We start from the raw sequence: 221,886 nt of genomic DNA on the forward strand, positions 1-221,886 counted from the left end.
AACTTCCATGAGGATAAAGATTCACTGTATGAATTACTGTCCTCTTCAAATTTAGTCTGCCCTGCTATGCACCAGAAACTGAGGCAGGAAACCAGGGTTGGCTTAGCACTCTGTGTGAGTGATTGGTCTTCAACTGGTGGGCTGGGATCACTACTGCAAGGTTAAAAGGACGTGTGTCCCTCCAGATGTTGCGGGACAGGGATAGCCTAACTACTGCTGTCTGTGCTCTGGTAACCTCAAGGTTAAATTACTGCAACGCGTTATACGTAGGGCTGGCTCTGAAGTTGGTTCAGAAACTTCAGCTGGTGCAGAATTCAGTGGCCAGGCTGCTCACCGGAGCAAGGCGGTTTGAGCATATTATGCCGATCCTGGTCCGACTGCACTGGCTACCAATTAGTTTCTGAGCCCAATTCAAAGTGCTGGTTTTGACCTATAAAGCCTTAATCGGCTCAGGACTGCCTCTTTCCATATGAACATACCCAGACCTTGAGATCATCATCCAAGGCCCTTCTTCATGTGCCTCCTCCTCACAATGGCGGAGCTTCATGCTCTGGCACCAGGGGGTGGAGAGCAGGCAGGGGCAGGTCTGGTGTGCATCCTGGGGGCGTGGCATGCTGCCTGTGGGGGCGTGGTGCCCAGCACAGGCAGGGGGGCAGCCGCGATGGCTGGCGGGATCATGCTGCCGGGGCGGTGCACTCCCCCCGCACTCCTCTTCCTCCACCAGTGCCTCCTCGAGAGGTCCTAAGGGTGGCAACACGAGAACGGGCCTTCTCTGCTGTGGCTCACTGTCTGTGGAATGCCCTCCCCAGGGAAGTTTGCCTGGCACCTTAATTATACACCTTTAGGCACCCGGCAAAAACGTTCCTTTTTAACCATGCCTTTGGTTGATCCGATTGACATCCTATGCCCTTTTAAAATGTGGTTTGGGGGGTATTGGGTTGCTATTTTTATTTTTATTAGGTATTTTGTGGTTTTATATCTTGATTTTATTCTGTGAACTGCCTTGAGACCCCCGGGTTTAGGGCAGGATATAAACTCAAATAGCTACTATGACGACGACAACAACGACTACTGCTACTACTACTCCCCAAATCCCAGGCCATTAACCATGCTGGCCAAGATTACAGATTCCCCATCCCTGCTGAACTAAGGTGTTTCAGGAGCAGCATCAGTACCACATACAGATATGTGGATTAAAAAGAAAGAGATCTTAGTCCTCAAGTGCATGTTTGGGCTAAAGGTGGGTCCCAGAACAGAAAAAACTGGAGACTAATAGTGTCAAAGTTTTGACTTGTTTTGGCCTGTTCTTGCACCTGCTCCTCAAAGGTGGGGAACCCCTTTCACCCTTCCAGGGGTCACCTGCCATCCCACCAACTCCAGCCAACTCACCCAACTTGTAGTTCGTGGCATGCTCCCTCAAATAAGTGCTATCGCTTAGCAGAAGGTGTTTAATCAGTGTGCAGCTTCCCTGTGTGGTGAAACACTGAACTGCACTGGACAACTTTCTCTATAAAGCTCCCTCGGCCCTGGAATGACTCCACCCACCCTAGTTGGCAGTGGAACAGACTCCCACATGAGACGGTGGACTCTCCTTCATTGGAGGTTTTAAAGCAGAGGTTGGGTGGTGGCCATCTGTTGTGGATGCTTTGGTTGACATTCCTGAAATACAGGGGGTTGGACCTGGTGACCTTCAGGATCCCATCCAACTATGATTCTTGGTAAACCCTGTTGAGTTGATCAGATTTACTCCCACAGGATTAGCCATGTGGAAACCCCTGGGCAGAAAGGAGTAGAAAGGGTTCCCCAATTCAGCTGAGTCTTCCTTGAGCAACGGTCTTCTTGAGCTGTGGTATATTCCTGTATCCTTCATTACTGACTTGTCCTCCGATTCAGATTTGCTCTTTAAGCCTGGCTATTGGCTTGTCCCACAGCTTCTGGTTCTGGGTTCACCTCAGATTTCTGTGTCCAGCTGACATTGCCAGGGCCATAGCACTGTGGCGGTACACCTGCCTTGCATGCAGAAGGCCCCAGATTCAATCCTCAGCATCTCCATGTAGGGCTAAGAGAGTCCCCTGCCTTAAACCCTGGAGAGGCCCTGCTAGTGAGTGTGTAGACAATACGGAGCTAGATGGTCCAATGATCTAAGGCAGTTTTCTATGTTCCTGGTGAAGTGACCTTCTATCGTAGAAATTGGGTTCTAAATTGGGGAGGGGCAGGGGGTAGAGAGAATGAGCACATTCATATCATACATTGAAAGCACTATGAAACCACTTTAAACAGTCATGGCTTCACCCTCCCCCAAAAAATAATTCTGTTAAAGGTGCTGAGAGAGAGCCAGTGTGGTGTAGTGGTTAAGAGCGGTAGTCTCGTAATCTGGGGAACCGGGTTCGCGTCTCCGCTCCTCCACATGCAGCTGCTGGGTGACCTTGGGCCAGTCACACTTCTCTGAAGTCTCTCAGCCCCACTCACCTCACAGAGTGTTTGTTGTGGGGGAGAAAGGGAAAAGAGAATGTTAGCCGCTTTGAGACTCCTGAAGGGGAGTGAAAGGCGGGATATCAAATCCAAACTCTTCTTCTTCTTCTTCTTCTGAGAGTTGTTAGAAGATCCCAGATTCCCCTTCCAGGACTACAATTCTCAGGGTGGTTTAGCAATCTTTCCTCCCAGGGAACTCTGGGAAATGTAACTCTGGGAGTGGAATAGGGTCTCCTAACAACTCCCAGCACCCTTAACAAATGGCAGGTCCCAGAATTCTTTGGGAAAAGCCATGACTGTTTAAAGTGATATCCTAGCGCTTTAAATATGTGGTGAGAATAAAGGAGGAAGAGAGAGGCCTCTTCCTCAGGGCAGTCTGTCAGAGAACCAGCCCATCATTCTCATGGGTGCTTTGCTAGTTTATGAATTAGCGCAAAACAAAAACAAGCACCAGCCATAGCACTCATCCAGTAAAGAAATCCAGCACCTTTACGTGAAATTTATTTTTAACAAGGGTTGTTTGTATGTGAGAAATTATGCCTAAGGCACGGCAAGTCATGGCTGGAACTGAACCATGACTCCAAGGGCTCTGCATTGTGGTGGGTCTCTGCCTCTAAGCACATAGCAGCACAGTTCAATAAAGCTTTTAGTCCAAGTGCTTACAAAGAGCTAGGAAACAGCTGCATCTCTTTGCTTCAGTGTGACATGGATAGGCGAAACCCATTACTTATGCAAATATAAGTAAATTATATTCTGCCCTCTGGTCAAGGCATCTTCAGTTGATCAAATAAATGCATCCATCATACAAAACAGGAACAAAAAGGAAAATCTACTCTAACAAGTCCTTGTAGTACCATGAAAACCCAGCAGGTTGCGCTTGTGTGTCATTTTCAAAAACCCAGCATAGAGAAACACACACACACAAACAAACAAACACGCGCACGCACGCGCGCACACACACACACAGAGGGAGAGAGGGAGAGAGAGAGAGAGAGAGAGAGAGAGAGAGAGAGAGAGAGAGACTGCTTTTTCTAGTGATACAAGCAGTTTTCAGGTACCATATTCATTCTTGCTGTCATAGATATTAGAAGTAACTGGCTGTACTTTTGAATAAATAAGGTATACTATTCATTGTATCAAATTGTAGATTTCAACAGAAGTCTCATAAAGTTCAACGAAAAAAGCAGAAGTCCCAGTGGATCAGTTCATTCTCTAGTCAGTTCATGCATAAGGTCCATACATGTAAAAGTATCTATTCCACCTGTCTGTTCAAAGAGTCAAATAATCCACATGAAGGGTTGTTACAGTTCCACAGAATCCTTTCACAGAGTCTAAGACAAGGATTTCCGGAATATTAGCCTTGTTTCGCCATCCTAGGCTTCATCAGTAGAACAGGCTCATATGTAATATTACAGGATAGTGGATCTTATAGCATAGTAGTGGTTGCAGTAAGCAGTGACTGTTACAAAGCAGGATTATACGGACAAGCACAATATTGGTTTGATACAATTTGATACAATGAATAGTATACCTTATTTATTCAAAAGTACAGCTGGTTACGTCTTGTGTGTTTATTGAGTACAGTGGTACCTCTGGTTGCGAACGGGATCCGTTCCGGAGCCCCGTTCACAACCTGAGCAGAATGCAACTCGCATCTGCGCGTGCGAGGGTCACGATTCGTCGCTTCTGCACATGTGTGTGATGTCATTTTGAGCGCCTGCGCATGCGCGAGCGACGAAACCTCGAAGTAACCCTTTCTGGTACTTCCAGGTCGCCGCAGGACACAACCTGAAAACGCTCAACCTGAAGCAAATGCAACACGAGGTATGACTGTATGTTTCACGTAACTATAGGTTTGTTGTTGTTGTTTTGTCATAGATATTAGAACACTTTGTTTTGCATCTTCAAAAGCATTTAGAATAAGTCATGTCACAGACAATAAATTAAACCCATTTCTTTACCATGTTCAGTCAATTCTTAAGTTTGCAATCACAATAGGAGTCATTTTTTACTAAAGGTGCAATCTCTAGGCTGCAGTCCTAATACACACTTAGCAAGACAGGATTGCTCTGGGAGGAGTGCGTTTCAGGAAGTACTTAATTCAGCTCAGGTAGACTGACATCTCCTTCACTGGAGGTTTTTAAACAGAGGTTGGTGGACCATCTGCCAGAAATTCTTTAGTTGTGGTTCCTGCACTGCACAGGATTGGACGAGAAAACCCTTGGGGTACCTTCCAACAGCACTACTGGCATTAAACAGAGTGGTGAAGTGCTTAGAGGAGGGGTTGTAAGATGTGGTCCTCTCCAGATCTGGTTGAACTACAACCCCATCACACCTGACCACTGACCTGGGTTTGCCCAGACCTGCTGCAATCATAGGACCCAGTGCCTAGGGGCTGATGGCCCTTCGCCCCCCCCCCAAATATTTGAGGGCCCCCAAAAGTTGACTGGCATTGCCATTCAAATGGTGTGCATCTGCACATCTTGTGATCAATTATGTGTAGCAGGGCTTAAATGCCTCCCCCAATACTTCATTCAAGTTGGCACCGCTGGTTGCAATGTATACCAGACTGACACTCATACTTGGAATTGTCTTGTTTTTACCAGAAGAAAAAGAAAAGAAAAGAAACAGTTGTTCATTCTCTGCTTATATGAAATCTCAAGGGCAAAAGCAGTTTCAGCCTGCCTTCTCCCACTTGCACTAGAGTGGGGGACTTTGGGACAATGTCAGGAAGGAGTTATTATTAAAAAGCAGAACTTGCCACAATCCAAAAAAACAGCTCAGTCAAGATGAACAAATTTAATTGGAGATGTATATTCCGTTACGAGTGCTTCACACAAGCCAGGAAATACTATTCTAACTTAACGTCGCAAGAAAGCCGAAGAATTTCCTTCCTTCCTGCTAGAAAATTCACCTCACATAAATTAAAGAATGCTTTCCATAATTACAATGGGTTTATTTGTTTATTTGTAAACTAAGAGATTCCTCAGGTCAACTGCTTTTCTGGGACTCAGCTGGAACTGAGCCAAAAAAACAGACCATTTTTTTTTTGTGGGGGAGGGTAATGCCAAAATGTGCTTCCCCTTTTCATTTTTGGCAGTCCTTGTAAAAAGATTCATTTATCCTGAATTCTATGTTGCCCTTAGCTGCCTTCAAAGGCATCATCATGTTGCAAGATTCGATTGGCTGTGTTGACCTGTATCATTTTATTCACTGATGCGATATCACCTGTAGCATCATGGCATGATCCGTTTCACTACAAGGTCACTGACTACAACCACATTTGACAACCCCTCCTCCATGGTGGGCAGGAGATGGATGGACAAAAATTCCTATCATGCAGAAAAGGTTTGCAGGTGAACGTATGATGCAGGCTGGTTCCCAACATTCCACCACACTCTGGCATATTATTGAAACTCCACCCAGGGGAGAGATGCTATGCAAAGTGGAAGAAGCATTGTCTTGAATGGCTGGAGTCAGCACCAGGGACAAAACTGAATCTTTAGCAATACTGTACAGTGAATATGGGTAGTAAGCAACAACATGCATTTGTAGGGTAAGTCAGCCAGATGCATGCTGCTGCAAATTAACAAAAAAAAAAATTATATCCTGTTGAAGCTCCCTGCAAAGTATATATTTTCATATTGAGAAGAATTTTCTTTTTCTTTTTCTTTTGTAAGAATCTTTAGCACTCTGTTCCATAAAACAGAAAAAACAACAACCCAGAAACCTAATAGAGTTTGCACAACGCTGCAGAATTTATTTTGGCATGAAAAACAATTCAAATGCAACTTTCCCCAGATGATGTAAGGAAACAACTTTTTTTCTGGCCATTCATAAATACAGTGATGCTATGATTGCAAAAGGTGTTCACTCAACAGATGACAAGGCTTTTTAACAGAAGACAGGCACCATCCTGTCATCAGCAGAGGTTACAATCTTAATGGAAGTTTAGACAAGCTACAACAAAAAGGTGGTTTGTTTGTTTTTTTGAACCCTGGCAGCATTTCTACAACTTTTTTTTTTTTACTTCTCTTAGCAAACTTTAAAATAACCATGAACTTCTTATTTACACTATGTACATACTCTTTAAAACCCTTAATGTCCAGATGTTGTGCTTGCTAAAACATTTGTGTTATGAAGGTCAGCCATTTTTTAAAAATGGCATTCCAACTCCCAGATAATTGCTCTCCTCAGAAGTTCACAAAGACTGTGGCATCACCACTGTGATGTCACCACTTGGGTAGTGGCATTCTATCTTGAAGGAAGATAAGGTAAATCACTCACTTAAAGGAAGATAGAATGGTGAAGAGCCAGGGCTCAGGGTAGAGCTCTGTTTCGCGTGCAGGAGGTCTGAGGTTTAATCCCAGGCGTGCCCTGGAAGGGCTGGGGAAAATCCCTTCCTGCTGGCCAGTGTAGACAACACTGAGCTAGATGGACTGCCTTGGCTTAAGGCAGCTTCCTATGTTCCTAATACTGAGATAAGAAATAATGCTCTGGCTAACGGGTTGAGTTCTCCACTAGAAAAACAAAACTGGAAACGGTAGCAGCTTATACTATTTGTAAATGAAGACAGTGTGGGGAAAGTACCACACAGTCCACTTCTCTCAGATAGTGCTTTCTATGAAAGATGGTTGCAGCATCAGCTCTGCTTCTGTGCTATTTTCTTCAGGCGTATTCAGAACATCCTGCTGCTGATAGATATCTTGGACCAACATGGTGTTTGAATCCTTCCACTCCCTGTACTTCCTTGCTGTTAGTTCAGGATCCTCCAACAACTGGTTAATCGTGGCCAAGTCATGTTCCTTGCACTAGAAGAAAGAAAGAAAGAAAGAAAGAAAGAAAGAAAGAAAGAGAAGTTTGTGAAACTGGAAATGTGAGTTGACCACTAGAGGTCTCTCATATCTGGATTGTTGTCCAATCCTAATGTTCTCCTCTCCAAGCTATTGGCTCTGGAGACCAAAGAAGATAACATTGGCCTTCAAAAAATTTTAAAAGAATACCCAGATTGTAAACACAATCATGATTTCAGGGATTTTCTGAGGCTGCTAAAAATTACACACAATGAGTTAAATGCCTCAACAACAGCTGAAGCACAACAACTCCATAAACGCTCACCTTTAACGTACTATTCAGTGCTCGGATTTTGTGGAGTTTCTCATTAACAGTCGGGTTTTTGCACCTCTTGATGAAGGATTTTCTCAGCTCCTTTTTTGTAGAAGGTCGCCTGTCCCCAATGGGAGACAAACTCGCTTGCTCTAAGGACTTGTAAAGTTTCTCCATTTCATCTACGGAACATTTTGCATCTGTAGGGAAGACAGAAGACAGGCTGTGTCTAGCAACAAGTCCTAGGGCTACTGAGTGCTCCATATTTGTCTACTAGCTCTCAAGTGACCATACAAAGGATTTTATTTATTTATTTTTTTGGAGAGGATTTGTTTTAATCTCTTCCAAGTTTTCCTAAAGTTATTTTCCCCACATTTTAAACAGCTCTATGGTATATCTGCAAATATTTGTATTTGAATACTTCCTAACGTGTGCATTTAGTCATTTCGCAACGCTGCGCAAAGATAACACCCTGTCAATTGTACTCGGACAAGAGCTAAATATAGACAATACTAAAGAAAAGAGCTGGTTGTGTCGCAAGACCATGACAGGAAAGAGCAATACTGGGGCCAATTTGCTGCAGCAGCATTTCCTGTGCATATCACTGCCTCATTAAACATGCCCTAATTATGGCCAAAAAAAATAATCTTTCCTACTCATTGTAAAAAGCAGTTGCATATAATTAACAGAAAGTCGCATCAGAATTTATAAATGTACACCTGCATAAAGTGTTTCTGTGACAACTTTATGAAAACTCACATACACTGACCACAGAGCAAGGATTAGCTGTGAATGGGTGTGTTTTGTTTAGTCTATAGTCAGTAAAATAATAAAAAATAAAAATTCATTGATGGGTGATATTGTTGTTATATTTATTTATACCCCACCTTTTTCTCTGACAGGGACTCAAGGCGGCTTACAGATAAAATAAGAATAGCTAAAACCATAGAAAAAATAGTTTTAAATAATTAAACATTAACAGTGTCTGTGTGTGTGTGTGTGTGTGTGTGTGTGTGTGTGTAACATACAATCACAACAAAAGCAGTCTATAGATCCCTACTCATAACAACTCTGATGATGTCAAACTAGGGTGTCCATTGTGGTGCTGGATATCAGAACAAAACCTATGTTCATCAGGCACTTGAGCCTTTATCACCGTTGAGCATTTGCTTGAGAACATCAGTTAAAGTTTAGAGGAAGGAAGTGGTCACCCCTGGAACCAGCACAATGCCACTTAGCAGTTATCAAAGTACACCAAAGATCTTGCTCTCTTGTGTAACCAGCCACCCTGCCTCCCCTCAAGGCAAGGAACTCTGCCCCACCGCCCCCAGGAATGAAGCAACAAGCTCTGTCTCATATGATAGAAACATTTAATGGTCCTCATAGACCAGGGTTCTCATGAAGATTTCATGCCACTTCAGGCCCTCCCCCAGTGCATCCCTTCCCCAAATTTATGGAAGCTGTAGGGGCATTCAAGGAGAGCTTGCAGGAAACACAGGGTTGTTGTGGCAAATGGGAATTGTAGGGTGTACAGTGATACCTCGGTTTAAGAACAGTCCGGTTTAAGAACGATTTGGTTTACAAACTCCGCAAAACTGGAAATATTGTCTTGGTTTGGGAACTTTACTCAGTCTAAGAACGGAATCCGAACGATGGAAGGGCACCGGTGGCGGGAGGGCTCATTAGGGAAAGTGTGCCTCGGTTTAAGAACGGTTTCGGTTTAAGAACGGACTTCCAGAACGGATTAAGTTCATAAACCGAGGTACCACTGTATATGCATCAGACGTTTAAACTCATTCCCCACTCAACAAATTCTAGGAACTATGGCTTACTCCTCAAAGAGCTTGAGTTTCCAGGACTCAGACTACAGTTACTAGGACTCTTTGTAGAAGGGGGTGCTGTAAAAGTATGGCATTTGCACAGCCTACATCTAAACCATTGGGAGAGCACCAGTTGGAGGGGCTATTATACTATTATAAATAATGCCTCATTATGTTGCAGCGATGTTTCATTTTCTAAAGCATCCTTTTTTTGTTCTCTATTATAACCAGTCTTGCTGCATCAACAACTGCCAAAGGAAATAGAAATGGCAGTGGTTGGACACTGCTTCCCCCCCCCAAAAAAGGCCTGTAAATTGGAAGAGAAGCCTATGGACAGAGGGGCACGTACTCAAAATGCTTGTTTATAGCCTCACAGTCTCACACACAAACAAGAAGCTACAGAGATTTCTGTTTATTTTTCCTCCTCTACTTTTTAAAAAAATTACAGCCAGGAAGTAGTCTTGGCAGGCTGCAAGTCAGGATGGACAGAAACATAATGTTTAACCCTTTTGTTTTTTGTTTGTGGGGCAGGGTGGGGGGTGGGATCAGTTTCCCTGTGTTGCTGCTTCCATAGAGGAAAAGATAATGGGACCCCACAATTTTCACACACACACCTCCTTGGGTAAAAGAAGGAGTTTGTGAAGTGAGATTTAAGTTGAACAATGGTCGTTCAATTTGATCTATTTATACAGGCAAAATTCATTCGTTTCAAGCCCGAGACTGGTTTCAACAAATCACGTTGCTTCCTTCACCCATACTTTCATTAAATGAAAGAAGAGGGGGCATCAATCACTACAACTTAAGAGTAGATATGGCACCAAATGTTGGGGACTGAACCTGGGACTGTCTGCAGGTAAAGCAAAGAGGCTACAAGTGAGCTCTGCCTCTTTATGGGTCAAGGCAGGAAGGGCAATACTGTAGGGCCAACAGATCATCTACTGCTTGACTCACCTTTAGGCAGAGTTTTCGATGCTGCTATTCTAGGCACAGGTAGGCTAGCCTTAGCACTGCGTAATGTAGATGTAGCCTCATTCAAAGAGACCCGAAAGCTGCAGTCGGGTTTGACAGTTCCACTTTCCAGTGTTTTGTTACAGCCTGTTACCAAGTGATCAGTATCCTGAGAGTCGCCAGAGGCAGCTGGAGATTGATTGTCCATTTCTTCCCCAGGGGAAGAGTTGTTCACAATGTCGAGCCATGACTGTCTGTCTGGATACAATACTTTGGACAACGAGGAAGACGAGGATCCTTCAGACTTCATCAGGCTTTCCGGCGAGGACAAAGAACATGATACTTCACTTGATGCGTGTGATGTCAAGGAAGGCTCTTCCTGGTCCTGTTTCTGAGAATAAACAAGAAGGTGGGGTGGAATAAAGTCAAGTCAAAAGCTGGTCATGGGTGGCAATATAAGGGGACAAGTATCAGCGAATTTGAAATCATACTCTTCACCTGGGACACTTCCTGTGAACTTGGGCCTACCATATAGTATACAAGTGAGTGGTATGGCTCCTTTGCTTAATTTTGCCTCAGTTTCACTCAGCCAAATATTGTTTCCTCCAAACAGTACTGGTTTTAAACAGAAGGTATCAGGTAGACATGGAGATAACCTCATAAATGTGTGAAAGACTGTCTCTTTCCCTACAGACTTTCTCAGAGGTTTAGATCAGCAGAGGGGACCTTGTTGGTAGTTCTACTGCTCTCAGAAGGTCAGGGGTAGTGGCCTGAGAGAGGGCATTCTTATGGCAGCTCCTAAGCCACAGAATCCCCTCCCCACAGAGGTGCAACGAGCCCCTTCGTTCTATAGTTTTTGCCATATGCTGAAAACTCACCCCTTTATCCTGGCTTTTGACTCCTGATAGACAGATAGATGATAGATGATAGATAGATAGATAGATAGATAGATAGATAGATAGATATAGATAGATAGATAGATAGATAGATAGATAGATGGTAGATAGATACACACACACTAGCCCAGTCCTTTGCCTTTACCTCAGAGAACAATCAAGGAAGATCAAGAAGAAATGCCACCTGAATAATCCCTGTCACCATAGGGGCATTTCTTTGATATTAATTTTATTGTGAGAATTTTTTGTAAGCTGCTTTGAGAAACACTTGGAGTTATAAAGCAGGATATAACCAACACACACACACACACACACACACACAATTATTTTGATCCTATGGCTAATTAAACAATTTACAGCCTTTTAACCTGGTGCGGGGGGGAGGTGTTGTTTTTGCCTGTTACAACGTTACATATTTTTGTGTTTTCGTATTGTAAACCACCTTGTGATCCTTGGATGGAGGGTGATTTAGGAATTAATTATTTAACTAATGAATGAATGAATGAATTAAGTGTTTTAACTGATTTTAATATTGTATTTTTATGTTGTTTTAGGCCACGCCTGGGACCATACAGTGAAGGTTGAGTAAGAAATCAAAGAAGGAGTACATCTCATATAAATTCTGCCAGAAAGAAAGAAAGAAAGAAGTTGGGATGAACTTGAGGCAATGAGAAAGGCCTCCGCTGCTGCCAAGTTAATAAATATTATCCAGGCAGATTCCAGGAACTATCTCCCCATGACAGCTACAGTTGAAGTCTCCCTGCTCTGGCTTCGCCATATTGGCCCAGCAGTCTGCTTTCCAGGCTTGAATATTCTGGACTTCATAAATCTTTAGAATAATTTAGGTGGTCCAGTGTTTTGATACAAGTAGGACTAAGAGGTAAATGTGCCTCACTACCAGGGGAATTCATTTATTCCAGGCTGAATACAAAGTAGAAGGATGCATGAAACACACCAAGGAGAGACGTGCTCCTTCCTAGGCAATGCTATTAATACCTGGGATGCTTAAGAATGTATATCTATAGTTTTAACTTGGGGGGGAAATGCCACATGAAATGTTGCTGTAATGAAGTGGAACAGATCTTGATACACTATATGCCAATAAGACTTAACAGACTCAGTAGAATCAGCAATGAAATGTTGATCATCTGCTTTGGCCATAAATCTCCCTCCTATTTATATACGTAGAAATAAAGTGTTTTGTTGAAGCAGATCACAAAATGGAATGCAAGGCAGGAGGAGTCTGTAGCCAAGCATACCAACTCAATTTAAGAGCATTAAATACCATAGGGCAGGGGTCAGCAGGGGGCTGGTCCACTGTCCCTCAGAGCTTGTGGGGGGACAGACAATATTTTTTTGGGGGGAGGGAAATGAACGAATTCCTATGCTCCACAAATAACCCAGAGATTCATTTTAAATAAAAGGACACATTCTACTCATGTAAAGACACACTGATTCCTGGACCATCCGCAGGCCAGATTGAGAAGGCAATTGGGCCGCATCCGGCCCCCAGGCCTCAGGTTGCCTACCCCTGCCATAGGATGTTAATAGTCTCATGGAGCTTCAGATAACTGTTGAAGATGGTGCATGTTACTTGCGTAGCTGCAAGAATAAACCACCCTTTTCCCATTCATAAGCATTTGTTTTTTAAACCCTCTGAACTTTTGAGTGAGCAATTTTCTGTATCACAAACTGATTTTATTCAACAGTAAAATAAAAAGTGGAAATTATTATCCCCATGATTTTCTTACTTAAAATGATCTACACTTAACTTTTCAACTGCTTCATGACTCCCATCTATCAATAAACACCCAAGGAAGAATACTATAAAATGCAGGTGTTAGTGTTAGTAAATGGAAAAAGTATTCACTGAAAGATTAATGAGCCCTGAGGGGTCTATTTCAGACTAATGAGATATGCTGCACCTTAACAGCCCACCTGGAAATCTTTGTAGTCTATTGTCTCAAAATGACTGTTCCATTCAAGTAGATATGGGGGAGTTTGCAAATAAACATTTTCTTGCCTGTTTAAAGAAACTTGTAAAACCCCCACCCCCACCTCAAAATACTAATTTGCATTTGTTTCCATCTGGTTGGTGGCTAAACACAGAGAAGCACATCTGCTCTTGGAATTAATTTCCCAGTAAATGATCACATAATCACTGAGTAATACAGACTATCCCTGCTTTAGATATTTACATTCTGCCTGTACAGGGATTCCCACATTTGAAAAGCACACGCAGTGAAAGCAAAACACAAAATTATGAATCTGCATGATGTGTTCTAAAAATGGAGGCAACAGCAAAGTTTTGGTCCTACTCATTCCAGGGCCGGCTCAAGACATCCTGGCATCTGAAGCAAACCTCAAAATGGCGCACTCTGCAAGTACCATGATGCCTTGATTACTGGGAAGTTATGAGTTGGGTTTTACTGTTTTGTTTTCAATAGTGTGAACTGCTTTGGTGTTTTCTCTGTAGAGGAAAATGATATAGAAACATTTTAAATAAATAAATGTCGTGAGGACAATGTACTCCCTCCAGCAACAGAGGCAAAATGTCATTGGATACCAGTTGCAGGAAATCACAAGCAGGGACGGTGCTGTTATTCTCATGTCCTACTTGTCGATTTCCCGTAGACGCCTGGCAGTCCACTGCGAAAACAGGTTGTTGGACTGGATAGGGCTTTGGTTTGCTAAAGCAGGGCTCATCTTATGCTCTTATGATTAGCAACTAGAGGTCTCAGGCCCAAACTGCACCCCCCAGGTGTATCAGCTGAGCTGTAGCCCAGGGCACCAACACAGAGAAAGAATGGTGACTGCATCAAGGGAACTTGCTGCCCTCTGGCCTACAACTCACTACCTCTTTCTTTCAGTAGCTTTCTCAAAAAGGAGTATGATAAAAAGTCTCAATGATATTTATGGGGGGGGCAATCAAAAAGGAGGAAAACGTTTGTCAGGTCTTACATCCTAGTCCTTCCTACAAGTTCTCTCTCATATGATGGGGGGGGGGGCGGATGGGAAGGAATGATCTTGCAGACATGTTGGAAGCAGGCAGACTGACTGCTGTTAGTGGCCTTGAAGTCAGAATGAAATTAACAAGCGCTTCACTTTGTCAAAAGATGTGGAAGAGGTTAATGCCTGTTACATAGCACTGCGGGAGAGGGAAATAATTTCTGCCCTTGGAATGGGACAGTGGTTGAGGTTCAATAATATGAGGCTGCTTTATTCAATGCTGTTATGCAAAAAAATCAAAAAAAATCAATACATTTTAATATGGCTTTATATTGCTGTTTATAAGCCATGTGATACTGGGACGCGGGTGGCGCTGTGGGTAAAACCTCAGTGCCTAGGACTTGCCGATCGCATGGTCAGCGGTTCGAATCCCCGCGGCGGGGTGAGCTCCCGTCTTTCGGTCCCAGCTCCTGCCCACCTAGCAGTTTGAAAGCACCCCTAAGTGGAAGTAGATAAATAGGTACCGCTTCATAGCGGGAAGGTAAACGGCATTTCTGTGTGCTGCGCTGGTGCTGGCTCGCCAGAGCAGCTTCGTCACGCTGGCCACGTGACCCAGAAGTGTCTCCGGACAGCGCTGGCCCCCGGCCTCTTAAGTGAGATGGGCGCACAACCCTAGAGTCGGACACGACTGGCCCGTACGGGCAGGGGTACCTTTACCTTTACCTTAAGCCATGTGATGAGATATGAAACTGAGAACAAACAGCAGCCTGCTTTGGCTTATGCTGGCATACCTGAGCTGCAAGCAACTCACTAGATTATGGGGTCACTTCTGTGAACAGGAGACTTTTTCTATGTAGAAAGGTAACTCTGGATACAACCCTGTATCTTTAATTTGATATTACTGTAAATTTATCCACTGCCAGCTTATTCTTGAATTTAATGATGATGGAGGTGCCAGTGATTTCCTTATCTTCCTTAAACACAAGGGGGTTGAATTAGGAGAGGGTGTTGGCAGCAGAATGACCCAATATCCGAACACTATAAAACCAAATTTAGCACCAGCAAAGTCTGGCATAACTGACAATTGCACAAGCCAAGCACCTGCCTTCCTGAGCTCTACCTGGATGCGAAGTTATTTAAGGACAGAAATCCATGATTTAGAGGAAACTGCTATCAACTGGGCTCAGTGAATAGGGGGGTGGAATAGGTTATAGAAGAAGATTGGTTCAAAATTGTTGCAGTATTGTGAGAATAAATAATGTGCTAGTGTTGAAAGTGCTAGACCCATCCTGTGATGCATTTGATTCAACAAAAGCAAAGTGGGTTTTTGTACACCTGCCTCAAATTTATTTATTTTTAAAAACAAACTTCTGGCAGAATTGTAGCAATCCTAAACCATGTGCTACATGCTGTGAGAGGCTTGTTCTTTTCTCTAAACCACAAGGAAATAAGGCTGCCTGGGAAGGCTTTAGTAACTATTTGGCTGTGATAACTGTTATTTGCTTTCAACATATAACAGTGTATTTAGCCAAGAGACGTCCGCACTGTGGCGTGATGGTGAGAATGTTGGACTAAAACTCGTCCATACTTCCGCTTGCCCCATGCCTTGAAATAATAGGTCTGAGAGGTTTTCTGGCTTTATTGTGCTTTCTATACACAGTTTGCCCCGCTGCTTTCCCTGGGAAAACCTACTCTCTTCCCTCCCTGCAGGGAAGAAGGGGTGAGTGAAGATCTACATCAGGAGGGAAGAAAGACTGACATTGGGATCCGCAGTCCCTGCAGATCTTGCCGCCTGAGGCGGTCACCTCACCTGGCCTCATGAGTGAGCCGTCTCTGCAAGAGAGCCACATGTAGGATACTAGTGGGTGACAGTCAGTGGAATGCCCCAAAACAGGGCATTCTGAGGGCAGGGAGGGGCTGAGCTGGGTCTGGATTCATTGGTTCCCAAGCTGACCCCAATGCCATCAGGTGACGGCATCAGGCCCAGTGTGGGCCTGACTTCCATTTTGGCCACCATGCACAGTGGATGCAGTACTAGTGACCCTTCTGGTGGCCAGGGTTAGAATGGAAGTCTAAGCTCCCTGAGTGACCCTCAGCTATTTAACAGGGCTGTTGTGAGGGGGGAAATGGGGGTGTGGGCAGAACCCGTCTAGCACCTTGAGCTCTTTGGAGGAAACATGGGACAACAATTTAATTAATAAATGGCGAAGGAGTGTTTTGCATTTATTGTCTCGTACGACTGATCTCACAACAGGCCCCCTGCAAGAATACCGAGTGGAAAAGAAGTGTACAGTGCTTTACTGCAGATTACTTATCAGAGTGGCATCTTGCGAACTGGATAGGGTGACACTTGTACAAGCCATTTAGCAAACAGAAGCTAGCTAATTACTATAATACATACCAAATGAGGCGGTGGCAACTGATCGGAATACGGAGGGGGTGGCGTCTCCACGTTTATTTCTAGATCTTCATGCTCGCTCTCGCTGTAGCACTCTGAAGCAAGAACACAACAGTTGAAGTGCATTAGACGTGCCAATTATAGCACTGGAAACAAAAGTAAACTTATTTCAGGTAACCTGAACTGAAAGCAAAACATACCGGCTCTGATTCAGTCAGGGTCATCTGTATGCAAAACAAAGGGTATTTTCTGACATTTCTAATTAGCAGAATCTCTCTTTCTCTTTTCATCTTTCCACAGCGTTGCATGAAAAGAAGAAAGAGGAGGTGGAGGAGGAGGAAGACAAAGGCTTTAAAAAAAGCTCCAGGTTTACAAAGTTTCTCGCAGTCAGAGATAAGGGACAAGCAGAGGGTGAGCTACTGTTTAGAAAGGCAGCAAAAAGCTGCAGTACCCCAAAATACCCTCTGATGAAACAGGCCTCTCAGAACAAGGTTGCTCTGCAGGAAATAAACTATAACTTTATATCTAATTCTATGAAAAATGAATTGATGCTCACACATTCTGAATGGACAGTCATGGCAAAAAAGTGGTATCATAGTGCTTTAAATGTATGGTAGGAATGTCGCTATATATAAATACATAAACTTCTGCTTCAGATCAGACTTAAGAGGGAAGTGAAACTCTTAGTTGCTACTGGTGGGAGGTTGGGACATTCCTTGTCTTGTTTCATGCACTGAAATAGGATGTCTGGCCCTTCCAGGGAGACCCAGCTTCAGTGCTGTGGAGCTCTAGGAAATTTTGCCTCTGCCAAGGAGAGCTGGGAGTGCTCCATCTGAAAATCTGGAGAGCCTCTGTCAGTCACTGTAGACAATACTAAGCTTAATGACCCAATGGCAAGACTCAGAATAAGGCCTCTGTTCCTAAGATGTTCCCCTCTCTTTTCTGCATCTATGTGCCTAGACAGAATAAGGGCTTTAGACTAGAACAGCCTTGGCCTTTTGTCCTCCTTCCCAGTACAAAATGCATCTTTTGGATATTGTTGCAAAGCTCATAACTGCTAATCTAATCTAATCATTTTTTTAAAAAAAAGTTGGCATCTAGCTCTAGCTGAACATTCATCTCTGAGTATTTTGAATATATTGAATGCCATATGTGTTATCCCTGGAAAACTCCTCAAGTAGAAAGGTGTAGAACAATCCCATTCAAAATGGTCCATTTGAGCATACCTTCTTCACTCTTTTTATTGGCTTGTTTGTCAAGGACAGCTGTACCTAATTTCTTCAGCCATCTGAAAAAATAAAAGCAAGCACAGACATTTGTATAGAATAGAAATAGCCAAGCTGAGAGAAAACAGGTTTGGTAGTTACCAAGTCACTTCTCATCTTCAATTGAGGGTGAAATCCAATGTGTGCCTTTGCAATCATGAAAGGGTTCTGGGAGATGAGAGGAAGCAATTTTTGCCTACTCCTCCTTCCCCCAAAGTCCCTGAAAATAGGCTCCAGAGAATTTGGTAGCTTTCCAGAACAGGGAAGGAGGCAAGGATTGCCTTGCTTCCTCTTCCATTAGCAACTCAAAACTTTTCAGTCAGTATAAGGGACACCAACTAGATTCCACCTTGAGGATTTTGATAACAGTACAATAAACCATGGGTGGCTAACTGTAGTTCTCCAAATGATATTGGACTACAGTTGTCATCACCCCTGGCCATTGGCCATGCTGTCTGGGGCTGATGTGAATTAAGAGCTCAATAACACCTGGAAGGCACTACACTGCTACCTCTGCAATAAACTAAACCCAAGCAAACCCATGAATCAAGTACAGCACTTATTACAATTATTGAGTGAGAATGATTGAAGATATCTCCACCTGTTACCTGCTGAGTATCACAACACAAGCCATCAAGCATCAGCCATTATGGTATATCACATTCAACCTGCTCTCTGCCATTCATGTGCATGCTGCATGCTGGCCCACCTTGCTTTCAGCTGACTGCACACTGTAAGGTGAACAGTCACAGAAATCCTTCCATCAGCTGCATACTTTATGGTTGGGCAATCTTTTATGAACACTCAAGAGACAGAGGCTACCATCTCCAGTAACAACCAAGGAAACAACAAAGAGATGGTTCTTTTTTGTCATAAGAAAAAAAGGAAGCAAGACTTTTGATTTTACTTACATGTTCATTTCCTCCGCATTTTCTGCTGCAAAATAAAATGTCTTGATCTGTGGATGAATGATCTTCATAGCGCTTCCAAAACAAAAACAAAAACAAAAACATATATTCATATATATGGGAAACATTAGATTTAAAAAGTGAGTATGTGGGTCAGTTTACCAAAGACTTTATGATCCCAAGATGTTTTAAAAAACCCACTTAGCCTGAAGTAGGAGTAGGTTCCATTGATCAGGCATACTTAGAACTGTGCAGAACCTCAAACTACAGTGCGAGTGTTCACATAGAAACAATAGAATGGGTACATTCATCTCTCTTTGACAGCCCTCACAAGGAGATGAATGCTTATATATTTACCACAGATATGCATATTCTTTCTCAAGTGCTTTAAAAAGGACTGTGTCATGGGGGAGGGGGGTTTGGAACTTTACAGAAATGTGTTTCTTTTTCAAACAAGACAGGGCATAATTAAAATAGTGTGAGCTGTGATTAGATTTATTTGCTTGCTTGCTTGCTTGATTGGATTTCTTATCCACCCTTCACCCTAAGGTTCCAGGGTGGAGTACGACAATAGAATACATAGTTATTATTTTAATTTTAAACAGGTAAAAAAAGGGTAAAATTATAAAAACTGGTGAAACCATTTGGATGAGAACAGACCAATACAGATTCATATATACTTTAATGGTCAAAGGCCAGGGTAAAGAGGTGCATCTTCAGCATATGGCAAAAATTTTACAATGGAGATGCTAGACAAGGCTCTGTGAGGAGGGAGTTCCACAGTTTAGGGGCTAGATTCAGGTAGGTAGACGTGTTGGTCTGATGCAGTCAAAATAAATAATAAAAAATTCTCCTGTAGCACCTTAGAGACCAACTAAGTATGTTCTGGGTATAAGCTTTCATGTGCATGCACACTGCTTCAGATTTCCGTGCATGCACACGAAAACTTATACCCAGAACATACTTAGTTGGTCTCTAAGGCGCTACTGGACAATTTATTTTACTTATTCAGTCTAGGGGCTGCCATTGGGAAAGCCTTGTCCTGAGCCAACACTCCTTTCACTTTTGAGGAGGATGCAACTACTGAGACAGTCCTCTCTGCTGACCTTAATGCATTATTAGAGGGTTGGTGGGGATGGAGACAATCTTTCAGATGTGTAGAATGAATGGTCTCAGCTCTGCAGTAGAGGTTGTAATAAGCCTTAAAGTACAAGAGTATCTACATAACTACTTCAAAACAATGAGTTTATATTTAACTAAGGAAAGCCGGCTGCCCTTCACATAAGATTTCAGACCAATGAGACAGTAGGGAAGTCATTTTTAAGGCTGCGATATCTCAGTACCAAGAGCTACCCTCCCTTGGAAGGAAAACCAAGCAAGATCATAATTACATTTTCACAGGCAGGATTAACCTAAGCAGCGGAAACCCTTGCTCAACAGGTATTTCCTCCTCCTCCCTCCCATGTACACCCTAAAATTGTTTTGGGGGGTCAGGAGACAACCTCCCAGCCCGAGCAATGCACAGGGGGAGGAGGTAGGGTTCGTTCCATCTAGCAAGTGGCAATGCTTGCAGATGAAACAACTGGAAGAACGTGACATTGAATTCCAGCCCAAGGATTTCCAGTAACATATTAAGCTCCCATAATTTCCACCCGCCTTCATCTCAGTGGAGTCTATTGGTTTGAAATATTGGCAATGCTGTAAGGACAACAATGACTGGAGGCCTGTTGAGTTTATGTCCTGATGGACAGTTCTATTTACATAAATATCCATGATAAGCAGAACTAGCTGAGCCCTAGGTATGATCCAGCAGGGATCTTGTATTCACATTTCAGCTTGTAAAATTTCACTTTCTCAAGGCTCCAAGTCAATGAAAGACTTACTACTTTTTCTTGCATTCTGTCGCTTGATTCACTGTGAATTCTGGAAGGCTGAGGAACCCTTCTGCTTTCTCTGCCTGTGACAAAATAAGCCGGCAATATTAAAGTATGCTACATAATTTATTGAAATTAGACAATGGAAATTACGGTAACTGGATTTCAGAAAGCTTTTCAGACTACAGAAATAATTTCTAATAACTTGAGATCTAAATTGTAAAGCACAGTAGATAAGAGGAGCAATTTCTACCTTTCTTGGGCGTATATGTGGAGAAGCAGGTAGGCAGTAGTGCATAGTGGAACAAAAATTCAGGGCTTTTGCCGCAGTCCCATGCTCAGATGTTTACCAACCAAGTCATCCATTTGCATTGGACTGCAGTTAATTTTATCTCATTAGCAACCACACTCTGGATTCTGAACAGCTGCAAAAAACCTCAATGGACTCATCTCGGGTAGGGTGGTTTCTTCATACTCTCTCCTCCATCCAAACAAGCAAAAGGCATTATGAGATTTCAAGAGAACATTCCAGCCAGGTGTGCTCAGAAGTATAAATTTCAAAATGGGAAACTTCATTTAATTAGGTCTCTCCAGGCTGCATCCAATGTGATATTGCATTAGTGGAAAGTGCTTTTGATCATGCAACTCCAGGCATACAACATTTCACTGATTTTCCCCCTTCCCCGTGAAAAGATGCTCCTGAGGTCTGGTGGGTCTTCCAGAACATGATGGGATGTGTCATGGAGGACTGCAGTGGGTGGGGAAATGGGGTGCTCTGACTTGTGCAGGCAGAAACACCTCCTACGAAGGCAAATCGTTTATTTCAGGAGTGGGGAACCTTTTACAGCCTAATGGGCACATTTCATCATGTGCACCTTCCAGGGGCAGGTACTAGCTGAAAGCAAAGGGAAGGTGGGGCAACAGGTTAGTGGTTTTAGGCAAACAAACCAGGTAAGCAAGAAGCAGGATCTCAGTTCAAGGATACATACCAGTCAGGCAAAGGCACTGTGCACAGATAAGGGACAGTGAGGCTTCTGAAGGAGCATATGCTGAAGAGAGTCCCAAAAGCTAAGGAGACAACTCTGTAGTGCTGCATCTGGCCCCCAGGTCTGTAGTTTCCCACCCTTGCATTAGCACCCCTCCTTCATGTTTTATTTAAACAGATTTGGGTTAAAAAATAAACAAACCAGTCCTCCCTTGTTTTCTCCCTGCCTGTCCCACACCCATCGTTTTTCATCAACATGCCAATGGAGAAGTAGCCCCCATGTGTTTGGGTAATTGTTTGAGGGGTCCAAATATAGGCAGAATTCATTTCAAACGCTAACATCCTTATATCCTCTCAAAGCTCACTGATGGACTACGAGACACACTGCACCAGCCTGTTGTTGCTATGTTACAGTTCCTTGCATCAGGGCAGCTCAAGTTTTTTTGGCTGAAACAGAATTCGCACTTCATAAATATACAACCCATTGCAAAGAAGTACGAGTATTCCAGGCAAGCAAGATGACCACCGTTTATTTGAGCAGAGTTTCTGCCCACGCACAGATGCGTGAATGCCTTGCCTCCGAAAACTAAAATGTCTGCTTAGAATCTGAGCTGCGCCATCTGTAGGTGAAGGGGAAAGGGGTTTTCCCCAGGACCCTCACAAAACGGTAACCTCGACTTCCCAAAAAGCACAGAAAACAGCAGATGTTGAGTGACGCTAAGGAACCTCTGTCTGCAGAGGAAGCTTTTGAACTTTTAAACCAAGGATGAAAACAGTCGTTTCAAGAGGGCTGAAGACAAGTGGCCTGCTGGAGTGAGAGTTTACTGAAAAGCAAGGCTTAAAAAGTGATAACCTTCCACTGCCCACCCCCAGCTTCTGATACTTGGCTGCACACCATAACTCAGCAGTGTGGAACCAGGTGCCTTCCAGATGTTGTTAGACTCCAGTTCCATGAGTCCCAGCCAGCATGGCCAATAGGCAGGGATGATGGGAGTTGCAGTTAAAAAACATCTGGAAAGCCACATGTTCTGTATCCATGCTATTTATGAACACAGAGGTCGTTACATTTGGCTAATATGAAAGGACTATCAATGTCCATGTTATATCTTCTCATTTCCTTAGTCCACTAGTGAAAGAGGTTTTGGAGGTTTGCCAGCCATTAACCACCCTGAAAAACTTGTTTGATCAGAAAGTGATAGTGGCTCAAAAGAAATAAGCACACACACACACACACACACACACACACACACACACACACCATTCACAACAATGGCTCCCATCCCCTTTCAGCTCCCTGCAGGACCAAACTCCAGCCTGCAGGGCTCCACACAAAAGAAACTTTTTTTGTCAGCAAAATGACAGTCCCAACATCTATTCTGGAAGGGAAGCCCATATCAGAGCTCCAAAGTGGGGTATGGGAAATCTCTTCCTTGGTGCAAGGATGCTCTGGGCTGAGTCAAATTCTGGGGTCCTCGGGCAGTGTGCAGCAAAACATTTGCCTAGTCACACTTCGTAAATGTATGCCTCTTGTACACAAGGGATATTCATGGGCTCAGAATGTTGTTTATGTTCCAAGTCTTTGCTTTGTACCAGCTTTAGAGGGCTTGAGGTCAGCCAGCTGAAGGAAGAAATTCACTCTTTTCCACAGTGTAATTATAAGGTGGGAGACAAGGGGATTCTCTGTACGTGGCTTATTCCTTAAGTGTCACATGTCTCGGTTTACACGGTTTTCTTTTTCTCAGATACACACTTTTTTACTTATCATTTTATAAGCAGCATATCTTGTGGACAGGTGATATGTGGGGAGGTGTTCATCCCCCGGTGTTAATGCAGCAGTAGGCCCTCGGTAATGGTACCCACTCATTGGAATGCCTTCCCTTGGGAAATTCAGGAGGCAGAGACAGCAGCCTCTTAAAAACTTATATGCTTTCCTGGACAAAATAGAGATTGAAAAATTAACAGTCAATTCTGTATTTTGTACACTGCACAGTTTTGTTCTGTTTTTAGCTTTTTAAAGGAAATGCTATTGTGTGTATGGTTTTTACATAAATCACTTAGAGATTTTTATTATGTTAAACTTCTATGATATTTTATGATATTATACATTTTTATAAGTAAGTAAATAGCATGGCTCCATTTGTTGATCTGAGAAAATCTGGAGCCCACAGATGTGGCTGCCAGGATCCTCTTCACTGCAAAACCCCTGCTTTTCACTTGGAAGAAAGTTCCACTGTGTACAAAGGGACTTACTCCTAGAAAGGTTTGAAGCCTTAGACCCCAACCTACTTCTTGCTGAACCTCTGTGGGAGATCAAGGGCAATCTGATCTCCAGCTCCAAACATTTGAAGATGGGAGAGGAGACTGGAGCTTTAGGAGTGTGCATCTGAGGCATTCATGGTGCCTTGCACATCTGTTGTCAATACAGTAAGTCCCAATTGTTTCCTCCAGAACTGGAGGGAACAACAGGCTCGTCTGGAGGGTGGGCAGCCATTGTATGAGTATCTCAGTTGCCCACTGCCAAAAACATCAGTCCAAACTTTCCTTTCTAATTTGGAACTGGAGGGGATGCTGAGCCTGTTGGGTACTCTTAGATGCAGAAGCTGCCAAGAGCAATGTTGGGGTGATGAGCTCATTCAAACTGTGCACTCTGTCCTTAAGGGAGGGTGTGACGTGACCCCCAACCATTACAAGCAACTCACATTCTCCAATGCCAACTGGACCTTCCATTGATTTCCCCAGTCTTATCTAGATTGAACTTGAGTTTGTGATTTAATTTGTTTAGTTAATTTATTTAACCCACTTCTGTCCTGCCTATCAGTAGGACTTCCAGGACAGTTTATAACAAAAACTTAAACAACTGGAAACAGCAATTAAAAACAACTAAGACCACAGTAAAATGAAAGACCATCAGCCACCAGGAGGTTAAATCACATTTTGTTGTATCCTACCAAGAAACAGGCAATTCCTTTTGGGTAGGGCAGCATTGCCCTAGGTCCATCTTTTGGTACCTTATTATGAGACAGGAGTAGAGCCATTCCCAACTCCTAATTGAAGTCCAAAAAGATACTTTAAAAAAAAATCAGAAGCTGCTGGTTGGTCCAGAGGAATCAAAATGATCACAGTCCCCCTCTGTCCCATCAAAGTCCACTAAACCTATTACAGTCCCCCAATGAGATTAAAATCCGCAGACTGAAACTGATCTCCATACCCTGTTTCATCCAAGAGCAACTGGAGCTGTTCCACTATACTACAAGTTCAGCCACACTTCCCACCCAAAATGGAGGCCAGTCTAATAAAACCTTCTTATAGCTTCTTTTGAGGGACAGGAATAATGCCCTCTTTCAATAAAATAGCACATTGTGGACTAATCTGACCCGTCTCCTTTGGCTACATGTTATTAAGTACAAATAGTAAGGATCAAACACACATATGTAGTAGGTAGAGAGCTCCCACGACTCCACATACTAACAACAACTGAAGCTTATCCAAGCAACCTTGAAGAACGGAAGCCAAGGACACTCCTGATATGGATTTAATAACCAATGAAGTGTTCAAGTCAGAGCGATTTTATCTACAAAGTGCTTTGCAAACAGGTCACAATGGTTGTGACCTGGTGGTCCGTCGTGCTGATCTAGGGCCCTTTGGGCTGCAATACTACACCCATGAAGCTAGAAGTAAACTCAGTAGGACTTAGTGAGTGAGTATGCATAGGATGGTGCCCTATGCCAATCAGTAATGTTCTGCTAGACGGTACAGCACAGATGCAATAGGAACAGAGCAGCAAGGCTGAAATTATAACCATGTCCACTCCAAAGCAAATCCACAAGAAATCAACAGGGCTTACTCACAGGTAAGTGGAGTTCTTCCACACTGCCAATCAACATGTGGAACCTTGTTGTTCATTTGAACTCATTCTACATTACCCATGTGTGCTCCAACTGGGTTGCCCTTGTTGCTTTATCACCCACAACTCTCTCTCCCACTCACCACACTGCACCCCCCAGAACACTAGAGAGAAGCTTGGACTCTAACCTTTGACAGAGGCCATCTTGGAGCAACTGCCTAAAATCTACACCTGTTCCAGAAGTCCAGAATAGCTAGCAACATTAGCTAGAAATTGCAAGGGCAGTTACACAATGGCTCCTACAAAGCTGCACTAGAATCCTTCTTGCTCAAAGCTTCCTCCTGTTGAATCAGAAACATGGAGGAAGTTTGGAGTATGGGGAAATTAACTGGCATCTAGGTAAAAAGCAAAGGAAAGTGCCCACTTATCTTACTATGGGCCCCAAACTTCTCTCAAGCAACCTGTTTATCCACAAACACTCTGTCCAGCTAACATGTTTCAAAACAGGAGGGCTTTGTTCCAAACAATGAAGTGAAAATTAAAATAACTTATTCCCTTCCTGTGATTGTCTAATCACACTAAACTTACAGATTCTTGAATTACACATGATAAAATGGCTTAGGAACGCTGAATCTTCCCTTAATTTACCTGGAGAAACTAAGAGGTTAGCATGCTTACCACTTGATTGCTGTACCAGTATAATGACGAACACTTCAGGACACACCAGAACTTTTTCCATTTGTTGCCAATAAAGCCCCCTTTCTCTTTCTTCTTGTATAGCCATCCCTGGCAATCAGCAAGCCCCAAGTCCTTGCATGATATCCTTCGACGGCTCATTGTACAAATTCCTGTGCGAAAAAACAAAGTGCCACCTTTAAACATGCATGGAGGGGATGCCAGCATTTTCTTTTGAAATACAACCCAGAATTATTTCTGAATGGACAATTAGCAAAGATAAATTAGTCAAAATGAAGCTTTAGGAATCCATAATGATAGAGAACATTGTGCCAGTGAAACAGAATGCAGATTTAAATCCATTACTGGATGTTTTCCATGTGTGCGTGTGTGATCATAAATATATACAACGGTTAAAATACCCTTCCAAACTGATATGTTAGAAAATTATATTTCCATGACAGTCAGTACAGACTAGCAATGAATTAAGCAGAACAGTTCTCTCTCTCACACACACACACAGAGCTTTGACATACCGAAACAGCTTAGTCCAAATGAAGAGTGTGTCATTATCTTCCCCACTGAATCAATGTAAAAACTAAGCAGAATAACAGCGTGCTCAACACCAAACAAACAATACAACAAAAACCGTCCTCCTCGCGTGAGCAAAATTTTAACACTAAACAAAAGCAGGAACAAAAGGAAGACCTCGTTACCTTGATTTTTCTTCCTTGTCTTCTGACGCAAAGGAACCTGCAAGAAATGCAGGAAGGAAAGAAAAGAGGAAATTTCAGATGGTGTTGCAATATTTTTCAAAAAGGGAGGGGGACTCTGGAGGAGGAGGAGGAGGAAGAAGAGGAGGAGGAGGAGGAGGTGGTAGCAGACAGTCCCAGCGCAGAATGGAATCTTTCAAACAAACACACACAGAGAGCTAATGGGGAAGCAAGTAGTTGAAGCATAAAATACTGTAATTAAAATTGATTAATTGTGAAGCTCCATGAGAGCAAGTACAGCACTTTTGTGCCTCTGCAACTAAAGCTTCCTGTTTCACACCCGCAGACAGCTATGCTGTGTAGGGGTAGCTCAAACCAGAAACAAAAATCTTCTGCTGAAGCTTCAGTGCCCTGTATCAGCTGCTAGACAAGCTCTCCAGCACTCAAAGGGCACACTATACATCGGTACAACAATCACTATCCTCACCGCATACTGCAGTCACCACAATAGAACAAGTTTGCAAAGAGCCAGAGGATCAAAGGAGGGTACGCTAGTTCAGTTCACAACTTAGCCAATTTAATCCTGCTGAATTCAAGGAGATTTAAGGCTCGAGTCACATATACACACATACCAGCCAGTGACTTAGTGCCTGATGACTCACAGCTGAACATTAAGAATTGCCTCTCATGGAAACAGCAGCTATGAAAGGAGAACTTGACCAGCGACGGCTGTTTCACACAGGAAATCTGGCATCTGATGTGTGACACATGTTTACCTGTATTCCTGCCTTCATATTTCAGAAGGCCATGTCTGCAAAGCTTTGGGTCCCCTATACAGCCCTCGTGAAAAGAAGGGGCAAAATAAAACATCCAAGGCAAAAATGAGGAAGGTATTGGTCAGGCAAAATAGGGGCTGAAGCCTGTTAATTTCTTCTGCCCCTCAGAACCAGTAGTTCTCTGCTGCTCTTCAGGTTCCACTGACGTGATGCCTCACCTCACAATAAACATGTTCACCCTAATGTCCGGTTCACATAAGTAACTTTGGCACATGTTGTCTTGTGACTAGCTCAGGACCTATCCAAACTGCACCCAGCCACATCCTGAGGATTGTTCAGGGGTAGGATACAGAGGTTCCAGTAAGGTCTGGCCTAGCTACTTATTTTAAAAGGTCGGACCAGCTGACCTGGTTATCATCATCTCAGGGTCTTGGTACTCAACCTCTTACTTATGTTAGGTTAACAGAAAACAATAGAAATGGAACTTTCTGCACATAATGCAGTTACCCTGTCACTGAACTACTGCCCTTCCCAAGTGAATCAACCAATGAACTGACAACCAAGTTAAAAATCCAACAAGAGGAAACATAACAAAAAACAAGAAAATTTAGACCCATAGAAAAGCCCTATAAGTTATCTGAACTTGTACCAAACAGCCAGAATGAAAGAGATTGAATGAACTTTCCCAGAAGGGAATTCAAGAATTTTGGTGCCACTATGGAAAAGGCCCTGCCCAAAGCAGACCCCTCCTCACACACCTGTATTTCAGATATCGATAGGAGCAGAATCAAGGTCTCTAATCAAGATGGAAAAATATGGGTAGTTAGAACCAGCTCTATAATCAACTTAAATCAGAATCCTTCAGGCTTGACCGAGTTGTGGACCTAGCCGTACAATCTTATTCATCACTATTGAGTTCATTGAATAAGTGAGTTTAGGACTGCAGGTTTGTGTGACGGGGGTAAATGTGATGTCACAAAATCTATGCTGAAATGACAATGCTACATCATTATCATGCTGGTGGTGAGTAAACATCCTACAGTTTCATCATAGGTTTAACTCATCCACAGGGCTTAATTTTGCAACATCATGGCAGGAAATGGTTCTTTTTTCCAATTTCAAAACAAACTAGTGGCCGCCCTGTACAAATATACTAGTGGTTAGCACTGGGATAAGCTAGCATAGCACATTTTTTTCTATTTCCAATGTTCTGGCTGTGCGTGCAGTCCAAATGGCTTCACCCATGCACAAGGCTTGGAAGGAATCCCAGGGTTTGCAGAAGTATCAAAATCTTAGAAAAATACTGAGGGTTAAAACCTCCCACAAACAGCTTAGTGTTGTGTGACAAAAAGGAAAACGGGCAGGGATCCTGAATAGTGTAACTCCACATTGCAACATTGTGCTGCATGTTCCATTTGTTTCATTAAATAAACTTTGGGAAAAGAGGGGAGACACACACACACACACACACACACACACACACAATTCCATAATAGAATTCAGAAAGTACAAACCAGGAATTAAGCTCCAAACATGGATTGTCCCTACTGGAACATTTGATTTAAACATTGTTTAAGTTGCAGCATGACATTTGTTCATAACCATAACGGAACAAATATCCAATCTCCTTAAAAGTATGACCAACATTGTGTGTGCCTGTAAATTTCAGATCTCCAATCCTCACCTATGTGAAGAAGTCTCAATAAGTTCTTCACCAACAAAATTTGACCCAAGAAAATGTTGCAGAGAAATCAGCAAGCTACTTCTTGTTACAAGATTACAAATAAAGAACTGATCTATATAGTAGATAGAAGTGAGATATCACATGTTTTGATTTTTACACAGGTTCCTTGTACACAGAAAAGTAGCATCTTGAGGAGAAAGGTTCCAGCCCAGGATTCTTCCTGAGGTGCTGGATTTCTGAGATGCAGGCAGGGCTTTTACAAGAGGAAACACAAGGCATCACATATGAAACATTCCTTCTTCTGGATATATGTTTTATGTACCTGACACAACACCTTGTTGTGGGGGCAGATTTCATATTGTTAGGATGTTCATGTGTCTTACTTTACAGAGGACAGCCTTCTATCTGAAGAACTGTCCTTGGAGAATCCTCTATTTGAAGGTCCAAGTAGAGTTTGAGATAGAGAACCTTACAATATGAGGGCAAGAGCCTTAACATTGCCCATTAATGTTAAGGCTGCTCATGAGAACAAGTCATTTGGTCAGTCTTTCATGTGATGATGAGATGCATTATATTTCTATTTCAATTCGTTATAAATCTGCACCTATACATAAAACTTTGGGTGTGCAACTTTTATGCAAATCTGTGTTGCCCTTTCCCCTCTTTCTGACGAGACGTATTTTTTTGAATGTGTTCCAGGTGAATCAACGGGCCATAAGGCCTTATACCCCTTAACGTATTCTGCAAGTAATTGTTTTCCCAAAATGGATAGCATCACTTGTTCTCCATTAACAGTGACATTATATACTTACAGGGGCTTTTCCATCAGCGGCCATACACAAAACCGAAATTGATGGGGAAGCTGGAAAAGAAAATGATACATAATAATTACATTTTAAATAACATTAACTGTAGAAAAAAAATATTTTTCACCAAACAATCCTACAACACTGACTATGTAGTGGAGATAAATCACTACTTGATGTAGAGGAAAGGAGAGGGATACACACAGCACAGTAAATTGCATGCAAATGGCAGACATTTCTCCAGCACACTCGGAAGCACCACCAAGGCCCCAGATTGGTGGACTGTGTTGGCAATGATACCAACAGGCTGCCCACAAGCAGAGGGAACCAATGAACTTGCAACAATAAAGATACACCTCAGCATACATCCCTGCATCACAACGCCCTTACAACAGTGTCCGCAATCTGTTAGCCCCAGTGGCACAGCCCCAGTGGCACAGCCAGTAGATTCCACTACTATAGGTATCTCTGTAGCCAGGGGTTTGAAGTCCCCTACACTCCTCAAAACCACTATTTTGGTGATAAGAATGGAGAGCCCATTTGGGGGTGAGGTTTTCTGAAAAGCTCTACGTCAAGCTAATCTGCACTGGTTTTTTCTAATTCCTGTCTCATTCGTGAGGCTCAGTGAGAAGCGAGATCCCTGTGCACTTCTGCTAAAAATACAAATAATTCTCACATATTACATGCATCATTGTAGACATTAAATCGTACTATTATACACATAGTATTATATATCTATTCTGTGCATAAACAAGTTTCCTAAAGTAACCAGCATATAAACAGAGCCATACAAGAATACATATAACTACAGTATATAAAAATATGGAGACAAGTAGACAGCTTGGAACAGTAATTTAAAGAGAAAAACAAGAAGCTAAAAACTGGGAATGGCAGGTGAGAACACAACAACTGCTGTTTCACTCCAGGGTTCTTTCACCAGTTCATGCCATAAAAAAACGCTCTCCTTAGCTTTACAGCTTTAAAATGCTCACAAACTGTTCTGAGTTGACACGCAGTTAGACAGCTTATGTCCAAAAATGTTCAGAAGCGGAGGATTAAAATTAAGCTCTCCGATCCATATTTAGGTAATTATAGAAACGATTTGATTTTTTTTCAGAATTTCTGATCCTCCACAAGATATTCTCCAAACATATCTTGGGAACTCTGAAAATAAATTCTTCCCATAAGATGATTTGGAAAAACTCCTGGCCCACTTTATGGTAGTGACTAATCAGGCTGAAGACTTGAGAAACATGCATGAGATGCAAAATGTAACAATTTTCTAGAGTAGCTATCTATCTTGCCTACATGTGTGTGTGTATGTTTTATAGCTGATCAGCATTGAAGTTCCAATTAATGGATTCGCTTGTCTGAAATTATGGAAAATCCTGTTCTTCCTATGGGATGTTTTGCTGACATCCCGGCAAGTTTATGTACGTTTATTTACAAAAAGACACATCCAGAGCCTGGATCTTGCCTGCTCACTTTTACGTTTGTTGGTCAGTCTGAGTTTCGCTCCTCCCACAGCAGGAAGGACACCAGACTCCCACCTTTCCCCTCTTGCCCTTCCATTGCCTTCTGATTTTATCCAGACGCCTGAATCAGGGACTGAGAGGTTGACCTTTCCCCTCCTCCTTGCTCCCACTCAACCCAGACTCGGACCTCTGCTTATCTGCTGATTGCCTAGCAATGCTCTGGCTGCCTTCCAACTCTTCCTCTCCTTGGGAGCTAATAGAGTCTTCTCCAGAAATGGGGGCTGAACTGCCCTTTCTTGATTCTGACAGCCAGTTCTCATCTGCAGAATCGGACCCTCGTTCATTTAGTTCAGTCTCTGAGTCTAACTCATCCCCTGCGCTCTGGGGGGGCCACGTTCCTGACACCTCCTCTCCCCATCTGCTTAGGAGGATCAAGAGCAGGGCTTTTTTCAGCCAGAACTCACTGGAACTCAGTTCCAGCATCTCTCAGGTGGGTGCCATTGCCATTATAAGAGAACAAGGGAGGTGTTTATGGTGAGTTCCGGCACCTCTTTTTCTGGAAAAATGGCACTGATCAAGAGAATCCCTCAACCAGTGAGTGAGGGGAGGGGCAAATGGTCCACCTGGCAAGCAGAAATGCTTGCACTGATGAAACCATCTCCTTAGTGCCAATTACACCCCCGTTCCTTAATTCTAATTAGTACATGTCCATGCCTCTGAGTCAATGTTTGAGCATCTGACTCTGGTTGATGTACCTCTTGGGGTTTAAGTAAAAGACAAGCCTAAAGTCTACCCACACCTCCTCTAAAACACTGTACATTTTCCAAGTATTGTTAAGTAATTAAGACATATTCATTCTGTTCTGGATGAGTAATGAAAAAGCATTAGGCTTCACTAGCCATTCAGTTCAGAGTCCCTCTTTTTTGTTCTTCCCAAAAATCAGAAATAGTTCAAGCTGTTATAAAAGAAACAACAGTTTCTCTGCTTTGCTAACATACATTCATGCAATTTGCCCTATCTTGTCTCGAGAAACAGCAATGGGGTGATCTGATGGGTCAGATGATCCTCATGGTCCCTTCCAACTCTAAAATTCTGTGATTCCTCTAGGAGTTTGTTCTGCAAAGCAGTTTCCCTAAATTAGAAGTTGCTGTCTGGAACACATTTACCAGATACATGTCCCACTTAACTTCCCAGTAAAAGTAAGCGTGTGTGTGTGTGAGAGAGAGAGAGAGAGAGAGAGAGAGAGAGAGAGAGAATAAATATCATCCATTGATGCACTATAGTTTTGGGTTGTTCCTATTATTCATTAAACATTTGTTTTTGTTCTTATTTGTCATTGGGATTTGTGTTCTGACATGGAGGCTGCTTCTCTAAGTTTCCTTTTTTTCTTAAAGGTGAAATGATCTCGCAAAGACACAGTGATATCCAACTATGCCATACTCAGAGCAGACCCATTTAATCTATTGACTGAAGTTAGGGAAGTTTGTTGCTTTCAGTGGGTGGACTGTTGGATATCACCCAACATGTTTAGTATTGATCTCCTGCTGATCTTTAATAAATGATGTGAGGACTTAAGAGCAGCCTTGTTTCAATATTTATATCTCCCAGTAGGGAGATCAATTGGGTATTCAATTAACTTTTTATTATGGGACAGGTTCCCATCCCACTCTGAAAAAGTGCCTGTTTTGCCTTCAGAGCAGCAATTTTAGGGACAAAAAAGTGTGGGGATGATAAACTACATTCTTCAAGGGAGCAAACTCTTATCTGACAGTATGTCTGGTTTTAATAATTTTTTAACTGTGTAATATATTTTATTTTGTGTAGTTTATCTTTTGTAATGTCTTTGGCACGAAGAAGAAGAAGAAGAAGAAGAAGAAGAAGAAGAAGAAGAAGAAGAAGAGGGTTTTAAAATTTTTAGAAACTGTTGTAATAATTGAATTTATCCCTTCCATTGATCAGTTAGACCTTGCCACCTCTCAGGATGGTGTTGTCTCTCTTAAGAAAGTGGCCCCTCTAGCTATAACTAAGGCATTCTCCACCATGAATATGGCTATATTAGCATAGAACTTATTTCTGGCCAGTTTGAACACTTTGAGCAAGGCTGGATTTCAGAAGCTTGAAGTTAACATGTAGGGAACGATAAACAGTGAGTTAGAAGCAGACTTAGTCGTTATTACAGGAGACCCTCTGAAACCAGGATTACAGGAGACCCTCTGGGACTTCAAGTTAGTCATGACTAAGAAGTTCAATTGGTTTCAATGGGTCTTCTCTGTGACTTAAGACTGGCTCCAACCCATGTACTTTGAATACACCCATCACATTTTCATGCATGCCAACTAGAAGTCTGGAAATACTTGCATTGAAGGGTGGAGTTAAAATATGTTGAGTACATTTTTAAAATAATTTGTTCTTGAGGGATTTCTTTCTATACACAAACACCTCAACAATAAAAAAGGACTGTGGCACAGAAGTGCCTATAAGTCTGTTAGAATTTGTGAACTGAGATGTGCTATTCTTAATATGCATTTTGCTTTTAATAAGCTAAAGAACAACAAACACTCTAAAACAATAGACCAAAATGCTCACATTGTTGCCTTCAGCTATTGGAAACTAAAAATAAGGCAGATGTTTCTAAAAGTAGCTGCAAGGGAGGAAATGAAAATGAGGAGGGATCCTATAAAAGAAAAGAAAAACCAATGCTGTTCAGAAATTATATTCCAAATGTAAACAAGCAGATAGGAAACACCTTTTTTCATCATGCAAATTATAAAGGAACATCAAACATTAAGCAGAAAACAATGAAACAGTATAACAAAAACAAAAATAGCATAACTAAATGTGCTACAACATATGATGAAAAAAATGAGAGTCTGGGGAACTATGGTGAACAAACCAAAAAAAAACCCTTACTATTGGTAAAATAGTTGGTTATCAAATTTTAAAGGATGCAGCTGGATATACCATCGGCTGTGGGGAGGACTTCAGGGCCTGCTCCCTTCCAAGGCCTTTTCCAACTGGCTCAGGGGGCGTGGCACAGGCCCTTATTTGGAACAAACCTTTGGGGAAGTTGGGAAGTGTTCTGCGATTGCTTCTCTATTCCAAGTGGTTAATGTGTTTTAAAATGTCCTCAAGCAGTCGGTGGCAATTTAAATTTGTATTTCTTTTTGAAATATACTCAGAGTCGCAAAGTGATTTCATGCTCTTTTTTCAGCTCATAGTGGTGAGGAGGAATGAATGAAAGTCCCCTCAAAGTATCTGCTTTATATACATTATTTACACAATGGGCTGCACATGATTGGCTAATTCTGGAATTCTACTGTAAGCCAATCAGGTTGTGGATTCACTTATATCTGGAGCATGATTGGGTGGTTCCTGCCAACCAATCATACTGCTACATTGTTCTAGGACCAATCAGACTGCTGCATTCTGAATCCTATTGTTCTAGGACCAATCAGACTACTGCAATTTGGATCCTATTGTTCAAGGACCAATCAGACTGCTGCAGTTTGGATCCTATTCAACTCAGCACATAACACTTTTTTTCCTTTTTTTTCCTTTGTTGGGGGTGGGTGGGTGGGAGGGATATTTGGTTGGGGATTAATTTTAGTATAATTGTTCTGTTTTTGTTTTTTGTTGTTTTATTGGTTCTGTATAGTTTGTGTTTTGTTTTTAAGGGGCGGGATCAGGGCTGCCTGGGAGTGGGGCCCCAGCCAACATGATGGCTGGGACAAGTTCCACAGGGGGGGAAGCAATGGGACATCCGATCTCGGTGATCATGGGCAGGAGGAGGAGTTACGCTAAGACCAGACCATGTCATTACCAAGGAGGCAGGTTTAGTCGTTGTTTGAGGACTATCCCTGCCTCCGGGTCTGGCCTTGACCGGATGGATACTGGAATCAACAGGGGAAACCCACATGACCTGAAGGTGTTGCTGTGTAATGCCAGGTCAATTGTGAATGAAACCACTGCCATCCACGACCTGATTGTGGATGGAGGATTTGACCTGGCATGTGTGACAGAGATCTGGTTGGAGGAAGCAGATGGGCCTGTCCTTGCCGCTGCTTGCCCACCAGGTTTCTCTTACGCACAGCAACCCAGGTCATGTGGGCGGGGAGGGGGGGTTGCAGTGATTTTTAGGAAGTCATTAGCTTGCATCAGGCGTCCTACTGGGAAGACCCAGTTTTCTGAGTGCATGTTCTGGAAGTTGGGCAATAGGGGCAGTACAGGATTCCTTTTGGTGTACTGACCTCCCCGCTGCACCAAGGATTCCCTGTCCAAGCTGCTTCAGGTCATGGTGGATGTTCTCCTGGAGACACCTAGTTTGGTTGTCCTAGGGGATTTTAACATCCACGCCGACACGACCTTAAAAGGGGTCGCTCGGGACGTCAAGGAAAGCATGGTCTCCATGGGGCTGTCCCTGAATAAGTTGGGCCCAACTCATAGTCATGGACATGCCTTAGACCTGGTATTCACCTCTAGTGACGTGGGTGATCTGACACTAAGTAAAAGTGAAACAAAAGAAGTGCCATGGTCAGATCACTTCCTGGTGCAACTGGACTTCTCTGCGACCCTTCCCCTCTGCAGGAAGGTGGGACCGATTCGGATGGTCCGCCCCCACCACTTAATAGATCCAAATGGTTTCCAGAGAGTGGTAGGGGATGCTTTATCCCATGTTGATGGCCTTTCAGCTGATTCCCTGGTGGCCCGCTGGAATGCAGAGTTAACCAGGGCTATCGACTGTCTGGCTCCGAAGCGCCCTCTCCGATTGCATGGAGCCCGGACAGCCCCGTGGTTTTCTTCGGAGCTGACGGCGATGAAACAATCGCTGAGACGGCTAGAGCGTCTGTGGCAGAAAACTCACTCCGAATCTGACCGGACACAGGTTAGAGCTCAACGTCGAGCCTACCAAGTGGCGATAGCGACGGCGAAGAAGACTTTCTTCACTGCCTCTATTGCATCTGCAGAAAATAGTAGCAGGAGACTCTTTCAGGTGGTCCGCAATTTAACGGAACCACCTTTACCACCGGGGCCTTGTAAAGACCCCAAGATCTCCTGCAACGATTTTGCAAAGTTTTTTGCAGATAAAATCACTCATATTCGGAAGGAGCTAGACACCACCGTGGGAGCAGGGCTGGGGCGGGAGAGTGCTAGAGCTCTGTCTGGTCAAGTTGCATGGAATCAATTTCAATCCGTTACCCCCGAGGATGTGGATAGGCTGCTTGGACGCGTGAAACCAACCACCTGTCTCTTTGATCCTTGCCCATCCTGGCTAATAAAAGCAAGCCGGGAAGGGCTGGACGATGGGCTTCGTGGGGTGGTGAATGCTTCCCTCTGTGAGGGAACATTCCCAGATCCGCTGAAAGAGGCGGTCATTAAACCGCTTCTTAAAAAACCATCTTTAGACCCGGCCAGTATGACCAACTATCGCCCAGTCTCAAATCTTCCATTCTTGGGCAAGGTGATTGAGCGCGTGGTTGCTGAACAACTCCAGGCACGCCTGGAGGATGCGGACCATTTGGATCCCTTCCAATCGGGTTTCAGGCCTCATCATGGGACTGAAACTGCCTTGGTCGCACTGGTTGATGATCTCCGGTGAGCTAGGGACAAAGGTGAGAGTTGTTTCCTAGTTCTGCTGGATCTCTCAGCGGCCTTTGATACAATCGACCATAACACCCTTCTGGACCGTCTAGAGGGGTTGGGAGCTGGGGGCACTGTTATACAGTGGTTTTGCTCCTTACTCCTGGGCCGTGTTCAGAAAGTGGTGGTGGGGGATGAGTGTTCAGACCCTTGGGCCCTCACTTGTGGGGTGCCTCAGGGTTTCGTCCTCTCCCCCATGCTTTTTAACATCTATATGAAGACGCTGGGAGAGATCATCAGGGGGTTTGGACTGGGTGCCCATCAATATTCAGATGATACCCAGCTCTACCTCTCTTTCAAATCAGAACCAGTGAAGGCGGTGAAGGTCCTGTGTGAGTGCCTGGAGGCGGTTGGAGGATGGATGGCGGCTAATGGATTGAAGTTGAATCCTGACAAGACAGAAGTACTGTTTTGGGGGGACAGGGGGCGGGCTGGTGTGGAGGACTCCCTGGTCCTGAATAGGGTAACTGTGCCCCTGAAGGACCAGGTGCGCAGCCTGGGAGTCATTTTGGACTCACAGCTGTCCATGGAGGCGCAGGTCAATTCTGTATCCAGGGCAGCTGTCTACCAACTCCACCTGGTACGCAGGCTGAGACCCTACCTGCCCGTGGACTGTCTCGCCAGAGTGGTGCATGCTCTAGTTATCTCCCGCTTGGACTACTGCAATGTGCTCTACGTGGGGCTACCTTTGAAGGTGACTCGGAAACTACAACTAATCCAGAATGCGGCAGCTAGACTGGTGACTGGGGGCGGCCGCCGAGACCACATAACACCGGTCTTGAAAGACCTACATTGGCTCCCAGTACGTTTCCGAGCACAATTCAAAGTGCTGGTGTTGACCTTTAAAGCCCTAAACGGCCTCGGCCCAGTATACCTGAAGGAGAGTCTCCACCCCCATCGTTCTGCCCGGACGCTGAGGTCCAGCACAGAGGGCCTTCTGGCGGTTCCCTCATTGCGAGAAGCAAAGCTACAGGGAACCAGGCAGAGGGCCTTCTCAGTAGTGGCGCCCGCCCTGTGGAACGCCCTCCCATCAGATGTCAAAACGATAAACAACTACCTGACATTCAGAAGACATCTTAAGGCAGCCCTGTTCAGGGAAGTTTTTAATGTATGATATTTTAGTGTTTTTTGGTTTCTATGGAAGCCGCCCAGAGTGGCTGGGGAAACCCAGCCAGATGGGCGGGGTACAAATAAAAAAGTATTATTATTATTATTATTATTATTATTATTATTATTATTATATACAGGTTCTTGAGAGAGGTAAGTCAATGCTATGCTAAGAAGACTGGGCATTGAAGTATAGCTACACACATTATGTAAAGAATGTATGGTGTGTTGGGGGGGAGCAGAACCTCAGATTTGTATTGATTGGGGGGGCATCTGCCCCAGACTACACCTATGTTCATAGAGGACACATTGTGCTCCTTCTGGGGTAGTTTGTCCACCTTTGGTCCCCACCCCTGCACTTGGCTCTCACCTGTTGTTCCTAGAACAGTGAGAGCAGCCACACCCCAGGAAATGACTTTGAATGGCAGGCTAAACCAGGTGAGGGTAGCCAATGGGGCTCAAACTCTTCGTCAGTTAGGGGCTTCCCCTGCATGCAAAGATAGGCTCTGGCATATTAAGCAGACGAGACCAAGAATGGGTCCAATGGTCAAGAAGAGAGTTTCTGTAAGTGCTGTAGAGGGAAGTGAGCAGCAGAACACATTGTCACAGTCTAGCTATATATAGAGCTGCATTTCTGGAAATGTACAGCTTGAAATAAATAAATGACAGTATGAATTGCAATTAAATTGTCACAGCCTTCTCTGAATTGCATGGACAACTGCAGAGACCCTTATGGTGGGAATGACTTGTCAGCAAGGTTTGAAGATTAATGAATGGGGGGGTGTACATAGTCAGAAAAGCAGCTCTCCCACCCCCCAATACATATTTTTAGGATTTAATTGAAAATGCCAGGCTGTGAAATCCAAGTGCAACCTTTAAACACACACACAGAAATAGAGACATTCCTAGGGACCCTGAAAAACCTAAGTATGCCTAGTCTTTGCCTCTAAATTATTTTCAACATGTGTGCTAATCCTACAATTCACCCAGATCAAGTAATTTTTTATCTACATTTCTTTGTTTCCTTGCAGTCCTAAGTGCTACATTTCTGTAATTATCAATATTTCGCACACAAAGAGGCGCATTTATCAAGATACAGTTCTCATGTTGCTTTCTAATATGGGAAAAATCACTGAGAAATTAGTTTGGTGCGTAATTCTGTTGTGGTGGATGTTTCAGTTGAGCACGCCCTCATGTGGCTAGAGCCAGCATTTTCCCACTTGATAATGAACTATTGCTTTCAGAGGGGTGAGAGAGCCCTGGGGCATGTCAGAAGAAGATTCTCTCATTGATTGCAGTGCAATACATTACACAATGTATTAAATACACGAAACAGTATGCTATGGCACGAACCATCCCAGCTCCCACCATACGAGGGCACATCAAATTGGAAGAAATACCACAGAGACCTGGTGCAAAGTTAACTTTCAGTTTAGCTTAACCAAAAAAATAAATAAATCTAACATAACAAATTGGGCCTATATTTTCTGGAACTCGTTGGGATTGTAGGCAAAATGCAACATTTCTGCCTTTCACACAGATCTTCTTCAGTATTAAAGTAACACCAGTAATACATTTGGGAGGTTTCTTCAACAATGGCTATGCCCCAGATGGCAGCTTGTGAGAGACTGCACTGTGACAATGTCCACATTCTACACATGCAGTTGTGAAAACTGCTATATCTTGGTCTTTTGCACCTTTTTCTAGCACGTCAAGCTGCAAAAGCCAGCATTGTCAGTAGAGGTGCAATCAGTGCTTCTTTTCTTAAAAAAATGTTTAGGGGTACTCTCATTTTGACTCAAGTTTAAATCGGGGGGGGGGGGGAATAAAGTAAATGGACAAAAGTACAAAGATTCACAAAATGTTTAGGGGTATGTGTACCCCTGCATACCCCCAGAAAAAAAGCACTGGCTTCAATAGATGTTCCTTAGTCATTCCATATATATATTCCTATATTCTTGGCAAGTTCATCACTGTGAAAGTGTTGCAGTACGGCCTTTAATAAAGAATCTAAAGTCAGATTTTGAACTGACTCCTACGACTACTTTTTCAATGGAAAGAAAACATAGTTTCACAGAATAAATTCAACATACACTTTACTCTCAAAGGAAGTGCTGGTTAACCTGATTGTGGTTTCAATACCTACTGAAGACATTACTGAGACCGGTCTTTCCACAGGGACCATCCTAAGCTGTGTCTATTCCTAATTTTATGAAGCAGCAGAACTGTATTGGATATTGTTTTTAGAAGTTGGTACCCTTGTTTTATATGCTGTGATTTGGTATAATATTGTCTTGTGTGTCATTAAAAAAAAATTGAATAGGAAATCATGAATAAATTATTCAAATAAATAACAGAATTTGCTATTGGGAGTGAAACTGACAAAGGGATTCATCAAACTTAGCCTGAAGACCAGTTGGCACTGTGCATTTCCTAATATTTGCACACAAAAACCCACTAGTGTTATGGTGGCAATGTGACATTAGCATGGGAGAGGGGACAAATGTAATTTAACAGTGACACCCAGGTACTATCCAATAGGTTCTAGAAATGTTATACATCCACATTCTAGATGGCACTCCAAAACACAAGGTAAGCTTGGGTAAAAATGGCATGCTGTGATCTGAGTGTTAGGGAAATACAATGTTCTTGGGACAGAAAGGCCTCCTTGAATAGATGGCTCTCACAAACAAAATGAGAGGTTCTAGTTGCACCACAAAGTGATTATCTGGCAAGATCCCCCTGGAATAAGAAGAGAGAGAGCTCTGCACAGAAACTACCCCCAAGTCACCAAGGAACAAAACAGAAGCAATAACATTGTACAGGAAGTAGCCAAAGAAGTCCTACTACTTTAAGAAACATCCACAAGAAGCTTCCTGTTCATTGCACAAGCGCAGTATCACAATGAAAGGCTGTTACGTGCTGCCCTGTGCAGAAGGCAATATGGCATTTGCTTATACCATCACAAGTGAATCCATTTCACCACCCTGCATGATCATCTATTGCAAGCATACAAATATTTAGCCTACATTATTTGCTCATGGCAAACATCTGCTCTGAAAATCATCCTGGAATTTGTTTAGCATGCATTTAACTGGAGCCATGGGGGCCCAGGCACCCACAAATCTTCAATGAAGGGGCGGGGGGGCCAAGTTCGAATTGGTGGTGCACGTATGTCGCACAGTGTGCTTGTGTCACATGCGCATGCTGCGAGGCATCTGCACAACACATAGCACAGGCATGCCACTGTGATGTTGCGCAGTCCCGGGCCCCCTCTGTCATGGGGGCAAGACAGTGTGCCTGCCAGCCTGGGGATATCTCACTACTTTGAAGCAGTTGTTTCCAGGGGAGGGGATAAAAGGGCACAAGAGTGTTATAGAACAGACATCAAACTTAACATGACGATTGTCCTGGGTTGGTGATCCTGGTCTGCAGTTTTGTGCTCCCTTTTTCTCCAGACTCCTCTGTGCCTTATAGCCAGTAGAAAATATTAGCAGCATGCAGGTGAATTACTGAATGAGGAGCCTTCTGTGCACTAACGCCCATTTACTCTGGGTGATTGGTCTATGCACAGTGCCCAGTTTATGAATGCCCTTTTTAAAACCTCTGTAGAGGTGACAAGCAGGTGTTCCTGCTGCTGCTGGATTGTTCTTTTTATCGGGCCGACTGCTGATTAATAGTTCAGGATGGTAAGTTAATGTTTCCTCAGTGGGAGTTAATGGTTGGGATTTGGTCACCTGGACTCTCCTAAGCATTATGAATAGTCAAGATAAGTGCCCTGGAGCCAGGAGAAAGTGACAGGTCTCCAGATAATGGCAGACTGGCATCAGGAAAAGCAGTAGGTGGCTGTTTGTTTTTTAAGTAAGAGACTACAGAATTGAAAGTTCCACCCAGAGTTAGATGGAAGGAACCGACAATGCAGCCTGGTGTTTTCCGAAGATCTGCTATAAGAATACTTGTTTGCTTTTTAGGTGGTCTCATCTAGTTTACCAATAGCACTAAACCATGTTTTGCTTTGGCAAAGCTTAGTTTGTCAGAATGTCAGAAGCCAGACCAGCAGACTAACTATGGGGGCGGGGGAGTTTCTACAGTGGTGGAGGAACCCTCTCCAGCACCCGGGGCGGCGCAACCTATTCGGATTGCGCATGTGCGGCATCCTGCACATGTGCACTCCGTACGGAATGCCACACATGCGCAGTCCGTAGGGGCTGCCGCTCGCATGGCGTCCATACGGGCCACCAAATGCGAGCGGCATCCCCTATGGACTGCGCATGTGCGGCAACTGTATGGGATGCTGCACATGAGCAGTCTGTACGGGATGCCACTTGCACGGCAACTGTACAGGCTGCTACGCAAGCAGCATCCCGTAAGGACGGCGTGCGAGAGCGGCAGCCCATATGGACGCCATGCGAGTGGCACCCATACGGACTGCACGTGCCCTCAGCCGCTCTACAAATGGGGGGAGGCAGGGCCATCTTGTCACCCCTCCCACAGTGGCACCCGGGGCGGCCCGCCCCCTCTGCCCCCCCTTCCTACGCCCCTGGGTTTCTGGCAAAAAACACTAAGTGAAACCATGATCTGTTGTTGGCTTATGAACTGTGGCTTGTTTTAACTATGGTTTGGCATTATGTCTAAACTCATTAGCCTTGCTTAACTATGGTTCTTTTGGAGACTTTGCCCCAGATACCTGCCAAGGCACAAGGAAAGAGGAGATGAAAACCTAAACAAGCTTTGGTGGGGGTTGTTTGTTTGTCTGTAAGACAAGCCACGGCTTGTTGAATCAATTGTGGTTAAATAAACCATGGCTTAGTGTTATGGGCAAACACAGCCTTTGTCTGTATATTTGCAAATAAAACAAATATTACAAATAGATTCCCTGTCTGTCATCCAAAGAAAATAAAATTCAGTGCCCCCGGGATTTCTCATTCCTCAACTGCAACAGTGGCAAAGTTAAGTGGTCAGCCGTTTGGAAACGTAATAAACCCACTTCTGCAAACATAGGATCTAGTTATCATTCAGCACTACTTCTAAAAGGAGACGCTCAGATACACTTGTGCATTGAATGAACACACACAAAATTTTTTGCAACATGTGTTAACTTGCTCACCAGTGCTAGGGTTCCTGTTTTATCAACACAGCTGGGTTTTATCCCACAAACAGTCATTGTTACATGCGTAATTATCATAATCTGTTCTTTTCTGCATTTCCTTTCCTTCTGACTGTGTTGTTCACAATCCCCTGCCCCAAACCATGTATATATAGCCTGCAAGTCAGGATAACACTGGATGAATCTGATGAAGTGGACTGCAGCCTACAAAAGCTTGTGCCAAATTTGCTACCCTTTAAGGTGCCATAAGGCCTTTCATTGCTTTTATTTTATTTTAGTGCTGCAAGAGGCTAATACAGCTATTTCTCTGGTGGGGAAATGGATTAAGCTCTGCAAGGAGAGGCTGTGTACACATTGACAACTTAAAACACAGCTGGGTCATTCTTTTTCTCAAAAGCTAACTTGGGGAGAAATGCAGTATCAAAATGCAGCATTTGCTAAGAAGTGACATATTAGATACAGGATATATAGGGATTATGCCTAACGTGTACACTGTTTCCCAATTTATAGATAACTGAACACAACAGGAACATTTTAATCAAACACCGGCACTTTCTACCTTAATTTCAATATGTGTGCTGTGATCCAGAATTATTCTTATTAGTTATTACATTTATACCCCACCTTTCCTCCAAGGAGCTCAAGGTCGGGCACAGAGTTCTCCCCGTCCCCATTTCATCTTCACAACATCCCTGTGAGGAAGGTTAGGCAGAGAAGAAGAAGAAGAAGAATTTGGATTTGATATCCCGCCTTTCACTCCCCTTCAGGAGTCTCAAAGCGGCTAACATTCTCCTTTCCCTTCCTCCCCCACAACAAACACTCTGTGAGGTGAGTGGGGCTGAGAGACTTCAAAGAAGTGTGACTGGCCCAAGGTCACCCAGCAGCTGCATGTGGAGGAGCAGAGACTCGAACCTGGTTCCCCAGATTACAAGACTACTGCTCTTAACCACTACACCACACTGGCTCTCACCAGAGAGTGAGTGACTGGCCCAAGGTCACCCAATGAGCTTCACGGCTAAGTGCGGGTTTTAACCCTGCTGTCCCAGATCCTAGTCAAACATTCTAACCACTCCACACTTGCCTAGGAATAAGTCACACTGAAAATAATGGGACTTAATTCTGATCATATATGATTGCACTGTAAATCTCACCTCTCTTTTTTTGTAAAACCTCGTTGATTTAAACTGCTTAATTTTGTCTGGGCTTTGCACTCCTTCAATCAGTCGCATGCATTGTCTAACCAAAGGAAAAGAGGAAGCAGTACTGATCTTTGAAAAATAAAAGCAACATTATTGTGAATGCATCGTAACTCTTAGCCTACTATATCACACAGGAGGTAAATACCAGAATAGCATTTCGCTGAAAATTTAGAGGAGCAAGTTGCACATACCCAGGAGTCAGGAATTCAAGAGACCCCCCTCCAGCGCTGCCACTTTCTCTACCTTCTCAGAGGAGACAGGAAACTCTTCTTACTCAAATTGGTTGCAATGAAAGATTACCCAAGAGGAAACTGGTGGAAAAGTCATGAGCAGGCAAACCAAAGAGAATAAGCTGGGTGGCATAACAATTTCCAGTCAAGACCAAACTGTTTTTGGAGTTGAAGAGAGGGGGCATAATAATTTTGCTCAGTCAAGATTAAGCAGAAGCAGTCAGGTTCACTAATTCTTAACCTACGTAGCCAAGAAACATATTGAGCGTGTGAGTTGCGTTGTCATGTTCACTGTACAGGCTAACATAGCTGTGGACACACAGGAAAAGCAGCTGTATTTAATGATGCAACCCAGAGCTATCTCTTTTAACTCCTCCTTTATCCTCTATGTCAGTGTACTTCAACCTGACCATTGGGGGAACCATCTGGGGATGATGGGAGTTGTAGTCCAGCAACATCTGGGGGGTTCAAGGTTGAAGAACACTGCTATTCTGCACCACTAAAATTAGGGCTGCTTTTTCAAGTTCACGTGAATTTGGATTGGGACCTCTGCCCCACTCACCATCAATTGGCAATAACTTCTGTCTGTGCACATTTTAAGCTGAAACAAGTCTTGTCCAACATCTTACATTGCATCTCTTGCACTCTTCTCCTTCTCCACACCATCCAGCTATTGCATGTACTTACAAGCTTCCTGTCACCTGTCAATATCATCCACACATGACATCCAACTATCATGACAGGTGTCACAACCAGAAAGCAAACTAAGCTAGTGTGTGGTTCGCACAGCACTTTGCAGGACACCCTGCCACCCTGTAAGCAAACTTTTTTAAAAAAAAGTTAAAGAAGCAGGAAATTGAGGGAATGGCACAAAAGACACAGAGCCCCTGAGCCACACTCCTGATTTAAACAGAGCCAGTCTCTCTCACACAAAAGTCAGTGGAGAGCTGACTGGTTGCTTTTCTTAAGTCTCTGACTCCTCTGCAATACCTTTAGAAGAGAAACCACTAAAACAGCCAAGGTCAGCCTCCTCGATTTCCCACTGCTTTTCAATGATAATTATTTCCATAGAGACAAGTTTTATGTTTCTTCTTTAAAACAACAACAACAACAACTAGCAACACTTAACTCCTCTGCTTTATTCCATTCTTTCGGCACCCGCCAAAAACATTCTTGTTCAGACAAGCCTACCCAGATGCTTAGAAAGCTGAGGTAATTTTAATCTGTTTTAGTATTTTGAGTTCTGTATGTTTGTGATTTCCCCCCTTGGTTTTCTTGTTTTTGTAATGTTATCTTTTTGCAAGTCGCTTTGTGAGGGGGGGGTTATATGGTCAGACACCGTATAAATTTTACGAAAATAAATAAATAAAAGCGTTTGAGTGCAGCAACCTAAGTGGTTACCATGAGGAAAGGTCGCATCATTTGGTACTTTTTGGTTTATGTAAAAAAGGGGGGGGGGAGTAAGAGGCAACGTGATAGAAGTTCATAAAATTATGCATGAAGTGAAGAGAGAGAAGTTTTTGTCCTTCTCTCATAACACTGGTGCCAAAATGTCTTAGGCCAGCCCTGAGGGCAGCACACACAGGTAGCCCTCAGTCAGTCAGGTTTGTGATCCCAATTATCCTGAAAGTGCAATAAGAAAAGGATGTTGAGATTGAGATTTCATTCCTCCATTGCTGGATGTGTGATTGTTTTCATCACATGTCTGTGTTGACATTCCATTCTATTGGAGTCATGAGAACGGAAGTTCAGTTACACTGTTCCGTTATGTTGTACTATTGCTTTTAGTCTGTTCTCTCTCAGACAAGAAGAAAGAAAGAGGAGCCATGTTTCCTTTGTTCTGTAACACTTGTATATAATAAAGTAGCTTAGATTCCACACCTCAAATACCTAGCTTCTGTTTGGACTCTGCTACAGTATTGTATGCATACAGTGGTACCTTGGGTTACATACACTTCAGGTTACAGATGCTTCCGGTTACAGACTCCGCTAACCCAGAAATAGTACCTCAGGTTAAGAACTTTGCTTCAGGATGAGAACAGAAATCGTGCTCCGGTGGCGTGGTGGCAGCAGGAGGCCCCATTAGCTAAAGTGGTGCTTCAGGTTAAGAAAAGTTTCAGGTTAAGAACGGACCTCTGGAACGAATTAAGTACTTATCCCGAGGTACCACTATATATCTTCAGATATGTGTCGCAGAAGCGCATCGGGGAAAAGAAGAGTGTTGAATCATCCCGAGGGTCGCTTGTGGGGGAGAACGCAGCTGCCTGGTGTTCTCTAGTTGGTGCAAGATGCCCAGCGCGGTTTAGTGTACCAACAGTTGGGAGGGGACACCAGAGTACAAACAGGGCATTTGTTCCGCTGTTTCCTACGGTCAAATGGCACAACTCTATCTTACCCATGAGAAGGGAGAAAGAACTTCACTTCTACGAACCAATACTTCATCACTGGCAATTGCTTATAGCCCTAAGCAGCTACAATATAAGTCTACCCAATTCAACTCTAGTGTGATACCCACGCAAAGTGAACTTGGTGGATGACTCACCAAGGCCCATTGCTCTCAGTAGATCCTCTGTGTGTAATGATTCAGACAGAGCTAGCAGCTCACCCACTCCCCCTGGCCTGGGTCCCCTGTCAAACCCCTCAACACCAGTCACCCCCACCTACAGCTGTGCTGCAAATAGAAGCCATCCACCCACCAGCCTAAAAAGTTGTTTCCTCTATGCAAGGCAGGATTAGCACTCCTCCTCAACCCTCAGGCAGTTTATCTTCAGATTCATTTTCCCCCAGCATGAGATAAAGTCTGAAACAGATGTGACATAGGCTCCTGAATTTTTTTACTTAATTTAAAGCATCCACAGATATGGGAGGGTTTTGTTCTAAATTCATTGGAGGAAGAGCACTGGTGTGTTGTTTAACCCAATCTCCTCTGCCATTTTCCTGAACTAAATTACATCCCAAGCTGCTATTAGCCCTCTTTGGGGGGAAACAGGAGTACCTGTATCATAGAGGCGGGCAGCCGTCAATGTTATGGGAAATGTTCTAGTGAGTTTGGCAGGGAAACGGGTGGCACTGTGGTCTAAACCACTGAGCCTCTTGGGCTTGCCAATCGGAAGGTCGGCAGTTCAATTCCCACAATGGGGTGAGCTCCCTTTACTCTGTCCCAGGTCCTGCCAACCTAGCAACTTGAAAGCACGTCAGTGCAAGTAGATAAATAGGTACCACTGCGGCGGGAAGGTAAATTGTGTTTCCGTGTGCTCTGGTTTCCGTCACAGTGTTCTGTTACACCAGAAGTGGTTTAGTCATGCTGGCCACGTGACCCGGAAAGCTGTCTGTGGACAGACAGCTTGAAAGCGAGATGAGCACCACAAACCCACAGTTGCCTTTGACTGGATGTAACCGCCCAGGGGTCCTTTACCTTTTTTACCTTACTAGAACCACCGAAGGGATGCAGGTGGCGCTGTGGTCTAAACCACTGAGCCTCTTGGGCTTGCCGATCAGAAGGTCAGTGGTTCGAATCCCTGTGATGGAGTGAGCTCCCATTGCTCCGTCCCAGCTCCTGCCAACCTAGCACTTTGAAAGCACGTCAAAAAGTGCAAGTTGATAAATAGGTACCGCTCCGGCGGGAAGGTAAATGGCGTTTCCGTGCGCTGCTCTGGTTTCGGTGTTCCATTGTGCCAGAAGCGGCTTAGTCATGCTGGCCACATGACCTGGAAAAACTGTCTGTGGACAAACGCCAGCTCCCTCAGCCTGTAAAGCAAGATGAGTGCTGCAGCCCCAGAGTCGTCTGCTACTGGACTTAACTGTCAGGGGTCCTTTAGAACCACCGAACAAAGTCAAGCGGAAAAACTCAAGACCAGGGGTAGGCAACCTAAGGCCAAATCGCCTTCTCAATCCGGCCCACAGGTGGTCTGGGAATCAGTGTGTTTTTACATGAGTAGAATGTGTGCTTTTATTTAAAATGCATCTCTGGGTCCAGCCCACCACAAGGTCTGAGAGACGGTGGACCGGCCCACAGCTGAAAAAGGTTGCTGTCCCCTTCTCAAGACAGACATTTAGAATTAAGGGCCAGGAATCCTATCAACCCATGAATTTGTTTTCAGTATAAGTAAAGAGTTTTCTGCCATTTCAAAAAAAGTTTCCTACTTTTCTCCCAAGACTCCTCCTTTAGAGTAGCCAATTTAAAAAGAACTTACAGGTCAACCAAACAGATTTTTATCTACCTTCTTCCCACCCGCCACTGCATAATGCAGCCATAAACCTTTTTCCTCAGATCAGCTATTTTATTGTCAGTTTTTCTTATCCAACTAATTCTAGCTGTGATGTGTTCGCTTTCCAAAAAAACTTTGCCAGCAAGGAACATGGCAACATGCTTCAAAGAATCTTCTTCATAACTCTTAACCACACCTTAATCAGTGTTAGCACACCTTCTCTGAAATTCTTTGAGCACTCTAAAGCAATGGGTCCCAAACTCCCCCCACCTCCCACCCCTTGAAAATTGCTGAGGCTCTTGGCAGACCACTTACATTATTTTTCTACCTGTTGTAACAATTGCTCTAGGCTGTGCAAGGAGTTATATGGTTTTTAATCATATTTTTAGACACACAACAAGCCACCTAAATTAAGCGCATGGACTACAGTTTGGGAACCCATGCTCAAAAGCAAAGAATGCAAGGTTTGCCTAATTAGAAATATTCATTCCAATTCAAGGACTTGCAATATTGCAGCTATCTCTGTAGCTATATATAAAATTATATAAGTCAGAAATAAAAGGCCAACTCTGTCCTTTATTTTGTAATTTTTAGTCTGGAAGATCTTGCACAACACTAATGCTCATTGAATGATTAAGCAAGCAATTTTAAAAAGTCATTAATTAGATTTTATTACAGACAGACAGACAGATTAGTTTTCAATAACTGCCCTGGTACATCTGTTCAGGAGCTACTCTTAGTGCTATTTTCTCTTGCTAGTTTCCACATGGTGGCAGTATCTATTTCTTTACTTTTGCTATTTCATTAGATTTCATGGTTGGTTAGGATAATTAACAATAGATGTACCACTGGAGTTCAAAAAGCAGCCACATATCTACAGTGTAATGCCAAACATTTGAATCACTCGTTTCCTGAAATGTTTGTTTAACATCATAGCATTAGTATATGTAGTTGAAATTTTTTTACACAGAGAAAACAGTGAACACAGTCCTACTGATTTGAAGGGGAAATATTTAGACCTCAATTCTGTATGTACCATTGAGCTCAATGGGGCTTACTGCTGAGTAAGTCTATCTGCTCAGAATTAAACCTCATTAGGTTCAATGGAACTTATTCCCAGGCAAGGGTGCAAAGGATTGCAATTTAGGGCATTTGTGTTTCTACCCCTATATCTCAAGGGAAGGGTTTGCAGAAGGCCTATAATTTTGTTGTCAAAGACTTCTCTATGATAAGAGTTTTATAGTGATTATTAATGGTTGGAAGGAAAATGTAGGTGGTTTATAGACCTTAAAAGCCCCCCAGCAAGCCACAAATTCATCATTCCTTTTGACTGAATGTGGAGGTGGACTTAAATGAAAGTATTTTCCATTTTCATAAAGAAATACAAGTCATAGTACTTGTATTATAAAGACCCAACATCAAAGCTCTGATTACACACAATACATGTATGCTATAGTACAAACTTTATTCATTTTCAATCCATGAGGTGTTTAACCATTAACTACCATCTAGGCTGCAAAGTCCTTAACCGCAAAGGCACATGTCTTTTTTTATATATACCTAATAATATTATGGCTGGAGGAGAGCATGGATTGCAATTAGGGTGTGGTTTGTTTTTGTTTTTAATTATATGGGAGCCCCAGGATCCGTTCACCTGTGCCTGCAAAGAGTGAGGTTGTGGGAGCCTGTTATTCTCAGGCAAAGCTAAAGGCATGAAGTTATTTTTCTTTTTCTTTTAAGCATTATCACACCACCACCAGCAGTAACACACCACCTTCCCCTCTTTGCTGTGCTCCTTGCTTTGGAGGAGCAGCCTGATACACAGAAAGCAAGCAAGTAAAGTCATATGTTCAGGGTAACTCCTGCTCTGTAATCCCAGGTGTATGCATACCACTGCAAGTGTCCTGAAAAAACTGAAAATTTTTTATCATAAGAGAACAGTGACCATTAGGGCTGCCGTGATCTTGTGCAATTTCGTGGCATGATTCCCCCCAAAAAAAGTGTTTTTGGGGGCCCGTGATCTCGTGTGGTACCTCAAAACTCTCATTTTCGGATGCCATTCCCCCAAAAAGCGCTTTGAGGGGTTTGAGGTGCAAAAATGCATGAGATCACAGCAACCATTCTCCTGCAATGACAAAAAAGATGGAATCCTGAATTTTGGCTTTAAAGTGTTGGGAGGGTACATTTATAGAGATATGGCAATACATGTGTGAAGGAAATGTGTTTTGAAGGTGCTCAAAGAATCTCTGAAGGCTCTTGTCCTTACTTTGTTCCTGGAAAGTCACTTCTGACCCATAACAGCTCAGTTGGTAGAACGTGAGATGCTTAATCTCAGGGTCGTGGGTTCGAACCCCAGGTGAGACATAAATTCCTGCATTGCAGGAGCTTAATAATGATAATAATAATAATTTATTATTTATACCCCGCCCATCTGGCTGGGTTTCCCCAGCCACTCTGGACAGCTTCCAACAAAATATTAAAAATACAATAAAACATCAGACATGAAAAACTTCCCTAAACAGGGCTGCCTTCAGATGTCTTCTAAAAGTCAGACAGTTTTCTATTTCCTTGACATCTGATGGGAGGGCGCTCCACAGGGCGGGTGCCACAACCAAGATGGTGCTCTGCCTGGTTCCCTGTAACTTCACTTCTCACAGTTACTAGCTTGGACTAGATGATCCTCATGCTCCCTTCCAACTTTGCAGTTCTATGATTCCGTGATTCTGTGATTCTAGGGGTGGCCTGGCAAGCCCAGACTCAAAACAATTTCCTGCTTAGACCAAGGTAACTGCTATCTACATCAGGTACGGGGAACATGACCCTCCAGATGTCACTTAACTACAGCTCCCATCATCCCTGCCCATTGGCCACGTCTGCTAGAGCTGGTAAAAGTTGTAGTTTAGCAACATCTGAAGGCCCAATGGTTCCCACTCCCAAACTACAAGAATAAACTCAGAGTTGTTTTGCTTTACAGTGAGTCTATTTAGCTGAGGTAATCATGTTATCAGTGTAATGTCCATGAGGCAAACATCAAAGCACTGCAAGATTTTTCAAGATCCCACTAGTTTTAACTGGCTCTTAAATGCTACACAGTTTAATTTAAGTTTCACATTTAATAGCCCTGCCCTACACAGTGCAAAGAAAATAGGTTACTAAATCTCTGGAGAATAATCACACATATACTGCTAATAACACTTAGCAAGTTACATGTTAATAGTAAAACATATGCTGTGTTTAAAAATAATTTTAAAAATCAGCATCTATACCACAAACCCAAAGTACTGCGGAAGGAATTATTCCATAAGAATGCTAGGGGTTGCTAACATAAAACCAGAAGTTAGAACCTTTTATTAGCTGTGAGGGCATAACAACTAACAGATATGGCACAATTCTAAGCATGTTTAATCAGAAGTCAGTGCCACTCTGTTCAATAGGATTTACTTTCAGATACGTGTGCATAAAGAAGGCTGATCCATAAAGATGGCTGATCGCCGAAGAATTGATGCTTTTGAATTATGGTGCTGGAGGAGACTCTTGAGAGTCCCATGGACTGCAAGAAGATCAAACCTATCCATTCTTAAGGAAATCAGCCCTGGGTGCTCACTGGAAGGACACATCCTGAAGCTGAGGCTCCAATACTTTGGCCACCTCATGAGAAGAAAAGACTCCCTGGAAAAGACCCTGATGTTGGGAAAGATGGAGGGCACAAGGAGAAGGGGACGACAGAGAACGAGATGGTTGGACAGTGTTCTCGAAGCTACCAGCATGAGTTTGACCAAACTGTGGGAGGCAGTGGAAGACAGGAGTGCCTGGCGTGCTCTGGTCCATGGGGTCACGAAGAGTTGGACACAACTAAACAACTAAACAACAACAACAAACGTGTGCATAGGATTTCAGCCTAAGAGCATTAATTCCTTAAAATCGTCATGGTTCCACACAGGTAACTATTCCAGGTTCATTATTGCCATCTCTGATGACAGAACAATAAAGTTATTTTTATGCTTATTTATAGAACCAGCAAGGAAAGCATACCACTGATTCTGTTTCTTTGGCCCTCGTGGCATTTGTTTGCCACTCAGTTCTATGCAATATGCATGCAGATGACATTCAGTTTTAAGTGTTGTTTAAGTGTTGCTCGGTCCCAGCGCCTGCCAACCTAGCAGTTCGAAAGCACCCCTGGGTGCAAGTAGATAAATAGGGACCGCTTACTAGCGGGAAGGTAAACGGCGTTTCCGTGTGCTGCGCTGGCTCGCCAGATGCAGCTTGTCACGCTGGCCACGTGACCCAAAAGTATCTGCGGACAGCGCTGGCCCCCGGCCTCTTAAGTGAGATGGGCGCACAACCCTAGAGTCGGACACGACTGGCCCGTACAGGCAGGGTTACCTTTACCTTTAAGTCACAGGCTGTTGAACTTCTGGATCAATGTCTGGAGGGGTAATGGATAAGATGTGAGCTGAATTCAGGCAAGGTCAGTCAAACTACTGATCCAGCAATACAATCTAGCTCGGATGTTGGATGAGGTAGTACCTTTAAAATGCAGATTTTTAGTCCTGGGGTGCTTCTGGACCCAATACTACCCGGGTGATTGTGAAAGACAGGTGTGCCTTTGCCCATCTTAGGCTGGTGCCTCCAGTTTGTCATTCCTAGACACTATAGATCAGGTCACTGTAACACATGCCTAACATACATCATGTCTGGACTACTGCAGTGTGATCTATGTGGGACTGCCTTTCAAAAGTATCCAGAAACTTCACTTGGTAAGATAGTTAACTAGAGCTGCTAACTGGGAATATTCAACTCCTGTATTGAAAATTACCTGGCTGCAGCATCTAAACCAGCTGAGGTTTCAGAACTTTGAATTGAGTTGAGAAACAAATCTGGAGGAATGTGATTTGTTTAGGAGCCCAAATCAAAGTTCTGGTGCTAACCTTTCAAGCCTTTTAGTCTGGGGCCAGGATATCTGAAGGGCCTTCTTCTGTACGAACATGCCTGCTTGCCTCTCATTTGTCCCATTGACCCTGATGGTATGCTTTCTTAGGATCGGGGGCATTTTTGGAAAGCGCGTTCTCCCTCATGGAGAACACGTGTTGCGGTGGGGGGTGACGAGACACCTCATTGTTGCTAGGCAAAAGGTTTGGCCATCTTTTAAGCAGGAGCGGGCTGTTACTGGGGAAAGTCATATGTTGCCATTTAGTGATTGACAGCCCTATTTGTTAAATACATTGCACACAGCAACAAACTTCCTCTTTTTGCTGCGTGCTTCGGATCACCCGCCCTCCCTTCCCTAATGTTAGGCTGTTTGCTTGACCTTGCTATGCCTGTCATGGGGTCGTCTGCTTTGGAGCAGGGGCTCGGTAGGAATTTTGTCCATTTGGCTGATTAGTGTGTGCCACCTGGTTTTTTGCCTACTGCATAGCAAATCGTCACAACTTGTAAGGTTGCGGTTAGGCATTGGTTTGGGAATTGGTTGGTGGAGGGGTATGGATTTGGCTGTGCCTGCCCCTCCAAAATGCTGCTGCTGCTGCAAGGGTTTTCCGTTAAAGGAACCCAGGGGCTCACCATACTTTTGTCTGAAACCCCCTGGCAAGGGGCTAGGGCCACGCAAGAGCCCCTGGGAGCATTCTGGGGAGAGGTGAGGCCTGATTCCCAGTCCTGTCTCTCTTCCCAGGTGACTTACCCTTTCTGACTTCGCGGGGGGTGCGAATGTCAGAGCTGTCCCCGTGCGGGGTCAGTTAGTGCTACCAATGCCTAAGCAACCACTCACATTGCTGTAATTTTAATAAAGCTGTGGCCAAAATTATGCCAAAAACCTTAAACAAAAATTAAGTGTCATTGTGTTTTTATTTGGGGTGTCTTGGGGACCTCGACGCGCAACTCACAAGGGCACATATTTTGAAGCCTATATTTCCACGCTTTACTTTGCAGCATACTTTGTGATTTTAAATTTCTGCCAGGTTTCTCTTGCCAAAGAGTACTTGCTCCAAATCTGTATCTTGGCCTCCAGGGAATTCTCTTTTTATACCTATATGTTTTCCTTACCACCAGCAGTTATTGCAAGGAATGTGGGAGAAAGTCTATTCAGTTGGCATTTAAAGGTGAATTTATCTAACCGATAGTTTCTGAACCAATGCCCAAACCAAAACACAGCCATTCATTGAAATTCAAACTTATCCAAATTCTGCATGCAGTTCTCCAGCTTGCAAACATGAGAAATTGAGAGGAGCTGAAATTGGCAGATTCTCCCATTCCTACCTATCATCTCACTCTGCCAGAGGTTTGAATTCCTTTGTATGAGAGAACAGTGGAAACTTATAGTTTCTTTGTAATCTTTGCCTTACTTACAAATATACATGCAGAGAGTGGCTGGGGAAACCCAGTCAGATGGGCGGGCTATAAATAATAAAATTATTATTATTATTCTGTTGCAGGCAGAGGTTCCATACAGAGAAAGTTGAGCAGTCTGCCAAAAGCTGCCCTCCAACCCGTTTCCATTTAACGCCAACTAGAAGCTCTCAGTTTTCTCTCCTCTTGGTCTGCAAGGCAGACCAAGGCATTCAACCACCAAAAGCTGCCTCCTTGCTTGCTTGCGACTCAAAGCAAGGCATAGAAATGATCTGCATGAGAGGAAGTCTGAGAACTAAACATACAGATGGAATGTGAAATGTATTTTAGCAAATCACATCTCTTCCTCACTTAAATCTACAGTTCTAAGCTGTGAAAGTGTCACATTTTGGTCCAAAAATGAGTTGCAAAACTTTGCCAAAAAACCAGCACGTTGAATCTGAGGCTTCCTTTGAGACAGAGGCTCCAGGCCAAATGGCCCTCCTGATAGGCCCTGGTCATTAAGGAACATTGGTATGCTTTTCTCAAAATACCAGACTCCCAATCACAATCCTTTTCGTTAAAGCCATAGAGACTGACTCATTTGCAGTGAGCCAGAAAGGGCAAGCTCATAACAAATACCTTCAATTTTACCTAAAGCAAAGCTTTAGAACTGGAGAAACAACCAACAATTTCCTGGTGTATGGTCTATACACACTGGGCTGTTCCACTTCTAGATGTTTGTAGGGAATGCTATTTTTAGATGCTCCACCACACAGACACCCAACAAGTGAAAAGAACCTAGCACATCAGAGAGGAAGTTTTAAACTCAAACAGCTCCCTGCTGGTTTCAATGTGAGACAGTTTTCTTATGCAAAGAAACCTTTACAAATATGACACACACATCCAACCTGCAATGAAAAGTAGCATGGGGCATTCTGTTATCTACTGCATGTCCATCTAATTGTTTCAGAGGTATAGATAAAGGTACCCCTGACTGTTAGGTCCAGTTGCGGACGACTCTGGGGTTGCGGCGCTCATGTCGTTTTGCTGGTTGAGGGAACTGGCGTTTGTCCACAGACAGCTTCTGGGTCATGTGGCCAGCATGACTAAGCCGCTACTGGTGAACCAGAGCAGTGCACGGAAACGCCGTTTACCTTCCCGCTGGAGCAGTACCTATTTATCTACTTGCACTTTGACGTGCTTTCGAACTGCTAGGTGGGCAGGAACAGGGACCAAACAACGGGAGCTCACCCCGTCGTGGGGATTCAAACCGCCAACCTTCTAACAGCAAGCCCAAGAGGTTCAGTGGTTTAGACCACAGCACCACCCGCGTCCTAATTGTCGCAGAACTTGGTGCTAAAAAACAAATGGCATTAATCACCATAGTAAAGATTAATGCTTTGACCCAACTTTGATTCACACAGCACTTTCTCCATACATCCAAACAAACTGAAACATCGTCAAGACAACAGTGCTGTGGACAAATATAAAATGTACAAACTGGGTGATAACAGATATCACCAGAAGCAATTACTATTGTTGTAACTGCCGGTCGATAAGCCACCACAAGTCCCTTCCAACTCTAAAATTCTTTGATTCTATGAATAATTGAGTCAAAATAAGCATGTAGATTATTGCTGCTGCAGACAGCCATATTAAGACAATAAATAGATTATGTTTGTCCATATTCTCAAGGATGGCTAGGACTGATCACGTGGAAAATGAGTATTTTTTTGCAAACTAGTCCTAAGCTTATACAGAATTTAGACTAAAGCTGGGAAGATTGTTTATTCCCAGGCTGTTCTTCCATGTTTTAATAAGCTTAAATCCTCTGATCTGAGCCAAGGAAATTGTTTTTACATCATTTTTCTCTCTGATCTGCCCTCCCTACTTGTGTTCTTTTTCTTTCAGACTTTCCAGTTGGTTTTATTTATGTAGAAATACAAGCATGGTAAATTTCAGAGCTATAATTTGTGGCTTCCTGTCTCCAGGATCATTCTGAAGCAGTTCTCATGCGGCCAATTCTTCCAGCTAAATATTTACACATACATACACTGCACATAACTTTTACTTATGGGCAAGCTCTCGACATAGTTTCACATAATTTTTCAGGCTCTACATGTGGTTCTTATCATGACAACATATTGAAAATATGTGCCTACAAAACACATTTTAAATATATTTATACAAGCCATTATGTGCTTATCTTTAAGGCATTTACTATATATAGAAAAAAGGGAAGATTGGATTTCCTGTTCTCATTGCCTGCCCTTAAATATATTAATCATATCCAGGCCCTTGTTTTGGAGTCAAGGCTACAAAGTGTCTTTAAAAATCCCTGCTATGCTTGAAATCCCTAGCCCAATATTGCAACAGGAGCATATGGTGCAAGGCTGCACCTACCCAAGATAACACAATGGGGCCTCAAACAGTCCTTCATATACATTAGGACCACCACAGGACATAGTTTCCTCTTAGGGTGTTATCTACATTTTGAAAAAATCAATGCCGTAGTCAATGTAAGATGTTTCTCCCAAGCAGCTGTGCCTTTAACATCTGCAGAGCAAATGACAAAACCACTACTACATTCTGTGTTAGCTTTACATCACCCATGTGACATCAATAAATGGCAGGTCTGGACTGAAGCTACATTCTCTTGAATAATCTTTCTGAAGCGACTGAAACTATATTCAAGAGGCATTCTAAGCTTTGGGGTGCATACCCCACAGTTTCCCATAAATGCAATTGGTGCTGCATAGAATAAATAGGACAAGGCTTTCTACTGACTTCAAAAAAACTTATTTACCATTAATTTGGTAGAATTGCCTAATGGTGACTTTTTGAAATGCAGGAGTGCATTGCCACACCCCCAAGATAATCTACAGTCATGTGCCCAAGGAGAACCTAAAACTTCAGGCAGCTATGTTGATCTTATATCATACTGAGACTAGAGAAAGCTGAATGGAGTTTGTAGATTCTCCCCACAACCCTGACACTCTGGCTGTGAAAAAAAGACTGCTAAAGAGGTCGAACTGGGTGGATAAGCGTATGAGTTCACTGAAAATGTGTCCACTGGCCCCCAAAGTTTATGATCACTGCCTTACGTCCATCACAATTGGACTATTGCAATTATTGTGTTCAATACAGGCTACTTCAGAAGAAATTTTGTCATTCCAGAATGCAGCTTCAAGGACATTAGTAGGTGCATGTCCATGAGACCACAATATGCCTAGCCTGCAATTAATGCACCAACTACCATTTTGCCCCTGGGCACAGTTCAAAATGTTGCTGATTACTTTTAAAGGTCTAAATGGTTGGAGCCGGATACCAGAGGAATCACCTCCTCCCATGCTATCCTGTTTACTCTGTTCACTCTAGGTTCACTCTATTGGAGTGTTGATGCTGTGAATCTTCCATCTTATGTTCTGCATGTATACGGTGGCATAGTGTGGGTTGCCAGAGCCCGGGGCCACACAGAGGGAGGGATGGGAGGGAGGGAAAAGGACAGAGCATGCATGCATGTTCAACTGCTTAACAGCATTGGAGTCACCCAGGAGACTGTAGCTGCAGAGATAAGAAAAGAAGAGACACTCCGTTGTCTGGAGAGGTCACTTCCTGGTTCGCATGGAGAAGCCGTTTTCAATGGAGCCCAGCAATGGAAGTGTGCAGCTGTATTGAGGCAGCATAAGGTTTTGAAAGTTTGCACCCCCAACAACATTCGGCCAGGGGAAACTGCCCCTGTGCCCCCCTATGCCACTGCATGTATATACAGTGGTACCTTGGGTTACAAACACCTTGTGTTACAAACACTTCGGGTTACAGACTCCGCTAACCCGGAAGTAGTAACTCAGGTTAAGAACTTTACCTCAGGATGAGAACAGAAATCGTGTGCTGGCAGCAGCAGGAGGCCCCATTAGCTAAAGTGGTACCTCAGGTTAAGAACAGTTTCAGGTTAAAAACGGACCTCCGGAACGAATTAAGTTTGTAACCAGAGGTACCACTGTATAGGTAAATAAAACCTTATAATCACAGAAGTGCCATCAGTTCCTAGTGATCTTAATTCCAAGAAAACCCAACCAGCCTCTCACCACCTCTCTGATGGTGTAATAGAGGGGGAAGCATTCTTCAGGGCATAAAGAATGATGTTGTCTGCCAAAGCATTGGGGAATTGGCTGACCTCCCTTGCTCTGGCAAGTGAATGAGGAGATAATGAAACATTTCAAGTTTGTTTGTGACAGATTAGCATAGAGGAAATCAGAGAATGTGGAGAGTTATCAAACAGAGGCTCATTATGGCTTTGGTTTTCTCTTATTTGGTTCCTGCTTCATGCTAATAGATTAAATGTTAACACATTTCTGCAAGTTTGTATGCATTCGTAATTAAAAGAAAGTGAACGCATTTCAGTTGGCTGAAAATCTTTTGTTCAAGTGCTGAGTTATGCTGTCTAAAGTAAGCACAGCTGAGTTCAGTGGAGCTTACTCCCAGGAAACTGCACAGAACTGCAGTTCTTCTTATCCTAATAACCTGCGTGCATGAATGTGTGTGAATTTCTATAAATATATTGTTATGCACACCCAAATAAGACCCACAGGATCAAAGGGGAGTTGCTTCTAAGTAGGTGTGCAAAGGGCTACAGCTGTGGAGAGCAATCCTGTGCACATTTACTCAGAAGTAAATTACACCGGAGTTCAATTGGATTTACTCCTGTGTAAATAGGTGTAGGAAATTGCAGATTTGCTCACACAATCCTGTGAATTACATCTTTAGTTTGCATTCTGAAACTCTCTTTTAAGCCTTCTCTTCTGGATGAATGGGAGAAAACCTAATGCTAAAAGCCATGTGTTAGAAAACAAATAACCCGGAAAAATAAGTCCTATTTTATTCAAGCTACTTGTTTTAAGCATTTTTCCCCGCATGAACTTTACCAAAACACACATACAAATACTGCTTTGTGCTTCCCTGAATGCAGTCCACAGTGACTGGCCCAAATAAATATCAACACTATGTCTATTTGAGGAAACAGAGAAAGAGCCTGTTGAATATACAGACAGTAGCTGATTCTGGTCATAGTAGAGATCTGCAGTCCTCATTGCGCCAAAGGCCTATTAATCTCACTCCACTATCTTATCAAGGCAGAGCAGATCTCTGGTTACTGGTCTGCTCCACAACTGTGCACAGACTGCAATTTTGCATACATGGAAGTCAATGGAATTTTAAGAGACCTAACAATAGGCAAGATTGCACCCTTTACAGTGGTACCTCGGGTTAAGAACTTAATTCGTTCTGGAGGTCCGTTCTTAACCTGAAACTGTTCTTAACCTGAGGAACCACTTTAGCTAATGGGGCCTCCCGCTGCTGCTGCTGCTGCTGCTGCTGCTGCTGCACGATTTCTGTTCTCATCCTGAAGCAAAGTTCTTAACCCGAAGTACTATTTCTGGGTTAGCGGAGTCTGTAACATGCAGCATCTGTAACCTGAAGCCCAAGGTACCACTGTATTTTTAATAAGAAAGCATGAAAATGTTACATTTGTCCAAGGTTCATTAATTTTGCAGCTAGGTAACACTGTAACTGAATAGTTTACGCAGGGGAAAGTACCATTACTTCAACCACAACAAAGCCCGGATCTTACCTATGCTTTGTGTGCCTTTCTCTGCGGCTGACTTTTTAAGCTTCAGAAAATAATTGAGGCAAAATGTTCGCTTCTCTTTAAGGTGCAGTCCTGAGACATCTTGACATTTTTTGGTAGCTGGGGAAATCTCTATAATCCCACGGCACTTAGTAAAACTCTTTTACACACTCTTCAAATTTGGGAAAGTTCCTCTCTTGCTTCTCTAATTTCCAGTTTTGTTATTGTTGTAAAGCCTCCATTGTTACGCACGTGTGCTATGTATATGCTACAGGGCTACCTGGAAGGAAGTGGTTTCAACATTTAGAGAGTTTGCACTCTCACACTGGTCAGTTTGTAGAGCATATTCTAGGACAATAGACAATATGCAGCAATGAATGCTACCTGTATTATAAATGCAATATGCATTATATGTATTATAAATAGACAATATGCAGCAATGAATGCTACCTGTATTATAAGTGCAAAAAGAACAGCAGTTCTTCCTAAAACTATTTAATTATTATTATTTATAAAATTTATTTATAAAGTGTATATACTGGCCTATACCCACAGGTCTCAGGGTGGTGCACTGGTTAAAATCACAACATAAAAACATAAAATACACAATCAAAACAAAAACAACCCAATAACCCCCCTTGATAGGGAAAACCAAGGGCAGAAAAACCTAGACTGACATGGGTGTGGGGTGGGAAGAGAAGAGAAGTGCAATTTGTCTGTGGTTATCAGTCCACCTAGAAAAACACAGCAAAACAGGGAAGCATTCAAGAACAGTGTGCACAAAAGAGAAATATATTTCACAGAGGCCAGAAAAAGGACAGGTTCTTTATTTCTGCAATATGTCCAATGCATTTTGGTCACAAATGCCTTTGTCAAGGGTTTATCTAAAAAGATAATAATGTGATATTTATTATACAGTTATTAACCCACACATAAACATTCTTTAAAAATTTAGGCTATATTAACATCCTAAGTGTAATAAAATTACTGTACAAATAAGTATTGAATGGAATACTTGGAAACAGCCATAACACATTAAAACATATGACCGTACTTGTTTCTTAATAAACCAGTCTCAAAGCTTGTTGTTGATTTAGGGCAAAATCTCACGGAAGGGCACCTCCAGTGTACATTTAAATACTTCCTGTAGGAAAGGGAGAAGGCATCTTCTCTAAACTCCCAATGAGCTATTACCTTCAGCAAATCTATATGAACAAATACATTTCTATATAGTAGACTTTGATGCTGTATGATGTAATTGACCTTTCACCCTTTGGTATATCATTTAGAGCAATGGTTCAGATGGTACTGCCCCCTACATGGAATTACCTAGGGGTGTTGCTAAGAGGAAGGGGGTGGTGGGGGCACTAAGAGGCAAGGGAGGTGCCAGAGGTGGATTTACCGGAGCTTGATTGGTTTGGTCATACTGGACGTGGAGCCATTCTACAACTACATTCTGCTGTAGAATGGAAGGTGAGAGGCGGAGGGGCACCAAATTTTGGCGCCACAAAGAGCACCACTAAATTTTGAGACCCCAAGGTCCTCTACTGGGGGCGCTGGAGGGGGCTCCTCTGAGCGTGTTGCTTACTTATTATTCAATGAAATAAATTTGCAGTTACAAGGAAATGAGATCAATTTTATTAAGGCCAAAACTGTCTTTCCTACATTTATTTCAAAGTTAACTCTATTCAAGCATAATATCAGCAGCAGCTATACCAATTTCTGAGCCTGTCTGAGGTAGAAAAGAAAGGCGGGATACAAGACAGTGTTCTGCAAGACTTTTTTGTGACCATTTGGATAAGCTGCATAAAAATATGTCCAATCTATTTGAGGACCTTCTTTTGATGGAAATTCCATATTGGGTAATAGATCCATTTTCAGATACCGAGGAAGTTGGGGTAGTGGAGGAAGAACTAATCAAGCTACATAATGACATTGAGCTGAAGTCAAAGTTTAAGAAATTTGGTCACAACATGACATTTCTGCTCGCTGTCCTTGTTGCATTTCCAACATCCTATTAAGTGGTTTTAGTGTGGTCAGCCAACTTCTTTCCAAGCAAAGAAATTGACTTCAGGTTACTAAACGTGGTGATTTAAGACTCCTGGTACGTGACTTTAAACCAGATACTAGGAAACTGGTATCACTTCATCAAGTCCATCCATTGCATTAAGAATTTATTGAACAGTGAAGTTGCTACTAAATGTGGTATCTTAGACTCTTGCTAAATGACTCTTCTTCTTTGGTGATCACTCATAGCCAAGTAAGATTGTCTTCCATGAACACGGTCTTAACGGTGAGGCCGTAAGTGACTGTGGAGGCCAATTCTGGATCTTCTGCTGCTGTAGATCCTCCTGCCTGAGGCAGCCATCTCACCTTGCCACATGGGTGGGCTAGTTCAGACATAGTATTGAGTAGAACACATGGCCTGCAACTGCTTTGTTAATAATACTGACTGAATTGTTTTGCATCCCTGTTCCTTCTATATCTGTATGCATAATTTTTCCCCCTTTACAAATATGTCCTAACTGCATATGTTCCGGCTGTCCTTATTCTCTGCCCAACCCCAAATATTTTCTGGTCTTTCTCTTCAGTAAATAAAATTGTCCATATTATCCCTTTCAGGAAGGAAGGAGGGCTGCCTTTTAATACTGCTGTTCATAATGTTCTTATTCCCTATAGTATATACAAATTAAGGCTGTGCACCTGATCACACTACTAGAAAAATAGGCACTATATCATTGTAGTCCCTTCCCAGTTTGTTTTTCAAAGGTTTATCCCTAAAGAAAACTTTGTGGGGAGGAGGAGGAAGAAGAAATCATAAGCAACAAAAGGGGGGTAAAGAAGCAGGTTGTTTTTTAGAAACATCCTTAAATTTTTGGGTGGTGATGGTTGAGGTGTGATCCCAACGCTTGTGAACATAAGACCCCAGCTTTCCCCCACTCCACAATAATTATACAGGTAGCAAATGTTTCTGGATATGTTTGAGTTGCAGTTGTTCTGCAATGCATACAATCAGTTACATACAATATGCATGGCAGTGGCAGATTGTTAGTAGCAACAGGCTGCAGACCAGCCTGTTGCCTCATACACCGGTGGATCAGTAGAATAGAAAAAACAGCCCCTTCAGGTATAGGTGACTGTGCCCACCCTTTGATTGAGATTTTATTGGTTTTTAGGTTGAAAACCTCTCAGGGAAGATTTACAATAGGATGATAGACTATGAACTTAGCAGTCAGCAATTTGCAATAGACAGGGAAAGCTGTGGCTTTCTTTTTACATCTAATTATATCATAGGTTAGAATTCACTGTGATGGCTTTAACTGAGCTATGGGTTTTTATCAGAGCTGCCTCCAGGTGTGAGAGGGCCCAAGTCTAAGTGGGGGAACCCACCAAGTGAGCCCTGCCCCTGTTGGGCTTACTAAGCATGGCAGCAGTGCAGATAGGGGCGCTGCTAGAAGCCCTTGGTGATCATAGTTAACAATCGGGTGCCATTTTAATCCCTTCCCTCAATGTCCCACCATAGCATTGCCCTGGAGCAACTTTCTACTTGGGAAAATGGAGCAGGACTGAAATGATTGCTCACTGCATGTGGCTTGTCCAGTAGGCATTTGACTATGGATGTTGATGCCAACCCAGATTGTAATCTTGTTCAAATCTGAGGGAAAATGTTGCCTTAAAATGAAAGGAGTCACCCTTCATGAGAAGGCTATCGGGCAATGCAGTTTCTCTTCTCCTCTTGCTTTGCTTCCTCTGCCAAATTTCTACGGCTCATGTGCAGGGACTGCACTGCAGATGGCAGGGCTGCCAACATTTTCTGAACAAAAAGTCCAATTCACTGACGCGTGGCCTATTTGAGAATTATGCCAAACACCTGTGGTTTTGAAATCATGGAGTATCAGAATCCATGCTACCTCATAAGATGCAAATCTTCATGCCTTCATGGTTTGTTGCTACATATCCTCTTCCAAGGAAGGTCTCATGGTTGGTTTTCCAGCACTAAAGTGTTCCCGGCTGCTCCTGTCCATTTTTAGTGGGATTGTTGTAAGCCAGAGATTTTCAACCTTTTTGAGTCCACGGCTCCCTTGGCCAACTACATTCTTTCCGCGGCACCCCTGTGGAGCTCAGAAGCCCAGTGATGTCACCCCTTGGCTGCAGAGCTGGCAGCATCTCACCCTTTTCCAACACAATCCCTTGTGGAGTGATCCCTCAGCCTTCTCTCCTCTCCCCTCTCCTTGGGAGTCCTCTGGGCAGCCGCTGCTGCCACCCCTGATCTTTGAGTTGTGCCCAGGGGCGAACAAAGGGGGGGAGACGGCAGGCCGCCCCAGGCACCACCCTGGGGGGTGACAAGATGGCCCGCTGCCTCCCAGCTGTAGAGCAGCAGAGGGTGCGCACACGGTCAGTGTGGGTGCTGCTCACGTCACGTCCGCACGGCGCCCGAATGGGCTGCTGCTTGCATGGTGACTGTATGGGCTGCCACTTGCACGGTGACCGTACAGGCTGCCGCGTGTGCGCAGTCCGTACGGACGTCACACATATGTTACTGGGCGGTTTGGCCCGCCCCTCGGTGTCCCACCCCGGGTGACAGAGAGGGTTCCTCTGCCACTGGTTGCGCCCCCCCTGCCCCAAAGAGAGGTGCCTCCTTACACTGCCCCACAGGGACCTGGGGCCAGTCTGTCCATTCCCAATAGCAATGGCTGGCAGGCTGGCTGGCTGGGTTCCCTCCTGCTTACTTGCGTGCTTGCTTGCTTACTCGGAGGCTGCCTCATCTCCTGGCAACCAGCACCCCCAGAGGCACCATTCGTCTGCAGAGTTGATAGCAGGGCTGCTGCAATAAACAGCTGAACAAGCTTTTGGGAAGCAGACTGAGAAGGCATCAGAGGAGGGAGGGAGGGAAGGAAAGAGGGACAGAGGCTAGTGTTGTCCGCAGTACCCCTGACCATCATTCAAGACACACTGCTTGAAAACCCCCATATTCAGCTATGGGGAATTATCCACACATTTAAAAGTGGAAGTTCCATGAAAGCCAGCAGTGTGTATTCTCGGGCTCCCAACCTTTAATCTACTTTCCTGCAAGTGGCTTAACATTTCCAGCCAAAAACGTTTTCTTATCAGTCCCCCAAACTCCAGCAGTTCAACACAGTGCTGATGAGCAGAGGAATAGCCTTTGCTAACTCATTATAATCTCTTGCCAAGTTAAACAAATACTGGCATGTGTAACACACAGGGCAACCTTGACGGGACCTCTCACGTGGATGACCCATGGACTTGTTACTCGTTTCCAGGCGGCGCTGGGAAGCATCAGCACATCTCCAGCACAGACTGTAATAATCACATCATGCGCACTTCCCATGAATGTGGCTTCTCCCCAAAATATTCTTCTAACCGCTTTAGAAAATTTGTTATTTTCATAGGACTGAATGTATAAGGGCATTCTATAATGCGGCTGTTGCTGGAATACTTTCCTTAGGGAAATTAGTGGTTTTCATTTTTTGTCACTGATAATAACCGTGGGTAACCATACAAAGCTGTAAATACGTACTTAACTCTGATTTCTGTCATACTATATATACAACATAAAACCTGTGGAAACAGAGATGTCGAATGTCTAGTTCTACCACTATAATGTGTGAGCCACGTATAGGAAACAAGCCCTGCTCTGTGTTTGCCTCATGCCATTACTATTTTCCTTAAATGTGTATTATTATTATTTCGTTTCTGTTCTGTCCTTCCTCCCATGAGAGCCCAGAATCATGAATAGCAAAACAATACAGGGTTGTAGCCAGTGCTTCCCCCCACAGGGTACTCTACTCGACACTAGGGCTCTCCCAGTTTGTTTCGGGCCCCACACATCAAGCAGGCCACACGCTGGATTTGATCTTTGGCGCCGGTATAGATGTGATCATGTCTCCTTTGATGAAGGTGCCATGGTCTGATCACTACGCTCTGAAAGCCAGGATTGACTTTCCACCCCCACCCTGCTTAGGTGGCGAGCCGATTTGGGCTCGCCCGCAGAGGCTGATGGACCCTGATAGATTCCGTCAAGCCTTGCGGGACCTTGCTCCCCCTGGCGACTCATTGACTGAGCTTGTTGAGGGCTGGAATACCCAGCTCCTGGCAGCCATCGATGAGATCGCACCTAAGCGCCCTCTGCGACCCCACAGAAACCGGGCTCCCTGGTTTACCGAGGAGCTTCGGAAAATGAAGCGGGATCTCAGACGGCTAGAGCGAGTATGGCGGGGTGCCCGTGACGGAGCCTCAAGAACATCTTATAGGGTTTTTATGAAAACCTATGAGATGGCAGTGAAGGCTGCTAAGAAGTCTTACTTCTCGGCCTCCATTGCATCCGCTAGCTCTCGCCTGGTGCAATTATTTAGTATAATTAGGTCTTTAACGTCCCTTGAAGGACAGCCAAATTTAAATAACAATCTGACACACAGCTGTGAGACATTTGCGAGCTTTTTTGTGGAGAAGGTCCTGTTGCTCTGCCATGACCTCCCTGCCAATTTGGATACAATAAATGAACTGGAGGCCCCTCGACTGTCCTCGGGTCCAGTATTGGACCACTTTGACCGGATAACTCCAGCCGATGTGGACAGACTCCTCCGAGCTGGAAAGCCCACCACCTGTCCTCTTGACCCGTGCCCGTCATGGCTGATTAGAGCGTGTCCAGACAAGGTGCGGGCCCCCCTGGGGGATATCATCAATTTGTCCCTTGGCACCGGGATATTCCCAGGGGAACTGAAGGAGGCAGTGGTGCGTCCGCTCTTAAAGAAAACATCATTAGATCCCTTAGATCTATCCAATTACCGCCCGGTTTCGAATCTTCCGTTCCTGGGTAAGGTGATTGAGAGAGCGGTTGCTGAACAGCTTGGTAGGTTTCTGGATGAAACATCGGCTCTGGATCCATTCCAGTCCGGCTTCCGCGCTGGTCATGGGACCGAGACGGCTCTGGTCGCCCTAACAGATGATCTCCGCAGGCAGCTAGATCGAGGCGGGTCGGGGCTGCTGATTCTTCTAGATCTGTCAGCAGCCTTCGACATGGTCGATCACGAACTCCTGGACCACCGCCTTGCCGACGTGGAGATCCAGGGCACAGTCCTTCAATGGCTGCGCTCGTTTCTCTCTGGTCAGGGACAGAGGGTGGCACTTGGGGGGGAATTGTCATCGCGCCACTCCTTGGTGTGTGGAGTGCCTCAGGGTGCGATACTCTCCCCGATGCTTTTCAACATTTTTATGTGCCCCCTCGCCCAGCTTGTCCGGAGTTTTGGGCTGGGTTGCCATCAGTATGCTGATGACACCCAACTCTATCTGTTGATGGATGGCCATCCTGACTCGGCCCCAGACACACTGACCAGATGTCTGGAAGCTGTGGCTGGATGGTTACGTGGGAGCCGGTTGAAGTTAAATCCTTCGAAGACAAAGGTCCTCTGGCTGGGACAGGACGATATGGGATTGAGGGGGCAACTCCCATCTCTTGCGGGGGTGCAATTAGTGCCAGCACCGTCCGTTAAGAGTTTGGGTGTAATCTTCGATACCTCCCTCTCTATGGAGGCGCAGATTACAGCTATAACAAAGGCGGCATTTTTTCATCTCCGCCAAGCTAAGCAGTTGGCCCCTTATCTCTCTCGCCCTGACCTAGCCACTGTGATCCACACAACGGTCACCTCCAGACTGGATTATTGTAACTCGCTCTACGTGGGGCTGCCCTTGAGACTGACCTGGAAACTCCAGCGGGTGCAGAATGCCGCGGCGAGACTCCTTATGGGGTCTTCGCTGCAAGACCACATTCATCCGGTACTATACCAGCTGCACTGGCTCCCGGTGGAGTACAGGATCAGGTTTAAGGTGCTGGTTTTAACCTTTAAAGCCCTATACGGCCTAGGACCCTCGTACCTACGGGACCACCTCTCCTGGTATGCCCCACAGAGAAGCCTACGGTCTGCAAATAAAAACACCCTGAAGGTCCCAGGCCTCAGAGAGGTTAGGCTGGCCTCAACTAGAGCCAGGGCCTTCTCGGCTGCAGCTCCAATCTGGTGGAACGCTATGTCACAAGAGACTAGGGCCCTGCGGGACCTGACATCTTTCCACAGGGCCTGCAAGACAGAGTTGTTCCACCAGGCCTTCGGTCAGGGCGCAGCCTGACTCCCTCCTCTGGTAACCTGCACAGAATTTTGCTTAATGGTTGCCATCAACTTGATTTTAATTAATTTTTATAATGAAATATTTTTAGAATGTTGGATTATTTGATTGTTTAATTATTTGATTGTTGTTAGCCGCCCTGAGCCCGGCTTCAGCTGGGGAGGGTGGGATATAAATAAAATTTATTATTATTATTATTATTACTCAGGGGTACGAAGTACTGGCACCTCAGTTTTTGTTGTTAAAAAATGTGGCACTTACTGTAACAACTTCACGGTGAGTGCTGGCACCTATTTTTCTAGAAAAAAGCATTTGTTGAGGCTGAAAAGCAGTGCAATCCTTACCATGTCTACTCAGGTAAGCCCTGCTGAATTTTGTGGGGAATGACTCCTAGGCAAACGGGAGTGCAGCAAAAGTCATAATCATAGAACAGCCACTGAAATCAGAAGAGCCACTGAAATCAGTGAACTAAAATTACGATTCAATAAAAGCGTCAACACATTTCTAAAATGCAAAATAATACCAGCTGCTGAATTTTAATTCAAAGACCAAGTTGAACAGATAAGTCTTCAATTGGTGTACAAGCATAAACAGCTAAGTGTGTGTAGCTGCTGGCTATGCAGAAAGGAAACAATCGCTATGACTTTCATTTCCCCAGCTGTTTCAGGAGTGTATAATAGTTCCAGAGGACTAGTTTCCCATGCAGCTACTGTAGGGTTGCTAGGAGCACATTTTCAAGCAAGCAATGTGCTTTAAATATTGAGTTGAATCCACCCTAGAAGAGGAGTGGCTGGGACTGGGACAGGGACAAAGGAAGAGAGCAGAAATTGAGAAAGTCAGGTGTGAGGATCCTTTTGCGCTCCAGATATTGCTGAACTACAAGTCCCATCAACCCCAACAAGCAGGGTCAATGGCTAGGGATGACAGTTGTAGTTCAGCAACAACTGGAGTACCAAAGGTTATCTCCCCCTCCCCTAAGTTAAGTAGGAAGGAAGATGTCTAGAGGGGCCTTTTCTGCTTTAAGTACCTAGTGGGATCAAGATAATGTCTCCAAAAGTAAAAGGTTCAGTGGACAGGTGTTAGAAGTAGATGGGGGGGGGGGGTAAATGGACTCCCTTGGTTAGATATTCATATCTGGGAAAGTCATCCGTGCCCCAGGGTAAGTCACAGATGTCTATTAAATGAGACTTGCAAACTACTTCCAAGGCTTTTGTGCTGGCAAACCAATATTCAGCGTTGTGCGAATTAAGTTTTCCATCCATTTTTCTTCTTGTTATGAAACTTAGCCTTAAAATTAAAAAGGTAAAGGTAAAGGGACCCCTGACGGTTAGGTCCAGTCATGACCCACTCTGGGGTTGCGGCACTCATCTTGCTTTATTGGCCGAGGGAGCCGGCGTACAGCTTCCGGGTCATGTGGCCAGCAAGACTAAGCCGCTTCTGGCGAACCAGAGCAGCTCACGGAAACGCCGTTTACCTTCCCGCTGGAGTGGTACCTATTTATCTATTTGCACTTTGACGTGCTAGGTTGGCAGGATCAGGGACCGAGCAATGGGAGCTCACCCCGTTGCGGGGACGCGAACTGCCGACCTTCTGATTGGCAAGTCCTAGGCTCTGTGGTTTAACCCACAGCGCCACCCGCGTCCCAGTCTTAAAATTAGATGTGCATGAATATGATTTCATTATACATGTGAATTTATGCCTCTGTCCCAAAAGTAAAGACTGTGACTTGTGAAGCCCTAATCACAAACAGAGTAGATTGTTAAAAACTGCTCAAAGAGTGATAAAAATATTACTGTGCAAAAATATTGCCATTCCTGTTTGATGCCCCTGTTACTGATGAGTCTGTTTCACTGAAGAAGTAACCAGAAGAGGCTGAGTCATTGCAAAAAGGCAAGTTTCTCCACTAAATTCACTGAAGTGACATTGTACGAATGCAGTTCTCATCTCCTTCTGTGTGGGCACTCTGTCAAAGCTGACTAACGTTTCTTTTCCTCCAACTCTCCTACCTCAAGACAAAGTCAAGTGTTGAATTCTCCCTGCAGTCGGCAGCTTTCTATTTTTAAAACCGATGTCGCAGCAATGTAGGTGGTTGTAGAGTTGCATTTGATTAAATATTAAGACGTGGCTTCAGCTGCCTGTGTCACAGCCATCACACCACTGAAATAAAAAACTAGATGGTAGACGCAAACAGGATGGGTATCTCTAGAGAACTGGCTGGTGATTTCTACAGAAGTCTTCACCAGACACTGTTCTTAAGATGAATCAGGAAGCGAAACACCTTAGCACTGAGCTTCAGGGTGATGGCTACAATGGGGAAGGAGCAAATATGCACCTTACACTTGACCACATGGATCTTCTGTCATTGGTGCTCTTCTGACCAAGTCTGTTCTTATGTTTTGCCTATGATGCTTGCTAATTTGCCATCAGAAACTGCATAACATGGAAAGACTTGGCACTAATGTAAGTCTGGATGCTATGGAAATGCAGTGCCAGTCATGATCTGACAGAAGACTGACCTGTGGCACCTCTTACTGGTCTGTAGTACTTCTAGTGTGAAGCAGTTACAGGATTTCTCCTCAACAGGCTTCCTTTCCTGTAACTACAGTGGATGCTATAGATCAAGAGGCAGAACAAAAGGTAACCCCAAGGTCATCTCACATGGCAGCGGCTTCTAAGTGATATACCATAAGTGAACCTTTTTCATATCAGTCTTTTGAGGAACCCATACAGAGTTGAGATAGCACCCCTAAGGATTCTGGGGTGTGCGCTGGGATGCCATACCATGCTTCGCCATCATCCCACATGATCTGATACTGCACACTGGAATCCTCCAGAGCTTGTGATCCACAGGGCAAGATTTGTGGGCAAACTGTTTTCCAGGGAAACTTGCTCAACATTAGCTGTTCTGATGAACCTCAGTAAACTTCAAAAGAATCCCATGGTTTCCTGGAACGCACTTTGAAATCCAGCGTTTCCCAGTCATGTTTAAACTTATCTCCGTATATCAACAGCTCAGTTCAGTAGCGCTGCACAATGCATCAGATATCACATCCAGAAACCTCTGAATTGCAGTTAATGGAAAAGTACATACAATCCTGCTCACAGGAGCTAAAAGCAGCTTTTCCTATGATGGTTTGTCAATTTAGATCTAATACCATTTATATCACTTAGCCATGCAAAATGGAGTTCCTTTCCTCATAGAAAAAAAATTCAGAACGAGTAGGTTGCTTCCTTAAACTCAGGAAGTCGGGTGTGGGGGAGAACTTAGATTGAGTTATATGTGTGGCCTCGTGCTATGCCCCAAGACAAGGGGAGCCTTGAAAAAGGGCTGTCCCCTCTTCCAGAAGCCCACATCTGACTCAGGGTCAGGCACTGGCTGATGCAATATGACTTTCTTTCAGGCCTGCATCCACCACATCCTAGGTTACCCCCAGAAAATGTACAGTCTTTCTGCAGATCTCCTCTCTTGGCGTGGCTTCTGTATGTTGGCTTTAACAGTCTTAATTCCAGGACTCCAGTGCATCTTGGAAGATGACTAAACCTAGAATACTGCTATTCCCTCCTTGGCCTCACTCAGTAGGGCTTTAGGGAGAGCCCAAAGATGACCTCTGGCAGGGGAGTAAAAGCCAAGCCTCTTAGAGGCCTGACTATTCTCTGGACTTCTACTGGCCCTCCTCCTCCTCCTCTCCCAGGTATTTTATACCCTTCAAGTTTCTCCACCCTTCGTTCTGGCTGCAGGTCTGCTGCTGTGCTCCTTCTCTCCAACAGGCAGATGAATGAGAGGGCCCTGCTCTGCTCCTTCTAGCATAGGTGGAGCCTCCAGGCAGGGTCTAGGTACGGTCTTCTCAGGAGCCATTGCCTGGTTGGTGCTCAGTGTTGAGAACTGGGACCTATTTTGTAGTAGAGGTTAAAAAGAGTAAACCCAGAGGAACAACCGAAGGTAAACTTTAGATTGTGCGCCCTCTAGGGGAGAGGAGATATATTGTGAGTCTTTAGAGAATAACAAAAACAGAGAAGGCAAAATGTCGGGTAAAAATGGAAAGAAAGTAGGGGGAACACCCTCTGAAAGGAAAGTATCCAGACAGGAGGAGATCAAAGATCTGGATATCCTCTGGTTAAAAATCAAAGACGAATTTAGACAAAGGGAGATACATATGGAAAAAAAATTAGAAGAGATAAATGATTCTATAGATAAAAAAATAGAAGGAGTAGTAGGTGAATTATCAATTAGAATCAAAGATCTTTCGGTACGATCAAAAACCCTGGAAGAATCAAATAAAAGGATGCAAAAGGAGATAAGAGACCATAGAAAGGAAACAGAAAAGATTAAAGACGAAATAGGAGAAATGAATAGAAATCAAGATCAGATATTGGACAACTTAGCGATGATTGAAATGAAACAGAAACAATTAAACTTAAAGTTCAGGGGGGTAGGTGAAGAAGTAAATGAAAACATCAGAGAAAAAATGATAATAGAAATTGCTAGATGGTTAAATATGAAAGGGGAGGAGGTGGCATACTCGATTGAGAATGCCTTCAGAATAAAAACTAAAACTAAGCAGTTAAGACTAAAGAATGCACCAGGAGATTGTATAGTTATCTTCAACTCGATAGAAATGAAGAACCTGATCCTAAAAATGAGCTACCAAAAGAGGTTAATTATTGATGGTAAATCAATTATCATATATAAGGAAATACCGATCAGACTCCTACGCAAGAGAGAAGGTTACAGACAGTTGACTAGTGCATTAAAAAAGAATAATATACAATACCGGTGGGAATTCCCTGAGGGGATTTCCTTCTACTACAAGGATAAAAGGTTCAAGATGGCAGAAATTCAGGAGATGAATAAGTTCTTGCGTAGGTATGAAAAAGAGCTAGGAAAAGTAGAAGAAAGATATGAGGTAGCAGGAGGAAAAAGAAAGAAAAATGAGTTGGAGAAAGGGAAAGAGGATAGCGCCAGGGAAGGAGAGTCAGACGACGAAGAAGAGGAGGAGTTAAGTAAGGAAGAGGAAGAGGAAGAACAGGAAGGGTACGAAGAAAGCAAAAACAACTAAAGGCAACTTATTAGCTGGGACTTAACGGGAAAATGGTTAATACAATGAACCTGAAAATATTATCGTGGAATGTGAACGGTTTGAATGAAAAATCCAAAAGGAATAAAATAGTGAATGTGTTGAAAAAGAAAAATTTAGATGTAATCTGTCTTCAAGAGACACATGTAATTAAAAAACACAGACATATTTTGACACAGAACAAACTAGGGGTGGAATTCACGAATTGTATAAATGAAAAGAAAAAAGGTGTGGTGACATATATAAAAGAAAAATGGGAACCTAAACTGATCTGCAAAGATGAAGAAGGTAGGATCTTAGGGGTTCAAATCAATTTCCAGGGAGAAAAAATAAATGTGATAAATGTCTATGCTCCGAATTCGAAGAAATTGGAGTTCTTTGGAAAATTAGAGCAAATACTATTGGAGTTAGAATACAACAAGATGATAATCTTAGGAGATCTCAATGGGGTAAAGAAACCAGAATTAGATAGATTATCTAACGGGAAAAAAAGGAATCAAGGGAAGCTACCAAAAACATTCGATAAACTAGAGGATAATTTAGACCTAATAGACATCTGGAGACATAAACATGCCCTAGAGAAACAATTTACTTTTTTCTCGGAGGTGCATAAGAGTTGGGGAAGAATCGACCAAGTGTGGATATCAAGAGAGCTCTCAGTGAGAACCATAAAATGTGAAATTCAACCCAGAACATTTTCCGACCATAACTCAATAATCTCGGTTATAAAAGGTAAATCTCAAGGTGAATTTAGATGGAGATTAAATGAATATTTATTGGAGAACGAAGAAGTGGTGGAAAAAGCTAAACTCACCTTAAAAAACTACATGGAGTTAAATCTGAATACAGAAGTAGGGTTAAACACGGTGTGGGACGCCAGTAAGGCGGTGTTAAGAGGGTTCTTCATCCAGCAAAATAGCTATAGGAGGAAGGTCAGAGATAAGAAGAAAGAAGAAATCTTGAAACAGATAGAGGATTGTGAGAGAAAACTAATAAGGAACCCAAAAGATGAACAAAACATACAAATGATAAAAGTACTACAAGCGCAGTACTCAATGTTGACAAATGAGGAAATAGAATGGAAAATCAAATTAATGAAACAGAAATACTTTGAGTCTGCTAACAAAACGGGTAAATTATTAGCCTGGCAACTTAGGAAAAGACAAAAACAAAGCGTTATAAACAAAATAAGGGTAAATGAGCTGATGATAGAAGACCCAAAAGAAATAAAAGAAAATTTTCTTAAATTCTACGAGAAATTATATAAAAAAGAGCATGAAGACGTAACCCAAATAGAGAAATATTTAGAAAATTATAGTGGGAGGAAAATAACAGAGGAGGAAAGAATCCAATTAAATAATCCCATAAGAACAGAGGAAATTCAAGGGGCAATAAGGAAAATGAAACTGGGGAAAGCCCCGGGGCCGGATGGCCTATCAGCAAAATATTACAAAGTATTTGAAAGCCAATTAACACCAGTGCTAAGTGAGGTAATGAATAACATTCTAAAAGGGGGAAAGGCGCCAGTAACATGGAAGGAAGCTCACATCACAATGATCCTTAAACCAGGTACAGATAGATTAGATATTAAGAACTATAGACCAATTTCCCTTTTGAATAACGATTACAAAATCTTTGCGGAAGTGATGGCAAACAGATTGAAGAAATGTTTAGTAAATATAATACACAAAGATCAGGCTGGCTTCCTTCCAAACAGATTTTTGAAAGATAACATAAGACATACGGTCGACCTTATTGAATATTTAGAGGACAAAAATGAAATCCCCGCGGCACTAATCTTTATAGACGCCGAAAAGGCGTTTGATAACGTCTCTTGGGAATTTCTATTGAAGAGCATGGGAAAAGTCGGATTGGAAGGTGAGTTTATGGAGGGCATAAAATCAATATATTCTATTCAATCTGCTAAATTAATTATAAATAATAATTTAACAAATTCCTTTAAGATCGAAAAGGGCACCAGACAGGGATGCCCCCTGTCACCACTTTTATTTATCATGGCCCTGGAGGTGATCCTAAACAAAATAAGAGTAACACCAGAAATCCGGGGGATTAAAATAGGAACTAAAGAATTTAAGTTAAAAGCATACGCGGACGATTTAATGCTCTCATTAGAAAACCCACAAAGAAGTATGGGCGCCGCGTTGGGAAAGATAGAGGAATTTGGTAAGTTGTCCGGATTTAAATTAAATAAAGTAAAAACTAAAATGCTGACTAAGAATATTAAAAAAGAAGGTTATGAAGAATTGGAAAGGACGTATGGAATAAATGTGGTAAAAAAAGTGAGGTACTTGGGAATTTGGCTAACTACAAAAAATATAAATTTGATCCAGGATAATTATTCGGCCATATGGAAAGAAATAAAGAAAGATCTAGAAACATGGAATAGAGTGAAGCTTTCGTGGAGAGGAAGGATGGCAGCAATAAAAATGAACTTGCTTCCGAGGATGTTATTCTTATTTCAAAATTTACCGGTAATTAGGGGTACTAAATTATTTAAGGAGTGGCAGAGAACCCTCTCGAAATTTATATGGCAAAACAAAAGACCAAGGATTAACTATAAAATCTTAACGGATAGAAAGGAGAGAGGAGGGTTCTCGGTACCCAATCTGAAACTCTACTATGAAGCTGCCAGTCTTTGCTGGATAAAGGATTGGATCACTCTAGAAAATACTGACTTGTTGGATCTGGAGGGGTCCAACAATAGGTTTGGCTGGCACTCCTATTTGTGGCAAGGTAAAGAAAAGATTCATAAGGGATTCTCGAATCATATCATCAGGGGCCCTCTTTTAGAAGTGTGGGAGAGAAACAAAAAACTTTTAGAATGGAAAACACCTTGGTGGCTATCCCCAATGGATATGCTGATAATAAAAAAGGCCAATATGGAGGGTAAAAGATTAACATATGAGGAGTTATTAACAAAGACGGAAAATGGATGGAGGATGAGAACATATGAAGATTTGAAGAACGAGCTTTCGGGTTGGATTCAATACCATCAAATAAATGCGATATGGACAGTGGACAAAAAGATAGGTATGAACGAAAAAAAATCAAAGTTCCAGATAGAGATAATTGAAGGCAAAAATAAAATATTATCAAAAATGTATAATATACTTTTAGAATGGGATACGAAAGATGAGGAAATAAAAGGGGTTATGACAAGGTGGGCTATGGACTTGGGATATAATATAGAATACGACAGATGGTATGAACTATGGTCTAGTGGAATGAAATTCACAGCATGTGTATCACTGAGGGAGAACTTGGAAAAGATGATGTATAGGTGGTACATCACCCCAGCAAAGCTGGGGAAAATGTACAAAACCAGTAATAAGAACTGCTGGAAGTGTAGAACCAAAGAAGGCAATTTCCTCCACATGTGGTGGACATGCGAGGAAATGAAGAAATATTGGGAGCTTATTTATAACGAAATGAAAAAAATATTTAAATATACATTTCCCAAACGCCCAGAAGCATTTCTACTAGGAATTGTGGGGGACGAGATTAAAAAAGAGGACAAAGTGTTATTTCAGTACGCTACGACGGCGGCCAGATTGTTAATAGCCCAAAATTGGAAGAGTCAAAATACCCCAACAATAGAAGAGTGGCAAATAAAATTATTTGAATTTGTAAGTCTAGCAAAATTAACACAAAGAATTAGAAATCAAAAGAAGGCAAAGTTTGTGAATGACTGGAACAAATTCTTGGTGTATATAGAAGGGAAATATAGAAATTTTAAGACTATAGCGGATTTGACATAAATCTCACGATGTGTATATAGATGTGTATATAAATTTAAAAATCAACTGCAGAGAGTTAAATAGCTGATATTAAGAAGCCTGAAACCAGGGGGGAGGGAAGTTAGTAGGGGGTCGAATAGAAAAAAGAAGAGAAAGTCATTTGAAGTTCTAAAGAAACAAAGGAGAGGAACAAGTACGGAAGTGGAGAATTGGAGTAGGTCGCACGTGATTCAGATGTCTAACATTTTTAAGTGTTATTTAAGCGTCATTATCATTATCATTAGTATTAACATTATTATTTTCTCCTTTTTCGGGTATTTTTCTTATGTATTTATACTTATACTTACGTTCCAATTTTGTTCTTCTTTGATTTTTTCTCTTTCCCTTTTTCTTTTTCTTTTAACATTGATGTTAATGTATATGTATATGTGTGTATGTATGTAGGTGTATGAAATTAATAAAGAGATTTAAAAAAAAAAAAAAAAAAAAAAGAGAACTGGGACCTATTTAAAGCACAAAGACTACCACTGCTGGTTTTTCAGAGGTTTTGTTTCATTTAAACACCTTCATTTCACAAGTTGGCTTTCAGGGAAGGAAAAACACACACGTATTGGAAGAAAGTATTTGGTTTCCCTCTTGTTGAGCAAAGCTTTCCATTTCTGCCATCTGTTTCCTGATTTGGAAGAACTTTGGCTTCTTTTTTCCTACCTGAACCTGAACAGAATACTGCTTCAAAATCATGGTTATGAAAGAGGAAACAGAATGCTAATTCGTTTCCTAGATTCTGAAGAATCTAGGATAAATTGCTTGCATAAATTGCTGTTGGTGGCTAGGGTTGACACGAAAACCCATCCTTCCAAAACAAACTTCTTTTCTAGATCCATTGACATTTCATGCATCTTCTACTTTACAAGGTGCAAGGATTAACATAAAGTTCCTGGTACCTTTTAGGCAAGAGAGAGCCCACTATTGCCAGTATCCCCATTTACTTTTCCAGCTAATCAGAACAGCCTTTGTGCAAGTATCTATAAGGCACATTCTGCAACTTGAAGGCTGCAATTATATGCACACTTAACTTCCATAAGAATCCCAGTGAACTCGGTGAAATATACTTTCAATGTGTATAGATACAATTGAGCTGAGCCCAACGTAATATCATATGTCTTCTTGCCAGGTTAGCTTCACACCTTTGAGCAGAATGAACTCAGTGAAAGCAGGTTAGAGAAAAATGCTCTTTTACTTATTTCTTTTCAGGTGAGTCTTGATCCACAAGAGACTTCCAGTAAAATATGCAATACTGTATGTGATATGCCAAAAAGATGAGGTTTTTTAAAGAGGGCTGAAAGAACTTTCTCTCTTTAAGCAGAGGGAAAATGGAGCCTAAGGCAAATTCAAGACACTCATTTGAGATCATTTACTCCTCAAAAGGTTTGGCATAAAAACAAATCTCCCAAGGAACATAAATGAGAAATGATTGTGCAATGAAGCTAATTATCTCTTAATATCTTTATTTTGGAAAGAGATTTTCCACTAGAACTAACTCACCCAGTTTCCAATTTAAGCTTGGGGGGTTGTGGGGGGCAGGGAATATTTTGCTTTGGGAACTGTAAGAATTGCTGCCAACTTGAGCTTTGTGGGGCATTTCAGTGCAAGTTTCCAGATTCAGTTTCTGTTAAACCAAATCCTCTTTTCTGTAGCTTTTCACGTGGTACATCGAATGCCAGGTTTCCTTGTATTTATGTGTTAACCACTGAGGATGTAGGGCTGTGTTACAGATGTTCTACTATACCCATGCTATGAACATTCTGTTCTAAGAGCCAAAGAATTTAAAAAGTTATATAAATTCTGTATTATTATTTTTTTACAGTAAAGGGTAACCAACATTTGGGGGCAAATTTTGAATTTTGAGTGCCATACGCACCATGTTGCTTCTTTCCAGTTCCTCGGGATCACACTTCCCACCACATCCCCAACACAGAGAAAATGGGCTGAAAATGGGCCACAAGTGGGCAGGGGGCACGGAGGCATTTGGCAGCACCCTGGGAATTCAATAGTTATTTGTATTCTCTCATCAAATCAATGGAATGGGCAATAACACTGAAACTGCCCCTCTGGCCACTGGAAATAGAATTGAAAAGCAGCACTTATTCTGGTTTCTGAGATTTCAGCAGCCATGGACAACACTTTAAAACATATTTTTGAAGGCATAAAAGGTAGAAGCTCGCTTTGCTTTTTTTTAAAAAAAAAAAGAAACTGGGGGTTGTCAGTAAGTTAAATTCTGCCCCTGATCCCTCATTTGCCCTACCAAAGTTCTTGATTTTAGGAGCTATATACTAGTGAACTAGAACAAGAAGACCTTTTAATTTATTCCTATCTCCCTAAAAAGGTGATGAGACTGAAGGGAATAGTTTTGAAATCCTGCTTTCAGAGTCTGAGGCATTAGGAGTCACAAGATATTAAACTTGAAATTTTGCACCATGCTTAGCCAACCTGGTTCCCTCCATACGTTGTTGGTAGGATGATGGGAATTGTAGAGTAACATCTGGAGGTCACCTTGGCTACCTCCTGCTCTACACAGAAAATGTGCTACCAATAAGGTATCACCACTTTTAATAATACTTCAAAATGCAAACAGCCCTCGCCTAAATCCTTTTTTGCTGCCTTCAGTGATTTCCAGGAGAGGGATTTGTGGAAACTCACACTTTTAGCTATACTTCACTACAGTTTCCATGCAGATTGAGTTTGGTATGAATAGCTGGGTGTGTGGAATAGCATAGGGGAATGTGGATATATGTGAAAACAAAACTGTTTCTAAGCTTAAAACTGTTAAAATATTTTTGTTCTGCTTGTCATTTGACTGATAGTTTCATGCTGGTTTTCATGTTTTAATTGCTGCTGTTTTACCTACTAGTAGTCATTTCAAATGCCTTGTTTGATGTATTTTACTGCCTTTTGCTAGCCACCTTAGAAGAATTTTACCCTAAAAGGACAGAATGCAAATATGTTATTTATTTTTTAAAAGTATTTTTGTTAATACAGAATTAGTTAACTTTCTGTGCAAGCAGGCTTCATGGCAGGAAACTTTTATTTTATATACGGATATAAAAGGGAATTACTCTGAAGTCAATGGGAAATCGGGATGAAGTAAGGGCAGCTACTCCCGCTTCACATATGAGCATGCGATTTGTTAAACAGTGGATGAGAGAGTGTTAATTTCTGCAGGTATGGGGTAGAATCATAGAACTATAGAGCTGGAAGGGAACACGAGGATCATCTAGTCCAACCCCCTGCAATGCAGAAATCTTCTGCCCAATGTGGAACTCAAACCCACAACCCCGAGATTAAGGGTCTCAACCCACTTGGTAGTAAAGCTGTGTGCTCCCTTCTGTGCAGTGCAAGAGCCACTTCCAATATAGTTGGTGGATATGTGCAAGTTAAAGCCACCATGTGTACAGTGTTTATCTGTCAATTGACTGGATCCCTACCAGCCACTCAACATCCCACTGGGAAAACAGTGCTGGTCATATGAGAAACTATTATTTTATCATCGTTTTTCATGCACAAAATGTCCCAAAGCAACTTAAAAAAGATTGATGAAATGGAAACAAACCTGAAAGGCACTAAAACCTCACATAAATACATTCATCCACATGATTAATGTGGTTGCTGTATTCATGCACACTTCCATGGAGAGCTGACATCCTGCAGAAGCAGTTCCCACAATATGTGGGAGATAGAGAACAACAAACACACAAATATATGCACACACATCTACAGGGCAATAGGGCCATGACTGTTAAGGCTAGCATATATGTGCGCACGCACACACACACACACAGAGAGAGAGAGAGAGAGAGAGAGAGAGAAGACTTAGCTGTGCTAGAACATACACCCAATTTGTAAACATGAGAAAATGCACTACAGTTTAGTGCTGTAATAAACTTCTTTATCTGGTCACTTTTCAGGTAGATACATTCCCTCAAACGTTAACTTGGTACCATACAACTTCTGCCCTTTGCTGGTTAGGAGAAATTATTCAACTGTGGGATTTGCCTCTGTGGAATGAGGCAAAATTTCCTTTTATTCTGTGTTTTCCTAAGTAGACGAAGCAACAGTGAAATTTGTCAAGAGGAGATACTAAGGTGTATTCATTCCAATTACAGATATCAAAGCATCCTGCATTAGTGTTTTTGGTCAGGGCTATGCTGCCAGGGGGGTTATCTGCACGTCTCCTGCCTTCCTTAGCTGTTTTTCAAGGTCTTGTTAAAGGCCCTTGGAAACAGATCACAGAGAAGCAAAAGTACACCAGAAATCAAAATAAACCAATTAGAAGTTTGGCTCATCAATGACCCCAAAGGAGTGGCTTCTGTTTTGAGCATGTACTTTCTCTATTGCCCAATCAAGGGAAAGAAGTTGTGAAGGGCAGTGTCAACTAGTCCTGCCTAATGCTTTTGAGAGCTCTTCTTCTAAAAACAATGCAAAACCAGGATCAGAGCCTGTCATGGTACTTTAGATGGATTGCATATTAGGAGTGGCAAATACTACACATATCTGCAGTGAAAATATATCACGTATTATTCTAACCTTGCAATCTAAGGGAGACTGAGCCTGAAAAATACGAGTTTACCTAATGTACTAGAGTTTACCTAATGTACTTCTTGGTTCACAACTCAGTGTCACAGCCACCTTCTCTCATGTGAAACAGTTTCAAAACAATTCATGTGATGCTTCCATCTTGGTTAACAAAAGAATTAAACACAGACATGAACATATTCATTCTTTCCTGAGAACAGAGGTTACTTCCTGAACTGGACGAGAAATTTCAGGCTCGAGAGAGAAACCATTTTCTTAGTTACATCTTCCTTTTTCATTATCTGAGGGAGATATTTAGCTTATATTTGAACTTCATACAATACACCTCACTTTCTACATCATACTTGCCTGGAACTTAAAAGAAAAAGTGAACTGCAATTTCAATTACATTTGGGTTTGTTTGTTTGTTTGTTTGTTTGTTTGACTGCTTCTTTTTAATTGAAACCACAAAGTTTTGAATACTATGAGAAAACATCATCAAGATGCAGAACAGCTGCACTAGCTTTGGTGAAGTTTGCTAGGCTGGTACCAATAGCCAGTTCAGCTTGAAAGGTAACTCAAGTTATGTCATTGTTTTAGCTTGTTTGCGAAAAACAGGATCAAATTTAGTTATAACCATATGCATTCTTTTAATGGTAAAAATTTGTGCAAATCCATTCAACCTAGTATAGTTGTGACAGTTTCCTAGACAGTTAATTTAACATCTGTCTCCCCATGCTTGTTATAAACTGCTCAAGAAAGCTTGCCGAGATCACATTTATCATGTTAGACAGCAGTGTAAAATGTGATGAATTCCTTTCATCAGTGTAGATGGTGCTGTTTTCAGACCATTCAAACAACTAATTTAATGGGGTGTGACCTTTTTTTTGCCTTGGCTAATTAGTACCCAGTGATGTCTTAGAGAAATGTAAAAGCTGCATAAAAGGTTAAGTGTTGTTTTTTTTAAGAAAAAGAAAAGAAAGAAAGCGTAATTTAAATACTTTTAAATTATTTTAAACAAGATGTTCTTTGTGGATCTCTAACAAAAAAACCCTCTTTCCTACACTTGCTTTGAAAACAACAAATTATTTGCATCCAAACACTTCTGGCAAGTCCTCCCTTCCACAGACCACCCCAACTCTCAACCAATGCTACTAATTTAATGATGGCAAACAGTTTCTTCCCCAACGCTTTGAAAGAGCAAACTGCCTTACAAAAATGTAACTCATCACAAGTCAGCCTTTAAAGCCCAAATAATATAAAAACCAGTTCAACCTTGAACCACAGTTGATGCTCCAGAAGCTTGCAGGGATTGCTTTCAGAAGAATACTTTGGTTAACAGCTATTCAGTCTTAATCATAAAAAAGCAATAAGATATATTCATTTTTACCAGTGTCACTTGAGATGCATTTCCTTGGCATGTTGTAGCAATCCATGTCCTAATTGGATGAGTATTGCAGCAATTCAGGGAAGAACAGTTTAACTGTACTAAGATTTTAATAACTTCAACCAAAATAGCTTCACGTTTGTAACTAATCAGAACAAAGGAAGAAACTGCATTTTATTCCTGACAACAGTTGAGTCGTCTCCAGTCACTTGCAGTGCAACCACGTTGCTTAAAAGGGACGAGGGAGGGGGGAGGGGAAAACCTCCCCTTTTCTTCCTTCTTGGTCAGGATTGCAGCGTAGGAATCCATTTTTTGCTGAGTGCTACATAGTCTGCAGATCCAGTAGGTTGCACAGCATCAGAGTCTTGTAGCAAATGAAGTGCCACCAGGCCTCATTACAATGCAGAGATTGCTTCTGCGTGGGTCATGCGGATTTCAGGTCAGCAGTGACCTCTGAATCACTCGAGCCTGATCGGTTTTTCTCCAGAGGACTGAATTCCCCCTCCACCCTTGGGCAGGTAGAAAAATGCTACGTCTTGCGATCTCTCTCTTCGTCTCTCCTCCTGCTCCCCCTTAAACAGACCCCCTCTCTCCAACTCCAGTGAATCTCGAGACAGAAACATTGGGGAAAGGGCAAGCTTCCCCAGGGGGAGAAAATAAAATAAAATGCAAAACTGCTCAGTAACTCTGTGGGTACTGCAAAACCATGTGAAGGTGGAGGGGAAGAAAAGGCACTTAATATCAAATACCCTAGAAAGTCATAACGCAGCCAGTTAACTCAGTGAGTCAATAACTTGAGTCTCGTAATCCAGCTGACCAGCAGGGAGCGCTCTGTGGAGGAGGATTTCGTGGAGGAGGTCACCGGGAGCTTCTTGGCTCCATCCTCCTGGAAAGGGATCGTCGCACTGTTGTGAAGATCCACATTAACAAAACACCTGCTCCCCCTGATGTAGTCTGCACCCCTCACTAGCTGCCTCTCCGCCACAGGCCTGGAAAACGGATGCTGAAGTGGGGAACTTTCTTCAATGATGGGCGGGATTCTCTCATTGCTGAAGTACCGGCAGAGGGCATTTTCACCTGCAACGAACAAAGAAAACACACATTTATCAAACCTTGCAGAGCCAGCATAAGGAGATGCAGAAGAGAGCGTTTCAACACCTCCAGCCAGTCTGAAGTTTTGGTGAACTGCCCCACACAGATTCCCCTCACCATCACCCCTCTTTAAGATTATTCAAACTTGTGTTCTGCTCTTCACCTCCATTTTACTTACTGCTGTACAAAGTTGAAGGTTTGCGTTTTGCTTTAGGGCTAAATTGTAAAGGTACGTGCAAGTACTTGCATTAAAATCCTGACGGAAATAAGAGCTTTGGGAAGGGGCAATTTGGAGCAGAGAAGTGGGCAGAGTTGGGTGTTTAATCCTTCACCCACAACTTCTCCCCTGGAACTCCCCCAGCAGCTGTTTAGGCAAGAATTGTAGGAGGGAAAGTTACACGCCTTTTAGCCTTTTTAGAGAAACGGTAAGAGGGAATGTGACAGAGGTATAGAAAATTATACATGGCATGGAGAAGGTGAATAGAGAGCAGTCCTGTCCTGTCCCGTCTCCCCCTCTCATATGACTAGAACTCAGGGAGGTCACATCAATATGAATGTTGGAAGATTTAGAAGAGACAAAAGAAAGTGCTCCTTCACACAGCAAGTAGTATCAAAGGCTACCAACTCAGATGGCTTTCAAAGAGGATTAGAGAAATTCAGGGAGGGTAAGGCTATCAATGGTTGCTAGCCATAATAGATATGTTCCGCCTTTAAATACCAGTTGCTGGGGATCACAAGGGGAGAGTGTGTAGCTGCACTTAGGTCCTGCTTGCTGACTTCCCACAAGCATCTGGTTGGCTACTGTGAGATGCTGGACTAGATGGGCCCTTGGCTCAATCCAGTATAGCTCATAGGTAGGTGGGTGTTTCCTCATACAACTTTCCAAAGTCCCATTCTCCTCGCTTCTTCACTCAAAATCGCCACTATCCCTAAAATCTGGAGCCATTTTGCTTTCAGCACACCATATTGTATGTAACATGGATTGTCTCTCACCTGCTTCAAAGCCCTAGAACACTGCTAAAATTATTTTTTTGTGTAAACTGACTCCAGTGCTAGTCCTTTGGGGTACAGCATTAAGGGGCATGAGGAATAACCTCTCTCTCCATGAAATAAATCCCTGTATGTTGCACTCCTCAACAATGCAGTGGTTTTCTCTCTACGCTAGTATAGCTTAGTTTATGGTGACTGGCACTTATAGAAAGGGAAGCAGATTTGGCTCTCAGTACTGTGTAAATGAAGGAGGACCTTTGTGCAGTAGAGAACAGAATCACTGTTTCACACTGGCTATAACACTCACCTTTGTTTCAAATGTTGCAATACAAGGCAAACAAAAGCAGTAATGACTTTTGAAAGTCCCTCACCTGTCTGCAAAGGTGTGCATTGAGCAACATATATGAGTGGCTAATCACTACATCCACGATCCGGAAGTCGTTCAGAGGCTCTGTGTGTCACCCATTCTTACAACGTGTGTGTACATTTTTGTCAAGTCAGGTATTAGCTCGTGTCTTTTAAGGATAGGTAAGGAGGATTGCGGCGCAGCAGCATATAGGCTGAATTGCACTGCAAGGCAAGCATATGCTGCAGGCAATCATCTCTTTCTATTCATTTCATGGGCAAAAGCAAACCAGGTCTCAGTAGCTCGCATTGTCTTAGAGAGAGACCACCTGGCCAATTTTACAATGTGGAGGAATGGAACAGAAGAAAACAGGAAAGAAAACCAGTACTCTGGTGCTGTGCTTTAAAGTCAGATAATAATATCCTTGGCCCAGGACAATTTGTCAGTGCCAGTCTAAGGTTTAGAGGAGTTTTCCATAATATACTTCAGAGCAACCAACCAACTTCAGAGCCTAACAAAGAGGTATCACCCTACTGTCAAGGGGCATTAAAAGCCTCTGAAGACTTATACTAGATGATCCTAATATAAAATTGACCCAATTGAGATTTGTTAAAAACAACATCTAACCTGTGGACCCAGGTGGGCCACCTCTTTACAGGAATAAAAAGGACCAAAGTTTTGCATTTCAACAGCTAGGATCCCCACTTCCGATTTTACTCATGGTAAATGCACAAGAGGATGTTCAGAATTTAGCAAGATTTAACTGCACAGTGGACCCTTCGCTACAGGCCAGGGTAGCGAATGTACAGACAAGTGCGTTTAAGAAAGCGGCAGTCCTAGAGCACAATTTCCTTACCTTTTCTCCCCATTGCTCGGGGCCTAGAGAAAGGTTCTACACCTCCTAGCCAGTTTCCATCTGCAGGCATAGACAACGGGCGAGGCTTTCCTAAAGGCAACACAGAAGGGGTTTCAAGAAAACAGTGCTAAGTTAACTTCATATTAGCTGATCTCAGTGACAAACACAATGCGAAGAGTTTACACAATCTATTCAAAATAGGAAGAAGCTAACTGAGATGCAATACCAGCAAGCAACAGGATGTCTAATAAGCTTGGACTTGTAGCAGCTGCTCTGCCCTGTAGGAATGTGGGACCAGTTAAGATGGCCTGCCTCCAGAAACTAGTGGAAGCTGAGAGGTTCCTAAATGCTCTGGGGGAGTTTCCAACAGACAGAGCCAGCAATTCTGCTAGGGCTCTCAGCTCTGTGTGGAATGGTGATATGAGAAGGGCCATCAACACAATCGCTTCCGGGGTTCTTCTTTAGAATGCAACTTGGTTTACTAAGGAACTGCAGGTAATGAAACAAATCCAGAGATGGCTAGATCGCAAGTGGTGTAAAATTTGTTCTGAAGCTGACTTGGACACTTGCTAGAGCACATAAACACACGTATCGAGTAGCAATGGAGGCAGCGAAGAAGCTTTTCCATGTGGTCCAGAGGCTTGTCGACCCAAACATGGGGGTTGGATCTTTGGAGCCAACTATGAATGATTTGCCCAACACTTTGAGGATGAAGTCACTCAACTCCATAGTAATTTGGATGCCACAGTTGTGGTAGAGTGATGTGTTTTGTGGGATCCTTTTTCAATTTATGTGGCCTGGTGATGGGACAGGATTTGTGTGGCTATCTTGATCTCCGCCCATCCTGGCTGGTGCCTGTCATCCTAAAAGAAGTAGCAGTGCGCCCACTCCTTAACAAGCAGGGATACAGGTCTTTCCCTGCTATATGCGCCCAGTGGCTGGTACTTAGCGACAGATTTGGGGACCTAATTTTCAAGCCTTTGCTTTACATTGGAGGCTTTGTCACATACACACTCCAACACCCTATACCAGGCATAAGCAAACTCGGCCCTCCAGATGTTTTGGGACTACAACTCCCATCATCCCTAGCTAACAGGACCAGTGGTCAGGGATGATGGGAGTTGTAGTCCCAAAACATCTGGAGGGCCAAGTTTGCCTATGCCCACCCTATACACTCTGATGCACACAGCTTTTCTCCTCAGCTAATCCATGTAACAATTTACTCACCATAGGATGGCGTTTTTTCCCTCATCTTTGCAGGAAAAATATTTGCTTCCATGGAATAGCCAGGCAATGGATCGGAATCAGTAAGTGTAAACCTTCTCCTCCTGCATTCCTGATCCAGGAAGGAATTGGGAGATTCCGCACCTTTGGAACCAGGTAGGGGTTGTTTAGGTTTGCTGCCTCCTGCATAAACAAAACTCCCCTTCTCATCCCTGCAAAGATATAGGAACTTGATTAGCAATGAAAATATAAGGTATTGTGATTCTGCACTCGTGGACGGTCCTTACTACCGTTTGGAAGTAGTGCGACTTTATAGCTATTCAAGATTTGGGGGGGGGGGAATGCAGAAAAAGTAAAAGGAATGAAGACATCATCAAGGGTGCATGAGTTGGGTCCTACAATTCTGCGCAAGCACAGAAAAAGCATAAACTGTGGTACTAGGCCAATGATTCAGCTAAGAATGTTGGTTCTTCTCTGAAAACAAGCTCCTAGACAGGATGCTTGAAGGTATGTGGGCAATGCATGGTGCCATCATAGACGCCAGAGAGGTGGTTGAACAAGGTTTCTGTGATCTGGAGTGAGTCTAAGCACTCTGCAATTCAGATTGCTCCTTCCAAAGGATTAACAGCACCTGAATACATCATGCAAAATAGTCAGAATTTCCAGATAATGGATTACTCCCACTCTGTGTGGGGCTGACCTTAAGGCTGGTCCAGAAGCTGCAGCAGAATGCTGTGGCTAGCATGCAGTGAGGAGCGACCTGCTGCTAGTGTGCAATGCTCTTGTTAAGGGATCTGTCCTGACAGTCAGCCCTGGTGCATAAAGCCCTAAGCAACCTAGAACCTGTTTGCCTGACAGTCTTCTGCCATCCTGCTTGAATCCTTATGTCATCCAGCAGGGCCCTAAGACACCCTAGAAATTTGTTTCATGTGTACCCGGGCCAGAGTTTTTAGGGCAACAGCATTCACACTTCAACATACACTCCCCATGGTAATTAGGTTGGCACCAACCATGTGTTCTTTTAGGTCCTTTTCTTAAGACTTTTTATTCAACCGGGCATTTTCATAGTAGCATTGCTGAATATTGTTCCTGTTCATTTTAGATATGGATTCAATGTATTTTTATGGGTGTGAATTTTGCATTTTGTTTCTCTCTCTCTCTCTCTCTCTCTCTCTCTCTCTCTCTCTCTCTCTCTCTCTCCTCTTTTTCTTACAACCCACCATGATATTTTAGAATGGTGAGCAGTTTATAAATATTCTACATCAATAAACAATAAATCCAAAATAAAGGCACTTTGGGGTTAAGCATTAGGTAGGTATTGGCATACCGAGGAGCATATGGAATAGACGGTGGTGGAGGTATGTAAAGGTCCAGAATGGCTGGTTTCTCTTTCTTCAGGGAAGTATCCATGCTGCTTTCAGGTGACTGGGTAGTAGTTGCAGGTGGGCTGGTCTGCAGTGAGAAAAACAACAGGTAGTTGCTTAAGTAAATTAGACGTACACTATGCAACTGGCCCTTTCCCTCTACAATGTGACAACATTCTTCATTTCATCTCTCACCTGAACCACTGGAAACAGACACATTGCTTCTTGTTTTATGTTTACTGATTGTGCTTCATTTTCCTTAGCTGCCTAGAGTTGTTGAAAATAAGGCTACATGTAACAATTTACGGTAAACATGGCTGTGTAACTCCAGGCACCCTTGGAAGAAACCAATAACCTGTATCCAAACCAAAAATCTGCAGTTTGTTGTTTTGTTTATTGCATTTCCAAATTAATAATAGTGAACTGCCTTGCTGAAGAAATGACTTGCTGAAGAAAATGAGCCCCTTGAGGCTTTTGTGAGATATTAAATGTATGTTGATAACTTCTCTTAATTTTTCTTCCACGTTTTCTTAATAACCTTCCACATACGTTCAAAGGCAATGCACAAAATCTAATAAAAACAGTTACAGAACAGCACAAAACACAACAGGAGATGAGTTGAAAAACAGCGCAAAGTGGACACCTATGGCAGAGACCTGTTCATCAACTCGGAAAGTTAAGAAACAGCTACACAAGCACCTGTTTAGCACGTTCTTGCAGAGCAACAGCTTAAATAGTACACAGACAAAAGTGGTGGGAAATGTACCTGCATCTATAAGCAATTCAATTATTAGCTTCCTGAAAGTGTGAAACTACTCCCTTAACATTACTTGCTCAGCCTCAAAATCATCATCTTCTTAAAGCTATTAATCCTCATTTCTTTTCCACACCCTTTCTCTCTCACACAGAGATGCCACAACATCCCAATTCTGCTGATGTTGGCAACTGGCAAATGCAAACAGCACCATGAAAACAAAAGGGGGGAAATCACACAACTCAGCTACAAAAGAACACTGGATAAAACTGCTCTTTTAGAAAACATAATCTCCCATCATTAGTTTTCCAGCCCATCGAGAATTTACTGTTTACTTCTAGAATTCATCAGTCCAAAAGATTATAAGCAACTCAGCCCCAAATGGCCTCGCTATAAGTTATCTGTCCTGATAAACAGGATCTTTCAGGGATTAAAGAAAAACAATCATTCTCCCCCTCTCTTCAAACCCCAGCTGCCTTGTTCTTTTGGTATATTAGAAAGCTAAGGTAATTTAATGGAAAATGAGATTTCACAGATTCTTTGTAATCAACTACCCTTTCTATCCTGGCTGCAAAACTACTTAAATTAGACAATGCAAAATACGTTGAAATTTGAGCTTCAGTGCTTTCACAAGGGCTATTTATATATGCGCATTACAACAGAACTGTAGTGCAAGAATTGGCTTAGTATCATTTTCCAAGCTCAAATAGATAGGTGGTATGACCTAATAAAGATCAAAGTTGGTTGGGCCCAAGAAAATTAAACCCATTTCACATCCCACTAAAATCTCTAAGATCGAACATTCTAACCGGCTGTTCCTTACGCCTGAGCATCTTCAAGAATAAGCACAAAAAATTATTTAAATCATGCACAAAATGAGGGAAGAAATCACTGGGAAGCGTTTCAGAGGCAAGACAAAACTAAAACCTTGTTACCTGAACAAGTGGTGGTTTCCACCTTAGGTTTTTGAGTGGCGCAGGAGTAAAATTAAAAGAGCCTGTATGGCGTTTCTTGACTAATAGAGTAACGCCAGAAGGATTCTCACGGAGCTTCCTCACAAGGTTCTTCAGCTGCCATCCCACCTTCAAAACAAAGCAAACAAACACTTAGAATGTCTACTGCCCTACATCAGAGGCATGTAGATCAAATTACCTTCCATAACATCATTATGGAAATCACTTTTCACCGCAGAATTATGAGGTCTTGGTTTGGCCAGAAGCTGTATAAGACTTCTCTGTTAGGATAGGCTTTTGGAGGCCATGGTAAAGGTGCTATAAAAATGCAGAGTTTCAGTGAACACTGTCTTCCAGCCTGTAGCCTCTGAGATGAGAGAGCTATGTATAAATTACAATACCACTTGCTCTAAGTAAACCCTACACCCCCAGCCAAACCCAAATGACATATTTTAAGAAATGACTTTGCAGGCAAAACATGGCAGAATAAGCTTATTACAAGATATAGGGGTGGGGGAAGGGAATTGCCTGACATGTCTACCAATACTGAGACACCTAGTCTTGAGACATCTCAGTCTTGCTGAAAATTTGTCTGCTTGTCTGCAATTGTTTTTAAACATTTAAATATTTTAAATATTTTAAACAGACAGGCGGATTATGAAATGGCTGGGCAAAGGACAGGGAGAGAAAAAGACTTGGGTTGTCATTGGGGAGTGGATGCTTCCCCCTGCTTTGGTGCACCCTCCAGCCCTGCCAGTACTCTCGAGGGGTTTTTTGTTTGTTTGCTTTTTGCCTATCTGGTATAAAGATGGGGTGTGGGTTGGCTAGGCACTAACACTATCAGCCCTGGAGCTACATTAGATATTGTTAACTGACCCATTGGTGAGCTTTTTTGCTCACTTACATCTTTTCACATATTGTAAATTAATCGTTAATTGTTTGCTTGTTAGTGAAACTAGGATGGATTTTTATAAAGTATTACAATTTAAACAGTTTATTTTCTGTGAGTTGTTTTGAGCATAAATACATCTGTGGAATATGTGGCACATATAAACAAGCTGCCAAAAACTATGATAGGGAGTTGGCTCATTTAAGCAGGGACGGGGAAGTTAGACAGCACATGGTCCCCAAATCAGTAGCAGTGACTGCTGAGCAGTGGAAACCTTCAACTGGCAGCAAAGGCGCAGTCTGCCATTTTCCCTACCTCACCCATTCTAGCCCCGCTCAAAGGCGCAACTTTGTGCATGTGCCTAGAAAGGGCACTCACAGGAAATGGCTGCCATCAGCTCACCCAACCCAGGATATCCCTGACTAAACAAAGAAACAGTTCTAGATGCTGGTATTGCTTGACTGTTCAGCCCAGAATTTTCCAGAAGAGTTGGGATAGCAGATTCTTCTGACTCTACCTGCTTCCATGAAGGAAATTGCAAGCTTTGTGTGGAAGAAGGTATACAACAAGAAGGATGGAGAGTCTTTCTTACTACTGTTTCTTGACCTGAGTTCTACCCACTATAAGTGGGTCCTGCCTCCAGAAATCTATAGTTATGTTCCAGGCCCACATTTAGTAAACTTTTCATTTAGTGAGCCCTATAAAACATCTAATCATTCTTAAATAGCCTCAGTACTCGATGTTTTCAAACGGAATTGCATTTCTCAGGATTTTTATTTTTAAAACAAGCTTAAGGGAATAAACTGATGGGAAGCTCATTCTTTCCTTAATCAAAATGTTTTATGACCAACCTTTTATAAAAAGTTCTAGCTGAATTTATAACATGAACTTGCTATTCTAGGGAAAACTGGCTTAATGGGAAAAGCACCATTCCAGCATTAACCCCCCCCCCCAAGTATTTAATTGAAAAGGTCAGTCACTGGTAAATGAAGATTAAAATCTGTCTTGTGAGCTTGCTCAGACTCTGAAAATTGCTTGGCTAAAAATAAAGGGAAACAAGAAATGCCCTTTACTCACCACAGTCTGGCGATTCACCTGGATCACTTCATCGCCTGCATGAATTTTCTGAGACCTATCAGCTGGAGACTGCAGAGGACAAAAAGAGGAGCGCTGAAAACTACTAAACAGCTCCTTAGTTGTTGTTTTTTTAAAAATTAAAAACCGAAGGATGACCTTTACAGAAAAGCCAAGCAGATAGACATGCCTGTGAGATTTCTATGCAAGTTACAGCTGCCATCTCCATCACTAGACATCACAACTATCAATTAAATAACCAGCAAAAGGCTGGTCAATATGGCAGGTGAAGTGTGAGAGCAGGAAGGGCTTGTCTGAGAACATGGAACCCAGGTGGTGGTAGGTTCACACCACTAAGTGTGTGGCACTGAGAACAGGATCACCCAGCATTTTCAGATGGAGGGCAGGTTTTGCTATCAGCTCAACAATGCATCGTAATGCTGCTCTTTGCCATTCGCTCCTATAGGGACAACTAGCCATTTCCTTATATTGGAGATCATCACTGGGAGCAGCCAGTGGTGACCACACCAATAACTGAGAATAGCGCCTGCTTCTATCTACATAGTCCCACCTTTATATTTGCATAGCCACACCTTAGGTTCTATTTCAAGGGCTCCTCTATATAGTGCAAGTGAACGTTTGGGACTGGCATATCCTTTCTGTACAAAACAAAAGCAGCAGCAAGTGCCCGAAACTGTTGAAAACCACCCCGTGATCTTAACCAATAAACCCTTAATCAGATTTTAGATGTTGAGCAAACAAAACAAAAGTTTGCCTAAGGTCTCACAGGGCCACAAACTCTGCTGTGATTTTCTGCTGCCAAAAGCAAAAGCTCCTTTTGGCTAACCTGGCTTGTCCTGATGCGAGAGGTCAAGCAGAGCTTCAGCAGGAACAGTTTTTGTACCATCACAAGGATGAGCAATGCAAAGCTTAATCCTTGACACACAGGTGTGAAAGGCGCAGGAGTCGCAGGAAAGGAACACAAGGAGCTTCTTCGGCTATACTATCCTTGACTGTCTGTCCAACTAGAGCTGAACTGTCCATTCCAGTGGTGACTGGGGACCATTGGGACTGGCAGGGCAGAGTTCTATAAGCCTGCTGAGTTCTGCAAGCAGCAACACCGAGACCAAGGAGGAGGAAGCTTGCAGGCAGTGCCGCCCCACAGACTGGTTGTAAGAAGGCAGGTTGGTGAGGTAGCATCTCATTCACCATAACAGACCAACCTCCACTGGTCCACTCTTACTGCCAGGAGCGGTCCAGGATTGCAAGGAAAGGTCTTCCCCATCCTTTTAACTAGAGATACCAGGGATTGAACCTGGGACTTTCTGTGTTTCCACTGAACAACAGCCCCTCCATGAAGTCTCTTTGCATCAGGAACTGGCAAATCTACTCTGACTGCTAGAAAGAGGGTGGTGGGGAGATAAAGACAAAACCAAAAAACACACCCAAACACGGAATAAACCTCTAAGAGTGCTACAAGCTCCCAACCCACCAAACAAGACATAGAACACTTAGTAGAAAGCCTTTTCTTTCACACAAACCACACAGAAAGCTTCAGACACTCTGAGATCTGTAATTTTTATGTACTGCTTAAGAACTTCCATTATTAAGCAGAATGTTTAATAAAATAAAATATGCTGTTTTGGGTTGTTGTTGTTTTTAAAGGAGTTACTGGCTGATGCAATCACATCACTTGTGTATCTAAGGAATATGAGTCACATGTTCACAGTCAGCAGTTGATGGTGCTACAATCAAGTGACAACTTGCATGGATTTTACCAGGGTCAGAGAACCTCAGGCGTCCCAGATGTTGCTGGACTCCAAATCCCATCAACCCACATCCAAGGGTCAGGGATGATGGGAAGATGTAGTCCAGCAATCACAAATTCCCTATCTCTGGATTAAATTGTTCTCACAGATCCAACAGAGTCTTAGTATTACCCTGCATCACTTCCTCTAACTGCAAACTCCGGTGGCAAGTGCCAAAAGCAATTTGGCCAAAAAGGGGCTACTGTGAAACAAGGAATAGATATGAGCATGTTCAGGAGAACCCTGAGGTTTGCAGGGGATACTCAGAAGAGTAGCCCAAGGGTGACCGAGCAGCCATGGAATACTGAGCTTTACTTGAAAAAGAAAATGAACTCTCCTCAAGGGAGACATGGCTGACTGGCTCCCTAAGCCAGGCATGTCCAAAGTCTGTTTTGGGGGCCTAATCCGGCCCGCCAGTCGGTTTAATCTGGTCCCTGTGGCAGTTTATTTCCTGGGGTGGAATCCTAAAAAACCCTTAACAACTTCAACCCTAAAAAAAGGTCAAGAACTTGGGTCGGCCCCTACGGCCCTTCACTTCATCAAATCTGGCCCTCTTTGAAAAAAGTTTGGACACCACTGCCCTAAGCAGAAGCATTCCCAACTGCAACATGTCGTCGTGGGTCCCATTTGTCATCTCAGATTTTAAGGGAGGCAGCTTACATATTTCTGTTGTGAGTCCTTGGATCATAAATTCAAGCAATGGTAATGAGCCCCAGTCTGTGTTGCAAAAGAGTCACAAACCAAAATTCTTTTGACAGAATGAGAGAGAGAAGAACTGTTGCAAAAAAGGGGGTGTTTTCATTACTTGTTGAGGCACAGCTAGGTAGCTACATGACACAGTCATGCTGAAAACCTATAAATCTGAGGAAGAGATTTAAGGCACAGCATGGACCAGGCAGGGAAAGCTTCCCCTACGTGAGCTTTCCCACCTGAAACTGCTTAATCCTAGCACTTTTCTCTCAGCGGGGGTCACCTCCGAAACACAGGGCCACCCCAGGGGGAAGGGAGACAGAGAAGTGGATGAAGTCATTTCAGAATGGGAAGTATGGAGGAAGGGAACAGCTTCCATATCACGCTTTAGAGCTACGTGTGCACACAACTTTCTATATAACAGTAACCCAGTTATATCACATGGTCTACCACTGCCGTATACTTAGGCCCTGACAAAGCAAAAACACTAAGCGAGCCTTTCCCAACCTCACTCTCTCCAGTTGTTTGCTGGACTCCAACTCCCATCAGCCCCCGTCACCATCACCTATGCTTGGGGATGATGGGAGTTGCAGTCCAACATCTGGAGAGAACAAGGTTGGGGAAGGCTGAACTAAACCAACTGGGAGTTTTAGCAGAACACCCCCCCCCAAAAAAAAACCCCTTTAAAAACCTTTAAGAACAATAGATTCTAAGACATACAATTTTAGTTTTTTCTGCTGCTATACCCCTGAACACCACGTTCCTTTTGTTTTAAAACCTGTCTCTATCACACATGAAGCATTTTAGTTTGCATATTCTTTATTCATCTAATAAAAAGCTTGCAAATTTAACTAGATTTCTCTTAATCGTAGGGAACATGCTGCAGGGTCAATTACGTGTACTGAAAGATAGAGGTGTTATAAAAAAAACTTTTATCACAAATATCCTAACTAAGCCTGTTGTCTGCCTTGTTAACTATCAGCAAGCAGCAGTTTGGCACCTAAATATTTACTCTGTTCTGTCCAGGAGACAGCACTCTCCTGCAGCTGTTGCTTTAAATGTCTCCAATGCCATTATGACCACTTCACATCCAGTGATACTCCTGACATCCCACTCATAGAGAAAGGAAAAGGTACTAAGCTGATGCGTGACTCATACAACTGAAACAAATGTCTCATTTCCTCTGTTCCCTTATCAAGGGAAATGGAGGACAGGACAATCCCCTTGGGCTACCTGGGATGAGAACTAAAAGCCTCATTAGGAAAGACTCCCTCACCTTTCACCATCTGATCTGACGCATTCTGGGGGCAAAAACTACAGCAGCAGCATCTTCATAAAAGAAAGCTATTGGGAAAGTGAGGCAAGATGCCTGGGAAGACAGGGAACCTCCAGTGGGCACCTCCCTTTTCCCTTGGAACGGAAACACCTATTTGGCAAAGAATCCGACAGATGATCTCTCCGAGTACGCAATCATAGACGTCCAAAAATGTGCACTGCGCATACCAAGGAATATCTGTCAGGATTACGAAAATCTGTTTGCAAAAGCTCTCAACGAAACAAACAATACAGCGCTCTAGGCTTGCATTATGAGTGTTTGCAAGATGACTGGAAAGCTCTGTTTGGGTCAGATCATTCCCACCAAAAGCAGGAAATCACAAGCCGTTAAAAACAACTGGGAAATCCTGTCACCTGACTGGAATCGGACACGTCTCGCTCCTCTTGAACAACTCAAGAGCTTTAATATCTACCATCTCAGACTCTCCTTTATCTACACTATTGGATGGACAGTGAATGAGAAGCAGCAGCAACTGCAATGTCTAGTCTCCACGTCTGAAAGGAATCATTCTACTAATTGTAAATCACTTGCTCCTCTATGGAGATATGCAGTCCCCAAGAAAGGAAGCTAGGATTTTTCAAGCAAGCTCTAAGAGAGATAAAGGAGATCCAAAGGTTTATGACCGCTAACCTGCTGTGTTTTCTTTAGGGAAGGAGGGAATCAGTAACAGTCTGCATGCTTATAAAATTCTGAGATATATGTGCCACGCAATCCAGGAACTTTTATTCAAACTGTAACTCAAAGTCATCAGATATTCTGACAGATTTAAACACTTGCACATGTATAAGTTTTTAAAGCTTTACAATCAGCATCAAAATCTGTATTTTCATTCCCAACTCTGCCAAGCGCTGTCTTTCAGCTCAGCAGAAATGTTATCATTCAACCAGCCTTTCCCTTTTGACCATTCAGAGGTTTTGCAATTAAAAAGATCTGTTTCTGTTATCTTGAAAAATGTGTTTGTCCCAGGAAGCAAATGGAATCTTACATTCTATTACTAGTCTAAACATCCTGCTGCTGCTTTTATAAAGGACAGAGCACATTATGGAAGTACATATTTGCTCAGCCAGCATTTACTAGACCAAACACTATAAGCGCTTTACTCAACAATAGTTCTGGTAATTCCAGTTATTTCAAACCCCAGCGGCATTTTGAAACGCTCTTCTCTATTTGCATACTGCAAACTGAACTAAGGGGTTGATATTAGACAGGCAGACACCATCAGACAAGCACACACTTAATTACCCCAGTCAATGATAAGTTAATGATAATGTTGCAAAACCCAAATAAATAAAAATATGACTTCGGAATCTGCTTTTAATCAAGTTGGCTTCTTGGATCTCATCTTCATCTAAGATAGCTTTAATTAATTCTGTTTGGAAGAAAACATTAAAAAATACTCACGTTTTCTGTTGTTCCAGTAACAACATGCAATCCGTCGTAAGTAGATTTTATATACATTCCCTAAGATGGATAGTTAAAAAGATAAATTTAGCACAACAGTACAGTGGTGCCCCGCAAGACGAATGCCTCGCAAGACGGAAAACCCGCTAGACGAAAGGGTTTTCCGTTTTGGAGGTGCTTCGCAAAACGAATTTCCTATGGGCTTGCTTCGCAAGACGAAAATGTCTTGCGAGTTCCTGCGGGGGTTTTTTCTCCCCCCCCCTTTTTCCCAAGCCGCTAAGCCGCTTATCAGCTGATCCGCTAAGCCGCTAAGCCGCTTAACAGCTGATCCGCTAAGCCGCTTAACAGCTGATCCGCTAAGCCGCTTATCAGCTGATCCGCTAAGCCCGCTAAGCCGCTAATAGCGCTAAGCCGCTAATGGGCTTGCTTCGCAAGATGAAAAAACCGCAAGACGAAGAGACTCGCGGAACGGATTCTTTTCGTCTTGCGAGGCACCACTGTAATTATAGCGCATCCACAATTATATTGAGGCTCTATAGAGACAACAATTTATGAAGAGCAACTTTTCCCATAATCCCACTCTGGCACCAGTCCCAATGAAACACTGTTTAACTGTGTAAACCCAGTCACCAACCATTTTGGACTCACGGACACACTGAAGAATTTGTCAGTGGCATCCAACACATACCGCAAGCAAGCGGACACCACAAACTATTTACTGATATCAATAGAATGCTGCTTTCAGGTCTAATTTCAGCAGTGCGACAGGCCAGGAGGCGGGGTGCAGTGGACACCAAGAAAGTCCTCTGGGGGCACCATAGCGGCCACCCCTGGTATAAAAGGAGTGAGAGAGTGTCTCACTGCAGATAAGGGAAAAGTTCATCAATTCAAATCCTCTTTTCTAATGGGAACTGCTTATCTTGAGTCTCATGCAACTCAACAGAATAGCAAAACTGACAAGAAGGATCTGATCTAGACAATTTTACTCCTAGGGTGACCTGGATAAAGAAAAAGTCTTGCAAGGCTGAACCAAGGATTCCTTTTGGGTTTCCCCTTCAGTCCTTTAAAGAATTGCATGTGAAGGTATAGAATCATAGAATTGTAGAGTTGGCAGGGACATGATGACTGATAAGAATGCATCCTTTTGTGTAGTTAAAATAAAATATTTCCCCATCATCACACGTGCACACACAGCTCCAAGTCATTGTGGAGGTGTACTATCCAATAGGTGTCCATGAGAGCAAAACCAAAATATATTTTTAATCTGTGATATTTTAGTGTATTTTTGGTTTCTATGGAAGCCGCCCAGAATGGCTGGGGAAACCCAGCCAGATGGGCAGGGTACAAATAATAAATAATAATAATAATAATAATAATAATAATAATAATAATAATAATTATACACATTTGTTGCCAGGAGCTATTTGCAGCTTTTTCCCATGAGCTACACAAACAAAAATTGGCAAAAACAGTTTGACTCAGAGACCCTGATTGGCTGGGGGACAAACTGACAGACAAGATGAAAACACAATATGGTAATTACCCAAGGTATATAACAATGCCTCCTGAAAACCTGTTGTCTGGATACAACATAAGCAACCCTTCTTGATAAACACACAATACATGCAGAATTCAGCTATTTTTTGGTGCAAAACACTTTCTGAGGAGGGTATACACCACTCAAACAGCTCTGCTTACCTCGAACTTATTGCCACTGAAAGGGAAAGGTCTTTATTGTCTAGTTTTTACATTATTAAACTAAATAACTTGTTCCTTCTGTCAACATCTTGACATTTGTATTCTTAGTAATGTTACAGCTCGACAGCAGCAGTAATGGCTTCCGTACAAAGGTATCAATGCTAGTATGGAGCTCTCTGTTGTAAGATCTTCTCCACCCCTCTAGGTACACAGGGATACTGAACGGTAGGATCCCCTATTCTTTGTAGAAAAGATTGGAAGTTCCTGTGCAAGTGGAGCTCTGGAACTCACACCAGTTTCATCACATTAGCCTTCAAGGACTAGGCCACTATAAAGGCACTTGAAAAAATGCTAAGTGGGCAGCAATTCAGGATTTGAGGAAGGAAAACATTCTTACCAGGCCTTCCCCAGGTTTGATGTTAGTTAAATGAACCTCCTCGAGACACGCACCCTGGCTCATCAACGGATCAGTTGTAGATCGGATTGTCTTATCGCAAATTCCATTTAGAACCTTGGACTAAAACAAAGGAAGAGCACCAGGATTACTTTTGGAATTGTTTTTTGCCTTACAACAAAACGCAGCCCCTCTGTCCTTCCCACAAGTAAAGGGGTCACTGCATCCAGATTTATAGGCTGCAGCAGCTGCCAGCACTACCTTTCATCAACTACATCTGGTAAGAAAGCTGCTGGTCCTTTGTGACATATTCAAATCCTGCAGCCATAATTCAGGCCTTTGTAACTTGAAGCAAGGCCACTAATGAGCTCCACAAAGGGCTGCTCTTGTTTACAGTTGGGAAGCTTTGGATACTGAAGAGCACAATGGCCTACTCCCTAAAGGAAGAGGGTCAGAGCATCATATGCACCGACGCCTTGTTCAGAGTCCAATTGTATATGACCTTTAAAGCCCTAAATAGCTCAGATTCTTGGAGACTCCCTCCACTCTTAAATCCTAAGACTTTCATCATCACTGATCAAGAACATTGTCTCAGTTTTATCACTTATGCACCAAATCAGAAAAAAGGGAATGCAAATGTGCGTTTTCTTTGTGGTTCCCCTCAACAATAACATCCTTTCCCCCTGGAATCTCACAAAAATCCACATTAATTAAGAATTTCTCCCCTCCTCCCCCCCCCCCAATAAGCATTTAAAGACTTTTCTATTTGGGTACGGTTAATTAGATCCATGCAGGTGGAATTTTTAATATTTTATTTTTAATTCATTTTTTTATTTTTCACTGTTAGGTAAGCTGCCTTTAATTCAAAATAATGATGTATGTTTGGGGTTTTTTGTTGGGCGGGGGAAATTAAAATTTATTGTAAAACAGCAATAAAAAGTTAAAGATTCACCAAACAGCTAATACATACAGGATGGTGTCTTGACATTCTGAGGACAATGTAGGCAAAGTGAGAAGGAGCTGTTGTAAAGTTTAGCAGTGCAGCAAACACTTTGCATACACAAAACCCCTAAGCAAGAGCTAGGGCATCTCATTTTTAAATGGATGGCAGCCAGCAAGGTTGTGAAAAAGAAGAGCCCCATGACCTTAGAAAAGGCACTGACAGACAAAAAAAATGGGTGGGATGCATGGCGATAGCAATCTGACTCAGTATACGTAATATTCAACAAAATGAATAACACACATGCCATTTTTTACAGTTAAATAAATAAATAAAAGCAAAAACAAAAAGTGTAGTAACCACTGCAATGCATACATGGAAGGGAATATGGAAAAATTGGGGGGGGGGGTGGACGGTAAAATACTCTTAATTGTTCTATGTTCGATTGAAATGTGTGTGTGTTTATTTTTAGCTATTGTGAATTCCTAAGCATCTATCAGCAGGCGGAAGGCCTTATCAAAGAACACAGCCTGATTCATGCCAAAAGCAGGAAGAGATGATTAACCACTGCAAAAATATAACAAGCATGTCAATGCATCCCTCTTCCAGTCACAAGACTGCTGCAAAAATATTTGGGAAAACTCCCTTTCAGACCAAGTGCAATTAGAAACCATAAGCAGTGCAGGTCTTCTGTAAGAACAAGGTACATTTGCTGCCACACTGACAGCTTTACTGCTCCTGGGCTTTTGAATGTTTGGGTGTCGAGACTTTTTCATGTGTCAGAATGCTAATGTATGCCTATGCAATAATGTTTGAAGAATCGGCCGGCAACTCCTTAGGCAAGCAAAACAAAATAAGCCCACAGTTTGTTACTTTAGTAATTCAGCAGTAAATTATAAAAAGTGGTGTGTTTCATTTATATACCTAGAAGCATAGCAGCAGCAATTGGCTTCATTCCACTTGCTCCAAGTGCCACACTACAAATGACTTCAGATCTCTTGCACTTCCTGATTCCCACTCTTCTCTATCACCCAATAAGGAACTTGCGCTTCTTCCCACGAGACACGGGGCAGAAGTTCCATCTCGGATGATAGAGAACACAGTGCAAACAGCACAAGGTACGTGAGCTCCGTTAACACACAAAGCTTCTTTTCAAATCAGCATTGTCTCTTAAGAGCAGTTTTGAACAGGAAGGCATTCAAAGAAAGAGTTTAAACAGAAACTTTTGCACTTACTACACTGAGAACTTTATCTTCCATTTCAGACACAGGACAGTCCTTTTTTTAAAAAAGAGAGAAAGCAAATATTCTATTAGCGGAAGACCCTTATGCAGCAGTAAACTGACACTTTTGACACTGCTGACTTGTACAGTAAGTCAAAGATGTGTGGAATACAGTTGACATTTAGATGCCTTTGGCAACGGTCCAGAGAGGCTTGCTCTCCATGCAGAAACAGTTACTCACTTGCAGCAACGATTCCCTCCATGCAAGCAGATTCTGCATGCAACTTCTACAAGAAAAACCCAGTGGAACCCAAGAAATCCATTTTACATTCGCAAGAAAATTCACAGGTGATTCTGGCAATATATCTGCACCTTCCATGATCTGATTCTGCTAGCAAGAAATATAAGCAGTATCACATCTGGCACACATGGTCCTCTCTATCACATAGCCTTTACTCACAAAAGGTAAAATGATTTGTTAAAGAAACAAGAGGGTTAAACAGAGGTCATCTAGCTCAGTATTGTCAACACTGGCTGGCAGCAGCTCTCCACAGTTTCAGAGAGGAGGTGGATGTTTTGCCCAGCCCGGGTGGCGCTGTGGGTTAAACCACAGAGCCTAGGACTTGCCGATCAGAAGGTCGGTGGTTCGAATCCCCGCGACAGGGTGAGCTCCCGTTGCTCAGTCCCTGCTCCTGCCAACCTAGCAGTTTGAAAGCACATCAAAGTGCAAATAGATAAATAGGTACCGCTCCAGCTGGAAGGTAAACGGCGTTTCCGTGCGCTGCTCTGGTTCGCCAGAAGTGGCTTAGTCATGCTGGCTACATGACCCGGAAGCTGTACGCCGGCTCCCTCGGCCAATAAAGCGAGATGAGCGCCGCAACCCCAGAGTCGGCCACGACTGGACCTAATGGTCAGAGGTCCCTTTACCTTTACCTGGAGACAGCAGGGACTGAACCTGGGACCTCTGGCATAAGAAGTGTGTGCTCCGCCACTGAGCTACAAGTCTTCCCTTTCAACATGCACTTTACAACATGCATTGTGCCTTTCATGAACAGAAGGCATTTCTGCTCACACAAGGGGGGCAGGGAGCTCTGATTTATGCTGGTTCCCCCCCCCCCCTTTAACAGTAGACTCTGACACTGGATCCCACTCTGCTCTGAAAGGTCTTCGAGTTTGGGAGGGGGCAATGTTTGGAAGCTGTGGCCAGGAAAGCTCTATTGCACCGGAGAAACTCCATTTGCACTTCTTGATTCAGAATGTGTGCACACATTTAAAGCCTTTGGTCATGTGTGTGTGTATGCTTTTAACACAAAAATAAAAGAACCCTCTCCAAATACACCACTGAAAGAATTCAAGCCAAAGTATTATTTACTCAGCAAAAACTACAAGGAGACTTTGAACTAAAAGAAGCTCATTTAGAAGATTATAGTGTTTTCTCTACTTTTGAAAAAATGCATAAGCAGAAATTTCAAGATGGACAGCCTAGCTTAAATCTAGGGGAGACTTTAAATATCTAGCATTCAATCCAAGATGGGAAAGGGCATGGCATTTGAACATCCATGTTGCTAAATTTTGGGCAACAATGCTACTACTTTTCAGGGAAGACTGCCTCTCAAAGTAGTTTACATTCATATAAATATATAACAGTAAAATATTTAAAACTTAACATTATCTTATTGTGTTTTAAAATTATAAAACTGGAGGAAGACAAAATAGGCCATTTAAAATGCATCTCAACATCCGCCATGTCCTAAATCAACCCCCAAAGGCCACAGTAAAGAAATGAGCATTTAAAGTATATTTAAAATAGAACCAGAGATGTGCCTCATCCACTATAAAGTTTTATAACTGAAGGGGCTACTGCAGAAAACACACATAGCTACACATAATGATAACTGGTTAATCACAAGACAGCCTTTATACCACACTGGTCGATAAAAAGAAGATTCAAATAAAGGAAGCATTACAAATTATCTAGGGAAGATTAATGCTTGTAAAGGTAAAGGTACCCCTGCCCGTACGGGCCAGTCGTGTCCGACTCTGGGGTTGCGCGCCCATCTCGCTTAAGAGGCCGGGGGCCAGCGCTGTCCGAGGACACTTCCGGGTCACGTGGCCAGCGTGACAAACTGCATCTGGCGAGCCAGCGCAGCATACGGAAACAACATTTACCTTCCCGCTAGTAAGCGGTCCCTATTTATCTACTTGCACCCGGGGGTGCTTTCGAACTGCTAGGTTGGCAGGCGCTGGGACCGAGCAACAGGAGCGCACCCCGCCGCGGGGATTCGAACCGCCGACCTGACGATCGGCAAGTCCTAGGCGCTGAGGTTTTACCCACAGCGCCACCCGCGCCCCTGCTTGTACATGGCCCAAATTTTCATAAAATGTGGCTCACATACCCATGCAATAAAATGCTGCAGAGTAACTGGGTGACTTATAGGTGTGGAGTTTTACAACAAGCTAAATTAATAGCCTTACCAAGTAAATAATTCCTAAAAACAACACTGGGAGGGTTTTGGTTTTCCCCCCAGTGTCGACTGTGGGAGGCCAGAGCAACAAAACTTGGCAACGGTCTCCATACACCTGCTTCCTCTAATGATTTCTAAAAATCCCCAGGACTCCAATTTGTTTCTGTTACCAAGCTACATGTAAAATTGTATTGCGGTTACTTCCACACACCCAACGTTTTGCCCTCCTTTTTGTAAAATGTGGATGGAACAAGGTCAAATGGAGATTGGTTGGTGGGTTATATACACAGTGCATCAACTGACCTTCTGAACAGTGGTAGTAAGATCCAAGCAGAGCTGAATGATTTTGTTCTTAGTCACAGAAAAGTCAGCTATCCCTGTAAACGGCGTCCTGTGGTAAGAAAAGAATGTGTCTTTAAGAAAAAAGAGAGGCCACACAACAGTGGTCATTACCACAAGCTTAGTATATTTAATAACAGGTCTGCTATAAACTCCCGTGCTTCTTGTTTTAAAAGAAAACCCTTTTAGTTAGGTCTTAACTCTTTTTATGGCTGCTTACAATGACCACACTTATGCCCTAATCCAGAAATCGAAAACTCTGCTTGCAATGAGTTCTCATCTCACCCGGTTCCTCTGATCACGGGAAAGTCGAGGTTTGTCCCACTTTTACCTTGTGCTTTGCCAAAAGTGGTGGTGTAAGGGCAGAAAGGGGAAAGCAAACCAGGATAGGCCACAACATATAGTAGCCCTGAAACCAAGTAACTGGTCCACAGTATTCAAAAGAAAGATTTGCGATGAAGTTATTACATATTTACATACTACATAATACTAAGACAGTCTCTAAGCAGTTCACCAAACAACAAATACAATACAGTGGTACCTCGGGTTACATACACTTCAGGTTACAGGCTCCGCTAACCCAGAAATAGTACCTCGGGTTAAGAAATTTGCTTCAGGATGAGAACAGAAATCCTGCTCCGGCGGCGCAGCGGCAACAGGAGGCCCCATTAGCTGGTGCTTCAGGTTAAGAACAGTTTCAGGTTAAGAACGGACCTCCAGAACGAATTAAGTACTTAACCCAAGGTACCACTGTAGGCACATACTGTATTAGAAACAATGAAATTGGGAAGGGCGGCCGGGGGGGGGGCGCAGACTACAATATAATGTGGATGAAGAAAGAATGCAGAGAGCTGCCAGTCAACAGCTCCAAGCCCTGGTTAAAAACAAAATCCATTCCAGCTTCTCAACAAGATCCTGTCATTTCCACAATCTCTCTCATGATGTCTCTTCCTGTCACACTATCAGGGTTCTTTGGAGGGCTGGCAGGATGTGAGAGACTTTTGTGTTTATCTCGGGCCTCAAACTGGGGAAATATCCGCAACTGTCTCCATAGATCAGCCTTCACCAACCTGCTGCAATCCAGCTGTTTTTGGACTACAATTCGTATCTGCCCCTGGCAGTACAGTCGTGCTCGATGAGGCTGATGGGAGTTGCAGTCCAAAACAGACTGCAGGCACAAACTTGATGAAAGCTACCTTAACTTATCAACAGTATTAGCCAGAAGATGAAAGGAATGCTTTCTGCCTCCCAGCCCTTCACTTCTCTGGGGCGACTCCAAATTCCCTTTTATCACATAGTGGAGAAACAGAAAATTCAGGCTGCAATCCAAAACCACTTACCTGCGAGGAAACCCCACTAAATTCAATGGGATTCTTTTCTGAACAGCTATGTCTAGGATTTCACTGTAAGTCATGGAATGATTATATTTCATTGTTGTTTTAAGGGAATTTGGGTCAAGAATGGCCCAATGCAAAGTGGCAAACTTCCATGTAATCTTTCCTTGCAGTAGCATATGGGAATACAGTACCACTTTGAGCTGCAATATTATTTACTGTACTTTAAAAAAAAAATTAACAGGATTTATATACCATTTAATCGTCGAAAACTCTACACAGTTTATATGAAGATACATTAAAATTGCTGATAAAATCAGATGTTAAAAACGAGTTAGCCTAAAAATAAAATAAAAATCAGCAGCTTTAAAAATATGCATTATAAAATAAAACTAGATATTAAAATAAGTGTTGTATTTACATATCTGTATAGACTTGCTGAAACAAAGCATTTTTAACAGGCACCAAAATAGTACAGCGAAGGCACATGCCTAATATCAATAGACGGGAGTTCCAAAGTGGAGGTGCTGTCATGCTGAAGGACACTTGGAAAAGTGCTACTTCCACACTTAAGATACTGCAAGATAAATGTTAATTGTAAACAAAGAATCCCAGGAAGGCAAGCAAGGAGAAATGTCCCAGCTTCCCTTTAAAGTCTGCCTTGCGGGGGGGGGGGGGGGGAGGGAGGGAATGTTTTTGGGGGGTTGGAGGAGGGAATACAGATTCTTAAAAGATATGGATTACCTTCTTATTGTTTGTGTTTAAAAGCATACAAGATATCCTACCTGTCCAGCCACGTCAGCAAAGCCTTAGCAGCACCAATAAGCTCCACCACTGAGGTAAGGAATTCATTAGGAGGCTTGCGTGAGGTATTTCCATCATAATTTGAACTTTTCCTCCGGCTGCCAATGTAGTTTTGCAGATTGTTGGAAGAAGCTCGTAGCTTAAGAAGCAAGTTCTTCATGTTGTCCGTTTCGAGGCCATAATTCTGTGGAAGAGATTTTAATTTTATTTCTTTATTTAAGCAGCAATCATGTCTTTTCAAAGTATTTTTGAAAGCATGAGGCAAGCCGCCCTACAAAGGTGTTGGTAGTTGTCACGTGTCACATGTGTTCTTCCAGCATCCATCTCTTGGGCACATATGTATATATTCTTCAAAACATTAACAAGCAAACAAACAGCAACCTTAAACACAGTTTGCCGAATTTGGTCCTAGTTTGCAATCCTGAATTTGCAAACCCTAGTTACCCAGGTTCAGTTGAAATTGTAAAGTATGGTTTGTTGAGAGTAAGTGGTAAATTCACAAAAGTGTAGGGCAGGGGTCGGCAAAGTTTTTGTGGCTTAGGCCAGTTCACCATCCCACAGACACCACAGTGGGCCGGAGTGCGTGCACAAACGCATGTGCAAACGGTATTTCCGGTGCTCCTTCTGGTGTGGAGGAGGCTTGTGCAGCATCCTATTGGCTGCAGGAGCTTCCTACAGCCAATGGGAAGCCAACCAGCATCGCAGAAGGCGGTACCCGCTCTGTTCTGTGCCAGTTTAGCGTGACGCATGAGAGCCAACCGAGTGGGCGGCGGGGGTCCACTGGGGCCTTAGGTTGCCGACCCCTGGTGTAGGGGGCAAAGGGAGGAAGCAGTATACAAGCTAGGGGCTTCTGTGTGTAATGCCACCCCCCCACACACACACACACCCCTATTTCAAAAAACTGCTTTAACCATAATTTGAGGCTGGTTTCTGTTTTCCTATGATGCAGTTCAAGAGCTATGAAAACTTCAAAGCTGGATGCAGCCAAGACCACAGGCAGACATGTACACAGGCAAATGATAAACTTACAATTCTAGTCCCTAAAATTCTATCATCTGTACACAGCCAGCAATTGAGGATAAGTTTTTTTTCTACATAAGGCAGCTCTCAGGCACTAAGAGGTTTAATAAATAAAGCAAGCATTTAAACACAGTAGTAATGTAAACCAACCACCTTTCAAAATTACATATAAACAAGCATGACAAGTTGTTCCAATGTGAATCCTCCATCAGTTTTTTTCCATTCCCTTTTATAGGACACCAAGAGATTTGTTTTTGTTATTATGCTGCTTTACCTCCCACACGCTTTAAATCCGGTTACTGGCCAAGTTCTTCCAGCTATATATACAAGCCAACACAGGCACTCTTTTCTATTAACCCTCAAATGCTGCTAATGGGCAAGGAATCCCCTCTAAACATCACCCCCTCTAAGAAAGGGTAAAAACGCTCAACAGTGAGCCACTGTTTGGGTCAAGCAAGTTGCAACAATCATATGGCACGAAACAAAGAGTTTTCTGAGTTGCTGATTCTCAGGGTCTATATTTCAAATAATTAGGCGTCATTATAAAATGAGGGTGTAACTGCATGATTAACTCCTGCAAGCAATTATGCAATGAGGAACAACCCATTATTCCAATTTATGTCTGCATTTGATCGTCATGCTAAACTGTAGCCCAGCGTGATGTGACTGAGCCACAGCAAGCCTTGGGCGTTTGTTTTTACCCTTCTCCACATGTGACTGGGAGGAGGAATTTCGGTTTCCGCTTACTTAACCACAGCTTGCCATGTCATCCAAACATGGAACTGTGGTTATGCTTAACTATGGTTAGTTTCAGCAAGCTCACTTTGAAGCTGGTGAGAAGATTACATGTTTTAAACCAGGTTAGCGGAGAGGGAGGATAAAAATCAAATATTTTTTAAAAAGAAATATTTAAAAATCAGATGTTTTTACTTAAATTGGATTTTTTTATTTAAATTGGATTTTTAAAATACAGTGGTGCCTCGAGTTACAAACGCCTCAGGTTAGAAACGCTTCAGATTTCAAATTCTGCTAACCTGGAAGAGTTACCTCGAGTTTAGAACTTTACCCCAGGATGAGAACAGAAATCGTGTGCCCGTGGCGCAGCGGCAGCAAGAGGCCCCATTAGCGAAAGCACGCCTCTAGTTAAGAACAGTTTCAGGTTAAGAATGGACCTCCAGAACGAATTAAGTTCATAACTAGAGGTACCACTGTAAAATGCTTTTGGAGGAAAAATGTTTCTAAAGACAGTTTTCTATTTAAGTTACATTATAATCCAAAGGCTATTCATCAGGAAATAAAGATTTGTTTTAAGTTTTTCATGTGTACTAAAACTCAGTCTAAGGTTTGTTTTTTTTAAAAAAATCATTTAACCACATCAGTTAACAAACATGGATACATATGCTAAAATGTTATTGTTTTGTTAAATAAACTGTTTAAAATGATTATTTTTCTCCTTCCAATAAAGTACAGCAGAAAAGTTGTCCAAATATAAACAATAATTTTATAATTACCTGTCTTTGGATTTCTAATAGTATAACCAAATCAGTAATTTTTGATATAACTGTAAAAACTACACTGAAAATTTATTATTCCAAAAATGAAACCTTCATCTAGTTGTAAATATTAAGATTATAGCAGTAAGAATGAGTCTTCCTGTAAAAAAATGATTTAAATCAAGTCTTACTGACTAGTGATTTAAATTGTGATTTAAATTGATTTGATTTACATCAAATCCACCCTGGTAGCACGCTGGGGGTGGGGAACAGGACTGGAGCTGGTCAGCAGCACGGATTTTTATCTCCTGCAACCTCAACGTGCCATTTTTGGCAAGCGGGCAGGGCTACTCTCCTGTCAATCGCCTGATGTTACAATCAAACCATGTGACAATCAGCTGACTGTTGGGTCTTGCGGAGTGCTCTGCAAAGGGCTTTGCAGGCAGCTGCAACCCTGCTTTCACCTGAACCTTCCTTACCTGCCCCACATGTGTATGGCAGGTGGGTGTGGCTTGACCAAAATGTCCTCACAAGCAAAACATGAAGGCCCACACCTGTTTTAAGCTAACTATAGTTAGCATTAATGACAATTTATTAGAACCTGATGATCCAACAAGCCATGTAATAAAAAAATTTTTTAAAAAATTAGCAAAAGATTCTAAACTCCTACTCTCTGCCACACTAGAGGAGGGGAAGCAGAAGCCTATGAAAGCCAGATGTCATATGAAAATATGTTCCAAGAAGGTGGGGTGGGGAGAGATCATGACAGACATCAGGGCAGGCCAATGAAAGCTGCCCACAAGTGGCTTCTACCGAAAATCAGGGGCAAGCGAAACAGGTTTGCCCTGAGCTCAGTTATGAGAAGCAGATGGCACACATGTCTAAAAAGAAATGAGAGATCTTATATAGCATATTCCCTGCTGAAAATGGGTGGAATCCAATGTGTTTCTCAGCTGATGGAAGGTGTCCATCGGTGGAACAGTGAGTGAGGCAGTATTCAGCAATTCCTCCTTCTCCCTACAGCCCCCATCTCAACATGTGCTCCAGAGGCTTAGATATCACCCCTTAACAGATTTTGCAGGGCATGAGGGGCTGCCTGCAGGGGAATTATTAATATAATTAATTAAATTTGTTAGTCATTTTCTTGCCAGAGCAACTCCAAACAACTTACAGAACAGGGGTCAGCAACCTTTTTTACCTATGAGCCGGTCCACCGTCCCTCAGACCATGTGGTGGGTCAGACTTTATTTTTTTTGGGGGGGGGGGGAATGAACGAATTCCTATGCCCCACAAATAACCCAGAGATGCATTTTAAATAAAAGCACAAATTCTACTCACGCTGATTCCCGGACTGTCCGCAGGCCGGACTGAGAAGGCAATTGGGCCAGATGCGGCCCCCGGGCCTTAGGTTGCCTACCCGTTATAAAACAAAGCAAAACCACCAAACAAACAACAAAACCAAGGGGGGAGGTTTCTCGGTAGTGGAACACCCTCCCTTCAGATGTCAAGGAGATAAAGAACTACATAACTTTTAGAAGACATCTGAAGGCAGCCATGTACTGCTATGTTTTTTAATGTTTGATAGTTTACTATGTTTTATATATGCTGTAAGCTGCCCAGAGTGGCTGGGGAAACCCAGCCAGATGGGCGGGAGATAAATAAAATAAAATAATAAAATAAAACAATAATAATTGTTATTATTATCATTACATCATCATTATTATTATTATTATTATTATTATTATTATTATTATTATTAATACTTCAAGGGGAAGAGAAGGAATTGCCAAAAATTGTCCCTTTCACCATTCAGCTGACAAATGCCTTCCATCAGCAGAGCAACACCCATGCATTCCGTCCAGTATGCATGTTTGCAGAGTGCGTGAGGGAGGGAGGGAGGACTTGTGCATGTCCCAGCAGATAGGATAAGATAGAAGTTGTCATGAGCATGACCACTCAAGAATTGTGCATCTAAAAAGTTTGTTGGATTTCAGTTCAGTTGTGAGCAATGGTGACCATAGAGCACACATGCAAGCTATTTGGCCACTTCCTTACTAATAATTAAAGAAATCCAAGTAACTCAGAAGGAACATGCTAGGCAGAAATGTTTGTAATACCACCACAGTCAGAGAGTTACTCCCTTTCATGTTAACGGTTTAGAGAGTGGCACTCAATCTTAGAAAACTATAAATAGGCTATAATAATTTGTTTTCACAGCTCTACCTAGCAGAGAACAGTGTCCTCAGTTCACAAATAAGGAAACCTGAGATGGTGCAAAATGGAAAGTTAAATAGGAAGTGAGCCGTGGATAAACCACCCATGTTGGTTAAGCATAGAATATCAGCATTATAAAGTACCCACCACTTTCTCCACCTACCCTATACAAGTTTAGCAATCAAATTTCCAAGGAACTATGGCAAATAAGGTTAAAAACAAATGTTTTCAAAGTATTTTTTTTTAATGCGAAATGTGTGGCCCGTATTACTTTCTGTAGAAAAATATTTACATAGGCAATTATACAAAACATATCAGAAGCCCCTTTTCAGCTCAACACACCCTTTCATCATACACAGAGAAACAGCACACATCCCTGGGAACACACTAAGGTCAAACATTCCTGCCTTGTTAATCATTAATCTGAGTAGCTGCGGATCAAGTTGCCTTTGACAAGGTTTCCTAAAGGCTTATTATAGTTTACACAGACAGAATGCCGAGCACAGTAACCCATGCATCCCACAACATGAGTCGAAACAAGAGTCAGAAAAGCTAATATTGCCCCCCCTATATTTCAGATGTGGCACAGGAATGGTAAATTTATAATAAAATAAAAACTACTTCACACAATCCAATTATTTACTACCTGCAGAGCAGTTTAGAACAGAAGCAGCATCTAGGCATTTTTACTGCATTCATCTTTACAGAAGTTTGTTGCTCACTAATATATTACTATTAGTCCCTGGAACTATAGAGTGAAACTGCTTTGGCCTAGGGCTACCCAGCAAGTTCATGGGTAAATAGGGATTAACCAAGTTCAACTCTAATCCTCCTCTTCTCCTTGCCAGCAGCAATTAAATTTCCTGGAATGACACTTTAAAATTGGATTCGGGGTGGAGGGCCAACCCTGACATCCAGCTCTCCCCTCACACACACAAACTGGCCTCCCTGCCAGCCCTGATGCTACTCATCCCTGGGCAATGGGCGAATCTGTCAACGTCAGTTCCCTATTTCGCTTCGTCCAGTATTTCGCTTTTCCAATCTTAAATTTACTTCACCAAATTTCTGCAGCAATTTGCTATTCTTCTTAACCCTCAAGAAAGCTTTTCACCCTTTTTGTACGACTTTCTTCTGGTAAACACATTTCAGTATGCAGTTTTGACTAATACACACATATTTTTGCAAGCACGTTCCAGTATAATGATTTCTTACATGTTGCTTTTGCTGATATGTGCACTGTTATTATGCACAATTTCCCCTTAAAATAAGGTTAGTGAAAACAAGCCAACTTCACACTATAGCTTGCGGGTCACAGCTTGTCAAGCACAATGGTTGGAAGACATAACATGCCTTACCACTTTCTAGCAATTCCAAAATTACAACATATTCTCCCCTTCACCCTGATTCCAACATAGGGCAGGATGTCATTTTCGCTGAGCCAAAAGAACTTTCTTAAGCAAGGTCAAAACTTGCATTTATGAAGGAAATTAGGAGGAAATTGAAGAAGATAGAATAAAGCTTTGAGTCCTGGCAGACATCCAGTTCTGTTCGTTTTATTCCGTAAAAAAAAAAAAAAAAAAGTAGGAAGAATGCCCTCAGGTGGCCTTATCCATTATTCTAAGCAAGAGGTTGCCCAGTGATCTCACGATTTTACCAGATGCGTTCTGCTTACACGGCACTAGAACCCTAACTTTAGCACAGAGGACTGCACTGATGGTTGCCTAGTTAAAATACAGTGGTACCTCGGGTTACAAACACTTCAGGTTACAGACTCCACTACCCTGGAAGTAGTGCCTCGAGTTAAGAACTTTACCTCAGGATGAGAACAGAAATTGTGTGGCGGCGGTGCGGCAGGGCCCATTAGCTAAAGTGGTACCTCAGGTTAAGAACAGTTTCAGGTTAAGAACGGACCTCCGGAACAAATTAAGTTCGTAACCAGAGGTACCACTGTATCCTTCCTTAGCACTCTTTTTAAAAGCTTATGATACTTGCAACTGTATAATTGAGGAGGCGGTATTTAGGTCAGTTGCTTCAAACATAACACAGCTGATTTGTTACAAGTCACCTAATCTCTCCATCCCCTCCCCCTAGTTTACCAAGGGCAAATTATTTCTGTTTTGCCCCCTTCCCACCCCCCTTTCTGAAACATGAGCTCATTTTATACAAGGAGTCATAAAGCTCTGCCCATTTTAAGAAAAAATACACTCAAATACAAGAAGTGTTACATAATGAACGGAATGTAGCCGAGTAAGGGCAAAAAGAGTGACAGAGAATTATTTCCCACCATTCTTACGGATGAAACTCTATATACTTCTGGCACCGGTTCACAGCATTTGAACAAACACATAGCCCAAGTGTATCCCTGTCATAAACTGTATCCAACACAATATCGCTAACGCTAGAGGAATTAAAGAGGGAGCAGAGAAGGATAAGTAGAGAACCATGGATTCCCCCTATAGTATACCGTATGTGCTGTACCTATAGTCTCCAAAGGCAGGGAGCAGCCATAGGCCCATGGGAGCCCTCCTGCTCTTCTCTATATCTATCCCATTGTCAGACAGTGTCTGGCCACCCACAGCCTAGGTCATCTTAAAACAGAGAGTTGAACATTGCCATATTGGCCCCATCATTTTTCTGCTGAGCATCAGCAATCACAGCCATTGCTCTAGAGCCGTACCTTGGTTCTCCAACAGAATGCATTCCAGGAATCCGTTTGACTCCCAAGCCGTTCAAAAACCAAGGCGCAGCTTCTGATTGGCTGCAGGAGCATCATGCAGCCAATCGGAAGCCGCGCCGGACGTTCGGCTTCCGAAAATCGTTCGAAAACCAGAACGCTCACTTCCAGTTTTCAATCATTCAGGAGCTGAAACATATGAGTTCCAAGGCATTCAGCAACCAAGGTATGACTGTACTTGCATTTTTAAAAAATAAAAGAAATACAGCAGATACATCATGACAACAATGATGGGTTTATAAGTGTACAGGCAAGCTTGGAGTGCAGAGATGGGCCTAAAAGGACGCAGGAAATACCCCTATAAGCCATACATTGTCCCTTGTTATTTCTCATAACCAATATTTCCGGTAGGTCTCATTTGCTTTTGTTTATTAAAATATTTCTGAAAAGCATTCTGTGTCAATAACCGCTTACATGAGCTAAGGACAGGGGCTGTGTGCATAGGTGGGCAGCGTATGTGAGTGAGAATATGGGGTGGCTGCACTCAGCTATGGCATGCAGCTCTTGAAGGTTGGGCCAAGGGTGCTTGTGGTTCTTACCATGAAAGGTAAGTCATCCCTGCTTTAAGGCTCTAGAAAGTTTAGGGCTATAAACCAGTAGTTATCGCCAGCAATTTCCCTGAGTCTAGAAGCATATAGGGAAGTAGCACAGCTGAGCTTAAATTGGGATTACATGCTCTCTGCAATTCATCACTACCCCACCTATACAGGGCTGAGTGACAGCATTCTGCACAAGCTGCAGCTTCCAACAGTATTCATAGGCTCCTCCTCATAAAGTGCACATAAGAAGCTTGGCTGCAGACAAAAACAGAAGTCTGCCTAAGCATGAGCACCAGTGCTAAATATTGTCTGAGAAGCTATGCTACAGCAGCTCACCAGTCTAAGGAACAGCAGCCCCAGCCACTGGAGAATAAGGCAGGAACATAGGATCCAGGAGCACCTCTGAGATGCCAAACCTCGTCTACAGAGAAGGGTGTGGCTGACTTCATTTAAGACAGGCAAACCTGTTTGGCTCATTTTCTCAACTTCTTGGTCTTGGCTCAATTTTCACAACTTTTTGGGTTTTTTGGTTTGGTCTCAATTAAACATCAACAAGTTAAGATTTATTCAGTCTCAAATCATATTCAGGCATTCACTCCAGGAACCCACTGCAAAGGCTCCCCTAGTCTGAAATATTCACATCAACAGTACCAGTTCAGACTGGTGTCACCACTTAAACAACTGCCCTATGCATAACTGCAAACTGTATTTTACTTTTATTTTTTTGTATCAGCTTCACTTGACTACTGTTAAAAGAGACGTGAGGCCAGGATACTGGTCTGCCGTTTTACTCAACTTTACCTGGTTCACTCTTGATACAATCTGCTGTAGAGCTCAGCAGCTGCAGTTATCTCCCCTTTTGACAAATAATTCCATTAGCCAGCGTGAGAAAAACTCAAGAGATTTCAACACCGTATGTTTACTGACCAGTGCGCAGAGGAGATCCACAGCCTCTAAAACGAGCTCCTGGTGTCCAATCCGGGTGATACCCAACTCTTCAAGATCCTGGTGAGAAATCTGTAATAGCTGAGCACCATTTATCTTCTCGCGTTCAAATTTTTGGACATACTGCTGCAGGCAATCATCCAACCCTAAATAAGAAAGAAAAGTGTTGTAATTATATTGCTTTTATTTTTAAAAACCTACCAAATATCCAACACGTCTATTCTCTAGCTTAGTTATGTTAATTGAAATGTTAATTGAAATACTGAAAAAATACAGCCCCAGATCGCATGCCCTCTTCATCCATCATGATAAATGCTCTTTTGCCCTGGCCACAAGCCCAGTAGGGCTTAGGAAATAGCATTTCCTCTATTCCCCAACCCCAACAGCACTGCTCTGACTAGTAGCAATCCCTTGCACATTTACATGAGAGTAATCACATTCACCATAATGGGATTTGCTTCTGAGTAAATCTGCAAAGGGTAGCGCTGCAGGTGCTATCCAGTGCATCGCATTACGCCAAAAGGTAAAAAAAGGCGGTTTAGTCATGCATTACGCCTAACTCTAACTCTCCACAAATAATCCTGCAATCCTCTCTTCATCCTCCAACTTAATCACTCTTGCAATCCACCTCCAACCTCTCAGCTCACTTCTCACTAGGCCATTCTCCAGCATCACAACAGGACTTTGCAGACAAAAGGTACTGTGACCCTCCCGCTTGTCCTGTGCTGCAGTGCTATGATGCCATGGAGAATCTGAATAACCAAATGCTGAAGGAGACTGCAAAAAATGAACACCTGATTTTACAAAGCTCACAAGCAATACATGTTTAACCACTTCATCACTGCCAAAACAGTGTACACTTTCAAAATGTTACCTTGTTAGTGTCGAAACATAGATCAGAAGATATCATCTACTTTTTTAAAAGAAAGCCTATCTTGTTGTATACTCCCTATTGCAGATTTGTGAACAGAAATACTTTGTAGAGACTTGCACCCCTTCCATTTCCTCAATATCTCCAAGCAGGGTTGGGAAAGGCCAGTATCCGAAACTCTGGAAAGCTGCAGCCAGTATATAGTGCCCTAGATGAACCAGCAGTCTGATCTGGCACCTCTTCTGGGCAAGTACACTTTTTGGCAATGAATCTCTAAAATGGTCTCAGTTTCCCTGCTCAACAATCTGGGCTGTCCCCCTGGGAGTAGATCACAGTCTCTAGAGAGTTGGACATGCCTGCCTTATTACCCCAGCGTTGACTAGTCTGCCTGAGATCCTGAGAGTCGAAGTCAGTCAGATGGTTTTACCAACCGCTGCTACCTGATCATTTTGGACCTTTGGCATGTAAAGCATGTGTTCTACTGCTGAGCTGCAATTACCCACCCACCCCATTCATGCCCATTTCCAGTCTCCAACATGAATGAGGCAATTCTGAATAACAAATTCAGAGCCCTATTTAGAAGAAATCACAAACTTGGGTCCAAGCCACAGCTATTGGCTCCAAGTAGAACTTAAGTATCTACTCATGCGGTTGTAAGAGATATCACTGTATCAGGAACACACCAAAATGCTAAGGGAAACAGTGCAAGGCGCTATTAATCCGCTAGTCAAATGTGAAAAAGCTTCTTTGTTTGGGTAAATTCCTCTGCGGGACAGCAATCAGATAATCAGAACTGGGGCACGTAACAAAGAAACTCACAACAGATCAGTTTAGCAGAAACAACTTAAATTCTTAGGCAAGTTGTGCAATATGCTGAAGGCATTACTACCAGGCAGATGGCAGACTTTCAGTACTAGGGGTATCTTTTCCTTTACAACTTCACCAAGCAAATGCTTCACACTGAGGGTGGGGGTGGAAAATGGGTGGGAGTGTGGAGACGTCATATCTCATGCCAAGTTTCATCCACTTGCAACCCCAATTTAAACACTACATGTTGTAAAAAGTCAGTTGCGGCTCCCCCGTTTCTGTCAAAGACACCACAGAATGCTAACGTTCCTGATGAACAAGTAACATAACCATTTCTTGGCAGTGTTAGGGAAAATTACAAGCCTCCATCCAAAAAAGCCGACTTTCCTAGCCACCCACAAGATTACATCCTTGTGCTGTAGATTAATTAAACTCAGAATACTACTGCTTCCAGGCTTATACTTAAGTCACTAAACTGGATTAGAACCATCACTTTTCATATAAAAGCTACATCAAAAGAGTGGAGAGAGAAAAACGTCAGTTTTAAACCATTCATAATTACTGCTTTACATACACAGTCAAATTAAGTTAGGGGAACTCAATTATTCCCCAATCCAGTTATGCGCTCTGAGGCACATTCCCTCCAGTTAAATGAATGGGCAAGAAATCGACTTGCGCACCTGAAAATGCATCAAGTGATCTTGGCTTCCAAGGCTTTGGGTTAGCTACTCCTGCTTGCAGTTTTCCCCCTCACTCCCACCGTATTGTGTGAACTCTAACATACAGTGGTACCTCGGGTTAAGTACTTAATTCGTTCCGGAGGTCCTTTCTTAACCTGAAACTGTTCTTAACCTGAGGTACCACTTTAGCTAATGGGGCCTCCTGCTGCTGCCGCGCCGCTGGAGCGCAATTTCTGTTCTCATCCTGAAGCAAAGATCTTAACCTCAGGTACTATTTCTGGGTTAGCGGAGTCTGTAACCTGAAGCGTATGTAACCTGAGGTAATACAGTATCTCCAAACTGCTGAAAGGCATCCTGGTGCAACATACACATCCATCTCTGATATCCAACTTGGACTGACACGATGAAGCAATCTGGTTTGAAATGAGCCCAAGAAACTTTGAAGGCTTGTGTCCCATTCTCAGATGAGGCATGACTATATGTGAACAGTCTTCTCCAATCTGGTACCCTCCACATGTTTTTGACTGCAACTCCCTTCAACCCCCACCCAGCATGGGCACCAGGTTGGGGAAGACTGCCTGAGAAGAACAAAGTGGGAAAAAAATGAGATAATGATATCACTTTAGATTAGGGTTTCCGTATGTTATCTTTGGTTGGAGCCACTGCATTGTTTCCATTCTTCTGGACAGAGCATGTCTTGTAAATTCTGACCTTTAAGTTATACTTTTAAAATGTATGAGTACATGTAAATAAAATCTGGAAAGAACAATGGAAAGCTGCATTGCCATTTGAGTTTCAACTACAGATTTGAACAACAGCAAGGGCTACAATGCAAAGGCCTGCCAAAGGGTTTGCCTGTCACAACAGAACCTTCGTAGAAAAGGAGCTTTCTAGATAGTATAACAAATTGGCTTGGAAACACCCCTGAGTTGTGAGCGGCTTAAATGCTGATTTTGGGTGGTGGTGGTGCAGGAACCACCCACATAAATCCCAAGTAACTCTAACTACACAAGACTAAGTTGCACAACTGTGTGCACTGTGGCTGTCCACCAGAAGTTATCCAAGGCAATTGTGTCAGATGAGAGCCAGTCCTGCAATTTTTCGTCCTGTGAAAAGGCTGAGCGCCAGCAATAAAATTACACTATCCTGAATACAATCCTGATAAGTCTGCAATGCTGCTTGTCAAATCTTCAAAGCAAAATTGCTTATGCAAGATTCAGGCTAATCCATACTGAGCTATCCTAAGGTTATTTACAATGATATGGATCCCAAAATAATACTTCTTTCCTGTTCTCTTTTTTTTGCAGAAATCGTTAAACCATTGTTATCAGCTGTCTTTCCTAACGTTTTTACACAAGTGGAAGATGGATTGTAGGACAGTGAGGGAGAAAAGTGAAACACATTGTAAGCAAAGTCTTATTGTTTGTTTTAAAAATAAAAATGAAAGCTAACACAAAATGCTAAAACAATAAAGCACAGCTACACAATTAGAAATCGATGGAACAAAAAACAACCAAATTAAAAACGGAAAATGGAACTGGAATTTTAAAAAGAAACAGTTTTGCAATAAATTCACAAAAACCTAGCAAATCAAAAGCCAATCAAAAGCTGACTTCTCAAAAAGTTTAATATTGGCATCTGAAGCATTCCGTGTTAAAGTCTGTGGGGTTTCACTGGGGTGAACATTCTAGAAAGATCTCACCACCACTGAGGCGGCCCCTCACCTTGATGGATGAAGCAGTACCTCAGCTATTTAACAAGTAGGCCTCACAAGAGCAGGCAAGAGAAAGTCCTACATGCTACCTCTTTCTTCCTTGGTATCACAGAACTCATTTCAGCTCCACTTTGTCATCAGTTCAGTGATAACGTTATGAAGAAGAGCAACAGAAAGAAAAATACAACTGTAAAATGCCACACAATGGAGCTGAAGAATGTTGAACTGTGTCATCAACTGCACCCAAATGCAACAATTTAAAGTATATGCCCACCAGGATTGCCTACTGAGTTCAGTGACATTCTATTGGTACAGATGTGGTAGATCCAATTTTCAACATACAGTCAACCACAGCAAAGAGAGTTCCTACTTATAATCAGCTGGATAGCTCAGCTGGTTAGAGTGTGGTGCTGATGATGCCATGGTTGCAAGTTTCATCCCCATATGGGGCAGCTGCATATTCCTGCATTGCAGGCAGTTGGACTTGATGATCCCCAGGGTCCCTTCCAACTGTACAATGCTATGATTCTATGCACAGGATCTGTGAAAGTACAGTGGCGGCAGCTGCTTCTTTTCCCTGTAGCACCCAGCAGCAATAAATACTGTAGTCAGCATGCTCTCTGCAAGGCTAGTGGATCTCAAGCACATATCCCTGTGCGCTTTGCCCTTCCAGAAAGGACTGTGCCCATCCAACCATTCTTGTCGCAGAAGAGATAATAGAGAAATGGAGGTTACTGTGTTGCTGGTCCCATTTCAAGCTTAATACAAGCCCCGCAGCCATCAGAGTAGGACCAAGAATTAGTTGGGAAGGAGCATCCGGGCACCAGGAACAGGCTCCCGACATGCTAACTATAAACACCTCCTAGCTTCAGTTCATATGATGAGCTTTCAGGAGTTCAAAATCAGCAGCACGTGTTTCAGGCCCATTTCGCCAGCCCACCGCATTTGTCTGAAATGTAATCTTTCCACACATTAGCCAGCGCTATTAACCAGACTTGAACAAACAAACTGGAAACAAAAGTGTGCTCACGGATTTGCTCCAGACACCTGGCATTTCAAGTTTCAACAAAAACCAGATACAAAGGCTGGCTTCGTTCAGCAACTGGATGCAGCATCAAATGGAACTAAAGAAACACCTGCCCTATGGAGGCATGTCTAGGCAGACCTCGTGCCACCACAAAACCACCTTGGTGGGTTTTATTGAGAGGGAATATCTATTTAAGGCTGACATGCAACCTTGATCCGCCCCTGCAACTGATGTCTGTAATTGTTAGAACCCAAACTGGAAGCCTGCATTTTTCACACTTCCTTTAAAGATGCTATATACATGATGGGGGACATGAGCAGAGTACCTGCCTGAAAGCCCATAACGTATAAACCAGCATATGCAACATCCTCTTCTGCTGGAAGAAGAGTTTGGATTTGATATCCTGCTTTATCACTACCCGAAGGAGTCTCAAAGCGGCCAACATTCTCCTTTCCCTTCCTCCCCTACAACAAACACTCTGTGAGGTGAGTGGGGCTGAGAGACTTCAGAGAAGTGTGACTGGCCCAAGGTCACCCAGCAGCTGCATGTGGAGGAGCAGAGACACGAACCCAGTTCACCAGATTACGAGTCCACCGCTCTTAACCACTACACCACACTGGCTCCTGTTGGAACCCAGGTATAGTGAAGTGGACTCTAGTCCATGAAAACTTATGCCATAATAAATGTGCTAGTCTTAAGGTGCCCTTATATAATACTCTTTATTGTTTGGTATTTGTTGCTACCATAACTAATGTCTATCCAGTCAAACCTTCCTTGGAGGTTGTTAAGCAGAGGTTGGATGGCCATCTGCCATGTATGATCTAGTTGAGATTGCTGCATTGCAAGGGGTTGGACTAGATGACCCTCAGGATCCCTCCCAACTCTACAGTTCTATGATTCTATGTAAGCTCTATTGAGTTCCATGGGATTTACTCCCACAGGTAAGCATGCATTGAGTGCAGCCCAATATGGCTGAAAGCACTGGAAATATATGACACTTAGCAAATTCCTTCAGAATCTGCTGTAGAATACTACATTTCGGGGGGAATTCAAGCAAAATAAACAAGCAGTTACAAAGCATGTTTTAGAATACAGTTGTAACAACAGTTCAAACTAAAAAATGTACATGTAAAAGCCAAAAGGATGGCGTCATCGCTTTTTTAAAACACAGGATTTATTTCTTGGCAGCCCACTAATAATTTAACTTTCACTCCTACCACCCAAGAAAACCATGTTAACACATTTCCAGGAAGAGTTCTATTTATACACTTGAGCAAGTGCAAATAATACTTGTTTTCTGCGGTCAACAAATGCCCTAAGTTTAAAGTTGGTCGAGCCCAAGTTTATTTTACATTTTTAGAAGCAGCGCTGTTTATATTTCTCATGCATGAGGGCCTGTGCCCCAGGAAAACTTGCCTGCCTCACATTGTACAGTCACACCTCAAATTCTGAGAGCTTCATGTGCAGCCTGCAACTAAGACCCTTTGTTCCTCTGATGTTTATGGATCTGTGTCGTTCTGGGACTTGTTTGTGAGTCACAAGGGCTGCTTGGGTTGAACTCTCTAATAATTAAGACTTTTGAGGTTTATTCCCACAGTGAAAACAGGAAGCCATGTTGCAATGGTGGCTTTTGGAAAATATGAGGCAACACCAAGGATGGGCAGGGATCCCTCCTACTGCCATGCGGCATTGTTTGGAGAATTGCAACAAGGAGCATTGCTCACATCAGCATCATTTTGTCCTTCCCTATTTATATGCACTCCCAGATTAGAAATGCACACATATGCATAGCCCCATGGTGACTGCTAAGCCACCCATAAGCATGTCGGAGCACAGTGTGTAGCAAGAGCACATTTGCATGCTGCCGACAAGCTTTGAGATAGCCAGCCACAGTCATGAAAGAGGTGCAACCTGGCATGCAATCGAGCTGCCATCAACTAGTCTGCGAACATCCTGCCTGGGAAAAAAGATATTATCACGTGTAATTACACAGAACAGCTTAGCTTTTTGGTGAGAAAATTACAACTAAACAAAGCCAACTTAAACCCTAATTAGGGATACATCCCAAGACAAAACCCACAATACACTGGTGAAGAAAGGCTACTTCGCTGCCACCCGCTGTATCCTCAAGTAGCCATTCTGGGGAGCTTTTCCAGATAGTGAATGGTTTGGTATGATCATCCTCCGACAAGGGAGGGCGTCTTGAGTACTTGGAAGCCTGCTGTGACAAACTTGCAAGGCACTTCGAGGGCAACCCGGACTCTGCTGATGATGCTGGGCAGGTGGCGATAACTTAGGCACTTTCATGTCTGGCTATTTGGGGTCAGTTGTCTGATGATGTGGACAAAATGCTTGATGGGTCCAGCCTTCCACCTACAACCCGAACCCATCCTGGCTTGTAAAAGCTAACCAGAGGAAACGGACAGGGTGAGTCCAGGGAGTAGTGAATGCATCGTCGAGGGAGGGGATAGCACTGCCCAAGGGGCTTAAGAAGGCCTCCTTTTGGGGCACAGTTCCAAGGTGTGCTTGGAGGAAAGGTCAGCACTGGCTACCTGTTCACTGCCGAGCCCGATGCTGTCCAGAAAGCCTAGTGCTCTGTAAGCAATTAACATCATTAGCAGGGTTATCTGAAGATTCGCAAAATGAAATTGCTACCTATCCAGGTTGAGTAATACAATATTTTAGGTAATGATATAACAAGGATAGGAAGCAAAGCGAAATGTAAAGATGCAAAGTTTAATTTTGTAAACCATCAGACGGGAGGGAGGGCAGCCGTTAGGCTCAGTTGAGCCAGAGAGATAAAATAAGAGAATATTATGTTATGCAATGTGATTATATGTAAAACCCAATAAAAATAATTTAAAAAACAAACAAACAGAAACCCTAGTGCTGTGCTCTCCTGTATTCTACAACCACCCTTCCCAATCACTTTCCATCAATTAGCTCAGAAAAGTAGTGAATGGGAAAGAAAACAGGATAAATTCTAGTGTGCGTGGGTGTGGGCAGGGTTTTGGTTGCACTTGCAAAGGGTTCCCTTCTTCTAGTTCACAAACCATCTTTCCAGCGGGTTGCCTCCTCTGCACTTCTGAAATATCTTTGATGTCCTTAGCTAGCCTTTCCAGTAAGGACAGGAAGGTGGAGAGGCTGCTTACTGCGCTCCAGGTAACTGTTTGCTAATGTTGTTTCAAAAGTGTCGTCTTTTTACTTTTAAGGAAACCAGGGTGGGAAGATTCTTTCGAAGTTTTTTAAAAAGGTTAAAGGAAGGACCTCCGCAGCTTCCTGTGTTTAAATTAAAAGCTCAGGGGAAGACATGACATTATCTTGGGGGAGGGTCATTGTTCAGTAGCAGAGCATCTGCTTCGTAAGCAAAAGATCCCAAGTTCAATCCCTGGCATCTCCAGGTAGGGTTGAGAGAGACCATCACCTAAATCACGGGAGAGTCACTGCCAGTCAGTGTAGACAATACAGAGCTAGATGGAGTAATTTTCTGACTTGGTAGTAAGCAACTTCCTGTGCTTGTTCCTATGTTCTCCCATGGGGGATTTTCAAAGCAGGAAACATAGGAAGCAGGGGAGACTGCGGAGTGCTGGATAAGTTTAGAGAAACACACACACACCACAACGATCAGGGAAGCGCAAGCCCACATCCTAACGTTTAAGGACATTCTCAGCAGCCCAAGAACAAGACAGAAAAATGGAAACTCCTTTCACAGGTGAAAAAAAGTTCTGAGAAATTGGAAGGCAGGTTCCACTACAGCACGAATAAAACCCTAAATGGCTTGGGCTGAAGGTGTATCTCTCCCTGAGCTGTCCTGCCCATGAGGAGTGATGGACCAGGAAGGCACCTACGGCCATCTCCTTACCTAGATGACTGAAAATGAATTCCTTAGTGGTGGCACCCCAACTGTGGAAAACTCTGCTCTAGAGGTTATGATGATCACAGAATCATAGAGTTGGAAGGGACCCCAAGGGTCATCAAGTCCAACCCCCTGCAATGCAGGAATCTCAGCTAAAGCATTTGACGTCTTACCTGCCCTGAACCATAAGGTGCCAAGGTGGATCACAACAATGTAAAAATACAATATAAATTGTTTTACATTCATTTCAGTCTCAAATCTTCCATTCTTGGGCAAGGTGATTGAGTGAGTGGTTGCTGAACAATTCCAGGCATGTCTGGAAGAAGCGGACCATTTGGATCCCTTACAGTCGGGATTCAGGCCTCATCATGGGACTGAAACTGCCTTGGTCGCACTGGTTGATGATCTCCGGCGAGCTAGGGACAAAGGTGAGAGCTGTTTCCTAGTTCTGCTGGATCTCTCAGTGGCATTTGATACCATCGACCGTAACATCCTCCTGGACCGTCTAGAGGGGCTGGGAGCTGGGGGCACTATTATACAGTGGTTCTGCTTCTTCCTCCTGGGCCGTGTTCAGAAAGAGGTGGTGGAGGATGAGTGTTCAGACCCCTGGGCTCTCACTTGTGGGGTGCCTCAGGGTTCTGTCCTCTCCCCCACACTTTTCAATATCTACATGCGACCGCTGGGAGAGATCATCAGGGGGGTTGGGCTGGGTGTTCATCAGTATGCGGATGATACCCAGCTCTACCTCTCTTTCAAATCAGAACCAGTGAAGGCAGTGAAGGTCCTGTGTGAGTGTCTGGAGGCGGTTGGGGGATGGATGGTGGCTAACAGATTGAGGATGAATCCTGACAAGACAGAAGTACTGTTTTGGGGGTACAGGACACGGGCAGGTGTGGACTCCCTGGCCCCGAATGGGGTAACTGTGCCCCTGAAGGACCAGGTGCGCAGCCTAGGAGTCATTTTGGACTCGCAGCTGTCCATGGTGGCACAGGTCAATTCTGTGTCCAGGGCAGCTGTTTACCAGATCCATCTGGTACGCAGGCTGAGACCCTACCTGTCCGCAGACTGTCTCGTCAGAGTGGTGCATGCTCTGGTTATCTCTCGCTTGGACTACTGCAATGAGCTCTATGTGGTGCTACCTTTGAAGGTGACCCAGAAACTACAACTAATCCAGAATGTGGCAGGTAGACTGGTGACTGGGAGCGGCCGCCGAGACCACATAACACCAGTCTTGAAAGACCTACATTCGTTCCCAGTACATTTCCGAGCACAATTCAAAGTGTTGGTGATGACCTTTAAAGCCCTAAACAGCCTCGGTCCAATATACCTGAAGGAGCGTCTCCACCTCCATCGTTCTGCCCGGACACTGAGGTCCAGTGCCGAGGGCCTTCTGGCGGTACCCTCGCTGCAAGAAGCCAAGTTACAGGGGACCAGGCAGAGGGCCTTCTCAGTAGTGGCACCCACCCTGTGGAATGCCCTCCCACCAGATGTCTAAGAGAAAAACAACTACCAGACTTTTAGAAGACATATGAAGGCAGCCCTGTTTAGGGAAGCTTTTAATGTTTAATAGACTATTGTATTTTAATATTTTGTTGGAAGCCGCCTAGAATGGCTGGGGAAACCCAGCCAGATGGGTGGGGAATAAATTATTATTATTATTATTATTATTATTATTATTATTATTATTCAGTAATCTGAAGAATAGGGTGGGTCCTAAAACCATCTCGGATGTCTGCTGCCAGCACCATCGACCTTTCAGCACCAGGCATTCTGAAGTTCAGTTACTTTTAAGATAAGTTGTTGCAGTAGATGGAGGAATACCGTATGTAGACTAATTTTTAATTCAATTCTGATATACCTGGATGAGTTGGATTGATTTTTTTGTAATCTGTTGTCTGTGACCTGCCTTTCTAGCTGTTTTACAGTAAAGAACAAGAGATAAATCCCCCCAAAGAGTGAACACCGCACTTCTCCAAAATGGCAGAAGACAAAGACTCCACCCACCAAAAGCATAACCACGACCAAACACCCTAAACTCAGGCCTATTTCATGGCTGGGGGGCGTTTCTTCCTTTTCCACCCATCATTTCTTGCCTAGGAGGGTTTGGATCCAGGTCAGGCTTCACTGAGACACACGGAAGAGCCCAACAGTCCAGACCAACCTGGTGCCCAGTGGATGTTTACAACTCTCATCAGCCCTGACCATTAGCCATGCTGAGAGGGCTTGGTGGGTGTGCTGAAGGGCACCAGGCTGAGGAAGACTGATCCAGACCAGGGGTTCCCAAACTTTCTTAGACCACTGCCCCCTTGGTTCCATAAACTCAGCCCCAGTACAATTAATTTATTGAAACATTGATTGAAAATCCAATGGAAAATATTTCATTTAATTAACTCAACAAAACTGATGAACTTGATTCAGTGACACCAGCATTTTGAAGCCTAATAGTCACTGGCACACTCAGCGCCCCTGTGCTGCTCGCTTACCTCTTAGCACCCCCCACAGGTAATCCTACTGCTCCCCAGGGGGCAATACCACCCACTGATCTAGACATTACTTAAACAGACATCTGGCTTTTTAAAAAGGAGCCAAAACACCATCTAATCCGCCCAACCTACCATAAATATGTAGCACTGCTTAAACTGCACTTTCATTCCTTACAACCAGCCAGCCCGCCGGTTTGCTCTTGCATTTGAGACTATGCCCTCTTAGTTTCTCACTGTAGCTTTACTGCAGTGGCACAAGCTCAATTATCGTGCTCAATTATCAATAAATCATGAGGTTCTCAGGAAAGTTCAGGACCTGGGAAGTGAATACTTCTGTGAATGAGCGCTGGATAAAAGGCCCTGGCATGTTAGGCATGTGACTTGTCTACGGGGAGTTAAAATTCTTCTCCAATTATACTGAGGATTTGTGCAAATACAATTCCTAAATGGCTAAAACCTTCAGAGAAATAAAGCCAGCCCACTACAATGCTCCCACTGTGGCTGCTTAGATGCCAAGTTGATAAGCAGCTTAGCAATACAAGATCTGCATCACTTTGGAAACAAATGATTTAAAAAAGAAACAAAAAATGGGAAAGAGGGAGAAAAGAGCACTACTGTATAAGGATCTTCTGCAAACTTGGGAGGGGGAAGAGAGACAAGACGCTATACCCATCATGCATTTCACCTTTACATAGCAAGAGGTGGGGAGGAACTGGGCTGTCATGTTGCAGTCTTCGCACTTATCCTGCCACAGGTACAGCTGGCAGATTAGTTTTCAAGGTAAATTTACAAAGCAAACAGTCAGAAAGTAAAAGCAATACAGCATGCTGAAGAACTGAAGCAGGGCTGACTTCCCACCACATTTCTGTGTGATACATCATCCTTGAATACTTCCAGCTGCTGTTTCCCCCCCGACCCCCACCCCAACGCTTATCACTCCAGCTGCACAAGGGCAATCCGTTTTTATTTAAGTCGTTAGCTGTGCTGAGGTTAAGGGAGCATCTCTTTCTACTCTGATTTTATTATTTAAAACATAGGCTGCTGATCTCAGAAGGGTCAAGGTGGTTAACCTGCTTGCTCTCCTTCGCAAAGGATTGTGCAGAGCCTGTCTTCCAGGGAAGTCAATCATTCTTCGACTTCCCCTGCAAAGCTTTTTAAAAAAAATTAAGATGCTTCAAAGTTTGTCAAGTGCTCCCTAAGGCCTATTTAACAGCTCTTTCCATTCAGAGATCTGAATTCGGTTTCCAAACAGCCACGCCTGAGAATCTAGAGATTGCCAGCTTCTCTAGAAAAAGAGTGACTGGCATTTATAAAATAGAATGAACTAAACGAATTTGTTCTAACAGGAGTCCCCAACCCATCCCTCCCAGCTTTTTTGCTGGTTTTGATTAAGCCCACAGAAATACAGCACCTCCCCACTGACCCACAGGAGACAGAGCATCTGTCTTATTATCCTAAGCCTACCGCCCTCCAGCTACTCCTTCCTTCCGTATGGTACAGCAGAAATCCATGGATTGCAGGGCCTGGAGAAGTGATATGGCTCTGTAATCTGCAGTTAACTCAAAAGGTATTCACGGGGGTGGAGGATATATGAAAAGGCCTTTATTTGTCAACATGCTCCCTCAATTCCTCCAATCCTACTTTTGCAGTGATGCCTTTGATGAACAGTCCCAGTCCTGCCCTACCTGGCCTCTACTAAGCTCCAACTCTCCCCAAGCCAACTCCCTGGCTGATCTAAGGGAGGCTGTTAGTCCCCAAGGAAGAATTTGCATCACTGCTGTGTTCTGCATGGAACCTAGCACACTGCAGGCACCCAGGTCACCCAACACCATATGCTTAAATCATTATCATTTGTATGGAGAATTTTCATGCTGTTAGGTCGGCAGCCTTATCAAGCTACAGTTCCCAGGAGTCTGTGGGGCAGGGAGCCATGCCTGTTAAAGTGGAACAAGGGTGCTTTCATCGTGCAGCATTGATGTGACCTCATGCTCAGTAACAGCAGTACGCAACAATGTGCTAAACAGCATGTCTTCAGATGTACACCTGTCTAGTTTCACACTTCATAGCATTTCAGCTTCCTTTTACTGTTCAAAAAGCTACTACCATTCGTTGTTGTGATGGGGTCCTTGAGCGTGTCAGCAAAAAGAGTTGATGGCTCCAGATGGGATGTAAAAATACAAAATGTAATTTCTCACAAGGATTGCACAGTGATCAACAGGCTGTTACTGACAGCTTTCCTAAAATTCTAATATTTTTCTTCCTTGTGGAGTAAAGGAAAAGTGAACTTTAGGTTTATCAGCTAAAGCCGGTCACACGTTATGCAGCAGGCTTAGAACGTCTAGCCGTGTGATTTGAAGGAAGCATTTCACATGTTTCATTTTAAATATCTCTGATAAGGATAACCTAATATCAAAAATCGGGCTTTTCCCTAAGACCGTTGCTGGCTCTTGCCAGTTGACTGCCACTGTGTGACAAACGTTTTGATTCCATTCCACATTCCTCAGGCATGTCTCAACTAGTTCCTCTGAACTCTCCTTTTCTGGCAAAGACCTTAACACAGGATTTCAATGGCTTTCCATTTGCAGATAAAATACACACAAATACATGGCAGCTGACTTTAGACAAGGGCATTGTGTTGAAATACCAATGGATTCCATGCCCTTTCAAATATTCACAGCCAACTGATTTAAATGTTTATTAAGATCTATTAAACTGTTAGTGTTACTGAGTCCGGCGGAGGTGGCTAATAGTTTGAGTTATACTAGAATTACGGCATCAGAGTCCGCCTACTTGTTTTACACAGAATACATAAAGTTTCAAGGTTGGTTTCAGTGGCAAAAAATAATAATCTGGTTTTCCTGTGATCAATGCACTGGCAGCCAGGGTCGACTGTTTCCATGGTTAATCAGAAGTTCTCCTTGGACAGTGGGAGTGTGAAGAGGGGAGATTCCAATTAAGCACAAAACCCATCTAGCCATCACTAGCAACAGGACAATATTTGGCAGATTGCCTCTGACGCAGATGACCCTTAGAAGTGTACCTATGCCAATGAGATTCAGTTGTCCGTATCTGTCCTCCTGTGCTGCCACAAACTTCACAGGAACAACCCTACTCAGGAAAGAAGCACAGTGCAACAACAGTCACCTGCCATCTATTTCCAGTCTGTGCTGATGGCTACAAATGATCCCCCTTTGTGCATCTTGCTTAGTAGCAATTTATTATTATTTTTATTATTATTATTACTTTGAATATATATCAATAGAAATCCAGCGCAAATACAGATAAAGGCTTTGTCAGAACTAGCATTAAAACAAACACAAGCAGAGCCTGCTGGATCAAGCCAATGGCCTGTTCTCACAGTGGCCAGTCAGATGCCTGTGGGAAACCCGCAAGCAGGACCCAAGAACAAGAGCCCTCTCCCCTTCTGTGGTTTCTAGCAGCAGGCATTTCAGAAGCGTTACTGCCTCTGACCATGGAGGCACAGCATAGCCACCGATAGCCTTGTCCTCCATGAATTTGTCTTTCGAAGCCATCCAAGTTGGTGATCATCACCGCATTTTGCAGGAGCAAGTTCCATAGCTTAACCATGCACTCCATGAAGAACTGCTTTTCCTTTTATCTGTCCTTAATCTTCCAACGCCACAGCTTCAAAACACACCATATTAACAGTGGGCATTTTGATCCTATGGATACGAGACACAGGAAAGTGGTGTGTGCTAGCACAAGGACAGAGACATCCCAAGCCACATCCACACCACAGAGTGGTGATTGCTGCCACTGCTTAGCATTCTCTCTCAGCCACGTAAGGAGTGGTTCTCCTGTAGCTAAGAAGCTCAAATTGCTCTGCGCAATGTCCACATCTGTTCTCCACGAAAGGTGGCTGCTCTCCACGACAGATAGTTGATCCACACTGCAGTACCTGCACAACAGGCTGGCCACACACCAGTACCCAACCTACATCAACTTCTGATCATACACTGCAGTTAAAAGGACTTTTGCCTGAAAGAAAAATTACCTGCCTACACAGCAGTGCACAAAGTTATGACATAAAAGTTACAGTCTATAATTAATTACAGATAGGTAGCCGTGTTGGTCTGCCATAGTCAAAAAAAAATTTAAAAAAAATTGTGTGTATCTGAAGAAGTGTGCATGCACACGAAAGCTCATACCAAGAACTAACTTAGTTGGTCTTTAAGGTGCTACTGGAAGTCTATAATTACTTAACCACGCTGTAGGTTACTCAACTGAAGTACCCTATGAGAGGAAAAAGGGGGTAGAAACTGAGTACCATAGGGGGTGGCCAATATGGACCTATGGATACTGGTGGTCCACAATTCCCATAAGCCCCAGCCAGCATGGCCAAAGGCCAGGGATGATGGGAGCTGTAGTCCAGCAACATGTGCAGTCTAGAATAGCCACTTCAGGAGTATATTATCTATAAGGAACACAGTGGTACCTCAGGTTACAAACTTAATTCGTTCCAGAGGTCCATTCTTAACCTGAAAACGTTCTTAACCTGAGGTACCACTTTAGCTAATGGGGCCTCCCGCTGCCACCACCACATGATTTCTGTTCTCATCCTGAGGTAAAGTTCTTAACCCGAGGTACTACTTCTGGGTTAGCGGAGTCTGTAACCCAAAGTATTTGTAACCCAAGGTGTTTGTAACCTGAGGTACCACTGTATACTACAGAATAGGTTCAAGAGAAAACCTGGGTCCTTTGCACAGCTGACCCATTGCTTATGAATCTATAAAGTGCCCTTCTGTTTTTGAGGATCAAGTGAGTTTATTCTGGAATAAACTGTTTTGTGGAGTGCAGCCAGTAAGCATTGCTTAATCTCAGCAGTTCAAAGAGAAAGGTTGACTGTTCAATAGTTCAAAGGCAGGAACACCAGTAGAAAACAAAAGCAGTCAGCAGCAAATCTAGCAAAAGAAAAAGAGCCCAGAAGAACTGGGAAGAGAATAACTACTCCCAACTATAGCAAGGCTCTGACACAGTGACATTTATTTGGCAGCAGCTGCAAAAGCAGTAATTACATATTGAGCTGAGCTGTCTGCACACTACATACATATGGTCCTTTTACATGTAAATGATCTATCCTGAGAAGTGCCTCAACAGCATTAGTACCTAAAGCCAATCCATTAGCTTCCTAGAAGCTGATTTTTTTAAAAGTTGACTGAATGGCTATGGCCTTCTCTCTCACATATCCAACTATCCTGTGGAAACTGGGGCTTGCAGATTAAACCCACAGCAAGATGCATGAGCTCCAGAAGTCATCAGAAGGTTCCAGTCCTCAGATGGAGGAGAGTGAAGAGAACGATCTGAAGTCTACTGGTGCAGCTATACAAGGCTGGCCCTCTAAGCTAAATCACATTGTGCATGCGCAGAAATGCCAAATCACGACCCACGCGTTGCGAACGCTTGGGGCTGCAAACGTGCCTCCCACACGGATCATGTTCGCAACCCGAGTGTCCACTGTACATATTATACGTTATACACAGACCTTTTTGGCAGGCTGGGAGGAGGACAACTGTGATGGGAAATATAGCACTGCATTCAGATGTGGCCTTAATTACTTTTGTTTTCCTGGTTATAATTCCAGTGTTTCTATCCCAATTTCTAAATTCCTCTAACCCTGTTGTACCTTGTGGTGTAGTGGAACTGGGGTACTTTTTTATCAATATACCACCAGGTCATGCTAAATTCTGAATGTTGGGAAAGATCTGTATGCCAGGATACCCCATCAAATTTTGTCAATGCAAACCTTGCAATTTTCAGAGTTAATCCCTCAGTCTCTCTTGGGTATTTCATAGAACCATTATTAAGGTAGAAGCAACCTGGGGAACCCCTAGGAGGCGACCATCCAGCTTGTTCTGTTTATTTCAAGTGGGGGGGTCTTTGCTCTCAAATACTAAAATATTCACAGTTTCACATGGGTGTATGCTCTCTCAGAACAGACCATCCTAAGGAATTATGCGAAAACCACTCTGCTTATTTGTGTTCATTTGTATTATTGAACCATTTCACTCCCGCCCTCACCTCTCTTGCTCTCTCTTGCTCATGCAATTTAGCTCATTTGGATTGAACTAAAACTCAGGGTGAAAAAGGAATCAGCACCAAGCAGAACAGGCTATGTACATTTCCACATTGGAATGTTGTGGGGATTAAATAAGAATGCTTATGCATCTCAGCACAGCGATGTGAAAAGCAAAATCCGAACTAACACTAAAATACCAACAGTTCTTCCTCTTCTACAACTGAAAAGAATTCATCTACTTCATCCTAATAGTGGGGAAGCATCTATATAAAATGAAGCTAAGAAAAACCGGGAGGTGCGACTTCAGTTCAATGCTGTTCTATTTCAATTATTTAAAAATATTAAATCTGACAACATGGGTGGTTGCCTCTATTGGGAACTGCGATGGATAGCTTGAAAGAGAGTCCCTTCAAAAGCATTTCCTGGCCTATTATGCAAAAGCCCTTTCAATATATTTTTAACCTCCACAAAACAAAGGAAATTCTTCTGCAGCAGAATTAAACAGGCCTCACTTTCAGTATTAAAGAAGGGAAACAAAGCACTGGGGAAGTAGGAATGTAAAGGCACCCACGCAGTTGGACTTACATTGTTTAGTACCTAGCAACACTACTTAAGTACTCTTAAAGTAAGCATTAAGAAGAGCAGAAGCTTTAACAAAACAACAACAACAACAACAAGTCTCGTGCCTCATGTGGCACTTAGTTCTCTTTCTGTGACCCATATATGTTTTGCAGTTTGACAAAGCAAACAGCCACAGCGCAATTATTGGACGGGAGGGAATTAATACCAATTAGCCATATGCACTACATGACAGGCCTTTCACAGTTAAGAAAACATTTAATTAAAAAAACCAGCATATTTTTAAAGGAAACAAGGTTTGTTTTTGTTTTTTTAAAGTAAATTTTCAACACTGTAACAGTAAACTTCTGTCTAAGTGGAATGGTTTGCATTGTCAATGACAAACACTACTGAACTGAAATCCAGCGCCCCTCCCTCCAGGTCATTCAAAGCATCCCTCCAAAATGACATTTGAGAATCGGGTGGCTGAACCTCGCTTGCTCACCCATTTATGTTCGCAAAAGGGGAAGGACCGGGTCTCTAAAAATTAATCTTCTTTCCCTCGGACCCCTCGCCCTCTGAACCAGACAGAGCCACCTGCCAAATCCGCGTTAACCAGCCTTCCAGAATGCACAGCCTTCTGGCAATTTCCCATGTCGTGCCACCTCCAAATGTGCAGCTGCCAACAAGTGCAGAACTAGCTCTCCATAATCCAGCCAACCAGGGCCCTTTACAGAGCCAGCAGGCTGCAGTGGTTTAAGCGTCAGACAAGAACTGGGCAGACTCTAGCTTTAAATCCCCCACTCAACCATGAGATGCACTGGGTCACACTAGACCAGGGGTTGGCAAGCTTACTGGTCGATGGGCCGGTCCACGCTCCGTCCGTCAGGGTTGGAGGAGCACCTGTGCGCACACGCTATTTCCGACACTCCTCCGACCCGGATGTGCACCAGAAATAGCATGTGCACACTTCTCCATCCCGCATGCGTGCACACATGCTATTTCCAGTGCACATCCGCGCCGCACCGTGCCAGTAATAGCGGGCGGTGGCAGGGGTCGCCAGGGGCCAGTTAGACGAGCCTTGCAGGCTGCTACTGGCCCATGGGCCTTGGGTTGCCAACCCCTGCTTTAGACCAGTCATTCTTTCTTCTTCTAAGCTACTTCACAGGGTTGTTGTGAGGAGAAAAAGAATCAGGGGTGGGGTGCAGAGAAGGTCCAGATATACCATCCAGAGCAAAAGAGAGGACTGCTCATGAAATAAAGGAACAGAACAGAGAAGAAAGATGATGACAGATTACCCTGCACCCAAGACGGGTCTTGAGTTACCTCCCTGACAGTTCAAAATGCATTGCAAGGTAAACCTCACTGAAATTTTAGCCTTTACTAGTGCTATTCTCACATCACACACATTGCGGGGGTGGGGGATGTGACTGAACGGCTCCCATGGTCCTTTCCAACTCTACAATTCTATGATAAAAGACTTTCTCATGATAAAAAGTCAGGAAACAAAACAGAGATCCACCTTACGTGCACTGACAGATGATAAAGCTCAACTAAAAACACTAGACTTAGAATCACAGAATTATGGAACAGAGTTGGAGGGGATCCCGGCCGAGGGTCATCTAGTCCAAGCCCCTGCAATGCAGGAATCTCCTTCAAAGCTTCACACCTTGAGAAGTGTGCACTCCAAGGGCCCCCAATTGACATCATGGGGTAGAAGGATGTACTCTGGCACTTCCCCACGCTGTGGAGAGAACATCGGAAGCCCCATGTCACACTGGAGAGGACACCCATTCAATGTTCCAATGCCAGAATTGCATATCTTAGGAACCTGGACCAAGATCACGGCTCAGCATCATTAGGTACTGCATGGGGCCCACACCAGAGCACTGCTGACCTCCAGAATCCCCTGGCTCTACTCATTCCAGTTGCTGCCTGCTCACCTGCCCTCTTAAGCAAACCAGAAGCAGCAAGTGGAGGGAGCAGGATTATGGGCAACATCAGAATGGGGAAGAGCTATAACAGGTGAATCTACCTGTGCTCCAGCCTTCTCTTTGTGTGCTGATCGTGGAAATCACAGCCCAACAACATCTGGAAAGTTGTTGGGCTCTCCCCTGGTACAGGAGCTCTAAAGCCAATAAAAATTGTGTAGCCAAGATAGGACTTCCTCTTACAGGCACAGCTAGCTGGACCTCATGGATGCTTGAAGGCCACACTGAGAAAAGCCTTGCACCCATATCAGTCCCTAAGCCCTTATTCCAACCTCTCTTCAGAAAACAATGAGTTCAAGATCAAAGGAAGCCCCTTTCTTTTTGCTCCTACAGGGGCCCATTTCAGTCTGGATGGGCATATCGTACAGAGCAAGAAGGCAATAATGACTCTATCAGCAATAGTTTAGCACAAATAAGACATAATCTTTTAAAATGCTTCAGCTATGCAAGCAGTGGATTCAGCTAAAGGATTTTAAAGAACATGCCTTTTTAAATGAACACATTTTTAAATTAACATTTGGGGACGGAGGTTTATGGTACAGTAGATAAGGCCATATAATTGCACCAAAGTTTTTTCAAGCGGTTCTCAGTCTTAAGTGTGCATTTAGTTCAGGCACAAAATTTCCTTCAGTCAGCAAAAAGATCTCCTTAATTTCCATGGTCTTAAGATGACTGCCAGCTAATTGTGCCTTGCTTTTTAAATGTGAAAAAAAGCACACAGTTTAACATCTTCACCCAGAAATACAGCTAAGCCCACATGGTGCAGATCAGGCAGCTGGGTTCACAGAAAAGTTTGGCAAGCTTTTGAAAAACATGGACACCAAAGCAACACATGCTCCAGATTAGCAATTGTGAATGCAAAACGAAAGGATGGTCCTTATTACAGAGTAATTATATTACAGAGTGCTCATTATCAGCATGCACCTTGACAGTAGATACTCAGCATGCAAAAATGCAACTTGCAGTCTGCACACAGTAACTCTTAACTTTAGTATCACCCATAGGGTATTTTTCTGGAGCAGACCCTCAGTAAAACAAGCCAATATAAACTAATGCAAAAATTAAAATTTCCAAGAGGAGGTATGCTTGTTTAGAAAGTAAACAGTGCCTTTTTCATGTTCGTGATTCAACTAGAGGCTATGTTTGTTGGAATACTTTTTAAAAGAACATGTTTCAAAGGGTAGCATATTTTGGCACATCTTGGGGGAAAAGGGGAAAAGCAGATGAACTTTGGAAAGATATGCCTTTTAGTTTTTCCACAAAACAGTAAGATAAATATAGCCACTCCCTACCATCTCCCCTAGTTCAACATTCTTAAAACATTTTGATTGTCATACAGTGTTAATTAAACAGCATGTGCATACCATTGCATACGCTGCTCCGAAGGCTGGCGGTGGGGCGGAGAGACCTTCTCCCCGCGCCAGCCTTCGGATGGCTGTCCTGAAGACTTGCGGTGGGAGGAGGGTTTTCCTTCCCACCGCCAACATTCAGAATGCTGTTCTGAATGTTGGCGGTGGGGAGGAAAAACCCTCCTCCCACCGCAAGCCCCGGGAACAGAGGAGAAGCGCTGCGCGCCTTCCCCTCTGTTCCCGTACCTGTCCTGAAGGCTTGCGGTGGGGAGAAAAGCCCTTCTCCGCACCGCCAGCCTGGCAAGCGGTCTCCATAGGAACGCATTAATTGATTTTCAATGCATTCCTATGGGAAACCGTGCTTCGCAAGACGAAAAACTCGCAAGAAGAAAAAACTTGCGGAACGAATTAATTTCGTCTTGCGAGGCACCACTGTATATCCTCAAAAGTGTGAAATGAGCCTGAGAACATTCAGAAAATGCCTCCCTGTCATGCTTTCATTCCTATCAGATTGTGCATAAATGCACAAGTGGTTTAATGGGGGGTGGGGGATATGCCAATTTATCCCACCCTCCTCTGTCTTAGCGCAATACCAGTAGCACAATACAGGTGGATATGGATCCTCCTTAACTTATTAAACAGTGCCTGCATTGTCTTTCAGAACCATTGATCATAGGCATTATAGGATTCCTGGGTACAGCTGTGGGCCTCAAAGGCTTTCCTTTTGCTTTCATTCATCGGGACCTGGAATGAGACCAAACGGAACAGGCTGCCTTAGAAGGTGGTGGATGTCAAAGGCTTTTTAAGCAGTGGCTAAAGGTAAAGGTAAAGGACCCCTGACAGTTAAGTCCAGTTGCGAACGACTCTGGGGTTGCAGCGCTCATCTCGCTTTACTGGCCAAGGGAGCCGGCGTTTGTCCACAGACAGTTTTTCCAGGTCATATGGCCAGCATGACTAAGACACTTCTGGCGAAACCAGAGCAGCGCACAGGAATGCCATTTACCTTCCTGCCAGAGCGATAACTATTTATCTACTTGCACTTTTTTGGCGTGCTTTCAAACTGCTAGGTGGGCAGGAGCTGGGACAGGAGCTCACTCCTTTGCAGGGATTCAAACCATCGACCTTCCGATCGGCAAGCCCTAGGCTCAGTGGTTTAGACCACAGCGCCACCCATGTCCCAAGCAGAGGCTAGCTGGCTATTTATCAAGGATGCTGCAGTAGGAGTGCATCTCCTACATTGGCAACAGACTGGACTAGATGGCCTTTGAGGTTGCTTTCAACTCTATGTTTAAATGAAATGCCACCCTCTGATGTCTGACTTGGGTTTTCACTATCCATAGATGCAATCTTCTGAATAAAGGAAGTGTTGCTACAAATAAGTTTCATAACTACTAGCTCCTATTTGAGCTTCACTGCAGGAATTTCTATCTTCTTCAGAAGAGCATCCCATAAAAAGAATAGCATACCACAACGATCAATAGAAGTTATATCATCCCATCCCCCCACAAGCCAAAGTAGGGACTTTTCAGCTCTCAAATACTATTTCAAGTTATTGTTTGACTAGGAGCAATAATGCCTAGAATGACAGATTTTGTCAAGCTCTTTTTTAAAAAATTATATTCTTCCTCCTTGCCCTCCCTCTCCAGGGGAGCAGAAATAACATGATTAAAATGTAGAAATTTGGTTGGAAATAACAGCCTAGTAGAGCACTGCCAAAAAAGGCATTTTTTCTTGGCTATGGATTAAAAATGAAACTTAACACCAAAGTGATTATTGAGCTACTTACATGCTTTTAAATGACATCTGTGCTGTCCAAAAGCAATGAAACAGATTAGCACATGCCCATGAAGAGTTTCCTTCTTTACAGCCCACTGCCTTATTACAAACTCATCAGGCAGGAGGTAGCATTAGGGAACCTTATGATGTTCAGCTGACAGGTCAAATTTCACACTGAGAGCACAGGGAAAAAATGAATTCTCTAAGAAGCAAATCCCTCCTGTTCAAAGTACCACACATCCAACAGAAAGTTAAAACCACTAACTGTGGCAAGGCCAGACCTTGATTAATTAGGAGAAGCTCAGCTAGAACAAATGGTGAAGCACAAAATCTGATAGAACAGGCTTGTACATTTGTGAGATTTGAACTGGGAACTGTCATGGTTCCATTTTCAGGCACTACACAACACACTAGCTCTCAAAGGCAGTCTTCCATGGGTCCTTTCTACTAATGAACTCTCCAGGACGGAATCTCTCTTAACTAGTTTGGGCTGCCCTGCTTAAATACTGTAAGTCACCACTTCAGCCAGGACCAAACACAGCAGCTCTTGTATAATAGCTCACACAATCTTAATGGATCAGTAACATTTGCATAATTCATGCCTACAGTTAACTTGCATATTCAGCCTTCTGAGTTGCAAAACAATGGCTTCTGACTTTGCAAAAATTTAGAAAGCATGTACAACTATGTTTCAGTCTTCACAGCAACAGTACTCTCTATGACAGAGGTGGCCAACATGGTGTCCTCCAGATGTGGCTGGACTACAACTCCCATCATGCCTGACCACTTACCATGCTAGCTTGGGCTGGTGTTAATTGTAGTCCATAACATCTGGAGGGCAACACATTGGTTACCCCTTCCCAATGAGCTGAATGGATAATTTCCAACCTGGACACCATTTTCATTGGGTCCATGAAATTAATCTGAATGCCGCCACTTTTAAATGTCAAGCTGGATACAATCCAATCAGTATCAGGATACTGAACATGCAAAGGTAGCTGCTTCCCTGAACAAAGGATTATCTCAGCCAAGGAGAAAATACCAATTCAAATGCGAGACTGAAGTAATCAGATCTTCATCGACTGCCATACTTAGCAAATCTTAGAAATATACTCTCTAAGATATCTTTTTTAAAAAAGTTTTCAGCAGCAAATTAGCCATTCACAGAGGAAGAACCAAACCAAATCAATCTGTTATTCATAGCTTGAAAGTCAATGTAAATTGAAATAGATTATTAGGAGCTCCCACTCATCCTTCTTTACTAGATGATGCAAAAGCAGGAAACATGTATTCTAGCAAAAAGGATAGAACGAAGGAATAAAGTTCAGTTTCACACACAAGGTAAAAAGGTCTCTGGATCAAAAACATCTTTCTGTGAATGAGGCTTTAGCTGCACTGATATCCAGGCACTTGAGTCAAGACAGGAAAATAAAACCATGAGAAACTAGTGGAAATAACAGAGAATGGCCCCTTCTCAGTAAGCAATCTCTAAACAGATTAACACACACACATATCCCTACATTTCCTCTTACACAAGTCTTCATATTCTAACAACTCTTCTTCAAGTTAAGAGCAGTGTGATAATAATTAACATAGCATTTGGGTAGTGAAATAAACTTATTGATCAAATAATACCCTGCACACCCTTCTAGACCAGATTAATCAGCCAGCGATTCTGGGAACCCATAACTGCAGTCTCCTATTACATATAAATATATATATTGGGCAGGGGGGTGGGGGACACGGGGAAATCCACCATTTAAAACTGCCAAAATGGGAAATCCAGTGAGTTGGGAGAACCTAATTTGTATATTTAAGAGCAGGTATAAAAGGGAAGGTGAAACCACTTTGAATGACCAGTGCCATACCATCACACCAACTAATTTATAGGAAGTAACTCAGCACTCTGAAACAAAACACCAGAAGCCAAGCTGGCAGAGAAAAACTTCTGCCGTGTGCACATTTGTTGTGTATCCAGTGTATTCCCACCATTGGTTTGGGAAGCAATGTGCACGTAGTAGCCACAAGCCTAATCTATCCTGTATCAATCTTATGGTTTCTTATCTAACACTGCATTTTGACGAGTTTTTCCTCAAGCCAGCTTTGATCCAAACTGAGAAAAAGAATGACCTAGTTGCATTTTAAGGGGGTAAAGTGTGCAGCCTATCATGAAAGCAGGAGAGACCTTAAAAAAGCCCTCCTGCCAACTTGTAGCACCCTATAACCTAAGCAGACAGTCTCAGACTTCACATTACTGAAAAGGTTTCGTCTGCTAGGAATGTTTGGGCATTCAGAGGGTGCCAACTATATAATGGACTCTTAGGTTGCACTCCCTAGTCCCTCGCGAGAAAATAAGTGGAGCTGGATTGCTGTAGCACAGCCCTATCCGTGTTTGTTCACCGGTACATCCAAGGAAGTGTGTGTGCAGAGAGTCTTCCTATATTAAGCGATAGCAATCCATACACTGCCTTGTATAAATAAAGCCAGCCACTAACGAGCCCATCTGTTCAGAAGGCAACCTGTGGAGTGCCGGGCATTTGGAGGCTCGATTTATTTACACCAATTATTGTGCGTAGAAAACCTTAGCGTCTTTAACTCGGCTTCTGTTCAAGCAGAGATTCACACGACATTCCCAAATCGGTCACAAGGGCGTCTTCCTCTTTAAAGACCAGAATTTATCACTGTTCCTCTTTCCTGAAGTAACCTGGCTCTTCAAGCAGCCTCGCCGGGAATACTTAAAGAAGCTTGCTCTGTGTTTGTGTGAACGCAACACACCCCGTGTAAGTCCGGCCGGGGGTTGGGAGCGCCGAATGCGGAGCCCTCTCCCAGCCCAGGCTGCAAAAACACGCCCAGGGCCGCGGCAGAGGCTCGTTTGTTGACGCGCGAGTGGCTGCGTTGGGCTCCTGAAAGCCGTGTGTGTTTGTGTGTGTGTTGCTAACAGCCGGAGAACTAGAGCCCGCCAAGCACTTTTCGGATTAAGAGCGGCAGCTAATTGCAGGTATGATCCCTCCTGAGGAAGCAGCTTGAAATAAAGGGGGCAGGAGAGGAGTTTGAAGGCGGGAGAACGAGGTGAAGGGGGGCAGGGATTCAGGACCCCCCAAGTTAAGAGGAAAAGTTTGAGAGGAGGAGGAGGAAGAGAAGCGAAGAAGAGCAAACACTGCGCAGGGGGGTGAAAGAGAGCAGCGTGCCTCTCCCGCAGATCCAGGCTGGAGGAGCAGCCGGAGCCCCGTTCCTTACCCTTCGTCCACTCCACTACTTGCTTAGGGCTCCACTTGGTCACAGGCTCCATCCTCCTCCTCGATCCAGCGCTCTGACCCCCCCCCCTTGGCGAGGAGAATCCTGACTTCTCTCTCTCCGCCCCCTCCCCCCTGCCCAGCCGGAGATCCCCAAATCCAGCAAGGCAAAGCGAGCGCCGCTCCCGCCTGCTCCGCTCTCGCTGCTTGCCCCTGAGCGCGCGGGCTTCCCCCTTTCCAGGCTCCCATCGGGAGCAGGCAGCCCCGGCTCCGCCCCCTTTGGCCCGGGCCAGCCTCTCTCGCGCGCGCGCCGCCGGCTCCACCTCCACGTGCTCGGAGCAGCGCCCAAGTGGGGAAGCGGCCCGGGCGGCGCTCGGCTGGCGCGCTGGTGGCGAGGCGCTTCTGGGCCGCCGCCGCTGCTGTGCCCCCTGCAGGAGACGGAGAAGAGCTCTGCAAACTCCGCTTTGGGTTCTCCAGGTCCTGCTTTCTTTCTCCTCCCCTGTTTCTTCGCCCTCCCCCGCCCCGCCGCCCTCTTTTCAATCCTGTGGGAGCTGGAGCGAAACTCCAGCAAGAAGCAGCCCAACCCAGACCGGCCCGCCGCCCTCGCCCACGCAGGCTTAATGCTGCTCTCAGGCGGGGCTGTTTTGCGATAGAGCTGGGAGAAGTGGCCAAGTGCGCACATCACAGCTGCCGACTTCAAAAGGAAGAAACGTAGGTTTGGATGGTGGGGGCTCCTGGGTGGAGCCCCCCGGATGTTGCTGGACTGCGACTCCCAGCATCTCTGACCACTGATCATGCGGGCTGGGACTGATGGTAGTTGGAGGCTGATCACAAGGTAGATGGCCGCAAGTCTTCCCCCCAACCCCACCCCCAGGGGGAGAAGCTCATAATAAAGGTGTTTTTCCCCCCACAGAGGGATGGCATAGATGACCGAGAAATAAAAATAAATGGTGTGTGGGTAGTGTCAAACAGGCATTCTCCCAGTCTCTCGCACGCTCTCTCACACACTCTCTCTCTTAACAGTGCCGGATTTACGTATACAGTGGTACCTTGGGATGCAAATGGGATCCGTTCCGGAGCCCCATTCGCATCCTGAACGCAATGTAAGCTGCTATGGCGCATGTGTGCGGGTCACATTTTGCCACTTCCGCGCATGCACGTGACGTCATTTTGAGCGTCTGTGCATGCGCGAGCGGCGAAACCTGGAAGTAACGCGCTCCGTTACTTCCGGGCTGCTGCGGAGCGCAACTCGAATGCGCTCAACCCGAAGCACATTCAACCCGAGGTATAACTATAAAGCTAAGCAAGCTATAGCTTAGGGCCCCACTATCTTGGGGGCCCCCAAAATTTAAAGGGGAAAAAACCCTGGATGTACATTTCCAAAATATAAGATAAAAAACAAAATAAAACCAACATACAGCAACAGTGTTTTGTGTTGTGTATGGACCTATTAGGTCCATAAATTACTATACAGTATAGCACATATTCAACACAAAAAAACCAGTGACAATTTGTTGTTGACAAAGGACAGCTGGACATATAAAGGGCCCCATTACCTTCAAATAGCTTAGGGCCTCATCAAACCTAAATCCGGCCCTTTGCACACGCTATTATGATCAGACCACAATTAAAATGGGCTGTTGCTGGAGAAAAGATTACTGTATTGGTCTCTTGCTTGACAGTGTTGGAGGGGAGAGGCATGGGAACCTGCAAAGCAGAAACTTGTTTTGCAGACCTTGCTTTTAGGGGTCAGCAAACACAGCTTAGGACTTTAAAACACTAGGGCCTAGTTCTCACTGAAGGAGGGAAGGTGGGCTGTACCACGTCAAACTATAGGCGGAACTGGCCTGATGAGGAGTGACACCACGCCTACCTATAAAAGAGTGACATGATATCAAGAATGCTATGCTAGAACCTGCCTCAGGCCCATACAGTTTTCTATGCAGGAAATTGTATGGAGGACCATGCAGTCGGGCAAAACTCCCTGTAGTCTGAAGTCCTGCAGCACAGGCACAAATGTACTACCCCTGTGATAACTTTTTGTTTTATTTTAAAATTATATATTGCTTTTATATGTTAGATACAAATTTAAGGCAATTAAATATCTGATGCCAAAACAAAATGCCAAGACAAAAATTAAACTGAGAGAAGCAGCAAAGCCACAAGATAACATAGCTGCAGAAGGTAGCAAAAAATAAAGTTACCAAAAGCAGCAATCAGTAGCAAAGTTGCTTGATTTCAGGCATTTTTAGCTCGTTTCGTTTAAGTCCTATAATTAGTCAAGGAGCACAATTCCAGCAGCTTGGGAAAAAACCCCAGATATTAAACGCTGTTAACAAGGTCTATAAGCAAGTTTAAAATGTTTTTTTTTAAAAAAAAACTAGGGATGACAATTTTGCATATCCAAAGAGCATTTTCACAGCATCATGCAATACAGGAGACATGTTCTCTCCTCAGAAAATTTATTGTTTTTTTACTAATTGTTGCTTCTGTGCTTTTAAGATAAGTTTGATTCAGACATTTGTTTAGGCCTAAATAACAGTAGTTAAGTATTTACTGTACAGTAGTTGATCAATATATTGTATACTATATATACAGTGTAATGTATCTCCTGTTGACCTCTTTTGTTTTATTTTCTCATTCCGGTGAAAGAATAGCAATACTCTGAACATAATCAGCTATCCTCAAGCTATCCCCTCTGATGCAGGGAGGAATCAAATCAGTTCTGCTAATAGGAAGAGAGGCATTTGCTGATTCCACCTGCAGCAGCAGCACCCGTCAGTTTTGGGGGGTGTTGGGAGCTGCAGAAAGGAGTGGGAATTGGTAAAAAAAAAAATCACTTTCCACCATAAGTGGATGCCTTTTGAAGCCCTTGTGCAAGAGCACCAATTGAATAAAACTAGTATTTTTTCTTTCATTTCATTGGCTAATAGCTTGCGTATAAAAGACTTATGTTGTATATTTTATTGTCTTCTCTGGGGAATTTCCCTTGTTCTCTTAAGAGCAGCAAATTCCAATGAGATAACGCACGTCACCCACTGTATTCACGTTCTGGTCATTTCTTTTTGTTCATAACATCCACCGAGATCTGATGTAATCAAGAGACCAGGTAGCATGCTTCATTGTATTAAATTTCTTTGTTCAGGCAGGTGCAACTTTGTTTGCCTGGCTGCCCCCCTCCCCCCGCACACCTTCCTGGTTTGTGTATGGCATTATCATCTATTTATAAGTTGTGACATCTGTTTTCTTTGATCTGTTTGCTAGTTTGAAATGTTGATTTTGATAAAACTGCCGGCAACACCCATTTGTGCGTCAGGAGGCTTATTTCAGTATAGATCCACGCATGCTGCATCTAGCCACCCACTTCCCATAAATTTCCTTTGCTAACAAGGGATAATTCTCAGGTCATCCTGTGTCTGTTGCTACGAGCATGGTGGGGTCTTTTGTGGAAGGGGTAATCACTGAACAATAACAAATTTATTTTTTTATTAAATTTATATACCACCCTTAATCTGAAGATTTCAAAGCAGTGCACAAGATAAAAGCACAAAAGTTTAAAGGTCAAGTGTTTTGTCCCAGAAACAATACGATATTCTTCAAATCAATGAAATTCTCTTTTGCTAATTTGAGAAGACCGCTTTAAAACTTCATAGGAAATCAGCAGCCAATGTGAAGTGCCCTTCATACAGAGTATTGAAGCATTAATAAATGCATCGTAATGCGAGTAGCTTGCAAGATCATCTCTTTCCATAAGGTTAAAAGAACATAACTCTAGAGTGAAAGCTACAGTGGATACTGCCTTGAAGAAAATGTGGAAGCTACAGAGAATTCAGTGGCCCATCTCTTGGCAGGACTAGGTTACAACAGACATACAAGCCCTTTATTGAAGCATCTGTACTGTGTTCATGTCATTATTCTAATGTTAAAAGCTCTAAATAACCTAGGACCTATATAAGAACGTAAAGAGAGCTTGCTGAATCAGGGCAATGGCCCATCTAGTCCAGCATCTTGTTCTCACAGTGGCCAACCTCATGCCCATGAGAAGTCCACAACATTCACCTTGCCTGCATTTTCCAGCAACTGGTATTCAAAGCCATTCTGCCTCCAATATATAATCTTAGGGAGTACTTTATACAGAGGAATTTTGTCTCATCTCTACCTGTTTCTCAGGCATTGAGTAGCATTTTAAATTTTGAGACGCTCCTGGTGTTTCACTATTTCAGTCTCTTCTGAAAGTAAATGTACAGTGCAACCCTAGGTATATTTACTCAGAAACAAGTACCACCTTGAGTCAAAGGGATTTATTCCCGTGCAATAGGACTTTAGCCTCAGAGACTGTTAAAGGCCCCTGCCCCAATTTGGATTATATCAACACACATTTGTTAGACACATTTCTCTTAAAAGGACTTACAGGTGAGATATATGAGTGAAAAATCCTCTATGGCCCGGTTTATTCAACAAAATCATATCCATCTATTGCTTACTCTAGTTTTTTTAAAAAAAAACCTGGCATAAGTTTCAAATATCTCGGGGCTCTCTTCTTGTTGACATATTTTACTGCCTACATGTAAACTCACAAGACCAGGCCGTTGGCAAACATGACAGAACATTTCCCCACTCCAGCTTGGATCTACAATATTCTGGGATTTGTTTCTTAAGGTCTTCCTGTCCTCATTCACAAAACACTTCTGAAAAAGGAAGTGTATGCACCACAGTGCTGTATTTTGCAAACTGGGCTTTAAGTTAGCTACAGGTGAAAAAAGTCTTCAAATCATAGGGGCAGTTAAATGGTACAGTACTTGTGGATGTGCATTAGGTGACTCCTTAAGTTTTCGTCCAGTTTGAAATGCTTGAATTATTTGTAAAAAAAAAAAAAAAAGGGATGCTAGCAATAGCAAAGCAAATGGTTACATTAATAAACTTAGAGGCTGCTTCTGAAAATATGTCTGTTGTTAGCAATTCACAATCAATCAATTTCGGTTTCCAGATTAAAACCTCTGAGCTGAGCAAGGGGCCAAGGCTTATTTATTTGCTGTTACATTTATTTCCTGCCCTTCCTTTGAGGAGCTCAAGATACCAAACCATAGCAAAGCCAGCCAATTGTGCTTTATTCTGTAAAGGAATCACAGTTGGAAAGTGAATAAAATAATGTAGACACGAGAGAAGTGTTTAAACAAACATACCCCAGTATCGTCCTCCATCCAGCTTCCAGTGCTTTTTCTGCTGCTCTGGGGCCCCCCTCCTGAGTTCTAGCCGGTGGTGTCAATATTTCATCCTATGATCGTTCAGCAACAGTGATTAAATATCCTTAGCAATTGTGCTGCCTGCTGAAGGCCAAAGCTGCCGCTGCATTTTCTGCTCTAACATAAGTCAACCGTGTGATGCAGCAGCAAAAAAGCTAATGCTATTCTAGGCTGCGTCAACAGAAGTATATAGTGTACCAATCAATAGAAGGAATAGTACCACTGTATTCTGGAATACCATGTCCAGTTCTGGGTGCCACAATTTAAGAAGCATTTTGACAAGCTGGAACATGCACAGAGGAGGGTGACCAAGGTGATCAACGGTCTGGAAATCAAGCCTTATGAAGAACAGTTGAAGTAGCTGGGAATGTTTTGCTTGGAAAACAGCTGACAGAGGAAATATGACAACAATTTTCAAATATCTAAAGGGCTGTCACATGGAGGAGGGAGCAAGTTTGTTTTCTCCTGCTCTGGAGGGTAGGACCCGAACCAATGGATTCAAGTTACAAGAAAGGAGTTTCTGACTAAACACTAAGGAATAACTTTTTGATGCTAAGAGCAGTTAGATAGTGCAACAGACTCCTCAGGGACTCTCCTTCCTTGGAAGTTTTTAAGCAGAGGTTGGATGGCCACCTGTCACGGATGCTTTAGTGGAGATTCCTGCACTGCAGGAGGCTGGATTAGACGACCCTGAGGTCCCTTCCAACTTTACAATTCTATGATTCTCTGTGTAATTGGTTCATTCAATGATTCCTGTTGCAGAGTCATCTGTTCTCAGAGATTCTTTTCTGTCTGGCTGTGTCATCGCTTTGAGTTTGACCCCTTCCATTCGGAAAGCATGTCCAGTACAGCAGTGACTCATGCGAAGGCAGAAGTTGTTGTTTTTTCTGAGGGTGAGTAATTCTTAGTCTTTTACACTCTGAGAAAGAAAGTGGAAGGGAACACAGGTAGTTGCCTTATCCTGAGCCACACCATTAGTCCATTGAACTGCATTATCTACATCACAGGCAGGGAACCTCAGGCCCAGGAGATGAAAGCAGTCCTCCAAGTACAGTGGTACCTCGGGTTACAGATGCTTCAGGTTACAGATGCTTCAGGTTACAGACTCCGCTAACCCAGAAATAATACCTCGGGTTAAGAACTTTGCTTCAGGATGAGAACAGAAATCGTGCTCTGGCAGCACAGCGGCAGTGGGAGGCCCCATTAGCTAAAGTGGTGCTTCAGGTTAAGAACAGTTTCAGGTTAAGAACAGACCTCCGGAATGAATTAAGTTCTTAACCCCAGGTACCACTGTACCTCCATTTGTCCCTTGGGACTCTTCCCAACCACACAACTCACTGGGCCTGCCCCACACCCTCCTCCAGGGTTCTTACCTGGTGGGAATGTGTCCTTGAACTGCAACCAGAATTCCGGTTTGCCTGGATCGTGTGTGTGTGTGTGTGTGTGTGTGTAGAAACCTCTAATTTTTGCATAGCTGAAATATGGCCTACTCTACAAAAGCTGAAATCAAATCTGTTGCTCCACCAACTTTTTGCCTCTGGCCCTGCCCACTCCTAGCATGCATCTCCCAGAAAGCTGTGCATGAGGCAATGTGTCCCTCAGACTGAGAAAAGTTCCCCGCCCTGGTCTCACATTGATGGGCAGCAGCTCCCCACAGTTCCATTCAGGGCTTTTTCACAATCCTACCTAGAGATACCAGGATTTTAACCTGGGATATTTTGTGTGCAAATCGTGAGGTCTACTACTGAGCTTTCCTTATTCTTCCAGGGAAGCAAATAAGGGTGTTTAATTTTAGGCCTATGTTATGCTATTGCATTCTTCTCTTGTGTCTGTTCTCTCACCAGGTATATTTCAGGCAAATACCACTATTTAACTCTTTCTCTTTCTCACAGGCTAGTGGCGCAGGGCACCAAATTCTGGAGGGCGCCAAGGAAGAGGCGGAGGCTGGACGTGGCGCCTCCTGGCATCAGCTCGCCACCCTCGCCCACCTCCGCCATGCCGCACTGAAGCAGCACTGCGTCCGGAGCCTCTACCTGCCGTGGCCACCACAGCACAAAGCATCCAGCTGAGCCGGGAGCCGCCACGTCGAGCCTCTGCCTCTTCCCCGCTGGAGGAGCTGCCCTCCAGCCGCTGCCCGCCTCCTCCAGCCTCGCAAAGCTGGGCACATCATCGGCAGTGCCGTCCTCCCTAAAAAAGGTCGCCAACTCTGGGAAACTGGGGGGGGGGTGCCAGAGGGATCTTTGCACCAGGGCACCAAATATGCTTAAGATGGCCCTGCGCACTCTCTCTCTCTCTCTCTCTCTCTCTCTCTCTCTCTCTCCTCCCCCCCTTTTTGTATGTTCTAATAGCTTACAATTACAAGGTTAACATGGCATTTAGATGAGGCTACACATGCTGGCAGATTTGCATAAAATAATTCTTATATATGTAATAATCCTATGCAAAAATAAGCGACACCTATATTATGTATTTTCTATTTTTAATATTGTGATTTTATGTTGTGAACCGCCCTGAGATCTACAGGTATAGCGTGGTATAACATTTTAAAATAATAATTATTATTAATAATAATAGACATGACTCAGCTGGTTTTTGTGTGATTGGCAAGCTTTTTGGAGGACCTTGGCAGTTCATTAGAAAATTCCCTCCCTGCCAGCCACATCAAAAGCCTCTAAGCAGTAAGCAGACAGAACACATTTGCAAAAGAGAAACTTTGTGTTCCTGCTAGAATTGTGCAGGCCTTGTACAGCCAGGTTCTACCAGACAAACTCAATTAGCTATTCAATTAGCTTAGAAGGACATTAGACGCAAATAGAATTTAACCCTCATTAGATCATGTTCTGCACTAATAATTATTGTGTGTTAATTTGGCTGCAAACTGATTGGCGAGACATTTTCTGCCTGATAAGCTGGATCAAAATACAATTAAATAAATGTGTGATTAAATAAATCACAACCGCTTGTAATAACTAGGTCACAGGTTTAGGACCACTGTGTGCTATAGTTCCAACAGCCGCCAATAGTAGATGATGTCACTGGATAGCAGATAGTTGTCTATCTGGCCTGGTACAAATGCACACGGAGTAGAAACAGTATCAAGTAGCTAAAGGAACAGGAGGAGGAGGAGGAGTTTGGATTTGATATCCCGTTTTATCACTACCCGAAGGAGTCTCAAAGCGGCTAACATTCTCCTTTCATTTCCTCCCACACAACAAACACTCTGTGAGGTGAGTGAGGCTGAGAGACTTCAGAGAAGTGTGACTGGCCCAAGGTCACCCAGCAGCTGCATGTGGAGGAGCGGGGAATCAAACCCAGTTCACCAGATTACGAGTCCACCTCTCTAACCACTACACCAGTGATGTCTGTCACCTCTAAGCTATCCTGCTTTTTGTTATGTGCATGATTGGCAAATGCCTTTGCAGTCAGCCTTTGACTTAGTCTCAAATTGAAGTTAAAGACCCTTATAAAGCTTCAAAAAAAATTCTTTGGGGACGCCAAAGGACATTACTGCAAGTAACTGTATACAGTATTTCATAAATTTACAAGCGGAAACATTCATACGGCAGACTAACGAGTCTTAAGGACTGGTACCACATTAGCTGCATAATTTGAACATGTTTGGGAACGGTTAAATATTTTATATTCATAATTCACTTTTTGCCTTTCACAACTTCACAAAATGCAGTGTGTAATATGTACACGATCCTTTATTTTTAAGCTAGTCATTCACAAACACATTTGACTACTAGTAGATGGTACTGGAAGCTGAGAATTCACGCCAACCCCTACTGAAACAATTAACAATGGATTTACAAACTGTAAGATGCAGACTGAGTTCAAATAAAGAATTATTTCACAAATTGGGACTGAAAAGTTGCAGCCACAATGAACAGTCATTGTTCATTATAGTCAGTCTAATCAATTTGGCCACTGACCAGCCTCTCATTGTCGGCAAATATCTCCAGGCACTTCTGGATGAGATGGATTGGCTTGATTCATTTCATGCAGGCTTCAGTACTGAAACTGCTTTGGTCAACCTACACTGGGAGGTGCAGGAACATAACCCTGTTGATTTTCCTGGCTCTTTCAGTGGGCCTTCAGGACCATCAACTAGGATACCTTTCTAGAATGAAAGTATGATAATATTTCTAGGTGGGGTTGGCGGCACCACATATTTACTCCTTTAAAATGTGATGATGACCACCAACTCACACAAGGCTTTAAAAGAGGATTAGACAAATCCATGAAGGATACGAGCCATGATGTTTATATGTTCAACCTCCACCATCTTTTGTACCGCTGTACTCAGGTCCTGTTTGCAGGCTTCCCATAGGCATCTGGTTGGCCACTGTGAGGAGAAGATGCTGGAGTGGATGAACCTTTGTTCTGATACAGCGCGGCTCTTCTGATGTCTTCTGATGTTCCGTGCCAGGGTGGTTTCTGCAGATGTTTTCCCCTGGAAGAAGACTGCTGCAGCCTGAACACAAACTTTGATCTCCTGCCCTCCTGTTGTCACTGCGTTTTTAACCCCAAGGGACACAATCCTTGAAAGGAAATACTAAATATTAAAACAAGTGGGCCTGTCAATGGTCTGGAAGAGAGAATAAAAGTGTATTGTCTGGTCTGCAGTATCATAATACATGCTAGTGACGGATTACATCACAAAAAGCCAAAGACTTCAAACGGTATTGTCTCCTTATGGCCTCCAGCATAAACAAAACACAGTTGATGTTGTTGCTCTAATTCCTGCTATTGGCTCTCCCATTATGAAGCCATATTTGTGTTTCTAGCACAGTGGAGTCTGTTAAATGAAGGGGAGGTCAGCAAAGCAGTTTCTGCATGAGCAAATTGCACAGCTCGTGGCACGCACTTGGTTCTTGCAGAAGTTTCCGATTTTTGCCAAGACTGGTGGACTCCTTTACATTGCTCAAGCTTTTAAATTATACTATCAAATATGAAACAGTTGTTCAGAATTGGAAAGGAAATATAATCATCCTCCATTGAAGGCATTGGGGAAGGCAAGTTTACATGTATATAGTTTCTGGTTTTGAAAGGAGAAAGTTGCCAGACTTCTGCTAAGAAAATTACTTGTCCTACAGGGAATCGCTACATCTATTTTTGGAAGATCAGGCAGATTTTGAAAAGGATTACATCAGATAATTGCTTTACCCTTTTAATATGTTTTACCAGTTCTCATTTAAAAATGTCCTTTTTGTGGCTTTAGTTAACCTGAAGACAACCGATGTCCTCCTTTGCAAAAATCCAGACAGGCATGTAAAAGTGCCAGTTCATGCAACCGGCGGAAATAGTCATTCAATCCTGCTGTGTATTCCCCCATCCAGATTTACCATACTCAGTGTCTGGTTTGCCAAGAGTAAAATAAAATAAAATAAAATAAATTCTTATTCAAAAGTCAGGAAAAAAGATCAAGAAAGGCAGAAGAGTTGTGCGCCTGATAGATAATGAAAATTATTTTCATTTACAATAAACATCACAGCAGCAATTCATAAGTATAAGAATATGAAAGTAGAGTACAACAATTAATTAATTGAGGAGCCTATTATCAAACCTCACGTTGATACTGCTTTGCGCTCCTGCCTTTTTCAAAATAGTGGGATGTTTTTCAGTGAAAGCCACAACCTCAAGCTTCTTTGTGAGCAAACAGTAGTTCTGTGGGGACCCATTGCAGCCTCTCTCCCCTTTCCTCAATCAGAACAAGTGTCTAGGGTTTCGACCAAGAAATTGCAGTTGGAGCATTTGCTGCTGTACTAGAAGGATGTTACCCCTTTAATAGCGAACCCAAGGATAGATGCGAAATGAGTGAACCACAGTGGGATCACAAATTCATATGGGCTAGTTACCCTTCAGCTGGCTTCCATCATGGTATGTTTCCACTTGCACAATGACATTTCTTAGTCAAGAGTTACATAGGTTTTGTCAGACAGTTGCTTAGTCATAGCTGATTTACGTTTCACTCTACACAGCCTACAGATATCCAGGAGAGCCAGTCTGCTTTGGTGGTAAAAAAAAAAAAGTTTTTAAAAAGGTTTCCAAAATGTGAGTGGAGAGGAAATGTGTTCATCAATGTGGAATCTGTATTGATGGAAATGACAGCTATTCCATTTCTGGAGACTGACTAGTGAAACGTTCTGTGCAAGTCAGTCTTTAATTGATCCTTTAAGAAACAGCTATATAGCATAGCACAGGGGTCAGCAACCTTTTTCAGCTGTGGGCCAGTCTACCGTCCCTCAGACCATGTTGTGGGCCAGACTATATTTTAGAGAGAAAAAATGAACAAATTCCTATGCCCCACAAATAACCCAGAGACACATTTTAAATAAAAGGACACATTCTACTCATGTAAAAACACGCTGATTCCCGGACTGTCCATGGGCTGGATTGAGAAGGCGATTGAGCCGCATCCAGCCCACAGGCCTTAGGTTGCGTACCCCTGGCCATAGCATATGGGCAAGAAACTTGTGATCAACAGAACATCTCCTACACTTCATGGAATAGCATATAGCATTGTGTGTGTGTAAACCATATATACATACACTGACTAGGATTTGTCTCCAACATTAGTTAAAGCAGATCTACTTAAATTAATGAGCATAATAACCCTAACCCTAACCCTATTAATTTCAACGAGTCTACTCTGAGTAAAACTTAGTTGGCTACAATCCTATATAGATTTACTGACATCTCACAACTAGCTAAGACACGTGGAGTACTTTGAAAGCTTGAAAGCGCTGTAAAAATGTTGCCTTATTAGTGTTGACTTTAGTTAGATTCAGCCTTTGCTCTGGCTAATTCTTTTCCTGGCCACAATGTTGGTATCCTTTGTACTTAAAGAGAAATGCCTTGTGAATTGAAAGAATGATCATATCCTTCATGATTGCTATATCTCTAAATGTTGTTATCCTCTTAAAAGTAGGGGAAGCTCAAGGACCTATTGTGAATGCTATGTTCAGTTTCTAAGGAAGAGAAAACCCCAAAGGAGGAAAATATATCCAAAGGCTTCACAACTGCCTCTTTCTTTCAAGGCCAGTGGACTGGAAAATCCTTTTATAAAGTCTTTTCAGGAAATTCTAAATTTCTTGTGCTCAATGTGTGTTTTGTGTTCATTTGTTTTACCTTCGTAGTATGTGCTTGGTGAAGAACGCTATATATCTTGAGGGTAGCATTATTTGTTTGTTGCAGAGGGAAATTAAAGATGGATTACATCCCTGTTGAGGCATAAGATGGTCTGACATGTCATCATCAAATATTTCCATTTCTGTAACAATCATTGCTTGCTAAGAATGATCAGATCACTGAATGATGCCTTGCTTTGGAATTGCCATCGGGCTTTCCTCTTAAATACAACCTTGGCTGTGTACACACAAAACATTTAAAGCACACACTCACAGTCCCCCAAGAGGATGCAGGTAACTATAGTTTAAGGGTGCTGGGGATTGTATCTCTATGCAGGATAAACTACAGTTCCCAGGATACAAAGGTTGTTGTTGTTGTTTAGTTGTTTAGCCGTGTCCGACTCTTCGTGACCCCATGAACCAGAGCACGCCAGGCACTTCTGTCTTCCACTGCCTCCTGCAGTTTGGTCAAACTCATGCTGGTAGCTTCGAGAACACTGTCCAACCATCTCGTCCTCTGTCGTCCCCTTCTCCTTGTGCCCTCCATCTTTCCCAACATCAGGGTCTTTTCCAGGGAGTCTTCTTTTCTCATGAGGTGGCCTCAGCTTCACGATCTGTCCTTCCAGTGAGCACTCCGGGCTGATTTCCTTAAGAATGGATAGGTTTGATCTTCTTGCAGTCCATGGGACTCTCAAGAGTCTCCTCCAGCACCATAATTCAAAAGCATCAATTCTTCAGTGATCAGCCTTCTTTATGGTCCAGCTCTCACTTCCATACATCACTACTGGGAAAACCATAGCTTTAACTATACAGACCTTGATCCAAAGGTGAGTGAGTGCTTTAAATGTACAGTGTGCACCAAGCCTTGCTTAAAAAAAAAAAATTTCACTAACTTTCCTATGAGGATCGAGTTATGTCATATCTTTGATGCTTGGGTCACCCAATATTCAGCTTCTGACACTCCTGTAGTCATAGCGTTAAATGTGTGAATACATTTAGCAGGTTTAGATTTGTTTCATTTAAGTAAGCACCACAGGGGGATCAGGACCATGTGATGGGGTAAGGGTGAGCTAATGCTTTCCATTTCACAAAATTGCTATGGGCTTTCACAATGAAAGGATTAGCCAATCCTAATCACATCTCCACGCCCACCTGCCCCCATGGCTGTTATTTAAATGACAAAAAAACAAAAACAAAGCCTAGACAAACACATTGGTTGATTGATTCATGCATTTAGAGTACAGTGGTACCTCGGTTACAGACGCTTCAGGTTACAGACGCTTCGGGTCACAAACTCCACTAACCAGGAAGTGGTTGCTCCAGGTTAAGAACTTTGCCCCAGGATAAGAACGGAAATTGCACGCCAGCGGTGCAGCAGTAGCAGGCGGCCCCATTAGCGAAAGCTCGCCACAGGTTAAGAACCATTTCAGGTTAAGAACGGACATCTGGAACGAGTTAAGTTCTTAACCCGAGGTACCACTGTACAACCCTACACAGTACTCACTTACCTGGGAGAGAGCCCCATTGAACTTACTGGGACTTACTCTTGAGTGGCCAAGCCCTGTTAATATCAAATATCGTTTCGATGTTAATACTAATGTAATTCAAAGTGCCGTATGACAAGGGTTAGCTCAACTGATCAAAAAGTATGTGGCCTGTGGCAGTAAACCAAAGTAAGAAGGTTAGCCAGGAGCTTCAAATATACAACCGCTTACATGTGTGTTTCTTGCCAGCTGGGTTTCAGTGGGTGTGATGCTCTGCATTAAACAAATAAGAGCTTCACCAGCAGTTTAGCTGAAGGCAGTTTTACCAGATGGTGTTTAATTATGCTGTTTTCAGTTGCAGACTCCTCCCGCATTTGTCTGCTGCCTTAATGGGAACCAGGGCAAATTATTTAACCGTTGAGTAAAAGGGAATGTCTGCTTTAAAGAGTTACTATTTTATGACTTTAAAACCAATACAACTTCTTAATTTTAAAACTTTAAAACAGTGCAAAAAAGGAAGAAGCATTTCAATATACATATCAGATATACATTGCTAAATTGTAAAAAAGCAAGTGCTGCAATTCTATATCAAGGGAACTGGGGTGCCTGTTAGGGATCAGGGTGAAGCACTCCTATCTAGGAGCCGTCTATTCAGTTTGTCTACCAGTCATGAATGCAATTAACTTCATGGCTTCAAGCCACAAACACTTGCCATATAGCAAGAGTGGGCAGAATGCAGAACTGGATCTATGGCTAAATCTCATGGGTAATTTGAAGCACATCAATAAGCATTTCTTGTCTTGCAGTTATTTAACAGCAGCAGCAACAAAAAAGGTTGCTGCTGCCTTCCTATTCACTCACCACCCTAAATTGTACTGTTGAAATAAATAATGTTTGAGATGATGATGAGTGGATTGTTGTGTGGAAAGACTGTTCCTGGGTTGAGAATTATTCACTTTTAAGTCTCTGGCACCATACTCCAGTAGGTGGATCTCAGAATTCTACCAAAAAAGAGGAAGATCCTACAAACCTAAAGTCTACCCACACTTGCCTTATAGCATAGCTTCTGAGATTTAGTGTTATTGGTTTTTTAACATTGACAACCAAGTGTGTTGCTGACCTTGTGTGCTCAAGGCTAGGCTCACTGTGCTACAAGGGTGTAAATCTGTGCTATACTTGACCTAGACCTTTACAGTCCCCCCAGTGCCTTTGGTTTTCTTGCCAGAAACATATGCATGTCAGGTTTGAATATTCATAGGCCAGGACATGAGTGCAGCAATACTCTCTTCACTTGTGGTTCTCGTATTTAGGAGCATCCTGCCTTCCGCACTGCCCAGTTATTACTGCCCACTTATGTGTGTGGGCAAGGCGGGGAGGAGGAGAAATGGTCTATTTCCCTTCAGTAAAGTGTCACACACAAAAAACTGGAGGAAGAAGGAACTAGACAAAGTCCAGGAGTGAATTAGAAAGTTTGTTTCCATCCACATTTGGTAAGCAATTTGCCATCTACTTCAGTGAGAGCAGATTTTGAAAACCCAAGGGCTTCTAGAAAACCCAAGGGACTGTGGGTAAACATCCTAACATCTTCAAGTTTATCTGAACTAATCCAAACGTGCACTATATGGGGGACACCCACCGGTGGTTGTCATCAGCTGCCCATGGTGTGCCTTCTTTTGTTACACAACCAGCTCTAAGTCTGAATGACTGGGAAACATCCCAAGTCCTTGATATTCTCAGGCTGCATACACATTAACCTCATTGTAGCAGGGGCGTTCTGAGGCGGGGTGCGGCGGGTCGCCCCAGGTGCCATTCTAAAGGGGGGGGTGACAAAATGCTGGTCACATGATCCAGAAAGCTGTCTATAGACAAACACTGGCTCCCTCGGCCTGAAAGCAGGGATGAGCGCTGCAACCTCATAGTTGCCTTTGACTGGACATCACCGTCCAGGGGTCCTTTACGTTTTTACCTTCTATTAGAATCCAGGCTACTGCTGATATGTTATAAAGGAGACGTAGAGGCAATTGAAAGCACCGGCAGGCAGGAGGCAAGGGCTGAACTCTTCCAACCTCTGCTTTCCTTCTGAAACTGCTTCCTCTCTCCTTCTCCCAGTTGGCCTGAAAGACCAAAACTAATCCCTGACATTAGAAAAACAGCTGGTAAGAGGAAGACAGTTTTCAAGGGAAAGCACAGGCATTGGGAGTGTTCAGCTTCTCCTCCCAGCTGCTGCTTCTGCCTTTTCAATAACCCAAGCTCTTATATGAATTTCAGCACAACCTTGAAGCAGATGCCTTGTGAGTGCTCAGTAATTCAGCGCAACCTGGTTTCTAAGGCATGGGGTGTTGCCACCATCACTCTGAATGCCTGAAGTCTTGACTGTTTGGGGAGGGGGTGGGGATGGAAAACTGGCTGGGAGGGGGCACTCCACACTGCAGCATTTGCAGGCACACTTACGGGAGAATTCTGTCCTGTCATCATGGTTCTCCTTGCAAGACTTGAGCCTCCTGTCCTGATATGAGGGCCTCTAACTGCACAGGTGTTTTGGGTCGATGTAGTTTTTTCCCCACCTGCCCAATTTCTTTTCTGCTGTGTAAAACTTGTGCTTGGGTTTAATTATATTCTACCACGTCCCTGGATGCAAGCAGAATAAGTCTGAATGCTATTCGGTGTTCTATGTCAATTAACATTGATCATGGCATGTGATTGATTCAGATGCCTTCCTCGTCTCTTTAAATAGTCAAGTATAATGGATCAAACAGGGACTAAACAATGCTTCTGAAAACCTCTGGCAATTTTTCAGCATAATAGAATCAGGCAGACAATTGTCTGTTAATGGAGAACATCAGAAAAATAGGAACTGCCATAAAGTTGGTTTCATTTGAAGCTGCTAAGTGAGGATTTTTAAGAACCTTACCAAAAATGCAAGCTTTTTAACATGAGTTTGATACAGCTTTGCTACAGTTCTGATGTAAGGATCAGGCTGCATTCACTACATACATATTTTGAAATAAAGAATGCTGATGTATCAGAATTATAGGTGACCTCCAGGGGTTAAAACATTTGTTCATTTTTTTTTTCTAAATAACAGGGTTAGCAAGCCAACTCAGTGATGGAAGCTTATTTTCCATTAATACCAATACCCCTTTAGGAACACCATCAATTTCTATATCCTCCGGTGTTGACCACTGGATTCTCTTATGTTCATCTCTGGGTAACAGCTATTCCACCACATGGCTAAGTTGGCTTGCTTCATAACAGCCACTTACATTTAGAATGCCCCAACCGCCAAACAATGGGTGGAGATATAATAAAGATTTTTTAATACATGGTCGGTCCAATTGAATTATAAACTTAAGTTTTTCTGCTGTTTGTTCAGATGAGCTATTGCTGTCCAAACTGGGAACACCTGGAACAAAAATCAAGGTACAATCATTATTTTAGATGCAGCCAGCCTGTCCATAATAGAGAATGGTTTTACTCTGAGTAGGCTAGAATTGGATGCAACCCAATATATATAAACAGGTCAGTTAAAAATACTTCATTTGAATGGTTAAGTTTCTTGTTTGACACATGATATGATGTCACCTAAAAGTATGAGTGTGGTATTCATTCATTAAGCATATCACATGCAACTCCAACATAATTTCACTAAATCATGTGACATACATAAGCACAAACACATCAAAGAGAGGGAGGCTTGAGAGAGGGTTAAAATCTACTGGCTTGTCACATGAAATTAGGTGGGGGAACAACTCTGTGCATAGCAGTTTTTGGAAAAGAAAGATAGCTAAGCTGACATGGTGGTTTAGTGGATTAAAGCATCAGACCATTCCACCACAGTGCCATAGGTCAGGTCAGTCCCATTTTTACTGTCAAGTTAAATCATATCGATGAGAGTTTTGTTTTTGGGGTAGGAGAAAAACACTCACTCTCTGCCAAAAAAATAAAATAAAATAAAATCCCCACAAAAATCCACGACTGACTTCCTGATCAGGTTTGGAAGCAGGAATGCCAGGCTATAGAGTGAGACTGAATGTATTACGTAAAATCTTACAGGGTTCATTTTTCACAGGTTTAATATGATACAAAAATTCAGAAGCATTGCTGGCTAGTCATTTATCCAATGTTTATCAGAATATCATGGTCTGGGAGTCTCAGTTGGGTTTTAAAAGCAGCTGGAAACAGTGGCGTAGCGTGGGTTGTCAGCACCCGGGGCAAGGCAAGTAATTTGCGCCACCTAACCCGTGGATTTGCGCCCCCTAACCCATGGATTTGCCCTAACCCCAGATGTTGCGCCCGGTGCGGCCGGCCCCCCCCTGCACCCCCCACGCTACGCCACTGGCTGGAAATAATATAAGCATGGATTTGCAACATTAGGTGTGTGTGCCTACTTCATCAAAGGATACAGACGGCAGTTTGTATTTCAGAACATCATTTATCCTGGCACACCAGTATCTCAGTTGAAATGAGAGAATTCCCAATGGAAACTTGGTGCAGAGTGGGAACCAGTAAAGATCAATGAGGGGTTCTGATGGCACTTTTAATCTACCCAGCCGCTAACTAGGATATTCCTTTTGAGGATTATACCCCTTATAGATAATTACAATAATACTGTGCCTCAAAATCCATGTGCTATAGATATGTGTCCATAAGAGAGAAAATGAACCCTCCTAGGTAATTTAATATTTACCCCTAGAAAAATGTCACTGTTCTACTTAAATGGATTCAGACTGGGAGTATAGAACATATTCCATTAATACAGGAATCTGATTTATACCAGGTTAGTCTATTGGCTCTTCCAGCACAGTATGATCTACTCTGATTAGCAGTTGTTCTCCAGAGAGTTAAGAACATTTTCTGCATCATCTGTTAACTCATCCTTTCACCTGGAGACAAAGCCTCTCAGAGAGGTCCAGGCTGCTTCCAGCTTTTAAGGTCCCTACCCACAATAAAAAAATAAAATGATGGGTCAACATACAAAAATAAAATAAAGCATGAAATTCAACAACCAAAAGCTGCTTCCTTGCTTGAGTCACACTCAATGCAAGAAAGAAAAATGACCTGTATGATAGCACTGTCTGAGAACAAATGTACATAAGAATAGCCTGCTAGATCAGACCAATGGCCCATCTAGTCCAACATCCTGTTCCCACAGTGGCCAATCAGATCTATGTGGGAAACTCACAAGCAGGATTTGAGCGCAAGAGCCTTCTCCGTCTCCTGTGGTTTCCAGCAACTGGCATTCAGAAGCATTACTGCCTCCAGCTGTGATGGCAGAGCATCACCCTCAAGGCTAGTAGCCCTTGAGAGCCCCCTCCTCCATTTGTCTAATCCAGAGCTTTCCAAACTTTCCATGTTGGCAGCACACTTTTTAGATATGCATTATTTCGTGACACAGTAATTCAGTTTTAGTAGCAAACCTGAGGTTATACTAACCCCTTTGCAGCCCCAGCAGGAGCGTTCGTGCGACACAACTACACACTGCAGCCGACACACTAACGCATGGGTCGGCAAACTAAGGCCCCGGGGCTGGATCCGGCCCAATAGCCTTCTAAATCTGGCCTGTGGAAGGTCCAGGAATCGGTGTGGATCTGATTGTTCGGGCTGCACCAGCACGCACGTGCTTTCCTTCTCCCTCTCCCTCATGCGGCGGCAGTGGCGGCAGCGCCTCCTCCCTCCTTCCTCCTGGCTTCTCCCCGGCCTGCGGAGGAAGGGGGCTGGGCTTTGATTGGTGCCAGAAGCATTGCTTCCCTCTCATTGATGCCAGCTGCTTTCTTTCCTCCTCCCTCCCTCCTCCTGGCTTCTCCCCGCCCTGCCTAGAGCCGAGTGGAAGGGGCCTGGGCTTTGATTGGTGCCAGCAAATACAATATGTGCAGTGTGTATAAGAATTAGTTTTTGTTTTTTTGTTTTTCAAAATATAGTACGGCCCCCCACAAGGTCTGAGGGACAGTGGACCGGCCCCCTGCTGAAAAAGTTTGAGGACCCCTGCACTAACGTGTCACAACACACACTTTGGAAGGTTCTGGTCTAATCCTTTTTTAAAGCCACCCAGGTTGGTGGCCATCACTGCCTTAATTTAGTGTCTTCTCCAATATCCAACTTCCCTTTTAAGAACAGAAGGTAGTTCATGAAACAATAGGATTAGCCAGAAAGTTCCAATGATAAAAACGTCTCGGACAAGGTACCCTTGGAAGAGAGACCTAGGGCTGACCCAAAACATTTTGTGACCCAAGTAACAGCAGCACACGATCAGAGCGATGCATCCTGGGATCCCTCACAATGTGACAGAGGATGCTGGTGTGCACTTCTCAGATTACATAGCAGACTGCCCAGTCAAAGAATTAACAGGCATAATTCTCTACCATATGTGGTGGTTATGTGACAAAGTAAGACTTCTGGGAGATGATTTATAATGAGTTAAAGAAAATGTTTAAGAATACATTTATTAAAAAACCCAGAAGCCTTTTTATTAGGTATTATAGGTAAAGAGATACCGAGAGAAGACAAGTGACTACTTTTGTATGCAACAACAGCAGCAAGAGTATTACTAGCCCAGAAATGGAAGCAAGATGAAGGCCATCGAAAGAAGAGTGGCAAGCGAAACTGACGGACTATGCGGAGATGGCGAAATTGATGGGAAAGCTCCGAACCAGGAAGATCAAGCATTTGAAAAGGACTGTAACAAATTTGTACTTTATTCAAAAGCTCACTGTAAAAATTTAAAGACACTGGCAGGAATGTGAAGATACTGGTACAGTGGTACCTCGGGTTAAGTACTTAATTCGTTCCGGAGGTCCGTACTTACGTAACCTGAAGCTGTTCTTAACCTGAAGCACCACTTTAGCTAATGGGGCCTCCTGCTGCCGGAGCCAGATTTCTGTTCTCATCCTGAAGCAAAGTTCTTAACCTGAAGCACTATTTCTGGGTTAGCGGAGTCTGTAACCTGAAGCGTATGTAACCTGAAGCGTATGTAACCCGAGGTACCACTGTACTGTACTGTGAAATTCTACTGTATTCTACTTATGATTTACATAATGATTTGGAAAATGTAAAAGATGCAGTTAATTATGGAATAAAGAAAGAAACCAAGAAGGGGTGGAGGGAAGTTCAAAGGTTCAAAAGAACCTAATAAGTAGAGATGAAAAATGGATACTGTGAGGATGTTAAAAATGTGGAAAATCAATTAAAAAAATCTTATTTCAAAAACCCAGGCATAATTCTCTGTAACATGAGGAACACAGGAGGTTGCCTTCTGGTTGCTCCATCTAGCTCAGCAATGTCCACAATGACAGGCAGTAGACATTCGCAGCCTGACCTGGCTGTGGAACCTGGAAGCTTCTACATGCAAGGCAGGTGCTCTGCAGTTCAGAGATCCAGTGCTGCTCCATTAGTGACCTTTCATATGTTGCTGCTTGCTTGAATGGGTCAGGGCTGTCATAGTCAAAACAACATGAACATGTGATAGAGACAGAATGGAGAGGTGGCAGGTGTGGCAGCAGGAGGGATTAACATTTTTTGTATGCTGGGGGTTTGTATTTATGTGGGACCCCCCCCCCCCCCAGAAATCCTTTGCATTCTTTGCAACAGCTGGATTTCTCCACAGTGACTCAACATAGTTGAGCTATTGTGCTGAGAAGAAAGAATTTCTTTTCAGGACCCTCTGGTGTGGATGCATCCCTAATGAGGATTTTCGCTGGGGTTTGCTGGACAGCTGTTGCAGTGATAATGGATTGTCTCCTCTTCTTTATGGGAAAGGATGCACTGATGTCTCCGTGGTCTGAGCTGGAATTGGGGTGGAAGGAAGAACCTGGCAAAAGTCCACCCACCACGAGTGGATCAAAATAGGTCCATTGATGTACAAGTGGATCAAAGAAGTTAACAAAGAGATCAAAGAAGTTAAAGAAAACATGCCATGATTTATAAATGGCAATAATATACAAAACAGGGCTGGGGTGGGGCTGGGGAGGAGAACAAGCAAACAAATCACTACCTGCCTGAATTTGAGAGAAAGAAATTACACAAAATGATGCACGTTACCTGGCCTATTGAGGTTATGAACAGAAAGTAAATATTAGGGAGTGATTAGGCTGGAGAGGAATGAACCATCTGTAGTCTTAAGTAGGCAGCTGGAAATGCCACTGAAATAGGAGGAAACAGAAGACCATAAGATCTATGCAGAGAATATTCAATGTCTGTTCATTATGTTGTTGTTTATAATACAGTGGTACCTCAGGTTAAGTACTTAATTCGTTCTGGAGGTCCGTTCTTAACCTGAAACTGTTCTTAAGCTGAAGCACCACTTTAGCTAATGGGGCCTCCCGCTGCCGCCGCGCCGCTGGAGCGCAATTTCTGTTCTCATCCTGAAGCAAAGTTCTTAACCTGAAGCACTATTTCTGGGTTAGCGGAGTCTGTAACGTGAAGCGTATGTAACCTGAAGCGTATGTAACCTGAGGTACCACTGTAATTAAATTTCTTCCTCGCTCTTCACCATAAGGTCCCAGGGCAGGTTCAACAATGTTAAAATACAATATTAAGATAGTTTCTCACAGGTGTCTTTCCCAGCCCTACCTGAAGCCACTGGGGATTGGTGATGCTTTACCACTGAGTTATGGCCTCCCACAAGGATAACACAAAGAGGCAGAAGGAACCATACAAATAATGTAAAGGGATCACCAAACCCAATGATATCATCACAGAACATTCTGAACAATGGGGCTGTTGTCAATTTTCATCTCATTATAAAATTAGATAATTGTTTAACTGGCACATGCCAGTTGATGACATAGAGAGATCCAAGAGCATAATCATATTGTCATCTGTTACCAAAGCGAGTCTTTAAACACTCAGGTTCACATGAAAACATTTGTGTAAATAGAAGCTGGATGCATCCTAAGGACAAACACTGTGCAAAATCTTGCTACGTGTGCAAGCTTTGTAAACAATGTTTTAGAAAGGTCTTATCCCAGTAATTCAGTAATTTTTGTATCTTTTTCTTTTTATATGACCTTTTTTCATTTTGTAAATTTATGTTTTTGTAAAACTTCAATAAATATCTTCAAAATAAAGGAAATAATGTATGCCAGATTTGCAGTACTGATACTCAATATTTTAAACAATTTCGTGCTATGCCTGTTAAGGTTGAGCTATATATGTTTGTGCACTGCGCTAGAATAAAGTAAAACAAGCCAAGGGTGTCACTAACCACTGGAAATTGACCTATTCAATCCCACATCCGTCAACCTAAGCCCCACATTCACACAAGTTCTCTTCTGGTAGGCTACCCACTAAAATACCTTCTTTTTAACTTGGGTTGAATATATGTATTGCTTGGGATTGGCTGGATGTTAGGAGAGTATAATTAGACGACTTAGGCTCCCTCACTGAGAATCTTGAAAACTGGTATTACAACCATCTTAGGACTCCAGTATCACAACTTGGGCAAGGCCCTTTGAAATTTAAAGTTTAGGTCTCCCACTCAGGCACGAGACAGGTTCCACCCACTCCTTTCATAGACCTGTTGGCAGCTAACTGATCAACAGATCTCCAGTCTAGCACATCAAGTAAAGGAGGAGAGCAAATGACAGGCCCATGGAGGAAGACTAATAGAATTGTATTATTATTTATTAAATTTGTATACCACCCTCCATCTGTAGATCTCAGGGTGGTTCATATTACAATTTGAATAGAGTTGGAAGAGTGTTGGTAGTCAAAGCTATCTGTGACTCCCAACACTATTCCAAGACTACAATGTGAACCATCCTGAGATCTACAGATGAAGGGCAGTATACCAATCTCACCTGCTTTAGTGGGGAATTTTATGGACTAGAATATCCATTTGGTGTTGCTCAGCACTTGTTTTATCATTTTTAGGGGAGATATTACTGGTTAATATTTTAGTGGCACTTGTTGCTTGACTACAACTGCCATCATCCCTGGCCATTGGCCATGGTGACTGAGGCTGCTGAGAGGCTATAGAAAATACAAAGCAAACCGAGATGGACCCATGACCTGACTCAATATGCGGTTAAGCGCATGCACACACATAGTGCCATATGCAGAGATCAGGCTATTCAGTCCTTATTCAAGTCACAAGCACCGCCCAGGCATTATAAATTAATTTTGTTGTCAAAAACATAGTACCTGGCAGGAAAAAGGAGATTACAAGATCACAGAATTCCACAAAACAACAACAATGTGGCTCACATCATTGCTAGTTATTGCATTACTCATGCCCTATTTCATGTGATTCTGGGTGTGTAAGGAGAACATACCTGGGCAGCATTCCACGTGCCCAACATTTCATTTAAACTGTGTAGGTGGTCACATCTACATGTGGAAGCAGACCAGGAAGGTTATTTATTTAAGTATTTAAAAGACTGGTGCCTCACCTTTTCATTTACCAGGATCCACAGGGCAGCTAAGCAATGAAACAAGACACACCAATAAAAATTAGCATAAATAATAACTCTCACAGCAGAATTGGCAATAAAATAACAGGATTAAATGGGGGAAGTTAATGATCTGTTATCCCCAAGTCCCCTCTCAAATGACAATCTTAATTTTCTACCTTAAAACCACACAGTGAAAGATGCAGGCAAACCTCTTTCTGGATTAGAAGTAAATGAGCTCTCTTTGGACTAACACAGAAATTACCCAAGTTTCTCTGATGGTTTCTTCACGAGGTTAAAAAGCACAGCTGGACAGCTATGGTGCTGTTCCTACCACCACCACCCAGTTCCCTGAACCTCAGCAAGCCCCACTGGAGTACATGATTCCATAGCAGACGGTAGCATACCATCTGGCAAGAGAACACGTCCAAAGTTCCAGACAGACCAGGTTCCAGCTTTTGCAGCCAATCCAAGGGTCAGGGCACCTGGAGGTCAACCCCACCCCAGCAGTCCTGAAGAGCATGCTGGAACATCCAAACCACATTCCAACCAGCTTGGAAGTTGAGCAGACACAGGACCCAGCTCTGCTTCCCTTTTATACTTTGCATGCTGACTGCCGCATCTGGGCTTGATGAGGCATGTGACCCTCACCTGTTCCTAGCCTACTTCAGCTGAGGAATCACACACCTCGTCCCAGAGCTAGCAAGCAAGCTAGTGAGCTGGACTGGGGCCCCTGAGTGCCTCAGTCTCCTAGAGCGTCCCTTCCACTTCTCCCTCTGCCTCAGAGCCTGCCGTGTTCATGGGTACAGGGGCAACTCTGGTTCTGGTGATGGGTCCTGCTGCTCTGGTTTTTGTGCAATGACCTCCATCCCCTTGCCATCCTCTGTCACCCTGTGACTACATTCTACACCAACCTCTCCTTCCCTATCCCCAGCTTGCCTCGGTGTGTCCCAGACCCTGCTACACCCCTTTCCAGGTTCCTCTTCCTCCTCCCCGTCATCCTGTCAGTTCATGACACCTACCAGTTCATGGCAATGATACTGATTTGAATGGTGCATTTATCCAGATGTCTCTCCAAGCTGGGTCATCTATTTACAATGAAGTACTCAGTGGCTTTGGCCACCTCATGAGAAGAGAAGACTCCCTGGAAAAGACCCTGATGTTGGGAAAGATTAAGGGCACAAGAAGAAGGGGACGACAGAGGACGAGATGGTTGGACAGTGTTCTCGAAGCTACGAACATGAGTTTGACCAAGCTGCGGGAGGCAGTGGAAGACAGGAGTGCCTGGCGTGCTCTGGTCCATGGGGTCACGAAGAGTCGGACACGACTAAATGACTAAACAACAACAACTCAGTGGCTTACAACAACCTTACAACTAGCCCAGTATCAACTACACCGGGCAGCTTTCATCAACTTGGTTCTCTCTGGATGTTACTGGACTCCCATCATCCCTGACCCTTGGTCATATTGGTTGAGGTTGACTGGAGACCAAAACATGTGGAAGGCACCAGATTGAGGAAGGCTTGTCTCTATTGATTGGTAGCAATTCTCCAGAGTATTGGGAGGGTATCTAAGTGGGGAAGCCAGAATTGAATCTATGATTTTCTGAACATATTCTACCACTGACCCATGGGCCTTCCCCTGATTGAGCAATAGTTTCCTAGTGGCCCTATCAGGAGAAGAACTCTAGACAGCTACCATTCTATTTTTATTTTGTTGCCACTGTTGTAACAAGCCAGTTTGACCTGAAGCTGTATTTGGTGCAGTTAATGAAAAACAAATCCTTATCCATCAACCAAACTCTAAATTCAGTCAAGTACGGTTTTTTGTTTTTTTAATTGTTACCAGGAATGTATGTCAAAGGGGAATCATTCCAAAAAAAGAAAAAGAATAAGCAATTTAAAAAGCATTGGATGCAAGAATAATTTAATAAATAAAAGTCAAGTTTGAAATCGTTCCTGTTATAACTAAATATAGATGTTTAGTAATCTTGAGGCCTTGGCGGCAATAAGAGAAGATACATTTGAACTCCTTTAAAAAATGTGGATGATGGTCAGCTAAGTTTTACTCAGAGTAGCCCATCAAAATTAATGGACCCAGGTTAGTCCATTGATTTCAATGATTCTACTCTGAGTAAAACTTAATTGAATACCACCCTGTGCATATGAGATGAGATTCTGAAATAGCACAAGCCAGGAAGTTTGTTGATCTTCCAGAACCCTGTATTAGTTTGATTCTCGTATTATTATGATGAATATGCCCCTTTGTGCCAGTTTTCTTTTATTCAACTAGATTTGACAATAACAAAACAAAGAGATTGCAGAAACCTTGGCTGCTATCCAGTGCACACTTACCTGGCTTCCTTTGTACTTAGAATGTGTATATATTACCTAGGCATGTGTGCTCACATGTTAATTCATTTGTAGAAATAACACCTTTAGCCTCCCTGGCAAGGTGAAAAGATTTCATGCAAGTTAAACATGTATTCTTTTCGCCTTTTTCAAGCAATGCCACGAGAGGCCATTTTGCATGCTTTTCTAAGCACTTAATAGTCCTAGTATGAACATTTCTACCTCTTACTATTCCCCAAAGGCGAAATAAATAGGAAGCAGTGGAATGCTGACATCATAATTCTGTGCAGTGGATAAGCGTTGTTTTTCTTGCAAGTAAAGGAAAAGTTTGGTTGAAGGCATTGAAATAATAATAATAATAATAATAATAATAATCTGATTTCAGATTTGCTGACCATATGAATAACCAGTAAAACAGCCAGTACACCCCAGCAAAGAAAGGTGTTGATACCACACACCTGCAGCCAACACCCACCCCTGCCACCAACTGTGTGTATTGTCTTGGGCAAGACACCTCTAGCATCTGAAAATAGCAAGAATAGTGGCCTACCAGAATCCAGTCCTTGTGATGAGGACCAACACAGTAACAGCACCATCCCAACCACATTTATTCAGAAATTACATTGTGTGCTACTGAACCCATTGCTTGCTTTTATTGCCTTCTAAGCGTTTTTAGGATCGGGCTGTAACAAACCACTTTACACACTGAAAGTCATATTGAAATGGAATTGACTAGCAGACACTGAATGCAAGTTGTGATTGTTCATAGTCTGTGCAAATGAAGTTCAACCTAACAGGGGGGAATTAGGTTTCCTTTCTGTCTGAGCTCAGGACAACTGTCATCCTCGTGATCAGCACTATCAGAGCAATGATGATGCAATTATTTAAAAATACCCACTGAGTCCCTATGCTTATTCAGGATTCTTTCCAAGTTTTTTGTTTTTTGTTTTATTTGTATGTTTGGGTGGTCTCTTTAAAAAAAATCTTATTGTGGATGTGTGGAAGACCCTTAAGCAATGGGAACATTTGCTCCAACAGCTGTCACATCCACCCTCAGCCAGAAAACTGTTTGCTTTTGATGACTAGGGCTCTCGCTACCATCCACAAAATGCACAGCCATTGTTTTCAAAAGGCCTCTATTTACCTTGTTCGCATGGACTTGGCAAGGGTGTGTGCTGTACATTAGAAAACATCTGCCTTCTGTTTTACTGCCGAAAGCTCTTTACTATGAGGCATAATGATTCTGGGTGGGAGGAGATAGCTTGCTTCAAAGCAATTTTCCATGGGAGGGGGCCAGCTGTGGTTGGTTGCTTAGAATAAAAGAGCATAGAGTATGCACGAGAATTAGGAGCATTGTAAAACGTATACCCTGAGAGACCAGGAAATAAGAACTTAAATTACAGTATCCATTTCCCCAGTTATAGCCTATTGACACATTGCTTAAAAGCTGAGGGGTGCCAGCTCCTGATCTAAAGAGGATCCCTTTTAACAGCTACACAGTAAATATTAATCATAGAATCACAAAATTGTAGAGTTGGAAGGGACTCTGAGGATCATTGAGTGGTAGCCCCCTGCAAGGAATCTCAGCTAAAGCATCCATGACAGATATCCATCCAACCTCTGCTTATAAGCCTCCAAGAAAGGAAAATCCCCCACCTCCCTAGGGAGTCTGTTCCACTGTTCCGTAGCTCTTAACACCAGAAAGTTCCTTCTGATGTTTAGTTGGAACCTCTTTTCTTGTAACTGGAATCTACTGGTTTGGGTCCTAGCCTCTGGAGCAGGAGAAAACAAGCCCATGTGAGAGCCCTTTAGATATTTTAAGATAGCTATCATATCTCCTCTGTCTCCACTTTAGCAGGCTAAACATACCAAATTCCCTCAACTGTTCCTCATAAGGCTTGGTTTCCAGACCCTTGATCATCTTGGTTGCCCTCCTCCGCACATGTTCCAGCGGGACTATTACTTCCCTTGATCTATACTTCTGTTGATGCAGCCTAGAATAGCATTAGCTTTCTTTGCTGCTGCATCACACTGTTGACTCATGTTAAGCTTGTGGTCTACCAGCCCCCTAGATGTACTACTGTCAAGCTAGGTTTCTCTCTCCCCCCCCCCCCAATCTTATATTTGTGCAGCTGGTTCTTCCTGCCTAAGTGTAAAACCTTGCATTAGTCCCTATTTGTCCCTATTGGCATTCTTTTTGTTAGTTTTGGCCCTTTTCTCTAATCTGCCTCTTGATCCTCTCCATCTCTCCAACCCACTCCAAAGCAGGACTCACATTTCCTGTGGAAATGATTGCACACTGTGCTTTGCATAGTGTCAGTCCAGCTACTGGGATGTATGAAACACGATGCTTGACATACAGCGGTGTGCCCAGCACAGTAACATCATGCTTTGCTGTGGGCTAGTATATGTATGGGGAAGAACTTGTACGTGGATCCCCCACTTGTTCACACATATGACTCTGCATGTGCAAGAATGTTATGTTTTGCAAAGTGAAATACAGTGTTTGTTTTAAAGCTGACCACTTGCTTCTGTAGAGAGCCTGAACCCTCTTTCATATGTTTAATAGCCATAGGGTATACAAATTTAAACAACTGTTGTACAGAAGGAAAAGGAAGAAAGAGAATAGATATATCCAGTAAGATGGGTTTCTCAGTGATATAATTGCATCAGGATGTGAATTAATATCAGTTTTGCTGAGACAGCAGAGGAAATTTGATTACTGTAAGAATAGCCTAACAAGATGTACCATGACTAAATAGTCCATAACTAAATATACAATAGTAAATTGTCTTGCCAAGAAGTTAGAGTAATGTTTTCCACCCACTTTTATTTCTTTTTATGCATTACTTAAGCAAAAACCTTTGACAAAATGATTAATTTAAACTTTCTAATTAGTTCACCTTTATTCATGATTTTCTGCCCTGGCTCAGGGGTGCACATATATACATAACATAAAAATAATTACATCTAACCATGGCTAGATTCACACACCCCCACCTCCGGTATCACATCCACAATGAATACGAAGTGCCTCTGCTAACAGGCTGCCACTGTAATGCAAGCCAAAAGCAAATTGCTTCATGATTATTGTTCAACATCTAGTGATTCATTGAAAGCTCTCATCAAAGCCATTTAAAATTTCCCATTCAGTTTGAGGGGACTGTGCTGGAGCTTGCATGAGTGTAATTATTCATGGGGGGCAAACTATGGTGTAGCTCATTAGTCTTCAGCTGGTGGATTGTGCTTCTCACATTAGGGTTCACTGCTGTTGCTGGACTATGACTTCCCATCACCCCTAGCTAACAGGACCAGTGTTCAAGTGTGATGGGAGTTGTAGTCCAACAACAGCAGGGGACCCAACTTTGAGAAACATCACACTAGTGGGTTGTGGCATGATCCAAGGGGGGCTGCAACAGGAACACTACTACCATGCAAACATATGGTAAAAGATTAAGAAATTGGTCCCCAAATGCATGTTTGGGTTGAAAGTGGGTCTGGGTCTGAAAAGGTTGGAGATATGTGGTGTAGTTAAAGCTATACCTCAAGGCCAGAGCCTCATAACTAGAGTTGCCAAACCTGAAGTCTCCAGATTTGCCTTCCACCTGCAAGGTGGCAGGAGAACAGCTTGAGTCTCCAGGTAGGAGAGAGCACCGACCGTGTTTTTTGCTCTATAAGACTCACTTTTTCTCTCCTAAAAAGTAAGGGGAAATGTGTGTGCGTCTTTTGGAGCGAATGCAGGCTGCGCAGCTATCCCAGAAGCCAGAACAGGAAGAGGGATTGCTGCTTTCGCTGCGCAGCGATCCCTCTTGCTGTTCTGGCTTCTGAGATTCAGAATATTTTTTTTCTTGTTTTCCTCCTCCAAAAACTAGGTGCATCTTATGGTCTGCTGCATCTTATCGAGTGAAAAATACGTACCTTACCCAGTTATCCTGAGAAGATGAAAAGGAATTACCCCTCACTTCAGCTGGACCTGGGAACACCCCCCTTTTAGCTAAAGATTCTGTCTTAATTTCCAACCATTGGCATATTTGCTTGCTTCCTAAACTTTGTGTTTCTTATTTGAATGACATGCTCTGAGTGACTGTGGTCAATGCTTAATGCGTCATGTTTCATGACATCAGTGGAGCCCATCCTCAGTGACATTGCTAGGTCCCACACCCATGGCATCTCCCATGGTTTGAGCCCTGAAATATCAGGGTCCAGGATGCTCCTGACCAATCTAATAACAGCTTCAGTCTCCACCAATCTAATAACAACTTGATCCAGGAAATGAATCAAGCTGGGGATCAACAAGCAGTACTTTAATTTCAGACATATGGGGCATTAATTGTATCTGCTGTTAATTACCTGTACAACATCTGTGTAGGTGGAAGAAATGGCAAAATTAGAGCAAACATTTGCCTCAATCCTGTTGCTTCCTCTTCTACTCCCACTTAATAATATTAACCAGTGAACTTCTCCCATCACACAGGAATAACTGGGTTAGCAGGGCCTGGGCAGCAAGCAGAAGTAACAATTTAAAATTACTACCTTTTTTTTTTTTTACTTCTACAGATAGTTTCAGTTAAACTGATTGCCAAGCTGTTTTCTTTTCTTCATTTCAAGGCCAACTGTTTTGCGTTTAACATTGTTGGAATCTGATTTTAAAAATGTTGCATAATCCTATCTCCCATGCATCCTTTCTTGTGGTGGAGGATCAGTATGCTCAATGAAAAAATGGGGTAACCAGTCCTGTGCAACAAACCCAGAACAGCCTGTGAATCTACTCCCAGCATCTTAAATGATCATCATCACATCATCTCAGAGCATTACTGGAATGGAGGTGATATGCTTACAGCAGAGGCTTGAACTACTGATTATATTGATTCACTAATTCAGAAGCATTTCTAAGCTGCTTACTATTTAAAAATCCAGAAAGTTAGAATGATGTTGGACTGGAAAGTAAATGGTTACTATTAGTAATGGTTAAGACAAGGAAAATAAGGAAGAATAGTCTAAATTTAAATTAAAATAAGGGAAGATTTGCTGAACAATCGATAAGAATTTGGAATACAGAAAGGGGAGGCATGAGGAAGTCGGGGAAGATAGGATATGAAATTAGGATATGAAATGATACATGTTTTTTGTTTTGTTTTTGTTCTTGTATGTTTATGTTTGTTGTATTGTGTTTATATGGAAAAATAAAAATATTTAAAAAAAAAAAAATACTATTTAAAAATCCATAAGCAGCATGCAAAATTCTACCTGGAACATCTTTCTCTATCTTGCAGGAGGTGAGAGTTTCTTCTTTAGAAACCATTGAAGCTTTCTTGTAGGCACTGCGTGCCAGCCCTGTGTTAGGTAAAGGTAAAGGTACCCCTGCCCGTACGGGCCAGTCTTGTCAGACTCTAGGGTTGTGCGCTCATCTCACTCTATAGGCCGGGAGCCGGCGCCATCTGCAGACACTTCCGGGTCACGTGGCCAGCGTGACATCGCTGCTCTGGCGAGCCAGCGCAGCACACGGAACGCTGTTTACCTTCCTGCTATGAAGCGGTACCTATTTATCTACTTGCACTTTAAGGGTGCTTTCGAACTGCTAGGTGGGCAGGAGCTGGGACCAAAGGACGGGAGCTCACCCCGCCGCGGGGATTCGAACCGCCGACCATACGATCGGCAAGTCCTAGGCACTGTGGTTTTACCCACAGCGCCACCCGCGTCCCTAGCCCTGTGTTACCCAGTAATAAAAATGTGTTGACAATAATAATTCTAATCAGAGCTCTTTTTTTCATCTGAAACTCACTGGAACTCAGTTCCGGCAACGGTCAGGTGGGTGCCATTGCCATTATAAGAGGATAAGGGAGGAGTTCATTGTGAGTTCTGGCACCTCTTTTTCTAGAAAAACAGCATTGATTCTAATCATGCAATAATTAAAATGGAACCAGAGGAAATGGAACAGTCAGATGGCAAACACTCTATCTCCTAATATAGATTTATTTATTGCCTCTGCATTGGATGGCTTCTTAGAGCAGTGCTTGAGATTTAACTTGGGAGCTCCAGCTGGACCCAGTAAAGCTTATCAATTATGGAAAAATACTGACTATGGGTAGCACATCATAGCAGCACCATGCGTAGTCTTCTGGTTTCTATCCAAGTGTGATTCAAACATTGACTTTTATCTAAGCATGGAATAGTTTATAAGCATGTTATTTTGTGACCCGCCCCCCCTTTAAAAATAAAGATCAACTGAGGCAACCTTGCCATCAGTCTGAGTCTGTGTCTTTGAGTGTAGCTTGATTATGACCTGATCCGATATCTCAAAATAGCTTCTGCAAGACCTCTGATGCGTCTACTCTGCCAGCTAGCTATGCACAAGCCAAGCAAGTTTACAAACGCACGCAGATAATTGCCAAGCGTGAGTGGCAACATAATCGTTGGCAGGCTCTGATTACTGCTTCAAAACCACACAGATCCAGGGAATTCTGGTCTTTGATTAACAGAAGGGGGAGGAATTCCCCAAGGACAGTCATCTCTGCACCGACATGGGAACGGTTCCTGAAGAAATGCTTCTCACAGGCAGATGCTCCCTCCGACCATCTGATGCACCTGTTTACCCACCTACCTATTTGGCCTCCCACCGATCCTGATGAAATAGCCAAGTTAATAGCTCAGCTGAAACCGGGCAAAGCCCCTGGGCCCGACCTGATCCCTGCTGAAGCCATCAAACTACACCCACAATGGTGGGCCGGCATCTTGGCCAAAACCTTCGATGCAATCAACGCTTCCGGTCTCATCCCCAAAACATGGAAGGAGGCCATTATTGTACCAATTCATAAAAAAGGTTCTCCAACGGAGCCGGAAAACTACCGTAACATCAGCCTCCTTTCGATTATAGGGAAAATTTATGCCAGCTTTTTGATGACTAAATTATTGCGATGGGTAGATGAGACTAACCAGATTGGCCATGAACAAGCAGGGTTCAGAACTAAACGCTCTACAACCGATCATGCGATAGTTCTTTATCATCTGGCACGGAAGTACTCCTCCCCCCCCCCCCGGGGCTACCTCTGTGCTGCCTTCTTAGATCTAAAGGCAGCCTTTGACAGCGTTCCTAGAAATATTCTTTGGGAGAAACTTGCGAAACAGGGCATTGATAGAAGACTCTTATGGCTCATAAGCCAGCTCCACGAAGGTACCCTTGCCAGAGTGAGATTCACTCCAGCGGGCGACCTTACAAACTCGATACCAATAAACAAGGGAGTGCGCCAAGGATGTATATTGGCTCCCTGCCTATTCAACCTATTCATCAGCGACATGCGAGCACCCCTAGTCAACTCATCTCCAAGTACACACGCGCCTAGACTAGCGGATTACCGCTGCCCACTCCTTTTATATGCGGACGACGCGGTAATTCTATCCTATACACGTGTTGGACTAACCAGAGCTCTGAAGATCTTTGCCACGTATTGTCAACTCAATCAATTAACCATCAACCATGCCAAGTCCAAGATCTTGATCTTGTCCAGAAGCCGGAGATTATACAAATGGAAGCTTGGTGGGGCAAAAATAGAGCAAGTCCTAAAATTTCAATACCTAGGAGTTATTTTTCAATACAATTTGGGGTGGAAAGCTCACATTCAACACCTACTTAATAAGGCCAAAACCTTGTCATATGCGCTCCTCCGATTCTTCTTTTCGGACGGAGCTTTGCATGTTCCCTCGGCCCTAAAGGTGTTCAAGGCAAAAGTGGTTGCCGTGCTTGCTTATGCTGCCCCGCTCTGGGCCGTGATGACAGATCTTGCTCCCCTTGAGACTCTGCAAAGCCAATTCCTACATCGGCTCCTAATGCTCCCCCTGTGCGTAAGCAACGCAGCCATGCGACTAGAATTGAAGGTCGCATCCCTAGAAACTTGCCTGTGGAAGCAAGTCTTCAATTACTGGTTATCATTGTGGCATAGATTACCAAACCATTACCTTGCCCAATGCTTATGGCGAGATGAATTCTCTAGCCTTTGGACTAGCAGAATTCATGCCAAACTCCTGAGTTATGGAATCTCTCCCTCAGATTCCCTAAAACTAGACCAAATCACTGCTCAGAGACTGATCCGCCAAAGACTGGATGACATCGATTTACAGCGAAATTATACGCTGGGGGGAGGTGTTTGTTCGCCCCAGAACATTGGTATCACTGTAACTTACTGTGTTCCATCATACCTCTCCTCCCTTTCGACTGTTGCACATAGACTGGCCTTCACCAAAGCGAGGTTTAACGTTTTTCCCTCCAATGTCCTGAGACATAGGTTCTCAAAGGGTCAAGCCCCCGCCATGTGCGAATGTGATAAGGTGACGCCGGAGTCGCTCCAGCACATTATGTTCACTTGCCCCTTGTTTAATGTGCTACGGGCAAATTTGTTGGGATCAATCATACAGAAACTAGAGGGTACCCCACCAAAATTCCACCTTGCCCAAATCTTGCAGGACAAGGATACCCACACGACCCTGAAGGTGGCTAGGTTCCTAGTTGCTGTCCTTTCCCAAAAGCGACGCCAAGGAGCTCTACAAGCTAATTAAGGCGTAGTATGCCTTTCCATTTTATAGTATTTTATTGTTATAGTAGTGTTTTAGCGATTGCTTTTTTTCTCCTTACGGCACAAGCTGTTATTTATGTGTTGTTTTTACCTGTATGGGCCTATGGCCGTAATAAATGATATTCTATTCTATTCTTCTGCAAGCATTTTCAGTGGGGGATCTCTTGTGATGTTATCTCATAAGCTTGCTCAACTGTTTATTACCTTCATCAGCCATTTTTGTGTTCAAGACCTACCAATCTCATGCTGCCAGGGCAAAAGCCGAGGCGAAGAAGTTTTCTTCTTGCTTCTTTCTTTTTTTTTTAAAGAAGAAAACCCTTCCTCGTTGGATCCAAATGGGCAGGAAAATACATATGCCAGCTGGCATGGTCCCCCCCTTCCATTCCAGGAGCATGTCTGGGGAACAAAGCAGATTTGAATCTGGTTGATCCAAAGTCTCTCCCAGCTTGCCCTAAAACACCTTTGGAAGACCCCATTTTATCCACACCCCACCCTTGGAATACTAAAGATGGGTCAGCAATGACACAGTGGAGACTCTGACTGTGGACCATCACCACCACTGACTTCTTTCTCCAAGTCTTGAGAAGTGGGCCCACAGCACTCTCACCCTCTACGTTCCTTTGAAAGGGAGCATAACAGGGTTTGGGGGGGCAAGCATTAACAATATGTATTTTAAATGGCTGAGGGGCCCTAACTCTTAAAAGAATTATGCTGCTATTAAGTTTATATTAGTTTGATTTTATGGCATGTGCTTGTAAAGGTAAAGGCACCCCTGCCTGTACGGGCCAGTCGTGTCCGACTCTAGGGTTGTGCGCCCATCTCACTTAAGAGGCCGGGGGCCAGCGTGACGAAGCTGCTCTGGCGAGCCAGCACCAGCACAGCACACGGAAACGCCGTTTACCTTCCCACTATAAAGCGGTACCTATTTATCTACTTGCACTTAAGGGTGCTCTCGAACTGCTAGGTGGGCAGGAGCTGGGACCGAACGACGGGAGCTCACCCCGCCACGGGGATTCGAACCGCCGACCATGCAATTGGCAAGTCCTAGGCGCTGAGGTTTTACCCACAGCGCCACCCGCGTCCCGCGACGTGTGCTTACTAGACATGTGCTTACTGGCATGTGCTTACTAGACTGCTAAATCAACTCCAGTGAGGACAGCCTAGAATGCAAGGAATTCTCATGCAGACACTTGCGCAAATAAATTTAAACTAGAGATTCAATGTTTGTGTTCCAAGCAAGAAAAAAAATATCCAAAATATGTGTGCTGGAGATGGACAATATGCAAAACTTCAAAATTTTGAGTGTTAGCATTTGTGATAGAAACTGTATTGTCTTTTAGATTGCTTCCTTATGTGCTGTGGCCAAGAGAGATGAAGAAGAATAGTTGTGGAGGGTCATTTAATACTCAAATGTGACACCTAGGACTGTGCATTGAAAAGTAGATGAAAAATGGGGGGCCACTTGTGAATTGCAACAGCATTGTAACAACATTTTAATTTTAAAATCTGACACACAGAGAGAAAGCAAAATAATTCACTAGCCTCTGAGCTGGTATGTAGTACAAATCTGAAACAGCTCTATAAATCTGAAAAAAACTTCATGCTATGGAATGCAGAGCACAAATACAAATCTGGTAGCTGGGATAGAAATCCTGAAAATGTGTAGGCAGTATCTGCACAAGTATTTAGAAGAGGAAGGGCTACGAACGCAAATCTAACTTCTGCAATACATGCATGGCCTTGCTAGCAACATGACGTCCATCTACAGGTTCCTACTCTGTAGCCTCCCTGAGTGCTTTTGCCTGGCTGAAAGTGTCCTTGAACTTTGATAATAATGCTTCTTGCTTGTCTGGATAGGGGACATGTATGTAGAAACCTGTGGCATTCATGTGGTGGAATGTGCCCTATTGTATAAAAGTAAGAGTTGCAACTGCTGCTCCAACCACTTTGCCTCTAGCCTTGCCTAGCACTGGCATGTGGCCATCAGCCAGTGTGGCCCTCTGGCTGAAAAAGCTTCCCTGTCCCTGATCTGACAAATGGCAAAGTCTACCTTTTTACTGTGTCTTTTAACCTGCTGTGGATTCTTTCTAATACCAATTTCCCCGATTGTTTCTTTGACCACGTGTTTGGCCCAATTTGGCCAGATGCCACTATGCTAATTACCCTATCACAAAGCCGATCCTCCCTTGCCACATTAATGAAGCAAATGAAAATCTTGCACACTCTCAGAATGTTGCAAGAACATCATCCAGGCCCACCATTGTACTGTGCATCTTCAAAAATGAAATGGTTTCAGTAGCTGAGATAAGATCAAATTCATTGCATGAATCAGTAGTTTAGCTGTGGGAATTTAGATCAGGTGGGGAATGGGATTTGGAAAGAGAGAGGATGAAGAAAGAAAGAAACAGTCTGGACAATGCATGATGACACCAATTTACTGTGACACAAACTTCCCACAGATTGGAACGGAACTTCTCAGACATTGTATTGCCAAATGTAGCAAAGAAAATCCAGCTGATACTTATGTCAGCAGAAGAAAGGCTGTAGCTCAGTGCTGGAGCATCTGCCTTGCATGAAAAAGGTCTCATGTTCAATCCCTGGAATCTCCAAGGTCTTGCTTGGAGAGACACAGGCTGCAATCCTGGGAAGCTGGCACCAGTAATTGCAGACAGAGAAGCCCACACTGAGCTAGTTAGGCTTGGCCAAACTTGGCCCTCCAGATGTTTTGGGACTACAATTCCCATCATCCCTGACCACTGGTCCTGTTAGCTAGGGATGATGAGAGTTGTAGGCCAACAACATCTGGAGAGCCAAGTTTGGCCATGCCTGAAGATGAACCAATGGCCTGACTCAATAAAAGGCAGCTTACATTTTTCTATGAAAAAGAGAGCCAACATGATGTCTTCCAGGTTGCACTACAACTCCCTAGCCAGCATGGCCCAACGGTCAAGGATGATGGGAGTTGTACCACAACAGTAGTTTAATACTTCAATTAGTACCAACCTAAATGTCACAAAGCTGTGGGCAAATGTTCATGTTTTTCAGGCTGATATTCAGCAAAACAGAGGGGCAGGCAGGTGAGAACAGTGTGTGATGCAGTTCTCCCAAAATCTGCAGTTTGCAATAGTATTAAAATGGAATCCAAGAGAAGTTATGCAGATATTTTTGCATTAGTCTCCCTGGATGCAGGGCAGGTTGCATATTGTGTGTGTGTGCGGGCGCGGGCGCACACACACACACACACTCATTTACAGATCCCATCTTTCTCCTGCTTGTGAAAAAATAAAATCTAATTTTTACTCATTTTCTGGTTGTAAACAGGAAAGACATCTTATCTTTTCAAAATATAATCTTTCATTTAACTGGGGCATGTGCATTACATAATATACTTAAGCAGGTTATAAATGGGACATCTTTGGTATCTTCTATTAGTGTTCTTCTAATTCCTCTCTTCTATTATATGCTAATAGGATTAAGACATGTGGCCTTCAGGGACAGAAACCCATCCCTTTCATCTACCCTTGCACATGAAAGGTATCAATCAGAATAAATATGTTTGGTTTTATATAAAAGAGAAATTCTATTATTACATTATCCATGCCCTTTCACTGGAACAAAAAAAAGGGCACACACAGGAGCTTCTTCTCAACTTGTTGAAATGATAAAACTTAATTGATATGTAGTTCCCACTGCCTACATGGTACATGGCAAATGCTGCCTGATTTGGAAGAAGGTCTCAACTCAAGGAGGGGAAGGGGAGTGGACTAGGAGAAAGTTTGGCGGAGGACTTAAGCCAAGTCTGGGGTGACCCCAGTTCAAATATTTGCTCAGCCATAAAGTTAACTGGGAATAAGCCAACCATATTTAGTCAGCCTAGCTTACCGCACACGATTGTGATGAGGATAAAAGGGGTTCACATGTAGAGAAAAGGCAGAGTATGATTGTTTATTACCTTTCTATTATGTTTATAGCTTTATGGTGCAATTCTTTGAGAATAAGCCCCCACTCCTGTGTAATCCAGAAGGAATTCCTTCTGTGTAACCATACATAGGACTGGAATTCTTAACTAAACATCTTACTTATCTGAATTCACAAAACATCCCCAAGATCTGCTAACATAATTCTTTTTAACACGACAGCTTTAATTCAGGCTTGTAATCTCCCAGCTGTTTGGGATGCACCTTTTTCTTCTTTCCTGATCATTCCATAAAAGAAGTAGGATTGCATTTGGGGAAAAAATAATCCAAAGTAATTACAGTGTTGAATTGTGAGAAGCAACTGTAGCATGCTGTATTCCCCACCACCAACCCCAAAGCTTTGCCCACATAGTGAAGTTTAAAAGGACAACCTTCAAAGGAAAGTTATTTAGTGGTACCTCGGGTTACATATGCTTTAGGTTACATACGCTTCAGGTTACACACTCCACTAACCCAGAAATAGTGCTTCAGTTTAAGAACTTTGCTTCAGGCTAAGAACAGAAATCGGGCTCCAGCGGCGCGGCAGCAGCAGGAGGCCCCATTAGCTAAAGTGGTGCTTCAGCTTAAGAACAGTTTCAGGTTAAGAACAGACTTCCGGAACGAATTAAGTACTTAACCCGAGGTACCACTGTATAAGATATAATCAACAGTTCCCCTTCCCATTTTATATTTTATCAGTGTGTGGACACATACTTTCAGGACTGGCCCAAGATATTTTGGCACCTGAGGCACACCACCAAATGGTGTCCCCTACTGCTAGGGAAGAAGTGGTGAAAGAAGATCTACATTAGGAGCAAGAGAGGAATAAAGATCTACATTGGGATCTGCTGCCCATGGACCTGATGGTCGGCTCACCGGGCCTCATGGGTGGGCCAGCCCTGCATTCGTTTTTGGTAGTATAAAAATCCAGGTTCACAGATGTATTGGCTAATTACCTGTGGCAATTTTTTCAGAAGAGATTCCGACATCTGTGAGTAACTGACCACACCTGATGCTCCACCCCTTGTGCTCCTTCTTTTCACACAAGGGCTGCCCAGTACGCACCTACTTACCACAGGGCTCTGCCCAATTAGTCAAGTGCTTCATAGCATTTTGGAAATACTTGAAAGGGGAAGCTCCTCCTTTAATTTATTCAGCCCCAGTTCAGCCCCTCCCTTACTTTATTCCTCTGTCAGAACCTGCCAACCCAATCCCGACAGCAATGCGGGGCTTATGACATTATCCTCTCTCTCCCCACCCTTGCTTAATGTATACAATTGTATACACATTTGGATCCCAGGGCCTAAATTGAAAATGTTGTCTAATTTGGAGAAAGAGCCATAACTTTGTGGTAGAGCACAGGCATTGCATGCAAAACGTCCCAGGTTCTTATCTGCAAATCTAGAGAGCTATTGTCAACTTAGTGTGGATCAGAAATGGGAGCCTCCAGGTAGAAGTGGCCTCCAACTCCCCCCAGCCCCAGTCAGCATGGCCAATGGCCAGTTCTCCAACCAATATTTACATATATATATAGAGAGAGAGAGAGAGAGAGAGATGCGGATAAAACACAGTGATGGAAATATCATACAAAAATATATTGTTAGGAGAAATTGCTTGCAGTAATGTGTGCATTAGTCAAAATTGCACACCAAAAGTTTTTGTTAGGAGAAACTCACACAAAAATGCTGAACAATTTCCATGATGATTTAAAAAAAATCGCAAATTGCTGCAAAAATTTGGAGAAATAAATTTAAGACAGGAAAAAATGAGAAACGGAAAGAATTGAAGTTGGCAGGTCCTGCCACCCCCACTGACTACTGATGTAGACTGAGTACTGAGCTAGACTGAAGGGTAGAAGGCACCACTCTGAAGTCATTCTGCCTTCATTGTTTGCGTCTGCCAATGACATTAGCCCTGCATAGGGCCGGCCTGCTCATGAAGTGAGCCGAGAGCATCTCAGGTGGCAGATTCAGCCTCTGGGGGACACACTGCTTGCTGCTGTCACCCACCACAGACTTCTGCTGCCACCACCTGTCACCTGCTCCTCTCTGGCCTCCTTTTACTCCCTGTGGAGAAGGTGATAGTGGCAGCAAGGGGGCTACAGAGGAGCAGGGAGCAGGAGGGGGGGTTCTATGGAAGAAGGCATGGCAGCTGGGCAGCGGAGAAAGAGGAAGCACTTTCTCTTTTGCCTCAAGCAGCAAAATGTTCTGGCCCTACAGTCACTTTGCTAAGGAACACAACACCTTATTAAACACTGTTGAAACAAGGTTTGCTTTAAGAGAAACAGTACAAGCACTACACCTATTCAAAACAGGATCCATTTACATACCTGCCACTTTGGGAATGTTTCCATTCATCACTCCTATTATTCATGTACATGTCGCCACATTAGATCAAGTACATTTTCCTTGCCCATCCCACCACTTTCTATTATGCATGAATCTGAAGTCAGCATATCTCATCACAAGATCACTGCAAGGCTTGGGGACATCCTGGGTACTTCATCTGCCCAGCCTACTTCCGAAATGCTTCCTGATACCATCTTAGCTGTAGCAATCAGCGCACAGATTTCCTAGATAAGGCTTGTAGTGTCACATCCAATTCTGCTCTATAGCTTGCTGTGCCCTCGCCAGTTATGTCCTTACTTCATATACAGATGAAAACTTGTGGGAACTGAAAGCTGAAGCTGAGTGTGGGATTCCAAACTGGGTCAGGGCCAAATTACATGGGGTTTGATGAATCAGGGGAGGAGGGGTTTGCCTATGTTCCCTTCTGGGGTCCGAATCTGGTTAAGGACATCCTGCACCTGCTCTTTGCTTGGGCAAAAGCTCCCATTAGAGCAAAGATCCATATTTACCTAAGAATGCAACCCAGTCATCTGTGGAATGTTGTTGTTGTTTAGTCGTTTAGTTGTGTCCGACTCTTTGTGACCCCATGGACCAGAGCACGCCAGGCACGCCTGTCTTCCACTGCCTCCCGCAGTTTGGTCAGACTCATGCTGGTAGCTTCGCGAACACTATCCAACCATCTCGTCCTCTGTTGTCCCCTTCTCCTTGTGCCCCCCATCTTTCCCAACATCAGGGTCTTTTCCAGGGAGTCTTCTCTTCTCATGAGGTGGCCAAAGTACTGGAGTCTCAGCTTCAGGATCTGTCCTTCCAGTGAACACTGAGGGCTGATTTCCTTCAGAATGGATAGGTTTGATCTTCTTGCAGTCCATGGGACTCTCAAGAGTCTCCTCCAGCACCATAATTCAAAAGCATCAGTTCTTCGGCGATCAGCCTTCTTTATGGTCCAGCTCTCACTTCCATACATCACTACTGGGAAAACCATGGCTTTAACTATACGGACCTTTGTTGGCAAGGTGATGTCTCTGCTTTTTAAGATGCTGTCTAGGTTTGTCATTGCTTTTCTCCCAAGAAGCAGGCGTCTTTTAATTTCGTGGCTGCTGTCACCATCTGCAGTGATCATGGAGCCCAAAAAAGCAAAATCTTTCACTGCCTCCATTTCTTCCCTTTCTATTTGCCAGGAGGTGATGGGACCAGTGGCCATGATCTTCGTTTTTTTGATGTTGAGCTTTAAACCATATTTTGCACTCTCCTCTTTCACTCTCATTAAAAAGTTCTTTAATTCCTCCTCACTTTCTGCCATCAATGTTGTGTCATCCATCTGTGGAATATATATATTTATTTCTAATGAAATTGTTTTGTTTTTAAAAATTATACGGTTGGTTTTATTTTTTCAGAACATATGTGTGTTTTATTCTGCTTTTTTAATTGTGCATACCACTTCAATGGCTTTATGTTGTGAAGCGGTCTATAAAATTATCATCATCATCATCATCATTAACATCATTATCATCGTCATCATCATCATTATATTGTTCTTACTGACATAACAACACAACATATTGCAACTCCCTCTAACCTCTGTTTGGTACATTCTTATTGTTCAATGGCATGGATGTGTTTTTCTTTAATTTTCCACTTATCAGAGGAGCCTTGTCTAGCAGTGGGATGAAATTTATATTAATAAATAAAAATGCTCCCATAATTGAACTGGCAATAAGCAGGTAGGTATATGAGTGAGCAGCATTGGACAAGTCCCAAAATAGTATCAGTTAGTTCTTCTTTTTTAAAAAAAAAAAAAAGCATCCTGGAATGTATTATAATAAATCTTTCCGGCCCATCTTTCCCAGTGACTATCTTCAAAGAATTTCATAAAACAGTGGCTTCATTTTAAAACTGTAATAAAAAACCCAAATCAGAAATGGAAATAGAACATCTTTTAAAAATGTTAAATTCTGACCAGCACATTTTCAAATGTAGCACTTCAGATTCGATGGTGAAAACTGAGCACAAATTTTGACATTTGCATTTCAAAATCAAACTTTGACATCAGTATGACTAATCTACGTAATACTTTTTCATTAGTTCCAAGGGACATTCCCTGATTTAAGTAACGATGAGAAGCTAACACAGCACTTATGAAGTACTGTTGCAACTCAGTTGTCAGAATCTATTAAATATTTCCTGATATTATCATACATTATAAAGATTATCAAAAAGAAAAAAGAACAAATGAAATGAAATGAAATGGAAGCAGGACTTGTCAGCTTGGTCACCGGTGATGTCATAAACAAGAAGGAAAAGGTCTTCATTAGATTCAATCCAAGCTCTGATAGAACCTATGCTCACAAAGGAAGTGCTAAAATAGGTATGTATTTGCATTTTACCAGGAACAAAATATGACAGTTCCCTGATCTAGCAACTGTGTGCTCCCCTTCACAAAGGATGACTGGGCCTCAACCCTTCTGAGTTAACAGCTGCACAGTGTTTGCATTAAAAAACACAATTGCTTGAAAAGGCCCCCGTTCTTCATCCAGGAGGGGAAAGTATTTTAAGTCTTCAAAGCATCCTGGAAAATAGACAGATTTCCTCCAAATAAATGAGATTTTCACATCTTGTTTGCTCTATGTCAGAGCAGATCGCAGATACAAATGGGTCTGTTGCTGAGGTCATTGGTCATACTTTATGAGAAGAGTAAGCAGAGGTATTTCCTGTCTGAGAGAAGAAATGAGACTTATAAAATATAGTTACTGCCTGTTGTGTAAATAGTAATTGAGAGATTATGACATTAAGATATAAAATACTTCAGCCCTTTTCCCATGAAGCATCAGGAACTGGCACAATTAAGGCAGATGTTCCAAGTTTGAATGGTCATCATATTTGGAGCCAAGAACTATGGACAGACATAGCCTCTGAGTAACCAATGGGGCATATTGCTAACAATTATTTTTATGTGTTCATTATTACAAAGTATTTGGCTACTTGTTTCTTTTAGGGCAGAATGAACACCACCCATAACAAATGCTGTCCACTGAATCTTCATAATGAAGATTTTATTTATGTTATTAATTTATCTAACAGAATTTATATACTGCTTGATCGTAATAAAACCTCAGAATGGTTTACAAAAAGAAATCAATAAAAGAAATTTAAAAGCAGGTATTTTAAAACTATCAACAACTAATTAAAATTAGCAATACGGTAGATTAAAGCACATGTAAATTCTGCACGCCTGGATAGGGTTGCTGAAACAAAAATGTTTTAAAGACGTACTGGAAAGAGTATAAGTGTAGGTGCTGCCACACTAAGAGATTAGTGTGAATTCTCTGAAATGCTCCAGAAAAGAGCCACGCCAAATTCACACAGCTGGTCAGAATAGGCAAACCTCATCTCCTTCCATTTGCATCTCATTTCTCATCTTCAAAGCATAGCTTTCCCCATTACATAATGGAGGTTAAGTCACTAACTTATTCTAGTACTTTTTAGCACCTCTATGCATGAGCTCCAGGGCCCTCCCACAGAAAACCTACTGGATCCAGAAGGCAACTGTTTATATCCCAAACTGGTAACATAGGCCACTATTGGTTGAGATCTTAGTGATAATAGTAACACCACACATTACCTTACTAGGGCTGTTGTAATATTTGTGAAGGAGCTGTTGTCCTTAAGCCCATTTCCAAGGAAATAATTATCTGCATGGCAACCTTGCATCAAAAGATGGAGAAGGCTCTCCATAATTCATTCAATGGGATGCCCTCTAGATCTTTGTTGGACTACAATTCCCATCAGCCCCAGCCAGCATGGCCAAAGGTCAGGAAGATGGAAGATATCGTCCAACATCAACTGGAGGGTGCCATATTGGCTACCCAGTTCTGTTTCCAGTTTTGTAGAATAGTTCAGAGAAGATCAGATTATGCTGGGAAAATCGATGCCTACAAGATGCTGGGAAAATAGATGCCTACAAGAAGATAGATGCCTACAAGAAGTGTTCCATTACTGCCATCACTACAAGGATTGTGGTACTGTGGATCAGGGAGGGAGGGAGTTATCTCTTTCTTGTTTCTCCTCATCTTTGAGCAGCGACTTAGATAGTATCTTAGAATATCACTGGCTATTAGGCAGCGCAGTTTGTGAAATCAAGATCTGAGTCACCCCGTTTTAGCCATTAGCCATTTAGTCGTTAGTTCTGCCACTCAGCCTGCTGTGTCATCAAGACAAGGACTGGTGGATGCTTCATATTAAAGGATCAGGCATTTCCTCTTCCCCATGTGCTCTACACCAGGGATGTCCAACTTCCAAGAGACTGCAATCTACTCCCACTAAAAAGACCCCAGCAGTGATCTACCCATTGTATTGATGAAAGTTGTTGAGCTTTTTGGGGGGAGGAAGACCCAAAGTTGTTGATCGAACTGTTGGACATTCCTGCTCTACACAATCACCCTCCGCAACCTTTACAGGTTTGAAGGTTTCACAAAACTGACCTCTCCTTCCTTCAGAGTGAATGTTTACTTTAATCACAAACTTTGACCCACCAACCCCTTACTGGGTAGCTCAGAGCTTTCCGAACTTTTCATGCTGGTGACATACTTCTTAGACATGCATCATTTCATGACACAGTTATTCAGTTTTACTAGGAAACCAGAGGTTAAACAAACCTCTTTCCAGGCCCAGGAGGAGTGCGAGGAGAGTTCGTGCAAAACGCACTGCAGCCGACACACTAAAGTGTTGCAACACACAATTTGGAAAGCCCTGGTGTAGCTGTTGGATGTATTCAGAGCAGAGATTAGTGGTACCTTCGTCCTCTTTCGGACTTCATTTCTTCATGTGGAGGAGAAAACCATGCAGGCTGTGGAATGTTTTCTTTGAACGACTGCAATGCTGTGTACTGTAATTAATTTTCTTTCTATTATCGTTATAGAAAGCACTGCATTTTTACATGCTTATCTATGCTTGTTTAAAATGTTTTACTGATTGTATCTATGTTTTACTGATAATTACCTTATGTATTCTAGTTGGGGTTTTTTTTAACAGTTTGATGTGTTTTAACAATAATTTTATTTAGGGAGTCTTGTGATTTAGTGGTTGATAAATATTTCTAAATAAAATCATAAATTCTTTCTACTTCATGTGTATTGTATGGGCCCAGGCCAAACCCTTTGGGATCTGAGGGCTTTTTAGGTTTTGGCCCATTTTTTATTTTACCATCTTTCTGAAGGTGCTCTGTACCTGGAAGGTGCTCTGTATGGTTCTCTTACAGCCCCGTACAATAGGTGCAGCATCCACCTGTTGCTCATAGGTTGGATGTGCTTGTGAAGTGAACTCTGTTCCTGCCATTCAGAGACATAAAGAACTGCATGGTGTGTGTTGACCACAGAGCCCTATTTGCTCAAAAGGACTGCATGTGTGGTGCCAAAGTGGGCTCTGGGGTCTATAGTCCATATGCACAGAGTTTCCACAGCTTTGCCTCAGGAGGAAAGAGACTTGCTTTTGCCAAGGACAGTTCCTGCTTGGATGGCCAACCTGCCCTTAGTAATGATGCACTCAGGGCAAGAGTTCAGGGCGCCATTTAGTAGCATAAGCTGGAGGAAACTACCTCCCCCACACCAAATACAGGAAGGTTGCCTTACCACTGAAATAAGTGAATCAATATACATTGCCCACCAACCCACCCCAAGCAAGGGTAAAATGTTCGTCCGAGGCTCATATATCCAAAGAACATTCCCAACACCAACCACTTCCTTCAATACAGCCACATTATTTGTTTGGGCAGATTAGAACTTCTCCCTCCAGATTCTGTAAACAGACAATAGCCAAGTTTCAAACAAATCAGCTCATTAAATGAAGGTTGCAAATGAGACAGAAATTGCCTGCAAACATATGTAACCCAGGCACAAACAGACAAAATGAAAAGCTAACAAGGCTACAATTAGTTGCTAGGTGTAGGCAAGCATATGGTGAAGTGGGTGCATGTAAGACATGAATAGGAATAGGTCACAGACCCCACAGCAGAGAAATAAGGTCTGCAATTGTTTATAATTTGAGTGATGCCAAATGGCTCTTTCTATATTTTTGCAACAGGGTTGAAGGTGGAAATGTTAAATTACGTGTCTTTTAATAAAAATATGCAAGCATATGATGAACATCAGCTCCCTTATCAGAGGACTGCAAACCAGTGAATCCAATTTTTAACAAGGAGGACAGCTGGGAAATTACAGACAGAGCCTAACTTCTGTCCAAGGAAATTTAGTAGAAGCATGATTAAAGCTAGGATTGTCAAACATTTAGTAGAACAAGACTTGCTGAGGATGAATTGGAATGGCTTCAGCCAAGTGAGGTGTTATTAAACTTTTATGATATTTGGGAGCCTCAACACACACAGAAATGGGTGCACTGCAGCTTTCAAAAAAACTGTTGACAAAAGTCCTATTTGGGCATTCCTCCTGTGAGGATAAACATGCATGGAAGATGTGCTGGCAGGATCACCCACTCTGATGTGTCACCTTCCCCATTTTTACAGCTGTTTGTAAGTTGAACAGCAGACTTCTGAAATGGGGACCCTCCTGCACTTGTGGTGGCACCACCAGGGGGAAGAGGGCATTGCCTCTAATAAGCTTTTGCATGTCTGGGGGAAAGAAACCGGCCATGTCAAAGGCCAAAGAGAGCAAGCTCTGGGACTCCAACCCAACTTTTAATAGCACAGAACATTCAAGCACTTAGCTTTCAGTATGACTTGAAATATTTGGCCTTGATTCAGGTATGTTGGAACTCCAAGGTTTTGTTATCCAAAACTTTGAATCACTTTCATATTTATCTGATTATTAGTCTTGGCTGGCCATCAGTCAGGTTCCCCACATGTGATTTAAGACCCTGACTATGCAGGATTTAGCACTTTGAATGGGGGAAAGCTATAAAGACAGGGAAAGTGACATGTCAGAGGCTGCATGGTTTGCCAGTGCTTCCCTGCTCTTCTTTACATGATTGTCAGGGCTTACAGTCCCTCATCAAAGCATTCTGAATAAGCTTAATGGCTCTGTGAAAAGAGGACAGATCCTGCTTTGGATTCATGACCGTTTAAAGGGCAGAAAGCAAGCAGTGGAAATGAACCGCACACCCAAGTATCTGTATTTGGGACCAATATTCTTTAACATTCATGAATGAACTAGTGTAGGTAAGGTAGCTAAGTTTACAGATGCCAGTTAATTGTTCTAGATGCTGAAAACTCAGGTTGCTGAAAACTCATTGTTGAACAAACAACTCCAAAAGCACCTCTCCAAATTGGGTGAATTGGGCAACAAACTGGCAAATGAGATTTGGTGAGTGTGCAAAGGGATGCATGTATTTGGGGCAAAAGAATCCCAGCTTCATATATGCGCTGATGGGGCATGATTTGGAGATGGCTACCTACCTACCTACCTCTATAGCTCCATTAAACTTGGTGGGTCTCATTTTTGAGTACACATAGATAAGATTGTGCTGTAAGAGTTTTCTGGTCAAAGCAACAGTACAGCCTCTGCTCTGCCTAAAGTTCACCTTGCATTTTCTAAGTCTCTGTGATCCACCTTTTGCATTCTTTTCACTGGCCAAAATTTTTATTCCCTGACTGATTAGGGCAGCCAAGACTAATCAGATAAATATGAATGTGATTCAAATATGATTCAAATATGAATGTGTTTCAAGGCTTTGGATAACCAAACCTTGGCATTCCTACATACCTGAACCTAGGTCAAATAATTCAAGACATGATGAAAACTGAGTGGCTGGATGCTCTGTGGTATTTGCAGTGTGGATCTGAACCTTTGGACTGACATGACTGATTCTGCCTCCTGCCTCAAGATATGCAAAAGATTATTGGAAACATTCCCCCACTTTACTGCTAGTGTAAACTCCTGAATCCAAACCACATGCCTTACCCAGGGAGCCTCTGGAGGCCATTGCTGTCAGCGGTCTGGCTTGCACATTACTTAAACCAAAGTTTAAAGTAAACTATGGTTTAAAGTAAATGACCGATATGCTGCTGCATGCGGCTCAAAGGCCACCACAGTACTCCTCCCAGCTTCCTTTATTCAATACACCAGGAAGGAAGCATACCAAAGGCTGACTTTTCATTAGTTCGTTCTACATATTCCTCTGGTGGGGGAAAAGCAAAGCAAGGTTTTTGAAGCAGTATGGACTAGCACCCTGCTGCTTCACATTACCATAAACTATGGTTTAATGAAGGGACGCAGGTGACGCTGTGGGTTAAACCACAGAGCCTAGGGCTTGCCGATCAGAAGGTCGCGGTTCGAATCCCTGCAGTGGGGTGAGCTCCCATTGCTCGGTCCTTGCTCCTGCCAACCTAGCAGTTCGAAAGCACGTCAAAGTGCAAGTAGATAAATAGATACCGCTCTGGCGGGAAGGTAAATGGCATTTCCGTGCACTGCTCTGGTTTGCCGCATGACCCGGAAGCTGTATGCCGGCTCCCTCGGCCAATAAAGCGAGATGAGCGCCGCAACCCCAGAGTCGGTCACAACTGGACCTAATGGTCAGGGGTCCCTTTACTTTTACCTTTATAGTTTAATGGGATGCACGCAGCACTGTGTGTATGTGGCCGCTGTTGCTGTGCCCAGAGCGCTATGTGGTTGCTGTGTTGATTAGCTTCCTTTCCTTGCCTTTGTGTGCTGTGCTCATAAAACAGTTGTTGTGAGAAGCATATGGGGATTTGACCCCCGACTACAGAAATACCTGGGGACTAGTGGTATTGGGGTCACTGCAGGCTGTGCCACTAGAGCTGGCAGATGAGGGGCATTGTGTGTATGAATGTATCATGCTTGCAATGATATTGGAATTACTTCTGTTTAGAACAAAGCGGTTTGGAATGCAGCTGCCAGATTGCTTAGGGGGGTATCTGGCCAACAATATGTGACATCTGCACTGGCAGCCAATCTACTACTAAGCCATGTTCAAGGTCCTTCTGCTACAAAATCCTGAACAACTTAGGCCCAGGGTATGTCAGGGGTGGCCTGGCCCCTTATCCCAGCTCAACCCCGGAGATCATCTGCAGGACCAACCTTGTTCATTCCTTGAACTGGTGAGGCTCATCTGACAACAAGAAGAAATGGATCCCTTAGTGTCATCGGCCCAGTATTGTGGAATACTCTGCCAATAGCAATTCTGCAGGCACTTTCTGAAAACTTTTCTATTCCGTCAGGCCTATGCCGCCAATTAAGAATACATATTTCCATAAGACTTAGCTGATTTCTGATTTTAACATTTTTATATGGTTTTTATCATATGGCTTTATGTATAATTGTTGTAAACCACTCTGATTTTTTATTTTATTTTTTTAAAAAAAGAATACTGGTATATGAATGTTTAAATAAATAAATAACTGTGTGAAATACTAGTGGCAATAACTACACAGTCTACATTCTTTAAAAGGTCAACCCTGATAGTTAAAGCCCTGTTGGGAAGCAAGAGTGTTAAACATGTGTTTCCAATGTGTCTGTATCAGGAGAGGTTAAAAGAAAAGAAAAAAGTTTTAAAAGCCTAAGGCATTCCCCCCCTCAAAAAAAAAGTGTTTCTAAAGCATACAGTCTGTCACAAACTATACCAAGCCCCTTTGTGGGAGAGGGATTATTAGAGGTGGTTAGCAGAACAAGAAAGCACGTAGATTCAAGGTAATTAACCCTTACTGTTGCTGTGTCAGTGTTGCCAGCAAAGCAGAAAAATGTTTAAAGAAGCAATATAGATTGACACGAGAGTATTTTCATTGCTTTTAGCCAAAGGCTATAGCAACAAAAACATGCAACAAAACAGATGGGAGTAGCAACCGAAGATGAAACATTTGACACCAGCAATTCCACTTTTGACGCCTCATTTTAAAAGCTGCAATGGCATGTAATTTTCATATTTTTAAATCTTCTGTTCCTACTCAATGCTTAAAACAAAGTGATGCATCAATACGGGGAAGTGCCATGCCCTCTGACCATCACCTGACCTTTTGGGATCATCTTAGCTCCCACAAAGGCACATCAACTGGTTACCAATGCTATTTCATCACGGCTGAACTGCTGGCCAGATCTGCGTCCAGGGCACCCCACAATGAAAACCCCACCCAGGAATCTGATCGGGAACCCATAAGAAAAGGAAGCAATGGAGGCTTGGCCATTAGGGTGAATGGGGCACTGCCCTACTAACCTCATCCTGCCCTTGGCCAGACCCCACCTGCCTGACTCCTTACTTGCAACCAATACAGGCGGAGCACTGCCTATCGGTTTCTTCTTTCTTAGCCTCAGTGTTGCTCTTGTGGAAGAAGGATGCGGACAAAACTAGATCAGCTCTGCCTGTCATTGCCTCTACTGTTGGTCTTCCTGGTTTCCGTTCTACCAGTCCCAATGGGCAGTGGAAGTAGAGAAAAGGTATGACAAGAATGAGAAACCAACTAGTATAGATGTGGGGCATTATTTACTTATTGACAGTGATTGCCATTCTGGATGGTGCCCCTCGCTGCAATGAGTCCTCAGCATGGGAATCGTCAGTGACCTCCGAGCTTGCAAGCATCAGCTGTGCTGAACTGCTAAATGTCTCATACTAAGATCGCTTGATATTTGGCTTTGCAAGGTTGTAACCCAGAGACAAATCCTTTAAATTCTCTGCTGACACAGGGAGTCCCCTGTCCATTTCTTGCTGTCAGGTTCTCTCATGCCAAACAGCAGTCAAGGGGTCTGGGGAGAAATGAGAAGCAGCGGCTACAGCCAGGGCCGGTCCACTCATTAACCTGAATGAGCCAGTTGCTTTAGGTCAGGCACCCCCAAACTCGGCCCTCCAGATGTTTTGGGACTACAATTCCCATCATCCCTGACCACTGGTCCTGTTAGCTAGGGATGGTGGGAGTTGTAGTCCCAAAACATCTGGATGGCCGAGTTTGGGGGTGCCTGCTTTAGGGGGACAGCTGGAGGGGCAGTAGATCCGAACCCCAGAGGAGCACGCTGCTTGCCACCTCCTGTGACTTCCACTTCCTTGGAGAGTTTCAAGGTGTTGTAGGACTGCAAGCAGGCAACTTGATTTGTTATGAATACTGTGCCTCCACATGCATCCCTCTCTGAGACAACTGGGACCTGTAATTACAGTGAGAACTTGTGTCTTATTAGAGCAATAAGATTGCTTTGGAGTATATGAGGGCTGTGCTCTGAAGAAAGCAGTTAAGGCTGCAATCCTAGGCACACTTACATTAGCATCACTGTAGACGGTGTACATGCAGAGAGCAGCCATTGGGCTACATGTGCTTTGCAAGCTGGCCTCAATTTTGTTAACTATCTATTTCTTCTGCTTAGTGTTCCGTGAGAACTGATGGGAAAATGTGGCCCAATGTGCAGAAGATCTGGGAAGAGGTTAAATCAATTTGCTGCTTTCCTTTGAAATGATTAAATCTTAAAAAAATATTCTTTGATATTTAATAAAGCAGCTTGAACTGAGATAGAGGGGAAGCTGAGATCCCACAGAAGATCTTTGGAAAAAGGACAGTTGGATGCTTTTTATCTCTCAAATAGCTTTATTGATCCCCAGCCAGGAAATCTTTCATCTTCTTTTCCCTTTTCAACAAATGTTAACTGTATCGCTGAAAAATATGCATGTTACAGCTTAGTAAGATTTCTCATTATAAAACTTGGTGAGCCTTCATCATCGTCACTGAAAACATTCATGACACCCTTTTAAACAAGAAAAAAAATGCAGACAATCCATAAGGAATTAAGCCATGGTCCCATCACCCAGTTAAATTCAGTCTGCATTAGGATCTAGATCAGTGGTAGTTAACGTGTAAACAGCCCCCCCCCCCGATGTTTCTGGACTCCAACTCCCATCAGCCCCTGCCAGCATGGCCAATCATTAAGGATGGTAGTTTTAGCAACATCCAGAGAGCCATGGGTTCCCTCACTTCAGATCAAGATGTTAGCTGAAATATGAGTCAGATGGAGCACCAGAGCTGCCCATGGCCCATGGATCCAGGCCGGCAAACCAGGTAAGTCTAAGGCAACTCATCAAAGGGCTAGTCCCCAAAAATAAGACAGAGCCTGTAGCCATAGTGTTAATGTGAAGACAGGCAGAGGCAGGCAAAATGAAGTCAAGATCAGACATCTGGTCTGAGCCAGATGAAAGAGCACAACAGAAGATAAGGTATCCATGCTTCTTCCTGTCCATTCTTCCCAGGACCATTTGTCCACCCAACCTCTCCTTCCTGGCAAGTAGTAGGACAAACACTCGCCACTTCAGGTGGATAAAAACACAAACTGTGGTCCAGCCCAAGTTACAGTGGTACCTCGGGTTACATACGCTTCAGGTTACAGACGCTTCAGGTTACAGACTCCGCTAACCCAGAAATAGTACCTCGGGTTAAGAACTTTGCTTCAGTATGAGAACAGAAATTGTGCTCTGGCGGCACGGCGGCAGCGGGAGGCCCCATTAACTAAAGTGGTGCTTCAGGTTAAGAACAGTTTCAGGTTAAGAACAAAGCTCCAGAATGAATTAAGTTCTTAACCCGAGGTACCACTGTATTTTGCTGTGTGAGACAAAGGATGAGGCGGCGCCTCTCCCCATTCCATGTACAAAAGCCACCAATACAGGCATTTCAACATGAGCGATAGGATAACATTTCCCACTGAACCTGAGAGCAACTGCCTGAACCTTAGGGAGTTCAATGCAAGTTGCACAGCACACACAGATCGGTCTCGTCTCCACCCCTCAGCATCTGCTGCCTGAGGCAGCCACCTCACTCTGCCTAATGGTAGGGCTGGCCTTGGCACCAAGAGCGGGATGAAATCTCAGCTGCTTTGTCTCCCATTTGATCAGTGTGTTTATCTGCTGATTCTGAAATCAATGGGCTATGGCATGCTTAATTCAGTGAAAGGGCATACACTGTGCTCTGGAGACCCATATGCCTTCCTGGAAAATCGGTAGTATTGGGTGGAATTAAACATTGCTCTCCCTCCACCACGCACTGTTCTGAGCTCCTTTGGGAGGAAGGGTTGGATATAAATTTAATTAATAAACAATCCCTGACTTTTGCAAGGCTGGAATGTTACATAATGTTCAAAAGTAAGAATAACATTCATTTACTCTGCCTCCTTTTGCATCTGGCCCTGCACACCACTGGGAAACAGCCTCCAGAAGTTGCCAACAAATTGAATGCGGCCGTCAGACTCCAAAAGGTCATCTGCTCCTGCTATAGTACATAGGGCAGGGCATTGGCCAAAGGAACAATGGAAGAGATGGGCAAAAGAATCTGTGGGTCTATCATGACTTTTAATGAGAAAAGCATTGCTGGGTGACTGCACAGAAGAAGGGCTGGGTGCTGTAAAATGAGCCAAGCGGTTAAAAAAAATGCATTAGAAAGGGTGGTGTACTTGAAAAATATGACTCCAATTGCATGCATGCAAATTGGGATTTGACAAGCATAGGTTAACAAGTTGGAAAAGTTTTTAAAAATGCAATGGCCTTAATATCCTCCTTAAATATCATTGTTTACTGAAACTAAATAAGGAAAGGAGACAGAGACTTGGGGATGTTTCCTTTCTTTGCAAGGATGCCTTTGCTCCTATGTGCATGCGTACATGTTGTACTTGGGCTCTCTCACGTACAGGGGAGAATGTTTCTGGGACCCTTTCATAAAAATTGGCAGCCGAACAGCACTGATACAACCATGGCTTCCTGAATCCACTGCCAGCTTCCCTGTACAGTGAATCATCCTTTGAGGGAGGTGGGAAAGGACTAGGGATTCCCTCTGCTAGCATTCTAAGAACAGTTTGAATGCTTTTGTAGACTAGATTATAACCCTAATGTGATTTTATCTTTTTAATTGACCAGCCTTAAAATGAGCGCTCACTTCCCAGGAAAGTGAAAAGAAAAGAATCAATCTGTCCATAGCCCTATTTTCTATTGTAGCATAACAAAGCAATGCTTGAAAAACTGCTTTCAAAGCTAAGCCGACTGCCACTCAGCACATTCTTTTCAGGTGTTCTTGCAGGGGATTACACCTATATGTGCACACAGTCTTTTGCTGATCTCTGTTGCAACTGGGGCTGCTGTAAGGTCATGAAGAAACAGCAGTCTCGCCCTTGGAAGGGGTGTGAGTTGCCTGTAGGTAGTGATGTATGGAAGTGAGAGCTGGACCATAAAGAAGGCTGATTGCCAAAGAATTGATGCTTTTGAATTATGGTGCTGGAGGAGACTCTTGAGAGTCCCATGGACTGCAAGAAGATCAAACCTATCTATTCTTAAGGAAATCAGCCCTGAGTGCTCACTGGAAGGACACATCCTGAAGCTGAGGCTCCAATACTTTGGCCACCTCATGAGAAGAGAAGACTCCCTGGAAAAGACCCTGATGTTGGGAAAGATGGCGGGCACAAGGAGAAGGGGACGACAGAGGACGAGATGGTTGGACAGTGTTGTCGAAGCTACCAGCATGAGTTTGACCAAACTGCGGGAGGCAGTGGAAGACAGGAGTGCCTGGCGTGCTCTGGTCCATGGGGTCATGAAGAGTCAGACATGACTAAACGACTAAACAACAACAACAATATCAAGCTGCAATGTGGGCAAAGAAGGCACAAGATTAGGGTTTTTTCCAATGCAAATTATAGCTGTGGTGTGGGGTACTATATGGTGACAGAGAATGAGAGTTTAATTCCCATCCCACTGTAGTACTGACAAGAAGTCCCCACTACACCCAAAGCTATTTGCATCAGAAGACAAGCCTTCATGGGCACTAAGGGGGTGCTTGGCTCCAGGAGCAAATAGCTGCTTAAGGGAGGTGAGTCTCATTGGGATCATGGTGGGTGGGAAAGGGTTAAACTTTTCCTCCTGACCCCCCCCCCCCCCGCTGTTGCTGCACATGCTGTTTGCATGCTGTTTGCACTTAAAGCAGCAGCAATTACTTTTACCTATGCAATTAACATAATGTCTAGTTTGGTCCTTAGGGACATTAAGATCTGCAGATGTGCTCCACCATACAATGGATTCTTCCTATTGTATATACTTTTCCTTTCCCCATACAAATCATTGGCGTTGTATTTACTACACTGACATGACCAGAGAAAGAGGAAGGGTCTGCACTCTTGGAAAACAATTACATGACAGTTGCCCTTTTGTTGTCTTCAATCCCACCAGCCAGAGTCAACTGGGGCACCATCTAATCCGTCTGCTTTTGGAACAAAACAAAACCCTCTAGTGCTAATCCATCACCCCATCAGCTGACATCCTGCATCTTTTTCCAACTGTTTGCAACTGCACTCCCAGAAGCCTTGTTCTCAGAATGCATTTAATTAAGGCTGGAGATTTTTGCAGGTAGATAGTATTTCAGCTCAAGCCTTGAAAAGGTCTGCAGAGGCCCAGACTACAGTCTTCATGTTGGAAATTTAACCTAATTCTGTGCATTCTGTGGCAATTTCAGACTGTTCAATTTAAACAGAACTAGGTTCACTTTGAGAAGAAGTGTATATTGAGCAATTCCCCTGATTTGTTCATACAAAATTTGCACAGAGGTTATACAATGTTGACACCAAGTGGTTGTTATTCTGCAAGCTCCACTGCATCACTTTTCTTACTATATGAATTTTTTAAGGCATTTATTAAAAAGCAGAAAAGTACTAGTTAAAAATTGCTGTTTATTGCAGTGTACCCACTTGTTTACAGGCTTATGAAGATGCACCCTTTTTGCACTAAGCACATCTGCCCAAATGTGTGAAAGATCTGTGCATAGACTGGAAATACCCATAGATATCCTAAGAGGACAACCGAGTGTTGGAAAAACACTCTGCATGCCTCTAGCAGAAGTGCCTGCTGTGTCCTGTGATCGGTCCTGTTGACGGCAGTTGATGGACCACTGTGGATCACTCTGCATTTTAGCACATATGGAATGCATCTGCTTCACACCCTCTAAATGGTTGGTGTTGAGGTATCGTAGATTCTGTCAACATCCACAGGAGTTTCTCCTGAAGGTTGACTTTATCTGGATCAACAGAGACCGAAAATCATTTGAACGGTTTGTAAGCCTGCTGGCCCAGCTGGAAATCAATCAGACTGAAGAAGACCCTAGCAACCGCTTCTTGGAAATGCACTTGGCAAGAATGACATGAAGGCTATTGGCCTGCAGATGGCGTTAGATCTTCTAGCCAAAAAGGAGAAGAAAGACTCCATCACAGGCTTCCAGACAAGAACCCAGCTGGGGTTCCTAGATTGGAACAAGATTTCAGAGACTAGCAAAAGAAAATAAAGGGAAGATCCATGTCGTCTTCTGTGGTTCTTCAGCTCTTGCCAAAGTCACCAAAGCTCATTGTGAGAAGTGCAACTTCCAATTCTTCAAGCAGCACTCGTAAGTAGCATCCCCAGGCCATCCTGGACTGGGAGGTAAGGCTGCAAGTTATATACGAGCTATGTATGCATTTTGATTTGTGGAACAAAACATGTGTTGAACAGTTCATCAAGACCCCCAGCAATTTTCAAGTGGTCCTTAGAAATGTTTTTGATGACTGCCGTTCTAGTGATACTTTGTGAATCAACCCTTTATCTGTGTCTGTATGGGCCACATTATGGAATCCTACCCACAGCCATCCCTGGGTGGGCTCAAACCAACAACCTTCTGGTTAACAGCCAGATGCACTTACTCTTTGCACCACTGCATTTTTATGTGCTTTCCCCCAAACCAGCTTTGATGCACATTGATAATAAAAAAAGAGAGTGACATAGCTGCTTTCAAAGCCACTCGATAGAAATTGTATGCTGGGTCCACACCTTGTGGGTTATTCTGCAGGAACTGGGTTGCCCTCAGCCAAAATCATTTTCTCTGGTTCCTGCCTCTTTTTAGGTTAATTGAGAAGATGTTGCTCTCTGTACTTTATCCCTTTATGTGCCTCTCGCACATGGTCTCTCCATTCTCCTTTTTGTGTTGATCCTTGTGGAGGAAATTGGCTGGATTTTGAAAGTCTGTCAGCTTAATCAAACAAGTGCCAGTTTTCTACAGTCACAAAGCCTTCTCCTTTTCCCAGTCTCACAACAGTTTCTTTGATTGTCTTATTTATTTTCCTATGAGAAGATTCCACATCTGATCTCACGTAGGTGTCAGATGTAGATTGCACGTCATATAACCAGATGAAGTTGCAGCTTTGAGCTTTCGTACACTGTGCAAGATTCGGAAAACTCCTTTGCATACTTTGCCATGATGAATAAGTTGCAATCTTCTCCTGCATTCAGTCCTTGTATTGGCTTAAAACACACACATGACAACGTTCTGCAGGCCAATGGTTGGAGGTGTTTTCAATCCCGCTGAAATATTCAAATAAAGGAGGTGGTTCTTTCATCTATGGAACATAGGAAGCTGCCTTGTTCCCAGTCTGACCAGTAGTTCATATGGCTCAGTACTGTCCACAATAAGTGGCCGGAGACTCTTCAGGGTTTATGGTAGGGGACATCCTCAGTCCCACGTGAAGATGCCAGTGATTGAAACAGATGTTCTACCACTGAGCTACAGCCCTTCTAGATGATGTAGCAAGATCAAATTGCTGTTTGGTCCATGTGGATAGAAATGACTTGCAAACAAAGCACTTATCTCTTGAAACAGAGTAATTTTGGGACCTTCCTGATCAGGCAACTTAGAGAGCTTGTATGCACTGATGCCTTTTGTATTTTATTTTTTTAGATTCCCATCCATTTTACCTTTTAAATGCCACATAAATTCTGATTTGCTTTTTTATTATAGTCCTAGTCTTGAATCGTTCACTGCCCACGCACGATTGCCCCAGCTCTGTGCTACTAGAATTGCTCCCCAGGCAATTGATGCATATTTATTTTATCAGTTTTTATCCTTCCTTTGTACTTTTTTAAAAGCATGCAAGGGAGCTATCAATCCAGATCAAGTAAACAATTAAAAACAATCAAAACCACATTTTTTAAATTAAAAAAGTAAAAGAGAATTAAACACAGACGGATAGCAGATCAGGAACTAAAACAAGCTTTAAGCAGACAAGTTCTTGCTGAAATAAAAATGTCTTAAGGAGGTGATAGATGGACATTGAGAAGGGAGGAGGGAGGAGGGAGCTCAGCAACCTGGCATAGCCATGAAGAAGGACATCTTACCAGCCCCCACCAAACCAAATGCACCTTGAACACAGGCAGGGTGCACAAATAAGCTGATCTGACTGATCTGAGAGCATGGACAGGAACAATATCAGGGTCCCTTCACTATTTTTTTAAGAAGATTATTATCCGGTGTGGAGGGTCACAGCATAAGGCTCCCAGGCCCATTTCCTGGTGTGGGAGTGGGAGAGACAGCTGTCTGAAAGCCTGGAGAACTGCCACCAGACAGTGTACACAACACTAAGCTAGAGGGACAAAAGGTTTTATGGTTTATCCACACTTACCTTTTGCCCCACTCTCTCCAGGCACAGGTTCGTACTTAAAAGCTCTGTGGGGTTTTTGGTTTTGGTTTTTTTGCTCCAGAGCTTTCCACGCATAAACACACTCTTTAGCACTCAAGTGGAGCAAATCTCAATTTGGTTTTTTCACAGATTGAAGTTTGCTCTGATTGAGCTTTAAAGAACAGGTGGTCACCTGCAAGAGCAGATGAAAAGTGTGGATAAATTTTATTCAATATAAAGCAGCTTCCTACGTTCTTAAGAATTCAAATGAATTGAACGATGCTATACTGAGATATATTTTTTTTAATGAGTTTTAGGCTCCGTGGAAGCCCAGAAAGGAACTAGGTAGTAGACCAGAAGGTTAAGGAGCAATGCAGTTGCTGCCCTATTCTCCACATATTTCTAAAGGCAGATTTCCAAATCCATGAAGTTCTTTCATTAGATTTACTGGCAGCAGCAGCTAGTGTGGGGAAGTGGAATTGACAGGAACAAGTTCCATGTTTGTGTGTTCCACCATTCTCTCATGGTAAACCATACCTGTACACCTGGGACAAACTGTTTCACATGATTGAATTGCCTGTTACTGCCACCCACAGGATAGCAAAGAGCCCGGGTGCTTATGAGAACATTTTGGACACCTAAAAATAGAAGCACAATATATTGAAGTTTAAATGAAGTAGCTGGCACACTTAGGACCTTGGTTTTCTGTGAGGAAGAGTGTAAACACCATTAAGAATATATGTTCTTATTGGATACTGGACACGATGGCTATGCTCTACCTCCACTGTTGGAGGCAATATGCCTCTGAATACCAGTTGCTGGGAATGACAAGTGATTAGAGGGCCATTGAGCTCATGTCATGCTTGCAGGCTTCCGAGAGACCATCTGGATGACCATTGTGAGAACAGGATACTGGACTAGATGGGCCACGGGCCTGATCCTGCAGAGCTTTTCTTATGTGTATGCTATTTTGCTCTTCAGCCCAGTTTCTATCAGTAGGAAACACTTTGTATGTAAGCTGTACCTTTTGTTCACTGAGAATGACTTAAGTGCAATACATATCAACTCAAAAGTAAGTATGTATAGGATTGGGGCCTAAAGTTAATTATTCATACGTGCAGGCAGATCTTTGCATCAAGATCCCCTGCAGTCCTACTTAAGAAGCACAACGAGTGTAACAAGGAGGCCATACTGATCATGGTCTGGAGAGAAGAAACTGTTGACATCTTTGTAAGAAACAGCTCCAGCAATTCATTTGTAAAATAATGAATTGCACAATCTGGAAAACCCTACAATGGAACACTCAGTTCTAAACATATCTTATTCTCTTCCAGTTACTTAAAACAAGAAAACCTAACGAGTATTTATTTCTTGAGGCAAAAATACCTTCACCACAGATGAAGTTGGAATTGAATCTGAGTATGTTTGATCATGTTATCTAAAGATTTCTGACAATAATTAGATGATGATGGAACTACATGAATTATTCATCCCCCGCTCTTTGGATCTTGGTGTGGTTCTTCCGCACCCCGCACTTGATCTTTCATGGAGCACTCTAAATGAAGGAAATCAGTGTGGGAACTCAAGAGCCAAACTCAATGTGGACATTTGGTTCCAGTGCTTAACGAAGTCCACCTATGCAACACAAAAGTTGCAGGCAGGGCAGGAGGGCAGGATAGACGTGGGTAGAAAGGGACTTTAACCCTTTGCTTTCTGTGTGACCCCAAACGGAATCAATCTCTCTCTCTCTCTCTCTCTCTCTCTCTCTCTCTCTCACATACACACACACGGCACCGGCTAATCACAATGAGAGGAAAGTTCCAATTGGGAGCTTTCTTCTTACTGTGAATAGCAGGTGTGAGGGATGTGTAAGCACTTATTCCAGTCAGGACCACGCAGTAGCAAGGGAATAATCCCCACCCCTGCCATGGTCCCAATCCAACTCGGGCCTCCTACACCAGATTGGAAAAAAACACACAAAAAACCCAGACACCTATGTTATGATTCCATTCCCTCCTTGACCCCAAAATTGGTTATTGGCAACACAGGATGGGAGGAAAATGTTAACCCACACACCCACTTTGTCAATGTGCCATGGCCCTGCTCCTCATCCCTCGCTTTATGACTGCTACTTAAATTTTAAAAGACTAAGCATGTTAATTTCATTCATCCAATGAACATCATGCATAATCTGGCCCCAGGAGAAGCAGGTTTGGAAGGGAAATTGCAAGTGTTCACCAGTGGTTTCTTTTAACCAGATAAGTATCGTCCATAGACTCAAAACCTACTTTTGTAATTTGCAGCCCCAACAAAGTAAGGAGCAATAGAAAACAAAACCTCTAATTTTGAAATGTTCTTTCTCCTCCTCCTTTGGATGAACAAACATCTGGAGTTTTCTTATTGTCCTAACTAACAGACAATGATGACTCACCAGTTGCGTGCATGTGTTGGATAATTTGTGGTCTGTAGAGGTTGAAATGCAGGAGCTAAAGTGACCACTGTGCATACTTGACCTTTGATGGGCTGAGGAAAAAAATCCCCAAAGCAATTGTTCGGAAGACATACACAGCTCTTTATGCTTCTATTTTGAAAAGAGAAATTGGCAGGTAACAGTGATTGCTTTGCTATGGTTTTAAAACTGCACCCATGATGGAGTGACGCCATCATATGACATTGCATAAAGGCATACTGGAATTTTATAAACAAGAGCAAACAAGACAAAGCATATAATAGTGGATGATGCTGAAGCATCCTTTGATGTGTGTCTTTTTAATGTGCATCTTTCAATCTGAATCAAAAGTTGGCAGCAATTCCTTAGCATCTCGACATAGCCAAAGATATTCCCTGAGCCCCATGAATGGGTCACTGAAAACTAGGATTGCCGGGTTACAATCTAGTGCCTCCCTTACTCAAATGGCTCTCTTTGCAGTCACAGAAATAGGATCTGCACATGTCCAAGGCAATTCACTGAAGCTTCTAAAGCAGAGATGGAGAACCTCTGGACCATGGGTCAAATGTGGTTTGCATGGCCTCACAATCTGGCCCACTGGCTTTCCCTAGTCCTCTCACTGAAGCATCTGCTTCCCACAATCTCCCTGCTATACACTGACCATCCGATCTCATTCAAATAAACTGCCTTGAGCGCTTTTTGTTGAAAAAACAAGAGAATGTCTTTTGGCCCTTAAAGGCTAACAGATTTGATTATGGCATAAATTGTCATAGATTAGAGTCTACTTCATCAGATACATGGTGTGTGTGTGTGTGTGTGTCATCACCTTGTTGTGGTGAGTGGGCTTGCATGTTCCTATGACCCTTGTGAGTGAAGCCATCGGGAGTCTCGTACTCCCAGCAGGGTCACCCAAGGAAGTAAGGTCAAAGGGGAGGAGCAGAACAGGTGGAAGATAACAAGTGGCATGTTACAACAGCTGTGAAGGCGGATGAAGGCTGAAGTAGATAAGAATCTACTCATGCCATTGGAATAGAGCCTTACTGCAAAGACTGTGCGTTGGTCAGTGTGCACTGATCTACACAAATAAAACAATTTTATATACTCCTGCCCAGAAACCTATGTCTCCACTGTGGAAGGACTTGTGGATCCAGAATTGGCCTCCACAGTCACTTATGGACTCACTGTTACAAAGACCATGTTCATTGGCTACAAGTGATCGCCAAAGAAGAATACACACATGTAGACATACACATAGTTGTAAGCCAGAAACACATACAGTGAAAACTCAGTTACAGATGCCTTCCACAACCTGCTGCCCTCCAGATGTTTTGAACTAGTTGAAAACATTTGGAGAGCACCAAGTTGGGGAACAGCTGAATTAGAGGCAGAGTATATGCAAAATATTTTCTTATTTATGTATTATTTGTACTCATAGTCCATCCTTCGCCGGAAAGTCCCAGGGCAGGTTACAACAATATTGCAGTTAAAACAACTGCATATTACTATATTAAAACCATAAAATAAATCAACAAAACTAACCAACAACAAAATAAACAAAGCAGAGCACAGAACAGCAGTGAAGGAAGAGGTGAGAAACTCAGCCAGGTAACCAGGGACATGGGTTGAAAGGTGTGCATTGACCAAATGTTGAAAAGCATACAATGATGGTGGCAAGATGCATCTCAGAAAAGACGTCACTTCACAACCTGAGGTCCACCACAGAGAAGACCCTCACATTTGGTACAAGCCCTCAAACCACAGAAGGTGGCAGCACTATTCACAGAGCCTCGCCTGCTGATCTTTTTGTGATTTTTATATTTTATTGCCTGTTTTATGTTTTTATATTGTTGCAAACCTCTGTGATATATTTTTTATGATACAGTGGTATACAATCAATCAATCAATCAATGGTTTATGCAGTGCTTTTTTCTGGGGGATGCAGGGGGATGCATACCCCTAAATATTTTGTGAACCTTTGTACTTTTGTCCATTTACTGTATTTATTTTTTCCCATTTGAACTATAAAATGGTGATTTTCTTGAGTCAAAATGAGAGTACCCCTGAACATTTATTTATTTTTAGAAAAAAGGCACTGGGTTTATGAATACTATCATTTCTGCTGTCAGATTTCTGTCCATTGATTTTTATTTTTATTTTTGCATATGTACTGAGCAGTTATTCCTATGTAGAATGCAGAAGAGCCCTGCTGGCAGAGAAGCAAGTGAACAATCATCTGATGCCTTGGCTGACATTATTAGCCCCTATGGTGGTTTTGCTTAGGTAGATATGAAGGTAAAGCTGGCATCTGGCTGCAAGATCTTGTTCCTATGTTTGCATCCCTGTGATGTGGCCTATGGTTGGGGAAACGACTGCATAGTGTCATAGTTAATAATACACATAGCTGTCAACATTTTCCTTTTTTTAAGGGAAATTCCCTTATTCCGAATAGGATTCCTTGCAAGAAAAGGGGAAAGTTGACAGCTATGATAATACACCTTATTTCAAAAGTGGGTAGAAGCTGTACACAGTTCAGCAGGAGCAAAAGGTGCTATCAGGAGTACTCTATTTTTCAACAGTTGCTTCCAAAGGACATCTTGGGCAAATTAAGAAACGTTATAATCACACCACCATGTTGAAATCACTGGTGTCACTGATTTAAAACTGACTATCCCAAATAACATCAGAAAGTAAACCATCTTAGCACTGGTCCTCATTTGAGACATTAAATATTTTCCCCTTTACTATAGCAGGTAATTTAGGACTGCTTGGTTGATTTTTCCCCAGTACTAGTGCTGCCACCTAGTGCATGAAAGTAGTGTATGAAATCAGTTGAAGGAACTAGGTACAGTATACTTAAGCCTGGAGAAGACAAGGGGACAAGATCGCACTCTTCAAATAAATAAAGGGATTGTCACACAGAAGAGAGCAAAGTCTTGTTCTCTGCTGGTCTAGACCTAATGTGCTTAATTTGTATGAGTGTTGAGCAGCAGAAGAAATCTACTGATGACATAGAGCAGTTTGACAATTACTGGCATATAGAGGGGTTGTGGGCGTCTCATCGCTGAAGGTCTTCAAGCAGGGACTGGAGAACCATTTGCCATGGAAGCTCCAGCTCTGGATTTCCAGAATTCACCATGGGGTAGGATTCAGAGCCAGATTCAGAGCTGGCTCCAGGTTTTTGTGGGCCCTTGCGTTGCCAAGTATCAATGGGCTTTGGCCATTTGTGCCTGTCATGAGCACTGCCCAACCTGGCTGCCCACTCCCACCAGGCCTAGACTAGATGATGTACAAGGCCACTTTCAACTTTCTATGTAGTATGGGGTAGAGCAGATTCCAAACCAAATGCTTTGCTTACTTGACTTGAGATTTGACAAAAACACAATCCTGTAACTTCTCACTTTGTTGGGTGAGAAGCACTAACATTCTTCCAAGGTGGGAGCCACAGCTGAAGGCTCCTCACATGTGTGGACAACTGCAATCAGTTTAATGCTACCTCCTTGCTTATCTTGTATATTTTATTGTCACACAGTTTTATTATATAGCAGAAGGGATTATCAGTGTCGTTTTATATTTCTCTCATATAAATTATACAAAAGAAACTACCCAATCTGTGTTACGTCTTTCAGAAACACTCCTAAACTATCAAAGATTGTCAAATGGGATGAGTTTAAAACAGGTGGCATTAGTAACATCTGTTTATTTCCTGCCAATAGCTCACAGAACCACCTATGGTTTTCCCTACTTTATTCTCTTCTCCTGTGTCTTCTTCATCTTCAAGCCTCCACCACTCATCACTTCCTGTTTTAGGCCACTGCCTTCTCTGTCCTTTCCCTTTTTACAATTTTCCAACATTTCTGCCTGTCCAGAATTCACTATTCCCTCAGCAATCTGACCCACCATCAATATAAAGCTTATCCTGTTCTTATTAGACCCCAAATGTCCTTATAATAACCCCTCCTTTCATGAGCTCCTCCACATGCAGCTGCTGGGTGACTTTGGGCTAGTCACACTTCTCTGAAGTCTCTCAGCCTCACTCACCTCACAGAGTGTTTATTGTGGAGGAGGAAGGGAAAGGAGAATGTTAGCCGCTTTGAGACTCCTTCAGGTAGTGATAAAGCAGGGTATCGAATCCAAACTCTTCTTCTTCTTCTTCTTCTTCTTTTTCTGTGCTCCATCTTGTGCATATGTTCCCCCCAGATTCTAATTTCTTGTTCCTTCACACCTCCACCAGCCTCCATCCCTTAGCTTCCTTACCTCCCAGAATCAATTTCCAGTCAGCTTTTAAGTAATAAACCTCTCTACAAGCTGCCTCACCCAGGCGGATGTTCTCATTCCAGGGGCTGTCCAGAACTTGCTTCCCTCACATAAATTATAATAGTTGCAAACATTTTATTACTGAAAGCTTCCTTTCCTCACCATTCCATAACATCCCAGCACACAAAAAAATGTAACCACAAATTAAAAAACAACAGTTAATTAAAAAACAACAACTAATACAATGTTTCTTAACACCTAATGCTACACACTGTTTGGTCACCTCTCTAAGTGGAAAGAGTTGCCAAGTTTGCAGGGCAGCCTCCAAATAATGTTCTTGTCACAATTTTCTGTGCAAAGCAGTTCTGTGCAGCATGTACCAACTGTGAACAGCAAGAATCTGTAACACTGAAGTGCTGTAGCGCTATATAACAGCTGAGGGGCCGCAGCATTGAAATTCCCTTTCCTAGGCAACTGTAGAAGGCAGTTTTACAGAAAAAGTTAAAGCTTCTCTCTCCTCAGTCCTCACTACTTGCCCTGACTCCAGGCCACCACCAACAGAAAGTCCCATTGCTAATACATTCCCTTATGGGGAGCTGGCTTTTAACATTACAGCACTCTTTTAAAGCTGCAAAGGAATGTAAAATATAGCAGTCATTCTCTTGGCCTTGCGTTTAAAGATAGGCACTTGCTGATCTTTCCCCACACCCTTAAATACTGACTGTATGGAATCACTGACATTAAAAGAAATGTCAACAAACCTTTGCCAGACTCTCCCATAAATGTGAAGGCAGGTCAAGCTGTCTGGTAATGGAAGGAGCAGCGGAGAGGAAATAAAAGGAGGCCTTCCTGTGCCTGCCAAACCATTCATTCCTGAGTTATCTTAACGGTGTTTCCTGCCAACAAGGCAATGGCACATTCAGGGAGGGTTAAAAGGCCAGATTCTGTTCAATAGGGACTGAGCTGATTAGAGCTATGATGTCAGAAGCCCTTTTCAGATCACCGACAGATCACAGTGATACTGTGCAAGACTTATTTGGGACACACCAGCTGTTTAAAGCAGGGGTGGGGAAGCTTGCTCAATCCAAGGGTTGTATTCCCTTCTGCGCAGCTTCCAAGGGCTATGTGCCAGTGGGGTGTCAGGCCAGAAACAAAAGTGGTTAGAGCAAGGAATGTGAATATGTGACCCTACCTGCCTGCAGACTGTCTCACCAGAGTGGTGCATGCTGTAGTTATCTCCTGCTTGGACTACTGCAATGCTTTCTACGTGGGACTGCCTTTGAAGGTGACCTGGAAACTAATCCAGAATGCGGCAGTGAGACTGGTGACTGGGAGCGGCCACCAAGACCATATAACACCGGTTCTGAAAGACCTACATTGGCTCCCAGTACGTTTCCCAGCACAATTCAAAGTGTTGGTGCTGACCTTTAAAGCCCTAAACGGCCTCGGCCCAGTGTACCTGAAGGAACATCTCCACCCCCATCGTTCAGCCCAGACACTGAGGTCCAGCTCTGAGGGCCTTCTGGCCATTCCCTCACTGAGAGAAATGGAGTTACAGGGAACCAGGCAGAGGGCCTTCTTGCTAGTGGTGCCCGCCCTGTGGAACACCCTCCTATCAAATGTCAAGGAAATAAACAACTATCTGACTTTTAGAAGACATCTGAAGGCAGCCTGTTTAGGGAAGTTTTTTATATTTGATGTCTTATCATGGTTTTAATATTCTGTTGGGAGCAGCCCAGAGTGGCTGGAAAAACCCAGTCAGATGGGCGGGGTATAAATAAAAGAAGAAGAAGAAGAAGAAGAAGAAGAAGAAGAAGAAGAAGAAGAAGAAGAAGAAGGCTAGTTTCTGCACACATTCACACACACCTTTCTATCTTCCATTTTTCTGGGCATTATTAGAGTTCAAGGACAACATTCCAGTCAGGTAAAACCACCTGGAGTTCTGAGAGACAGGTATAGAGGCCTCACATTTGCTCCCTGAGCCTGAGGTTCTCCACCTCTTGTCTAAAGCATAATTCCAAAATGGGCTTGGTATCCTACCCAGAACATTCCCATTCAAGTTCAGAAGACAGAGTCTGAATCAACTCTTATGCTTTGTTTTCATACCCCAAGGAGCAGGACTGAACTCCAGGTGTATTACACATAGTTTTATGATGAGCCAAGCAGGACATTTATAATGCTTTCCTGGGTCTGTGACTCCTATCCCAGTGTGAAAAAGCACCTCGTTCCAGTTCCTTTGGGCAGCTGGCAGTCTTATTTGTTTGGACAATGTTAAGTTAAAGGTGTTGCAGAGTTGATCATGATATTAGTTTCCAAACCTGGGCAGAATTGCCTGAATGTTTGTAATTCACTCGGTTTTATGGCAGCAAGATGTAACCATGCCATTTCATCCAATCCAAGAGTGGATGGGGCTGCAGAGGCAGCTGTTTTATGCATCTAGCTCAGTATTGTCGGTTCTTCCCTGACTGCCAATGCCTCTCTATAGTTTCAGATAAGAGTCTTTCTCAGGCCTCCTTACACCCTCACAGAAAGGGTTCAGTTTCTTCTGAGAGATAAACATTGCTTCATAACACACAGAGTGGCCGTGTATGCATAGGCTGGGGGGGGGGGGTCAGGAAAAAATATACAAAATCACTATAAATTTTGGTGATTCAGAGATTTAAACTGAAATCAAGTTGGATTTGAGTTTGTTAGTGTCTCTGGTAACTTCTCTCTCTTACATCATGGATCTTGACAAATTGGATTTTAAAAAGGTAAAATAATATTAGAATTGGAGTTGTCAGAGATGCACAAGGAAAATGGTGTTTTTATGCTCAGGCACTTGACAAAGTCTTTGCAGATTTTTATATGATGGATGGATGTTCTGTATTATTTTATTAATACTATTGCTTAATACAAGTTTGTCATGGTCTTTGGCTAGAACAGTAAACCTATGAACTGAATAGACCTACTTGGATAGGAGAAGCTGGGACCTTGGATGTGCAAAGCATGGGCAGATATAGCTCTGCCTCCTCTGGCAGAATATTCACCAACCTGGGCAATGCTGCTGCTGGAACCCACCTCTAACCTCCCCAAAACAGTGCCCCAGGCCTCTTTTCAAGCACGGATGGCTGGATCTATCCATTTCAGTTCTCTGTGCTGCTCATTTCTTCACATTTCACTTCTCCACATTTCAGCCACAATTTGCAATTAAAAACAAAATCCACATGGAAATTCATCAACATTTTAGTACATATTCCTCCTAATACGCATGCTTTTGTATGCAGTTCTGACTAATGTACATATTTTTTTACAAGCAACGTGCCCTAATGCATTGTTGTATAACATAATGCATCGTCCCTGGCTATTGACCATGCTGTTTAGGGTTAATATTTTCAGATAACTTCACTGAGGACATTTCACCTTCAAGGGTGTACACAGGTGTAGATGTGCTTAGGCTTGCTCCAAAGGGCAAACACTGTTCACGCTGTCATGGGAACTGAGAAGGCTCTCCCCCTCCCACATTTCACTATACATCCAGATGCCAAAGCACCCGCGGCTAAATTCAAAGATACATATTTACACTAGGATGGGTGCAAAGCTGGCTGCTTCCCTACATCAGAATGCAGCCTTTCCCAGCGTTGGCCGGGAATGATGGGAGTCGTGGTCCAAAACGTCTGGAGGGTATCTTCAATTGAAAAGACAACACTGGACATTCTTTAAAAATAACTTTTGACCCTCAAATCCATTGGGTAGTTCTCTGGTCCTTGCAGAACTAAGACACATTAATGTGACATGAGGTCCACCCATCTACCCCACCCCTGCATTGTATCCTCACAACAACCGTATTAGTCTGAGAGATATGCTGTGTAAGCACTATACAGTCATACCTTGGAAGTCGAACAGCTTAGTTCCCGAATGTTTTGGCTCCAGAACGTCGCAAACCTGGAAGTGACTGTTCCAGTTTGTGAACTATTTTTGGAAGCCAAACATCTGACAGGGCTTCCGCAGTTTCTGCATTTTGGTTTTCGAATGTTTTGGAAGTCGAACGGACTTCCGGAACAGATTCTGATCGACTTCCAAGGTACAACTGTACTTTGAAAGCACAGTCTTTTTCTCAAATAATTCTGGGCACTGTAGTTTACCCCTCACAGACTTACATTTCCAAGCAGCCCCTAAGCAAAACAACAGGGCCCAGAATTCTTTGCATAAAAGAGTATGCTTCAAATGCACTCCCTGCCCTCCTTCTCTCATGCTCTGGGTACCATGTACCTAAACGGCCTCGGTCCAGCATACCTGAAGGAGCGTCTCCACCCCCATCATTCAGCCCAAACACTGAGGTCCAGCACCGAGGACCTTCTGGCAGTTCCCTGACTGCAAGAAGCCAAGTTACAGGGAACCAGGCAGAGGGCCTTCTTGGTAGTGGCACCTGCCCTGTGGAACGCCTGCCCACCAGATGTCAAGAGAATAACTACCAGACTTTTAGAAGACATCTGAAGGCAGCCATGTTTAGGGAAGCTTTTAATGTTTAAAAGACCAGTGTATTTTAATATTTTGTTGGGAGCAGCCCAGAGTGGCTGAGGAAACCCAGCCAGATGGGCGGGGTATAAATAATAAATTACTATTATTTATTATTATTATTATTATTGAAATAAATAATGAAATCAATTATCATTTGTTGCTTGAAGTCCTGAAATGGAAGCCAAGCTCCACTCCAACTCTTGAAATCTTGAAATACAACCAAGTTTCATCTTGAGCCCTCCAAGCAATTGCACTTTATGAGGGTGCATAAGCAGCTGCCACCAAACACTAGGCTTAGTGGTTCTAGTTGAAGGATGGTTTCCAGGAGTGTATGAATCCTTGTATCATATTTTATTTTGGAAACTATGACTAACTGGGATGCGGGTGGTGCTGTGGTCTAAACCACTGAGCCTAGGGCTTGCCGATCAGAAGGTCAGTGGGTCAAATCCCCGTGACAGGGTGAGCTCCCGTTGCTCAGTCCCTGCTCCTGCCAACCTAGCAGTTCGAAAGCACGTCAAAGTGCAAGTAGATAAATAGGTACTGCTCCGGCGGGAAGGTAAACAGCGTTTCTGTGTGCTGCTCTGGTTCGCCAGAAGCGGCTTAGTCATGCTGGCGACATGACCCAAAAAAACCGTCTGCAGACAAACACCGGCTCCCTCGGCCAGTAAAGCGAGATGAGCGCCACAACCCAAGTCATTTGTGACTGGACTTAACTGTCAGGGGTCCTTTACCTTTTTTATGACTAACTACCATTTAAGAAAAATTGTAGATCTGAGGATTGAATTTAAAAAAAATGTATTGTTTAAAAACATTTTATATTAGGGAGGTTGCATGCCTGGCTCCCAGGCTTCCCCCTACATTCAAGGCAATGCAGAGTTCCTAAAGGGTTTCTGACTTCCTGAAACGGCATTTGAACAAAGTATCTTGATTTCTGAAGGTGCTGCTAACTCCCCTTATGATGCAATGTGTCCCACCCGGAGCTGCCTGCCTAGAAGTGAGTTCAAGGAAAGGACTAAACGAAGTTCCTTGTCCTGTGCTTCAGTGTTTCATCCTGCTCTAAATCTGTTCAGAAAATTACAGAATAAACGCAACTGCTTACCAGATCAGCTATGTATTCCAGTGGCAGAGAGCCACAACTACAGCCAGGTTGTACTTGTCAGAAAGAATATCAGAAAATCCCCAGACATTATAGCTCCTTTGCCGTCTGCAGCTTTTTAACCTTAAAGCCTGGAATGAAAGCGTCTGTTTCATGTAGAGATTTACTTGAAACGATGGAACCTTGGTTGTACAGCACACAGAGCTCCTAGCAGACCAGGGGTATAGTTTCAAGTTCCCTTATTTGGGAGTAAGTCCCACTGAACTCATTTGGTCTTACATCTGAGTGAACATATGTACAATGTACGCACCATTTACTTTCAACATGACTGTGGGTTTCAATTTTTGTGTGTGTGTGAACATCCTATGTTCTGCCCACACTAGAAGGCATAGCTGCACAGATCCAGGAGATAAAATTTACTTCAGTACCAACTTTTTAAATGTTTTCCTCCATACAGTTGTTTCTGCTGCTGTTGCTGTAGTTTTAACATTAGCCTTCCGCTTCCACTGTCTACAGGCTCCACTTTGCACTCCATAAAGCCTGTTAGCGCAGCCTGAGCCGGCCTTGCCTGGCTGGTCACAAGGCTACTGATGTTGTTGTCAATTTCTTCCCTTCACTACTCTCTGATGAAAAGCAGCAATGAAAGGAGCGGGGGCAGCACAAATGCAAGCAGTGTTTCAAAAGGCCAGCTGCTATTCTCCCCCACACCCATTGCTCAAAATACAAAAACTAGAGTAGGGCTTAATGTAAGATTGCCAAGAGAGGCTTTCTCTTTCTTAGGCAGCCTTATCTTATTGCCTGTTTTCCTGGCCTCACCTCCAGCTGGGAAAACAAAAGGCATAACAACTAAAATGTATGTATCTGCTGCCCAGTCAACCATCAGCCACCCAGCTGTGTCCCAAGAGGCATCCCCCACAGGATCACAGCACAAGTAGCAGTTTTTCTCCACATAAGGGATAGGCAGAGGATAAACACTGTGTGAAACTGATTTGGCACACCAGCACTGGCTGGAACATTCATGCCAGGTTCATTTTGGAGCCTCCCTTCCCCCCTCAAATTGTTCTTGTGTTGGTGCTGACCTTTATAGCCCAAATGGCCTTGGCCCTGTATACCTGAAGGAGCGTCTCCACCCGCATCGTTCAGCGCGGACACTGAGGTCCAGCTCCGAGGGCCTTCTGGCAGTTCCCTCACTGCGAGAAGTGAGGTTACAGGGAACCAGGCAGAGGGCCTTCTCAGTAGTGGCGCCCACCCTGTGGAACACCCTCCTAACAGATGTGAAGGAAATAAACAATGATCTGGCTTTTAGAAGACATCTGAAGGCAGCCCTGTTCAGGGAAGTTTTTAATGTTTGATGTTTTATCATGGTTTTAATATTCTGTTGGGAGCCACCCAGAGTGGCTGGAGAAACACAGCCAGATACGCACGGTATAAATATTTATTATTATTGGGCCAATCAGTTGTGCACAAATTTGCTTTTCATCTGTTTTATAGAAATAAAACCTTTCCAGCAACATAACATCACACAAATTCCATCAATAAGTGCAGCAACTAAAAGAGAATATGAGAATAAAACTCAGATGCGGTGTGACAGGGGACTGGGTGGGGAGGAACCAGCAACAAGGCTGAGGCCACACAGTTACTATTTCATAAAATGACCAAGTCAGATTTCTAGGAAAGCTACATGCTTGTATTATTTCACTTGGTAATTGATTCCATAAGCCTGCAGCTGCAAAAACTGCTAAAAACTGTTTCTAATACATTCTAAGCGTACCTGGGGCATTCCATACCCTTAACAGTGTCCCCATCTGAGGAGTGCAGTTTCAGGGCGGCGATATATGGGGTGAGATTGTCCCTTAGGTAACACGGTCCCAAGTTATTTAGGACTTTAAAGAACTGTGAACACCATGATGCTACGAACTGGTTACGAACTTACCAAAATCCGTTCCGGAGGTCTGTTCTTAAGCTGAAACCGTTCTTATCCTGAGGTGTGCTTTCACTAATGGGGCCTCCTGCTGCGTGCATGCCTCCGGCACGCGATTTCCATTCACATCCTGGGGCAAAGTTCGCAACCAGGAGCAGCTACTTCCGGGTTAGCGGAGCTCATAACCTGAAGCATTTGTAACCAGAAGTGTTCATAACCAGAGGTACCACTGTAGAGCAAAAGTACCAGAACCACTGGTGGCAGATGTGGTCTTCTCTCAAAATTTCACACCAGTGATACCATAATTGGTTCTATACGTTTTACAGTGCTGTTACCAGTAATGATATGTGAGCAGCTCTTAATCATGACTTGTAAAATGAACAGAACATTTCCATCTTAAAAAGCTAACATTGATGGTTATCTCTCCCTGAGAAATGCATGCAGGTTAAAAAAATATTGCAGAGATGGGGAAGGGACAGTTCCCCAGAAGCTGCTGTCTCCCATCATTTCTGACCAGTAGTTATGCAGGATGGCTGGATGATGGAATTTGACAGTTCAGCAGCATCTGAATGGGCACCGGTTCTCTATTCCGCAAACCTGTCTCTTATATGATTGTTTTTACATATGCTCCACACACCGTATTCTTTTAAGGCTGATCTTTTTGCTGACATGGGGTCCTTTGGGAAGAAAGGCAGAAATGAAATGTAGTAAACAAATGCATAAAAGTCAGGCTCTGAATTTGGTTGTTAGTGAGTGTCACTTATTCCATTGGATGCAGCCCTTCAGTTAACCTTGAGAAGGATTTAAATTAATTTGAGTTAAAAACAGGTACAGGTTTTCTTCTTGTTACCCACAGGACTGCTCACTAGATGGTGCTGTTGTCCTCACGACAGACCATTTAGGACTGTTTTCTGCATTGTCTTCATCAGCACCTCTTGCAGCCGTGTCTGGCAAGGATTCTAAAATTAACCACTTAACATTCCTATATTGCTGCAAGCACCTTCGAAGTGTTTTGCATATCTTGTCAGTAACCCTTTCAACAACCCAGTTAAGGCTTCTTCCCCTAACGCACATGGAGAAAGAACTGAGAGCAGCCTGTCTGCTGCATCTACAATGGAATCATATTTGTGCTTACTCAGAAGTAAATTCCACTGTGTCCAATAGGGCTTTCTCCCTAGTATGCTCAAAATTGCAGCTTTAGTGAGCTCTTTGCTATTTGAACTGGAAAGCCCCCGGTTCCACTGATACCACGACAGCTCTAAAACCACTTATTAAATGGGCAACACAATGGAAACATTCTGATTAGTTGGAATCACTCTCAGTTCTGGCCCACAATTATTGGAGCAAGCAAAACCCTATGAATTATTTTTAGCTACTAAAACAAACATTTTGCAATACAAGCACCCCATACTTGGCTTATTCCACTACCCTTTTCCTATTAAAAGGCAGCAGCAGTACAAGCTGTGCTACTGTGCTATGTATGGGGAAAGACCTAATGATGCAATCGTGGTGGCAGCTGCTGGACCAGGACACGAGTGGTGATTTTATGCCAGTCTTGAACTGGCAGTAATATAAACTCCTTCCTTATGGAAAACCATACATATCAGATCCTATGTGCTGTGGAGCTGAGGAAGCAGCTCCTCAGGTCAACACCATCATTTGTGCTGTGTTGCATCTGGTAGCTTACCCACAACTCAGTTAAAAGTCATAGTAGTAGTCTAAAAGCATGTACAGTGGAACCTCGTGTTATGTACCGTCCTCCTTGCGAATGCTTCGGGTTACGTGCTCTGCTAACCCGGAAGTAGATGCTCCGGGTTGTGAACATTGCCCTGGGATGCGAGCTGGCGGCACGGGAGGCGCCATTAGTGAAAGCGCACCTCATGTTAAGAACAGTTTCGGCTTAAGAACGGTTTCGGCTTAAGAATGGACCTCCGGAATGAATTAAGTTCAAAATTGGAGGTATCACTGTACACAGATGACAGAACAGCTAAGAATTCTAATGTTCCTATCTCTACTTTCTCACTTGCAGCTCACAGAGCCAGCGGGATACCTCCATGCCAGTTGTTTGGATTTGATATCCCGCTTTATCACTACCCGAAGGAGTCTCAAAGCGGCTAACATTCTCCTTTCCCTTCCTCCCCCACAACAAACACTCTGTGAGGTGAGTGGGGCTGAGAGACTTCAAAGAAGTGTGACTGGCCCAAGGTCACCCAGCAGCTGCATGTGGAGGAGTGGAGACGCGAACCCGGTTCCCCAGATTACGAGACTACCACTCTTAACCACTACACCACAATACTGTACAGTACTACAGTGAGCCCTATGATTCTGTGATACTTCCCAGCACTCTGTGCCAAACATCCATGTTTGCTTAGATCCCAGGTCCTTGCTAATTTGAGATACGTTGTAAATGTGTACCAGATTGGCATCATCTTTACAGTCAACCTACACAGACACAGAATTTGTAAATAAGAATATGTTTCAAAAAATGTATCTGAATGGAATTTCCACATAACTAGGCCACTATAGCCGGCAGTAAAGGCTCTTGCACTAGGGCTACCGCAGCACAGGAGGATGTCAACCATTTTTTAAAAGCCCTTCACCTCCCAAATTTCAAAGCAACACACTCTTTCCTGTCCCACATACAATGACAATGTCATTCTTCCCTTTGAACTCAGAGAAGCTCTGGAGACATTTCTGTCAATCTCCTGCTCTCTGGCCAATCAACATTCTGCAGCACTCAGTCACTCCTAAGCCGAGAAAGTATTGCTATGGTAAAAAGGCCCCTCCCATGTGCCTCTGGGGTACAAAACCATGTGAAATATGGATATTGGGAGAACTGCTAGCGATTCAGCCTTACCAAGTCAAAATGTTACCAGCCACCACTGAAAACTGGCCCGTTGACACAAACTGTTCTGCTCCCATTTCTCTTTGTTCTTTTAAAAATAAGTACCAAAGAATACAAATGTACAGATTCAAAATATGGAATAAATATGTACACAAATGATAGTCATATCAAACATAGACTCTGTTGATATTTAAACCCTATCCAATCTAAAGTATATGTAATCATGAATTCAATACAGCCCAAATGTTTTAAAGTTCTGTTTGCCATTTACTATTTCTTAGATGGCAAACAGCGCACATTTCAGTTATTTTCCATATCTTTGTTTGCTATTCTTTTAATGTTGGTTCATATCATTTCTTTGTACTCAAAATGCCCAGGCAGTATCACTAACAGTTCCAAAAGATTAGAGGTTGTATCCAACTAACTTCAACTCAAAACAGACCCATTGAAATTAATGGACCTACATTAGTCATGTCTGTTGGTTTCAGTGGGCCTATTCTGAGTATGAATTGTAAATGGAACTATATAAAAAGCACCTTTCACCAGGATGTTTTAATTAAAATTCCACCAGATGTGCCAAAAATCATGTAAACTTTTCAGTTTGTGTTATTTAGCTGCATTGGCCATTACAAAACTCAAAGAAAAATAATTATAGTCCAGAAATCTAAAATCAGTTAATAAAGTAACACTAAGGACTAAAAAAATAACACTTCAACTTCTTTAATGCTATCTATTACATTTTATTTATGACTTGGCTAAGCTATTAAAAATGTAGTAGCTTTGTTATTCTGAGGTCATTATTAAAAGGATTAATCAATAAGGTATTAGGTACCAGGGGTACTGTATCTTCTAGTGATTCTTTTATAAGAACACACTTTTGTATATATCTATTGCTCATTAATATTAGAAATTGGATATCCAACATATTTTCCCAGCTGCACTTGGAAGTTGCTATCCTCTTTATCATTTAATCTGCACACACATAGCACAAATAGAGTTGCAAAAATTGTGCCTGGTGTGGAGAATGTGGATTGGGAGAAGTTGCCCACATTGTCCCTTTCTCATAATGCTAAAACTCATGGACATCCAAGGAAGATGAATGTTGGAAGAGATTCAGGACAGACAAAAAGGAAACTGTTCCTTCACAAAGCACATAGCTGAGCTATGCATTTCACTGTAACAAGCAGCAGTGATAGCCACCAACTTGGATAGCTTTTAAAAAGAGCTTAGACAAATTCATGGAGGATAAGGCTATCAGTGGCTACAAGCACCCAAGGAAGACCTCCAGCTGTAACACAATCACTGACTCCTTCAGAGAAAACATCAACCAATCATTTGGCAAATGAGCTTGACAAAAAAGGATGGCTGCCTTTTGGTTGTTTAAAAAAATGCATTTTGTTGCTTCCTGTGTTTTTGTTCTTACTGAATACTCTGTGTAGAAGCGTGTCTAAAGTTTTCTGTTGTAACTATTCAAGATTGTAAAATTCAGACAAACCTACAATTTAACGATGACTGCAAATCCAGTTTACGGTGCAGTTACCCAGGAGTAAGTCCCGTTAAAAGCAGTAGGACTTAATTCTTGAGAATACATGTGTGGCACTGCAAAAATGGTCAATTTCATAAACATTGTCAAGAGCAGATTTAGAACTGCTATATTGTAACGGGATATCCGGTAGGGATATTGCTGAAAGAGCAATCCTATGTGTGTTTA

At 43.1% G+C, this 221,886-nt stretch overlaps 2 protein-coding genes and 3 long non-coding RNA genes across 12 annotated transcripts; 1 reads left to right on the forward strand and 4 right to left on the reverse strand.

Moving 5' to 3' along the window:
* Window positions 1-6,206: 6,206 nt before the first annotated feature.
* IPCEF1 (interaction protein for cytohesin exchange factors 1) lies at window positions 6,207-61,056 on the reverse strand. 8 transcript variants are annotated; one of them, XM_083608015.1, is made up of 11 exons: window positions 61,036-61,056; window positions 30,126-30,175; window positions 26,857-26,893; window positions 26,144-26,313; window positions 20,646-20,719; window positions 18,766-18,837; window positions 17,816-17,877; window positions 16,593-16,684; window positions 10,350-10,737; window positions 7,591-7,778; window positions 6,207-7,283 (listed from the first exon to the last, which is right to left on the reverse strand). In XM_083608015.1, exons 2-11 carry the CDS (start codon window positions 30,147-30,149, stop codon window positions 7,080-7,082), a joined length of 1,311 nt encoding a protein of 436 aa, XP_083464141.1. In that variant the 5' UTR covers window positions 30,150-30,175; window positions 61,036-61,056; the 3' UTR covers window positions 6,207-7,079. The 8 variants fall into 8 exon arrangements, with proteins under 8 accessions (XP_083464141.1, XP_083464142.1, XP_083464139.1 ...); XM_083608016.1 differs by lacking the exon at window positions 61,036-61,056 and adding an exon at window positions 44,836-44,919 and having other exon boundaries at window positions 10,350-10,731; XM_083608013.1 differs by lacking the exon at window positions 61,036-61,056 and adding an exon at window positions 44,836-44,918.
* A 20,877-nt stretch (window positions 61,057-81,933) lies between these two features.
* On the reverse strand, window positions 81,934-143,733 carry CNKSR3 (CNKSR family member 3). The gene is made up of 13 exons (XM_083607977.1): window positions 143,268-143,733; window positions 116,864-117,027; window positions 107,918-108,120; window positions 105,763-105,850; window positions 103,008-103,049; window positions 100,836-100,955; window positions 98,741-98,800; window positions 93,509-93,577; window positions 91,525-91,671; window positions 89,799-89,923; window positions 88,475-88,683; window positions 87,248-87,337; window positions 81,934-85,040 (listed from the first exon to the last, which is right to left on the reverse strand). Exons 1-13 carry the CDS (start codon window positions 143,317-143,319, stop codon window positions 84,742-84,744), a joined length of 1,668 nt encoding a protein of 555 aa, XP_083464103.1. The 5' UTR covers window positions 143,320-143,733; the 3' UTR covers window positions 81,934-84,741.
* LOC310760107 lies at window positions 129,484-135,763 on the reverse strand. Its single transcript, XR_014546779.1, has 2 exons — window positions 132,523-135,763; window positions 129,484-132,379 (listed from the first exon to the last, which is right to left on the reverse strand). It is a non-coding gene; the product is annotated as an uncharacterized lncRNA (long non-coding RNA).
* LOC310760095 lies at window positions 142,957-153,196 on the forward strand. The gene is made up of 3 exons (XR_014546766.1): window positions 142,957-143,028; window positions 149,269-149,399; window positions 152,816-153,196. It is a non-coding gene; the product is annotated as an uncharacterized lncRNA (long non-coding RNA).
* A 7,256-nt stretch (window positions 153,197-160,452) lies between these two features.
* On the reverse strand, window positions 160,453-210,608 carry LOC310760102. Its single transcript, XR_014546774.1, has 3 exons — window positions 210,575-210,608; window positions 167,509-167,537; window positions 160,453-160,526 (listed from the first exon to the last, which is right to left on the reverse strand). It is a non-coding gene; the product is annotated as an uncharacterized lncRNA (long non-coding RNA).
* Window positions 210,609-221,886: the final 11,278 nt, after the last annotated feature.

Source organism: Podarcis filfolensis, assembly GCF_964270895.1.
Source record: "Podarcis filfolensis genome assembly, chromosome: 3".
NCBI lineage: Eukaryota > Metazoa > Chordata > Lepidosauria > Squamata > Lacertidae > Podarcis > Podarcis filfolensis.

Bases quoted from the DNA above. Each gene is read 5' to 3' on its own strand.
- CNKSR3 (XM_083607977.1), bottom strand. From the start codon at position 143,319: ATGGAGCCTGTGACCAAGTGGAGCCCTAAGCAAGTAGTGGAGTGGACG. The intron at 103,050-105,762 runs GTCAGTTGATGC...TTTTAAAAAAAG, and splicing joins TTACTACCACTGTTCAGAAG to GACTGTCCTGTGTCTGAAAT. The intron at 93,578-98,740 runs GTGAGTATTTTT...TGTCCTCTGCAG, and splicing joins TTACTGGAACAACAGAAAAC to TCTCCAGCTGATAGGTCTCA.
- IPCEF1 (XM_083608015.1), bottom strand. From the start codon at position 30,149: ATGGCCGCTGATGGAAAAGCCCCT. The intron at 26,314-26,856 runs GTAACGAGGTCT...TTTTTCGCACAG, and splicing joins GACAAGGAAGAAAAATCAAG to GAATTTGTACAATGAGCCGT. The intron at 20,720-26,143 runs GTAAGCATGCTA...ATTTTGTCACAG, and splicing joins ACTGGTACAGCAATCAAGTG to GCAGAGAAAGCAGAAGGGTT.